Genomic DNA, 288,358 nt, shown 5'->3' on the forward strand with positions numbered 1-288,358 from the left:
AACAACCAGAAACAGAAGTGGTATTTTCTGTAGCATAGTCAGGACGTCTTCACCAAAGGTGGGATTATTTATGAGAACCTGTTCTGAAACAGTACTGATGATTTGCAGATGACTTGCATTCTCCAGGCCTGATTCATTCGGCAGGTTGAGGGTATGCTAGGGTGTGTAACAGTAAAGTTCACCTGGGGATAGTGAGGAAAAATGTGAAATGACCTCACTTGAGCATAGTCATGAAAGACTCACTGGGATCCTGCTGCGTTACTGCCCTTTGAATATGACTTTGAACTTGAATTCTGCATAATTTAATGATAAAAATTTATATAAATGAAAAACAGCGATCAAAGCTTTTGCATTACCATACTTCTTACTACATTGTAAAAAGTGAAAAGTTGGATGAACTTAAAAAATTACTTTGTTTTTTTTTCCAATTTAAAAAAAAAATACTTCAATTAGTAACACCTAAAAAAATTGTACTAAAGTAAAATTTTAAGTATAACTAACTTTTCATTTTTTACAGGGATAGTTCACCCAAAAATGAAAATTTTGTCATCATTTTCTACTTACATGTTGTTACATATCTGTATTAATGTATTTGTTTATATGAACACAAAGATATAACCAAAACGATCCCCATTGACATCCATAGTAGGAATAAAGAACACTATGGAAGTCAGTGGGGCATCTGATCGGTGATATTAAGAATTGATGCTGCTCATCCTTATAAAGTGAAAGGTGACTGGCTGTCCCCACCATTCACCTAACATCTCCTTTGGTATTACATGTAAAAATGTCAAGCTGGTTTAAAGGACACAATGGAGAGTTAATGATGACAAAATTTACATTTGTGTGAACTTTTACCTTAAATATGCTCAATAAGTTGAATACGTTCAGTATCTCCTGTCATTCTTGGCATTTCATTTAATCAAAAACTTAAGCAGCAGTGTAATGAAATTGTTAGAGCAATGAAGAAATGAAGGGCAGACCTTCATCAACCACGCTCTCTCCTCCATTCTTCTCCTTTTCTTTGTTTCTGGAAAGACAAATATGTGTGTATGTAGGGAGGGGGAAGTCAGCAGATGTGGCCAGCTGTTGGTAGGCTAGGGTTAGCATTAACTTCAATAGTCCAGAGATGCCACACTGGTGACCTACTGTAACACACACACACACATTCCAGCATATTTAAGCCGAACCTTAGCATGCCCAAATAAAGTCAAAGACACGGGAATTCGCCATTTAAACGCATCACTGAAGAACCCAAAGCTTGAATCACACAATCAGTAAGAAAGCTTTGGTCCAATTTCTTGCACAAATTACTTTAGTATATTGCATAAAATGATATCATATCAACATATACTTTGTTACTTTAACATAACAAATTAAGTAGGTTGAATTGACTTGCATATTAAGTTGTTTAAATTTCAAGCTGCATTTTTTTACAATGTAAGGTTTTATATTTATTGTTTTTAAATAATCATTAAAAGATTTACAAGCTATGTGTGTTGGAACCAAACTCACAACCTTTTGAGCTGCTAACTTTGAATACAGTTGTGTGAATACAATTTAAGTTGATATTTTGTTTATTATTATAGCTTAAATATGCAATACATTGCAGTATATAATAAATAAAACACAGATATAAAGTGCATTGTAGCCTACAGCTTCATAGATTCAGAGCGGCCAAGAATCCCTTATTAGCTGTTAACAACTAAAACTTTTACTTTGTTGTGCATTTCTTCGCCTAATTGTTGCCAGATCTCCAAAAAAACAGCATTTTACTCTATCATTAAAGCCTTTTGATCTATCACTGTACTTTAGGTCTAACGCTGCATGGATGAACATATGTGCGTTGATGGACAGATGGACAGATTAGATGGGGTTATTGAGCTAGAGACAGTGAGGGAGGGAAAGGAAGTGCATTATTTATTTTCTGAGGAGTCAAAAGTCTGGCAGCCATCGGAGCAGAGAGCTTTCACATGACCCTTTGGTGGCCTTGGTGCTTTGGCCTGTCCCCCGCATCACTTGCACCCCTCCCTTGGCCCCTGGGGATCCCAGTTCCCAGGGTCACTTTCACATGAACAGTGGGAAGGGAAAGCTGGGGTGAGGTGCTCGCCAGGGATTACCCAAAGTCCACCAACTTATATGCGTCCACAGGCCCCACACACTTGTGACTTTTAGAGACTTGAGGACGCCCCAGTTAAGCTCTGAGGTGCTGACAGAGAGCGTTGTCCTGTCTGAAGTGTCTTTTTCCACATACACAACACTCCTTATTCCAATTACTTGCATTAAAGGAATGCTGCAGGGATTTGTCCTGCTGGGTCATTGCCTTGTAAAAGTTTTTTATGACATTTACCTCAGAAATGTTAATGATCTCATAAGTCTTATCAAAAAGTTACCTTAACTTTAATCTTGACAAATTAACATTTTCTATGGTCTGTGGAGGTTAAAATTACTCAAAGGTATCAGACACAATAACGGCTTTAAAAATTTGCATGCTTGTTTGGGCGGACAACCTATACCATTTATTGTCACAAACATATATAATGTCATGCAGTATTGTCAATAAGATGAGTTTTATGTCAATTTCTGATTTTTTTATTAACTAATAATAACTTTAGATGGCTGACATCCTTTCTCAGAACATTTCGTAGACGTTCCTGCACTAATGTACATTTAATTTATTTTTTATTTGTATAGATTTTAATATTATTTTATAGCTGTGCTAATAAACTAAAAGCTTTATTTATATTTTTATAAAGAAAAAATATAAATAAATATGTAATGTTATTTTATTAAATAATAGTATAATAATTAATAAATATTATTAAGGCTACCAAAAGATTAATCACGATTAATCACATACAAAATAAAGGTTTGTTTTTGCATAATATATGTGTGTGAACTGTGTGTAATTATGTTGTATATATAATTACACACACATGCATGTAGTGTTTTAGAAACATTTACATTTTTATATTTATTTAGACATATTTATAGTGCTGGGCAAAGATTAATCGCAATTAATCGCATACAAAATAAAAGTGATTTTTGGCATAATATACAAGTGTGTGCTGTGTGTAATTATTGTGGATATATAAATACACATACATTCATGCATGTATTTAAGAAAAATTTACATGTCTATATATATTAATTATTATGTTTATATATTCTATATTCTATATAGATAAATAAATAAATAAGTAAAAAAATATATATATATATATATATATATATATATATATATATATATATATATATATATAAATAAAAAAAATTCTGATATTAATATGTGTATGTGTGTATGTGGTTAAATATACATAATAATTACACACAGTAAACACACATATATATTATGCAAAAAAAATCACTATTATTTTGTATTCGATTAATCGCGATTAATCTTTGCCCTTTACATTGTAAAAAAAAAGCAGCATGACATTTAAACAATCTTTTTTTATAAATAAAAAATATAAACATAAATATTTTTTCTTAAATGTATGTGTGTATTTATATACATAATAATTACATACAATACACAAATATATATATTAAGCAAACTTTTATTTTGTATCCGATTAATCATGATTAATCTTTTGACAGCCCTAAATATTATACAAAATAAATAATTTATATGAAATATTATGCTTTTATGTATAATTCAATGTTTAATATTTTCTTAATCTTTTATTTTATTAATATGAATTAATATTTTTATTTTTCTGTCATTGTTAAGTACCAACATACAAAGAGTGGGATTTTTTGGTACATACCGGTATAAACCCACAGTACTTGACAATAAAGGATTCTGATGCTTTCATCCACTGAAACTTACAGTGGAGTACAAAATTATATATTATATCAGTATGTTTGTTTCAAACCCATGACCTTTTGTGCTGTTAATACGGAGTCTTGTGTATTTTTTGACTACAGAAATCCAGTGGTGGTCTATGTTTACAATAGCAATCTCTACGTTTTCAAACAGCACCCATGGGTTGCCAAAGATGGGTTACAGGAATTATCTGAACGACCTTATGGACAAAATCAATTGTGTGCTAAATGCCAAATAACTAACACAGAGCATCACAGGCAAACAAGCCTCGCTGAAATGCTATAATTACATTCAACCTCATCCTCAAAGTAAAACGCTACAAGGTGTCCGTAAACAACACCTTCATACATATTCTGCAAATTCCCAAAAGTGTCTAAAAGTTTATAAAAGCTATTAGGTTGAGTTAAATCTGTTTAGATATTGCAACAGGTTAACATTTGCATTTGTAGTCCATATATAAACATGGGCTTCAGAATGGAGATTAGCTCCAAGAGCTAGAAAGACCAGAGAGCAGAGGTACAGTAAGAGGCCAGGGGCGGCGGTGCCCTCCCCCTCCTGCATGTTTCCTGTCGTGATGATTTAAGGAGATGGGGAGAATGAGAGGGAACCTTAAAAGGCAATGTTTAGGCGCACTCGTGCTCTCCATTATCAAGCCCAAGTCAGTGTAAACACTGCATCTGCCTCATCTGTGGAGGTGAGCACCGGCCTGGTCTGTCACTGTAATATCTCTCTCGTTCTATCTCTCTCTCTCTCCCCCCAGATCACATGGCATTTACCCTGGCATCCAGAATACACTCGTATTGGTTTAGATGGTGTTTGAAAGGTAGCCGACCGCTGATCAAAATAACTGTCTCGTCTTATGAATGTATCGATAAGTGAGTGAACTCAAACTGACTTTGTACGTTCAGCCTGAGCAACCTCAAATCAAAGTCATGCCACATTCTCTGTTTGTCTCTGATTTTGTCTCTGGAACGGTTCGGTTCTCGACCATCACAAAAAACAGCTGGTGTGCTGCGAAGTGTGCAAGGCTGGTAACACTTAAGCAATCTTTAGATCAGGTCTGTAGACTTCCTCCTCAACGTCCAGACTGAGCGTGTATACAGGTTTGGCAACACTTGTAAGGGGCGAACTTTGAAAATGGTTTTACAAAGTACAGGTTGAAAATCTATTCGTGAGGACTTAATATTTGAAATGCTCAAAAATCAGCCAATTCTTGTTTTCAGGTATAACAATGTGCACATGTTTCTGTGGAGGTTTGGTTTAGATATGCTATATATTTTTTTACCTAAATACCTCTGAGATCTTTTTATAATCCATTTGCATGTTTCTTTGTAACAAATTATGCTATTTGGTTTAACCGGGTTTATAACTTCCATAATAAAGAACAATATGCAAATTAAACACGCATCTTCACTGTATCTCATGTTCAAAATAACCATACCAGAAAATAGGCCATGTCACGAAGCTGAATTGTATTAGCATGAGATACTAGATGCATATCTTGATGTGCATATGCAAATATGTCTCTAGGGTCTATTCCCTATATACCGCTGTGAGATAAATTTAACTCTTGCCTCCCATGTAGGACAGAGCCTGGGAACTGGGATTTAGGCGGCAGGATGTGATGTTTATTATTTCATTTCACTTATTAAGAGATAAGAGAGCAAGATGTGTGTTTGTTGAGTTTTCCTTAAATGGATTAATAACTGAGGCGCACACGATATCTCAGAAATGATACTTCCGAACTATGTAATGAACTATGTATGCGCTCTCCCGATAACTGTCATGGCAAATATAAGACCTCTGAAAACATAAACACGGCTTTTCCTATGTTGCTACAAATGTTTCTGCCTTCTCCTACACCATTATTTGCCTTTTATGTCAGGCTCCTGCAGCCCGTGACTAGAAAAGGGAATGTATGCAGTGCGGCTGGGAAAGATGGGATTGGGGGAGGGGGGTACACGCGAAGCTGTGACAAACTATCTGCTTCCACAATCACTGGCCGTAAGAGGCTGAACGAGTGAATGTTTATCGAAAGCGCAGCTACGTTTTCCATTATCCCAAAATAAAATCCCTTCAGAATTCCTTATATGGACAGAGGGAGATTCCAGAAGGGGGATATGAGACAACTTAAAGCTCTCTGTTGTTGGAAAAGGCTCAGGAATTTTCATGTTTTTCCCTTTATATCCTTAGAGAAATTTTATGTTCCCATTTGGGGAGGGGCTTTATTGCGAGAGAGATTTGTTGGAATTTTTAACCTGCTTATCAATTCTGGCTGTGGCATTCTGAAACCTTATATGCGGTGATAACATCTTCTTTTCACACATAGTCAACCGAGAAATGTGTGGAAAATCTTTTTTTTTTTTACTATTTCCAAAACAATACAATTGTAGAAACTGCTGTTTACACATGTTCACTTCTCTTTACAGATTGGGGAAAAAATATGCAGTGTCAATCTCTGGAAAAAAAATGTGGCATGCTACAGGTGAGATATTACTAAACACACATCTATTACATGCACCTTCCTTATTCATAACTAAATATACCTCAAATGAAGCCTATAGGCCTTTAAAATTCCTTGTTTGTTTTACTTACAATTAGGTCACTGTGCTTCATTTCAATCTATAAAAAGCATCAAAGTGGAACCAGACATGCTTGTCAACTGAGCCCTTCAGCCCTGATTGTACTGTAACCAGGCAGCGAACAGTATCTTGTGGATAGGTTGTATATCTGTCTGGTAATGTCTGCTGGCCTCCTCTCTCCATTAACCACAGCACTTCTGGGAAAGCCATTAGAGAGTTAAGTGAATGATCCCGGCATAATCGCACGCGCTTCCTGGTCTGAGGAGTGAAAATGATCCTAGAAATATACAGACGAAGCTGACATAAAGCTGAGCTCATTCTCACCGACTGGCAACTGAGTGCTTTACAATAACATTTTGAGGTTTTCACACGTTACAGTATCAGACATGCAAAGACACATGAGAGGTTACGATGCAGATGAGAAGTCTGGGTCCTTAGCAATACATATTTTTTGTGTTTTCCACATAAAATCATCCTAAGACCATATAAGCTTGATATGTTTAAAGGAACACTCCATTGATATGCTAATTTTCCAGCTCCCCTAGAGTTTAACATTTTATTTTTACCGTTTTGGCATCTATTCAGCTGATCTCCGTGTCTGGCGCTAGCACTTTTAGCATAGCTTAGCACAATCCATTGAATCTGATTAGACCATTAGCATTGCGCTAAAAAAAATAACTAAAGATTTTCAATATTTTTCCTATTTAAAACTTGACTCTTCTGTAGTTACATCGTGTACTAAGACTGACAAAAAAAATGTAAGTTGCCATTTTCTAGGAAGATATGGCTAGGAACTATACTCTCATTCTGGCGTAATAATCAAGGACTTTGCTGCTGTAACATGGCTGCAGCAGGCGCAATGATATTACACAGTGCAGAAAATAGTCCCCTGCTATTGAAAGATACTAAGGGGACTATATTCGGCTGCTGCGTAATATCATTGCACTCCTGCAGCCATGTTATGGCAGTGAAGTCCTTGATTTTTGTTTTTTGTTTTTTGCGTGATGCTAATGGTCTAATCAGATTCAATGGATTATGCTAAGCTATGCTAAATGTGGTAGCGCCAGACCCGGAAATCGGCTGAATGGATTCCAAAACAGTAAAAAGCAAATGTTTAACTCTATGGGAGCTGGAAAAAGAGCATATTTTCAAAATAAGTGGAGTGTCCCTTTAATATTGAATGAGTAAGGTCATGCCAAATCTTGAAATCAGTGAGTGGAATCAAACTTTGATGCTCCTCGTCTTATAATTAGATTATGAGACTTCATCCTGGATTTTCCAGACAAAAGTCACATATTAAAACCACACTGTCTGCTTCCCTGATTAGTTAAAATTTCTGACACTGACAGGTTTATGAACCATCTAGACTTTCAGCTTCATCTCACAACTACATATTCTGTGTCAAATCAGCTTCTTTGACCAAAACAGTAACTTAAAGCTTCGCGTGTCAGTTGCGGTGGGATTTGATATGATGAGAAATAAAGTCCCCTTGAACCCGGTTTCCCTGCGGACTGGTTTGGATTGATGATTGGGACATAGAGGAAATGGTTGTGTATAAAGGGGCGTGGCCACGAATTCTGCGGTGCACTGAGCTGAGTGACTAAAGGGCACTATGGCAGCCGGCTGCATTGATGTTGCCTTTGAACTTGAATACAGATGTCCACAGGAATAAACATCCTGTTCTGTAACCACTGATCTAGCAGAACCAGTCTGTGTTGTACTGCTGGGGGCAGAGAGTAGTGCTGGAAGTCAGCAAGCATGCAGTTGTTTACTTAGTGGATTGGAGTCCTGGTTTTTCTTGGGCGAGAGCCTGCTTCGACTGTGGCTGGAGATGGAGAGAGACGGGCCAGCTAGAGCTGATGCTAAATATCACGCTGTCAGGCTGCGTATTTTAGTCTGTATCACAATGCAGAGACCTTACACTATCCTGCATTCAAAAATCTTATCGGACCCCTGGATGGCAGTCTGAAGCCATGGTGATACAGCGAGTCAGGGCATTGAAGGCTATGAATGGAAGTGTGGAGGAACCAGGAAGGACAAAAAGGTCAATGTAGTTGTTTTGGCTTGAGGAACGAATGTGAGAGGAATTTTGTAGGAATATGAGGGAACAGGAAGGAGGAACTGTTAAAAATGTAAGCAGACAGGGGTCAAAGCTATTTCCTGTAAACCCGCATGATGTTCACCATTCCTTTCCTTTAGTCACATTTATACTTTCTGTCAAGTATACTTTTTCAAACAAAGCCATTATTTATTTACCAGAAGAAGTGTTTTCTATACAAAACACTTTTAGTTTTCTGTAGCTCAACTGGTAAAACATGACAATAACCATGTCAAGGACCAAGGTCATGGATTTGATCTTCATAAAACACACGGACTGATAAAACTACGTAATTTTGCCTTTGAAATAGGCTAATAATGAGATTCAAACTATTACTTTCAATCATTACTTTTACATACATTTCAATCTTGGCCTTACTTAGTCAATATTAAATATATCAAGGTTATATTTTTATAGAATGTTCTTTACATGATTTAATGTAATAAAATCTGACAAAAATAAGTAAATTGTTTGTTGTAAAAGCATGTTTAAAATGTTATCAGTGTTAACGTTTTTGCTGTCTCTTTTCCTCAGGCTTTATAATAGCAGGAGACTTCCTGTCTGAGGTATTCATCCAAACCTCAGGTACTTTATACGAGACTGAGTCATTTCTTATGCAGTCAACAGATCGTAGGGGGTCGCGGTCCAGGCTGATCAAAGAAAATATGAGTAAGTTAACAACTGTGTAAGATTACTTCGTGATTCATTCCTCCCACGGTCCTCAGGCCCAAGGTGCAGTGCTGCATCTCTGGTCAATTGGGAGTCTGAGATGAAGCACTGTAGCTCAGGAGGGAGGGCACTGCCACCGAACAAATGAAACAATAATATGTTTGATGAAATACTGAGAGGCTGTGATTTTACAATTACAGATTTGACTTTTAACATTAAAACCTTGATTTTGTAATGTGGATAGAAACAATTGTTTTTGTTTTACGATTGCAATTAGGTCATGTTTGCTTGGACGGGATTTGTGTAGTTAATTGTAGTACTAAATATAGCCTCAGTGTCTTCTTCCACAATATACTCCATCATTCATTTCCCCATCCCCGGGGTCCAGTTTTCCCAGGAATCCCTTGGGCAATCACAAGGGGGATTCCTGGAAATACTGTTCTTGGGGGTGGGGCTGGACAACTAAATATAAATTACTATATATTTATTATCATAACTAATTGTTTAAGTACGACCTGGAAAAATATGTTTTGTCATATTTGCATATTTATTATAATAAATAAATAAAAATGTTTCTATATCCACTTGTGGTCATAAAAATAAATGCGATATGTTTCAGAAATGTATTATTAATAAAAAAGTTATTTATTCACCCTATTGTGTTTTGATGCTGAATCATTTGTGATATATTTCTGTTTAAACTATTATGTTTACACTGATTGTTTAGTTATATGAAGCAGATGAAGTGATGAAGAAACAGCGCCACCTGTTTTTAAGGCTGTACATAGAACTGCAAGCATACATGATGTCCACAAGATGGCGCAGCAGAATGGTTCACAAGAAAACCGCAGTACACGTGGTGATTTATATTACATGAATTTCAGAGAAGTGTGACTGTAGATATTTATATTTTTCTGTGATATTATACAACACATAAATAAACGTTTTTTTAACCCTATACAAAAGTGAAACAAGTTTCAGCAAGGGTTGTATCATAAATAATAAACTCATTATTTTATATAACCCTGTTTCTTTGGCAAGCTCAACAAATGAATATCAGCAAGTGCTTGTGTAAACATGCTCCAGATACCTGTGTGCAATGAGTCACTCAGGATTATACAGTAGTGGGCGTGGATGCCTATACGTTGATGTGAGCTTCTTTATACTGTTCATCAAACCTGCCACTAATAGTATGACACTGCGTGGGAGAGTAAAGATCAAGACATCTTTGAGAATTCCTCTTGGAAAAATAGTAAATAAATGTAAGGTAAAGTATTTGTACCTCATTTATAAAACATCAAATGTTGTAAAATGTCTTTCTACATGAGAAGAGGGGGATGGGAATGGGAAAGACACATGGATCTATAATGGGTTACACAGTGTCACGTTTAGCACAACAACTGCTACTCTGAATCCACATTGGCAGAAACGCTGATACATAGACAGCTGTGTGTGTTATAAATGTAGCTCAATCCAACTTTTCTTGAAAATGTGTGTAGGATTTTTGGGGTTGCAACACAAAGCAACAATAGCAAGGCCAGGGGCCAACCCATTTTAACAAAGCACAACTATAGAAATGACCTTTAAACATCCTGCTTAGGACTCTCGCCCTGCCATAATCAGATAATAGTGTGAAAAATAGAAATCCTGTCTTATTTTCGATGGGCTTGTTAGGGCCTGTTTGAAGAAATGTTCAAGAGTAATGCTTACTAAAGAGGCAAGTACTCTAATTGTTTTTCATATTGGAGTCTTACGTCTGTGAGTCATCATAATTCTCTGTTCAAACAGTCTGATAAAACAGAGATCAAAGATCTGATGCCTAAAAAGTGTTTATTAACCTCATTATCATGAGTTTAACTAGGTATCACTGTGTTTAATGAACAATGTTTAATGAGGTTAATGGACCGATTTTAAAGTATTAGCTGTGTTCACGAATGTGACCTGTTTTACAAAATATATACACATGATATTTGCTTGTAGGTTAAAATTTGGAGTACCTATGACATCTTACACAAATCTTTCCAATCTGGCTCAGACACATGCACATATGACACAGAGGAAGAGAACTGCAGGGTGGAGAGACTTGTATGGTTGGTAATGGCGTGCAAAGCAATATGACACATAGATAATCTCTCTCTCCCTCTCTTTCTCTCGCCCGCCCTTTCTCTCTCTCTCTCTCTCTCTCTCTCTCTCTCTCTCTCTCTCTGTTATCTGATTATGGCACACCTGGCATTCCACAGTGTGTTCTCCCGCTGTCCTATATTTTTCCTCAGTGAAATGCCAGCATCCCTAAGGCCAAACTTTGCCATCTGTTAAACCAAGACCACACATCACCACTCCATTTGTAGTGAGAATTCCTGTGATATGTCACAAGGTTTGCTGTGCTTTGGGTGGATAAGCTGTGCTGTGTGACGCTTGTGTTTATCTACTTACACACTGATGATTTTTGAAAAAAAAAGTGGCAATTAATCAGTAGCAACTAATGGGACACTTGCAATAGGACCATAGGTGAGAACCTGAAAACCTACTATGTGAATCCAATTCCTGTCTTAAAATAGCGTATGACGTGTACTTCTCTCAAGTCATAACTGAATTTACGCAAACATCCCTTGCATTTCAAACACAGAGTCCTTGTTGAGCTGAAGAGGACAAGATATTCAATAATCAATAGTAAAGATCTACAAGCATAGATTTTGTGTGGTTACACTGGTTGTAGTTCAATAGCAACACCAAAGTTGTTTGGTAATCACTTAACGGACATTCCAGGATTGCAACTAGGAAAGTACCCAGGTAAAACGCATACTTAAATGTACTAAAAATATACAAATACAGCATAGCATACGTTATATATATATAACATAAAAGTATAGTTTTACTCAGGAGTGCGCTTAAAAAATATATACTACATACCAGTAATACTTAAATTGATTTTTAGTGTATTGAAATAAATGGTGTCTCAGAATAGCACAAGTTAGTACACTTCAAAGTTTTCTAAAAGGGATAGTTCACCCAAAAATTAAAAATCTGTCAATGTTTATTCATCCTTAAGTTGTTACAAACCTTTATAAAGGAAGATATTTGTAACCATCAGGAAACAGGAGCACCATTGACTTCCATAGTGGGAAAGAATACTATGGAAAAACTATTTGGTTACAAACATTGCTCAAAAAATCTTCCTTTGTGTTCAGCAGGAAAAATAAATATCTACAGGTTTGTAATAACTTGGGGGTAAGTAAATGATGACAGAATTTTCATTTGTAGGTGAACTATCCCTTTAAGTTCATCTTAATCAGTACAAAAGGCCAATTATTTGTCTATTGAGTAAAAAATTGCATGTGAAAATAGTACACATAACCCTGGTTTTACAGACAAGGCTTAAGGCTAAGACACATGTTTGATGTGTCTCAACTGAAAATAACTTGCACTGACAGATCTTAAAATAAGCCAGTCCTATTTTTTCCTTATGATACACACACCAGTAATGTCTTTTACTAACTCATGTTTATTAAATATGCTTAAACATCTTAATTAAACTAAGGCCTAGTCTGTGAAACCAGTTTAAATACACCAGTACTAGTAAACTAAGTTTAGAAAATAGTACACTACCAAGTACACATAAAAGTGTATTTTAGTGCACTTTCTTCACTTTGGAAATAAGGAAAATTACTTAGTCTGTATATTCCCACAACCTAGTCTACAAGCCCAGCCCTAGACTATCACGACCCATTTCATTATATTTATGAAGAGCGGCTAATCCCTTATAATGAATAATTCACACTCATTCACTCAGCATTGACCTCTGATGGATTTTGTGCTTAGATTATTGCTACTGAAAGCCTCAAGATATCTCTGTGTTAAGTGTGCATTGCGAAACAAAAGCAAATGCCAGTTTAGGATTGGGTGTGTCGGAAATGTATGAGACAGCGAATAATATTTCCTCTGCAGGGAGTGTCACAATGTTCAAAGGTGCATTACAATGTTCAAAGGTGCATCTTTTTGTGAGGTGCAATAATTATTACACCTTTTCAAAAAATATATTAAATGTACCTGACAAATTTTCACTTTCTTAAAGGAACATTCATGTATACACTAATTAGATAATAGCTTAGTATGGGCATGACGGTTATATAAAGGCTTTTAATAGTTTTGCATGCACTGTTTGCTCTGGTATTCTGAATTACACATCGTGTCTTTCTAGTAATTACTGATAGAGGGAAAACACAAGGGAGAACAGTAACACAATCCTCGTCAGCTCGATGACATTGATATTATTTTAAACGGATTACCTTTCATTTCCCCCTCGAAGTAAGCCTAGTAAGCATACAGTTACGGAGAAAGGCCACCAGCTGACGCTTAAACAACGACGTGACATCTGATCTTTTTCATGAACCCGTGGGTCACATAAACAAAACACTTTCTTATTAATGCCACACGGGGGCGCGTGTGCTCGGTTACCAAGTTAATTAATCTGTAGTTCAACAAGGTTAGCGTTGTCTGTTTAGAAAGCATTTTGAAATGTTTATGTATTTAGCATTTTGGGAAATTAATATTTTTATGTTATGTTTTTTATGTAATGCGATCAGTCGCAGTTGGGTGCATACGCCCAGTATTTGTATTGTATTTTTTAGAAAGCTTTGTTATTTATTGGATTAATTTTTATTACATAAAGTTTTCGTCGGCCACCGAGAACACTACTGCGACTGCAGGATAGTTATCAATAGGGCGTGTTCTCATATAATCTACGTCCCTCCTGTGCTGGAGGTGTGTTAAACTTTTAAATGTTTGACCACTCCCAGTACATCCAACAGTTTTCAGAATGACAGTTGCCTTTGCTGTTAAATCTGATGTAAACACCACGTAACACAGTGATAACAATCTAAAAATGATTTCATACAGTAAATGTACATTGTATCTATAAATGAATCGATTGAAATTTAGTGTTTGACTTCATGCGGACATTTAAGTACCGCGAGAGCTAATCAAAAGTACAGCATTCCAATCGCTGTCGCGGTACTTTGATGTCACACCCCTATCGTTTTGCGCAGCGCTGCATGAAGTAGAACACACCTTTGGATTAAATTACTCCGTTCCAGCAGTACAGTGTCCGGTCACGTGACGAATGACTCACACGCGGTCTTCTCGTGACTCCACCTCCATAAAGGGCAGAGCAGAGCCTTTAGTGGGCAATAAGTCATCCATACTTTATGAATGAGATCCGTCTTTAAATAATACACGAAGTGCTACACAAAGCAAGAGTTTAAATACGTTTTTAAAGTAACGCTGATTCTTGTGTTTGGATATCAGTCTTGTGTATTTTTGTGATCTTAATACATATATCGGGTCTTTTGTTGAACAGGTTTGTTGTTGTCTGGACCTTTGACTTCCCCTGCGAGACAGCAGCTGTTTTATGCATGTGTTGATTTGACAACAGTGGACAAAACCATCCCCCACCCGCCCCGCTATGTACACTGGTGTGGCTAGGACACCCCTTCCCCCATCCATACTGCTGTTCATTTTCCTCAAGTGTTACGGTTTCTAACTCTAGACTCCATTTTGGCTCACTAAACTTGTTAAAGACTGTTAATTATTTCATGAATGTAATAAATAAAAAATTCAATTTAAAATGCTGTGATCCTGCACCTCGCTCTTCTTTTCAATAACACAAATGTCTAAACTTAAGTTTTGTTTCGTTTCAATTGTTGGTGTCAAAAGCACATCAATAAATGTACACACCTGTCATTTAAAGCCATTTTAATATTTACATATATAAATCCTGAAAATTTAAGCAACACCATGAGCATCTAGTTCTACCCACAGCCCCCACAAGATTCATCAACACCTTTAACTCCTTCCACAAAGATGTCCCTTCCCAACACAATATCATTCAATGCTTACATTGTATTTTTGATTCCCAAGCATTTTGCTTTGTCTCTAAAGCATGTCGTTCAATTTTAAAAGCAAACAAAAAGGTTCGATGCCTGGTTGTGTGAAAGTTTAACAATACATGTGCCATGACTCGAGACTCACCAGAATAAATGGATAATAGAGGGGAAACATTTAATGATCCACCTTGCGTGAGTTTTTGTAAAATTACAGAGACTGGGACAGCAAATATGAGAAGTCATTTTAATTTATTCTGACATGCTAAAAGGGCATAAATTACACTTTTATAGAACGGCCAGCTTACAAGTACTTGTAGCTGGTTCTGGGGACAGTTTGGAGGTAAGAAAGCCAAGTAACTTCTGTGCATTTGTCGTGGCTAAAGGCTGAGGAAACAAACAAACAAAACAAACAAACAAAACTGCTTTTGCCTCACAAGACCCAAAACTAAATAGAAAAGAAACCCTCCAACACTTTTTGCATTAAAAAAGGAAATAAGCAAAAGATCGCCACTAAACAGCAGCAAAAACTGTTGCAGAGAGAAAGTCCCAGAGATATTTTACAAGAGGATCTGCTTCACCACAGGAAGAAGCAACAAAAAACCCTTCCCCAAAATTATTGTTCAATTCAATACAAGGGAAAGACAACTCTATAAAACTGAAAAAGTATACTTTTCTGATTAAAAAAAAAAACAAACAAAAAAAAGATATATGCATATAAAATGGTAACGGGAAGGGTGGAGTGAGCACATTTTTCTCAAGACAGAACATGGAGGCTATCATAGCATGTTATTCTTACGCATGGTTACCTTTTCAAATCAACATGAACATTTTCCAAGTGACAAAACCCAGATCATAGATGCATACAATTGTTTTCTAAGCAATTAACATACATGTTTAGTCAAGTGATGCCTAATTTATAATGAATATGCTTTGGTGGAGTTTATTCTTTTATTTATTTTTTAGACTTCAGAATACCAAGTACAATATAGTTAATGCAGCGCTCTAAATAGAAACCTAGTAGTCACTAGAATGTTTTTTTAATCTTCACATTAGAAGCTCTCTAGCACATATCAGCAGGCAGAACTGTAATCACCTTTTAGAAAAAGAAAAAAAAAAACAAATCCAATGTTTGCCTTTTAATTACTTGGACACATTTAATACAACAGATTCAATGTAATAGGTCTCACTTTGCTTGACAAAAATAACTGAAGGACGAAAATGTGTCTCAGATGTCTCCGTTCGGAAAGAAGAAGAATGTCTGGGTTCACGCCACTCTCGGTGACGATAGGAAGATGAAAGGGGTAAGGGGACAAAACAGCTCTTATGGGCAACCAAGAATTGAGGAAGGACCCCTCACATCAGCTTTCTTGAAGGGAGAAAACTCGGGAAAATATTGGCATGTGCACAAATATATCCCCAGTGAGTCGACCTTTTTCTATAGTTTTCAGTTTCAAAGAAGGAGGGGTATAAAGTCTTAAGGAACAGGACGATAGAAAAGGCTACAGCTTCCAACTCCAAACCAAGCCTGCTCTCTGTGTGGATATAGTATATACATACCAATATATAGATATATGCAATGCATCTTATCTATATATACCGATTACATATATAGTATATGGAACAAAAGTTCTTTAACAGGAAAAAGGTTGCCCACAGTGCCTGGCAGGTTCTGGTGAATTTGATCCTAGATGCCGGGATGTGATTGGAAGGCAAATCCTGCTACGACCAACTCTGCTCTGCTTCATTACATTGTCTTAATGGTTAGAAACCTGCAAGAGAGAAAGAAAGATGGGAGAGATAGAGAGGAAAGGGTTAAAAGTTAGCGGAACAGAGTTGAATGGGGTTGAGCTACTGTAATCAATGTGGCCAACCCAGTCAGAGCATTATTCAATCCTGGAGGAGAGAAAGTGCAAAGTCATCAGTCCCTCTCTGCGGTAAAGTCGAGACTTGTTGCAGAGAATCTGAGAAAAACATTCATGTCAAACTCAGAGAGGGATAAACTCAGTTGGGGCTTACAATCTCCCTAAATGGCATCTAACTAACCACTAGTATACATACTACAAGCTGTATTACAGATGACATAGCTATGATGCGATTCATTCACATAAAACTACAGCTCACTGACACATCAGTTGCAAATCTGATGCACGATTTGTAGGTCACCACAATGGCAATACACCCCAAAATAAACATGTGCTATAAGCCAAACTCCTAAGAGCCCTAATAGCTTTTCTAGATAGAAATGAATTAAACTGGTTAAACTGGATACTGTATGTATCCTCAGACAGAATTTTAAGCTACAAACATCCCCATGATGTTACAACAAAACATTTACATAAAAGGCAGATGTGTGGCGTATGTTGAAATGTTTCCAGCACGGCGCGCTCAACTGTGGTCCACTAAAATCAATCTGCTTTTGCTTCAGGCAAGCAGTGAACAAAATCGGGGATTTTACAAACAGGGATAAGAGAGCCATTTTAACATGGCAGTTACAACATAACAAAGAAAGATCAATTCTCTAGTAAAACAGGAAATATATATTTCCATATACATAAGGTTGTACAGTAAGCAGCAGACTGTAAGGTGGAGTGCTTTATAACTCAACCCTTACATGGCTTGTTAAAGTGTGATCCAAACCCTCAAACAAGCAAGAGCAGTCTTTCAGGTTCTGCTCATTTATGTCACTGCTTGTGTCATTTATAGCCATCCACAATGGAAAGTTGATCCAAACCGGTTGCCAAGTAACCAGATGCTAAGGTTTGAGCTGCTACTGCTTGTCGAGTGTAGTTACATTTAGCTACTGTAGCCTTGACATTTTGCAGACGCAAATTAATCTTAGAGCAGAGCAAAAACTAAGACGAGACAGAGGACACGCTCGCTCGACTGAAAATGTAGAGAACATCTCTGCATTCAATGAGCTGAGCAAAATATGCTGATTCAGCACTCTTTGGACAAATATCACAAAGCAGCGCAAGCTCAACATTTGCCATGTCTCCACTGTGGACTTATGCTGGTAGCCAAGAAACCAACAACAAATCCCCTGCGAATAAAGTTCATTCAAGCTTAAACACTTTGCCACTTTTGTTATCCGATTCTTGGCTGTGGCTTGACAGCAACCTGCTTCGAAAAGGGCTCTTAAAGAGACAGTGCACTTTTTCTTACAAATCCTTAAAATGGCTAAAACGCAAAATTTTGGATTGCTATAATCCAAATGTAACAATAATACTATTAAGCAGGGTACCTTGTATAGACTGCGTTTTTAAGGAGGAGGGGTGTACTCCGAACTGAAACAGCATGCACAAAGGATTAGACCAACACCACTTCATCAGCAAGTGCTATTCTTAGTCCTGCCAGTTTTAACAGCAGTTGTTCTCTGCCTTAATTCAGGATGAACACGGAGAAAAGCAGGAGACGGCTTTACTCTTTGAACATTCAAAGATGACGTGCTGAACCACACGAGGTTCACAAACCTCAAATGGGAGGAGACAAGATGACTACATGGCCTAAACAGCCAACATAAAGCCCATATTTATTAAAAACCTACTAAGCCTTTAATAAACAAACGGCAAGTAAAAAAATAAGCATATAAATGAGAATATCTACAGGTGACAACTGCCACAACAAAAAAAATACACTGATAATTATTACTAATCAACTATAATCGCACAACCAAAAATGTGCATGGTTGCGTTATAAATTTAAAAAGAACACTATCCAAGCTTTTTACATATGTAAAATGTAATACTTCACTATTTTTAGTTCAAGGCCAACTTCTAAATAATGATGTAAAGACTTTGTGGTTAAAACCCCTAAAATTACATACAATTAACTGTAAAAAGCACCCACTTACAATATAGACCAGACTGAATGCACTGTAGTCTGACTTAAAAGCAAAAAAGGACAGTAGACGTCAGCTTTTCCACTTAAGTGCGTGCCCTTCTAGATGTCATGCCTACTCGGCAATAGGTGCACAACAGATTTAGACCACACCAAAGCCTACACAAGCTCTGACAAGGGAAATTTATCTTTAATATAGTGTACAACTGACTACATATACCTAATCTCTCTTTTAAAAGCAAACATTTATAGCAAACATCATGTCTAGGATAACGATGACTGTCCAACAGCCCCAACCTAAATCCAGCTGGAGTTTTGTTTTATGTTGAAACAATCTCCAAGTCCATTTATCTAGGACAGACTATGCCCTTGGAAGAGATCCGTAACTAGAATCACAAAAAACATTTCTTTTTTAACAAAATACAAATATACAATGACACTTTCCCAACACCAGACAGAGAACAGTACGGTAAGAATCAATGACAGGGTTTAGAAATGACATGGTCTTGGTTAGTCTGTGGTTAGAAATCACTCCCACGTATCCATGTTTGTACTGTAAAGTTTTATAAAAGAGACAATTATAATAAAAAGACCAACAAGTGTTAGATCCAGGAACATTGATTGGGAGAAATCTGTCAAATAGAGCATCCCATTTGGAAAGGGGTTAATTTAAGGGATGGTTATTTGACATTCACAGAAAGATTATAAAGCCAACCCTTCGTCCCAGAGAAGAATAGACATTTTGGTTCAAAGTTAGTAGTCAAATTTCCCAAGGACGTCTTTGCTTTTGCAAGACAAACCAATTGAATAATCTTTTTTACTTTTTTGTTGAGGAGGAGGTGCATCCTCGAACTAACACCGTTTCTTTGTAATCCATGAATCTTTGGGGGAGCGAATGTTCCAAATCCACTTTGCTTTTTTAATAAATATGCAAGCAATTGGTGTCTCTGTTTTAGCGCTGAAACGTCGCTTGGCTGTTTGCTACTAACCTTTCATGTTACTCTTGGGTTTGTCAGTTTGCTTGCCTGTGGGGGTTTGTGCCTGTTGCCCCTGTCCCCCTGAGGAGGCCGCCTGCTGTGCTGCTTTCTGCTTCAGCATGGTCCAGTCAAATGTGTAGTCATACTGGTGGTTCAGAGTCCTGAAAGGCACAAAACACTAATGAGCACACCCATACAAACCACACAGCTACAAAACAAAGGGTTTAGGACAAGAAAATTGCAACTACGAAAAATAATCAGCTCACAAAGGATACGGAGGTGACTTTCATTGTCCCAAAATTTGCAACCTAACACTGTGTCCTAACTAGACGTAATGGCGCGAGGCGATAAAAGGTATTTTTCCCCATGTTATTCAGAGTTTTTGTCCTAATCATCCACGATACGATGCTATTCTATTTTGTGCATTATAAATATTAATCATAAAACAAACAAAATGAGACTCATTGCAAAGTCATAAGGCAGCGAAGGGAAACATCTCTGTATGCGTGTTCCCTATTCAGCTGCAATGAGAGAGGATGGAGCACAATCAGAATTTTTTTTTTATTATTGGCTGTGTTTTGTGATTGATTGTGTCACACCACGCCTCTTCTTCGCATTCAGTGTGGACAGACAAATTGCCTATTGCTGGAATCATATCACGTTGGATCTAGTTAGGACACGATGTAAGCCTCTACTAATGACAAAGTTTGCTTTACTGCTGCTAAAACATTTTGTGACTAGGCGTTTCTCGTAAATAAAGAGAACTGACAATCACCTGAAGAGAATGCGGAAAAGCTGACGCAAGTACATGTAGTCAGGTGCCTCTTCAAACCGCAACCCACGACAGTAGTTCAGGTACATGGCAAACTCTGCTGGGAACCCCTGGAGGAAAAAGCCAAGAACAAAATGAGATCTGTACAAATACCTAGTAAAGTCATGCTGACCTGACCTGCTCCTTTTCAAGGATGCAAGAAATAAAAGAAAAAAACCTCTCTTGAACTACTGAGGATAAGTACATAGAGAGCCTTGTTAACATGAAATATGCAATCATGTTAAAAAAAGATTAGACACATCTGGACGGAGGTGTAAAGTACTTGAGTAATTTTACTTGATTACTGTACTTAAGTATTATTTTTGGGGATTTTTACTTTACTTGAGTACAATTTAAAATCAGTACTTTTACTTTTACTTAATTACATTTTTTAAGAAAAAAAAGTACTTTTTACTCCTTACAATTTTATTTACAGTCAAAAAGTACTTATTTTTTAGAGATCACTTTATTCTATTTTCCCTTAGCCTACTCTTACCAAACCAATTGAATTGTGCTGACGGCCAGTTTAATTTAAATGTTATTTATTTTCCTTGGCCGAGATACAGCGTGCCACTCCCTGAAATTCATACGGTCGTAGCTCAGGCACCTTAAGTCCGGGGTGTTCGCCCTTCTGGTCCCTTATCCTACCAGAGAGGGCCTTTTCAATGAGCCAACACCCGACTCTCTAACCCTTTCTGTGGCCGACGGTCTCCTGAATTTCAAACGTCCGTGGCTCGGTCGCTTTAAGTCCTAGGCATTCGCCCTTGGCGTCCCTTATCCTACCTGAGAGGGCCTTCCAATGAGCCAACCCTGACGCTCTAACCCTTTCCCCGGCTGAGATACAGCGGTCATTCCCCTGATTTTCCCACAACCGTAGCTTGGATGCCTTTGGGTTGCTTATACCCGAGGGGACTTACAGTAAGGTGTCCGAGCTACAGCCGTGGAAAAAAATCGGGGAAAGGACCACCGTATATCGGCCGAGGAAAGGGCTAGAGACTCGTGGGTGGCTTGTTGGAAAGGCCCTCTTTGGTAGGATAAGGGACCTGAAGGCGAACGCCCTGGACTTAAGGTGCCTGAGCTAAGGCCAAGGAAAAAACCGGGAAAGGTTGACCATATCTCGGTCCGAGAAAGGGCTAGAGACTCGCGAGTGGGCTCGTCGGATGAAGATTTTTCGCTTCTTTGAAACCGAACACATTATGCCAGCAAAGAGTTGGATGGATATCTGGCCTGAGTTTCAGACACCAGGAAGTCTCTGCTCACGTTCCCTGCTATTTGCAGCCTCTCTATCAAGACTAAGACCTTGTTCACGCTGTCAGTCCAAATCTGATTTTGTTGCATGTCTGACTGGACAGACTCACTTTCCACATTGTGTATCACAACTGTTTAGATCCGATCTGTGCGTCCTGTAGGGTTTTGCAATTTTCTGGATTATTTGCACTGTTTCTATGGCAATGACGTCACACTGGCACAACAATCGTGTTTACATTTTACGTGACGCAACAGCATGACGTAACTGAAAAGCTACAAAAATACGATCAGAGCGGTCAGACTTAAATGTATTTCTGGAAATGTGATTTGAAAAGTATTTCAAACCACCTCTGGATATAGCTTGAAACAGAAAAGAAAAAAACAGATTTCATGTGGTTTTTAGCCGTTCACACGTTCTAAATGTGATTCCAATCGAATATGCACCAAAATCAGATTTGGACTGACAGTGTGAACAAGAACTAATACAACTCTTTCTGTCTGTCGGCTGTCTGTGAGATGCTTGATACTCAATTTTGAAAATCAGCTTCTGCTTTAGTTAAATTCGAGGTTTCAAAACTTTGAGTAGCATGTTGCATACTGAAATTAGGTCGTTTTATAGTTTGATAATGAAATACAATTAAATACAAACAGTTGTAAAGCAGGATAAAACCCTGTATGTGGTGCACTCACTTCATGTTTTTAGAGATTAAAAGCTTAAACAAGAATCTCTAGTTTAAATTTTTCCTGTTACTTTTACTTTTTTAATACTCAAGTACAATTTTAACGTGGTACTTTTTACTTTTACTCAAGTATAATTCTGGCCAGATACTTTTACTTTTAATTGAGTAAAATTTACACTCAGTACTTGTACTTTCACTTGAGTAACATTTTTGAGTACTTTTTACACCTCTGCATCTGGATACTGGATCTGAATATTAAATTTTAATATACGGTTTACTGCCATGTGACAAATTTAAGACATATATGTTACTTCTGAAACTAGTAAAAAGGAGCAAGATGTCATAAATGGTTAGCTTCGGTTCTACTACGTCCTACATAAAATAGCAGCTTTCTATGAATCTCACACTGATAAACTAAATAGTCTTACTGGTGATTTAAAATGGTACGATCAAACCTCTGGTACGAAAAGGAAAACTTTTGTAGCATGTATGCCATACTGGCAAGAACGGCTGTGAATTTGAACCTTTTTTGGGAGGATGTAGAATTTCACATACCTTACACAACACCTCGACAGGGGTCGACATCTTTTTCTCACTAATCTTTTCATACTTCTGTTTCTTTGTTGCAGCCTGTGGGGCAGAAATGAAAATGATGCACACTACGGCCTGTAACTGACATGGCGGTTCATCTGTGTGCAATCCCACAGCGCAGAGGGCCATAAATAAACCAGCTGAAAGAAGATTTACAGCACTTTTTCAGGCACCACCTGTTGGACTGTTTCACACCGCCTAGTAATTTTTAGTTTAAGCTTTTCAGTGGGAATAATTCATTAACAAGCACTATTCTTCTGCTTAAATTACAATGACTAATGTCCACGCTTGAAACGTACTACATTTAAACCAAGCTTAATCGGACGGCAGAAAGGTCACCGTCATCTTTTTAAAACGAAACTATGCGTCATCAATTTTTATCTGAGGAAGTAAGCTGCCCTCAATTAACCAAGCACATCCTTTTTATACAATAAAAGTGAGTAGTGACTACAGCAGTCAAACATGTTTTAAATGTAGTTTGCATGCTTATGAATATCATCTGAATATGTCACTACCTATAATGTTAACTCTGTTTAAAAATATCCTGTTTATTATCTACCCTGCTTACTTACCTTCAGTCCCTGCCATGGAAGGCTGGTTCTGTTAAAGTACATCAGCACATATCCTAGTGATTCCATGTCATCTCGACGACTGTAAATAAAACCATATGTAAGCAAAAAAATTCAAACACAATGTCCAAAATAGCTTGAGTGGTGTGTACAAGCAGAGCTGATGAAGCAAACCACCCTTAATTTAACCCACTGACCACAGAATGCCATTTCTCTAATAGGGAAAGATTGCCAGTCACACAAGATGTCATGAAGATGAATTTAAAGTGCCTCTCATCACAAAAGACTCCAAAGAGCTTGGTAGCAACACTCAGATGAGCAGCGCAAAGAACATACAGCACAAAGGAAAGTACATGAAGTTGACATTGAAAGACCATATAAGGACCATGAGTGACAAATTCTCACCTCTGCTCAATTCCCAAGTGTGCGTTGATGCTGGCATAGCGAGCTGTGCCTGTGAGATTTTTGTCTTCTCTGTAGGGTATGTGCTGTCGTGTCCTGTTATCTCGGTATTTCTTGGCCAGACCGAAGTCAATGAGGAACAACTATACAAAGTGAAGAGAGAAGCACAAACATTGACTTTTTGTTTAAAGGAGCGACTAAAACAAAGAAAATCAAACTTTTTTCCAACTTTCTTCCATGCATGTACTCTGGACTACTTCTTGGACTTCGGAACAAAGAATTATACATCAAGTGACTCATCAAGAAAGTGATGGGGTCAGAGTCTACGCCTGGAAAATGACCACACCTTTATCCGACCAGTGATGGAGGAGCCAGCTCGAAGTGCATTCTCTGGCTGTCCCTGAAATCTTTCATCCAGTTCCCCACACACACTGGATACAGTATCCTGCCAACATTTTTACTGAGGCAGCAGTCAAACTGTAATGCATCCACTCAGCCATGCCACTGACCTAACCAAGGATTTGACTTATTTTCTCCTCTTGTCAAGAAAATTTGTTACACAAACCATGCAATTCTTTAAATATGGTTCTTTTAGAGGTCAAGACCAGGGAAAACCATTACAGTTAAAGCTTACTAGAAACCCAGAGATTGTGATTAACCACTTGGCCATTAACCCTTTACTTTAAGGACCCCTTAGCTTGAACTCAATCAATCAATGTAGGACACCCAAGTAGGCTATGTTTTTAATTGCATCATTAAGTGATACAAAATACGGTTACATTAAATAAGCGGTTTACTGAAATCATCTCACCACTTGTTTTATAGCAAATATAAGGTACAAGAATGTGTTCCTGGTCGGAGGCGCTTGGTTAGTAGGCAGTGTTCCGATATGTAGTACAGACACGCTTTCAGAGACCCAGCTCGCCGTTGTTTGTCGGTCCAGTTCACCTCTCTCCACCCCATACTTTCCTGTCCTCTCTGTACATTACTGTCTGTCCAAAAAATGCCCCCAAAAACTAATTAAATTTTTTACATTTAATTAACAAAAATTCGTTACTGTAGTTCAATCGTTAAAGCACTCCATTAGCAACGCAAATGTTGTGGGTTTAACAAACAGGAAGTTAACAGACAAAAATGTTTACCATAAATGCACACAGTAAGTTTAAATAGGTTTGTCGGAATATAAAGTTAAAAATTTAAAAAGAAAGTAAATAGTAAAATTATTAATTAAACAATAATGTTTTATTATTTTAACTGCCTGTCAATGATATCGATAAGGATTGCACGATTAATCGCATGCGATTGTCATACGCATTTTTTTTTTTAGTAAAGCCAACTCTTGATTGGTAATAAATCGCCATCAGCTGCTTTCAGATGGAGCGGCATTTACTACACAAAGCAGACAAGCTGAGAAATATCACATTCATAATCACAGATGAATTGCCTGTGATTATAAATGCAATATTGTCTAGCTTTTCAGTGAACTACAGCTTTGTGTAGTAAATACCGCTCCATCTGAAAGCAGGTGATGGTGATTTATTTCTGAATCGGCTTTACTAACAAAATGCGCGTGACAATCGCATGCGATTTATCGTGCAGCCCTAATCTAGATACAAATAAAATACAGCCGTGATGTAACGTAGCAACTAGTATACTGATATGCACTGTGTTGCATGTACGTGCATGCAAATGGGTTTTATTCGAGAGAACTTAACATTTTTACCACCATCCTTAGCATCATGTCAGACAATATGGATGAGTACTCTGAATTATCAAGCAATACTTAATAGACCAAGTATTTAACAGATTAATCCTATCCAAACCCCATAACAACCTTTGTGTGGCTTTGTTGCAATTGGCTGCATGACAGAAACATTGTGTCAACATATTGGATGTTTAAAGTGTTCCCTTTCTAGTGGAGAAAAAGCCTCTGCACCACTTTCAAAGGACCAAAAATAGTCAAAGATGTGTGCTGCCAGTGCAACAAACACTTCATGTTTTAGTAGGCAATCATGCAGAGAAAGTATGCCAATCTATTTATTCTGTGCCTTGAAGACCTTGTTAACAAATAACCATAAGTAAGATTACTGGCCAATGTGTAGCCACAAAGTCCATGTCCATAAACTGGAAGATTTCACTAAATCCATCAAACTTAGCATTGAGATTGAAGGTAATAAAAATACCATTTAAAACACAATTGGACTGAGAACATTTATAGAGCTAAGAGAACAATTTAATTATCCAGATGAACCTAAACACAGCCCCCCCACCACCAAGTGCCAAGACCTTCATCCCCCTGTACAAAGATGCCTGCAATCTGGATTACAATTTAATCCCTATTTCTGTTTAGCATGTGTGTCTGGTTCAATGCCAACAAACTTCAATGGTTACTGTTCAAAATAAAAAAATAAAAACTAGAAATGGGAAAAGGAATTTGGGGGGATTATTAAGAGGTGGTTGTGGGTTCAGACCTGGTTTAATCCTGAGAAAGATGGGTCCTGAGAAGAACTAACAGCCAAGCTTCTTTTCCTCTTCCCCACTGGAGATTCTAAACACTGAACAGACAATAGAGGGTGCAGTGCATCAAACAGTATTGCTGACAACCGCACACGGCCAGCGCAGACAGGCAACACCAAGGCTCAGAAAAAGAACGCGAGGAAGAGCAGAAGGAGGGGAAGAGAAAGCCTAAGGCAATCCTTCATCCACCAATAAGCGTCCTAGCTAAAGTCAAAGGAAACTCTGCTAATGGCAGACGTCTTCCCATAAGCCTAGGCTCAGATACTAAACAGGTTTTCAGACGAGATGCAGGAACTGCTTGTTTCATGATTCTTGAGCCAGAGAGGCAAACTATACATGGCACCTCTGGCCATCCCCAGTGTTCTTATCCACACCAATTGTTTCCAAGCCTGATTGTCTTTTTTTGACTTTGCAGTATATAGCAATTCTGCAGCATTTAACACTAGCTGTGCCATTAGGTATTTAACCTTTAGGCTCACCCAAGGCAAACAAGACAATGGCACAACTAGGGTTAGGAAGGCCATTCACCACAATGGCCGCTTGTTTAAAAATTAGAAATGAGAAGCTTTGTGGACAAATGCAACCAACCAAAACTCAGCCCCACCCAATTAAACACCTCGTGATCATTCTAAATGCATTTCAAGTTTAAACTGTGTAGACAGGTCTTTGGATCACAGTAAGGAAGAGGCTAGAACACTTTGGCATGTGGAGAGGCCAAATCAGGTAAGGATGAAGCTTTGAGGAACTAAAAAAAAGCGTGCAGTTTAAAAGGTGCATGACCTAACCTGCATGTTATTGCAAAAACTGTTTTAGTTTAGCTACAAAAGACAAGATGGGACAGCTTCATGAAAGTGACGTTAAAGATTTCAATACAGCAGCTCAGGATAAAGCAACAAAACAAGCTATTAGTCTAGAATGGTGCCGAGTACGGTTCTCCACAATGTGCCAGGAGTATGTGACTAAGCACAGTATGTGTTGAGAAAATAATTTCACTTAAAATATACTAAATAAGTTATAAAATACTCAAACTGCCTTTTTTGAGAACCTTGCATGTGGACCTTAACTGCACTTGCTTTAAAATACTGCTAGCAAAATGCATTACCAATTCACACAAAAGTTTCCATTTTTAGCCACCTGTTGGGCCAAATCATTCTTGGTCAAGGCATGCCCACATGCTTTACTCTTTTCCAAATTAAGAATGTTAAGATTACTGGGGTTGGATTAAGAATGGTAATGATCATATGAGAGATGTCAGAATGTAAGCAGGGAGCAGTGAATGATGCGAGTGGAGAGATTTTGATTCTGCACCAAAAGAGACTGGGGTTTGCAAAGCAAATAGTTAAATCAAAACCATCCCATAGGCTGAGTTCAGTGTACTCAGAATCTAATGCTTTCCAGGTTTGACGTCAAAAACCTACATCCGAGCGTGAGCGTGTGCATCTAGAGTTTTAGTGAAAAGGTGACGACTTCATGTGTATGTACAAAAATAAAAGCTTAAGGCTGGCATTCACACAGACACACAATGGTAAACATTTATTCCAGAAAGCACTGCCAAAAATGGTAATACAGGCTTCACTGAGTTTTTCCTTTGTGGAACTGTTAGACGAGACAACCAGAGCTTGTACTGGTAGGTCATTGTGTTATTTTGCACAACATGCTTTAACTTTGCCAAATGTTGCCTGTCTGCAAGGGCTCAAAACTACGAACTATCTGAAACAAAATAAAAATCAGGCAACTTCTGTACATTTGAATAGAGAGAAATTAAAAAGTGCAAAGCACTTCAAAGGCTTCTCAGTCGGAGGGAGAAATAAATAAAACCAACCACAAGTCACATATCATGCACAAGTTCCATTTTTGAGGAGTGAATGAGATCAAATTCATGTCCACATATGTACACAGCCCAACCGTCAGGTGTTACCAAATCAACCGATATGTTAAGCTGTAAACACTGTGTCAAGGGAATTCTAATGGTTTTAAATAACCAGTCCTATAATTTCCCACCCAATATTCTTTGTACAGCCCAGCCATCCCAAATCAACAAAGCGACATCAAACATAAATATTACAGGCTCAGAAGCCAGTGTTTAACCACAGGAAAGGGCATATAATACATGGAGTAATTTTAACCTTCAGTCATCTCTCCTACCTCAATGGAACAGGAAACCACAGAGATCTGCAGATTTAACCCCTACTGCATTACATAATTAATTTACAGCCAAACCTCCCTGCCATTTTTAAAGCATAACCTTGACTGTATCTCATTTAGAGACAGAAATGATTAAAATTTTACCTTATTACAGTGACGACCAATACCCATTAAAAAGTTGTCTGGCTTGATATCTCTGTGGATGAAGTTTTTTGTGTGCACATACTCAATTCTGCTGATCATCTGTGAAAGCAAAATAATCAGGCTAAGTTAAGGCACACTTTTAACATAGCAATCAGTGATACAAGTATACTTCGTTGTTTTACGGGTACGTGAGCGTACCCATAGATATGTATATAAAGGCTAGATGGCTCGTCCGCGCTGATGGCCAATTGAGTGGAACGTCCGCATTTTGGCGGCCATCTTAGGACAGGGCGCTCGCTCACTCGTAGCATTGAGTTTTAATGATGCAGGTACTTTTAAATGACCATAACTTGCTTAATTTTTTACCAATTTTCAAACGGATTGGTTTGTTATAAACGTCAAAGATGTACCTATGACACTGAATACGTATACTAAAAATAAATAAAAAATTCATGAAACATGTTAAAGCATCCAGAATTATAGCCACGTTAATAACGTTTGTAAAAAACCAAACCGTTTGTAAATCCGTCAAGAATTCAGCAAGTTACGAGCATTTTAGTTGGCGTATGTCACTCACCTTCCGTCCACAGCAGCAGGGAGCAGCACTATGGCAGCACTGACCTAAGATGGCCGCCAAGTGACGACACAGCTGACTCCGCCTTGAGCCATCTAGCCTTTATATACATATCTATGAGCGTACCCGCACAGTCGAACAGCCTTGCAAGTATAGTTCTTTTTGACTCATACACAGGCGTTCAACGCATATGGGTAAAACGTGAAGTATATCCATATCACTAACAATCAACATATCAAGATACCAAGTGACTCATTTTGAAAACACAAAGACTCAATCTTACCTGATCTGCAAGCATTAGAACAGTTTTCATTGTGAATCTGCGAGAACAGAAGTTAAAGAGATCCTCCAGGCTTGGCCCCAGCAGATCCATCACTAGGACATTATAGTCCTTTTCTTGGCCATACCACCTGAAAATAAGCATTACATGTTGATCAGAAACAAAGGATGACCCACAAGATTTCACACCAATTATTAATGCAATTTAGTGGGTAAATATCGTGATGTCCTAAATATAAACAGCTAAAAATCTTAACCAACAACTATTTTCAGTAAAGCATGATACATTCAAATTATAAGATTAGTACAAAATTAAGTTAAAACTGCTTAAAGGGATGGTTTGGCCAAAAATTATATTAAAGCCACGATTTACTGCCCCCCCCCCAAGCTATCCGAGACGCATGTGTCCATTTATGAGGCAAACACATATTCAGTTATTTGAGAAAATCTTAGATCTTTCAGTTAAGCAAATGTAAAATTACGGGGTCAACATGCTTCAAGTCCAAAAAATTTGCATCCATCCTTAACCAAATAAATTCAAACGGCTCCACAATGATAAACAAAGGTCTTCTGAGGGTAATCCGCGTGGTGGTGTTGTAGAAATATCCACATTTAAAACTTTATAAACAAAAATCACGTCCACATTCAAGATGAGAGCGTACGCAGTTTATGGAGGGCTCTGTGCAACCCCCTCCGAATTTGTCATACGTCACTAAGAAAAGTGCGTACACTTTTCTGATACTCTCTCCTGAATACATAGGAGTCTAAGATGGCAGCGTTACTGGAAGCTAGTTATTTTCATTTATAAAGTTTTAAATGTGGATTTTCTACAAAAAACCGGCACGGATTACCCTTAGAAGGCCTTTGTTTATTATTGTGGTGTCATTTCGATTTATTTTGTGAATGATGGATGCATATTTTTTGGACTTGAAGGACGTGGACCTTATAACTTTACATTGGATTAACTGAAAGATCTAAAACATTTTCTAAAATAACTAAAAAAAGTGTTCTTCTGAAAAACTATGGACCTATGCATCTCGGACAGCTTGGGGGTGAGTAAATATGGGTTTAATATAATTTTTGGCCGAACTATCACTTTATATAAAACTTAGCTGACCAAAGTTATACCAAGACAATAAAAAGCATAAATGATCCAAGAAAGCGAGTTAAGTGGCACACCCCACAGACAATGGATTCCAATATATCCAGCTTAGTGACATGACTGTGTGTACACTATATACACTTAGTTTTAGCCATAAGAAAAAATGCCTCATTTAAGTGTGTTATTTTCCGATTATGGCACACCAAATAATTATACTTTAATGTCTTTAATAATAACGCCAATGAGCAGATCTCAACAACAACAATATCATATACATTATTGAAATACGCCTTTATTAGCCTCCCAAAACCTAAAAAGCAAGGAGTTTACATTAAACAAGACAACTATTTGTCACTTCGTAAACTGTTTATGATGAAGACATAGAATAACCCTAAAGTCTTTTGCAAAGTTCAGGCCATTAGATTTAGATACACCAAACTATGCAGGTGTAGGTTAAGAGAGCCCCACATTTAGCTAACACATTGCTAAAGCAGTCGCCAAGCAACCATCATGCTAGAGAGTCTGCCAAACAAAGAGGTATTGTGGAGATAAGGTGCAGCAGTAGACCGGTGTCTGTTCAGCCATCTGTGCCAGAAAACCAACATCTACTGTTTGACAATAACAATAAGACGTGTACTTTGAACTGCAAACAGACTCCTAAACCTTGCAATATCTCTGCAACGATTAAACCCATAATGGCTGGAGTTAACACTATTTTGTTGCAATCCAGCTTTACTTGTAACTGTTAAGCGTGACTTTCAAATAGAATGTTGCAGTCAATAGTATAATATCTGAAAATGGATTTGATCTAAAAATTTATGATTGATTATACATCTTCTAAAACAAACCACAGATAAAATTCCTTGGTATTAAACTGAGGAAACCAATCTTACTGGGTAAAACCAAAATTGTTAACTCACTACTGCAATGTAGATTATGCAACAACAAAAAAACATTCGCAACTTTCGCAAATGTAAGATGCTACGAAGTAGTTAGAGAACTTAACAGCAGCAGTAATCTCTTGCTTGCGGAAACTACAGGCCTCACTGTGGGATGTTCATTTCCTCTTATCAAAGCAAAAACTACAGGAAAGGCTAAACAAAACAGCAGTACAGCCATAATCCGCCTTAAGTTTTTCCCTAAACCGCAACTTCCCGTGCTAGCCAGTTTTATTAACCAGGCAGCAACGTTGGTGTGTATTTTCAGAAAGACGAAGCACAAAAACACTTTCCAGTGATTGAGATTACGTAGAAAAGTGCATTGTGTTCAAAGTCTTTTTTTCATTATCAAAAGCAATGAGTGGTTTAGGGAGTGTGGGGGAGGGAGATCTTGTATGGCAGGTTTTCCAAGCTCTAGCACCTAGTGACTGAAACTTTCCAACTGTTTTACACATCCTGAAACTGCTATTTATTAAAAAAGTTTCAGTAAAAGTGTCAAAACTTAACAGAATTAAAAATATAAAGTCATACTCAGCCTAAACATAAGATATTTTTCAATTTATAAAGTTTTTAAAGAGTTATTACATATTACGAACGTAAATTTCAATAGAGTTCAAAGTTCAAAATACTCTTTAACATTAAATTCACTGATATGTAACTCTTAAAGCACTGAAGAACTTAAAGGACACTGTAATACTGTACGCTTATAAACGAATAAAAACCATGGCGAAACCTTTAATATATATAAGAAGTTATTCAACTTAAAATCGCACCGGGTTCAATAACTATCCAAAATCTATCTGTAAGGCAATTCATCAACATAACACATAAGATTCGTGATAATACTAATTTAGGAAAGGATTTGTCAAAGTTTGATCAGATGGACTACATATTTTGTAATACAAATAGGTACAGTGTACAACAACTTAGTATAAGGAATTTTAAACAGGGAAGTACTGTCTCTATTCAGCACATACAATCATGCGTTTTAATTACATGAGTAAATACGCTTGATGGAGCCAAGAAGGAAGTCTTCTAAGAAATTTGAAACCAGATAAAAATTTATGAGATGTCAGGCTCATTATAAACTTACCAACATTGGTTAATACACAACATGTAGAGTTTATAAAAATAAAAAAGTACTAACCCACCACTGGAAGTAAAAGCTAATCTTGAATTTAACATTGTTCCTGCATTGGAAATTATAACACCAATAAACTTTAACCTGAAAAAGACTTAATACACTCCCTGTATAACACGCATTAGCCTACAGTTTAAGTCTAATCTGTTTAAAGCAAACCTAAATGCTGCGCTTTATAACTCTAGAGACAACTGTTGGGAGAATCCGACGAAATAATATTTTTAAAAATATTCGTGTGACTTGCGAAAGTTACATCTTTAAAGACTATTTTGCTACATAGTATAGCCATCGTTTGGCTCAGTCGCCTCGAGAATAGAGGAGCTGTTCACTACTAGGCCCTGAAACTTGTTTTCTCTCATCCGCCATTTTCTGATCGAGAGGGAGGACATGTTGAACAAACACAACAAAAGAGCAGCGGCCATTTCCCACTCACTCCTCACACATTACTCACAAGCGCACAAACACGCAATTTATCATAAAATAACATTCATTACACTGTATTACACCTTTATAAAATCAGTAAATACATGTATAGACATTTCACTGGTATCATTCTTGTGTAAAGAAACGCTAGCGCTAACCTACAGGCTAGTTAGCATGTCAGCTACTTCGTTGTAAATATATAAACTATCTGTATATAGATATTTTAAATATATCTCTACATTAGGGGTGTCATTCAATAACCCCAAAGAGTCGTGTGTGTGTATATATATGGATGTGTACTTTGTACTAGACTCATCGCTTTCGATCTCGTGCTAGTCATTAACGTTAGATCAGACTAGACCAGAGTAGCCCAGCTAACGCAAAAACCCACTATAAAAGATAACAATCAAATAACATTTTAATGTTATACGTGTTTGTATTTATTAACACACTCACCTGATATGTGGGATCCCGACTCCTCCTTGGAGAATTTTGTACAACTTGCTTTCATACAGAAGTTGAGGATGTCTTGCTTTCTGTGACTCCAATTTCACAGCTACCTCCTGAGAACATTAAAAACGATCGTTTTATTATTTAATGATTAGTTTAATTAACTACTAATTTATTATTTGAGAGTACAAGACCCTCTTATTTAGTCAGGTGACCTCTTTTCTAACATCAGCAAACATGAATAATTGATTCCTCCTCTAGTACATATAGTACAAACTAAAGATTACAAATTCATAAACTTTCAAGAAAACACCACTTATTCTGGGATCATTACCAGATTCAGGCCAGAATCTGACTAACGTTAGGTTACCAGTGGAGCTAAAAAAATCCCCGTCTTCTCATTTCATCGAATTCAACACAATTATTAAACATCCATTTCATTTTACCTCTCCATTTGTGATGTTGATTGCCAAATAAATGTCACCAAAGGATCCAGATCCGATTTTCCGAACAAGCTTGTATTTCCCACCGACAATAAATTCGGCTTTAGAGCCACTGCTGCTGGCCATGTCCTAAAATTCCGAGAAATACTCTGAAACTGAGTGAAAGGGTGAGGTTTGAGTTTTTTCTCTCACTTGACGATTCAGTCCTGTAGAAACAATGCTAGCTAGCTTAAAAAATGTATCTTCTTCGCTAGCCGTGTCCTTAACGACTCACAACGACGAAACTAAGATGATAACGGACATTGGCCTCAATAGGAGATTCGATGCCTTGGCATTTAAGTAAAAAACAAGGCAGATTCCCCTGAGGATGTGGCTCTTTTTTCTCTTTAACAGTTCCCCGAATAGCTGACTAGCAGCTTAGCCTTAAAGGACACGGATGAGTCGATGTCCTCGACGGTCTCATCAAATCACCTCGCTTTGAGAGGCGATTTTTCTTCTTAACGATGTATTTGTCCACTTATTCGACCATACATCTAGACAATCGACGTTTTAAAGTTGAATTCTGGTGAGTCGCTGCTTTCTTTTCAAAGCGCAACCCACTCAGTTCGCCATCTTGTTGTCCGTCTCGGGATGAACAGAATCTGCTGAACTGAGCACAGGAGCGAGACCGCGCTAAAGCGCGCCGCCGCAGGCAGGGGAGGGGTTCACGCGTGATGTCAGCGGGGCTGCGGAAACGCGCGTAGTGAAACTCTGGGGCAAGTCAGTGCACCACTGCTGTCCTTTATAATTTAGGAAGCTGTTTATATTTACAATCCTTGATTTAACTTCATTCAAAACATTCAAAATTATAACAAAACAACTTTACAAAATACAGTGACGATATTTTAGGTTTTTTGTCAACATTTGCAATCTTTCATAATTTACAGGGTATTTTTTCACTGGGCAACTATTACATTTATATAAGTTGGCACAACAGTTTACACCGAGTTGTCATATAATATAAAACATAAAATCTTGTTAAATAAAAAACAGGTTTCGCGATGACTGTGCACGATTAGTCGGGAGCGAGCGTCGATGACCTGAACCATGCGCCATGGTTCACTGATGCCACCTAGTGAGCTAATATGATTTTTATTAAATAGCGCTGCTAATGTATTTGCTTTCTTGGCAAATTCTTGTTAGACTGTTGAATCAACGATGAACAATTACTCGTGGTGCATGGTTCATGGCAAGTTGAATGACATGATTCATAACTAAATATCAAACCAAAACAGAAACCCCAAATTAATATGAATTCATCATTAAAATAAAGCAGGTCGAAAATGCACAGGCCAAACAGATTTTGCAACAAAGACATTATAGATGATAAAATAATAATAGGTAATGATGCCTCCCTCATCCAGCATACGTGGCAGCTTTATGTTTACTTTGTGTCTTGTTAAACAAGACCTTTTTTAAGTTCATCCAGCCTAGCTTTGTTCATGGAAAACCTCTTACGTAATTTACCCCTTACAAAAATTCACCAGGTTTTTGCATATGGATTACCAATTGGCAAAACCAGGGTTTTAGTTACCACTAGTTATTTTGTGGATACCCTGGTTTAATTATAATTACAGTTTTTTTTTCTTGGTTTGTTTGTTTAAACTGTTGTAAAACCATGGTTAATTTTCATAAGATATGTAAAATGATATTTAGCTCTTTTTTATTTGTAATAATAGGCCAGGAACATCTTTCATTATCTGTTTCTCGGCAGCCGTGTTTTCATACACTTCAACATGGATTATAACTATAAGGTTTCAAAGGTTTGCAGTAACTTTATGCTTTTGTTGAGTGTGTTCTTTGTTACCATCATATTGTTGCAAAACCACAACACAAATGTCCTTGTCATTGTGGGATTATTTTATGAATGTCACCGGTCAAGTTTTTTTAAGGTAGTGGGAGGAGTGTTAGATAAATCCTAAAGCTACAGTAGCTACATGACCATAGAGCTCATATCACCTGCTGACTTTCATACTTAAATACGTCTACTCCAAAAGAAACCATGAAGTTGGCTATTCTGTTCTGCGTTTCAGTCTTCATCTGCCTCTCTGGTAAGTATTAAAATGACATAAGGTATATAAACTGTACAAAATATGTGGATTATTGTGTAATGCTAAACCAAATTTATATTTTTATCTATTCAAAATGTTGTCATTGGTATATCTATGGAGACTGAGGTGTCTTAAAAAGAAAGAAAGACCTAAATTGTCTTTTCATTTCTAATGTTGACATTTAAATGTTTTTCATTCCTAAATATTCAGACATGAGAAAGTAACAGCTGACGCCATGGTTATTCAGACCCCTTGGTCTAAACTTTTTACTGACTTGAGCTTTGATTTCTGTCATAAGACACTAAAAATACTGAGTTTTAACCTAGTGGGTCAGATAATTTCATGTTGTTCAGTTAAATGTGCTAGTTAATACAAAAATAATATTAAGCTTGAATGAAGTTAAAAAAATCAATATAAAATTAACACAAATAAAATAATAGAAAGATGTTTCCTGGAGTTAAACTGGTCACAGGATCTGATTGGTTTGTTCAAACATTTTTAACAAACGTCATTTGACAAATATGACAAGCAGCATAGAATAAACACATACGCAGCAACTTGTTTAGCAGCATTCTTATGTAAAAAATGTCTAGAAAACAAGGCTTTTCCTGGTTCATTTCTCATCATTTGTTACATTAATGTTTTCACAGCGGCAGCACCAGAGCCCAGAGAGGTGAATTATGTCAATTTTATGATGATAAAGTTATAAGTTATGACAAAGGTAACTGTGGTTAGTGTTGGTTACATTTGACAATCTTTCTTATATCTTTATAATAGGCCAACTGTGACCCAGACGGTAATGGTTCGTGTACCCGTGAATACAATCCAGTATGTGGAGAGGACAAAATTTCATATCCAACCGAGTGTGTGCTATGCAAGGAAAACAGGTTAGTCCACTGACCATAGCTGATAAATAGTGTCTATGCAAAATAGATGCTCTGTTTTGATGCAACGAAGCCAGGAAGTGTGAGAAATCTCAGGGTATTTCCAGATGTCAGCATTGAATCATTAACTTATGAACTTCAGAAGTTTTGGTAAACAGATTTGGTCTAATACCAAAAAAGAACAATACCTGTATTTGTATGACTTAATTTTTATAACAATGCAAACATCTTTTGTGCTACTTGTGATGAATGCCATCTTTCTGTTTAGGGATCGTGGCCTGAATGTAAAGATAATGCATGAAGGAAAATGTGAGCCTATCCAGTAAGAATACCGAAGGCAGCTGAACGTGATTTTCTATCATGGATTAGCCAGTATACCTCGATAAGGTTATACACTATTGGAGCGTAATCAAACACCACCTTGTCATGTAATTCCATGGAATAAAACAATCAAGCATTTCTTTAATTTGTTATAAAGTTATTGATTAAAATCTTTACTTTCCAACAATCATGTGCTGATTTTCTTCACCATTATGAGCCTGCTTTAAAACGACATGGAGATATACATACTTTTTTACCAGGGGTCTCAAACCTTTCTGTGGGCAAGGGCTACCACAATGGTTAAAACAATCTAGAGGGCTACTTTTTGATATAGTCTACTCAAAACTTTTTGTGTTTTACTTGTTGATTTTATTTTATTTTACTTGTTGATATGTTATATAAAAAATGTGTAAGAAATAAATATTACAATTGAGACTATTAATAGAATGTGCTTTGGCGGGCACCTCACAGACTCTGTTTGGGCTACCTGGTGCCCACGGGCACCACGAAGGAGACCCCTGCTTTATACCACAGTAAAAAAAAAAACTCTGGGCCAATTAATTTTATCCATAATGTTTTTCATTTGTTACCAAATTATTAAAAACTATACTTTCAAACATTCTTTTTCTGATTTTCTTTACCAATACTTGCTGTTGTGACTCTCTTTTGAGACCTATATTCTGTTTACCATATTTAAAAACAAAAAACAAATTCTGGGCCATTTTAGAAAAACTTGTAAAACTAGCATTTGAAAGCTTAAAACCGCAACAATATTTTTTCTTAATATGCCATATAAAACAGTCATATAACAATAGTTATATAAAAATAGCACTCTAGCAGTGCTTAGCTGTTCACTGTTAAAAAATTCATTTTGACTGCTACTTAATTCTAATTCAACCTAATTGGCTCCCTTTGATTTGACATTTTAAAGACACCTCCATGATGTCTGCATACGTACTTTTAGGCTTTTTTAAGTGTTTCTTGAACTTGAAACTTCTTAAATTGATCAACCAGATTCATCATTCAAAAGTCTTTTTATTATTTCTTGATGTTCCAAGACGAAAGCAGTCCCATTTTACACCTATTGCAGTTTAACCATCATAGAGTCCACAAGAGCCAGGATCTCTCCAAAGTATCCATCCTCTTCCCCTACATCGTGCTCTGTGAGAACCAGTTCTCTGTACTGTATTTGTAGTTCATTAAGAGAATAGATCAGTGTGGGGTTTTGTTTAAACTGGGTCTGACATTGAGCCATCATGGCAAGCAACGTGCGAAGAGCTTTCTCTCTCCAGTCGTGCTCAGGAGATGCTAAAAGTTCAGGGACAAGGTTACACCACCCCTGCTCTACCAACACAGGCAAAAGGGAGACTTTGGCGTATTGTCGCAAACGCTCCTGGTGAGAGGAATCTGGAATGAGGTCCATGCCCACCTGGGATATCAACTCCTACAAGGAAAATAACAAGTGACTCTTAATTTTAAAATAATACACCAAGTAATAAATATATAAAAATATGCCCTAAAGAGTAAAGGAAGGTGCATTTTGTGGAAACCTGTAAACAAAAACTGACCTTCTCAATGATCATATCATAGAGGATTGTGATGATTCTCACACGCAGGGCATCTGCTCCCGTTGTTTGAAATAATTCACTTAGCACCTGCGCACCACCAAGCTTTAAAAAGTGACTTTGAGCAAATGGGAAGTGACGCAGCAGTGAGGCCACAGCAAACAACACCTGTGTTAGATCAAATCAGTAGTGTATTCATCTACATTTGGGGTTATAAATAATGATATTGTATTACTAGCATAACATCCATAGATAGTTTATACCTTTTTCTTAACCATCATGGGTCGCTGAGTGGCAAGCAACGTCAGCAGCTTTTGTAATGCACCGCCTTCCACTGCCTCAACTTGCACTGAGGGGTTACTTAAGAACGAAAATACAGTAAGTAAAACCTTATGGCAGGGTAAATTGGTTAGACTTTGACTGTAATAATGCCAGTTACCTTGAAACAGCAGATCCAAGCACAAAAGCAGCGCTCTCCTGAAGACGAATGTCTGTATTGTTTAACGCATTTACTACCAGCTGCATTCCTCCCATGGACACCAAATTTTGGGCATTATCTACCTATTGGAAAATAAAGTGAAAACATTCAGTGATTGAACATTTTTAAGAAATGCATTTTTGTCTAGTAATTGTAAACACAAAAATGCATTTCTCAAAAATGTTCAAATGTTAATTGATGCATTACCTGATGCACAAGGTACTCCAGGTCATGAAGAGCAGTTACTTTTTCTTCAGTTGTGCTGTTAGTATCATTGAATTGGTTTAAAAGTCTCCTCATAACTTGAACATCTGTCTCCACCAGCATGTCAAGTGCCGCCATGTCTTTTTTCAACTCCTCCATCGAACGAAATTGGGCTCTCACCGCATCTTCTTCCTGGAAGCAAACATTTTTATTTAAGATCCCAATAACATTTAGTCATTTAGTTGGGGATCTTTTAAATGAGCATACTTGTTTGGTGTCTGCAGAATCATCCAATCCTTCTTTAAACTTTTTCAGGGCCTCTTTCAACTCTTGAGAAGTGAATGAAGGGTTCTGCACGTTAATCGTTCCTGGCCTGCCCCATAAAGGATAAACAGAGAATTACTTAATAATAAGCGTGTGTATAATGTGTCCATTTATTTATTCAGTCAGTCATGCATTTGTTTTACGATTCTATATATCTTCTACTACTGTACCCATTTCCATCTCTCAAATATTTGAGACGTTCCTCCTCTCCTAACTTGACCTCTCTTTGCCCGGTCTGAAGATTTAGTCTGACATGAGAGCCTGCTGGAACTGCTTGACCTAAAGTATTTATTATGTACAAATTAATTATTAAAAGGATGGGGGTGATTTGGTAATCATGAAAAGCTTATTCTATCATTTACCTAGAAACATGTATCTAAAGATAAACAGTCAGCCATGTGACCCATGGGAATGTACCCACCTGGTTTGAGAGTTTGCCACTTGTCTGTGGGTCTAAACACCTCCAAGTCTTCATCATCATCATCGTGTAACTGTGACTCTTCATCTCTGTTTAGATCATCAGGGCTATCTTTGATGGTTAGAGCTGTTGGTGACTGCAGGTTCAAAAAGCTGTTGTTATTAAAGCAATGCGTTCAAACATCCCAAATACTGTAACAAATCTTACCTTTACATCGTAGGCACGTACGAGATGAAGACTGAAAATCCAGATGGTGATTATTACCCCAAGAGTGCAAATCCTCTTATTTTGCATTGTACGTAATATCAGCATTTTGTCAAACAAAAAAAATTAACGTTACTACAGCTACTTCCATAGACAGTGTTGTTCAATCACGTCCATTCTACAAAAGACACTATCCGAATATAAAATAATATCTAGATAGTGAACATGTTATTTTTTTCCTTATCTAGAATCTTAACATTTATTTTTATAACAACCTGCCGAGCTTAACCCCTGTAAAATGCAACCATCCATAAGAAACTAATGACAGAAACCACTTAAACTTCCGTACTTCATCTGAAAGTGATACGTGAACCAATCAAATAAAAGCACACTAATATTTTTAAACAACGTCATTCCATTCGGACTCGACGATTGGGTAGAAGAAGAAACACCCTTTCATGACGCAAGCAAACGCAAGCTGAGCCTCGCGCTCCATCATTACGAAAATTAATAATATTTCTTTAAAATATTAAACTGTTATATGCTTTTTGTATAAATGTTTATGTCACAGTTTATACAAATGTTATATTTATACAATGTGTATAATGTTTATACTGTGACCTTTGTATTTTGTACTCGTTGTTGTTTCTCAATAAAAATAAATAAATAATAATAATCAATACATATTTAATAAATTTTGTAATAATTCAATGACATTGTGTTATATCGTACGTGTGAGATATAACTAAAATTATTAAACAAAGAAAAAGTAAAAGATAAAAAAGATGTAATTGGATTCTATTAATAGATAAACTATTGAAAAAATGGATCACAGCGACACCAAAAATTGTGACACCTACTTCTTACACCAATCTCCAAGATGCTCCACATGCTACTGCTGAAGGAGAACCCATGGCAGAAGATTTGCTAATATCAAGTAACTGTAATTGTTATTCAACACCTTGGTTTGCATAGTGCTGCAAATGTATAACAGGAAACTGTTAAATTGATGCAAGTTTAAAATATGTTTGCATTAATTATCAGACTGCATCAACTGTTTTATTAAATGTCATACTTAGTTTATTACTTTACAGAGGTAATATTTGCTGTGCTATAAATCATGTACATAAACAAGAGACTAAATTATGAATTATTACAAACATCACCTGGTACAAAAAAAATCCCAAAATACTTAAAATATATTATTTCCAATAGCAGCGTTACTGTTGAGCACATTCGCTTGCCATAGTTTTTTCTGAACTGATGTGGATGGGCTGTTGGTACTTTTTCTTCTTCTTCTCAGCTCTCCAGTTCTCCTCTCCTTCACTGCTAAGTGTCTGATCTCCAGCCTTATTATTACCGTCACTTATAGGAGACCTGCGGGCAAATCAATCAGTTTGTGATGGTTCAAAATACAGTTCTTAAACGCTAAAATGTCACTAACATATAAAGTTAAACTGTCACAGAAGTGATTCTTAGCACAATCCATTGAATTTGATTAGACCATTAGCATTGCACCTATAGATAACCAAAGAGTTTCGAACTCTTTTTTAAAACTTGACTCTTCTGTAGTTACATCGTGTACGAAGACCAACGGAAAATTAAAAGTTGCGATTTTCTAGGCAGATATGATTAGGAACTATAATCTCAAACTGGCCTTATAATCAATGACTTTGTTGATGTAACATGGCTACAGCAGGCGTAGCGATATTACTCACTGCCCAAATATTATTAACTTTCAATGGCAGGGGACTATTTTCAAGTTTTAACTAGGACAAATATCGAAAGTCTTTGGTTATTTTTTAGCGCGATCAGGGCCTGAAGTTAACTTTTTTGACCACCAGCCAAAGTGACTTTTTACCAGCCAGTTTTTTTTTTTTGTGCCTGAATAGTGAATGATAACACTGTTTTTAATATATGAATTAAATATAATTATTTTTTTAGAGCTACAAAAGTGAATTTCTCTTTGTCTTAGGTTCGTTGATTAACATTAATGACACAGACTTAAGTATGTTAATTGAGGTTACGGTCTCTTTAAGACCAGCACAGACACAGTTTTTGACTCTCTAGTCTCTATACATACACTTACCGTAAGTTAAGACATAACGAAATGGTTTATTAGAATAAGAATAATGTTGAGATCATTTTGTTTATTATATGTGCCCTGTCATGAGCAGAAAGATTTTATGTACGCTTGCTTTGAGGAAGGCGTCTCTCCGATGTTCCCTATTGAGTGCCCTTAAACCCGCGCGCGCACACAGAGACGGAGGGGGCACAAACTGCGCACATAAACGCCCCACATACGTTTGTTTTTCATTACTCTATTCGCAAAATGTATGTTAATATACTACAGTATAAGACACAGTAGCGCAACTCTCTTTAAAGTTTACACATCAAGAGTTCTGATCCGTCACAGCAGCACTACACATCTGTGCAACTGTGATTGTACAGTAGCATATGTCAGCATTGCGTTCACATCCCATCTCACCAACAGTTTAATACTTAACTTACTCGCACATCCAAACGTAGTCAGAGAAGTGCTTCATATTCTTTCCAATCGCATGAACTTTGCGAAACAGCAGTCGCATCCTCTCAATGAATCACTCAATTTGCATCAGTGATATGCGCAGCTTGATAAGAAATGAGCGGTTGCGGGTTACCCAAACAAATATTTTAATGATATTCGGGCCGCGGTCAGTCGGTCGGGTTTAAAAACTATTTTGAACAATTGCGGGCAGGTTAGTTGAAAACGTCGGTCGGAAGTGGGTTGTTTATACATTGACCCGCGCATCACTGATTCGCATTGGCTACCCGCCAATGTGGCTGGTAGATTGACAGTGTTACCCGCCAATTGCAAAATCCACCCGCATTTGGCGCGTGGTCGGGTGTTAATTTCAGGCCTTGAGCGCGATGCTAATGGTCTAATCAGATTCAATGGATTGCTATGCTAAAAGTGCTAGAGCCAGAACCGGAGATCAGCTGAATGGGTTCCAACATGGTAAGAATCAAATGTTTAACTCTAGGGGAGCTGGAAAATGAGCATATTTTCAAAAAAAGTGGAATGTCCCTTTAACATAAATCTACATTGCTCATTCATTATTTTAACATGAAATTTAAGGTCAAAAGAAGTTCCTCTGAGCTACAGGATTTTTGAGAGGCAGTGGCCAATCAGGAAATGACGTTTGAGAAGCGAGCGTCCTCAAAGCCCAAAAGGAGGAAGAAGACAAAGACTGTAAAGTTGACAGAGCGCAGCAGAAAGAATAAGGTTTGGCATGCAGAGCTTGGCACTGACCTGGGTGGATCAGGAATGCAGATTGGGGGATCCTCACAGATTCTGACAGATTTGCTCTCGCGAGGCAGGACTGGGTTGGGCTCTGAGGTGTGTGCGGGCTGTAACGGGACCACAACCGGCTTCTCAATGGGAGGACTGCATTTGTCCTCTTGTGCATTTTCACTTGAGCTCTTGCTTGGCTCTGTATCCATGGTTACAGTTTCCTCTTTGCTAGGTGTTGATTTTACCTCTGGAACATCTACTGGAAACTTCTCACGCCGACGTTTCTGGACTTGTCCTTTATTCAACACTGAGTATACAACGTGACATTTTAAATAACAGGTTACCCAATTCCATTGCATTTTCTTATAGCTAACAATAAAATGTTAACAATAATGGTGACTGAGGTGACACATTTTGTGTTTCATTACAAACATGTGTAAGTGATGAAAAAGTAGTTTGGATAAACAATGGTAAACCAGTAAGGGGGAAAAACATGAAAAAAGTTGTGTGAAATACAAAGCGTTTTATAATATAACTCGGACATTAATAAAAAAAAATTCATTACCATGGGGTGTGTATTTCATTTGAAGTTCTTCAAGCTTGACTTGAAGCTTCATATTGTCACTGTGTCTTTGCTTCAGTGCTTGTTCTGCACCATAGAGTTTCCTCTCCAACTCCAACACTCTCTGACTTTCAGAGAGAGCCTTCATTCTTGCCATGGACAACTCATCCTTCAGTTTGTCTGCATCTTTCCTTTGCACATACATATAAAAATGTTGCACATTACTCAAGGGCTACTTGCCTCCAGTACAAGTGTGTGCTGAGAAAACACTTACTTTGAATTTGTAAGTTGCATTTTTAATAGGTCTGTGTAGTAAGTCACATCCACAAGTTCAGTTTCTTTAGACTGGACAGATGGATGTTGGTCTTTCACTATCATCTGTTGGTAATGGAGATTGCAGTAATATGTTACTGCTTAATGTTTGATATATAAGATGCAATGTAAAAACAAACACTCACCTTTTCTTTCTCCAGTTCTCGTACTTTCATCATTAAGGTCTCTATCTCATTATTCTTTTCGGATAACATGAACTGCAATCGTTCAAGTTGGGCTGGGTCTGCCCGATTGCCCTGGAGCTGCATAAGGGTGGCTATCTGCATCTGTAATAGTATGAAAACACACATGAATTATCTTAAAAATGCAAAAAGAAAAGTATTTTTTTTACTATTTTCTAACATGTATTACCTTCATTCGATGCATATGTTGTTTGGTGAGGGTGTGCTGTTTTTGTAGAGACTCATACTGTCTTTTCATACTGTTCAGCTGCCTCTCCATTTCAGCTCTCTTGTCCTCCACCTGTTAATATATCATATCTCATATTTTTAATATCCAGCTCAATAACCAATGTCTTGTGTTTTTTTTTCAACAGAGTTAAAATAATTTGGAAAATAACTGGCTTTGAAATAATTGGTGTACCTAAGGTACCCCATATTAGATGTATTTATAGCTTATAGTAGTGCTCAGGGCCTGAAATTAACACCCGACCACGCGCCAAATGCGGGTGGATTTTGCAATTGGCGGGTAACACTGTCAATCTACCAGCCACATTGGCGGGTAGCCAATGCAAATCAGTGATGCGTGGGTCAATGTATAAACACTCCCGACCGACATTTACCGAATAGAGTAATGAAAAACAACGTATGTGGGGCGTTTATGTGCGCAGTTTGTGCCCCCTCAGTCTCTGTGAGCGCGCGCGGGTTTAAGGGCACTCAATAGGGAACATATGAGAGACCCGTTCCTAAAAGCAAGCGTACATAAAATCTTTCTGCTCTTGACAGGGCACATATAATAAACAAAATTATCTCAACAGTATTCTTATTCTAATAAAACATTTCGTTAAGTCTTAACTTAAGTGTATGTAAAGAGACTAGAGAGTCAAAAACTGTGTCTGTGGTGGTCTTAAAGAGACGGTAACCTCAATTAACATACTTAAGTCTGTGTCATTAATGTTAATCAAACAACCTAAGACAAAGAGAAATTCACTTTTGTAGCTCTAAAAAAATAATTATATTTAATTCATATATTAAAAACAGTGTTATCATTCACTATTCAGGCAAAAAAAAAACTGGCTGGTAAAAAGTCACTGTGGCAGGTGGTCAAAAAAGTTAACTTCAGGCCCTGGTAGTGCTTATTAAAGGATGCAGTCTTTTTCTGTAAAATGATGTTGGATTGATATAATAACGGTCAAATTCTTATTTAATACTTTTTTGTTTCTAGGAAAAATGTCTTCTTATAAACATTTAGGTGCAGTTTCCCGATCAGGGTTTATCCTAGTCCTAGACTAAAATGCATGTTTGAGTTGCCTTAATTAGAAAATGTCTTACACTGATATATTTTAACATATATTTGTGCCATTATTTTGTCTCAAGATGCACAATATAGCTAATATAGCTAAGGCCTAATCCAGCATTAAACTAAACAATGTCTGGGAAACTGCCCCTTTAAGAATAATAAACATTTAAATGCTTAATAAATAATCAAAACCATTCCCAAAACTGAAATGCTCTACTCTATACCTCAGAAAATAAGGAATTGCCTTTGCTGTTTGGGTCTTGGGCTTGCTGTAACACCTGCTCCAGCTGAATCTGAAGATCCTGGTTTGCTTCACGAGCTTTCTACATTGGGTAGAACAAAAATCAATAAGTCTTCTAGTATAACATCAAATATCACAAAACTTAAATAAGCAGGCGTCCCCAAAATTCAGGATTTTTACCATGTAATAGGTTTCTATAACATTTTCTGCATATTTCCCTTAGAAGGACAAATATATGTTTTATGCTTTTTCTTTAAAAAGATATATTGACATGCCTCTAATGCATTGTAGCAGGACACCGCCTCCTTCTCTCTCTCTTCTTTTTCTTCTGTGATTCTCTCCAGTTGCCTCTGAAGGGTGGTGTTGGCCAAACACAGCTGCTCTTCTTTGTATCGTGCCTCTTGAAGCTCCTCTTCCAAAGTTGCCTGCAAACCAAGGTCCCAACAAAATACTTACAACCACTCAGGTCTGGCACTGCGAATTTCTACTAAACATTGATTTATTATAACAGTACAAAATATGAACTTTACCATAGCTGATTCCATTTCCATCTTTTGCACTTGTAGCTCAAGAATCTCAGAGGACATGGTTTCATGTGCACACTCCGTAAGAACACGCAGCTCCTCTGTTTTGTTGTGCAGTGCTTCAGATTGCTGGTCTAGCTTGTGTCTCATCTGTTTCTCCGCAAGCTGAGCCCCTTCTAAATCCGTCTTCATTTTCTCCACCTAGAAAAGCATTTTATAAGGAATGTGGACAAAGTCACCTAAAATAAGACAGACCTTCGAACATGGATCTCCAACCCTGCTCCTGGAAAGCTACTGTCCTCCAGAGTTCAGCTCCAGCTCCAATTAAGTAAGGAATAATTGACGACGGGCCATTGAATTATAAGAAAATAATGCACACCCAAGGTGCAATGCGTTACACCGTGGGTGTGCATTATTTTCAAATAATTCAAAGGACTGAAGTCAATTATTCCTCTTATAGCACAAACATTGCTCTGGTGCCTATTTTTAAGACATTTGACAAGTTAGGTGTGCGGTTATCAGAAATTAAAGCATACCCACAGAACATTTCTCAGCCAATCAGAATACAGCATTCAACAGACCCGTGGTATAAACATGGTTAAACCAGCTAATAAAGGGCTGGAGATTCTTGCCTTAGAAGATATGGATGATGAACAAATATTGGGGCTACTCATGACAACAAAAACATCATTACTGGGTGAGACAAAAACATACCTTGTTTTTCAAATCACTAAGTTCGAGAGCATGGTCCCTCTCCATCAGAGTTTGCTGCTGCTCAAGCTGATGTTTTTGGTGATTTTTCACAATGTCAAATTCTGATCGCAGACTCTCCAACATGCGGGCTTTCAACTCAACTTCCCTTTGTAAAGTATATTTCTCTTGCTCAATGGTCTGCAATCAGAAAATAGTATCAAAATGACATTGTCACAGTTATTGATCACTTAGAGATCAAGAGGGATGGAGAAACAAAAGGTGTGTCTGTCAATACCTCAATGATATCAGACATCTCAATTCGCTGCTCCTCGAGTTTGTTGTGCAGATCCATTTTGTCATCCAACAGTTGAAGTCCATACTGACCAGCCCGCTGTAAAGCCTCTTCTCCCTCGTGCACTTTCCGTCGCAAAGCTTTAATCTCCTCCTCTAGATTTGACATCTGACGTGTTTATTGTTTGTAAAAAAAAAGTGTGTGGTTAGCAGTGTGTAAGAACTATATATATATATACGTTTTTATTTGGAAACAGTGTAGGTATGATTGTTTATGTAAGTTAGCATGGCGCTAAAATAATACGTACAATAAGTTAACGTACCCAGACAAGACATATAATAAAGCGTAATTTAAATATAAAAGCGTCTTCTAAAGAGATAAAAAAGCAAAGTTACGATGACTTTTGTTATTGGTTAGGTTAACTCCTTTATTTCACTAAGTTACGTTCTGCCAATCTTTAAAACCTCAACTTAAAACAGTCAGTATTATTTAACGTTAACATAAGCTTCTGTTGTCACATTTAAATATAACAGCTACAAAACAAACTAATATCTAAACATGTTTACCTTGCATGTAGTTAATAACAAAATCAGTCGTCAAATCTCCCAACTGCTTTTCTAGGCTAGTTTGAATTCTGCACTTATAGTCAACCACATATCGCGAGAAAACGCGAGATTCTAACATAACAACGCTCTCTACTGACCCTCAGTGGTAAGATCAAACACTCTAACAAAAGGATTCCCAAATTTTCATTCCATTCCAACTATCAGATTAGATCAAATTTTCAAAGAGATTCATTATAAAATATTAAATGATGTATATCCATCCAGTGAATTTGTACAAAAAAGATTTAGAATTGTAACCAATAGATGATAATGAAACCACTGAACATTTATTTTACTACTGTGTCAATGTTGACAAACTATAGCTGGATGTCTATGACTGGCTTCACCAGATGAGTACTTGATTAATAATTTAGCCATACTGGTAAAAAAAAACAACTCAAATCAATTTTCAGGCATTTCATAATGATTTTTTTTTCTTTACCAAAGCCCTTCCTATTATGCAAAACAAGAATGCCACTAAACTTTTCTCCATAATTAAAGAAAATTACCTAGATCAAAAGCTCTAGCTGTCAAATTTTATTTGTTTGTAATTTGTTATGGTTTTATTTTGTTTTCCTTCTACATAAAGTATGCGCCTGTGTCCTACAATGTAATGTTATGGTGTATTGTACTTTGAACTTTGGTGCCTTGTTGTTTGTACTGTATATGTACATTTTGAAATTAATAAAGAAAATAAATAAATGGGTTGTTCAAAGCGTTAGTTTCTGGTGTTTAAAACGTTTTAGTTAGATTGGAATATGATCCAAGCAGAAAGGAGGATTTCCAAAAAAAGGCCTAGTAAAACTTATAAGCCTAAAATATATTTCTATCATGCAATGTTTACACAAATGTCAAAACTGTCAAAAGTAGTTTTTAACTGCATCTCTTAAAGCTGGTAGCCTATTTCTACAAATAGTTATTGGGGCGGTTTCCCAGACAGGTCTTATCTTAGTTCCAGACTAAAATCCATGTTTGAGCTAGCTTAATTTAAAAAACACATCTTGTACTGACATATCTTAACATATTCAGTGCCATCGTTTTGTCTCAATATGCACACCAGTATTGGTGTGTTTGTTTATGAAAACTACCTAAATGTTTAATATAGGCTAACTAAGGCCTAGTCTTGAATTTATCTAAACCCTGTCCAGGAAACTGCTACTACATGATTTAAATCCATGTTCCCATGTATTTGTGTATATTTGTTTGTATTTTTTATTTGTGGGTCAGAAAAACAGGCAGAATGTTGAATTGAAATGTACAAAAGGAAGGGAATTTTTTATAGTCTCTAAAATAAGGGGGTGGTTTCCCAGACAGGGTTTTCCTAGTCCCAGACTAAAATGTGTGTTTGAGCTGCCTTATTTTTAAAACACCTTGTACTGACGTATATGGAACCATTGTTTTGATAAGTATTGTTTTTTTATAAGGATTGTTTGTAAAAACTACTTAACTAAGGCCTATGGGGACAGTTGTTCGAATGTAATCCATTTGGATATCAGATAAACATTTTAAAATGGGTTGTTCAAAACAAAAAAAAATGGATTCTGAATTTGGACTGGATCCCATAATAGTATAAGATTGGGATTTGTTTGATCCCAAAAAGTTGAATTATTCTGATCTGATTCCAACTAGGAACAAAAATGTAATAAATCTTCTAAAAAAAATACTAAAACTTATAAACCTACAGTCTACAATACAACATTTCATGAAGTATTTATAAATGTATCATTATTTAGGTTGAAATTTTGCACTTGATTAATTTAATTATAACAGTATAGGGGCAGTTTCCCGGACAGGGATTAGACTAAACTAAAATAAATGTAAGAGCTGTCCAAGCTGAAAACAACTTGCACTGACATATCTTAAAATACATAAATGCCTTTGTTTTGCATCAGCATGCACAGAAGTTATGTTTTTTAAGGCATGTTTGTTAAAACTATCCTAATTAAACTAAGGCCTAGTCCTGGTTTAAGATCATCCCTGTCCGGGAAACAACCCCATGATATGGGGTATAACATTAGGCATAGGTGTCATTTACACTGGCGACGCTGGGGACATGTCCCCACCACTTTTTGAAATGGCTGATTTTGCCCCCACCACTTTTTGAAAGCATTTGGTTAAAATGTTCTGAAAAAATCAAACAATACCTGTGCGACTTACACTGCAAACATGTCTTTCTTACTTAGTATTTGTGTCTTGTTTTCAGTAGAAATATCTAAAAAATTCTTAAATCAAGAGGATTTTCTTGATGAGCAAAATGATCTTAGAAAATAAGTCTAGTTTTTAGACAAAAAAATGTACAATTTAAGTGAATTTAAGATTAAAACAAGCAAAAATATCTGCCAATGGGGTGAGAAAAAAAATCAAAAAATAATATTTCTTTTTTTTCAAACACTTAATTTAAGCAAAATTTTCTCACACCATCGGAGGATATGCTTGCTTGTTTTAAGCACAAACTCACTTAAATTGTATATTTTTTGTCTAAAAACTAGACTTATTTTCTTACATCGTTTTGTATTGAAATAAAAATTCTTAAATCAAGATGTATTTTCTTGAAGAGCAAAAATCTAGAGACCAAAAATATCAAATTTAAGTGATTTTGTGCATAAAACAAGCAAAAAAAATCTGCCAATGGGGTAAGCAATTTTTTATAGAATTTCTCTTGAATTTAGTGTTTAAGAAAAATGTTCAAGATTTTTTGCTTACCCCATTGGCAGATTTTTTTGCTTGTTTTATGCACAAAATCACTTACATTTGGTATTTTCGGTCTAAAAACTAGACTTATCAAGAAAAAGCATCTTAATTTAAGAATTTTTAGATATTTTACTGAAAACAAGACTAAAATACAAAGAACATTTTTTCTTGAAAATCATTTTTTGCAGTGTACAACTGGTTTTGTGGTCCAGGGTCACATATGTTGTGTTGTATGCTTATGGTGTGTTTTCTTTTACATATGAATTTCATTGTAATCATTGACTTAATGTGTTGCTGTTTTCTACAGTATGGTGCTTTGGCACTGTTCAGTTGAGCTGGTGTTGCAGGGACTGTTACATGTGCAGTCGACATTGTTGAGGGTTTTATGCTGAGTTTTTGTGTGCTGTTGACCGGCCTACACTATGCCCATTTTTTATTCACCATTATTCAATATTTTTCCAGTCCTGCTGTAATGTTTTTCATCTAAACTTTTGTCCCCACCACTTTTCAACACCAACTGAAGCCCCTGACATTAGGCTACCATTAAAACCTTCCATTCAATTAAAAAATCCATATACATCCCTCATACAGCACTCAAACTAAAAATATTTAACATTTAATTTTAACAAAAGTGCACTGTACAGTATTGATTACAATCACAATTAACAGAGACCAAAGAAAGTACTTTTAACTACCGGCATCTCTATAAATGTTAACTTACAGACATTTAGCATCTTTATGACTTAAAATGCATGTTCCGTTGTGTTTGTGTATAATCTATATCTGTTTGTTTTGTGGGCCAGAAGAACAGACTGAATGTTGATTTAAAATAAAAGTAAGGAAACGTTGCAGTTTTTTATTTTCTCTTCAAGTAAAAACACTTGGTGACCCCATACTAACCAAACTACCTGCTGTTTATATACATAGCTAGATAGTCAATATTGAAGTGTGATAACATTTAGAACACTAGTAATCCAGATTTGCTAATCTGAAATATATATGGATCAGGATAATTCAATACAATTTTGCTTTGAAAAAACAGAACAAAAGTGAAATGGTTTACCTGATCCTGGATAGCAAATCATTTTGATCCAGATTCAACTTTTTGAAAAACTGGCCCCTGGATTAATTTAAACCCTGTCTGGGAAACCGTCCCATATTGACGCCACTTTGACCAAACTACCTGTTGTATTTTACATAGCCTAGCTAAAAGTTAAAAACTGTGATATGTTGCGAACCCGTTTTAAACAGTCCAGATTTGCTAATGTTAAAATGTTTGTATTGTTAAGGGTGATCCAATCCAATTAAGCTTTGAAAAACCTAGTAAACCTAATGGATAGCAAAACATGGGATTTCCATCTCTGAATCCTTATGAACGTGTTGAACAACAGACAGGTATAATCTTTCTAAAACCCACCAAAATATTTTTAAACTGAAATTTGGGGAAACCGATGCACAATCATTCTATTTGTCATTATGAATGAAATATACCTGTCTAACTATTAATACCTAAATAATAAGGCAATATACAGTATGTGGTTGAAGTAAATGTGTACTTTATTTGTTCTATTGAACGATACCATATTTTCAAATGTATTCTATATTAACACGACTACTCTTAGTCAAAATAAGTGTTATTTTGCAGTAAACAAAAAAGTCTAAACCTTGCCATCTATGCAGCCTTGACCATCTAGGGTCATTCACATCACCACATGCACATAACAGCTTGAAACCTTGCATAAGTTTTGTCTCACACGTTGATGATGGATCTGTTTTGCATAGAAATAGACAAGGACACTCACATACGGAGACATCATCTCTACCCATCTGCATTAAGTGCCATCAAATATCTGTGAAGTACCGGCTCCAGACACTTTTTCTGTCATGCAGATTTCAGCTATCAGTTTCTATCACCCATCTTTCACAGCTGAGTGATAGCTCACCCTATCCTCTCAATTGAAACCTATTATCAAAGAAGGAAACTCTTAAGAGTTGGAAATTAAATCATTTTTTCTGTTGTGTATATAGTGGAGGATATACAAATGTCACACAAAAGGTGTGTAGCCTATGTGTTTATAAAAATTTGAGAGTGTGTACTAAAATAGTTTGCCAAAATGTTAAATATATTTGAAAGGCATTAAAGATAGGGCATGTATCCCTTGAGTCTAAAAGGAAAGAATAGTTGATACTGATACATTTTATTACATTGTGACCTATAGCACAAAGGCCTGGTTTTACAGACAATGCTTAGCAAAAGACATTTAAGCATTTATTGTATAAACGTTACAGGTGTGTTATTTTAAGACAAATTTTTTGGACAAATCGAGTTATTTTTAGTTGAGACACATCAAACATGTTTTAGTCTAGGACTAGCAATAAGCCTTGTCTGTGACATCACAGAAAAAAGATTAAATAGATTAAAATTGGGGTTGTTTTATGAATGTTTTCAGACCACTTAATATGACGTTGAAATAAAATTTGTATGCATGTAAGTGTTGTATCACAACTTTGTTTAATTTCATATTTATCTCCTATAAATGAAAGTGACTTATTAATGTAATATAAAATGTACACTGAAAAAAGAAAAAAATCACAGAAAAAAGATTAAATAGATTAAAATTGGAGTTGTCTTATAAATGTTTTCTGACCACTTAATCTGACCTTGAAATAAAATTTGTATGCATGGAAGTGTTGTATCATAACTTTGTTTAATTTCATTTTTATCTCCTATGAATGAAAGTGACTAATTAATGTAACATAAAATGAACTCTGTGTAAACTGATATGAAGGACAAAGACGGTTGCTGTTACTGCCAACATATATATTATAATGCTAATATAGAAATCAAATCAACAACATTTGGGCATAAATTGTGGTAATCAAATGTTTTTTCTTTAAAACAACTATAAAATATCAAATTAAACTGGAAAAGAAGTACAAAATAGATCAAACTGACTTTAATCAAAAGCATTGTATGGCGATTTAGGGCGGAGTTTCCAAAGCCCGCTTTTTCCTTTGTATGGGCGTGGTTTACTACTGAAAAGAACACTGCGTCATGACGAAAGCCGTTTAAAAAAGGCCTTTGCTCTGTATTGTGCACGCGTACAAGCGCTCTAGCTAAAGACATGTCGGACATGAATCAGCTTTGCAAGCTCTTTGTTGGCGGTTTGAACGTCCAAACTACTAATGACGGACTTCGTGCTCATTTTGAACAGTATGGGGCATTAACGGATTGCGTGGTGGTCCAAAACGACCAACTTCAGCGGTCTCGTTGCTTCGGTTTTGTAACGTACTCCACTCCCGAGGAGGCTGATGCAGCAATGGCCGCTAGGCCACATGTGGTTGACGGAAAAGGCGTCGAGTTGAAGAGAGCCGTGGCTCGAGAAGATGCGGGGAAACCCGAAGCTCTCGCCAAAGTGAAGAAGATATTTGTTGGCGGTTTAAAAGAGGACATCGAAGGGGACCACCTCACCGATTACTTCTCACAATTTGGCGCGATAGAGAAAACCGAAGTGATCACCGACAAAGACACCGGCAAGAAGCGTGGATTTGGCTTTATCCACTTTGAAGATAACGACTCGGCCGACAAAGCGGTCGTGCTCAAGTTTCATATGATCAACGGGCATAAGGTGGAAGTGAAAAAGGCGCTAACGAAACAAGAGATGCAAGCAGCCGGTGGTGCCCGGGGCGGCAGGGGGAGAGGAGGAGGAAGAGGCATGAGAGGAAATCAAAATGGCTTCGGTGGTGGAAGAGGAGGCTACGGAGGTGGTTATGGCGGAGGCTACGGAAGCAGTGATGGCGGCTATGGAAGCGGAGGCTACGGTGGTGGTTACGGCGGCGGTTATGGAGCAAGCTACGGAGGAAGCTACAATGATCAGATGGGAGGCTACGGTGGTGGAGAAGGTTATAGTGACTTTGGCAGCGGATACGGTCAGCAGTCGTCCGGTTACGGGCCCATGAAGAGTGGAAGCACGTATGGTGCTAGAGGCGGGGGAGCCCCGTACTCCCGTGGCGGCGGGGCCGGTTACGGCAGGGGCGGCTACGGAGCCTACTAATGGCCACGTGGGATGGGAAAAGACTCCGAAACTTGCCCCCTACATTCTCTCGAAATGATCACATTCACCCGGCCATGCAAGCGATGGCGGACACTGTGAAAAGCATACCTTAAAGACTTCAATTCTTAACAGGTAGGAAGAAGATGTCTTCCCAGAAACCTGACTTGCCCGACCAGCTTTAGTTGTAGGACGTGTTCTGTATCATTTATGTTCAACGTTGAGGGCGTACAGCAAGGTGGCCCCCTATTGTTTTCTTATTCTTTTTAATGCAAACAGTTCGCGCAAGTCTTCATAATTTGTCCGCTGCCCATCAGGTTTTAAAAAAAAAATTTTTTTTCAACAATGGCCATTTACTGTCAGTATGCATTCCCAGTAGTCTATCTGCATGCGATTTTGTGTCTCTGTAAAACCCACCCCATCTGTTTCCAAAATAGTCTATCCAGTTGGGATAGATTAGGTTTCGTTTCAGTCGTGTGACTTTTATTTTGTAGACTAACATAAATACACTATATGACACTTGCTGAGTTCAGTTTAACGCTGTATTGAGTATCTTTACATCCAGAATCTCTTCTGTATTGTATATTATGTCTTCGGATCAAACCTGTTAAACATTGTTATGCATCTGTATGTTACTTTTTTAAAATAAAACTTTCACAGCTAATTTATCCTTTTCTCAAAGGCGTTTGGCTGGAGGACTTAATGATAACTCTGTGTGGCAACCTTTTAGTAAGAACGCACTATATTACACACCTTAATATATAATAATGGTAAAGTGGTATAATAGTAAATTTATAAGAGAGTGTCCCGCAGCCGAAAATAAGTGGTCTAGTGCCATAGTAATGTTTTAAATTAAAGGGTTTATATTTACTCTTGATTCCTACATTTAGGTTTGTTTTCAGTTATTCCAGTACTTCAAAATAGCTGTAGCAGATTGTTTGTACAGGGAACCTGTTCAGTACCTGGGTTCGATTGTGATAGGACTGAAATATCTCATTAGGATATCATCCTTCGATCTAGGTATGTAATCAACCTGTCTTTACTACGTGTTGGTCAAGTATTGCATTATTTTATTAAATAGATTTATATTAAGCTATTTATATTGCTCTCTGCCCATAAGTGAAGTGGATCTACTGTATTACATAAACTGGAGCGTTGGATTTTGGGTCTGCGTATAACAACGTGGGTTATTAGGGCATTTGAGGTGTTTTGCCCATTATAGATTTTTCAACTTCTTTTCTATTACGTTGTAATATGTATGTTAACATAAACTAACGTTTTCATATCTCTTCCTGTCTTCCTCTCAGGTGGCCTTGGATGCTGGACTCTACCCACATCTGCTGTGGCCATGGAGTTTGGTTATCTACAAGACCCATCAACTAGCTTTTGTGTGTGAAATCCTGTTTTGGTATGGAGGACTGGGACAGCTGTGGAGTTCTGCTAAAACTAGTCAAGCATAAAAAAATCCTAAATCCAGAAAGTTTTAACTTGCAGTGCATGTGCTGTTTTAAGTGATTTATATTTTTCTAATAAATAATACAATGTGCTTTTATTCGTGTCTTTGTTTCATTCAATAAAGTGACAGTGGTTTATTCATATCAGGGGATAGTCTCGGAGGTCAGAAGGGGGAAAAAGTCTGTTTTGGAAGAGTTTTTTTCTGATTTAGAGAACTTTAATAATTTTATTTCAGTGTGCATAACCTAAAAGTTACATTTAAGTATTTGAAAAACGGATAGTGTTATTTAAATACCTTATAATGTGCGATTTTAAGCAAACATGGTGTTTGGGTATGCTTTTTATTATTGTGAAGGCTTTAAAACAAGTAAATACGTTATGTATTTAACGATTTGAGAAACAACGAAAAGCATCATTATATTGTTTATTTATTGCTAATCTTCAGAATGTCAAGCTTTTGCAATATAACGGACAAGAATAGCAACCATCAGTTTAAACATTTATAGATATCATTATGTAGGTCTAAGATAGACGTGGCTATAAAATGTAAATGTCCTTATTTTAGAGGGAAACCAGATGCTAAGCTAGGAGATCACGTTTTTAAAAGATCACAAAGTTTATAAGGATCATCATGTATTTGTAGGTGAACCTGAAACCAAAGTTTGTGTAATTAATTTTGCAGGGGAGTTTTTGACAAAAGCTGAGTTACAGCTCATTCACAAATTAGTTTTGACCTATGTAACTTATATTTTAAACCACAATGCCAAACGTTAATTGAGGGGATGAGGCAGATTTGAGCGCATCAGTTGTAACCAATCAGAATCAACATCGTATACGCTGACGTACACAAAAAGAAACGCCCCTCGTCATTTCAAAGCATTGATTTCTCTTTCGCTGCGTGTGTGCCGTGTGTATTGTAAGAAAATGGCTAAGCAGCTTTGTAAACTATTTGTTGGCGGCCTGAATGTTCAAACAACCGACGACGGGTTGCGGAATCATTTTGAACAATATGGGGTCTTAACCGACTGCGTAGTTGTAATGAACCAGCAGCTGCAGCGATCTCGTTGTTTCGGCTTCGTAACGTACTCGAGCGTTGAGGAAGCGGACGCCGCCATTGCCGCCAGGCCACATGTCGTGGATGGCAACACCGTGGATCTGAAAAGAGCAGTGGCCCGGGAAGACGCCGTCAGGCCAGAGGCTTTAGCCAAGGTCAAGAAAATATTTGTTGGGGGTCTGAAAGACGACATCGAAGAGGAACACCTCAGCGATTATTTCTCCCAGTTTGGTGCCGTGGAGAAGGCGCAAGTCCTCACCGACAAAGACACCGGAAAGAAACGAGGTTTCGGCTTTGTGTTTTTTGACGACAACGACTCTGCCGACAAGGCCGTCCTGATGAAATATCACGATATCAATGGACACAAAGTAGAGGTGAAAAAGGCGCTCACTAAAGAGGAGATGCAAGCGGCCGGTGGTCGTCCGGGTAGGGGTGGAAGGGGCGGCCGGGGAATGGGCCGTCCTCAAAGCGGTTACGGCGGCGGAAGAGGCGGTTACTATGGCGACTACAGCTATCAGAATAGTGGATACGGTAACAACGGCAACTACGAAAGCCAAGGTGGCTATGGAGGAGGTTATACCGATCAGATGAGCAGTGGGTACGGCAACGGCTACACTAACTTTGGCGAGGATTACGGACAGCAGGCTTCTGGTTACGGTGCTGTGAAAAGTGGCTATTATGCCGCCAAGAGCAGTGGGCCATACACACGTGGAGGAGGTGGTGGTGGAGGTGGATATGGAAGAGGAGGTTATGATGGATATTAAAGCAGCAATGTGACTCTTAAAGTCTATTAAGTTGAATGGTGTGGGTTTTGTAAATGCAAAACTATTGGACAAGCAACTGGACTTTCAAATGAACTGTTTGGGTGTTGGGTTTATATTTGAATAACCGGGGGGCATTTTACAACTTCCTTATGTCGTTGTTTGGTGCCAGTATACCAGCAAAGACCACATTGGTTTTGCTTTTACTTATTTTGTTTGTATTTCATATGGGCCTGTTTACCCTGATCGGGCCAGTACAACACCATCTTTATGGTGTCCTCTGGTTTATTGCCTGTCCATCGTTTTGATAAGAACTCAGGGGTAATTAAATTTTAAGCAGCTCATTATTTTTTTTTCATAACCCATCAACTGTTGAATGTCTTTATTTTAAATGTAATTTAATGTTTTAATGCTTTAAAATCAGTTTTAGTGTTTATTCAGACGTTTATTCACTTTGATCCAGTGGCCATATTATAAACCTTTTATCCATTAAAATGACTTTTTGGTAAGCCCTCGGTTTTCTGTGCAATTTATTTGATCTACAACACTATTGATTCAAACAACTGTATAGCATGTTAAAAGTTGATCTACATTATGCAAAAAATATGCTCATACTAACTAAAGATGAATTCTCATGAACTAAAACATTTAAAAACAGCTTTCTATGATAATGAGGCGCACGCACACATTTTCAAAACTGCATAGTTAAAAATACAATTTAAATTAGACATTTCTTCATTGTTTAAACGTTTTTAGTGCCATCTGAATTTTAGTGGTCCAACTGCCTAATATAAATGGGTCCTATATTTTGCTTTAGGGAGGAAAATGTGGTAGTCTCAAGGGGTAAAAATCTTGATAGTAATTAATCAGGCCACTATATTGTATTATTCCTTGGAAAATATATTACAAACGGTTTGTGTTGTGTACTTTATTAAAAAGGTTTTTCCTAAATTTATCAGTCTCTGGAATGTTTGTTTGTAGGATAACAGGATCAAAAACTAGGACATAAGCATTCCTCTGAGCAAATAGGTAATGAGAGATCTTTCAGCAGCCACCATGACATCAAAAGATGCAGACCACACACAAATTAACATCTTATGTGAAGGCTAAGGATTATAATATACTGTACGTGAAATTCCATTGAATCTTTTAATATAACTGTTGAATTTTTGAAGGGAAATTAAGATTTGTAAACTCGTGAAAAGAACAAAGACCTATGAAGTAAGAATATACAAATCCTTGCACTAGAATACCATAGAATACTGTATTATGAGTATTCATCTCTAGCAAAAAAAAAAAAAGTGTGTTACTTTGTTTTAGTGGATAATGGTATTTTTAAATGTATAAAGTAAAGATATAACAATATTTACGAAAAACAATATTTATTTAAAATCCATTACCAAGAAAGTCAATACAGAAATGAACTATTAATCACACAAATATATTTTTGTTTTAAACTAAAATTTTGCCACATATTGAGCAATTACTACCTACAACCCACTCATACGGAATGCAACTCTGAATCCATCCTTTTCAAAATGTTGGAGATTTTTTACATAATCAACCCATCATAAATACTGGTCCAAACAATACCCTTAGCACTTACCCAAGTGCTATGAGACATCAGGGCAATGGGGTACAATAATATTATCTTCATGTATTAACCATTGCCAATAATATATGAGTCCAGAAACAAAACACGTTATGGTTTTCTGCTATGTAGATGACAATTGCCCAAAAGGATTGCTTTATTGATATACAGTGATTAACAGTGATCCTGATTAGCGCAATGTAACTAGCTCCTCTGAGGATGTAGGGTGTATGGCAATGGTTTTGTCAAAGTCTGCTTTAGTAGCCCCCATGTTAATGGCCACGGAAAAACCCTGAAGCATCTCATCACACCCAAGACCCTGCATATGGAGACCAACCACCTATAAAAAGGTAATATATAAGTTACTGTTCACTCATGGATTAACTACTGCTTTAAAATTAAAGCTAATTCATTTTATGATTTAAACATAACTCAGTTATAGCAAACCAAGGAATAGTCATATATAATTAAGATATAATGCCCTCACCTTTTCATCTTTTCCAGCACACACCAACTTCATGACACACAGAGACTTTTGTGTGGTGATGGCATGGTACATAGGAGTGAAAGAGGTGGTATAAACCTTCACATTGACCTTTCCCCAGCTCTTAATGGCTTCATCTATAACACACCAATTTCCACAACCTTGTCAGAATAGCTCACATTATCAGATTTCAATATATAAACTATGAAAAGGGTATGAGATTTTTGTAAATATGCTCACCTTCAGTTAATCCCACTGTTCCAATAGGTGGGTGGCTGAACACAACAGTTGGGATGTTGTTATAATCAATTTTGGAGTCTGCTTGGCCTTCAAACAGTCGGTGAGCGAGCTTTCTGCCAGCAGCAATAGCAACTATTCATGCAGACCAAACAGTAGACAATGGGAGGTTCTTAATAAGACAATAATATACATTCCAAGTTAAGAAGAAAAACTGTTTATAGAAAATTGGTTAGTGAATGTTACTGAAGAAAAAAATTTTTTAGAAACAAAATCACAAAACAACCTTAAGTAAATGTAAGATATTTAGGAACAATTTCTCTTACAGGATTCAAACATAAAAATTATACCAGGTGTAAGAAGTGCCTTCCCACAAACATCCCCAACAGCGTATATGCCTGGACGGGTGGTGTTCTGGAACTCATCCACCACAATGTGTCCTCTGTCATCAAGCTTCACACCCTAAAAAAAAAACACCACCACCACATACATCATCTGTTACTTGTATCAGTAAGCAAACATTTAAAGATAAAACACATTGGGAAAAGAAATGGTCAAAAAATACATGTACAAATAGAAGTCTTCAGAGTAATAAGCAGTGGCAGGTGTTGAAATATTATGCATGACTTTGCAATCACAATCACTAAAATCTCTCGCTAATGAATACATCGACAATATTTTCTATGTTTACTGACAACATGCAACAGATGCTTTATAGTTTAACTTTTGCTGAATAATGTTTTTGTTATAAAATAATTTTTACTATTTGACTGAGGTTGAGGCCAGCAGTGTTCGGTTCCCTGCCGATAGCCCAGAGCAGACAGTCCACCCCATGAATGGTGTCAGATTTTTCCTGTCCATCCTTTTCGTGAGGATCCTTTGTTACCAGTGTAACAGTGAGGCCTTTATCAGTCTTTTCCACTGATCTTACCTACAAACAATATTAGTTCACAAACATAAGCTTAGGATATAATAAAAAAATTAATGATTACATGTAAAAATAAGCCAAATCATAAAAAGAGGTTATCTGCATATTACATTATTTCATACTAGTTACCTGAGAATATTTCCGTAAGTCAATACCATGATTTTGCAATTCTTTGGTGCAATTTGAGCTTATCAAGGCATCAAAGTTCCTTAATACCTTGAAAAAAAGAACACAGTCATTCCATAATTTACAAGACTGTGTCTTTTAGTAAACATGCAATGAATAGAGATCTTACCCTGTCTTGTCGAATGATGATAGACGTTTTGGAGCCTAGTGTGGAAAGGATACCAGCCATCTCCACTGCAATATACCCTGCTCCAACTATGACACTACGTCTGGGAGAAGATATTAGGATTAGTTACTTTGTAATAAACTAAATATATATATATATTAATAAAGACAACTCTTTAAAATGCTTAATGGCAATCAATCACCACTTACTTAGGGCAGGACTCGAGTTCAAAGAATCCATCGCTGGTAATGCCAAAACCGGCTCCTGCAATTACACATTTACAGGTATGTTATCAGCACATGCTGTCTTAACAATGAATTGCACAAATCATATTAATTGTGAAGATAGGATAAAATGTTAATATAAGACAAAGGCAAATTTTTTTTTTAAATAAAGTTGCCCACCTGGCACATCATCCTCACTGACATTAGACGGATGTCCACCAGTGGCGATTAATATATGTTGTGCAGTGTATTTCTTTCCATTAACTTCAACAGTGGGTTCAGGGTCATCAGTGAACCTTGCATAGCCATGAATGCTCTCGATTTTGCCCTGTGTGCAAACAAGTCATTTATTTTCTTTATGACAATGCTACAAAAATAGTCAAATCCTGGTGCTATGTCTTGCACAAATTATTCTCTTTTTCATTTAAATTGTAGATTGAAATTAAAGCAGCATACCTTGTCAAGGTTGTTCTGGTAAATCTGATTGAGGCGACTAACATAGGCATCCCTTTTGCGTTTAATAAGTCTGAAAAAAAAACGAGTGACTTTTATTCCAGTGTTTTATCTTTCTCATCCCATTGACTCATTGAAAATCCTGACAGCTGAACTCTCTACAGACTCTCCATTCTATAAGACTGTCACACCTTAAAAATTTTTGTGTGACACAAACCAAACACACTTCAATCTTTACTGGTATTACACCACAATGGGGAAGCAAAACACACTAAAATTTGCAATGATAGAAGAACTAGAAGGAACTTGACCCTCCTCAACTGTCATGAAAGTTAAAATGTACATTATCCAAAGGATCAGTATCCTTTACACATTCAATCTATTTAAACAACCACTACACAAAACCAACCAAAATACTTTTTTCTCTTACCTTCTTTCGCAAGTTTGTTATTTAGCAACTTTTAAACTTTTTTTCCCCTCTTGGCTTCATTGTTTTCCTCCTTTGGATAAAAGCATCTGCTAAATGTCTAAATATAAATCTACTTAAAAACAAAAAAGTGCCATCTTACTGCCAGTTGAAATGTGCTTTTGCTCCTTCAAAGCCGTAGTCTTCATGATTATGGAGATACTCTGCATGGGAGGCTGCATTCCACATGACCTGAAAATATTGCAAAAGACAACTTTTTAGATGAACATAAACAACCTTATTTATATCAAGTTTTAACTTGTATAGTGACAACGGCATAGCATAAAGTACCTTTTTTGGAACACAACCAACATTCACCTGCAGCATAAGAGAAATTTATTGAATTAGTGACCAACATATCCACAACATTATGCACAAAAACATCCTTATCTGGAGGCTTCCCAAAGCATCCCTGTTCATGTGACCTATTACTGTTAACACCTCTTACGTTCATAACTTATAACAAGATCTGTATGGCTCTGAGTGATATGTGGTACTGCAAGAGCATGATGATGTTTACTTACGCAGGTACCTCCAAGTTTGTGACTTTCGATCACGGCGGCGGTTGCACCGAGTTCAGCCGCCCGCCGCGCTCCGGCCAACCCTCCGGATCCTCCGCCTATCACCAGAAAATCGTAACGCTTAACGGATTCAGAGGCCATGCTGCGGAAGAAGATTCTAGGAGAAGACAGCGATAGCCCAATGGAAAGAATAGGTGCTCGCAGGCGAGTCAACGGGTTTAATATCTCCATAACCAGGAAGTCAACACTCCCGTTGAACATAGAGGTTGAATTAATGGGAGGGACGTGAAAGACTGTGCTTAGTCATTGTGAAATGGCACAATAGTATGTAAATCCCAGAAGCAAGTTTGGACAATAGTGATAGTTATAATAGTCATGATTATTATGACTGCCCTGCCCCCCAGTGTCAATCATGCTTCCAATCCCGTGTGCTGAACTTTAAACTGTTTTGTTTCTTGATGAGCCACGGTGAAAATCAATATGGCATAATATTCACAATGACAATGCACACTCGTGATCAAAATCTGCCGTTATGAACTATCAAAACACTTTTAGGCTAACTTACATTTTAAACACAATAAATTGTCGTTAAGTGTGAAGTCAGAAAGAAAACACCAACGTTACAATAAATTGAGCATGCGCATTATCACGTGCTTGGTTTGCTTAAAGAGACAGTTTACAAAAAAATTAACTTGCTACAATCCACAAAGTTTAACCCAAATTTTGTGAGTATTTATCTTATAAAACCCATTTTTATTAGGTGTGTTCGACTTTACTGTGTTCTGCAAGAACTGACGAGCGGATGACGTCAAAGTACCTCGAGATTTCTCGAATCGCTTTCGCATGACATGAGATAGCCTCAGAAACTCGATTTAAAATCATTTGCATTTAGCAAAGCATTATAGCAGGGAAAACTTGTGCAGCATTGATTCTTTGCTGGACTAAATTTAAAATAAAGATAAACAGTGAAAGTCATTGTTTACACGCAATCTAGACAAAAGATTACAGCACCCTATGATGGACGTTTTTATTATGTTACAGTGGTTGAAGATCTAGACGGATAACTAGAATGTAATGTTATTGTAACTAGCCTTTACATCATTTACAAAAATAAACCATGGTTTTACGAAAGTTAAAACAAAACAAGCCATGGTTACACCTACATACCACAAAATAACCATGGGTTTACCAATAGTAATCAATATGTTAAAATAACCAAGGTGACTACAAATAATATAAAAGCACTTAAAACAAATTAAATAAATGGAAAAGTTGGTTATACCATGATAGAATGCTAAAAGAAAAAATGCATAAAATCATAAGTAACAAGGTAATTAATGACAATGTCAATATTACAGGCAACAAGCCAGGAATACATTTTCATAAATATTTTCTTTATTGATGAATTGTACAGAAACAAGAAGTTACACATGGACACATCTCCAACTAAGTAGTGTCACTGATCATTCTCATAGTCTGCCGGGTTTTTTCTTTTGCCCTGTTCATGGACACGATTGCCCCATGTGTAGGTCAGGTACATCAGAACCATGGCTGTAGGCAGACAGAGAGACATTTAATAATTCACAAAGTTCAATTTTACCAAGAATTAAAATCCCTCCATTAGCATGGTAAATTGTCTTTACATTGGCAAAGCATTGAACAAAATATATAAAATAATATGTGCATTGTGCACACAAATACATCTAGCTAAAGTAATACAAAAAATGTAAAATAGCCTAAACTTAATCTTGAACAACAGGACTTACGTGGTGCAACCTTGAACACAGATGATGTGAATCTTCTCCACACATTGGGGATTCCTTTTGAAAAGTAGTTTGGGAAAGCCCTTTGCTCAAAGGGGGAAATGCTGTAGGTAATCACATGTCTGATCTTGGCCAAATCTCCGAAGTGACGACCCATTGTACCAAGAACGCTGAACCAAAAAATAAATATATAATCAATTTAAATTTCACAGTATGCATATATATATATAACAAACACTTTTGTCTTTCCTTATTACTGGACATTGGATAAACAATCTATTACAAAGTTATCTGATAAAAATTGGTTACATTTGTGAGCTGATCAGATCCTGGTTCTTAGATATAAAGCTGAAATTCACTGAATGTTCAGACCACATTTACGTGCATTATGTGGCTAGGCTAGCTGGTTTCAGCAAGACCTTGACATTCATCTATCTCTGTCTTTGTTCAAATTCGTATTGCGTCTTTCGTTAACATTCACTGAATCTCTTAATAAATATACGGATCATTATTTAATGCAATCGAAATGAAAATACGAAGTACGAAAAACATTACTGTTTACCAACCTTATTGCTTCTAAACACCCTTGCCCTGCAGTCGCGTCGGTGACTTCCGCGTGGAATCGTACGTCATATCCGTGTCCTCCTTTCCAGTGTGTTTATTGGTGCGCCAGGGTACTGTTTCCTGGTTATCGAGACACGTGAAGGTCAACACCAGCGCTGGAATAGCGAAGTCAGTAGTCATAATAACCTTTATAACTGTTAGTCTTTGCTATTATTTTCTCCCATGGATAACCAAGGAGTCACAACAGACCCTCAACTGCAGCAGTTTATCGAGATCGAGTCTCAGAAACAGAGGTTTCAACAGCTGGTCCATCAAATGACAGAAGTGTGCTGGGTAAGAGTTTTGCTGTCATGTAAGCCTGCAAAATGCATAAATTTGACATCTAAAGATATGTCTGACACTGTCTGTTTTTTTATAATCTGATGTTTCATTGCTGGTATCGTGAGCATTTTTATAACTGTGCAGATGTTTCATGATCTAGTTTTTAAATGAATAGCCGAAAGCAGTGATGTTCAGGAACATCCTGCTCCTGGAGGTCTTCTTTCCAATAAAATGTTCCAGGCCTATATAACACCAAAACAAGTTTCCTTCATCAGGAAAGAAGGCAGAATTGAGCAAATGTGACGTAAAGCATTTTATCAAAATGTATTCGTGGCTCCTTCATGCTGTCATGTTGTGTTTGTTTTTTCAGGAGAAGTGCATGGATAAGCCTGGTCCAAAGCTTGACTCCAGGACAGAGGTGTGTTTTGTAAACTGCGTGGAACGATTCATCGATACAAGTCAGTTTATCCTTAACAGACTAGAGCAGACGCAGAGGAGTAAAACATCATTCACCGAGTCTATGACAGACTAGTGGAGCCTCAGCCACTGCCTGGATGACAACACCTAACTAAGGCTGTGGCAAGGCAACATAAAAACTGTAAGCTAACAGCTATCAAGAAAAGATGAAGATTCAGTCTCAAGGACAAAGTGCCTCATTTTGCTTCCTGTATTTTGAAGGCCATATATTCTAAAAACGGATGCATGCACAGTCCCACAGCAAGACCTTTGTATTGCCACCAGTAGACATTTGACTTGAGACTTGATGATATATATGAAATATAACACACATCCAGGAACATCACCTCTCAGTGTTCTGTTTTTATGGATCTGAGTAATTGAAATCTAGAAAAGGCTTCCTTTCACTTCCTTTTTTAACTACCAGACCGTAATTAATTTCATTGCAGAGTCTGGAATGCATTGTCTTACAGGGAATGCTTCAATGCCTCATTTAATGTCTGTTAAAATTGCTGGACTTAAAATAAAGTCAGATAGCACTTTTAGTTACTCATGTGATGTGTAAAAATGACTTGAGGTAGAAAGTAGAAGTGCACAAGTTAAATAGATTTCAATCTCTATAAAGACACAAGGTTTCCTAAAAATAATCTTTATTAAAATCTTTACATAGACACTTATAAAAGATACATTAAAGAAAGAACTCAATGCATACAGTGTAGATCTTCCTAATTCTTAATAAATTAAGCTTACAAACAAGCTTATACACTAGGCAAAACTGTTTGGTCCTCCTGGAATAAATAAGATAGCATAACATAAAATGATGTACAGCAAACTATTTTACACTGTTTTACTACATATTTCTTATTTAATGTAAACCTAGTTTGCACATTCTTGAAACTCAACAGTGTGAAAAATATAAGGCAAGATGAAAATATGCATTTTCAAGTGAAGATATGTCTTGAGCACTCAAGACTTATAAGCAGTACTTAAACACAATTTGTTAAAGAAAAATGCTAATTAAAGTAATCTCACAGTATTAATGGCTTGCTAAATGTTTTTGTTGCTGCATGTACAGTAGAAAAAAAGAGAGTTTAGTAGTCTTCACTAAGCAAATTTAGTGAAATTTTCTTGGGTAACAACTGACCCATTGCTTCTCTTGTCATAACTCTCAGGAAAACAGCCCTTTATGCTTCTTTCCTTAGTCTGATTGCTTTCATCTCCAGTAATTCTCTCATCAGTTGGCAGAGCGACATAAGGTTGGTTGCCACCTTGAGGTCCAAGTTGTAGATATAGAGGGAGAGAGTCCAAGCTAAAATTGATGTCCTTGAAACCATGAAGAAGAAAAATGCCAATGATTATGGTTAGAAAGCCACTAACAGTTCCGATTGCCCCATCAGTGGACATACGAAGCCACTCCTTAAACAAAATGGCAGAACAGGCCATGACAGATATGGTGAAGAACACGTAATAAATAGGTGTAACTAAAGAGGTGTTGAATATGTCGAGGGCCTTGTTGAGGTAGCTTATCTGAATACTGACACAGATCACAAGGCATACAAGCAGAGCCCAAAACAATGGCTCCTTCAGAACTGCAGTTCCTGCAAACAGCTCTTTAATGCCGATGCCTAGGCCTTTAACACAGGACACGGATAGTGAGCCAATCACAGAGCAGATGAGGATGTACACTAGCACGTTCTTCTGACCGTAACGAGGAGCGACGAAAATGATCAGAGCCATGCTGCTCACAACAATGCAGACAGCAAAAACAATAAATCCTGTAATATACAAGAAAGAGAATAAAATCAGTCTTTAACAGTATTGGCCACACACACTGCTGGTCAAAATATTTGCAAATTACCTGGATCTTTGAGTTTCTCTGCCATTGCGCTCAAGGAAGCGACCTCTTCCTCCTGTGGAGCATGGAATACCATAACTGTGGAGCCGAAGATGCACAGCAAGCAGCCAATTTTTCCATGGACGTTTAGCCGTTCACTCAGAAAGTATGATGAGAGTACAGCACTAATGAGGACAAATGAAGTAGTGTGGTGTATAATCTTAGACTAAGAATTATGGTTCAAATGACAGCAGAGATTATTCAGACAAATTATTTATTTAATTTACCTGACCAAAACGCTCAATGCTCCCAGAGGCGTTACCAGTGTGGCAGGTGCAAATGCATAAGCTGCAAAATTTGCTGCCTCGCCTATTCCCACTAAAATATATAATTTTAGGTGAATATTGAGATGACAACATTTACAAATACACCATTTACAAACAAATTGCACATTTTCTATGAATATTAAATGGCTGGATAAGTATGCAATGACTTTAATTTAAAAATAGAATAACAGTATTAACAAAAAATGGTTAAATTTTTTTAAAAGTGTCATACTTGATATAAGCCCCGCCCACCACAGCCATTCTTTCAGGTATGCATAACCACCTTGACCTAAAATATGTAAAGAACAGCTCTAGTTAAGCCAGAAAAATGCTATCACAATAAAAAAGCATAGTTCTAGAAATTTCTGACTAAGTACTGTGCACTGGTAGCTCAGTACATTTATTTGACCCACCTGCTCTTGTAGAGCCATTTTTTGCCAGTCGCAAAAGGCCTTTCTTTTTCAATATAAAACTGCCGCCGATGAAAATAGTAGAGCTCACAGCAAGTGCCAGACCAATGTAAAAGTCAGAGCGGTATGCAGCTTCGGAATCCATCTGTGTGTTGTTATAATACAAGTAAACAATCGTGTATGTTACGCTGCGCAGCCTCATCGGCTTATGTCAGAAAATACCGCGAGAGCGATTCGAAAGCATTCGGACCATCTACTAACGTATCGCTCTCGCGGTACTTTGATGTCATAAGCCAGTCGATCTGCGCGGCGCTTCATGAATGTCAAACTCCTCACTAAACATAATGAGCTACATAAAGAGAGCATTTTATGCATATTAGGCGAGTTACAAGGCAGCGCATTGTATTTACCTATGACGCTCAAAATGCTGTCTAGGTAGGCAGCATGTATACTATGTTTCAAACACAGTCAACAGAAAGGGAAGAGAATAGAGTCATGTGACTCCTGCATTGCATTTAACTTACACAACACAAGTTATCTAAAACAAAGAACACCACAGTTAACTGTAGACTATTAATCTTTAATATAAATTTATAACTAAAGACAATCATAACATTTATAACGTTACGTGAAAAAGTTAATGGTGTTTTAAACACAAACAGGAATGATTTGGGTTGGCGTATAAATTTAGGCGTATTTTACTCTAGCAATTTCTATCGGTTATGTTTCTTATACGACTAAATAAAAAAATACAATAAATAAATACAGTAATTGGATTTGATTTGACGAACCTTTTCTTCGTATCATCCATCGGTGGCGTATTTGGTCTCGTCTAAATAAACTTCCTGGTAAAGTGACTGACTGTAACCGGGTTGCCAGATTTTCTTTACTAACATTTAACTGTCAAATCTTTCAGTTCCCTTTCAGAGCATCTTTGCGTCGTAGCCTATAAAACTCTGCCAATATTGTCAAGCTTTAACGACATCGTTTTAAACTTTAATATGAAGTGATTTTATCTTTTAAGGTTTAAAATAAACTTTTACACTGCAGCTTATAGAAATAAATACGGCAATTCATGTTAAGCTTAATAAATAATAGATAATATATATTAGAGAATTATATTGTTTTAGTACACTATTAAATTACATACTGCACTATTTTAGCGTAAACAAGTATAGAGTGTAATAGCCTACAAATTATGGTGCACTGGCAACCAAACTGCGTGTCAACAGCAGTGACCGTTGATAAGTAACAAAATTTGTAAAGCAAGAGAAGTATTTGAAATCAGTCATATTTTATTCATCACACTGCTACATTTCAAGGAGAAAGTGTATACCTTTTTAAATATCAGAATTTAACCACAGAAGAGGATGTGGTTACAATAAAAACAGTATTTACACAAAAAACTAAAACTTTTCTCAGACTCTGTTTACGTAGTATGGTTGTTTTCTTGATATCAATATGCAGTCAAATCAGCAGTAAAAAAAATATTGTGGTCAATATGTACATGAAATGCATACAATCTTGAATTTTTCGTTATTGCTGTAATTGTAGCTTTCATTGTTAATAGGTGTAATAATATTAAAACAAACAATAGCTTTTGATATAGTCATGAAACTGCAGTTTTATAAATACAGAATTACATAAAGGTAACACCTAACTGTTTAATAAGAAATCACAGCTCTCTTTTTCTTGACGCAAATAATGCAACATGGATTTATTCAGGAAATATGCGATATATATTAAACATTTAATGCATTCACAGTATTGGGTTATTATATGAAATGTTTTTATATAATTTATTTTTGTTGTCCCTAGACTTTTGCAGATAGTGAATTACATCATAAATGTACACCGCAGTTATGTTTATAATCATTATCTTTTACATATTGAAGAGCAAATCCTTGATGGTCATGACCAAATCCTGGAAGGTGGGCCGTTCTTCTGGTTTCTGTAAAGAGAAAAGTATCATCTTTATATTTGCAAATATGATCTAATAACAGTTTGAGTGTTTCAACTATTAGTGTAGGACACTGTACCTCATGCCAACAGGTGTTCATAATAGAATAAACTTTGTCATTGGCCATTTGTGGGCGATAGAGCCGTTGACCTGCAGATATTTTCTCCACAATCTCTGTGTTATTCCACCGTTCATATGGCATTCTGCCCAGAGTATATATCTCCCACATCAAAACACCTGTCAGGAACAATTATGCAAAACAAGTTAGAGAAGAGAAAATTGAACCGGATATTATTGACAAAAGGTAAAGTTGACGCACCAAATGCCCAGATATCTGACTTGCTGCTAAACTTCCTAAAAAGTAGGACTTCAGGTGGAGACCAGCGCACAGGGAACTTTGAGCCAATAGAGCTGGTGTACTCATCATCCATCACATACCTGTAATGACAACAGGATGGTGGGATCATAGAGGCTGATGGACAAACTGGTGCTTTGGGAATGGGAGGGCGGGTTACAACGATACAACTCTTACCTTGACAATCCGAAATCAGTAACTTTAATGGTTCCATCTGAATCTACTAAACAGTTTCTAGCAGCCTATACAAACAAAAACAAATCCATATTATTTTTGAATGGACCATATTGAAATATCTCCTCTAGTTTGTATTGGATATTTTTTGTTGCATGTACCAGGTCTCTGTGTAAGTACTGATTGGCCTCTAAGTAGGCCATACCCTCACTGACATCTTTGCACATCTCAAGCAGCAGAATACTACTGGGGTTCTGGAGGCTCTCCTTTAAGTAGTTCAACAGACAGCCATTGCTGAGATATTCTGTGACTATATAAATAGGTCGTTGTTTTGTGCAAACGCCATACAGCTGCACCAGGTTTTCGTGACAGAGTTTCCTAGAATAATAAAGAAGAAATATGTAAATAATAGAATACACTGCATTTAGTAACAGCATAAAAAATCCTGCACATAGTCAAACTTACATCATGACCTTAGCCTCCTCAATGAAGTCATCCTCAGACATTGAGCCCTCTTTCACCATTTTTATAGCCACATCATGGCGGCCTTGCCACTTCCCATACTTCACCACACCAAACTGGCCGTTGCCAAGTTCTTTGATAAACGTAAGCTGTCTAGGATCGATTTCCCAGGCCCCTGGAGATAAAAATAGAAAGGATGCATTTTTAGCACACCTCTTTTGTCAACCATAGTTTTTATATGTCACAACCACAAATGCACTCTTAACCTTTCAGCTTTGAAATGTCAAAATAGCCAAATGAGAACTCACCATAACCCAGACCTGCAGTGGATGGAGCATGTCGGGTCTGATTTGACACGATGTGTTTTAGTCTGCTTACCAGACCTGACATAGAAACATTTGAGGTGATCATGCACATGTGCACCCCATAATTTCTCAATGTGTATTTGCATGACAATAACTGCGCTGAGATTTACCTGCCGCATTGTGCTGGTGGTAATTGATAAGTTCTGGGATAGTGCTAAAGTTGTGCTTTTCTGCGAGATAGAACTGGTCTTGTGCCGTGACGCATATGTTGTAGTGTCTGCAGCTGCCGACAGTCTCGCTGAAATGAACGAAAACAAATTATACAGTGAATGTCTGATAGGTCACCTACATTGGTGGCCAAAATTATTAGAACACCTGACAAATCTAAAAATATTGGCATTTTGCCTCCAAAACATGATTTGATTTCCTAATGATGTTTGCTTACACATCTCAATATCGAAAAAAAAAGAAGGAACGCTTCTCTGGGTCAATAAATGTATATATATATATATATATAATGTACAAGCAATCCAAGGTGCTCTTCAAAAAAGGATAGCAATAAGAAAATAGAAAAAATGAGGCACTCCTGATAAATGTAAAAAAAACCCTTTAATCAAAAAATGGCTCTTAGAAAGGATGTGTTAATTTTGTACACATCTTTGTGCGTTAAGCTTTTAACACATTATGGGCCCTATTTTAACGATCTGAAACGCAAGTGCGAAGCGCAACGCGCAAGTGAGTTTGTGGGCGGATCTTGGGCGCTGTTGCTTTTTTCCCGGCGTGAGAAATAACTCTTGTGCCGGGCGCAAATCAGTAAGGGGTTGGTCTGAAGTAGGTTCATTATTCATAGGTGTGGTTTGGGCGTAACGTCAAATAAACCAATCAGAACGCTATCCAACATTCCCTTTAAACGCAAGGGCGCAAGTTCCATGGCGGGTTGCTATTATTATGACGGATTTACCAGGCGTACGCCAGGAGCGGTTTACAGCCGAGGAGACCCACGTTCTTGTAAGAGCAGTCAAAGAAAGAGAAGTTGTTTTGAATGGGCATAGGAGAAACCCGCCCAAATCAGCGTAGGTTAAACAGGCGTGAGAGGAAATAGCCACAGTCTCATCAGCTGCCATCCCCATTGTTGCGCCAAGCGCTAAAATGATGTCAGGAGACGGGGAATACCAAGCTTGCCAGCATAAATCGGGCACGCCGTGTAACGGGAGGTGGATCTGCCTCAGGACCTGACGCCAGCAGAGGACATCGCTGCGTCCACCCTCACCGCTGAAAGGGTTTGGGGGCTTTGAAATCGGACCCAAGAAACGCAAGCAAGGTCCAACCCCAAAGTACTCTTACAAATCAAGTTCATACATTAAGGTTTCTTAAGAAAACATTTAAATTATTATTTACATAAAATAAACGTAATACAGCCACACAACAAACTTATGAAAATATTTGAATCGTTATTTGCATGATAATTTTTTACCGCAGCCACACAATAAATAAAAACTATCACCACAATGCTCACCACTATGATTCCCCTTATCTCGTGTATTAATATTTTTTAGTGTAACAATGTAGATTAGATAAGCAAAGTGTATGCGCGTTGTGCACGCTATACATTATGGTCAAGCATGCGCCCTTAAAATAGCATAATGAACAACGCGCAACGTGCCTTTGACTTACCCAGGGAGCGCAAGTTCATTCCCTAGTTTGCCGACGTGCTTCTGTGGAGGGAAAAACCTGCTGTGCGCCGGTGCAAAATACGGATGATACATGCGTCACTGACGAAGTCAATTGCGCTGGGTGCAAGATAGGGCCCTATGTGTCATTTTGTGTTTATCTTGTGTTAAAATAAAACACAAGTTGTGTTAAAAGTAACACAAAATGTGTTGTTTCAATAAAAACACAGAGATGGGTGGATTCTGGGACAACGCATTTAGTGTGTTGTTCCAGAAACAACACTAATGTGTTGTTTTTAACACATTCATTCTAAGTGTGTACATGCAGTCATTTTTTGCATAAAGGCTTTTTTACATTTATCAGAAGTGCCTCCTTTTTTCTATTTTCTTACATCTAAATATCAGATGGAGATGAGTCATACTCTTATTATCCACTTTTAATTTTAATATTTGGTATGTCCACCTTTTGCAGCAATTACAGCAGCACATCTCTCTGGCATAGTGTCAATATATTTTTGTCTTAGAACTTCATTAGTAATGTCATCCAATGCCTTCGGCAACTCAAGCCAAATGCTTTTCTTTGAAGGTGCAAATAAAGTTTATTTTCAAACTGGCCCCAAATGTGTTCAATGGTGTTAAGGTCTGGACTTTTGTGTCATATGAAGGAAAATGAGCCCAATATCTTTATGATGGTCATAAAAAAGCCTTTGCATTGAGATTCAGAAGGCATGGGATTTCATTACTGATGAAGTTCTAAGCAAATATATTGACATATGCCAGAAAGATATGCTGCTGTAATTGCTGCAAAAGGTTGACATAGTTATGTTATAAAAAAATAGCAGTGCAACATCAGTAACCTGATAAACCACTGTTATTCGTAGTAGTTATATTTCTCAAATGATTTACTTACAGATGAAGAAGTATAATAGAAAAACAATAGACCCATTGGCAATGATATCCACACTACTTGTTCTAAATTATAGACACATTTTTGAAATATGTCTATAAATAGGCATGATCAAAATAATAGCAGTGTGTGAAGTTTAATTGGAAAATGAGTTCATTCTGTGAAAAAACAGCTAATTTTTGTCGTTTATTATGAAAGAAGCATGTTTCATACAGTATAATATATATTTGCTGCTGAATTTCTAAGTAAAATGGACTTATCCAACATTGTTCAGAGGAACAATGCAATTTGATTAAAAAGTTGATTTGAGAGGGGTAAACATATAAAGAAATGCAGCAAAGTTAAGGATGCTCAGCTGAAATTATCTTAAACACTTTAAAAATGGCAACAAAAACCCAAAGAAAACAAGAAAACAAGCAACTGCTGTTAAAACAGAATTGTTATTGAAGAATAGTCAGGATGGCAAATATTCAAACTTTTATCACCTCTAGAAAGATCAAAGATAAGTAAGTACTGTGACAGTCAAAATACATCCAAGTGAAGCTAAGCTGTTTGCACCATTTTTGATAAAAAGGCATGTGCAGAATCACATCAGCATATCTACTTGCCCAAAGAAAAATGGCGCAACATTTTGTGGCCTAAAGATAATAACTGTTTTTCTTTTGGGGTCTAGTGGTTATCGACAGAACCTCAGGCAAACCCTGTTAACTAAATTCGAGCCACAGTACACTGTTAAGTCAGTTAAACATGGTGGTGCAAAAATCATAGTATTGGGATGTTTTTCATACGACCGAATTGGGCCTATTTTTCGTATACAAGGAAACATGGTTCAGTTTGAACACATTAGAATACTTGAAGAGATTATGTTGCCATTTGCAGAAGAGGAAATGCCCCTAAAATGTGTGTTTCAACAAGACATCAACCTCAAACACACAAGCAAGAGGGCAAAATCTGCTGAAGATGTGCAGCAGTTATCAACAAAAATGGTTTGAAACTAAATATGAGTAATTCAATAGTTTGAAGTGAAGTTAAATCTTAAAAAATGTTGACACTGATTTTTTTTGAACAGCTTAAAGGTCACTTTATTCCTTATCCTATGTTTAAACCCTAGTTAGTGTGTAATGTTGCTATAATAGCATAAATAATACCTGTAAAATGATAAAGCTCAAAGTTCACTGCCAGGCGATATATTTTCTTTAACAAAATTCGCCTTTCAAAGCCCACAGCGAACGGCCGGTTTGGACTACAGTCCTCTACTTCCTGCTTTAATGAGGTCACTAGAACAGTTTTTTGACTAAACTCCGCCCACAGGAGTACGGCAGTTGCCAGCTAAGCTAACAGCAAGCTAAGCTGCTATCGAATCACAAGCAGACTGTAAAAAATGATCACAACACACTAAACAAGCTACACTATCGATACTCAATACATATTTCTGAAGGAGGGACTTCAGAGCAAACTGACATCACTTTCCACAGGCTCCGCCCATAACAGTTAATAACCATAGTTCAATGGTCATAAGTTTAGTTTGAAATCTTCTTTACATAGGCTAATTTATTACCACACATACTTTATGAACAAATAAGTTAGGTGATTGTCTTATTTAAAAGTGTGTATGCTTTCAGGTAGGTTTTGCAAGAAAAAAAATCTCTCTTTCTCTGTAGGTGTAATCTTTTATTGTGGTTCTGGTATTGATACAATGACACTAAGATTCATGTAGTGAGATGGCTAACTTACCCACCAGACTTGGTGAACACAGAGACAGTATATTTTCCAGTGAATTTGCCAGAGTCTCTCACCAAGAAACCGCCATCTTTATTCTATGTTTAAAGAAAACAATGCTGCATGTAATAAACATATACAGTAGAGGGTGAATTCGGGTATGTTGTGATCCAACACACCTGAGTTCAACCTACAAAATATACATTTGAGTATATCGATCATACAATTGTTATTGATAAGCCAGTCACATTTTTGATTGCCATCATGCCTCTGTACTTACTTCTGTTTTTAGTAAATTTTCAGCTTGACTGCGGTTAACATTCTTGCAGTACCAACTATAAAATAGAAGAGGATTATTATTTGATAATTTAAGGTCTATGAGTTCGCTTTAGTTAAAAATGACTTCAACATCCTTTGTGGTAAGCCTTTGCTTATAAGCTTATTATAAGGGTTCACACAAACTCAGATGGGTGTAGGTGTCCGTTTTCTCAATTGTACTTACTCATACTTTTCCAATCCATTTAAGACCTGAGCAATGTAGTTACTTGGGATGTATCCTTCAATTCTGTAAACAGTGAGGGAGATAAAATAATAATGCTTTTCATATCTGAGATGACATATAATATGAACACAGCTCTGATTGGACAGCTAGTTCCACCTGACTACCCTTCACCCACATCCTGTAAAAGTTTCACCCGATATGCAAATCATTTGACAGCTGGGTTTATACATTCTGACTTTTGCAACAGTTAAAACATCCTCATATCTATCACTGTAAAGTAAAGGCAACAGACATGGGGTCTCATTCACGAAGCACAAATTTGTTCATAAAATGTGCGTACGGAAGTTTTAACTTACAAATCATGATTCAACAAAAACTTTCATACTAAAATGTATTTTAAATGTTTACAAAAACGTAAGAACAACTTAGACCACATGTACACAATATATATAAAATATATAACACAGATATATATTATATAGGATTTATTTCCTTGTCCTTGCGCATGTGTGGTATAAGTTGTTCTTACGTTTTTGCAAACATTTAGAAGAAATTTTAGTATAAAAGCTTTTGTCATTTAGTCATGACTTGTAAGTTAAAACATCCATACGCACATTTTACGAAAAAATTTGTGCTTATGCATGCTTAGTGAATGAGACCCACTGTTTTTATTATAACTTGCTTTAGCGTTAATTTAATGTTATAATGTAAAAGACCCCTTTGATCATTTTGCAGTTCACTCTCTTACCCATATTTATCTCTAGCTCTAAACCAGTTAGGATCACTGATATCTAAGAGCGTGTACTCTTCATCCTTTCTTAGCTCCAAATCGTGGGCCGCCATTGGCGCATACTCATATTCGGCTATAACAGTCATGCCCACATTGAAGCCTGTGGCCATAGGTGGCTGGGGTGGAAGCGGTCGCGACACTTTTTCCTAAGGCAGGAGGGCAACACAGATCAGTTCACAGGAACAAATCTGATGGTACATCATGCATGTATTGTCAAAGATAAGATAGACTTGTTACCAACCTCTTCGGGTGTAGGTGGGAGTGGTTTTCTGGAATCGCGTTTCCTGATACTTCTGGAAGGAAACCCTTGAAAAGAGTGAAAGGTGTTGACATGTATCCAAAAAAGAAAGTGCTAAGTGCAGTCTATAATTGCTGATAAGTTTCAACGTGTCTTACTATTTGGTGCTTACAAACCTCCATTTTTGCTCTCTAACACTTTGCATCCCACAGCTTGTTTAACTTCTTGAGAACAACACTTCCACATGCCATCTTCCCAAAAGCAAGGATGGTACTTCTGCATCAAGTCCTTGTTGAACCGAACCACTTTAAAACAAGTATGAAAAAGTTTTAATATACTTATACATCAATTTTAACATATAAAGAATTAACAAGAAATGTATACAGGTTTGTAACAACATGAAAGCAAGTAAATGTTTACAGAATTTTCATTTTTCGGTGAACTATCCCTTTAAGGGAAGCCTTTTTATTTATTTCCTTATCTATTTCCTTATCTCATATGTAATGTACCCAAACATGACTTAATTTGACTGCATTCGACTTTCATTTGACTTCAAACTGACCATTCCTTAATTCATGTAGCCACTGCTTTCGAACTTGGTCTGACCTGGCAAATACATACAGGGGGCCTTCATCATAGATGATCTGCGAGACAAGAGAAAGACATAATGTTAGTTACATAATTTCGGCCTGTTGGCTTTAATTATCCCTCTACTATTCAGCACAACTAACTAATGCCAAATGCTCCCTTTATCTTGTAGCTTTGTATACCAGAGAATTTCTTTTCATATTAGTTATGTTTATGGCTTGCAAAGCATTTGTTTCCGGCAGTAATGTAAATATAAAAATATGTCATTCAATCCTAAGAACGACAATTGACTGTAGTTTAAAGGGACATTCCACTTTTTTGAGAAATGCTAATTTTCCAGCTCCCCTAGAGTTAAACATTTGATTCTTACCGTTTTGGAATCCATTCAGCTGATCTCCGGGTCTGGCGCTAGCACTTTAAGCATAGCTTAGCACAATCCATTGAATCTGATTAGACCATTAGCATCGCGCTAAAAAATAACCAAAGAGTTTCTAAATTTTTCCTATTTAAAACTTGACTCTTCTGTAGTTACGTATTGTACTAAGACTGACGGAAAATTAAAAGTTGCAATTTTCTAGGCAGATACTTTAATTCTGGCGTAATAATCAAGAACATTGCTAATGTAACATGGGTGCAGCATGCGTGAAATTATGCACTGCCCGAAAATAGTCCCCTGCCATTGAAAGTATAAGGGGACTATTTTCGGGAAGTGCATAATATCACTACGCCTGCTGCAGCCATGTTACAGCAGCAAAGTCCTTGATTATTACGCCAGTTTGAGAGTATAGTTCCTAGCCATAGCTGCCTAGAGAATCGCTGCTTTTAATTTTCTGTCGGTTTTAGTACACAATGTAACTACAGAAGAGTCAAGTATAGGAAAAATATTGAAACTCTTTGGTTATTTTTTAGTGCGATGCCAATGGTCTAATCAGATTCAATGGATTGTGCTAAGGTATTCTAAAAGTGGTACTGCCAGACCTGGAGATCGGCTGAATGGATTTCAAAACGGTAAGAATCAAATGTTTAACGCTAGCGGAGCTGGAAAATGAGCATATTTTCAAAAAAAGTGGAGTTTCCCTTTAATATCTGTTTAGATATGAAGAGTTTCGTTGAAAAACGAATTTCGTTTTTTTATTTTTTCAGAAATCTTGTTTTTTGGTTGTGCATTCCAATTAATATCAATTCAACTGCAGTTGGTTGGTTTTGATTTAAACCTTCATAACTTAAAAAAATACAGCTAAATAGCACCATAAAACAAAATAATAACATGATAACATAATAATAAAAATGTTTTGACAAAAATGTTAAAAACGGATTTATCCCGTTTTGCAACAAAACTCTTCATTTGTCGTCTGTCCTCCATATTTGAGCTATAAAGTTGGTAGGCCTACAATTTACACATTTACACTGTCAGCACCTGTTGCGCTCTGTGGTTCCTCTGATTTAAGGCTTTAAAGAGAAAAGGTTTCACTTCTGCTCAGTGATTGTCTGTTGGTAAAAAGCCTGAAAAGCTACGACTTGTATCTTTCTTACTTTTAATTGTCTTATAATAATAATCACAGCAAAAATTGGAGAGTTCAAATTTCAGTGTTAAACATTCTGAGTTAAATTCAACACCTAAAGTGTAAATTTTAATTGTTGTTCAGAGTTGGAGTTAATTGACACAGTCAGATAATCATGCCAGTGTTAACCCAACTACTTAGAGATGTAATTACACTGCACCCACACATTTCAGTCTTCCATTTCCATGTGTGCTGCAGATTGAAGTAAGTAAAACTAAATTATTTACACAATTTTTTTATGCTCCTGTAATGCAATCTTTATCCTTTCTATCACCATCTTTGTTTTTGAAAGAAAAAAATTACATTTTACATCTTACATGTGGAGTTTGTTGGCTGTTTCATTTAAAGTCACCATTATTGCGATCAGTGTTTGCATTTCATCAGCTCGTTTGCATTATAAAGGACACACCTAAATATGGCACATTTTTGCTCGCACCTACAAAGTGTCAATTTTAACATGCTATAATAAACGATCTGTGTGGGATTTTGAGCTAAAACTTCACATATGTACTCTGGAGACTCCGAATACTAATTTTACATCTTAAAAAAATCTCATAATATGAAACTCTGGCCTAGTGTTAAAAATTTAATTATCTTGAAAGTGTTTATGTAACGCTGATAAGCATGAAGCTATATAAACTTTAAAAAAGTGTTGACATCGACTCTGTGAGAGTTAATTTAACACTGGACTTTTTGTTGTGATGATAATAATAATAATTCTCCCAGCCAAAAAAATCTTTAAATGAATGCTATATTTGCCAAGGGAACTGTTGTTCTCTGCTGAATTTAAAATTAACACAAATAATATGTTTAAATAACTATAAACACATAAGGGCAGTTTCCCGGACGTGGTTTAGATTAATCGAGGGCGGCCTTATATTAAGATATTTAAGTAGTTTTTACAAACATACATTACAAAAATATATAACTGGTATGCAGGTCAAATAGCAATTTGCTTCTATTCAAATGGGTGCCATAAGTGGACTTTTACAATGATCCTCCCCTTTAGTTAAAAAACAACAACAAAATCACACACAACTATAGTATGTGTGAGAATACAACTTAAATGCTATTGTTATCATTTATACATGTATTTTGACAGCAACACAAACTGCAATTATACAAATATGTAATAATATATTATAGCCTATATTTCAGTATCTATACCTGTGTAGCTAATGAACTTTAGCTTAATCTACTGTGACAAAGCTTATCTTACATCTCAGTATAAATCCAAGCAATTTTAGAGAATTACTAAATGTCTTTCTTTTAATTAAATAAAAAGTCAGCTTTAAGAAAACAGCAGATGCCTATTAAAAAAAGCAAAAGTTGGTATGTGGTTATGTTCTCAATAATACAGGTGTTTGATTGATTTAACATTCAGTTAAGCAAGTTTTGTTCATTCAAATAATAAATACGTGTAGTTAGCATACAAAACAACGGATGTCTTTAGCATAACGTTAGATATCTTTACAATGTTTCAAAACGCAACGCAGCACAATGACATTTAAGCAATTGAAGTTACATAATATAAACTGACCTGAAAGTGCACGGGTTTTATTTTGGACTTTCTTTTCCATTTAGAGCCAGAATGTTGTATCTTCCCGGGCATAGCTGTCCATCAATTGAGACGTGTGTTACTGTGCAAACGAATGGCGGATGATATCAAAGCATCGCGAGGGCAGCCTGCTCCGCATGTTTTTTAACAGCTCTCGCGGCACTTTTATGTTTTATTTTGCGGATCGATCTGCGGCTGCGCAGCCCCATTGAACAACACACATTATCATCTGCAGTCAGGTGGCGGGCACCATTTAAGTTTGGTTTGCCAACCGCCATTAAACTTGAATAGAAGAAGAAGTCAGGTGGCGGGGCAGGAGATGCGTCGCGTCATCTGCTTTCTCACCGCAAAATGCTGTATGTAACCCGATATAGTTTGTATGTATGTTGTTGTTGTGATTCCTATTTATACAAAATGAAATTTTATTTTAATTATATTACTATATGGAGTGCGCACTACTGCTGGTATGCAACTTGAGACAAAACAATAGCTCTGATAATTTTAAGATATGTCAGTGCAAGGGATTTCAGTTAAGACAACTCAAACAAGCATTTTAGTCTTGGACTGGACTCAAGCCCTGTCTGGGAAACTGCCCCATAATGTAGATACTCTTATATAGTTTTATACTTTATTGACAGGCCCACCTGAAATGGGAAAAGTCGATCAGGAGGTGCGTTGTCATCAGGAAACACAATCGCCACACATTTGACCTTTTCAATGTCCACGTAACCCTTCAGTCCTTTCTTTTTCTACACAGCCCACAGGAGAGTTGTGTTATAAAAACATCCATACAAAATTATATTGTAGAGTGAAATTTGTAAACTCATATTTACAGTAATCTTGAAAAAAATATTTCAATCAAGATGTTATTTTATCCACTACACATTCACACATCCAAGTAAAAAGTAGATATCGAAGACATACTTACCCCTTTATCAATATCATAGTCATAATATGATATTTTATCTTGTGTGAGTACAAACAACCTCTCTTTGAAGTTTAAAGGAGAGGTCTTCTTCTTTTGCTGGGATCGTTTTACAAAAATCTCCTCCAGAATGATGTCTGGCATGTTCATTTAAATCTGATGTAATCTTAGGGAAACAAAGATAGATATTGCAGTCTATGATGAACATTTTTAAATAAACAAGTGGTCATTAGGATGTACAGTCATGTTGACATAATGTAAGGTTACTCTGTGTTGCTGTAACTTATAAAATAACGTACAGACATAAAAAGACATAAATGACAGAATCAAATTGGACTGTTTATAATTGTAAAACGTATATATTGTAAAAACCCAACTTCAAAATGTTTTTTCAGCATAGATATTAAAGTAACTTGAACAAATATTTTTCTCACGGAAGGTCTATATTCATTTAAAATTTGCAAATAAAATAATTAAAATCACTATACTCCTTACGCATGAGGTAAATAGTCATGTAATAAGCAGGATAATCTACAGGCAGCAGGTTGTTATCGTGAAATTAACCCCATTTAGTGTGATACAAGATCTTCTCCTTTGCGTCTGGTCCTGATCACACTGTCATAGTTGATTTCTGCAATAACAACCGGCTGCTATACTTGATCACTTACATATGCAAAATGCATTTTCTTTAATCAAATGAAAGTGAATGGCTTTTAGTTTATGCAATATTCAGGTTTTCCCTATTCAACGGATGATTAGGAATAGTTTGCATGAGTCCTCCTGTCAGTGTCAATGAAATTCTTTGTTGCTAATATTTCCTCATTTAGATCAGATGTTTCCTTCGAACATTTCTTCCTGCTCTGGTCCAATCTGGTCTATCAGGTTTTCATTTTGTATTTGGCACTTTATACAATACAAAAATAAAATAAAACAAACCCCACTGGTTATTAAACTACTGCTGGTTATTCAAAACAAAATGTGTAATGACATAATATCACAAAGACACCATTGATTCCAGCAACTGCATGGAGCAGGTGGGAAAGTTTGTTATACGAGAAGAAAAGTAGCAGGAATTTGTTAATTATTTATTAAATGATTAACAAAAACCTTGCTGCAGAGCCATACAGTTAGTTTTTAGTTTTGAATCTCTAACCTAGTACTGTAACTTTTAGATTATCTTACACAGTGGTTCTCACACTTTTTCGGCATGCGACCCCCATCCCCCTCTTGAGTATGGTGCATCTCTTCGCGTCCCCCCCAAAAGAAATTTGATAACAATGTAGTGCCTTATTAAATGTCATAAAACTGGGGCCCCCAGAAGCAAGGATGGTACCATCAGGGGGTCCGCGGCCCCAAGTTTGAGAACCACTGATCTAATAAATTAATAAATAGATAATAGAAAAAAAACTGAAGAAATAGAAAGCTCTGTTTGTAACTAGTTGGCTTTTTTCTTATCTTGACAAGACAACAGTTAAACTGTAAAGAAACCTTTGGTAAAGTTACCTTTCTCTCAGTGTCCTCTAAAACAACATCTCAGTCATTTCTGTTCCTCATAACTTAACAGCAAGTAAACAGCAATGCCTCCATATAATACATTTAAACAACAGTTAGTTTCTCTCATGTAGCTGTTAAATGCTGAGTCGTCTGCGTTGTGCGGTAGAGAAGCTGAAGTGCCTATTTTAAACACTATCAGAGCATTTCCTGCTTTCTTCTCCCACAACCAACCCCCATTTTAACACTTTTAAAACATTTTAAATGGTTTGTGATAAGAATCGAACAGAATAACAGCATGTTGACTGCAGGTTGATAGCGCATGATCGTTTTTTGATAGATCACAAGGGTACGTTTTAAATGCACTCTTTACTGAGATAATAACACTGTGAGTTTGGTTGGCTTGCTCTGTAACACACTTTGGTTTTAGCAACCTTCTTTTATCGTCTTAAACTTGACAACTTTTCAAAATGCGATGACTTACAAGCATTGACACTGTGGACCTCAGAGGGAAGTTGCATCAGTGTTGCTCTGTGATACTGAGGAAGGGGAAACTCAGTTGTATCGGCATGAGTATGCAGTACAAGTATAAATACTGTTAAGCTTGTCTCTGTTTTACATCAGGGTTATTTCCAGACAGATGTTACATAAACCTACCCAGTAACTCGGATCTTTACAGGTGTTAGGGAATCTGGGACCATATTACAAGTCCAAAGTTAAGTTCAATGTGATGCAAATTAAAAAATATTATGGTGATTAAACAGATAAGATAGGATACTGACTTTCAGTTTTTGTAGTGCAGTCCATGGATGCTTAATTTTTTACTAAAGCATTATTTAGGAAAAATTATTGATTACGCTTACATGATAATTAAACATCATATGCACAGAATGTTAATGTGCGCCATTACCAGTTTATTGAGAGTGTTGTTGAGCAACAGGAACCTTCTAGAATGCCCTGTGTCTATAAGGTTCCTGAATGATAAGTATGTGTGCATTGCTGATGTTAGAAGGGAGGGACTTTGCAAACGATAGACTGCCAAATTAGACCACATTTTATCTTCACCTCTGCGGTTCTTAACCAATGAGTCGCTTCATGAGAATTTTGCGTTACAGTATTTTAAGCATCCTACATATGTCACAAGTTATGGTAGAAAATCCCTCTAGAATAATATGAACAATATAATGTTCCTTCACCTCAGTGGCAGAATATAGTCTGGGCCAAGGCCTTGGGTTCAAAATACACAAATTCATAAATGTAAATGCCATTCACAAGACTTAAAATAGTCTAAAAAACCCTTCAGTTTAAAATTATTTGCACTTCTTTGCGTTACTCATATGTACACTTTCAGAATAAAAGGTACAAAAGTTGTCATTGGGACAGTACCTTTAAAAAAGGTCCTAATATGTACATTCAATGGACCAATATGGACCTTCTATGTGTACTTTTTGAAAAGGTACCATCCCAGTGACATCTTTTGTACCTTCTTGTACCTGTAAAGAGAACATGTCACAAGACTAAGATGTCAAATAAATCTTTGGTGTCCCCAGAGTACGTTAGAGTTCTAGCTCAAAACACCATATAGACAATTTAATAAAGCATGTTAAAACTGCCACTTCGTAGGTGTGAGCAAAAATGTGATGTTTGGGGTGTGTCCTTTTAAATGCAAATGAGCTGATCTCTGCACTAAATTGCAGTGCCGTGGTTGGATAGTGCAGATTAAGGGGCGGTATTATCCACTTCTGACATCACAAGGGGAGCCAAATTTCAATGAGCTATTTTTTCATGCTTGCAGAGAATGGTTTACAAAAATAAGTTACTTTTCACAATTTCTAGGTTGATAGAAGCATTGGGGACCCAATTATAGCACTTAAACATGAAAAAAGTCAGATTTTCATGATATGTGCCCTTTAATTCTGAGAGTGTACCTACAGTATATTGGCTCTATTGTATGTTGTGTCAATGCAAAGCAAAACGACGCAAGATATGGAATATAAACTGATTATATCTTATCATGCATCTCATCATATTTAGCTTTACAAAAGAATAGGTGTGTGTGGTAAAAACTCTCTACATTTGCTTAAATGTTATTGATGTATGTAATTGTGCTAAAACACAGAAGCAGTGTGGCTATGCATCTTCTTCAATATTAAAATATCAGTCATTTATTATTCATGGTTATTTATGAGTTATTTTGAATAAAAAATTCTTGGCTCCCTAGGTATAGGCCAAAGATCCCAATTATCCCAATAACAACCATGTAGTAGTGTTTACCACTGTGCTTATTTAAATGGACAAATGCATCTGGTTTACCATAATGGAGTAGGCTAACAGTGTGCAGTGAGAAGGTAAAAGAGGTGCAAATATGTATAGCACACTTACCCTTTCCTGAGAAATATTTATAGGTGCTACTAGTTTGACTATTTAAATGTATCAGGCTGTTGACTGCTAGTACACGTATACTTTTATTCTGTTAGGTATAAATGTGCAGCCCAGAACAAGCCCTTTATTATTCTCTTGTAACAGTCCAATTTGCATAGAAGATCAATTTAATCCTGAGCTGGAATGTTGTTTTGCTTAGAATGACCATGAAACGAGATGGTTAAAAGTAAACACGTATAACATGTTTGTTAAAACCACTTGGAGAGGTGATGAAATGGTTTATTTAAGCCATTATAATATTGTAATGTCTCTCTCCTGTACATTTTACTTAAAGTTGTTAAGTGGCTATTCACACAGCACATTGTTAAGCAAGAAACGAGCACAGACAATGAGGTTTCTATCATTATTATAGAACTTAAACCTTTAGTTTGTTTCTTTCAAAGTAACAGTCCTACTCAAGTTTCCAGTTAAAAAACAGATACAGTTTAAATTTAATCTCAAATCACACAGTCTTGGTCTATGATGCAATAGATAATTTCCAGTTTTCAACTATTACAGAAATCTATGAGTTCCTACCTTAGCACTTTTCTCCAGTGTGATCTGGTACAAGGGTGAGATGAGTTCAGACGAAGCGCAGGTTGATAAACTGGACAATGAATGTGATCAACAGTGGACAAAACTCCACCCTACCACAGAACTCTTCTTACCCAGTTCCCCTTTTGCTTCCTGCTCATTTTCATACTGTAGCTCATGCAGGCCTGCTGTTAGCAGTTTCACACAAAATGTTGACACTTACACATGTAGCTGACATCTGTAAACATCTCTGATATTCTGTTTAAAAAGGTTAAATGTAACTGTTTAAAACCTAATAAATAATAAACCTAAATAAAAAAAACTTAATGTGTAAAGGAAAGTTTTATTTATTTTTATTGTCTTTATTATAGGAATGATACCATCATATATTACCACAAGGTAATTTGGATAATGTGTATCTTCGAATCAATTTATACACCAATGAATGTGCTTAGCCTGTTCAAAGACTTTAACCTCTGGTTTTACAGACGAGGCTAAAGGCTAGTCCCAGATCAAGAGGCATGTTTAAACCGTCTCAACAGAAAATAACTTGCACTGACAGATCTTAAAATATGCCAGTGGCTTTGATGTGTCTTAAGATACACTCCTGTATGAATGCTTACATGTCTAAATTTAACTAAGGCCTAGTTCTGGCTTTTCTGTGAAACCAGGCCTAAGTCTTAATTTGTAAGCTATGCTTTATGTAGGCTACACATCAATTATGAAAGGCACCCAAAATGCACCAATGCTTTAAGAACATGACTTATTACACCCTCAGTTTGGACAAATATATACATGCCCCTCCAAAACACACGGTGGCGCTAATAATGTAAATAGTTGAAACTACATTAATTTCTTTATTATTTATATATATATATATATATATATATATATATATATATATATATATATATATATATTAGGGCTGTCAAAAGATTAATCGCGATTAATCGCATCCAAAATAAAAGTTTGTGTTTACATAACATATGTGTGTGTACTGTGTATAATTATTATTTATATATAAAAACACACCCAATCATGTATATATTAAAAAAAAAATTGTTATATTTATATATAAAATATTTATATTTATATATAATATAAATTATAGAAATGTATATACAGTATTTAAATGCAAATATTTCTTAAATATATACATGAATGTGTGTGTATTTATATATACATAATATTTATACACAGTACACACACATATGCTATGTAAACACAAACTTTTATGTTGGATGCGATTAATCGCGATTAATCTTTTGACAGCCCTAATATATATATATATATATATATATATATATATATATATATGTGTATATATATATATATATATGTGTGTGTGTGTGTGTGTGTATATATATATATATATATATATATATATGTGTGTGTGTGTATATATATATATATATATATATATATATATATATAAAGATATGACATAATTTTTATATTTATATTATAATACAATAGCATTTAATGGCAATATTATAATATAGCCTAATATGATAATAGCAACTGAGTAGTATATTGAGTATATTGTGCTTACCAAAGTAGTAAAATACCAATAAATTGTTCACAAATCCTTTATTTGATTTTCCAAACAAGACCCAACTATTAAAAAAAAAAAACTCCCTGAGGTCAGTTACAAAGTTTGGCAGTACAGTTTCTTAAAATCACAGTACAGTATGAGTTCTGTTGGTATAGAAAGTTTGTATACAAACTTGGGTACAGAGTAGCGATTATCAGAAAAAAGTGATTATATATTTAAGTTAAAGTGCTTTGTGAATTAGTTTAATATTCAGTATAAAATGATGTCTAACTTCATGTAATTCCTAGATGCATATTTTAAATCAGTGGTTCTCAAACTTTTTCCGCGTGTGGCCCCCCTTGTGTACGGTGCATTCCTTCTCACCCCCCCCCCAAAGAAAATTTAATACAAAAAACTGTTCTAAAATGTAACATTTTAATTAAACAAAACATATTGATTCATCCAAAGTAGTGCTGTTGGTTAGTAGCCCTATTTTTTTAGGTTTAATTACACAGAGTTCATGAAAAATAAATGTATTTTATAAAATGTCATAAAAGTGGGGCCCCCTGGCATCATCTTGCGGCCCCCAGTTTGAGAACAACTGCTTTAAACAAAACATTAAAACCTGATTCTGTATATTTCAATAAAGCATTTTATAGAAACTGCAACTCCATCACATTAGTAAGTTTCCCTTTTCTCTGCTTAAACTTCCTTGGTTTTGGTTCACTTTTTTAAGTCATTTCACAGGGTGTCATCAGGTTTGCCTTTCAGAGGGTTAACAGTGAGAAGCGCTGTTCCTGTAGGATTGACTCGGACCACCAACTCTGACAAGAGATCCTGGACACCCAATTCCTTGTACATGGGCAGGATCTGCGTTACATTGCACTTTGGATTGCAGATCTGCCAACTGGGCAGCGTCGCCAAAGAAATGATGAATCTGCGTGAGCCGCCGATCTCCTGTCTATTTATCACTGCTAGGGCCAGTCTGTTACGTGACAAGGGCCGTTCCCATACCTCAAAATTGTCAGACTGTGAACAGAGTGGAATGTTGTACTGTTAATAACCCTTTATGTTGATATGAAAGGAAACAAAGGGTTGGCTAAGAAACATTACCTTGATAGTTCGATAGCCCTGTTGGCCCAGAGGGTCCTGGCTGATGGCAATGATCTGTTTGTTTTGCAGTAGTTCTTTGGCTTTGGGGCAAATGTTTCGCAGGTCGTTGGACATCAGGAGTGGGGCTGCCATAATAGCCCAGAAGGCCATCTGAGTCTGCTGTTGATCATGGCTCAGGCCAAAGTTCCCTATGATCAGCTTGATGTATCAAAACCAAAAATATTTACAGTGGTTTTATGTGTATTAGGCTAGGTTTTATCAAAAACTTATTTACAACTACACATGTAAAAACCACACAATATGTAATTTTTGCCACTAGAGATCGCTAAACAACAACAATGGTGTAGCTTGATGATGTCTGTTTTTTAAATGTACGCGAATGTAATAAAACTAACCTTTTTTTATATATATTCATCTGCTACTAATAATGTCTATAGATGAGATGCTTCATACCATATCAGGGTCATTCCATCCACCAGGTCCTGCTATTGGTACCAGGATCTTCTGATGATCAGCTGTCCAGTCCAGGATGCTTTTCACACTTGCCCACTGGTCAAAGATGTCTCCATAGTTTCGCCAGTGGTTACAGGTCTTGCGAATAGCCTCATAATCAGGCTAACATGTCACCAGGAAGATCAATATTTATAAAATTACTTCAATTTAATTTGTTTTAAAACAATAAACATAAAACAATTATTTATTTACAAAACATTATATAATCAAAGTATGGTAAGAGTCGACTCATATCAAATTGACCAATATAAATTAACTTAACAATAAGAAATACATTTTTCTATTAAAATATTTCAATGTATTTTCCACCTATCACCTGCTGATAATCCCACTCATATAATGGCCATTCACAGGAGTACACAATTCCTCTTCCGGTCTGGTTTAAAGCTCTTGACATGTTTGTATAGCCTAAAAAACATTGAAATGCCAGAGTGACAACAAAGCAAGCAATACTTAATTAAATACTGCCCAAACGAGTGTATGCATTTACCTTCTCCAAACAGATGCCAATCAGGCATAAAGCAACCATCAAATTTTAACAGATCCACGCCCCACTCCGCAAAGGTTTTTGCATCAATGTCATAGTAACCCAAACTCCCAGGGTAATGTTCACATGTGTATTCGCCCACATCTGCATATATTCCCAGCTTCAGACCTTTGGCATGAACCTGTGGACACAAAGCTGTAATGTCATTTCCTCTAATGTTAAACTGTATGCAGTTGAATGGTGGGAATGGCTGCAGTGTTAGTGTGCAGTCACTATTTTTTTACTATATATTTGGATATATTCTTTTTGACTTGCACCTCGGACGGAGTGCGTTTGTTTCATTTTTTGACTAATGGCTGAAGTGTTAACAGCAACAGAACACTAGGGGGCGATATATACCTGACCAAAAATTTGGAGCACTACAAAATATGTTTTTCATATTGTTATAAATTGAAACAAAATAGTGTTAATACCGGTTTTATCATGAAAACTTAATGCTTGCACAAAAGTGAGAGTTTATTCAAAATTCTGAGATTATCTTTAAACCCCTGACACTCCAATCATGTATGACTTTTTGTTCTTTTTAGGAATTAGCTGTTTAGTGTTATTAAGCAGAATATACTTTTACTAACCATGAAGGTAGATTGTAATTGCACCAATAACATCCCTGAAAGTGATACATGAGAGCTACAGTATGTGTGATAAACAGACTAAATGTTTATCACTAAAAAGTATAAAGTTTGAGTGGCATAGGGGTGAGTATACTTCTGTAGGTCCAATGCATGTCACCTCTGTGTTGTCAGCAGACACGTACATAATCAGCCAATTTTTTGATCCCACTAGGAAACCTTTTGGGATCGGCTTGCAGACGGCCCTGGGCATCCCTGTTGTGTGTGGGCCAGCAGTCATCAATGCACACATACTCATATCCAGCATCCTTCCATCCCTCCTTCACCATCACATCTGCCATCTCCATGAACAGCTCCTCTCTGTCAGGACAAACAATGGCATCGAAAGAAAGGACTTATAGTGGTCAACATCTGCCCAGACAGATTTTCTGTGCATGTGGGCATGTGTGAAATTTAGCATCTGTTCTTAACAGTACTCCCTTTGTAGTTTTTACATCGTAATTTAGGTAATATAAAACGTATGGGACTTCTGTATTTGAGTGCCTGGTTTTCTTTTGCTTAATATACTTGGTTATAGCTTTCATAGCTGTCTGTTTCATTTAATATCTGTATGCATATCAGTTATTTTATTTTACATTGACATTTAGGTAGGTAAAGAATGCACAGCCTTGAAATGCACAGCCGGTTGCTAGCATGTGCTATCGTAGCTTGTTATTGTTATTCATAGTATTATTATTTGTGTTATGGTCTTTTTTTATTCTAAATGTATGTGAAAAGAAAATGCTTTTGTCTAAAACTATGAAGTTTTAAAAAAGTAAGTACATTTTCTTTTACTTAGGTTTAAGATGTCAATGCGCATACCCACTAGACATGGGTTATTCTTGTCTTTGGTAGCTCCTGAAGGTTTCATGTATAAAGACTGTACTTTTGCATATATCTGCTAAATTTAAAGCACCTTTGTTTAGAGATAATTTTAAGCCTAACATATTTATACAAAAAAAAACTTCATTTTAAGGTGACTTTAATTAATGTAATACCCTTTTACAACCCACGTGATTTAATAGCCTGTGCGCGCATTTCGGCAGGGGTGGGAATTTTAGGTCGGGTGTGTTTGATTTGGGGTTGGAGCTAAACTTTGCAGTATCGTGGCCCTCCAGGACCAGGAATGCCCACCCCTGTTTTAACGTGTTAGCAACTCAGAAATTTTATTAAAATAAGTCAACTTTTTAAAATAACTTTCTCTGTCTGTGCTGATTCTTGCCATACTTCCGTTTCCAAACTGCGCGCGCATCCGTTGTCACGTCATCATTGTGTACAAACAGTAAAAGGGTCTATTAATCTTGTGTTATCATCCTATGATATATGGGTAGTTAATGTTACTATATGATATAAACTAAATGATTACCATATTTAAATTATGCACATTTAAATTCTGTGGTATTTACAATGTACGTTTTGTTATTGTCTATTATTGTATACTGAGAATGTACTACTGGCCAAAGAATACCTGTTTTTTTTTTTAATAATTTGTCAGTTGGTATTCTATCACATCATACACAATTTACATCAAACGCTCACCTTATGCAGTTTTGGGGGTCCGCATCACAGTCGATGTTACACATGAATCTCTCCCAGTGCAACCAGCCCATGATGGGAGTTATCGCCAGGCCGTTATCCAGCGCACAGACTCGGGTCAATAACGCCACAGCCACGATAAAAAATATGTTTGAGATGCTCATCTCTGCTTTCTGCTCGTGCATGACTGCAAAAAGAGCATAAAGCAGTTGCACTTCCGCGTTGGCAGGCGCGCAGCAGTCAGCTTTGCACGTGCGTTCCCTGTGACGTCACGTGCGCTGTCTGTTTACCATGGACTGTTTACACAAAAGCTGGAGGTAGGTAGTGTTAAGAAATATATGTATTACTAAACATTTTAATATTTGTATTATAAATTCATTTCATTTCTAACATTTCCCTTTTTGGTTTATGTAATTTCTGTTTTATTATTGTTAATATTATTCTAATGTAGCCTAACCCCTGGCTGTTAATCCAAGATACTTTAACTTATTCACTTATAACTATAAACAATACATTTTTCAATGGCGAATGTTTTGCACAGGTGTAAGAAAGCCTGGTGTTGCAAGATAATTAATGTTACACTTAATGATAATGTGGTTGCCATTGCATGATTTATGAGCATACTGAAACCATAATCTGACTTTAATTAGACATAAAGCGCTTAATTTCCAGACCAAACAACCTCTGACCTTTTCACAAATGTCAAGGGTGTGGCAACCCTAATTTCAACCAAAAATTGCATTAAGCTTTGGGGGGGATCAAGCAAGATAAAACCAATTTGTCACTCACAGTAGTTTATATCAGAACCAAGGCAATGGTGCAAAGGCCTCCAAATGTCAGAGTTCAGATTTTTTCTTGTGGTTCCTGATAGATGGACCAGTCAGCAGCATGCTTGGCTTTAGTACTATGGCAGAACCTGAATGTGAAGCGGTAATAAATTCTCAGACTTTTTTGATGTCTGTACTATTTCATAGGATGAGCAGCATCTGCACCTGAGCTGTATTTTTCTAGGGGGTGGATTGTAAGTGCCCAAAGCCCACCCATTTCTCCCTTGTGAGCAAATGCCCATCCATCGTATTTAATTTTGCCACTGTGACATGTAATTGAACTGGCTGTCAACACTGTCTTATGTATAGATATGTTATAAAATAACAGCTTAAAGAAAAAGAGTTATGGGAGGGATGTGTGGGAGAATCCCCAATGTGGTTTGTTGTTTTGTGTCTTATATAGTAGCTAATTTATCAGCATCTTTTCAAAGATCAGTGCCTGTCCTATAGCTCTCCTACAGCTATAACATTTCTCATTAAAGTTGTTATCAAATGTGCCTGTGTAGTAGAGTCCATCTAAAACATTCATTTCTGTTGTCCCAGTCTTCATAGTACATCCATTCAAACAACACGTTGCACTTAATTTCCTTTGTAAGAAAGTGTCAGGCAGTGCTTTATGATCTTTTCAGTATGCACTCCATTCCTGTAAATTTGTAATATTTCATCTAGTAGCTCGATTTCTGGCAAAGCTTTTATGTAAAGAAACAGATAGTGTGTGGTGCTAACAATATCTTAGTTATGGCTTCAGTTCCCATGGAGCACACAAACGTGATGAAAAGCAAAATGTAATTGCATCAGTCTGGGTGGAGCTATGGTTATATACTTCACTAATAAAACAGAAGGTGGAGCAAGACCAAACGTCTCTCTTTAGTGCTCTGTCCCTTTATGAAGATGCCTGTCAAATGGGCAACTTTAGAAATTATGGTCTTAATTATAATTCGAGTATCTGGTTGCTTTGAGAATGGTTTCAAATAATGGTTTGGTTTTTTACCCTCAAACATTATTAACAATGATCTCACAGCAACTCCTTCATTGAAGAGTTACAAGGCTGGTGTGAGAGAGCCCTAGTATATTTTGAGAAAATCAATTTTAATATTGTGATCGATACATGATCCCGCTTGCAGCTCTTTAAGCATCTCAGAGTGAACAGGAATGACCTTCTTGAATGGTATGATTACGTACTTCACTGTAATAGTGTGGCCTTTTACAATCTTTTGTTAGGACCAAATGATCTTTTGCTCTTGTAGTAATTAGATAGAAGTGCTTATTACTGCAGTATTGCCGGTAAATAGGACATGGTGAAATCGATGACCCATGAGAATGCCAGTATATTCCTACATAAAATATGCTCCGTTTTCTCTCTTGCCAAGAGAAAGTCACATTATGTTTTTAATTTAATATTTTGCTTTGATATTTACCAAAAGTTTATTGTAAAATGTTTAAATAGTGCCATTGGTTTTGAAGATGGCAGGACATTTATATCACATGTTAACCAATAGATTTATACTGCATGTGCTATCTGTAAAGTTACAATAAATGTAACATTAATTTATACATTTGAGCACATAGAATAATCTATGCCAAACCAACTGATTGATTCCTTAGACATTGGATGCACCTGTTGTAAACAAAATTCCTGAGCAATAGGATTATAAATAGTTTTATAAAGATCTTCACTTGTTTTATCAATTTGGGATTCTGGTGTTTTTCCTCAATGCACTCCATTGCGAATTGTTCATTACACTAAATGCACACTCTATGTCCTTCTTGTTACACATGAGCAGCACACATAGAAACATGCAATCCACTTGCTGGAGGCTAAATTGAATTAAAATTAGTTTGTGATATTGAAGAATCAATTTAAGGCACGTGTGTGAAATCTTTCCTGCAGTACCTCTTGGTTCATGCTGGAATTATGTTTAAAGCGAATTGCTGCTTCTGAATGACATTACAGGGAGACCAACTCGTAATTATTGTTTTGTTTCTCCATGATATTCATGATTCAGCAGAGACCCTATGTGGTTTGACTCTGGAGTGCTGAGAGTGTGAAAATACCAACTTCTTTTGATGTAAAGACTTGTTTTTCATGTTTATTTCACTTCAGCCAATAATTATGAGCAGCAATATTGTGCATTAGTTGTCAGGGGAATTGCTCGCTCCTGGAAACTAACGTCAACACAAGTTTAAGAGTTTGGGCTTCATTATGTGTTATGCTTCGTACTGTTTTCCTCACCTGAGCTATAAACTGTCACGAAGCGAGAAAGCATCTAATTAAGTTGTGCCTACACGGTTATGTGATTTATTCTGGGTTGTTGTCAAGAAACATGGAGCTGTGCACAGAATGAAAATAGTAATGCCTGGTGGGTCAGGGCAGAATGCATGACCTTTTATAGAAATTTCTATATTAAAATAAAAATATATACACTATATTGGCAAAAGTTTTGGGACACCCTTCCAAATCATTGAATTCGGGTGTTGGTTTCCATGGCCGAGGGTTTCCATGGCCGAGCAGCTGCATCCAAGCCTTACATCACCTAGTTCAGTGGTTCCCAAACTTTTTCAGCGTGTGGCCCCCCTTGTGTACGGTGCATTCCTTCGCGGCCCCCCCAAAGAAAATTTGTGACAAAAAACAGTTTTAAAACTCAACATTTTAATAAAAAAAAAAACATAAAATTAATACAAAAACGTAGTGCTTTTGATTAGTAGCCTTATTTTTTTAGGTTTAATTACACAGAATTCATGATAAATTAATATATTTCATAAAATGTCATAAAACTGGGGCCCCCCTGGCACCATCTCGCGGTCCCCAGTTTGAAAACCACTGACCTTGAATGCAAAGCGTCAGAAAGCACGCCACTAGCAGTGGATACGTGTTCTCTGAAGTGACAAATCTCATTTCTCTGTCTTGCATTCCGACGGACGAGTCTGGGTTTGGCGGTTGCCAGGAGAACGGTACTTGAGAATGGTACTCTTAGTATCTTTCAATAGCAGGGGACTATTTTCGGCCACTACGTAATATCATTGTGCCTGCTGCAGCCATGTTATGGCAGCAAAGTCCTTGATTATTACGCCTGTTCCTAGCCATATCTGCCTAGAAAATCACAACTTTTAATTTTCTGTCGGTCTTAGTACCCGATGTACAGAAGAGTCAAGTTTTAAACTCTTTGGTTATGTTTGAGCGTGATGCTAATGGTCTAATCAGATTCAATGGATTGTGCAAAGCTATGCTAAAAGTGGTAGCGCCAGACCCGGAGATCAGCTGAATGGATTACAAAACGGTAAAAATTAAATGTTTAACTCTAGGGGAGCTGAAAAATTAGCATATTTTCAAAAAAAGTGGAGTGTCCCTTTAAGGATAGGATGTCATTCAGGTTCATGTAAGGCAGGTGTCCTAAAACTTTTGGCAATATAGTGTATGTAAAAATATTATTTATGTGGGCATATCTTTCATATATATATTTTAAATTAATAAATATATTAATTAAGACAATAAATGAGAATTAACTTATAAAGACTTATAAAGTTGATGCGTCATATATTTATTGCATATTCATTGAAATCAGCAAATTTTGTAGTATACTGTATAATGTTGCAAGTATGTGACATTGTTTATACTAGTAAACATTTATACATGCAAAACCAATTCAATGTTTTCATGTATTTACATTACCGGACTCTGTCCTGAATGACAAATGCAAGTTTTCTGGCTATTTTTTCCAGCTAGTGGTTTAAATGAAACATTGTAGGTAGAAGCCAGGAATGCCGGTTTGGACAGCCTGCATATCTCTATAGGCTGCTAGCAGTAAATAATGGGGTGCAGGAACTCCTTTAGCACCTTCCCTCTGGAGACGGGCACGTCGCTGGCCCCTCGACTGAAACACCATCCTCCATGGGTGATGAGGCAAGTCTTAGCTGCTCAGCCACAGTAGTAATAAAAAAAGATGATGTGATTTTTATGAGGGAGACCCCAACAGAGACAAATGTTGTTGATAGTGATAATGATGGTGCTGGGAGTTGGGGGTGGAGGTGAAGAAATGGTGCATGAGCTCAATTCACTTGAGTCCCAGTTACATCTTGCTCTTCCTTTCCGTTTCTCTTCTCTTTCTGCAACACGCTCTCCATTGTTTCCATCCCTTTGGATTTGGTAACACACTTCCCCACCCCCCTGCCACTCCCTTAGACTTATTACTTTGCCGTCCTTGATAGGCAATGGTTACCGTGGCAACAAGGGATGTTCTGTATCACTTGTTTCCCCCCTGAACAGTACTAGACACTAAACACTTTTTGGTTAAGTACAATGAGAACTGCAGATGGTATAAATAACAAACACATTGGGTTATAGAAATGAGGCTCTGACAGACTCTTATTCATGTTTTACAGAGATGTAATTTGTCAAAAAAGATGTCACATATATTTCCATCTTGCCTGCTGTATTGTTTAAATCCCCTTAAACCTTTTTTACTTTTAGTATAAATACTTAAGGCTTAAGCAATATGAACTGGTATGGTCCAAAAACTGAGAAAATTCTCATACAGAAGATATAAGCATTCAAAAGAGTTTTGCGCGTGGCCTAAAAAAGGTCAAAATTTTTATGACATCATCCTACAGTTCAGCTTCTCATCAAATGTCCTGTCCAATCAAATGCTCTTTAGATGAAGCGTCCCGGACTTTACGTTTTGATGCAGTTCGTCTTTGCTGGACTCTACCATAAATTAAAGCAATTGGTTATTTAAAAAAAGGGGGGGGGGGTCTTCTCTATAGTTATGTTCTTCCTGTTTCAGTTAAAGGGACAATAAGTAGGATTTACTCCCATCTAGTGGTGAAATTGTATTTTGCATTCAAAAGAATAGTGCTCTCTAGCGCATCACTTTTCCAAATGCGTGTTGCAACTACGGTAGCCGTTATGTAATCACTGATCTCCTTGTCTGTTTCAGCTGGTTCACGTGTTCTGAATGAAAACGCATTGTGGAAACGTGTTGGTAGGCTGCTTTTTGTCCCTCTCTGCTAGTTTATCAGTATGGTTGAATGACATGGAAGCCTCCTTGGACTTACATCGTTCAATGTAAGCAAAGAGAAGAAATTCTAAGCTTACTAAGAAAAGTCATTGGCAGAGGTCATTTGACACTAACAAGGACATATTTATGAATAAAGACATTGATTTTGATTAATAAAACACTTAAAGGGAGTGGGACATTCCACTTTTTTTAAATATGCAAATTTTCCAGCTCCCCTATAGTTAAACATTTGATTCTTATCATTTTGGAATCCATTCAGCTGATCTCCGGGTCTGGCACTAGCACTTTTAGCATAGCTTAGCATAATCCATTGAATCTGAATAGACCATTAGCATCATGCTAAAAAATAACCAAAAAGTTTAGATTTTTTTCCTTTTAAAACTTGACTCTTCTGTAGTTACATCATGTACTAAGACAGACGAAAAATTAAAAGAGACAATTTTGTAGGCAGATATGGCTAGGACTATACTCTTATTCTTGCATAATAATCAAGGACTTTGCTGCTGTAACATGGCTGCAGCAGGCATAGTGATATTACGCACTCCCCGAAAATAGTCCCCTTGGTTACTTTCAATAGCAGGGGACTTGTACTTTTAAAGGTATACAAAACACCTTAGGGACCTATTTAAAAGTATAAGTTAAATATTTTGTACCCCTAACATTAATCTCGTACAAAATTGGTCCTTAAAGGTGCACATAGGCCATTAATATTGAACCCAAAAAGATACAATAATTCAAAGTGTTGTTTATCCATCAAGGTACAAAGATATTCCTTTGAGGGTACCACCCCACTAACAGATAAGGTACAGTTCTGACAAAAAATGCATTTCTATGCAACTTTCTATGCAATCACATTTAATACAGGCATTGATGATGTGTTGTGTCTTTTGTTAAGATTTAAAGCTGCATTTTATTGCAAGTGCATGAAAGTACAAGCTCATGGTGAGTATTTAAAATGTCGTCTTTTGTCTCTTCTCTCCATAAAAAAAATACAATTAAATGTTTTGGCATGACATGAGAGTGAGAAATTCTGTCAGGATTTTAATTTTCTATCTTGTATTAAGTTTAGCCTAGACAGTATTTTATAAGAATGGTTTAAACTTTTCAAAGTGTAAGTCTCTTTCTGAAACCATGCCCAAAATGAGCAATAACAAGCTTGAATAATTCCTTTAAATGACAATAGGAACTCAGAAAATGCACAGAATTTTCCCTTGAAGAAAAAAGGAAGATAACACAACAGTTTCTACCAATTCCCTTGCTTGTATATTGATTTGTGCTTTAAAAAAATAAAAGAAAGAAAGATTTTCTTATCAATATGAGCAAAAATTTCTTTACTAAACCAATGAGAATGTAAAAAGCAGACATTACCTTAAGTCTAAACAATTATTCATTAATATGCTGAAGATGGCATTCTAAAAAATCCAATTTGATATTTAACAGAAGGATTTCCCTCCTCCTTAATTGGTCTGGAGAAAATGACCTTTCTATTTATTGCAGTCCAATTCTCTGTAAAGCCACTGGGGCAGCGCAGAGGTTATTCTTCCCAACTTGGACAGATGTGTCTTCTGATTTTTGGAGGGTGATGAAGTGATGAAGCAAGAGGGCTCATATAGGGTAAGGCTTGGATGTATCCACATATCCATACTTGCGTACACATCATGTCAAATGCTTCCTGCTTGTCTGTCTGAATTAAACTGCCTTAGTAATCACTAAGAATAAAAAGAAGATAGTTTCACAGCTTTTGTTCAGGGCTGGTGAACGTTCTTGCTGTGCATGAACAATCTAAGAGTAACTATTGAGTGTTTTCAGGAATAAAGTGGGCTTTGTGTGTGTAGCCCCCATGTGTGTGCCTGTTGTCATGGTGACAGACAGCCAGTAATGTCTGCCTGCTGATGGAGTACTCTGTATTTTACAGGACCCTTGGATTCACCACAGGAATGGTAAGAATTGTAAAGCTATTGCACTTTAACCTGTCTGCCTGTGGTTTAGGAACGTCTGCCTTGCTTTCACCGAAAAGTCATTATTTCTCACCCCACGCATCTGACCCACAGCACTGATTCAATGTCAACATGCTGAAGAAAGAGAACCCAGGTTGTGCTTTTCAAGCCGTCTCTAAGGCATTAAAGTGTGAAGGATGTGGAGAATGAACTGGGGGGAAAATCATCACTTTAAACATGATTGCATTGGAAGTGAAAGGTTTTCTGAGGGGCAGTGAAGCCTATACAAGGAGCAAGGAAGGTTGTAATCTAAGGAATAGTTCAAACATTGACATTCACTTTTTAAAATCGAACCCACTTGGGTTTATACGAGCTTTGCGCAATGTTCCAAAATATTAAGATCCATATGATATATGTGTGGAATAGACTTTCAATTCAATTTCATTTGGCTCTTAAATCATACCATATCTATGGTGCAGACTAGACGTCAACGAAGTCTTGTCTCATCGGATCTCATGTGGCTCATAATGTCATGGTGTTAAATGCCATGTACGATTTGGGAGGTCCAGTAGAGGTGAAGATTATAAGTGAATAATGACTTCAGTTTCAGCCTGTTCCTCACACAGACCTAACACCTAAAATAAAGCAATTTTTGGTATTTGAATTTCATGGTGCTATATGAAAATAATAAAAAAATTATTTGCGTGTGTTTAAATAATGCATTGGGCATTTGAATGAAATCATGTAAATTCTAGATTGTGAACTATTTCTTTTAAGAATCTTGCATTTTCTTAGGTTAAAATACATTGTTCACGTGTGTAATATGTTAAGTGCAATACTAAGTTGTTTAGTACTTGAAGCAGTATTTATTTATTAAATCACCTACCTTATATATTCTGTTTTTGTTTGTTTGATACCTTTTTTTGCGCCGTTAGGATTGACACTAAATTTCATTATACCTTGTGCAATGACAATAAAGGGTCTAATCTAATCTCTTTTGTCTCTTTTGCCTTTTCCCTACCAGCCAATCATACCAAAGAGAGAAAGACAAAGGGTCACAGGTCAAAAACAACCAGTTTTCACTGCAAATATTATGGATGTAGAAGTGAGCATACAAGTCAGCGAACCCTCACGTGTGATGAAATAAACAATGCATTTGATAATTGTGAAAACTGTTTAGCAAAAGATGTGTGATTTCCTGCTGGATAAATGAAAATGCCACAGAAATGTGAGAAGCGAAGCAATTAAAAAAATGGCCAGATCCTCTTACCACACTTACCGGTATATAATTTCATATGATTTTCTCAGTTGGCCCACCTCAGGCAACTCAGCTTGAAACTATTAAGCAGCAGTTTGAAAGAGGGAAAAGGAATGATGTAAAGAAATTAAATAGAGGAGAGAGAAAACCGTATCAGACCATATCAGTCTGGGTCAGGTCACTGAGATCCTAATGAACAGTTGTTCTTTTATTACATCTCCAATTCTCAATTACGCATTAATCTGTTTGACTTCTCATCTTTTCATTCCACAGGGTCGGTGTGAGGAAAGATTAAGTGATTACAATTAGACATAAAATCCTAATAGAAAATAATCTTGCATCCCATTTCCGATTATTTTAAAATGCAATTATTATCTTTTTAAGATGTTTATTATAAAGTGATTTCATCACCATTAAGCCGAGTTCTTAAGCACAATGGCTTTAAATCATTTGTCAAATTTTGTATTTTGTAGTTCTCAGGGCTAGATAGATTTCATTAACTATACATTGTGTAACATCATCCCATCATCATTTTTTTTAATTATCTGCAAATTATCTGTATTAGCATCTTCTTATTCTCTTAATCTCTTTCCATCTGTATCCTGCATTCTTTTTATTCGGACTTAGCCAGAATCAGCTTGAATGATATGTAGTGTTAAAGGCAGATGGCAACAGTGAGAAATGTAGCTTTTTTGAAAGATTGAAAGCATTTCTTTAGTATGGGGCGGAATGGGTGGAATTTACCCCAAAAGCATTCTCACTGCGTCGATGCGCTCCATATTCTTAATAACTACCTCTGCTCATTTTTAACAAGGTCTGTAAAGTTGTAAGTAAGGAATAATTGATGACGGGCCGTTGAATTATAAAGAAAAATGCACACGTGGTAATGCGGCACGATGCAAAGCGAAGTTTTTTTTAAATAATTCAAAGGACAGGAGTCAATTATTCCACTTATACCACAGTTACCACAAACATTGCTCTGGTGGTTATTTCAAGACCCGATAATCAATAAACAACACAAACATTTTAGAATAATGCATTTAACAGGCCCATGGTATAAAAATCTACCAAACATCTCATTTTGACCTTCAGGTTTTATAAATTACAGGGCATTAAGCTTAAGGTTGGATCTGAAGGATGGGCAGCTGGACAGGAAGAAAAATATTTTGTTCCTAGTTTCTAAAATTAGTTTTCATCAGTAATGGTTTCTGTGTGGCTCAGACAGTATACGTGTGAGGGATGGAGAAAGAAAGAAAGACTATTAGATATTGAACAGACTTGCATAATCTCAACTACATTTTTATTTCTACAGGATCAGACTATTTTTAAATGCGATATACAAATATGCATGATGTGACACTGTATATTCTCTCGTATATATGAGTTAAAGCCTGTTCCTTTAATGTAGATATGCTGTTCACTGAGAAATAGATCTTGACAGGAGCATTTATAAGGCTGTCAGGGAACATCTGAAGACACAGGATCACCAAAATACAATCCATACAACCCTGAGAGGCCGACGAAAGCGATCAAATATCTGATAGGTACATTTCAATACATATTGACAAGCCAGCTCATATATAACAGATTATAACATTATATAATCATGCACTTTAAGAAATGAATACATGATTACATTGATTTGGGAAAAAGAAAAAAATATTAAAATGGTCCCAAACTGTCACTGGGACAGCGAAAAGGTCCTAATATGTACCATTTAGGTACAGATATAAACCTTTGGTACCAGTATGTACCTCTGTGGTTTAAATATGAAAAAAAATCTGACAATGTATAGGGTCTAACTAACATAGAGTACAAATGTCTAAGCATTTTTTAAATGATTTTACTCTAAATTATATTTTTATATTTTTATAGTTGAAATGAAAAATTAACACGAATGTCCTCTTTAATTTTAATGACAGCGTGCATTGCATGTTTGTACAAAACCTGATGATTCATTTTATCACAGCATGATTTGATATAAATAAGTCTGACCTTTCATACTAAGTTAACAACGTCAGTATGACTAATTTGCTTACATTTTATTTTTGATCTAACAGTGCCAAATCTAAAACATTTCTTACTAATCATTTATCATACTTTTTTTTGCTTATTTCCCATGTATTAAACAGTTATTTCCAAATTCACATTAGAAATGTTTAAGCATGTTGTGATGAATGGCTAATTGATATTTATTAATATAATTAAGTTATGATATTAATATAATAACATTTCTTTTTATAAATTGATATTTACATTTATTTAGAGACAGGCACTGTACAACCCTATGGGTTTCTATAGATTTCAAGTTTTGTAGAAGATGTGAATAGGAAATTGATTCTTACAATATTATTTTCTCTAGGGACCCATTAACATTGTACTCAGTTGTTGATTATCTCCTTGGGTTGTTGCAAGGACAGTCCCAAGATAAGATCTGACCTGTTCATTCATCATACCGACAGCCCTGTCCACTTCCCAAGTTATTGAGTGCTTACATGAAAATGAGCAATAAATGCAAAGACCTAAGTTGCTCTCCTGAGACTGTGACTAATGCGTTTGGCTTCTGCTTTCTGGTGAATTGAACAGAATTCTTAAGGGGAAAAGGGGATTTCATGGGTTTGTAAAGTTAATTCATAAACGCATGTTTGAGACAGACAGTCACCTTTTAATGAATCAAATATTGTTTTCAATTTCCTTAAATCTTAACCTCTTTGTAACATGACATTCTTTGGTTTGATTTATAGGGCGCAAACTATGCCTTTGTAGTATCTAAGAAGATTTTCTAAATCTGCAGCCCATGACTGACAAACACAAAATGGGACTGTGATTTATAGCATATAAAGTGACATGCCTCCTCCCTTTCGATGTGCCATACCCAGTGCCGCCTGTATCACAGATACAGAAACTCTAATGGATTTCAATCAGAGAGGAAATTACACAGATGCCTGTGAGATTGCTCCATGGTGTTTCCCTCCAATAAGCAACAAGGATTCATAAGCTAACATCATAACGCTGCTACACATCCTCACAACATAAAAACTTTTACAAATGGGTGTAAATCCGATCTGCAGGTGTCCTGTGACACTCAGAATATGTGTGTAATAGAGAGCAGAAATGGAGATAAAAAAGATAGAGCTGAAAAAACAGAGAGATAGGCTGTTCAATCGAGGCCACCCTGAATAATCAATAAAATTGAAGGTTTCCTGGGGATTTCTTTATCCTTTTCTTCCTTTTTGCAAAAAACCTGCTCAGAGACAGTAAATTCAGTATCCCACTGCTCAAAAAGCTCATTGAAAATGCATTCATTGTGAAATACAATAGCCAATCTTTTTGACATTTGCCTATTGCCCTCCGATTTCCTTTTGAAAAAAAATCTACTTAAACTGTCAGCATGTGAGCTGGGCTTAAGCGAATATGTCAAGCCACCGCATTTGCTCAAATTGAAAAACCTTAAACTGTCCAAAGCCAGCTGCCATTTCAGTGGGATGTTGAGTAAAGAAAAAAATATTTCCATCATCAGACTCACTTGTTTGAAATAGACAGTGGCTGAAATCCTGACAGAAACAGATTAGGGCTGACAAGGACTTATTTGCTTAATGGGATTCTAATAACATCTTCACAGAGTTGTACACTTGATACAGAATGACAGGTTATGAAGATTTGATTTCTGTATATATTGTAAGGGATAGTTACAATTCTGTCATAATTTCCTCACTCTCACGTTGCTCTAAACCTGTATGAGTTTCATTATTATGTTAAACACAAAAAACTTTTGATAAATGCATGCAGTTGAGAATAGACCATTTGCGTGTTTGCAAACAGAGATGACGTTTTTGTGGGCGGAGCCAAACTGGTGGCAGAAAGTGTGAAGTGTTTTTTAGTGTTTTAGCATTCAACTGTGATTGTTATGGATCCATCTTTTTCCTGATTTTATTATTTCTTCCTTATATTTATAGCCTAGGTGTTTGTTCTAAAACTATTCAAAAACTATTATGTTTACATACAAATTGAAATGCATAGGCATGTTTATATAATAATAACACTTTACATCGTGTGTGTGTGTGTGTGTGTGTGTGTGTGTGTGCGTGTGTGTGTGTGTGTGTGTGTGTGTGTGTGTGTGTGTGTGTGTGTGTGTGTGTGTGTGTGTGTGTGTGTGTGTGTGTGTGTGTGTGCTATATTTATATATTTATTAAGTATGTAAACATAATAATTTTAGAACAAACAGGAAGAAGACATAGGCTAAGATATAAAAAGAAATAATAGAAAACGAAAAACAAGAAATATTTAATAAATGGTAATATTATTGCTTTTTCAGTATAACCCATTCAAATCTTTAATCTTTTTTTAAATAAATTATAAATGTAACGTGATGAAAACACAATAAGAAACACATAGAAGGAACAGACAGAAGACCGGACATCTTCTTTAATTATTTTCTATTCTAATTAGGCTATTAATAGACTTTCAGATGATTTCATCACTCCATTCGCTCCATTTAATCTTGCTCGTTTCACGTGTAATTCATTTCCACAGTTTTTCTGCCACCACATCGCGCGCGGCTTGCAGTGACGTAACTGTGACTATTCCCATTGACTTTCATAGTATTTTTTTTATTTATTTATTTTAGCTTGGCCCTAATAGGTACCAGAGGCGGACACTACTTAAGTATTTTTACTTTCTACATAAAAGTACATTTTTAAGTATTCGTATTTTATCAGTGTTTTTCTTTGGAAAACATTCCAAAGCATATTATCATCAATTTTTCTCCACTACATTTCATAATTTCAACTTTTTGGTTTATATCTAATAGTTAAGCACATTAAACGTCTAGTTTTTTTTTTACTTTTACTTAAGTAAAAAGTACTTGTACTTTTACTCAAGAAAAGTAAAAGTACACCATTTTATGTCATTATGTATTAAATCAATTTTAATATGCAATATAAAATGAATACACAGTGATTCTATGCTTTAGAATGTAGTAAACATTATTTTAGTAAAGTAAAAAAATTTCCCAAGACAAAATTTACGTAGCCTCTTATGAAACGGGTGAAATTCCGCAAGGGGGCGTATTTGTTCCTCAGACGTTGCACAGCGTGACACCCGAATCATTATAAATCGTGAATGAACTAATTGTTGACAGTATTTATATCGTAATTCGGCCAGAAACGTCAAGATTGTGAGGCGAACAAATTGTTTTGGATTAAAAGGATTGGATATTACATTTCCTTGGATTTATGAAGAATTTGTTTTGGACAATTTCACCGAAGCAGATAACGTTATAGGGAAGATTTTGAAGGTAAGTAAATATCCTAAATCGGCGCCGCCCGGTTCAGGTAACTAACAACTAGATTACAGTTTTATGACTGCTAGAAATCATATTATGCTTTGTGTGTGCGCTTAATCGAATCCTGAGCTTTCAAACGACGTGCCGCATGACCATATTCCCAAGATTTAATGCTTCAAAGTTACAATGACGTTTATGCAGCCTCAGTTATGCAAGGGAGGGGTGTGCCGTGTACGGCACAGTGATCCTTATCAGGTTCAAATACTCAAGTAGTGTCCTCCTCTGATGGGTACCATCAACTGTGCGCTTACCATCATTTATCAACATATTTTTGTTTGTGTTTAACAGAATAAAGAGGCTTATCCAGGATTAGAACAACATGTAAATTCTGATTTTTGGATGAACTAACGTTATTTTGTTTCCCTCACAGCAGACACCCACTATTGCAAGACTAGCATACAGAAAACTAGATTAGTTACTCTTCAGACAAAGAGCTGTGCACTGAGGTTGACGGCCTTAATTCATTGTCATTAGCAAAGAACGCAGAGTTCTTTTCAAACTCATTAGCTGATAAAAACACCCTTTGATTCCCATTAAAACCTTCATACGTCCTTCCGAGGCACCCGCACTTTTCTCCTTCACCCTGGGTATTTGGTATTCAGACAGGAAAATAAATTATGCCTTTTACGTTTGATTGAGGGACACATTTGGGTCTAGCACTAACAGAAGATGGCTGTGATGTGTCATAGATATCTTGGTTTGTTGACAATGAAAGCTTGCCAGAGTGACAGAGCATTATCATTCAACTGTTTCTTCTGGGCATGAGTTTGAGCAATTTTAATACATGATGGAATGATTAGGATATTTTCTATCTTTCTAACTTGAAGATTAACATTAATAGAAAAGTAAAACTCTGAACAATATAAATCAATACGTAAATAGAATAATTATGATAAATGTTCGCAATTAAAACTAAAACATTACTTGTGCTTTTGACTAACGTTTAATCTCCCTGCGGTGAACTGTGGGACAAAATGCACCACAGTACAAAACAACTCAGATTTCCTGGTAGAATATCCGTTTATTCAAATTCATAAGACAAAAAAGAAATACACATTTGTGCTGTTTGCAGTCTTCAAACATTTCTGCATATTATGTACACTTTATACAGTCATATATATATTTATAATCTCATTATATTAGTAAAACAGTATACTATTCCCTGTAACTGTGCCCATGAATAGTAAATCCCAAACCCCCCTCACAGCCCATTAGTTTTGCATTTTAAGGTGTAAAAAACACATTTGTTCTCAGGTTTTTAAAAACATTCATGGTAAAATTCAAGTCAGTGTTTTCTATCCCAAACAACAACACAAATCTTTCAGCCGATAACTCAAATGGAGCTGATGAAGTGAAGAAAATAGCTCTGGCAATTAGTGCAATCCACTTGAATGAAGTTATCAGAGAAGAGAGCCAGGCCACCGACAGCAGCATTTGCATTTAGGAGCCCCCTTTGTCACTCTGAGTGGGCACTTTTGTACTTTTTGAAATCCAGAAGTCACACCTGAGCACATGGTTTTAGCATCAATGGCATTTTGGAGCGAAAATACCTCGGAAATACACTTCTAGTGTGAATATGACAGCCGCTTTTGGTTAAAAGATAAAGGAGATACAGGAAAAGAAGCAGTAAAGAAGAATAACTGGTGTAAGCTGGAAAGATGGACCCATTACAGGCCGGTATGAATATCCTCGTGTCGCAGTACTTTGTAAGTGATCCAGTAGAAGACGTTAAATATGAGGAAGCTGAGAGGGAACACGGCTCTAGATATGGTATCGATTCGCTTGGCTCGGTCCACGAAACGCTTCCGGACCGCTTCTCCATCGTATAGCACTTGTACGGGGGGTGGTGGGGTGAATACGCTGGACCCCTCCACAGCCGTTCCATCTTTGGCTTGTAAGCAATGGCCCAGTCCGTACCCACGGAAATAAAAGCCACGGCTTTCCCGGACAAACTCCTCCTCCTTTAACAAAAGTAAGGGAGAATGCCAATATCAATGTTTACAAAAAGTAGATTTCAGGGATCATAGGATACTATTGTATTAACAATTTAACATTTAAATTAATTTATTTTATAAAATGTCATAAAACTGGCCCCCCCTGGCACAATCTCATGGCTCCCAGTTTTAGAAAAGTCTTAGTCTACTTTGGCCTAGTTCTATGCCTCTAATTCCATCTAAATTAGTCATTTGGATCAGTTTATCAGTCGATCTATGACAAATTACCCATTTCCTCAAGAGGATAAGAAGATTAAGTTCCCGTTTAACTCTTCATTAAATACCGAAGTTCTTGCACCCTTAAACAATAAATCGCGTGACAGGGAATAATGGATGTGTTTGGTGAAAGATGCAAGGTGCCCATTTAAAGTAAGTATATATATGCCACCTGCACCTCTGCATCTAAACAGTCTGGGTCAGACTCAGTCCTTACCTAATTAATCTTACCCAGGCACGGTCTAGACTCTGTGGAGACTAGTGTGCATTAGGAACTGTGCTGCAGGTTGTTCATTTGTGTGGGGCTTATATTGAGGGGACACTGGGGGGCACTTTGACCAACATATTTTCATTGCAGGGGCATAGTTTCTGGATATGATGGGGTTGGGAGGAAACCCTCCAATAATCAAAATAAGCAATAACAACCCCCAATATTTAAACAGGGATTAGAATAAAAACATGTACAGTTCAACCCCAACAGTATTCAAACCAAATCTACCCTCTTGGTGAATCGTCACAGTATTCTTATGCCAGTGTTTCTAACATTGGCGGCTCGTGACTTCTTTTCCGAGGACGCAGGGATGTGAAAGTCATCAATACATCGTAGTGTGTGTGGATCGTAATGGCAAAATATGTGTTCCATGCTTCATGTGAACCTATGTGCTTCGCGTGTCACGTCAAAATAAGTGCCTGCTACAGATGCTTTGTTGGGTTTATGATAAAAGAGATGCTTATTGTGGTGCATCATGTTATTGAATAAATGCACTCATTAATTTACACCTGAAGAACCTGAAGTATGAGTTTTTAGTTTATTATTTTATTATTTTTTAACAATGTTGAAACACTGCATGTGCAAGAGAATGTGAAAACAGAAAGGACTAATCTGATATGATTTGTAAAGTGTCCCTAAGAGGCCTGATAAAGAGCTGTTTTGGTTTGGGCAAAACAGCTCTCTGGTTTGGGCGTGTGACGTGTAATGTAACTTAAAATAACGTAATAGATGAAATTACTGTTTACAGAAACACATTCGGGGTTTTCTGGCACCCGGGATAAACGGTAAACATTCGGGGTGATCATTAAGGGTGAGAAATAGTGCTATGGGTTGTTTTGATTTCTATTAACTCTTTCCCTGCCATTGACAAGTTATCTCGGCAATTAAGAGAAAAAATTTTGATTAAAAATGTTCCTGATAAATTTTTATGTTAATCTACAATACTGCGACTGTCCACTAGATCACCCAATTTATGAAAAAACTGATGCCAAAACATTATTTATTAATTTAAAACTCTGTGAATGTTTTGATAATCGTTCTTAATCTGATCTCTAACCAATAGAAATCTTAAGAACTCCAAATCTCTATAATGCACATGTAAGATTTTTGCTAAGTGAAAGTGTTTATTACTTTTATTCACAAATGAAAGAAGTATAAATTTGATTAAGACTGATACATATACATTCAGACATAACACTGTGACTGAGAAAGACTGTGAAAATCTGAGTAATATAATGGAAGTATGTGAAGAGCAAGTATACTGAGTGGGTGCTGGGCTTATGGGGTTCAGTGTTTGCCCATGGGTAAATAAGACAGGGACACAGATGGTAGTTTTACCCCAGCGCAGGTGTTGCAGTGCTGGTTGAATGGGCTCAGTGCACGGAGGTGCATGACACATTTCGGGTAAAATCTCAGGATGCTCCACTATTTCTACAGATCAGAGTGCTGTGATATTCCGGACGTTAGCCACCGAAACGGCCGAAACAGCCACAGCTAATTTTGTTAATGCTTGTTTACTTTATATAAATGTAACTTATACTTAACATTTACTACCATAATGACATGTAAACGTATGAAAGTATCTTTTTAACTACTAGAAAGCATGCCAGCTTCCACACTCTGCTACACTGTATCTGCATTACCGCTATTTCAGCTAGAAATTGCAGTAATTACACACTGTTTTTTTATCTGTCATTAACAGAACTGCGTACATTTTTTTATTCATCTTAATGTTGTATAATAATTATCATTAGTAGCTAAGATAGCATCTGTGGTCATAAAAGCTGTTTACTGTTTTACTGTTAGAACAGTAAAAACTCTTGCATATTTTTGTTTTATTAAAACAAATGCAAAACTACAAATAAAAAATTATATCAACAAGAATAAATTTTGAAAAAAATAAAGCATTCACAAAAAAAATCTAACTATACACGGGTATTAAAATAAATGAACAACATCAGTAATCAACAAATAAATTAAAGGAAATTAAATAAATATAAATATAGATTCCTAAAATAGATTCAGGCCAGGGCTTTACAATAGTCAAAAGTTATTTTTGCTTTGGTGCTCTTTACACCCTGCAATGTTTCAAGAGAACTCAAATTTAAATGTTTGGTATCTTTTTTGGCCATCAACATTTGTGACTGTGTTGAAGGCTCATTGGCTAAATCTGGTGCTGTTGCCAGGGAGTACATGCACCGTCCATGGTGAGTCAATACTTACTCAATCCTCCATGAGGAATAATACCAAAGAACAAAGTGCATTTCTGTAAAAATAGTGTGTACATTCAAAGTCCCTGCTGTTATGTAATATTTGGTAAATGAACCTTTGGAGATCAATAGAGTACATCCATCTATATCTATTCACCCGTCTGTCTAGAGAGCACATTCTTTTTATATATCACAGTTCTGTGCACTTTTATGTGTCAAATGGTGCATCAAATTCAGAAGCAGGCTCAGCAGACTCATTATCATTACAATTGATAATTGTGTAAATGCTTAAAGGCGGGGTGCACGATTTTTGAGAAACGCTTTGGAAAAGGGAGTCGTGCCGAGAACCAAAACACACTTGTAGCCAATCAGCAGGAAGGGGCGTGTCTACTAACCAACATCGTTGCCTGGGTTGCGTATGTGTGGGGCGGGTCTATCAATAGAAGTTCCAGATTCTATTGAGGTAGGGGCGAGTTTGTTTAGGTGATTTTAAATGTCAACATTGGCTTTCAGAGATCATGCACCCTGCCTTTAAAGATATTATTCACACCAAAATGTAAATTCAATCATCAATAACTTTAAACTCTGTGGTTTCAAACCTGCTATGTTTTACTGTGGAACACAAATAGACTTCTGCACACAGAGATTTTCCATATTTACATTTATTCACTTGGCAGATGCTTTCTCTTAATGCAACTTGTAGCTTGTCCTAAACCCATGTCCACTGCATTAATTTTGCACTGCTAACACATCGCTTTACCCAGGGGTGCCACACACATTCTGAAAAGTGAAGCCAAAACATTTCGATTGACCCCTGGTGGCTGGCTGCAGTATAAGTTATAAACACTGCCCCCTCCATGTAAACAAATGGGATGTGAGCCAGACTTAAAAAACCAAATTACAACACCTTAAATCTTTCAATTATCTTAGTTATTTCTTATCAAGTGTTCATTTTTCTAATAAGTTTGGTTTTCTAATTACTTGGTAATTAAATTATATTAAAAAGAGGTGTAACAACTTGATTTATATATAAGTTTTGATTAAGTTAAACTGGAAAATCTGTGGGGCCTTGATACCATCGCTCCACCCCACCTTCACTACTGCACAGACTCTGGCTCCAAATGACGTCATTGGTGCAAGATGTCAGTGCTCGTTTTTGAGATATTTTGGCTTCATTTTATACAAACTTTTACACTCCATGGCTCTATCAGTTGAGCTACAGGAACACCATATAACATAAGTTTATAGTGACCAAATAGCTTAATGCTTCAAAATAAAAAAAAAACATTGTATTACTTGTCCATTGTATGATAGCTTGTTTAAAGAACACAATAGTTGTTTTTTCTGATAATTTGCAATGAGCTTTGCCACATTACACATACCCGCATATGGGTTTGAAATGACATGAGTGTGATTACTGATGAGGGTGTATTTTGGGCATTTTCATCATTGTCAATATTCCTTTAAAATAACTAAATTAAAGGCAACAGCAAGTACCTAGCCTGTGCTGTAATGCACCATCCAAGTTGCTAGGCAACTGCTTTGGCACACTGCAATAAAGTGCACACTAAAGCTAAAAGTGAAAACTATCTTAAAGTTTTTTCAGCAAAACTTGATGAAGTCCTTAGACGAGAGGATAATGTTAAGGCCAGCGTTTCTCAATTCCAGTCCTTGCATCCCCTCCCAGAATGTTACAGATGTCTCCCTATAAAAATGCCTGATTCAGTTTATAAAAAGCTTGTTTGATCAGAGAACAATCAATGTGTGACATCCCAGTACCACGGGAGCAATTTGAAAGCATATGGAGTCTTGAATCGCTCTCGCTGTACTATGATGTCACACACCGGTTGGCCTGCGCAGCGCTGCTGAGATCAAACAAGCGTTATGTTGTCGGTGTCTCTGTAATGAACACAATAAGAAGCTGATGAGTTGAATAAGGTGTTTTATAAAGGTAGAAATCTCAAACATTCTGGGAGGGTGTGAGGACTGGAATTAAGAAACACTAGGCTGATGTTTAAGTCAGACACATATTGCATAACCAGACACTCTCAGCATAGATCTGTTTGTGTTTACTGGTGCAGGAACATGTAGTCTAATTTGTCACCAGTGTTTTTAGTGCAGGATGAAACTAAGGATTTGTCGTATTGATTAATCCTGGCCAGCAGTTGGTCCATCAGCTTAACAGCTCTCTTAGCCAGTGACCCATGCATCGATACCACCAGATTGATCATTCAGAACAGACTTTCCTGGCGGGAGAGAATGGGACGAAGAGTAATGGCTGCCATGATCTTTGAGGCAGGGGGAGGAGAACATGGTCATTATTAATAAGAGTTATTCTAATTTTTTTCTCAGTATTGATTCAGATCAAATGAACACTCTCATAAATTTTCAGGGTTTGTGAGCTTTGACAGCAGTTATTCTACAGACCTAAGCTGTGGCGCTGACATTGTAACAAGCCATTTAAGACATACATTAAGGGTCCCAATGACAAAATGATGAGAATAATTTGATAAACAAAAAAGATTAATAATTTTCACCTTGCACACCAACATGATCTCATGGACATCGCTTGGGGTTCGGGTTAGATTTGGGGTTTGGATGTACTTTTATGTTAGGATGTATTTTTGTTAGGATGTACTTTTATGAATTGGTTTCTACATGTTTTTCTTCTGCTTCTCTTTCCTCGCCATTGACGAGATAACTCGTCAATTAAGAGAAAACGCTTCCTTGCAATGACAAGAATTTCTGGCTTTCTGCAATACCGCTATTATCCACCAGGTGGCGCACTTCTGCAACTTGCGGAAGAATGAAACAGGTTTTTTGTTTGAAAGCAGAGGGTCTGTTCTTTCATTTGATATATTGTTTGTTTATATATCTAAAAAAACACATTTTCTGGAAGGCATCAAATTTTTGTGAAAATCATGCGAAAATGCTGATGCTGGCTGGCAACTTTTTATAATATGCTGGCGGGGAAAGAGTTAAAACTATTCTAACCCCAACCCCAAGTGACAATGGTAAGAAAATAGGTAAAAACAATGAGAAAAAATACATAAAATGACATGAGAAATCCGTGGGAGTGACGGAAAAGACATCCGTTTTCCCAGCAAGGAAAAAAACTGAATTCCGTGACATGGATAAAGTTGTAACATTTTCTGTGACTATAACACAGATTTTCGTGAGATCAGGTTGTGCAAACAGTGTTTTGATTGGAATACACTGAAATACATCACTTCCAGTCGTCAGTGTCACATGCAGTTTACTTGCTTAACTCTTTCACCGCCATTGACGAGATATCTCGTCAATCAAGAGAAAACGATTCCTTGCCAATGACGAGATTTTCCGTCTTTCCGCAATACCGCTATTATCTTCCGCAACTTTTTAAACCCGGAAGTATTGCCCTATGGCAAGCGGCTGCATGTCCGTGTGTGTTTTAAAGATCGCTCTGAATGGGATCTCTATGAAAATTCCGTCACAAAAATGGAATTATCTCTGCTTTTTGCTCAAAATATGGTGTTTTTGCACAAACCTACCCATTTTCAAAAGCTGATTACAAAAGAACCACGGAAGGTAGGATGAAACGTTTTTTTTTTTTTTGAAAACAGAGGTTCTGTTTTTTTATTTGATATATATGTATGTTTATATATTTAAAGAAGAACATTTTCTGGAAGGCATTAAACATCGCTGGCTGGCAACTTTTTTTAAAAACGCTTGCGGTGAAAGAGTTAATTTCAATATTTTTAAAGCATCCAAAGCTTGGATCCGAAAATGTAGCATCCACAGATGATCACAAACCCACGTAGCCCTTTTGTGACTCTGCATAGAAAATGAATGACATCCAGTTTATCTGCCATTTTTTGTCTTGTGCAATGAAAAGGTCAGGCCATGGAGTTACTTAGGGTTGATTGATAGTTAGGCCTTGATCTTTATTGAAGAGTGTTTTTTATCTAAAGTCAATTTCCGAGTGTTAAAGAGATTACACAAAAATCTGTCATCATGTTAGGTGCTCATTGGGATTTTACCCCATTAAGCCATTGGGGAATTTTCCCAACTATGCGCTGTCAAGACTCTTTAGTATTATAGTCAGTTTCTGTGATCTAGGATCAGGAAGAAGGTTGTTGGCCTTTGGAAATTGGCTGTGGCAAAGCTTTACAAAACAGAAACATTAGGTTCAGCACAGGGAACTGCTCACTATGGAAACAAGCCGATCAGATTTCCCCCACATGAGATTTGACAGCCAGCTGCAGTGTGTTGGTGTTGTCAGTGCTTGGATGTGTGGTTCAGCCCTTCAATGTGAGGAGATTGTAATTCTATGTGACAGGAGTCTGTATTTGTTGGTGTATAAATATACAGTATATATGTGTGTGTGTTCATTGCACTTACTATTCTCTGTCTTCGTTGTTTTTTACGGAGCCTTATGAACTCCTTATGTTGCCTTGAGACAAAGTTGACCGCTGCGTACTCCAACAGTGCCGCGAAGACGAACAGCAGACAAACGGCCATCCAAATGTCAATAGCCTTCACGTACGACACCTGTGATGCAGAAGGTCAAAGCATCATCAATAGCTTATTGATGGGACGTTACTGGGAATAGTAAAGTGGTGTTGACTTCAGGGGTGACCTTTAAAATAGCTTTCTACTGATATTTTCCCACAGAAAACTTACAGTATATAGTCGTCATTGCTAGAAAGGTGTGAGGGGCCTAGAGGACAATAACAGAAATGGAGAGACTCTGACACGTGTCAGAATTGATAGGGTTTTTTTGATGTGAGATGATTGTCCTCAAGAGAAAAGTTATAAAAATAGCATAGGAGGTGTTGCGTAGTAATGTTGTGGTTCTTAAGTAATCTTCTAATTTGCATCCAGAACTGTTATGTCTTATGAATTCAATAGTTATTCCATAGTTTGGGATTGGGCAAGTAAGTTGCGGTTAGCTTTCTAAAATGTTTCTCTGTTCAGAGGAACAGAGTGGTTTTGGTTATGTTACCTTGGGTAGAGAGGCTCGTGAGCCTGAGCTCTGGGTGGTCATGGTCAGCACAGTGGTAATACCCAAGCCTACCCGAGCAGGGGCGGCATCCATGTTGATCCAGAAGGACACCCAAGATAGGATGACAATCAGCAGGCTGGGGATGTACATCTGAATGAGATAGTAGCCCATTTGTCTCTCTAAGTGAAACTTCACCTCAATACAGGTGAATTTACCTGTTAAAATGAGATTCATAAGACTTTAAAAATAATCTAAACCAAGCATCTTGACAAATTGACCCTCTCTATATGCAGCCATGCAAGAAATTAAAATAAGTAAATATCAAATAAAGCAAGGCCTTAATAAATAGGTGCATTTTGAGATCATTTGTAAAAGTGTTTGGTGAACAGATTGTCATCATCGTGACTAATAGCAGCTACTGTATTTTTTCTAGCTGGAGTTACAGATTGTTCGGATAGATATCAGTTGTTTTATGTTAACATTACAACGCAAGGTTTACCTGTGTTGTAGTGTTTGGTACAGTAGCCAAGATCCATTTCGTCCTTTAGTACAAACTGGGGAAGAGTCAAATCATCCGCGACCTGCACAGGGCTATCAGAAAGCCACTCGAAGATCAGATCATTCATGGTGTAGCCAACTGGAAAGAGGAGGACGGTGAAATGAAAACATTTAGTTAGAAAAAAGGGTGACTTGCACCTGTCAAGGTTCCTTTTTTTTTTTTTGCCAAGGTCATCTCATAAAACTGGCAGACTGAAGGTATATTACAGGGTGAACAGGATCATTATGTTTCTGAATGGTGAGAATGATTTAAATGTGAGGCAGTGGTAGATGCTTTTATTCAAGCTATAAAAAATGTTTTATCAATAAAAGTGTATCCTGACTCAAACCCACATTGTTAAACCAAAAATTGTCTTTACTTAAACAATGACGTTAACATCACTTAATAAGGTCTGTTTACTAATGTGAGCTACTGGCATGAGCCTCACAGCAGAGCAATCAAAGCAGAGCTCAACAATATTATTTATGACCCTTCCAAATATGGCAAAAATAGTAGGCCTGGCAAATTCGATTCCTTTTAAGGATCCGGGTAATTGTGAGTCACTCACTAAAGTGATCCGGGTTGTGTGAGTCACTGGAGTCACTTGAGTCAGTATTGCTAAATTGCCAAGGAAATTCAGTACAGACCCACTTGTAACCGGCTGATCCACGCGACTCGAGATTCTCAGAGCAGGAAACATTGCAGACTCGCAGACCATGGACATGAGACTCGCTCTACAGATCCACTAACCGGCTGATTCCCGTGGATCAGCCGGAGCCGGTTAGTGTATCTATAGAGCGACTGAAGTCTCCTCAAAAGCAAATCCACAACATAAGTCTTTCAATTCTAAAACATGCTTAAAGGTTTTAGGTTTGGTGTGTATGGTCGACCATTTAAAAAATAAGCTTAATAACAATAACATAATAATATAGAGAAAATATTGAAAAAAACTGTGTCCTGCTTATGTAGCCCCCAGAGCCGGAGAGACAGTTTGTGCGGATCAGCTGGTTACGGATCAGCCGGTTACGAGTTGAGAGATTCTCAAGTCAGAGCAGATTCACATGTCTCTCGAGTTTGCAATGTTTCCAGCTCTGAGTGAGAATCTCGGGTCAGTTCTCGCGCAGATCAGCCGGTTACGAGTGGATCTGTAGTCCGAGCGAAGTCTCATCAATAATGTTGAAAGAGGTTTGTGTGTGTGGTGGCGCTGTTTATGGTTTTACATTGAATTGTAGTAGGACTCAACTGATCCGGGTTAATGACACTAGAGACTCGCGACCAATGAGTTAATTTAAAGATCCGGGTTAAAGATCCGAGTGAGTCACGACTCAAACAGGTCTAAAAAATAGAGCATTTCATTCAAAAGACAAATCCTAGGGTTGTAAATGAACATGTTAAAATGTTTCTGGATCATTTTTGCACTTAATAAAGTTACATACCTTCTATGTAAATATCTAAGAACAATTAAACATATTATTATAAAATATTCTTTGGCACCTTTATAATTAAATTTAATGAACTTACTGAATTATATTGGAATTACTGAAAATTGTAAGTTAAATGTACTCTTGTTTTAGCTCACATTACTTCATTTTTTAGGGCAACAACTTTCCCCAAATGTTTTTTTAAGTAAATGTAACTTATGTGGGTTTACAGTGCATGACCTTTGCACTGTGAATGTAATGCTTTCCCAATTGAGTCACAGGAACACCAGTTCTTGTTTGATGTTGTACACAATAGATAATCTATGTGTGTATCTATTTGCAGTGTTGCTGTACAGGCAACCCTTCCATATAACCAGCAAAATGTATTTGAGTTTCTAATGGGTCTTTCCCTTCTTGGAACACGCTGAGATTTGGGGCCTATTAAAAATGCATGAAGCCTGCAATAACAGTGTAGAATACCTGACAAATCTGAATAATATTGATGTCTATCAGGCACCCATAGGGATTTACAAAGGCATCTATTATTCACAAACTTCGCCGTCCCCCTTCGTCTTCAAAACACAGAAGACAGAACACCCTCGAATGTCACAATGTCTTTGAGAAGTTTTTGGTGTGGTAGCAAACATCAAGACGATAAAAAGAGCATGAATGATTTTTATAAGGTAAGAAATAGTTCTACAAAGACAAATAAGATAAATAAAGGTGAAGTATTTTGTGCAAACAAATACACATAATTCAAATTCTTAGTATGTGATCACATTTGACTGTGCTCCCTTCTATTCGCACACATTCAGGAAAGTTCTGTTTTTTACGCCGCATGAAACGTTCAAGTTTTGTAAACTCTGACCTGAGAGTTTACACAAGGAGATATAAAGATTACATGATCTAAATGTCACAGATTGACCACTTGTCTCAATAATACAAAGAAAAAAGCTATATGGATTGTATTGTTGCAGGAAAATCCACTGCACCTTTGGCCTATGATTTTTTTTTAACTGATTGTAAGCAGGGTGTACTGTAAATGGCCCACCCATCTATTGTGCATAATGCTTCACCTTTTAATCTGCCCATGATGCATTGCATGCCCTTAAGTCTTTCTATTTTTATGGATCACGTATGATCATTAAATAGAGATACACTATAGAAGATCTTGCTGAATTTCGTTGATTTTGTTGTTATAGAGTAGACAGGATTATGCTGTAAAATTAGCCACAGATCTTTTCAAGTAATGGAAAGTAGGAAACGCTTGTTTAATGCTTTCCAGTGACAGTACAGGTTTGGGTGACACAGGCTGAAGTTATTTTGTAAATTTGCAGATGTTGCTTATATGGGCAAGAATGTCATGTCCATATGTGTTTGTCCCTGTAACCAGTGGCGACCGGTGTCTTTTCTTCCGATAGGCGCAAATTAAAAATATGTGTTCAGAGTGTCATGTGTCTTGCTCCTCATGTCAAAATATGTGTTCCTTGCGTCATGTGAACCATGTGCATCATGTGTCTTGTCAAAATAAGTGCCTGCTGCACACACATTGAAAGGGTTCATGATAAAAAAGACGCTCACAGTCACAAAATGCTTGCAAGACACTCATTTACAGTAAACTCGGACGATACATTCACACGGGGCGAAAGCTTGTCTGAAGCGTCACCAACTGCCAATCACAGTGGCCGCAACACATGCTCCAGTCTTCCATAAACGTAATTGGCTGGCTCTGCCTAGGTTATTTGAATAAGGCGATCTGATTGGCTGACGCACGTGGTGCCACTTGAAAAGTTGAGAAACGTTCAACTTATGCCCCGAGCAACGGCAGTCACGTGGCGCCATCGGATCCACAATTCAGTTTGGCAATGCATGAGGTCACCCCTTAAAACTTAATGGGAAGCATTAAAGCTTACGTCCCGTGTGAATGTACCGTAAGTACAAATGAGATTTAGCGAGTATCTGGCCCTCAAGTATCATAAACCCTTTGCAGCAGGCACGCATTTTGACAAGACATGATGAGCCGAACACATATTTTGAAATGACGAGCCACACACATGCCAGGCTACATAAATGCTGTGACGAGCAAGTTAGTTGATACCAATGTAATTGTTCATGTTAGTTCATTCATTTTGCATTAACTATGTTAACATATACAACTTTTGATTTTAAAAAATTTACTAAATGCTAAAAAATTTAAATGACTTAAAATTAGTAAATGCTGTAGAAGTATTGTTCATATTAACAATCCCTAACTAATTTTAACAAATACAACCTTGTTGTAAAGTGTTGCCTTTCTTTGTATATTACTTAGAAACCATACAATTTTTAGTTCTTAATACCAAACATAGCTACAGATAAATCCAACATTTCTCTTATTTGCTGCTATCATTCAACTTTTTTACACTCAATTTAATTTTTTCTTGATCTTTTTTTTCAATGAGAGGAACAGTTTTTATCTTCTGTTTCATATCTGTGCTCACTGCTGAATTACATCTGTCAGAAATGATGTCCTAGTTTCTCTTACTGTACATATTCGTGTGCTCTGATTTTGACTTCTTAGGAAATGGCATCAGACTTCTCTACCGATGTCCTTTCTAAACAAGGTGATCCCAGCCCTGGGCTGTGTCCTAACACTTGTCAGAACAGTACTCAGCAGGCCTTTTCAAAGCCCTAAAAATATGCTCTTGTCTAATCAAAAATGATTATGCCCTCTATAATGGCTTTGTTGGGCAGAAAACCCGCCCATCTTCCTTTTCCTGTCTCTCTCTCCCTCTCTCGCTTTCTCTCTCTCTCTCTCTCTCTGCCCCTATTTCTTAGAATAGGGCGATTTTAACTGCTGCCTTCAGAACGCTTTTTCCTTTCATTAAATAAATGTAGTGGACGTGCAGAGGACACAGACGGGACAGTACTACACAATGTCTGGGTGTCGTCCGTCCCCTAAAACTTTAAATTGTATGAGTCACTGAATATAAAATGAATATACAGGTGCCGTCTAAGGTCACTACGTTTAAACCGGCATTCAAATGAAATAATCCGACAGGCTTCAAGCTATGTGAAATCTGCGGTGCATTTTTGCATTACATGGATGTCTTTGGTTTTGCTCTGGGTCGAGAAGGGGAATTCTTTTGTCTAAAGAAGGTGGAATTAAAAGCCCCTTGGGCAGGTAAGGTGGGTCACATAATAAAAGGAACACAAAATGAAAGTTTCATTATTGATATCCTCTAAATTGGTTTCAGGAGTTAAGATGCTATCTGTTCTGAGGGCACTGTGAGGTGGTGAATAGTCTATTTCTTTGCCTCCCTATTTCTTTTACCAAGGTAATAAGTAAGGACATTTCATTCACGATTTTAAAAGAGAATTCTGTATCGATATTATTATTTTTTTTATATTTTTGGGTATGTGCAGTGTAGCATAGAAAAATGTTTTGAGTAATTCCATTTCTAATGATAAAAAATTCAGGTTTAGGTTCAGGTAGACAAGCAATAGGTATATTTTTAATAGCAACTCATATTATTTCATGTTAACCAAATGTTTCATCAGCTATACTGTAGCATCATCGGTGCAATACCTTGAAAAACTTTATTAGAATAGTTGTACTGTAAGCTTTGACATGACCTTACCCGATCAATATTAAACATATCAATGTTATATTTTCACAGAATGTTCTTTACATTATGTAGGAGGATTTTATGTAAAAAACAGTAAATCACAAAAATGACTTTAGCTGGGTATTCACAGGCAGATTTACATATACGCGCATAATTGCTTGCCTACTGTATTTTAAAGCAAAGGCTTTTAAGTACATGTACACTTACACAACCAAAGACACTACTTCACTTTCATGGCAATTAGCGCATACATTTAAAGTCCATATCAGTGTCTAGAGAAGAAAATGTAGGAAGTTTTACAGAGAGAAAGAGGGGGCAGGTAAAGAGGAAAAGAAGAAAAAAGTACTTACAGCTTTCTAGCTGCATGGTACAGGTCTGAATGTCCATTGGGAAATTCTTTAAGTCCATGGGACAGGATAAGATGAGAGTTAGCCTGAGACAAACCAGAGAAGAACCGGAAGTGGAAACAGTAAAAGGGCAGAAAATAGTTGTAATATAGAAGGGGAGAGAAAGTGAATAAGAATTAGAGAAACAGATGGTCCAGTAATGTGCAAAACTAAGGGGTAGGGGTAAGGGGTAAGACAGAGAAATGGAATTGGGCCTTCGTACATTTTGGGCTCTGGGTCAGTTTGGATCCATATAAAGGAGCTGTGCACTTTATTTATTTGGTTTGTGACTGAAGAGTGTTTTTTTCATTCCAGAAAACATCACATGTCGCCTTCATAATTGCAAACTAACCGTGCGACAGTTTTTTCCTTACCATTTATTTATTTATTTATTTATTGTTGAGTCATTTAGGTTTAAGCCGTGGGGAAGGTCCGCCATTATTAGAAAGTTTGGGAGAGAGGAGCAGTATACTGTAATTACCTGCTGTAATGCAGGGACTGCAGGAAAGACAAGAGCCACCAGTTCTTTCTTTTTTTTGGAAGAGACTATTTATTTTAGACTGTGATAACCCTAAATTCAAACCCCAATATATCTGCACTTACACGCTCCAATGGATGGACCTTTTAGGCTCTTAAACAAATGCAAATTTTCCATATTGCCCACAGAGGGATGCAGGCCTGATTGATTGGAATTAAATCCATTTGTAGAAACAGCTTTCTTGTTTTGTGTGTTTGAATGTAGTTGTTAGGCATGAATATGGCTATTTATTAGTAAAGCACTCTGGATTAAGTTTCTGCCATATGAATAATGTAAAATGTATACAGTAGCTTCAGTTTTGAATTGAAACTAACTACTCTTATTAGTTGTTGTCAAGTAAAAGCTTTAAAGGTGGAGTGTGTAGTTTTTAATGTTACAATATTGCACATATTGTGATTGTTTGGGAATGTTTAAAACAGTCATTATTTTATGCATCACTTTTGGCATCTTTCGTATGTCTATTGGACAAACTCCATTGTGAGGATCCATTGTATGTCCAATATTATGCCAGTCATATCTAATTTGGCTCATCTGTTGTTTGAAGATCAGAGTTTATGATGACTACGATCCTAACATTAACCACTTGTCAAACTCTAGCTAGCAGCATCTGTAATGTGGCACTTTGCTCTGCTAAACCCTGGCTTGTGAGTGATTGGCATTTAAGATTGTGAACAAAAAAGTTTTATATAAAAATCTTATTTTATACTGGAATCTTTTTATGATCAAGCCAACAATCTATAAAGTCTACATGAAGTTTTTTTTTGGCTTTTAGCATGAATATGTTAGCAAGGAGTGTGCTCTAATTAAAACTTAACGATTGTCGAAAAGGCTGGCTGCTAACGCAAAGAAATGGCATCCGCAGTGAATCTGAGAGGGTCCGATGCCAAAAATCTAAACACAGTTAGGATACTGAAAGCAAAGACCCTCTAGGGAAGCCTGCAAGATTAGCATAGCAACGCTGCTAACGCTGCTTTACACAGGGAAGGAGACCAGAAGCCGTTTTTAATAAACAGATTAAAATGTAAAACTTAAATTCTGGCAAGAAACTGTTAAATGTAAACTGTAACTCTGAACGCCCGCAACATATCATCATTATTGACTGGCTGAGGCTACACGCTAAACACTGTTGCGGGTTTTCTAATGTAAGGTTGAAATCATAATATGAGCATCTTTGCTGAAAGTACGCCGCAGGTCTAAAGCTGGTCTAAATTCTTACCTAATGCTGTATAGTACATTCCCATTCTGAAAGATCCTCAGCAGCTTGTTGTCTGTTGTGACCTCGTGGAAGTTTGCACCTTTCTCATTAGCAAAGAACAGATCCGGTTTCCATATGGAGTCAAGCATAGATGGGTCCAGGTCAAGAGATGCATCAGGATATTCACTGTAGGCCAGTCGAGGGTCATTCCACTGTTGCCGTAGAAAAACGTTAAGCCTGTAATCCTGTAGGGGAGAATAGTAAAATGTATTAGGTCTTTAAATTTAACTGTTTCATTTCTTGACTTGTTAATTATTAATGCACATGTTGTCCTAATGTCTTCTTTTTAATTACAAACCTAACACAGACTTAATTGCATCAGACATGCTCTTGACTCAGGTAAATAACATGTGCTCCCCTGACATTCATTTCTGTTGTAAGTCTTCAGCTTCGAATGGTCTCACCTGAGGTTAACAGACTAAGAGACCGTTAACAGAGGCAATCCGTAACGGTCAACCGAAACATTCTGCTGACAGAGTCACTTAGCGTTAAGCTCGGGCTTTAGGGGATGGTTATATCGCCCTTTCATATCTTTCCTGAAGATCCTGTTCGTTCTCTCAATTTTTCATTTTAATTGCATAGTGGACGGCTCATTATAAGCACATCAGCTGACCCCAGCTGGACTCTAAACTTCTAAGTGATGTGCTCTCTGAGAAATCAGGCGAGCGATTAAAACTCACTCAGCAGAAATATCATTTTAACAAAGCTCGCTGCCTTAAGTACTGGGGTATAAGAGAGGGAATTCCCTTTGCGTTTTAGGTCAAGACATATTGCAGGGAAAAACAACTTTGTCATCAGTAACTTTTGAAACAAAAGCAAAAACAGGGGATGTGGTGTTACACATACCATAGTTGTTTCAGTAATGGACCCAAAGCTGTTGATGAAAATATTGCAGGTGACATTTACTGCTGGTCCTGTTGAAATAGAAAAGAGTTTCTTATTTTTCACAGTGGTTTTGGCAAAATTTGAAGACTATAAAAAATAGATAACCCATGTGGTTCTTAATGAGAACATTCAGGAGAATGTTCCCATTTCTTGCTCTCTGAGCTTCCTATGGAGGCAGCGTTTTAAAGGGCGCTTCTGATGTGAAGACTTAATAATGCTGTCCTCAAGCATTTTATTATTTCAACCAAATTTTAAAACAGTGATTGTATCCTTTGATGGTAAGGAAATCATATAAAGCATTGTGGTGATCTAAGTAGAAAATAATTGTTAAGTCTGTTTAAATGTTTTCTCCGTTTGTGACACCACAAAAAATGGGATATGAACCACCCAGCCAAATTTGAATGAATAAAAACGACAAATTCAAATCTTGGAAAAACAGGCAGGATTCTTTACTCGGGATGTCCGCTGTCTGGGATGAAAACACGTCCACTCACGGGAGAGCTCTCTTAACTTTCGAATACCACTATTACATGAATGAATGACTCCGATTTTGTTAGGAGCAGTAGAGCTGAAGATCTTTGCCCGAACCCGACGGGACCCGACGGGCTCGGGCGGGTTCGGGCTTCCTTTCTAACATTTTACACGGGCTCGGGCTTGCGCTCCGGCTTTGTGAGGTAAATGAGCGGTCAAGTTCAATCAGTAGCGCAGGATCGCGCTGAATTCATTTACAGTGGATTGGATTTAATGATTTTCCTCATCAAAAACATGTAGCCTAATCTTGGTGAGTAGGTTTTTCAATGTATAACTAAATATGAATCGAGTCTTAAATACATAATTTAGACAGAGGATATAGACTAATGTTGGCAATAATGGAGAGAAGTGCCGACGCAAATCCCGCGGAGCCTTTCTCTTAATTTCGTTATTGCCAAATACCCATCTTAATTCAGAATGTATTATCTTAATTTAATTCGTTAAGAAATAATAATTTTATTGGCATATTTATAGTGTATTGCATAAGCCTATTTAGAATGAGATGTTACAATGTTACAGATGACTTATTTTATTTCTTTGTTTCAACTTCCAAGTGGCGTGTAGATTATTAGTCATGAATAAATAATGTTAAAACCTGTGTAAATTTCTCATTCTTGACAAAAGCTGTGTGTGTGCGCACACTTAAATAATGTCGGGCTGTAAACGGGTTCGGGCTTTTAAATAGCTGTAAATCTAAATGTACGTTCGGGTTCGGGCTGCATTCTGTCGGGCTCCGGACATTTCAGGCCTAACTTTTAAGGCCCGATTACAGCTCTAAGGAGCGGGGCCATACTTGGTGGCTCCAGTGTGTCATAAAGCCACCGCTTTGGCCCCACCCAAATAACACTGAATACAGAAATGTGGAAAAAACTTCTCAATTCAATTCAGACCGATTTCACTGAAAGTCATGTTATAGTCACGAAAATTTTGTTTTCTGTATTCGTGTCCATGGCACGAAATTCAGCATTTTTTCATGCCTTGAGCATGAATGTCTTTTTCGTGTCACTTGCACAAATTTCTATAAATAGTTTTCATGTCCATTGTGCAACTTTCTTTATCGTTTCATTTTATGTATTGTTTTCTCATAGTTTTTTCCTATTTTCTTACAATTGTCGCTTCGGTTTGGGGTTAGAACAACTTTCTGTTACATAAAATGACATCCTTACCCAAACCCAACTCTAACCCTAAGTCAGGCGACAATGGTTTAAAAAGCATAAGAAAAAATAGTATAAACCAATAATTAAAGTGACATAATGCAAACAGCAGATCTAACCCCAAACTGAAGCGACAATTGTTTAAAAATAGAAAAAAAAGAGTAACCAATACGTGAAACTGACACGGAAAAGAAATGCGTGGCATGGGCACGTAAAAGGTGGAAATACATGACAATGCCAGGAAAAACAAAGCAAAATAATGCGTGACTATTTTATGGAAATTTGTGAGATCAGTAAAAGCTTAGGAGAATGCTAATGCGAATCTTTATTAAAATTAATTGGGAGGCGAAGCACCCATGCAGAGAGCTATTAATGTGGCGAGGGGAGTTGCTGCTGTAGAGCATTGCAAATTGGTAACTTTTGAGTTTCCATGATAATTGGGATCCTCCCTCAGAAGGCAGCTGTCCATGTGTGCAGCAAGGCAGCTCACTAAGTTTTGTTACAGTCAGGTCACTGTAAGGTCTATCCACTAGCCTCATTTAAGTTTCCTGAAGTTCCCTGGAGCCACTGTCAAGCTGCTACTAGAGCCGCAATAAGTTATACTTGTATAACATACAGAACATCCAAAATGAAGACTGTTTGTTTACTTTGTGTCACACCTTTGAAGTTAGGTCTGATGCGAGCGTCATAGCCGGAGGTTCTTCCCATCAGTTTATCCAGAAAGTCGGATGGAGACATAGGCTTTGAGGCTGGTCTGCTGGAGGACTTTATCTCCTCTTTACAGGAGCCCAGTCTGCCAGAGATAGAGAGAGTGAAGAAAAGGTGAAGTCCAAGGAGGGTAGAAAAGATTTAGAAATAATGGAAAAAGTCCATATTGGTTTAAACTCCTTTTATGTAACAAGCTGTTCAAATACATCTTCACATCTAATCGTGGTCCAAAACAGAGAAAAAATGCTTCAAACATACATTTTTCATGTTGCAACTGTTTTTAGTCATCATGAGGAGAAGAATGAACCCCCTAAAACCATAGACACATGGAGGCATTGTGTCTGACAGATTGATGTCTCAGTTGAAATGCTGTGAATGTCATGGTTAGGGGATAAGGGCTTTGATTTTCGTTCCAGTGGGGCTAAGTCTCTACCTGACAGCTCTGCCAGGCCATAGCAAGTGATCCTAGAGCCTGAAGCCCTGGATTCGCATAGGCTTTCTCTTTCATGCTACTTCAGAAGAACTGACTTTTCTTTATGTTTTTGTTAGCAGATGGTTATAAGCCCAGTCTGCAGACCCTCGGGTATGGAGGGCCATCACCTTGCCTGTCATTTTCTGACATAATTGCTATTCATGCAGTTTGGTGAGCTGCCTATACAGTCAACATTTTAAAACATCATCGAAATACTTTTTACTCAAAGGATGACACAACTATGCTTTATTAAGCAAATTCATTCATATAGTCTGCTGAAAAGCACCTTGAGTACCTACCAAGTACCAGTAGGATACGGACAAGCACTGGTTAGCTTGCTACGATTTACAGATTTCTTATCTTTTACTGTCTATGATTCTTACGTATTCGGGAAATGGCTACGAAAGACAACATTTTGCACCTTAACTGTCATGAAAAGAAACGCTACCTTAAAAAATATCTTGGTTAGGGTGTGATGCCTACTCGATCCCTGATGTGTTCTTCTAGCTGCTGTCTGCTGCTACCGAACTACCACTATTTTTACAACACTAAGAAGGCATGACACAACATTAAACTTTGTATCACCTGAATCTCTACACATGAACGCGAGCATTGAGAACATTGTTTGCGTACACAGAGTTTATTAAAAGAAAGGTTTTGAACTGACTCACAACTGACTCGATTTTGATGCTCACAACATATTGAAGGCATAGCTTCTAGTTCTTTTGCGACCACTTCAGGTACTTAAAATGGCAGAAGACAAGTTTGAGATGTGAGTGACGTCCGCTGATATTCATGAATAGCCTCCTATACAGGGGTGTGTTTCCCAAAACCATCGTTAGCCAACGAACATCGTAAGTTCCATCGTTAATAACATCGTTCAACGATTTGGTGTTTCCCGAAACCATCGTTCAAACGAACATTCGCAACTGCATCGTTAATTTGTGTTTTTGGAACAACAGCTCTTCACCTGTCATTAGAAGCATCGTTCCTTGTTATTATCATATGTAGACCTACTTTGATCATGCTTTTGAACAAAATAAGCAAAAAACGTGTAGTATAGTCTATATTCATCATTCTAAATATATTAAAATTTTATTTTGCGTCTTTAAATTTGTAAACAGAATGAAAGGCTGCATTTGAAAACTGCGCATGTGCGCAGTGTACGAGCTTTAAGACCCTGGGGAATCCCTGGGAGGAGTGACGTAAGAGGGAACTTGCGTGTGAATTAAATATCTTGAAAATAAACAACAGATAACTAAATCACGATAACAAAATCAGTCTTCCGATGCAATGTATGTTATTTAAAGCAATAATCTGACATTAAATCAATTTGCACAGATTAATTAGTACTTCAATTAGTACTTAATTAGGTTCAAACGACGAATGTGCGACAAAGTTACTATGCTTTCGGGAAACAGTCATGACCATGTAGTTCGTTTCTCCAACGATGCATTGTACTATGGTCGTTCAGCAACGAGTTACATCGTTGTTTGGGAAACGCACCGCAGTATTGATGTAGAGCTTATGTGTTAACACACTGTCTGATAAATTGATCTTTCTCAGTGCTTTACTACAAAAAAATACTTTTTTCACTCATAGCATTTATAAAAGTTTTCAGATTGTGGAGTGAAATTTTAATGGAGGCTCCTAGGTGAATGTTGCATGGAGATGGAAAAAAACTGTAAGCAGGTGGTCTGTTCTCTTCAGAAGCCCTGAATCATGGTCGCACGATAAAGCCTGATATGGGTTATACATTTACCACACAGGCTCTAGGGCTGTTTCATCATCCAGTTGAGTTAAACTCAAAAGAGCTTGTTTATCCAAAAAAAGTGAGAAAGGGCTGTTAAAAAACTCATTCCCAATTATTCTTGTTGTCAAACCGCCTTAGAAAATCTTGTTTTTGTTCACATTCGCCTCTGATTTTCTGCAGGCTTTATTATGAGGCCTGGCGGTGCATCAATTTTTTAAGAGGCGCAGGAGCGAGGAGGCAACGATCGAGTTTCTCAACCTTGAGCGCGTGTCTCACGTTCTTATCCGACCACCATCAGCATCAGATTGTATTTACAAACCCCTGAGCACCTCCGCTGATGTGTGCAGCTGTGCCAAGTTCATATTGAAGTCTGTCTGAACTAAAAGAAGCTTACTTCTGTTGAGCTCTCCATGATGATTTTTGCATGTTGCCTTTCTTTTTTCACAAACATTTTTTCAATAGGAGCGAAACCATGAGATACCAGGCTTTCCAGCCTTCAGTTTCTCTGTCCCCCTTTCTCTGTCATAACCAAACATTCAATATTCTTACTAACACCACAGTGTATTCTGTTCACCACAGACCGTCTGTTAACATTCTAATCCCCAATGAAATTTATATAATATGTGTCTCAGGACTCAAAGAAAGGTCTGAGGGTTGTGTTTGTGTTGGCGTAATCCATAGTGTCTCTGATTGTATAGTATTCAGCTTTACTTCAAACATCCCAGAGAGATTACACAGTCGCATTTGTTCCACACCAACTTTTCCTTTTAAGGGATTGCCAAGACCGGTTCTGTCTACAATATAAATGTAAGATGTGGCATGTAGGTAGATTGAGTGATATCATTATCATATATACATTTATATACATTTATGCATTTGGCAGATGCTTTTATCCAAAGTGACTAAGGGGGCGTGCACACCAAGGTTTTTACGCTGGTGGCTGGCGTATGTTTTCAATTGAAAGTGCGGTGTTTTTAAAAAAGCCAGCAATTGGCGCTTTTTTCGCACTGAAAGCTGGCACTCTGCATCTTTTCCACGGTCAGTGCTGAGAGTTGAAAAATATTTAACTTGGTGAAAGCTTAGCTTCTCAATGTCAGTTCTCACACGGCCGTCCAATCACAGTGGAGGATGGGCGGATAAATATCACAACAACCAACCAGCGCATCTTTTAAACAAAACAGAAGTATCAAAGCAACCAAAGCGCTCAGCTGAAAAAAGCTGTCAGTCGATGTGCGCCTGGCGTTTTCAGACGCGTTTAAAGCTTTGGTGTTCACACCCCCTTAGAGTGCAAAAATTATACATTTGATCAATATGTGTTCTCTGGATTCGATCCCACAACTAGGGATGCACCGATCTGATATCTGGATCAGGTATCGGGGCGAACCGAGCCCTTTTTGCTGGATCGGATATCGGACCAACATAACCGATCCAATTTCCGATACTATGCGTTACCCGTAGTTGTTACTAACAAGCGATTATAAGGACAAAGTATTATAAAAGCAAGTACCATAAATGTTTTTATGCACTATATTTAAAGTCTTCTTAACTCTTTCCCCGCCATTGACGAGATATCTCGTCAATTAAGAGAAAACGCTTCCCCGCCAATGACGAGATTTTCCGTCTTTCCGCAATACCGCTATTATCCACCAGGTGGCGCCCTATGCCCTATGGCAAGCTGCTGCATGTCCGTGTCTGTTTTAAAGATCGCTCTGAATGGGATCTCTATGAAAATTCCGTCATAAAAATGGAATTATCTCTGCTTTTTGCTCAAAATATGGTGTTTTTGCAAAAACCTACCCATATTCAAAAGCTGATTGCAAAAGAACCACTAAAGGTAGGATGAAACGGTTTTTTTTGTTTGAAAGCAGAGGGTCTGTTCTTTCATTTGGTATATTGTATGTTTATATATTTAAAGAAGAACATTTTCTGGAAGGCATTAAACTTTGGTGAAAATCATGAAAAACACTGGCGCTGGCTGGCAACTTTTTTAAAAAACGCTGGCGGTGAAAGAGTTAATACACTCTAAAACTTCATGTGAAGAAACAAATGCATATTTAAAATATTTAAGTTCACAGAAACTCTAACTTACTCGCACTGGTGAAGCGGACGGATGAAACGCGTCATTCATAAACGCACACACATGATAACTGTAGGCTATTTTAAAGATCTGATTTTATAAAGTCTCAGTATAAATTTAGCATATTTATTTGATCAAACGTGCCTATTACTGTATGTCCTACTAAACACTGCCACTTGATTAATAATTCATGTTCTTGTAACTTGTAAATCATATATATATATATATATATATATATATACACACACACACACACACACACACACACACACACACACACACACACACACACACACACACACACACACACACACACACACACACACACACACACACACACACACACACACACACACACACACACACACACACACACACACACACACACACACATATACACATTATATAATTATATAATGATTTTGTAGGGCACTGGATTATCATGAAAAATAAGTTGCTTCAACTTAAGCCTTGATTTTCTCATACAGTACATATCTAGGGTGACAACTTAAAAAATAAATTGTTGAACTCAACATTTCATATAACAACATTTTCAATATCAACATTGCGCAGCAACATCGCAGTGCGTTGTGCGTAGTGCGTTGTTTCGGGTAAACTAGCATTGCGTTATTTCAACACAGTCTCACACCCATGGCGTCAATATTTGACGACACTTGACCATGCGTCAATATGTTGACGCGGAGGGTATACCTTTCGCGTCACTTTTTGACGAACTGGGGACTTCAATACTATTAGGTACGCGAAATTAAACAGTTGTCAACTGACATTGGGGTTAGGGATAGGTTTGGGTAGGGATGTCATTATGTAAATCTAACCCTAAACCGACGCGAAAATGGTAGAAAATGGTAAGAAAATAGGAAAGAGAATTTCGCGTACCTGATAGTATTGAAGTCCCCAGTTCGTCAAAAAGTGACGCGAAAGGTATACCCTCCGCGTCAACATATTGACGCATGGTCAAGTGTCGTCAAATATTGACGCCATGGGGTGAGACTGGGTTGGTTATTTCATCTCATTAATCTGTATGAAATATTGACACCTGAAATACAGATAATACAGTTTCCTTTGTTAGCATGGATTTTTTATTTGTGACCGAAAAAAGCATAACATGTCATGGTTCACCCAGAAAGAATGGTAAAAGTTTTGCAAGCAGAGAATGGTGCAATATGAGTACATATGATAACTAACAAGAAACACTACAGTACTTGCAAATTGTATGTACATGGTAATACATACAGGCCAGTGTATGCTAATGACAGCACATACAGTGTATGTATACTGAACTTACGAGAAACATTACTGTACTTACAAATTCTATATGCATGGTAAGTGTGTAGTACTTACAAGTCGGTGTAAGTAAATGAAAGGTACTTAAAGTGTACATATATGATAACTAATATCAAACATTACTGATGTACCATTTTTTACTCAATATCTTTGTCCTTTATTGTACTCTTTAAACCCAAGCATTAAATACCGTACGCATTACCTACTGGGTACATTCACTAGTATATCCAAAGTTACTGCATGAAAACAGGACTGTAAAATAAAGTGTTGCAGTTTACATAGTTATTTCACAGGACCTACCACCTAAGATATAGCATAGTAGTATACATATGCCACTGTGAGTTATATTAACTAGTAAAACCATAAAATATGATGCCTTGTTGTCGATAACTTACATTGTACATTCATTTATAAGTACAGTAGTGTTTGTTATTAGTTAAATTATACCTACACTAGAAGTATGTACCTGGTATTATCCAGTACTTATTTAGAGTTACATAATAACTACCAAGTAGGTACCACTGGTAAGTACAGTAATGATACTATTTAATTACCATGTAGATACTCAAAAGTAAGTACCACACATTTGTGTAAGTACAACATATTACCATATATGTAGAAGGTAAGTACACATACTGTAAAATAAAGTGCTACCAAAAGGGTTCCTGAAGCTCGACTGGTAAAGCATTTTGCTATTAGCTTAAAGGCGATGGGTTCGATCCTCAAGGAAAACGCCTATAAGTTTGGTACCAATGGCCTCGTACCCACTGCATATAAACTCGGTTGTCATTCGGTTGTCACATTTTAGTGCTCAATTGTGTTCTGTACACACACTTCAGTCATTTACAGGAGTGACTACCTCATTCTACTACCAAATTTACTCTGGTAAAATGCAGGTAGTGACAACCACTGAAACTAATAATATAATACAATAAAGTGTTTATAAAACGAACTGAACAACTACTTTAGTTGTTGGTGAACTATTCAAGCGTTCATCATGGACATGATAGGATTCTCTTCTGGAAAAAATAAATGCCTAGAAGGGGATAATGTCTTCTGTAAGCTATGTGCGGCGCAGAAAATCAAAGAGGCATGAGCGTTTGCTTACTAGTGTTGCCAGATATTGCACGAAAAAAAGGAAACAAGAAAAAATCAATAATAAATTGAGATAAATCTAAATGCTAGATCAAAATATTGGGACTGGCACATTTCCACTTTAATAACACCAAAAACTTGATTGCATCATGAGCCAAAGCCATAAACGCTTAAGCACCAAAACAGTATTTAAACACACACAAACATTTTTTTGGACCTGGCAACACTGCAAGACAGCGAGAGAAGCAAAGACAAGCCAAGAAGGAGGTTTATTGCAAAACATAACGCTGTTATATTATTTTGGTCAAAGCTGTGCCTGTAAAAGATATCCACGTGAGACGGCAGAAAGTTGCTATGGTTACCTCTTTGTCAGTCATTGCATTTTCGGAAGTAAGTCTTGTTCCGTACAGACATGGAACGATTTTAGGGGATTCACTCCCACATTTAAATGCGGTTGTCAATCCTGAAAGTTTGCAGTGAGTAGGAGGCCTCTGAGGTAACTCTTTAGGTCGAAAGGTGTACTTTTTAAAAGGGTTATTTCTTATTGCCCAGGTTAGTTGAGGCTTGTTAAGATGTCTGGTATCTCATGCTTATCCTAAATACAACATATATGCTGGTGACCAATAATGCTGGTCATTTGAAGGTAGCTCTAAGGTTGTTTCATGCTGGACCATCAATAGGATGGTGACCACAATTTTTTCTGTTGGTTTTTGCCGCAAGCTTCGAGAGACGACTGACCCCTGCGTCAACCGTTATGAATTTATAATAACTGCCTTTTATTGCTTACTTCACAGTCTCTCAGATCCAATCCCATAAGACAAAACTGTACCATCGTTGCAATCTAGTCACGTAACTGTGCAAACATGAGAGCAACTCATCAAAGTGTAAGTGTGTGTTCCTGATGTGTGGAAATGCTGAGATACAGTGAGAACGAGTCGCTTATTGGATTCCCAAGACAGTAATGCTGGTGATAAAAGGTGGTGCCAGAAATCCCATGATATTTCCAATGGACTGGCAGTAAACACAGCAGAAAATGAAAACATGTAGAGAAAAACAATAGCTAGCTAAAGTTCACGTGAAGGGTTTGCCACTCATCTGACAGCAGCTATTCCTGTTGATCTGATCATGGGGCATTTGGGTTACTGGTAATGGGTCCACATGAAGCTTAACAGGGATAACAGAAGCCTGTTAAATGAAAGTAAAGCCTCTTTCGAAATCATTGAGATGCAAGTAGGGGACTTTTAATGAGACCGACCTTTCAAGGCCCAATACTGCTGTCTGATCCCTGAGTCCCTGTCTGAAGAATGACAAGAATATTTAACTCTCTATCCATGCGCAACGCTGTTTAAAATATTTCTCCTTGTTTTATCACAAACCTGAGATTAATCACCGAGTTGATGCAGTCATGGCAACATACATCTACAGATGCACAGCACATATACATTTAAAACTAATCATTTCAGTGAATCTGTTTAAAAAAAAAAAGATTCCTAATAGAAGAAGCAGTATAAAAAATATTGCTTCATACTGAAATAAAAATCTATCTTTCACAGATTTTTGACACTCATGAAAAATAATGAAGACAAACTCTTTTTATAGAAACATTGCTTTATATGCTACAGTATAAAAAGTTCACTTTTTAAACTAAATTTTGCTGGAAAGAAACCAGAGTAAGAACATAATGCAGCATTTGTCTGTTGTTCTGTCAATTTGTTTTTCTTCAGCAAGTATTTTAGTCATAACTGTTAAAAGAAAACACCACAGTTTTTCAATATTTTACTATGTACTAGTTTAATGGCTTGGCTATGTTAAAGGAAAACACCGCCGTTTTTTCAATATTTTACTACGTTCTTACCTCAACTTAGATTAATTAATACATACCTTTCTTTTTTTCAATGCGTGCACTTTTAATCTTTGTAAAGCACCTTGTGAATATGTAAGCATTTAGCCTAGCCCCGTTCATTCCTATGGCTCCAAACAGGGATGAATTCAGATGCCACCAAAAACTTCCATGTTTTCCCTATTTAAAACTGTTGTTTGGAGCCATAGGAATGAATGGGGCTAGGCTAAATGCTAACACATTCAAGAAGCGCTGTACAAAGATTAAAAGTGCACGCATTGAAAAAAAGATAGGTATGTATTAATTAATCTAAGTTGAGGTAAGAACGTAGTAAAATATTGAAAAAACGGCGGTGTTTTCCTTTAACATAGCCAAGCCATTAGACTAGCAGCAGAAGAGGGTCGCATACCGGGCGAGAAGTGTCACGTCGCATGTAGATAAACTCCTAGATATCACACACCGGACGCACATTTAGTAGCGCAAGCTTAGTCAGACGGAGTCTACTTCCAGATGTAAAAATATGCGTTAGCAGCCTTAATCTTTTTGTGGCACGACAGTGATTTGAACAGCGTCCAGAGTCACAGCGGACAGCCGCCATCAGGCGCAACCAGTGTGTGTACATTCATAGGAAATAATGTGTTTTATTTTTAGATACATGGCGCGGCGCAGGGCTTTTCACCCAATGTGTAACCTCCAGAAGGTATGGACTTTATAGCAGCGTTATATGGTCAAAAGCTGTTAAAATGGTTGTCTGACTGACATGCATATTAACCAATCACATTTCATCAGCGTTGTACAGTAGTGAGCCTGTGAAAGATTCTTAAAAGAGCTGTTTTCACTGACAGTTTAGTTGTTTTTTAGCCATTTAGACGTGGACTTTATTACTGTATGTGTTTTGGATCGATGTCCTTTTCATTGGAGCAGTTTGATTAATTGAAGATTTTCTGTTGTATAAATTAAGAAATGATTTAATTTCATGATTCATTTATAAAACTGTGCTTTATTTTTCTCTCAGGTTTTTAGTATCAGTCTAATTTGAATTGTATTTGATGGAATGAAACATTTTAAATAGGAATCGAATAAAAACATCAAATAAATGATGAAATCAGAAGGGGAGCCAATATTTTTCACCTAACAATATATATTGTCTGCCCCAAATTAAAAACAGATCACACTTTAAGGTATTTGGTTTAGTGGCAGTTGTGGCCTAGTGGTTAGAGAGTCAGACTTGTAACCCAAAAGTTGCTGGTTTACATCTCACGGCTGCCAGGTTGCGACTGTGGTGCCCTTGATCTAGACACCTTAAAGCACGATTTATAGTCGTGCAGAAGCTTTACGCAGTAGGTTATCCATAGCCTGTGCGTAGCTCTGCGTAGCCTGATGTGCTCCTGGCAAATTTTTTTAAAAGAAAGAACCCTTAAGGGCGATTTATAGTCGTGCTATCCGTAGCCTGTGCGTAGCTCTGCGTAGCCTGACGCGCACCTCACAAAATTTCTAACAGCGCGTCGGCTCTACGCGGACCGCAAGCTCTGTGATTGGTCCACCAGAACCCCTCCCGTCGGGTAAAAAAAACTGCGTCATAGGTATTTCCGTTTGAGACGGTGAAAACAAACATGAGCCAAGTTGAGGAGTGATTTAACTCAAACTGCAACATAAGTCGTTGTTTATTTACTTCCATCATTGCTGGTCTTCTCATATTATACACAACAAGTTGCTATTTCTTTTTCGTTTGTGGGTTAACTTGCAAGTATAAATTCGATTAATCGTTTTTTTATACGTGGTTGATTCAGAATCGATTCTCAAAGAGCAGAATCGTTTTTTTTCCCTGCAAATAATGAACGTAAAATTAACATTAATCAAATTACTAGTCTTCTTCACTAGATGTCACCCTCTTTTTTGCCTTGCGCGATGTTACCAAGGAGCCTGTCATTCTTTCATTCAGTGCTTAAAATGGCGGTTTTAGGTGCTTCATCGACTTTGATGCCACCTAAACTTAAAAAGTAAGAGGTATGGAAGCATCCCGAGGACCGGAATCGAAAATTAAATCGAGAATCGGAATCGAATCGATTTGATAGCTTGTGAATCGAAATTGAATCGATCTGGAACATCTGAATCGATACCCAGCCCTAGTCCCATACCCGACCAATATGTCTCATTTTAAATCTTTATGCACCAATGTTAATAACTTTGGCCTCTCCTAATGTCTGCCTGGCTTTACATTATGCTGTTTCTTGCGAAGAACAATAGATGTGGGCATATTTCAACTCAGTCAGTAAACTTCGGCTGAAATAAGTAGCTTTGTAAGAGGTCTGACTGTGCTAATATGCATAATTTGAGTGGTTATGTTCTTCACAGTAAGTACACTGGCATATGTGACCCTCAGCAAATTGTGCAGGTCCCCCTCTTGGGCTCTTAAAATTGTAATATATATATTGTTGACTTTTTTTGAATGCATAAGATCTGCTATTCTGGTGAAAGTGCCAGTGGGAAAGGACAATATAAGTGTGTAACGGCAGTAGACCAGCTGAAAGACACACAGTTAGAGAGAGATCCCTTAATCCAATAAGTTTCACTTTTTGTCAAATCAGTTTGCTAGATAGGAACTTTAGCAAAGGTAATATTGCAGTGTCTAGTATTGTGTCTCGCACTACATGTAAATCTCAGAGCCACACTGGTTTCAATTATTCCCACCACACACTCTGCACATGACAAACATATGCTGCTAATTGCCTTTCATTAGGGAGCCAGTGATCAGAAAGCATATTAATTTCCGAAGTGGCCACTTTCTGAGTTTAGCAAATGCGAAGAAAATTATACTCATTAGACACCCATGGATGGAAATCCAGGTTTTTAGGGCTATTAACATTTTATGTGATGGAGTTTAACAGGTCTTACAACCCATCATCAAAATACATCGCTGCTCATTTTCTTTCAGTTCACCGGCGCTTCGGCTCAATCACATTTCACACTTTTACACAGCCTGTTACTGTAAGTGCCACAATTCCAGGCGGGTTTAAATATGATCATTTGAGATAAGCATGCTATATGTTTGGACTAGAAAAAAGTCCCGCACATACTGTACGTCATAGATAATCTGAAATGTAATGGCAATTTCAAAAACTGCCAGTTTCAGGCTTTCTCTATTCCATTTGCTGTCCGCCGTATGATTTTTTTTCTCTTTCCTTTGATCAGCTGCATCACAGGGAATAGGATTTGGTTTTCGCTCTGCAATTTTTTTTAGGTACATTTGTCTTCGCTGATCTGTGGCCCTTCTGTGGTAATGTTCACTGTGTCCATGGAGACAAGGGGATATAGTGGTGGGATGTCAATCACTGGCCTTAAACACTGACTGGACAGATGCCTCAGAAGAAAAAACACATGCTTAGGATCTGACACGTCTAACACATGCAGGTCAAATCTGGCCCCAAACACAAGAAATAATACAGTGATGATGTCCTCACAAATGAGGAGAATTTTTTCCCAGGCATTAAATGTGATTTGGGGGAGGATTGAGGGCAAGATTCAGGTAGTAAGTTTGATGTAGGATTCAAAGCCAACAGATGGGTAAACATGTTTGAGGTTAGCTTAAAAAAAAGCTTAAGATATGTTAATGTGTAATCATATGTAATAATTTTGTTTCATTAATAGTTGCGTATGTTTTTCATATTTCTATGCCCATTTGAAGTTCTCACAAAATTTCCACCTTAATTACAACACGTGCGTACACACCTGAATTTGTTTTAATACTTAGTCCTACGTTAGTGAATTTGGGGGGGGGTTCAAAATGAGTGGCTTCCATGCAAGGGTTTGCCAATTTACATAATACACGCCCAAACCAGCTCCATATAAGGGCTTTCCGCAGCGCTTGTTTACAGAACATTTTAGATTAGTTTGTCACAGAAGCAAAAGAGCTAGATAAGAAATCCATGATCATATTTATTATCGGCAAAGTTCCGTTTTGCTTTTCATTTTAGATTTGGGATGTTCACCAGAGACACGCATTTATATCTAAAATAAAACAGACAGGAAACCTAGATCAAGTGAACATTAAGTTAACATTAAGCATTAAAGATATGTATGAAAAAAAATATATATATGAAAAAAAACGAACCAATAGATTCAATAAAAAAAGTGTATATATATGTATATATATATATATATATATATATATATATATATATATATTTTTTTTTTTTTTTTATTGAATCTATTGGTTAGTTCTTTCATGTTAACAATATGCAAATTGTTGGGTATAAATCCCAAAGTAAACGATGGAGCGAGTTATTGTTTCCAACGTTAATTTTGGACTACAACAAACACACGGATTGACAGTCATTATCATTATTCTTCTGAAATACAGCCTGTAAGTAAACTCCTGTTAACACTGCATTGTGACCGAAACTTTCAAACATGGTAAGGAGCGTCATATTTCCATTTTGATTGATATCACAGGTATTTAGGCCGATAACAATGTACAGATAAGCTGGCAAATCAGGGATACACCACTTTTCAGATTGGTGAGCTTTGTACAAAATCAGAGCGTTTGAGGAAGGCAGGGATATTTGGAGCAACAAAAACGTACGGTATGTGAAAAATAATGTTTTTTTGAACCATAAACCACACGAACACATCACAAAATAACAAAAAGGTGCTCTTTAAGCAGAAACCCTTCTTCTGTGTAAAAATATAGCATTAATTATAATGTAATATAGGCTACTGCATATAATAATATGGATAATGTTTATAATAATATATAATATAGAAAAATTATAAAATATAATGATGTAAATATTATCTATCAACATTATTCTGTACATTATAATTATAACCTAGTATTTGATTAAAGCATATTTATTGCATATGTGTGGTATTAGTAGTTCTCTAATTCTTTCGTACATTAAGAAGAATTTTTGGTACAAAGTTTTTATTAAATCATGATTTGTTCACATTTCAAGCACAAATTCATGCGTACACATACTCATTGTTTAGATTATTCTAACTCAGCAGTTGGGTTTGTCCCTTTTGATTCAACCATGTGTTAAAATAACCCACTATTTTTTGTGTTCATTTGTAGAATTGATGTTTTAAGATGTGTTGAAATACTACACAAAGAAGAACACAAACAGGTGTTTGCACCTATCTGGTTTTAGGGTGGAGCATATTCCCAAACAGGCTTATTTTTTTCTGGTTTACAAATTCTGCATCATTATTAATATTTTAGTAGATTTACGGAGAAAAACACATTGTTCTGGTTCTGGGCTGTGTTGCACAATCAGCTCAGTAGAAATGCATTTCACTGGCTTATTACAAATACAGAGCTTGCATCAGTACTTTATTAAAAGTCTGCCTGAGCTCAAAACTATTCGCAGCCTACACTTGACACATTTTAATTCGTAATGCAATCTCTAACCTTGTGGGAGTCAGCCTGACATATCAGACGACCCTAGATCAAATCATGTTTCACTGCTGAACTTGCCTTTTGCCCCCAGCTCTTGTCCCCACAGATTATTTAAATTGTGGTTAAGCTTTCCCCGGCTTTCATCCTGGTGTGCCACAATTAACACGGAAGCTACATCTCACATTAATTTGATCTGTAGTTAAAATCTGAACAATAACTTTGTGTGACGTTTACACTGAACTACAGGGGATAGAAAACTAAAATATCAGATTAAAATAACTGCTTGCAACCTTAATTTTCTTTGTTATCATAGAATAAATAAATTAAATGATTTGAATGCATTTTACATGTGAAACTGTATGCAAAATTTATTTTTCAGCAATTATCCTGTCACAAATGAGATATAATTGGCTGTACAGTATACAGAGAACAGAGTAATCAGTAGTGTGTGATTGCATAAATCCCTACATAAATGGAAGCTAATGGAGTTCATTTGATGAAAATCACTCCTCTCTTTATAACACTTTAAATCTTTATACAACAATTCTGATCTTTACATTAATTGTAATCAAATAGTACCACAACAAACTGGAATTTTTATTTCACAAAAATAATATAATTTAATGTGAAAACAATGTAACACTGTAAACACTGAAAAATGATTTTAACCAGACACAGAGATATAACAAAACAGTTTGATATAAAAAGCTCAATATCTGCTACTGTCCTATTAACAATTTATGCATGCAGCGATGCACGATACACTGGGTCAGTGGTAATTTGATGTTGTCAGTCTTCGAGACACGGCTTCAGGTTCTTTGATTGCTAGGCTGATGGTGCAAGAGCTCTGACAGATAGCTGTGATGGGTCTCTTTGAGACCTGATCTTCTCTGTCAGAGCAATAAGCAACAGTCATTCAATTTACCTTCCCAGAGGGCTGTATCTCTCAGCAGAGACCATGGATGGGATTTGGGGAACAACTGCCTTTCAGTATTTTAATGACTTAATGACTTAGAATCAATTGGAGAAATCAATACACAATTTTATAGAAAGGGGTAACAGATACTTGAGTTAAAGTTTAGGAACAGTCTTATGTACAACTACCCACAATGATAATATTTCTTCAGTAGACTCCTTCAGTATTAAAGAGCACCTATTTCATTGCTAAAAACAACGTTATTTTGTGTATTTGGTATAATACAATGTGTTCGCGTCATTTATGGTTAAAACACCATTTATGGAAGCACCAGATTTCACTCTCTTCCTAAAACGCATGGATTTGAAAAGCTCTTTGTCCGTGATTGGCCAGCTAATCCGTACGTTGTGAGTTGACTGAATACCTCTGCGGTCAGCCGGAAATGTGACACTCCTAGCCATGTTTGAAAGATTTGGTTGCTAACAGGAGTTAACTTACAGGCTGTAAGACCGAAGCGGGAGGAATTGTGATAATGTCTGTCTTTACTACATCACCAATCCCAGGAAGTAAACTGTTGCCTACAATCCGAGATTTACGTTGGAGACGATAACTCGCGTGATCGTTTACTTTGGGGTATGTACCTTAGTTTGCCACTTGAACAGTTTGAATGCATTCGCGCGTCAAGAGCAAGCATTTGAAGCCTGTCAGAGGCAAAATTCGCTTCTTTTGGCAGGGGCAAGTGCTATGCGGTTTTCTGTTTGCAGGATGGCTGATGTTGATTGTAGACCTGTTTGAGTCGTGACTCACTCGGATCTTTAACCCGGATCTTTAAATTAACTCATGAGTCGCGAGTCTCTAGTGTCATTAACCCAGATCAGTTGAGTCCTACTACAATTCAATGTAAAACCATAAACAGCGCCACCACACACACAAACCTCTTTCAACAATATTGATGAGACTTCGCTCGCACTACAGATCCACTCGTAACCGGCTGATCAGCGGGAGAACTGACCCGAGATTCTCACTCAGAGCCGGAAACATTGAAAACTCGAGATACCTGTGGTTGCGCGCGAGCCGCGAACTGACCCTAGATTCTCACTCAGAGCCGGAAACATTGAGGACTCGAGAGACATGCGAATCTGCTCTGACTCGAGAATCTCTCAATTCGTAACCGGCTGATCTGTAACGGGCTGATCTGCGCGAACTGTCTCTTCAGCTCTGGGGGCTACATAAGCAGGACAGTTTTTTTCTATATTTTCTCTATATTATTATGCTATTGTTATTAGGCTTATTTTTTAAATGGTCGACCATACACACCAAACCTATAAGCATGTTATTTCAGAAGTGAAAGGCTTTTGTTGTGGATTTGCACGATAGATCCACTAACCGGCTCTGGCTGATCCACGCGAATCAGCCGGTTAGTGGATCTTTAGAGCGAGTCTCATGTCCATGGTCTGCGAGTCTGCAATGTTTCCGGCTCTGAGAATCTCGAGTCGCGTGGATCAGCCGGTTACAAGTGGGTCTGTACTGAGTTTCCTTGGCAATTTAGCAATACTGACTCAAGTGACTCACACAACCCGGATCACTTTAGTGAGTGACTCACAATAACCCGGATCCTTAAAAGGAATCGAGTTTGCCAGGCCTAGTTGATTGTGCATTTATCAAGAGAGTTACCGGATTGTATTTAGTCACCTTAATAAACGTTGCGGGTCGATAAACGTCACGTGACTCAAAAGTGAAATGTGTATTTACAACTTACCAGGTTGCCCAATGTCCTCACTGACACTCTTCCAAGCGAGGTCCTTTTTATTCCTGTCTCTATAGAACTTGTGTCGTATAGCTCTGGGTGACTGCTCACGGACAATATCAAGCCTTCATGCTGACTGAGTGACTCTGGGCAGGGCTGCCGCCACAGCAGCAAGAAGGCTCCTGATTGGTCAACGCGGCGCAAAAATCCGCCAAAGTTCACATTTTTTAACTCGGGCTTCAGCCGCAAATTCGCGTCAAAGCAAAATGCACAAAAAGCACCATTCGCGTCTACCGCGATGCGCTAAATGATTGACATCTTTTTGGGCTATACTGTATGTACACTTATCCAGATGTGATGCCACAGCTTAACCCAAATGTGTTTTACACAGTATCTGAGATAACATAATTGATAACAGATTTTAGTCAGTCTTCATTTTTTTTGTGTGGAACAGGTACTTAAAAATACAAAAAATCACCAAGTTGAAAAATTCCATTATTGGGATTCACTAAAACAGACTAGCAACAACCAGTCTGAGCAAACTTAAAGGTTTACACAAAGGGACATCCTTCCTGTTGTGAAGCTAACACAAAAGTGACTTAAACTGCAATTCATCAACTGGCCGCTAAAGACCACCATGTTAAAATGCCCAACTTTACAGCAAAACTAAATGTTTTCAAGCCTTGTACAAAATGTGTTTTTGGTCTATATAGCAAATTTTCCCCTTTATGACAACTGTGGGGGGGGGGGGGATTTTTGTAACTCCTACGTTTAAATTATATAAAGCTTTAAAGTTCTCCATAATTAAGGACGTGACCACATGAGTGGGCGCTGCTGTCACTACCGCCGAGCTTTCAGCAACCAGTCACTTTAGGTACACCCACCTCACGCCTCTTTGCCGATTTTAGGTTACCAGTGAATGACACGTAGTGATGCGCTGCCAAGATGGTGATGGCAGGCTCTGCCTACATTGGGCTTTAAAAAAGCTCTTTACAAACCTTCATGTCACGGTCATGCGTCCATATTTTTTACAGTTTATGGTTCAAACTTATCATTTCAGCAGCATAGTTTAGACTTTGTGAATGAAATAATAATAGGAATGAAAATGAAAATTTAGTTTGAAATGCATCAGTAATTGTTTTGATATAGAATCTCACTGCACCGCTGTCTCTGCAAATACAAAACATGAGCAAAGAGAAGTGAGATCAGCTGACTGACACGATGTTCCACTCTGTGCCCGTGCAGGTTAATGAAATGAGAGTTCAAAGAAATTGGGCTGGAATTCAGGTGTGACAGAGAAATGAAGGCCAGAAAATGGAAAGCATTTAATTAGATACGAGTCTCTGGTACTCTTCTCTGCACCAGACAATGTGATTTCCTGCTCGTGCACAGAAACGACACAACTCCTCACTCGTGTGTGCATATGGACCACAAATGTCTGTTTAGGAACTGCAGCATGGTATGGTAAAATGATAAATGTGTTTTATTATGTGCCTGTGCAGTATGAATATGGATGGAGTGTCAGTTCTAATCAAGTTCTGTATTTTTTGCATAGACTTATACAAGTCCCTCTATACCATCCATCCACTTAAAGATCTCCTGTTTCACATAACTCGGCTACTCCATTTCTCCTCTTGCTTGGGTAATGAGGCTCTCTTCGCCCCAGGTACCGTGGTACGCTTGCGGTCGTAGTAGGTCGTTCAAAGTTACCCTCTTGTTTCACCTTTCCATAGCTTTCCCTCGGGTGGTGCAGACTCCATCTTCCTGACTCGTGGGGTTCCCTTACATAAGCTGAAAGGATTTAGCTCTACAGCCTCCTTTCATGCTGTGTATGTTTGAAAACTAAAAAAGTGATTGTATATTCTCCATTGTTTTATACAGTTCTACATACTTATTTAGGATGTGTGGAGTGATATTAATATCATAATAATAATATAATAAATAAAAACAGAACCTAGATGCTCATGTTTTCTGAACCCTGCAGGATATTTGTAAAAATTTGACATCGATTTGCATACCACACAGGATGCATTCTGCATATAGAAAAATGTAGTACGAGAAATACATTGGTATACAGTTTGAACCTACAAACTGTGACAAATAATAACAAATAGTCTGGATGAGTGTTAGACTTCCTGCCTGCGGTGTCTGTAGCTCATGCTAGCATAGTGAGGTTGGGATGCTCCTCTCATCCTTATGGAGTGAGACACATGATTCTGCAGAGAGTTTTCACAAGCACACCCTCCCCTAACAACTTTAATTGGAACGCTCTCCATTGGATCTTGCGGAGATAGGCATTGAGCTATGGATGAACACCAGCTAGTGACAAAATGTTAGCCGTTGTTGTCCCACAGCAAACAAGTACTGTACATTAGGACCTGGCTCATGCTGAAAGCTGTAATTAATCTCCATAAGCAGAGAAAGTACAGTTGCTCTCTTCCTAAGCGTATACTCACAGTCTGGGTGGTATGTCACGTAAGCAACTTGGAAGCACTTAGAGAGCACTTAAAGTCCATACTTTGCTGAAAGGGGAAAAGCAAATTTTGAGTCTAGACTATAGGTTGGTCTCACTACAGGAAGCTCATGTATGACTGTGCAGTACACCTCTTTTTTACTTAAAGTCGCCATGAAACGGAAGTAGCGATTGCCTTATTTTCCCCGTGGTGACGTATATCCGAATGAAACGGCTTTTGAGATGAAATAAGGCAGGGCTGGATTTGAATTTGTCCATCGAGATCTGATTGGATCGTTTGAAGTTGGGTCGTGTTGCTAATTGCTAATCACTGCGATCTTCTCCCGGACCCCGCCCACCTGCCATACTTTTGACCGGAAGTGAAGAGAGATCGTTTTGAGGAGGGGAGGAGATTTGCATTTTTGATTAAAGATTATGAGCACACACGAATTTTTAAAAAATAATGAAGCTCACAGATAAGTCATTTGTTAATAATATCACACTATTAAAAATACATATATAGTTTTTCATTTCAATTTCATTGCGACTTTAATAAAATAGGCAACTGGTAAATCTGTTGCATGCTGGATTGGTGCTGTTACAACTAGTGACTACTTTAAATTAGTTTAAATCGATACTATCGATTTAAACAAATAAACTACTATCGATATTTTTTTTAAACCCATCAAACGACCTCCGCCGCTGCTGTAGTTGTCGCTGTCCAGTTGTCTGTCATATACAGCCAGTTAGCGGGAGTGAGAAAATGGCAGAAAATGTACAAATACCTGCAGCTTTCAAAGGAAGTACAGAAATGTAGCTCTATACTTTACATTTTTGATAAAAAAAAGAAAAAGTATTGCAATGTATTGCAACATGCAAAGTATTGTATCGTATCATGATACATTGTATCATGTCCAATACCCAGCCGTATTTAAAATGTTAACATACATAAAAGAAGCCAAGCCGATATAAAAATATGTTATAAATAAATTAAAAAAATGGGGGCTATAATGTTTTTTGGCAGGCAACTCACCAACTCAGTGCAGGCATCTTGGTGCCCGCGGGCACCATGTTGGAGATCATTGAACTAGTTCAGGTAGCACTTTACTTTAGGGGGTGTTCATAAGACTGACATGACACCTTCATAATTAAGACATGACACGTGTCATGAACATGAAGAAGATTTTATGCACATTAATGACAATTGTCGTTAGGTGTCATTTCTTCAATTATGTCATTTTTTAATGCAAAGATAACATTGTTTACATTTTGTTTTTGTAATGACAACTTGACATAAACCAATACATCATAAATTGTCATAAATCTGTCGTAAACATGACAAAGCAGAATAATTATCAAACTTAAGAAACTAGCTTTATGTGTTAACATTACATTAAACTGCCATTTAAATGTCATTAAGTGTTAATACTGTCAAATAATTTTAAATACCTTAACAAAATGCAACAGACATGTCAAAATATTATACTCAACTTTATGTATGTGCACAATACATAAGAAACTGACATAATAAAATCTTCATGTTCATGGCACGTGTCATGTCAGTCTTATGAACACCCCTTCAAGTAAATTGTTACCCAAAATGGTTACTGTTGATATTGCTCAGTGCAAGTTCCACATGCAGTGACAACAATATGTTACACATAACAAATCCAAGAAAAAAACGCCGAATCCATTTAAACAACCACTTTTCACAATGTTAAATCAGACAGGCACATATATTGTATAACAATACTGGCAGACGCTAGCCTGGTTAGCCAGACCTACATCAAGATGTAAGGTCTGGCAACTCTTCACACAAACGGCTCAATGCAAGGGGCGGGATATAAGGTTGTCCCTCAAAATGCCTCTGCACGCAATAGGATAGCGCTATGACGGATCAGAGCAACGAAGAAGGTGACGTAGTTACCGTAACCAGTCGGCAAAACTCCAAACACATCTTTCTTGCTTAAAAAGGACTTCAGTAGGGTTTATTTGCTCTTCTCTCAAAGAAAAACATAAGTCTAAGTCCTCCAGAGTCGCGGCCAAAGCCGCTTCAAAAGATAGCTGTTCGCCAGCAGCAGCAGCCATTCTCTGTTTTCAAGTAGGAACCGTTGCAGCTCTGTCATCATCATGTTAAGCCCGCCCCACAGACGCTACACACGATGTGATTGGCCTGACCAAATTTTGGTTTTTGGACCGGTTAAGTGTATTGTGAGTGCCTAGACTAAACCCTGGCAGCAAATATATTTTGCGGCCGCTAGGGTGCGTCTAGATTTCTAGGCTAGGCAGACGCACTAGACATTACCAGAATTGTCTAGCTCTTCCGCTGACGACGATGTGGTTTAAATCTCTTTAAACAGCACCCCAATCATATATGTACTGGTCGACCTCCATGGCAACTGGAAGTTAATTGAAGTGACAGCAGATTACATTTTGGACTGTAAAATGGAAAGCTTTGTGTTACAAACAAGTCTAAACATAAACCAGAGTTTTAATATGCGTATCTGGTAAGAAACAGAGTTTAAAATGCACTTTACTTGTGAAATAATAATTCAAGTACTTCTGAAGGGAAAGCACAGATGTTTTTTGGTGACAAAAAATGTGATATGAACCGAAACGTGAACAATGTGAACATTCACACCCCTAAGAAGAGATAATACTTTTTTTAGAATAAACAATGTGACAGATTTGATAACTTTACCACCTGTTTTATAAAGAAAATTGTAGCTTTTGATTTTGATAAAAATGACCTGACATGAACTTGAGAAAGACATGGCAATAGAAAAACCTTCAGGGGTTTACTAAATACATTCAGGGCATAACTGTAAAACCAGACAATAGCTAAACTTCTCTCACCCTATAAGAACGTTTAAACCTAAAATCCTTACAGGGGTGTTTGGGAAGCAGTCTCACAGCAAAACCCAGCATGCTGCATGACTCGGATGACTATACCCTGATTTAACTGCTAATAGCTTTGTGTGTTTGCATGCTGTTTTCAAGCAGGGGAAATAGTGTCTAATCTAGAAGGTAAAACGACACATTATACGTACAATAGATTTATCTGGACTGTTCTATTGTGTGGATGCAAATATTCTTTCTGACCTCCAGGACTCTGGCTATGGTCCCATTAGTCAGAGCAAACATTGTCTGATCTATTCTGGTCTGGGAAGATTGGTGGCTGGAAACCTTCCTTTCAGACAGCAAGTGAAGGTGAAAATAAAGACGGTAAAGGGAGAGAAAACGGTGTGGGAAGACCCACAAGATGAGCTGATAGCGGAGCGGCTGAGTAATGGATGGGGCATTGGTTTGCAGCTGGTTGTGCAGACATAGATAAAGAGCAAGCCTGCATGGTCATGCATGCCTAATTGAACAATTTGGCTGTACTCTACAACTATGGGCATGTAGGTTACATATAGAATAGAGTAAAACACACAAGCTTTCAGTATTTTAATGTTTCTGTTATGTCATAGCCTGGGTTTCCCCATGCTGCCTTGCGCTCAAATTTATTCACGCTGCAAGTCTAGCATGGAAACTGTGGACCTTTTTGCCCCTGAAATAGGGAACCAATCAAAGAACGGGGAGGGGGCAGCAAGACGATGACGACGTGTTGCTTTTCAATATCAATATACAGGTACCGGTTTAGTTGCATAGCTTTTAGCTATTTGCACACGTACCGATAAAAGTTGTTTATGTTTGAATTGGTGTTGCTCTACATACGTCATCTGGTATAACTGAAACGATTGGCTATGAGCTACGTACAGACGCATTTGATAGACTTTTGCAGCGCCCAATAAACGGCTCTGGGCATTCCTAAACCACGCCTCAAATACGAGAAAATTAGAATATGGTTCCCAGACAATGTCTCATTCTCTATGAGACTGGTCTGGTGTTAGCCATGCTAGTTATGTCAGCTGGTTAAATGTCATGTTTATGGATGTGACTGGGGGTAGCTGTCACACATGGTTTTGATTCAGAACCTACTGAAATTTAGCCATTGTAACAACTTGCAAAGATCCCAAACTACTACTAATTTTTAAAATATTTATCTTTTCATAGTAAAACGTGTACACTGTCTTGTAAAACCTTTGCAACTAAAGAATTCATATTAGTACCTCAGGTGCATATTAGTACCAATGTATGTATATCACCAAAGTGTGTACATAAGTACACCAGAGGTGCATACTAGTACCAAAGTGTGCAAATTAGTACATCAGAGGTGCATACTAATACCAAAATGTGCATGTTAGTAAATCAATGGTGGATACTGGTACCAAAGTGTGTATATGTACATCAGAGATGCAAACTGGTACCATAGTGTGCAAATTGGTTCATCAGAGGTGCATACTAATACCAAAGTGCGCATGTTAGTAAATCAATGGTGGATACTGGTACCAAAGTGTGTATATTACAGTTTTTCTGAATTGCTAAAACACTAAACCCCAATCTCTGAACCAAATTCATAGTGACCTAAACCCATTTTTCAAATCATGCACTCTTTTTGCAAAATTCTAAACACAAACTTCTCACTAAAACACACATTTCACCCTGCAATGCACTTGTTTTATAAATGCTAAACACAGGCAGGCAAAAGTTGAACACAACTAAAACACCGTTATCATCGAGTAAACACAACAACTCAAAATTCTACACACTTTTATCTAATGGTATTTTTTACCAATTGTGTGAATTGGAAACAGTCTGAGAGGCAGATGAAGAGTATGAGGAAGAAAAGGACACCAGAGACAATGCAAGTGGCAAAATTTGCAGTTGGATTGCTGACTTTTTACAAAATACAAGTGCTGCTTACAGTAATATTGAAAACTTACTATTACTTGCAGTACTTACATTAAAGTATTCACTATATTTACTGATCTAAACTTGTGATTACAGTAATAGAGATTTTTAACAGTATTTGTCAAGTGTGTTGTTTATATATTTTTTCTGTAAGCGGATCTCCTGGATGTTGTGTTTTCCATTTTTTAAGGTAGTGTCTAATGGATGCTTGTAGTGTTTTATATTATAGACTTATGTGTGTATGATTTGAAAGCTTAGTTTGATTTTGAGTACAAGTGAAATGGTTTTGAAGCAATTGTTTGATTTTGCTAGAAGAGTCAGGGGTTCTGTGAATTTTGTTTAAAATTGGGATTTGTGTTTAAGGTTTTGAGAAAATGAGTGATGGTTTCAAAAAATGTGTTTTAGCAATTCAGAAAAACTGTAGTACATCAGAGGTGCATAATGGTACCAAAGTGTGTATATTAGTACATAAGAGGTGCATACTAATACCAAAGTGCGCATGTTAGTAAATCAATGGTGGATACTGGTACCAAAGTGTGTATATTAGTACATCAGAGGTGCATAATGGTACCAAAGTGTGTATATTAGTACATAAGAGGTGCATACTAATACCAAAGTGTGCATATTAGTGCATCAGAGGTGCATACTGGTACCAAAGTGTGCATATTAGTACATAAGATGTGCATACTGGTACCAAAGTTTGCATATTAGTACCAAAGTGTGTATGTTATTACATCAGAGGTGCATACTGGTACCAAAGTGTGCTTATTAGTACCAAAGTGTGCATATTAGTACCAAAGTGTGCATATTAGTACATAAGATGTGCATACTGGTACCAAAGTTTGCATATTAGTACCAAAGTGTGTATATTATTACATCAGAGGTGCATACTGCTACCAAAATGTGTTAATTAGTACATCAGAGGTGCATACTAATACCAAAGTGTGCGTCTTAGTACATCAGTGGTGCATATTAGTACCAAAGTGTGTATATTATTATATCAGAGGTGCATGGTACCAAAGTGTGTATATTAGTACCAAAGTGTGTAGTACATCAGAGGTGCATATTGCAACCAAAGTGTGTAAATTACTGGTATTAGATAGCATATTAGTGCATAGTACCTCAAAGGTATATATTAGTACCAATGTATACATAGCTGAACCTAAACTGTACAATATGCTGTTTTTTCTCTGTTATAGTATAGAAACCATAGTATTTACTATACTAAACTGTAATATTTTGTGACTACTATAACACATCATCAACCCAGATTGCACCGTGCGCAAAACATATTGGGAGCCTCCACAGCTTAAAATGAGTATTGCATTTTGGGATATTTTGAGGTAAAATATTTGATGCATTTCTATAAATAGATTTTAGTAGTAGAAGGCAAATATAAAGTATTAAAGTTTCATTTATTTTTTGTTTTCTAGGCTCGCTGTACATTATACTATAACTTCTCTAATGTAATAGCTGTATCTCTATTTTTTGTCCTTTAAATGACATGGTATTTTACCATAACTACATAATACTCAGACTTTGTGGCATCAGCCCTTTACAACCTGATTAACATTTCTATCATCAGGACAGTGTGTCCATCATAGTAATGATTTTAAAGGAATTTCTGATACTATACCTATTGGGGTTTACGGTCCCTCTTGACCCCTACTTTTGTGGCCTTAAGCTGTTCCTGTATTTCCATTAGGAACAATCCCTGTCCTACAAGATAATGGATAAGGCCATAAGCTAAATAGATCAATAAACTACAATCGTCATGGCAACAGATGTTTAAAGCATTTCTCCGGCAGCTAGCATCGGCACTCTCGTAACTGCCGTGACACAGAAATATCAATAAACCAAACACTGGGACGGTGCGACCCAGTTTCTCAGCTCGTCTGGAGGTCAGCGCGCTAGTCGGGCATTTACTGAAAAACTGTGATTAGCGTTATTGAATTTAATTTGTTCCTACAATAGTGGGCCAGAGTCGAGTGGTGCCCTTACCGAGGGTAATAATTTATTCAGCATTCAGAGGAATTACACGGCTCCAGTGTGCTTGTGTTCTCATTTCACGCTGCCGAAAAAGGTGCCGCCTCTCCCCCCGACGGTGTGTTATCTGAGGAGCACAGTTGTAATCCTCACTTCAGCTTCCATCTCCCCCCACCCACCTCCTAAAACTGCTTAACTAGCCATGCGTGACAGCTAGGCTAGTGAACAGGAAAGTGGAGTGAAAGATAATAAAGAGAGGGACAGAGAGAGAGGGAGACAGTGGGTGGGTGTTGTTCCTTTTGTTTACTACAGTAGCATCCCTAAAATGTCTGACCTTGTGTTGCATCTGGGGATGTGGAGTTTGCTTCGATTGCTTTTCTAATTTGTGTGTATGCACAATGGCTGTGCAATTGAATGTGTTTTATTTTTAATTTGACCATTGTTTCCTTTATTTTTTCTGAAAGATAAGATTTGTAAAAGCTGCATTGTTATAAAATCTGCAGCTTCCAATCAGGATCAATCTTATTATTGGATGTGATAAAATGATCAGTATGGACATGTCTCTCTCTCTCTCTCTCTCTCTCTCTCTCTCTCTCTCTCTCTCTCTCTCTCTCTCTCTCTCTCTCTCTCTCTCTCTCTCTCTCTCTCTCTCTCTCTCTCTCTCTCAGTACACTAATCTATTTGGCTGTCTCTGCATTGGTGAATAACATAAAGACTCCTTTATGTGCATTTAATTGTGCTGAAAGTATTAGCTCACTGTAACAACCTCCAATAGGGCCTTTCCAGTAGCGCTTCAATCTGCCGAACTGCGAGCACGAGCAGAATCCCACGGGCCCTTCATTTAAATGAGGGGCTGTGACCCAACCGCATTAGTTACACTTCATGTTGCTCTTTTCCTGCAGTGGTTCAGGATAAAAGCTGGCAGTGGAAGAAAATTTATTTAGCTACAGGCTATGCGCTCAGGCACAAAATCATCTTGGCTAGGTTAAAAGTCAAGTAGCACAATCATAAGACAATGGTTTGTGTTTGGAAACAAATCTGCTGGCTTCTTGTTTAATGCTGATCTAGTATCAGCCGGTATCAGGTTATCCTACAGATTTGTTGCATCCCTGGGTCAAATGTGTCTTACTTGGTTTGTATTCTGCATATTATTGCTATGGTAGACATCAAATATTTAGTAGAAGGCAAATATTTAGAGGTGAGGTGGAGGCATTGTTAAATAAGGTAGATTGGGTAGCTCCAAAAAACACCCATCATTTAAGTAATCCAAATGACTCCAGTGGGTTAATATATGTCTCCTGAAGCAAAACAATACATTTGTGAGGGAAAATTTTTTTTTAGCATATTTAGTGAAAAATACTTAATATAGACATACAACATAAATTAGCATGACAAGCTCAAATGTCATTAATAGTGATGTAGTACTGGTCTCAAAACCGATTTCTGCTTTCTCGGACTCGTCTCGGACTTGTTCCTTCAAAGACTTGGTCTCGGACCACAGTGGGAGGAGAAGGACTCGTAATTTCAGACCAAGTCCTTGAGACCAACACATTTTTTTAATGTTCATATAAAAAACACACAAGACATAACAATAATAATAAAATTCAATGTTGACAGGCATTATTTGAAAATGACATTAAAGATACTGCCATCAGAGCCGTTTATTTATCTCTAGAAAAATAGAAGATGATGCATGTGGCAGAGATTTTTTTAATGATAGTAAAAGCATAATCCCTATTAAGACGTTAACACACTGCTCCTCTAAACAATTCCCAATCTAGCTTAGTCTGTAGGCCTAACTGTTGATTATTAACTGGGGTGATATTAAATCATGTATGAAAACTGACATGTTTTTATGGTCTTGGTCTTGACCCGATCCCGACTCCTAAAGGACTCAGTCTCGACTCACACAAGACTCGCTCTTGACTCGGAATCGACTGTATTTGAAATCCAACGGACTCGGTCTTGACCCTTCAAAGACTCTTGACACCGACTCGCATAGGTGGTCTCTTCCCCATCACAAGTCATTAATAATGTAAAATCTAATTGGTTAGATTGGTGTCTTGTGCCGAAAAATATCACCTTACTTCAATAATGAATGTATAGTATGTTCTTTTCGGAGCTTTGCCATGTTGAGAAGATAACCAGACAGTATTTTAAAATAAATAAATTGTGTTCAACTGAATAAAGAAAGTCATATACTACTGGGATGGCATCCTAGAGTAAATTTGGAGGGAATTTTTATTTTATTTAGGTGAACTATTCCTTTAATCGACATTCCAAAAATATTAAAAGAAGAATAAATGTTTTAATTATTTATACAGCAAGGACAGACTGTACAACAGATGCTAAATGTAAAATAGTTTTGGTTTTGACAGAAATGTGGAACATAAAATTTCTTCTGATACGTATTTGTGCACTCAAATCTGGCCTCTGTATTTCAGTATTCCCAGCTAGGAGTTGTGCTCGTGTGGTAATGGGGTCAAATTTGGCACACGCTCTGCTTTAGTATGGGAATGCTCTCAACTTGAATTCATGTAGCTGTGAGATGAAAACAGGTTATATACTTCTTTATTATTAATTAGAGACACAGAGTAGCTATACAAGCTCCATCTCAACAGTGCAGCGGGCAGACATTTATATTATCATACAAATCCCACTGTCTGTGCTTTGACATACGACTTTATTTCAAAGCACTAGCTCTTTCAAACCATGTTAGTCTTTTGTCCTGAGGTAATTAGGGCCCGAGCACACCGGGGTGTGAGGACCCTATTGTTCTTCAAGGAGTTATTATTATTATTATTTTTCTCCGACTTCAGCGGGACTTTAGAGGGCCTAAACATACTCAAAAACTCATGAAATTTTGCACGGATGTCAAGAGTGATGAAAATTTACATGTGGTGTAGGCTTTGGAATTAGGCGTGGGAAAACGGCTCTATAGCGCCACCTACAAATTTTCAACGAAGCAGCCCTCGGACTGTGTTTAACGTACAATTACGAAATTTGGTACGCTTCTGTAGCATGACAAGACCTACAAAAAAGTCTCTTGGAGCGAAGCCGTAAACCAAACAGGAAGTCAGCTATTCTGAGTTATTTTTGTGATTTGGGCGCAGTTTTTGTCATTTCCAGGCGTCATACTTTAACTAACTCCTCCTACAGTTTTTGTCGGATCATCTTCATATTTGGTGAGTGTCATCTTAAGGCCTTTGTGATGCTAAATTGCGAAGGATTTGACTCTACGTAAAAATTTGTGTCGGTTCTGGCCCGACAAATTTTGATGTTTTCCGATGAAACAGGAAGTTGCTGGAACTCATGCATACAATGTCTGATCAGTCCCAAATTTCACATGATTGCTAAGAGTCCTGACCTGAACACATCTACATAACAATTTTCATTTATAGCCATAGCGCCACCAGCTGGCAACCTGAAGGAACATGTTTTAGCGCCACTTTCAAATATTCAATGCAGCAGCCCTTGGACTGTGTTTAACTTATATGTACGAATTTCGGTATGCTCATGTATTATTACAAGCCCTACAAAAAAGTCTCTTGGAGCAACGCCCTACACCAAACAGGAAGTCAGCTATTTTGAATTATTTCTCAGATTTTGGCTCAGTTTTTCTCATTTCCAGCAGTCATACTTTAACTAACTCCTCCTACAGTTTTCGTCGGATCATCATCATATTTGGCGAGTCTCATCTTAAGGCCTTTGTGATGCTAAATTGCGAAGGATTTGATTCTATATTAAAATTTGTGTCGGTTCTGGCCCGACAAAGTTGGATGTTTCGCTATGAAACAGGTTGCTGGAACTCAGGCATACAGTGTCCGATCTGTCCCAAACTTCACATGATTGCTAAGAGTCATGACCTGAACACATCTACATGTCAATAGTCACTTATGGTTATAGCGCCACCAGCTGGCAACAGGAAGTGACATGTTTACACTGATTATGCAATGTCCGATCTGTCCCAAACTTCACATGATTAATAAGAGTCCTGGACTTGAACACATCTACATGTCAATAGTCACTTATGGTTATAGCGCCACCAGCTGGCAACAGGAAGTGACATGTTTACACTGATTATGCAATGTCCGATCTTTCCCTAACTTCATATGATTAATAAGAGTCCTGGACTTAACACATCTACATGTCAATAGTCACTTATGGTCATAGCGCCACCAGCTGGCAACAGGAAGTGACATGTTTACACTGATTATGCAATGTCCGATCTTTCCCTAACTTCATATGATTAATAAGAGTCCTGAACTGAACACATCTTCATGTCAATAGTCACTTATAGTTATAGCGCCACCAGCTGGCAACAGGAAGTGACATGTTTACAATGATTATGCAATGTCTGATCTGTCCCAAACTTTACATAATTGACAAGAGTCCTGGACTGAACACATCTACATGCCAATAGTCACTTATGGCCATAGCGCCACCTGCTGGCAACAAGAAGTAACATGTTTTACACTGATTATTCAAAGTCAGATCTGCCCTACATTTTACATGATCAATAAGAGTCCTGGACTGAACACATCTACGTGCCAATATTTACATGTAGTCACTCATACTCTCATACACTTTTAAATGGTTCACCTATGTTTACATGCTTAAATGCCTATTTACTACTGTTCCCTTTAATTCTTATGCCACGGCGTGGCGGTGTCATGTGTGCGAGGGCCCTTCCATCACTGCTTGCAGTTTTAATTTTTTTCTTGTTTCCCCTGAGGTTATGGTTCAAAACTTTCATCATTAAATGAAAGGTGTCTTTGAAAGCAGATTCAATCACCTGCTCCCCGGAAACCTCACAGATGTTCTCACAGTATCCACAGTGCCACTGTTTGCCTTGCAGTGTATGTTTAATAAAACCCTGCCGCTGTCTGTAGTCTTGTTGCTCGGTGGGAGTGATTCAGTGAATCTCTAATGTTCTTGTCTGTCCTACCAGAGCTGTAGACATGTCTATCTGCTAATCAGCAACCTGCTGGATTCATACATACTGTAGGTCTCCTTTCACAGCCGTTCTCTCTCCCTCACCTCCGACAGCTCAGCCCAAACAACGCTCATCTCTGCCTCCATGTTTCATCCACTCCAAGTCGCCCACACAGTGTCTGCAGGCTGACACTGCTAAGGGATGTCAACACCCTCCCGCAAATCACACCACAGGCCCTTCAAACCATCCCTGTGGCTGGAATCATACCTGCAGGAGCCAACATCTCTGCTCTCGTTTGTGCATGTTGCATGTAACGTGCTGTATGCTAAACATATTCCCCTGCCATTCACTGTCTCACACAACCTGTCCATCTCACACCTTCACTACTTTTGCCATCTTTTGCATCATCTGCAATCCCCTGACATCCTCCCAGGGCTTTTCCTGTAATCTCATATAGAATGACTTCACTCAATCTTCTTTTCTCCCTCACTTTCCTCTAGCTCTTTGCCGATTTCTCAATGGAGTTCCCGTCATTGCTTACGGCTGCTCATCGGTAGACCCAGGCTCTTGGATTATGCAAATTTCAGTCACACCTGCATGCAATGGGGCAAACAAAACTTTTAGCTTTTTCCATTTAGGGAGCGAGGGGGAAACCAAAGAGAGAGACAGAGATAATTAAGACAATTTGAACTGTTAATCCATTTAATCGTGGCATGTTGATTTTTCTTATGCGAATTAGCTATCATGCATATGATTAAAACAACGCTGGCGCACTCTGTATATATTATATTTTTTTTAAAAATCATTCTTTTTTACTTGTATAAATAAAATATTGAGACGCAACCCTCGCTGTGAGCTAATGAGCTTTGTGCTGTTGGATATTGTTCAGTGGTTTCCAACACACTCCAGGATATCAGCAATATCATACATTTTTCTCATTTTATCTGAGTAACACATGGGATCAAACTTTTGTCTTTCAGCCACAACCTAATGTCTGTTGTTTTACATCATACTTACATACAATTAGACATTTGTGCAAGTCACTTTCGACTGAAAACTTTTTTATTTTATTTAAAAGAATGCAAAACGACTTTTTCTTAGTTATATGTGTGCATGTTTTCTGAAAATTTTTTATTTTATTTAATTAGTAAATGCAGCAATGACACAAAAAATCTAATAAATTCAAAAATGTTCCCTAAAATAGGGTATTATCTGACCCCTAAAATGTTGGTAAAACCTATTAAAAACAGGTTAACTCTCTCAAATATAAAGTATGTGAAAAAAACACTTAGTTGAGATGTTTACACAAAACACGTTTTTTGGGTACCCAACAAAAGATTTTTGCTGGGTCCCATCAGTACCACCAAAGATTCATTTCAGCATACAACAAAAGCAGATTTGTTTTTCAGAATGTTTCAGAATATCTTATAATCACTTAAAATCTCTCCCAGTTCTCGAAGCAAAATATTGAAATACTCTTATAAAACATTTCAATTCATTCCAAATCAAGAAAGTGAACAAACACACTATAAAAACCTCTGCATGTCTTACCTGATAAATCCTCCTTGGAAAAAGAAAAAGGACAATACATATAAAATCCTTATGACCTGAGGGAGCATTCTCTTGCTCAGTCCGTCTCTCTCAGACCGTCTGAAGAACTTATAGTCTACAGAATTACCAAATCCAAAGAAGAGCTGGGGAAACTCGACAGTAACGCATTGTCTTGGAGAGTGATCCGAACCTGTCTGAGGAAACTTCTTTTGCCGTCTTCCTTACTTGTTCAGGCTGAAAAATCCACCAGTGTCCACCCCTCAGATGCCAGTGAGAATAGGTGCGAGAGAGAAAGCATGTGTGTCTGGTTGTGTGTTTTGAAGAGAGTATGTGCTTTCTCTTTCTTTCCCCCTCTTTTTTATGGCCAGCTGCTCGCTCTAGGAATTACAACGGAGAGGATTTAAAGGGCCAGCAGCATATTTGAAGGCAGAGAGACGGCGTGCGGGGAGCCCGCTGAGAAGAGAAGAAGGGAGAGCAGGATCTAAGAGATCTAAGCGAGCACTGGAGATTTTATTCTGGCTTTGTTTGCGGTATAGTTTCTTGTTGTTGTTTCTCTCTGTCTCTTTTGGCATGGAGATGCAACTACTTCAAAGCTTTTCGCAACTATTGCACAGATGTGTGTGTGTAGAAGTAGGCAAAGTAAGAACCAAAGACAGGCTATATATGTGACATTGAAAATTGGCTTATAATGGGAAACTGGATCACAGACTATACATTTTTGATATAATAAGTTTGGACCAGGTCAGTTTTCATTTAAATTTGGAGGTGCAGGGTCAAATGTTACATTTAAAATAGGGCATTTGAAATATGATCTACAGTGATGTACATGTGCAGCCCTTGAAACCTGAAAAGGTTTATGAAAATTTTTATTCGTAAAGAATGGGTCACTCAACCCTGCATATATTTAACTTAAAATATTTAAAAGGCCAAGAAGATTAAAAATACAGATTAAGCAAGAAGCCCAGAATGAACCAGAAAACTAATTGATGCTGAAAAAGTGCAGCTACAGTATTGGTCAAGCACCAAACCAATCAGAACAAGAGGGGAAAAATCATTTCAGCAAGGTGTTTGAATAAATGACTGAATAAGCAGCTCTCAGCTTTGTGAACTCAAATCTAAAAAGCAAAGAAATGGCTCCTGACCAATAAATCACCCTCGTTGGAGTCATTCATCTTCTAGTGGATGACATGGGTGATACCACGTATCCTAAGCAGATAAAGGTCTCGCTTTTTTCATCTTTAAAAGGATTAAACTTTTACCTCTACAATTACCTAACATCTGGCTTATAAAAAATGCATTGAAAAAGATAAGCGAGATATGTAAAGGCACAATCAAAAGAGAAGCCCCCCCCTCATTTTCTTCATTGTTATGACCATGAAATTCGTTGATTCAGAAAGCATTCATCCCTGGGTGAATCGAACCAAAATGTCAGACTCCTGCTGTCTATACTGAGATATGTTGTGCATAACATTTAGCAAATAAATATATTCTGGCACTGTAGCCGATTTGTGTCCCTCAGTTTGGGGGACTGCTGAATGTGCCAATATTGACAAAAACATCTTTCTGCTGAGCTGACTCTCTGGTTTCCCTTGTGCATTGTGCTTGCGTGACTGTTGTGTAGGTTAACACGGAGAGGTCCATAGGATTGCTGACCTGTGGGGCTCGAGATGCATTCGTCACTCTGCTGGGACCAAACACAGTAAGTGAGCATGAAGTGGAAACCAAATATAGTCGAATATCAATATATTTTGCTCCGTTGGCTCATGTGTCTTGGCCACAAATCAAGCCGTTATGTCACCTGTTTGCCCCTGTTGTCATTCCCTATTGCCCTTCAGAGTACTGGTACAGTCTGTATTCACTCTACCATGGTAAAACAGCCTGTACAGCAAACCCCAGTGACTCTACCAGCAGGTACCAAAGAGCATTCTGCTTTTGATCTTCAAAGTCTTGTGCATAAAATATAAAAATAATTTGGAATGCAAATCACCCCTGTGAGAAAGAGGGGTTGAGGCATTTTGGTGAGTAAAAACAAACAGAGTGGAAGCAGCATCATAAAATAGGAACATAAAGGCTATGAATGCCTAAATGCACAATGACCGAAGGGAATGCAGACATCACATTTTGAGCTGAGCAGCATTTTACATCTTGACTAATCCGGCACTTTATCCAGAAAACCCTCTCTGTCATTCTAAGAGAATCCATAAGTCTTATTTGTAAGTAGAGCATATACCAACAAAGCTATCTTGATTGTCCGTTTTCAACTACAGATGATTTACAGTCTCAAGTGATGATCCTCTTCTTGACCCCCGGTAAAACACTTGAACTAAGCTTCACTTCAAAGTAAAAGGTATGCTATTTCATTCCTTTATGGGTATTTAGACAGTTTAGAAAATGTACTGTACAAAGAAACCAAATCTAGCTTAAGTCCACATTTAAACATTACAAGCCAATCAAAATCCTCAGAATCAACACCATCGAATAACACGAGCGACTTCCTGTTCCTTTCAAAACCGCGATCACATGACTTCAGGCATTTTCTGGCACATAATGTGACGTTGACATGGCAACATATCAGAAATCTCCGCTTTGGCCGAAGGCTTTAGAAATAATCGTTTTCTGTGATGAAAACAGGGTTTTTGTGTAAATGAGAGGCCAAACCGCAGGGAAATATATGTGTCTATTCTTCGTGTAAATGGGGCATTAGCTAGTAGCTTGCAACATGGTCGCTTACAGTATTTGTATGTTTGGAGTGCGTTTACATGCACAGTCTTACGCCGATTATGCTTAATAAACTGATAACGTGTGGGGTCATGTAAACGCGTAAAACGGTTTTCCTTTATCGGGGAAAGCCCATAAACAGCGTAAGCAAAAACCGATAGGCACAGGTAGTTTTTTGCTCATTACGCCGATTTCGCGTGGCATGTAAACACCTTTACCGGCTTTCTCACGGTTTTGTCCATGTGCGCATGTCTCCGCGTATAAAAGATAAACGTCACACGCGGAAGTAAGCGCAAAGTAACGCATAAAAGTCTCCGCTCGACTAAAGCAGTTGGCAGAGAAACTGTGAAAATAGAAGCTCATGTTACATTTGCAGGTGCTGTAGACACGAGAAGAGATAAAACAGTACAACTTAAGAGCGATTTTTTGATCGACTATTATGTATTATAGGTGGTGGCGTCACTGCCTGCGAGAAAACTGATAATTCTCCAAGTCCCATGTAAACGCAGTTGACTGCATAGCCGGTTTATTGATTTGCATGTAAACGCATGAAAACAATTTTCTATAATAAGCAGATTTTTGATAGTTATCCGCTTATTCTGTGTATGTAAACATACTCATTGTTTCAAATAATTGTCAGTTGTTAGGTCCTAAATGTGTGCTCTACAACACCAAACCTCAATAATCTGGCAAACTCTTGATAATTAATTTCACTTGTTCTTGCGTGTCACATGACAAAATGTGCATAAGACACGTGCAAGAATCATGAGATTCGTTGTTACCAACGTGTCACCATATTTTACCTTATTGTGCAGAACTATATGAGGAGCTCAGATGCAAAAGCCTCTAAATGCCACCTCTGTCAAAAATAAGATAATGAAATTAACCAAATGCTTTCAGCACATATTACACATTCATCAAATACTTTCACTTAAAAATCTGCTTAAAGGGATAGTTTACCAAAAAATGGATTGAAATGAATGTCATCATTTACTCACTCTCATGTTATTACAAAACTTATTCACGTCCATAGTAATAAAAAAGAATACTATGAAAGTGAATGGGGCTCACGAAAGGTTTGGTTACAAACATTCCTCAAAATATTTACCTTTGTGTTTATCAGAGAAAAGAATTTTATATACAAAATGAAAGCGAGAAAATTATGACAAGATTTAAATTTTTGGGTGAACCATCCCTTAAATCTCAGTAAAACACTGGTTTGTTCGGCAGAATTCATTAAGAGTCTGATAAAAAATGCTAATTTACAAGAAAACATGTCAGAAGCACTTAAATGATGCATCGGATGCTGCACGGGAGTCGTTTGCTATCTGGGATCTGAGCTTGTTTTCATGAATGCACAATATATGAAACACTAAAATATGCTTAAAAATATTAATAATCATCTTTAACAAAAGGTTTTATTTCACAGTCATGTTATCTTTTGTTATCTTTTAAAAATCCTTTAAAGTAAGCTAAACATTTGTGATTTCATTTGAGTCTATGTATTTTTGTCAGCTTTGATGTAGAAATAGTTCAAAAGAACACGCTGACATAAAGCAGATCCTTATGATTAAAACTGTGATATCTGCAGCATATATCCCATTCTATTTAAGAGATGTGCCCATTTGAATCTAAATGTGCCTTTGGATGTCAAAAGAGTTTGCGTGGCAGTTTAAAAAGTGTGAACCTCCCCACACAGAAGAGTATGTGCCTGCTCATATCTCAACTCCTCATGCATAAAGATGGCACTCTCCTCTTTTAAATCTAATCTCAGTGGCCTTTATCAGCTCTCACATATGCATTTTTATACGTGTTTCCTTTTTCATGAGACATATACTTGCTCTGTTTAAATTAACTATTATATATAAATGTTAAAAGAAAGCATTCAGTTTCATTGCTATGATATAAACAGTTGATAAGGTCAGTTTACAGCAGAAACCTAAGCCTTACATACAATGTAGTTAAATGTGTGGGCAGTAAAGTGGGCACTACAACATTATTTAATATGAGATGGATTTATAACTCTTAGGCATGGTTTTACAGACAAGTCAGGACTATGCCTTAGTTAAATTAAAATGTTAAAGCATATTGTATAAATATGCCTTAAAAAAGACGTTACTGGTGTGTATCTTAATATAAAATTCAATGGCACTGGCATATTTTAAGAAGTTATTTTTAAACACATGTTAGGACTGGCCTTAAATCTTGTCTGTGAAACTGAGGGTTAAACTGACAGTTAGCAAAGCCACTGAAAGACCTTTAGTACATATTTTACAGCATGCATTATGATAAACCAGCTAATAGTACAATAGTGCAAAATCAGGCATATCATTTGTCAGCATAGCATCCATCTTTGTCATGTTTTCCCCTTCAGTATTTTGAATAATGGATTGAGAGTGAAACCATTTTATGCTTAAGATGACATTTCTTTGACTGACACATAATCACACTGAGATCTGTAAAATCCAAACAGGATGATAACCTTTGTAGGAAGCCATATCAAGCAATCCCACACTGTAAAAAGTCACATTTACATTCACGGTGAGGATTCTCTGTTGCTAGTTTACGACGGATGTTACTTGACATAGTTTGATGGGCTTTTTGATATGCACATGAGCATGCTTTTTTCATATGTTGACCTTTCTGTCAGTGACCTGGTGGTCTGTTGCGTGTCAGGTTCTGACTGACCAAAGCAGCTGTGGCGTGTGGTATTGCCCATTAACAGTAATAGATGGACAAGCTAAATATGACAAGAAAAGGTCACTTTGGATGGAAATTATTGTCTGCCCACCTACAGCCTTTTAGATGTTTGAATTCAAAATAAACTTCCAATTTGTTGCTTCATTACGTTTACATTCATGCAATTGGCAGACGCTTTAATCCAAACTGACCCACAACCCACAATCATTTGCACTGCTAACAGAATGCTCAACCAGTTGAGCGTCATGCTATTGCATATCTAAAAGCAATCAAGTTTCACCACACTGGAAAAAAATGACTTTTATATTATTTTTGTCTTGTTTTCAGTACAAATATCTAAACATTCTTAAATCAATATGAATTTTTTGATGAGCAAAATGACCTAAGAAAATACGTCTAGCTTTGATACAATAAATATACAATTTCAGGGCTCCAGACTGCCACCAAATGGGGGCATTTTGGCACCAAAATTTGATAGTGTGCCACTGAATTTTACATCCAGTTGCACATGTGCGACCAGTAAATTTGACCTCTTTTTTTGTGATGTGACACTGAATTTGAAAACAGCACATTGTACTTTCTGCATCTATCATTAAAGTATTTATTAGTAATACAGTGTAAATTAGTAGAAATGTGAATATTTGGATAGCCTGTTTGATTTACAGTGTGTGCCCCTAAATTTTCTGGTTGCGCCCCTCAAATTTTCAGTTGGGGGCCACTGTGCTCCTAGTGGAAAAAGTTAGTCTGGAGCCCTGAATTTAAGTGAATTTGTGCTTAAAACAACCAAACATATCTGCCAATGGGTTAAGCATTTTTTTTAATTAAGTGTTTAAGAAGATTTTTTTTTCTTACCCCATTGGCAGATTTTTTTGCTTGTTTAAGCACAAATTCACTTAAATTATTTGCTTATTTACCTAGGTCATTTTGCACATCAAGAAAATGCATCTTAATTTGAGAATTTTTAGATATAATTTTTTTGCAGTGCATAATGTTTTTTAGAGGTTTGCCGTTGCATATTTCTACCTGCTCTTTATGGTCACAGCTTACATTATTCACAGAGGTGTACAGATACCTGGTGAAATCTTTGTGTGGCACATAAAGATAAGCCAGTGCTCTTGTATATTCCTCTCTTTTTACTTCTAGCCTCTGGCATCTTGCTGGCAACTGCACAGCATTAGGTGAGAGCAACTTTGGGCAAGGATGAGATGCAACTTTGATTGCTTTGTTCTCAGCATGTGTACAGTTTTACAGCACCGAAGGATGAGAATAAATCAACTAGCAGAGTTCTCTTAAAGGCCTATTTGTCTTTGTAGTGTGCTTAATGTATCCCATTTCCCATTTTAGTTCAATGTACAATCAACATTTATTTTTTTCAACCACGCTCCAGAAAGCTCACAGTTTAGATTAATAGTATTTTATTTTATCTTCCCTTTTCAACTAAAGAGGATCAGGACTGTGTTCAAGTAAAACTGTAAGTTACTGTAAATCGAGCCTAAATTATCACAGCGCTTTGTTTTAAGGGTTTGGGCCACATTGAAAATGTCATAGTGTTAAGGTGTTTGTTTAACTACTGGAATAAGGTTTAGGTTCTGGGTGTGGAAATCATCCTGCAAACAATTTTGATTGGGTTAATGGTATGTCCGAAATTCTTATCCGATGTAAAAATAATTACAACTTCACTGCCTAAATACAGACCGTTTTCAAATGTTAGCATTTTTCGCATCTGTAGCAAGCCTTTTAAGAAGTGTTTTGACAATTCAGAGATAACGTACTAGCGAATGTCAAAATTCAGAATAGCATTTGACATGTTGCTTCACTTCGTCTCGCAGCACAAAGCGCTGTATACAAAGAGATGTTTTTTTTAAAACAGACTGTGGCAGATGATTGCTTGGAAAACAGGATGTTAGGTACTGATTTTAAAACAAAGGGTGTACAAAATATTATACAGTATTGTGTTCAAGTTAACTAAGCTTGTTCCTCATGTCATTCATCAATTTGAAGTGAATTGTGCTATGTTATGTTAAGACATTTGTATTGTGAACTGTTTTGCAACAGATTAATTAATACGCATCTGTGCAAGGTTTCTGTGCGTGACAAATTTTTAGGATGACAAATACAAAAACACATACAAAAAAATTAGAACTTCAGTGTACAGTCTCTTCACTGCACTATGTGGCGGCATGCATCCTTAAAGTTAAAGCTCCCGTTCTTTCTGTGTTTTTGAAGCTTTGATTGTGTTTATAGTGGGCAATATAACATGTGTTCATGTTTCACATGTAAAAAAACGCGGTATTTTTCACACAATTTGTATAGCGCTGCTTTCACTGTCCTCAAAACAGGTCCCTCCTTTAGAAATACGTATCGAGTTCTGATTGTGTAGTTTGTTTACAGTAGTGTGTTGTGATTTGATACCAGCTTAGCTTAGCATAGCCGTTTGAGCCAAAGCTGGCGACTGATTTATTCCTATGGGCGGAGTTTAGTAAAAAAAAAACTTTTTACTGACATCATTAAAGCAGGAAATAGAGAGCTGTAGTCCAAACTGGCCGTTCGTTGTAGGCTTTTAAAGAGGAATTCTGTTAAATAAAATATATTGCCTGGCAGTGAACTTTGAGCTTAATCATTTTACATGTATTATTAATCCTATTATAGCAACATTACACACTAACTAGGGTTTAAAAAATGGGATCAGAAAGAACGTGACCTTTAAAATCGAAGGAGAATCGTTATAATACAGGAAAATATCTGCATGTAAAAATGCTGAATCTTTACTGGTCATTTTTACATTGGCTTAGTTTTTATATTGTAAAAGTGTCTATTTATAGGTCTGCTAAAGAGTAACTAATGTTAGCTCTCTTATCCAGTCTGTTTGCACACTGTCCTTGGTATATTTTCAGTACATTTATAAACAATGAAATAAAGCTTTCGAACAAACCACTCACTGGAAATACCTTTTTATAAATGGATGAACTTAAAAAAAAATGAGACAGCAAGGTTCTGGTGAGTGACTGAATGCCATTACTTAACTGTCGCCTTTAATTAGATAAAAAATGATCTGTTATTATGATTGCCTTTGGTTGACAGCACAAAGAGAGAGAGAGAGAGAGAGAGAGCAGGATGAAGTCAACACAAAGAAAAAGTGGAGTAGAAACCAATTGGTGAGAAATTGTACATTTATTTGATCTTATAGTGTCAAGGCAGCTTCCATTTAGCATAAATTTATTCCATTGGAATTCACAATGATTTCGCATAACTACGATTTTTTTGATAAACAGTTATATAGATACCTAACATAATTTTTTTATTCTTTTTCCTGAAGCTGTTACAAATTTCCAAGTTTTTTCGTGATCATATCACAAATTTCTGTTTGTCACGTATTGGTTGCTCAACTTTTTTGTCCTATTATCTTACCATTGTGGTTTGCTTTAGGGTTAGATTTACATAAAATGACATCCTTACCTAAATCCAGCTCTAACCCTAACGCCAGGCGACAATGGTTTAAAAATCAGAAAATATAAAAAAATAAATCAGGAAAAATTGTATAAACCAATACTTATTGACATCCTAACGCAAACACCAAATCTAACCCTAAACCAAAGCGAAAATGTTTGAAAATAGGAAAAAGCAGTTTAGTAACCAATACGTGACAATGACACATAAACAGATTCGTGATACAATCACGAAAAAAAAAACGGAAATTCGTGACAGCATCACGAAAAGATTAAAAAAATTACGTAACTATAGGTACATAAGTTCTTGAGACTGTGTAGGTCATTGTCAAAACATTATTTGTTGTGCTATGGTTTCCGAGTGATAAATATAAAGAGATATTCAAATAGTTTATATAGCTGCTGTGACAGAAGAAAAATCTCTTTAGGTGACCCTCTAAATTAAGACTAAGCCCCTAAAGTTTACAAAGTCTAGCTCCGCTTCTGGGCTACAGGCATAACAATCAGTGTTTTCAAGGTTACAGAAAACTACTTTAAATGCTGTTGTCTGAGCCATTTTGATTTTGCCTAGGTAATCTAGGTTTGTGTAAGTAAGGAGCTATAGTTGACAAATGGCTGTCATGTTTGTCAAGAAATAATGCTGTACTTTTGCCTTGTAAAGCATTTTAGATAAGGTCCCCAACAGCTGAGGTATAAAAAAGGGATGTGAAATTGGTTTACTCTGCTGTACTGAAAGAGTAAATGAAATTCAATGATGACAGTGGCACAGTATCTCAACTTTGACTTCTGTCATTTTGTGTGTACTGTACAAAGAGCATAGAATCCCTATAGATATTCAAATACATGTATTTCTTGTCTGTTGCTTTATCTTTATTAAAACGGCATAGAATAGGCTGTGCATTTCACTTGCAAGTTTTTTAAATGAAGTTGGATGGATGAAAACAATCAGAGCCTTATGAAAAAGATGTCTAGAAAATTGCCTAGATATTTTGGCCAAGTTAACATTATGTTTATGGATTTATGTGTGGTTGGAAGAATTGAGGGGTTTCAGGTTCATTTGTCTGCCTGTAATTGTTATTGACGGATCAAAGGAACAGTGGTGCGTGAAAATTGATGAGGTGCTTATAAACAAAAACTTAATAGGCACGTTTGGGAATTACATGCGAGTCAATAGCTCTATTCTGATAATAATTTATTAGCCTCATACAGAGGCTGGAATCGTAATGAAGCCCAAATAATGGTCTTCAGAAATGTCGTCTTGCACTGTATGAAGTTTATATCCCATAATGAATTTGATGGCATTGACTGATCTATATCTTTTTAGAACAGTTAATTTGTTCATGAGAAGGTAGTTTGATATAAATCGAGATTATTTAATTTTAAGAACATAGTCTTAGTATAGCACAATAGATTAGTTTACACATTAAGTGCTATAAATTCAGGCTGTAATAAACCGGGCCATTTCATTTCACGAGGAGATTTTACCTGTAGTGGATGATATCAAATGCCAATACACACATCTGTTGTACCACTACAAAATTCTTAACCATTAAATCAGTATGAAATTCATTCTTTTGGGATTTCCCCATAAGCCTCCTAAGCCCTCTCTGTTTTTTACTTGTGTTTATCAACCACAGCAATTCTCATTGTAGTTTAATGCCGTTTCTAGGAAACAGCATTAGGTTGGCTGCCTGGATCCCACTGTTCATTTGTAAACAGACCATACCATTGTGTGTTTTTGGGATGTCTTTGGGCATGAGGCTAAAAGGAATATTATCTACCAAAATCTATAAAACTTTAGGTGTTACAATTACCGGGGCGTTTTGTAAAATTGTTTCGGTGGGATCTTTGAGAGTATGAATAGGAACATTTAAATAACATTTTGAACCCTTGCTATCAAATGCAGAGATCTACTTATTTAAAAAAATTAAGCATGTCTTGTTCATGGCAGATGTGCTTTTGCTGTCACAAATGTTGCTTTGTCAAAGTTAAGATTGTAACTTCAAATATGACCTTCCCTTGTCAAGACAAAAACAATAGCTTGCACATTTCACATCAATATTTAGTAAAGAAAATTATATTTACAGTGCCAAGAAAAAGTATGTAAACCCCTATGAATAAATTTGTTTTCTACATTGATTTGCCATTAAATGTTATTTGATCCTCAAATGTGATTTGATCCTCGTCTAGGTCACAAAATGGACAAACTCAATGTGCATAAGCTGACAACACACAAATAATTCTAGTTTCTTGTCTTTTTTTGAAAACACCCATTAAACATTCACAGTGCTGGAGGAAAATGTAAGTGACTAATTACATTATTGAAAGCTAATTTGTGCCAGAAGCTGGCAAACTGGAGCCCAATTAATACAATTATTTTAACGGTGTGGTTTAGTGCAACTTTGATTGTCCTTAAAAAGCATAAGCTCTTATAAACCATGCCTCTCTAAAGATATCCGATCAAAAGGTGTTGCACTCCATAAGGCTGAAAAGGGATACAAAACAATCTCAAAATCTTAAGACATCCATCAGTCTACAGTTATAAACGGAGACCGGTTAATACTGTAGCTACCCTTCTTAGAAGTGGGCGCAGAGCCAAGATGACTCCTAAGGCACAACACAGAGACTAAGTAAAGAAGAACCCACGAGATACAGCTAAAGGCTTGAAGACATCATTGGAACCGGCACACATCTCTGTTCATAAGTCTACCATATGCGAGTCTTTGAACAGGCACATTGTCTATGGCAGAACACGATGGAGGGAACACCACGCTGCTCTCCCGAAAAACATTGCAAAAAGTTTGCAAAAGAGCACCTTGGCAAACCCCAGTGCTACTGGGAAAAAATGTATGGACTGATAAAAGAAAAGTTTAATTGTTTGGGAAAAATACTATGGAGCAAAAATGGCAAAGCTTACCAGCAGTAAGCATCATCCCAACAGTGATGTATGGTGGAGCGAACATTATAATTTGGGCATGCTTTGCTGCCTCAGGGCCTGGACCATTTGCCATCATCTAAAGGAAATTGAATTCTCAAGTTTAACAGTCCCAATTTTTCCTATGTTTTTGAAGCTATGATTGTGTTTATGGTGCGCAATATAACATGTGTTCATGTTTCAAGTGTAAACATTTTTAGACAATTTACTTATCTCTATACTGCTGTTTTCACTGTCCTAAAAACAGGCTGATGCCTTCCTTGTTCTATGAAGTTCCTTCTTCAGAAATACGTAACAAGTTCTGATTTTGTAGCTTGTTTAGTGTGTTGTGATTCGACACCAGCCAGAGCCGTTTGAGCTTAGTCAGAAACGCTTATTTTGACGTCATTCAACCAGGTAGTAGAGGGATGTTGTCCAAACCGGCCATTCGCCGTAGGCTTTGAAAGCGGAATTCTATTAAAGAAAATATATTGCTTGGCATTGAACTTTGAACTTTATCATTTTACAGGTATTATTTATGGTCTAACAGCAGAAAACCTGCAGTGTTTCCCAATTATTGTCCTCGCACTACCCCCTCTTAAAATGTTTTAGACACCTGATTTAATAAAATCAGCCCTCTCCCATAAAAGGCATGTTGGCTTCTTCATGTGTGACATTACAGTAACGCAAAAGCAATTTGAAAGCATTCAGAGTCCTCTACTCTTGCAAAGTTCTCACGCTACTGTGATGTCACACAGCTACCGGTCAAGGAAGGTATCTTTATAACACACCAGCAATCTGATGAGTGGAATGGGGTGTTTTATAGAGGGATACATCTAAGAAGGGGGGGGGGCAGTGAGCACTGGAATTGAGAATCACTGCTTAAGGGCACACTGAGTTTATACTGTGGGGATTTCTTTCTTCACAACAGGTAGTTTGTAATGCTTTCATGGCTGTGTTTGCTCCCACCTGAGAACCAATTGTGTTTTAACTTGTGAATGCTGAGCTTTCTTTTTAAGTTTACTTGTCTTTGCCCAAGTTTTACTCGCACAGTAGTTTGAAAATATAAATTAGCTTCCAGATAAAGTTTGATTTATTGTTTGTTCAGTCCTACAGGCTTTAGGACAATTACAGTTCAATAACAGCAGTTAATAGTGTGAATACTGATCCTGAGTCTGAGAGGAATAATAAAACACACAGCACAATTACAGTCCAGAATAATGTGCAACGAATAGGTTACACAATTAACTTTTTATTTAAAAGGCCTACGTCCACATTAGGGATGGGTTGCCCGGTCCTTTTGGCAGTTTTGGTCAATAACTACATTCAGGGATACATTTGAGTAGTTGAGTTTATATTGGACATTGTTTTCTAAAAGTTTTGTTTTACACACAATGTGCCATTTGTCTGTGTTATTTTCCATACTGACAGCTTGCTACTCTAATTTATTCAAGAAGAAAACTCCTCTTTACATTGTGCTGAAGCCTATAACATTACTACCGAACCACTGTTGATACTGTACATTAGCCCTTTCCCCGCCATTGATGAGTCAATTAAGAGAAAGCGCTTACCAGTGTTGGGGGTAATGCATTACAAGTAATGTGCATTATGTAATAATATTACTTTTCTGTAGTAATGAGTAATGCATTACTTTATAAATGTACACATTAATATTTGAGTTACTTTTTAAAAAAAGTAATGCGAGTTACTTTTCAGTTTAATAAATTTGATAAAAAAATAAGTACGGAATTAAACTGAATATACTGTAGTCACGTAGAATTACACACTGTCGCTCTTACCCCACTTATAAAACCTGAAAGCAACCTGTTGGGTCAAACAGTAAGAACTCTGTGTATGTTTTGATTATCGCTTTGAATCTGATCTCTATCAAAAGTCCTTCACAAAAACGCAATTATCTCAACTTTTTGCTCAAAATTTGGTATTTTTGAATAAAACCTACCCATATTTGACAGGTGATAAAAAGAAAACATAAACAAATGGGTAGTGTGAAACTTTTTTGTTTGAAAGCAGAGGGTCTGTTCTTTCATTGATATATTGTATGTTTATATATTCAAAGAAGAACATTCACTGCAAGGCATTACACTTTTGTGAAAATCTTAAAATGCTTGCGCTGGCTGGCACAAAAAAAAAAAACGATGGCGGGGAAAGACTTGGGTATTAACAACACAAAGTAGGGGTGGGAATCGTTTGAAACCTCATGAATCGATTCAGAATCGTTTCTTAGGTTTTCGATTCGACCTGTCTAAAATCGATTCTGAATCGCAAGGCTGCGATTCTGTGTTTTATGCGCAGCTTTTGCGTGTACTATGGCATTTTGGTCAGTAAGAAGTCCTTATTAATCTAAAATCATTATGAGTCGGAGTCGTTTATAACGTGCATTTAAAAAAACAACAAAATCATTCAAAATATTTTTTATTATCATGAAAATACCTGAAACAATCTGAAGAACGGCGATATAAATATTCTTCTAGACATTTCCTGGAATAGCGTTTGTAATGCTACTTCTTCTGTGGCACAATTGGAGTTTCTGCTCGAGAGCGCCTTCTGGCTTTCGGATGTGGTGGCATTTCACCGTAATTCATTCAAATTCATTCATTGACAAAACGTGCATTTGCACGATTAATTGTTACAGCCATATTGACATATTACTTCTATATGTTAACTGGCAGTAACTTTCACAAATTGACACATCGTCTAATCATCATCATTATACACAGTGATTTAAATAAGCTCTAAACATCTACTGTTCAGAAACCCATGCTGTCTAACATTTTGGTGTAACTGTGGTGTAGAAGCAGTCTCCAAAGTTTCTAACAGCAGGCAACACATCACAAACTAATGTAGGTTAATTGCTACCCACCCAAGCTGGATAATTTATTAAGCCCTTTGCAACACAAGATCATGGCTCCCAGTTCCTGGCATTTGTTTTGGGAAGGGATTTCACTCCCACCCACGACCACAAACACGGGCAGCAGCAAGGATGGTAATGCATTTGTTTGCTGGATTACTGGAGAGGGAAGTATCAAAGACTGGTGCTAATTACAGAGCACCCATCGTACATCATTGAGTCAAGTGGAAATAATTTAATGTTGTGTTCAGATTTGTTTTGTTAAAAGATCCCCTGACACCCTGGAGGAAAAGATAGAAGAGGAACAATATGAGGGAAGGGTTGCATGCAGAGGAATAATATGCAAAACTAAATGTTATGCAGATCTGCATCTCACACCAGGTCGACTGTGTGTGCCCTGTTTGTGTCTGCTGAGGCGTAAGAAAGCTAAAATAGATGAAAGCGATTGTAGTTAATATTCATAGGGTACGGTATACATTTATATGTGTATACTGTATATACAAACGCGCCTCTGTATTTGAACAATTTAGCTACAAACAAAATGTGTCAATGACTTTGCATTAATTAACAAGATTTTTTTTATTAAACTCTAAAAAAATAGATACACTGCAAAAATGTATGTCTTACTTAGTATTTTTGTCTTGTTTTCTAATAAATTTATATTCTAATTTGATTTCTATAAATATCTGAAGATTCTTAAATTGAGATACATTTACTTGGTAAGCAAGTGGCTTAAGATATTAAGTTTTGTGTATTGAAATACATATGAAAATCAATAGATTTTTTACTGAAAACAAGTCAAAATATCTGCCAGTGCAGTAAGAAAAATAAACTTAATTCCAGTTTCAACTTAATTCAATAAACTTAATTTAAGTTTATTTTTCTTACTGCACTGGTAGATATTTTGACTTGTTTTAAGTAGAAAACCTCAGATTTTCATCATTTATTTCAATAAACAAGACTTAATATCTTAAGCCACTTGCTTACCAAGTAAATGCATCTCAATTTAAAAATATTTAGATATTTATATTAGAAAACAAGACAAAAATACTAAGTCAGTATGTATATTGATCAAAATAAAAAAAAGTGTCAAGCTTTCTGTAGGAGGACACCTTTCAAGTACACTGCAAAAAATTATTTTCAAGAAAAAGTTTTTTAGTATTTTTGTCTTGTTTTCAGTAAAAATATGTAAAAATTCTTAAATTAAGATGCTTTTTCTTTATGAGCAAAACGACCGAAATTGGCAGATTTTTTTGCTTGTTTTATGCACAAAATCACTTTAATTTAATAATTTTGGTCTAAAAACTAGACTTATTTTCTTGGGTCATTTTACACATAAAGAAAAAGCATCTTCATTTAAGAATTTTTTTATATTTTTACAGAAAAAAAGACAAAAATACTAAGATTTTTTTTACTTGAAAATCATTTTTTGCAGTAGCCTTTAGTGGTGTGACTACAACAATACATGACCAAACTTAAGCAGACTTCAATTCACTTGTAGACAAAATTTAACAGTAATTATATGTTTGAACCTGTGCTGTAAATTACTGATGTGGATAAGCTATTGAGATCTCTCTGTCTGTTTGATTGTCAAAAATGATTTGATGTCTCTAACAGCATGACCTAATACTTCAACAGCTGTCTGTCTCGGGAGACTGGGTATCTGAAATCTGCTTAATATTCATTAAACAAAACTCTGAATTACTTCTCTCCATTTTAGTAGATGTTCACAGCGGTCTGTGTTTTCCACATAGAATTCCAATATTTTTCTCTCCTTGTCCAAGCTTCTCAAACATGCAACTTTCATCTCGCTCTTGAGCTGTTATATATCTTAAACCGCTGGGACATCTCAGTAAGGTAAAAACACCTCCAAAGAGCCTCTCTTTCATCCACAGCTTTGACAGCATTGTCAGATTTCTCAACCATCCATGTGTTCCTCTCGAGGCACGTTCCGTATTTTGCTATCGAACTTTGGTCACCTTACAGAGAATCTGATATTACCATTAGACTTGGAGAAAGTACTGTACCTGTGAAGGGGAAGACATGGAAACTAAAGTGGAAAAGATTAAAGCGTTAGGTAAACATTTTCACTTGCTGAAGTCTCTCCTCGGAGATCTTTGTTGTTTGACATCCAACTGGAACTGTCTGACTGAATGCTAATCGGCTGCACCATCGATCTTATGGCAGACCGCTCACAGCAAAGCGCTTTCTTTATACCGACTAGCATTTCTGTGCCACAATGAACATTGTTTCAGATATTTATGTGCTGCGTCTAAACGGCTCTCCTGATTTTTCCAAGTGGTTGATGTCCACAGGGCAACGTTAAGTTGACCCTGGGACAACATTTCAATCAACCAATCAGATATCAGAAATAAGTTTACATTTTGTTTTAAGTTTAAGCTTACAACAAGGATTAGCTGTTTCTAGACCATTGTTTTTGACTTATCATGTCCCTCCGATTTTAGGGTTTGGTTATGGTTAGGGTTGGGGTTTAGGGTGGTTTTAGGTTTTATTTAGAAAAATGTTGTCCCTGGGTCAACACAATATGTTGCCCTGAGCGCATGAAAGCTACGTAATAGCTTAATTGGCTGTTTTGTCCTTTAAGAACCGACTTCAGATTACATCGATCATTTCCACTTTTCTTACTGGGTCGCGCATGCTCTCTCTCTCTACCAGCTCATCTGCGATCCCATTGGTGTCATTAGAGTTTCAGCATACTTCTAAAACACAATCGATAAAAAAAATTTCAAGCGAAAACTGGTCCGCAGTGTATATAAGGTTGGGGTTCCCTGCCCTAGAGGTACATATACATCAAAGGTATACCTGTACCTGTATCTACATATTAGGAATTTTTTAATGGGTACTATCCCAGTGACAGCTTTTGCACCGTTTCTGATGGTTTACATATAAAATAAATAAGATAAATTGAATAAAACAAGAGAAGCAAAGTACAAAGCCAATAAGTAGAATTTGAAAGAAGCGTTCCACAAGAGTGGGTAGATCGTCTTATCTGCTTAATTAGACAGAAATGTCCACATACCACCCTATTTAGACTGCAGGAATGTGGGATGCGGCATCCAATCAGAAGACAGATAAACAACATGTAAATGAATGGCTTTGTGAAGGTACTCCCGGCGCTAAAAAGAATTGAAGTAACCCAATCCTTACACACGAGAATGAGTAAGCAACTGCCATATAATGACCTGTAGGCTTCATTAGAGAGGATTTGGTGGCATGCTGTGTGTTTGTGCATTTTAAAGGAAAGTAAAATGGCAGGGAGAGAAAGAGATGAGGAAAATTAAGGTTCCAGAAAGTATTGTCTTAGCCTAGCTTTTACACCATTATCACTGTAATGATCACAGCTGTGCTTTAATATTTACATATTAGATTATTGTAAAGCAGTGAATTTACCCAGGACGCGGTTCAAAAGATCCCCCAAATTATTTATTACAAATGAATGTGCCTGAATCATCAGAAACAAAACAAACAACGACTGCTTGCATGTTACTGGCTGCCGGTAATGACTTTTGATTGAGAATTTCTACAAAACACATTTAGACTAATGACCTGATTGCACAGCAGCTGGGGGCCATAATTATGTTCCTCTGGTCTCCAGTGTGAGAAATTACATCAATAAATATGGTAAATGGGGGAACAAGCAAGGCCAAGGTAAAACACTTCAATAGGGGGAAGACTGAGAATGACAGTGGGGGAATTCATCAGAAGAGCGGTAACTGTTTAAAGATGATTAAATAGACACCGGCTTGTTATTCATACGTTATGATCGCTCTCCTCTGGGTGGGAGGGAAGAAGGCAAGTGGGGGAGGAAGACCACCGATAATGGCTCAAATTTCTCCCTTAGCTACCGTTTTAGCCATCCTCTGCCCTCTGCATCACTATGGCAACCATAACCATACCCTTCTCCGGTTTTCACAAAGCGAGGGGTGAAATTTCAGCAGCAGCTGTGCGGGTAGCTATTCTCAGAGAGGTTGAGGTGATAGCCATGTATAGGCTAGATGAGGTTGAGCGTAACTGACTGATTGATTTACAGTCATTACGGCGGTCGCCGACAATGTGACAGATGAGTCCCACGTGTGATTTAAGAGAAGCTGACCCTGTGGACTGAAGTCTCTTGGTGGTTTATGAGGCAGTTACTTTTGACTCTCAGTGTTCTCAGGACTATATATGAGAAATAATAACATATAGGATTTTCCTATTAACCTTCTACTTCTGTATTTGTCATTTAATGAAGCCTGAAGCCAGGCTGACTTTTAGGTCTTAAAGGGTTAGCTTACCCAACAATAAAAATGTTTAGTAATTTACTCGCTTGTTGTTCCAAAGTCTTGAGAAATTTTGAACAATTGTTCTGGTTGACTCATTGTATTGCCTATAAATCACTTTGAATTGCCTTCATTGTGAATGAAATGTGCTATAGAAATTGCCTTCCCTTGGCTAAAAACATTTTCAGTCCCTGTACTTGCAAAAGTACATTAAAATATATTCTTCTTTTTCTTTTACACAGCACCAGAAAGTCAAATGCAACATAAGGGTGAGTAAATTATAAAACTTTACCTTTAAAATGTACTGTTGTAGATTATATATGTAACCCTGGACCACAAAACCAGTCATAAGTAGCATGGGTATATTTGTAGCAATATAACAATACATTGCATGGGTCAAAATTATATATTTATATATTTTATATATATTTTTTATTAAGTAAAGATCATGTTCCATTAAGATATTTTGTCATTTTTTTTAACATAAATATATAAAAAATGTAATTATCATCAGTAATATGTGTTGCTTGGGGCTTCATTTGGACAATTTTTTTAAACCAATTTTTTTCAATATTTAGATTTTTTTACACCCCTAGAATTCAGATTTTCAAATAATAGTTGTATCTCAGCCAAACATTGTCCTGTCCTAACAAACCATGCATCAATACAAAGAGTATTGATCAGCTTTCAGATGATGTATAAATCTTAAAGGACAAGTTTGGTATTTTACACTTAGAGCCCTGTTTTCAGATTGTTTATGATGAAATAGAACGGTTTTGACTGAAATTTGGACATATGATGCTGGCCCGAGAATTTTCGGGTGTTTCTTGTATCACCTCCCACCTCTATGGTTTTATAGGTGCACAGGAACAATCCTTTATAAAATGCATTAAACTTTCGTTTACAAAGACGTGAAACTCACCGAGTGGTCAGGGGTGTTCACTGATATGCTCACACAAAAATCGCTGCAAAAGACGCATTCCAACAGGTTTTATCGTAGTTTTTTGCCAACTCCATTGACTTGTATTAGATGTGCTGTGAGTTACGATATTACTCCGCGCCAGGAACCCGTTTGTATATGCAGCATATGTCAAAATTTCAGTCATTTTGTAGTCCAGGGTCACATATCGTCTTATTTTTATTGTCTTTTTTTGTCTCAACATTTCTTGAATTATTCTTGCAAAATTGAAACCAAATATTGTATGTGAACCCAACCAACAGTTCCACAGTGTGATGCTACTGTATGTCATGTACTGTATGCATATGTTTGCCCTCCAGTTCTTCTATTCCACTTCACTGCTACACACGCCTGTTGTCTCTGATATAACAGCAGATAGACATTCTCGAAAACAATAACGTTCTGGATGTTACACAGCATTGACTTAAAATACCACATTTTGGCGAAAAGGGAAATGAAATGACAAGGTGACTGGTTGCCGTGGTGATAGCTGCGCATGCATGCGCACACATGCACACACATTTGGGCATGCCAGCGCCTTTTCAACTGAGCTCACCATGGCATTAAAGTAAAAAAATTCACACATATAGTAAATAATCTTTCAAAGTGATGCTGTATCCACATGTGGAAAACTAGAAGTGTAAGGAAACAGAGCTTGTGAGATGCTACATTTAGATCAGCGTGTTTTAAAGTTGAATGAACGGTCAAGATGCCTTATAATCTTAAACAATAGAGAGTAAATAAATGCTCTCGAATTCCCTCGCAAAAACAACCTCCACAAATACGTGGTGATCCCCAGAGACGTGCCAAACATGAATTTTAAGATCTGCTTGTCAGGTTTTCTTTAGATTTATTAAGGGTAGGAGATAGCAAAGCTGTGTAGATCTGCCACATTCAATCTCATCTAAACAGGAGAATCCTATTCAGCAGACGAGAGAGATGCAATCATGAGCCATATTTCACAGCAACTCTTTCCTGCTTTATAGAGAGTATGAAACCATCCCTGAGATTAATGTTGAATAAAATCATGCTTTAAAGCGTTATACAATGAAAGGAATCCTTATAGAAAATGTATGAGATGTGGCAAAATTAAATTAATTCAGCATTAGAAATTTATATTTGAATAAAAATCTGGTAAAATCAAAATTGAAATGGTATCAACCTTTAAATATTTACAATACTAAGCAAGTGCAAATAATATTCAGATTATACAAAATATCTTTAATATATTTAAGACCTCCACGCATTGTGCATATAATATATTTTAGACATAAAGTAGGGGAAAAAATGGAATGGCTTTACTTTGCACACTTCAACTCCTGTAAATTCTTGCGTTTCATGTGATACGGAAACTGAATATTAATGTTCTTGACTATTTAAGGGAAGTGATATTTCAACGTGAGCTACTTCATTATGCATACATCTCTTACTTTTACCATGCTTTATATGGGCCTTAACAACAGCAGTTTGGTTTTCTTGCTTTTCCCGAGCATCCTTTTGAAGATGTCTCAATTTCGGAAATGGTATATTCATTATGCAAAGTAGGACTTCAAAGTTACACCTCGTGATTGGGAATACTCACGTGTAGTCTTAAGATTGGTGTGCTGCTGAGCTTCTGCATATCGCCTCGGGCTAAACTCAGCCGGTTCACACATCTTCAAATTGTTGGATAGCTGCTACCGTCTCCTGAATGCACCATAAATCATTTACAAGGTTCCTGCTGTCACATTTTACAGTTTCGTGTGAAGAGCCGAGATCACCGGTTTTGTTAATATGTGTATGAGAAACACGAGGGCAATGCATCACCTTACAGTCAGCACGGCTGTCATCGACAGCTTCACATAAAAAGTCTATAACTGTTGAAAGGTGGCAGAAATAATCTTGCGTTGGGTTTTTTAAATGGCACCCCTGCATTCTCCTAATTGTCTCAAGGTCCCAGTGTCTGATAGGGGTTTGGGTGAAACACAACAGGGTTACAATGGGCTCTTATAGAAGTACGACTTCATTTCTTCAGTTGTGTTTTTATGCCTACAGCACTTCTCATATGAAGCGTATCCTCTCCTTGACATGTTCTCTCCCCACACCTAATTTAAAATTGTCTGGTCAGCGCAGACCTGACCTCTCCATTACCTAACACATAATTGACTTTAAGTCTCATTTCCAAATCAGCAGGTTAGCTGGGAATTTCAGGCTGTGAAAAAGTGCAGGCGCCTTACTGTGTAGAAAGCCTTTAATGCAATTTTCTTCGCTTGCAAATTGACATATCTTATGACAACTAGCGCTAACTTTATCCTGAAGTTATACTTGTAATCTTTATTATCGCAAATTCGCTGAGAAGGTAAATATCAAAGGAATGTAAATGACTTTATGCATACTTCCAAAACTTGGCAAAAACAGGAACTGATTGGCTTTGTGGGTTGGCCAGGTATGATGGGCTTAGACATGCTTATTTTGGATAATCTATGACATTGCTGAAGGAACCGTCACCTCACCCAGGCAGTCTTATATCCAGTTTGCATACCAATCAGCAGCGTGCAAAGCTCTGTTTTAAATATTCTGCTCATGAGGTGGAATATGCATAGAACGTCTATTTGTACAAAATGGGAATGATGTGCGATAACCTGGTTTTCAACTTGACAGAAGTCACATAAAATCGCATAAGCACTCAGTGGTCGTGTGAAAACATGTCTCTTAATTGGGTTGGTTTGCATTTGAAAATACATTTTAAACGCCCCTGATGTCCTGTGGTGTTGATGAGAGTTTTATGTTACCACAAAAGTAAAGCCTAATAAGGGAATTGGGATTCCAATTAGGTATCAGATAATAATTTCCAGTGCCTGTCTTCATTCATACATTATTGGGATTGGCAGTCGTGAGTCCTTATTCCACCATGATTATTACAACTGGCACAAAAACGCATAATGTGAGGTCTAACCTTTAAAAGATTTAATATGTGCTGTAAATGAAATCAGATTTTACATTTAATACATTTCATTACATCAAAATTGATAATCATAATATATGACCCTAATGAAATATCTTAAGTGAAAGAATTTCCTTGCTATTTAAGAAGTTCAAGCTACCCGAGTAAATGACTTCTACGTTGGACAGATGGGCAAATGATTTCCAAACCATTAATAAGCTAGTGAAAATTATATGACATAAAAAAGAATTATATGAAGTTATATGAAAATAAACTATGAACCAGTGTTTATTCAGTGCTTTACTCATCTGCCATAATAATGTAATATCTTTAAAGCAACACTATGTAGTTTCCATGTAAAAATGACTTACAGCTCCCCCATGTGGTTGAAAGGCGCAACAGTGCCTGGTATCAGACACTCTTCTGCAGGCAGGGGGAGGAGCGGGGCTGTGTTTCCTACCCTCCACCGCCACTTTCAGAGTGTGCTTGTAGCAGCTAGGAGGCTTCTCAGGTTGCAGCAACAGTACAATTTGTCCAGTTAAAAGTTGTTCTATCACTGAAATAATTTTAGAGACATTATTTAAAGGTAAAAAAACTACATAGTGTTGCTTTAATTTATCCTTATGTTCTGAAACATATATTGATACAGAATGCAGTTATTGTTGTTGATTGATTTGGTTATTAGCATATCAAGTATAGTAAATAATTTGAAAAATTTGTTAACAGCTCTCAACTTGTCTGACAGGAATATTTATACTTTTGAATTAACTTCCTGCTTTTTTGTATACAATTATACAGGGAGTTGTTTTTGCAATTGTAAATCCTTAACCATCACAGGGTGGGCACTAAGACTGGAAAGATCTCCTGACAGAATGAAGAGATGTCGCTTAAATCCATGTAAATGGAAATAGCATCTATCTAGAAAAGGGATGTGATGTCGAGAGAGCGGGCATGACATTGACAGATGGGGTGTGTCTCCAGCTATCAATTCGGCCCCGCCTTCACGCCGTGCCGTGTTGCCCTTTAAAGAGTGCCAGAGAGATGTGCCTTATAACTCATCAGCGGATTGGGATATAGGCAGGCATAGAGGAAACTGGCCCCTGCTGATAAAGCTTTGACCTTCAGGGGAGAGGAAGGGAAGAGAAAGATGAGGAAGGACAGACATCCACTTGGACATTTACATTCACTTGGCTTAATTCAACATGATTCTCTGAGCTTGTTATGGTGAACCAGTTCAGCATTCACATAAAACTAACATCATCTGTATTAAACTCTGTGTAAAGTCCGAAATTAAATCTGTTCTCAGTTTGTGTCTCTTTCAACTTTCAAACACCACTACAACCTGAATGGATGCCAGAGATTGTGTTAGGGGCGGGGCCATGCTCGGTGCCCACAATAATCCTAAACACAGAAGTGTTGAAAAACTGTTTAACGATTTAACTTTACAATTCAGTACTAAATAGTTCACAGTCTTTGTAACTTGTTTCATTAAAGGTGACATAAAATGATTGAACTGGGTATTTATCCTTGTTTTGTGATGTGATATGACAGGTCTGTAATGCCTTAGAAGCTTCCTAAAAACCTCTCTCAGATAGCTCTATTAGGGTGGGGGATTTTAAACAAGTGGTTTTGCACCTATTTGGCTCCACCCACTGGCTTAACTTGCAATCTCATTACTGATTGGCTGACTTTGCTGCCACTCAAAAAATGTAGCCAATTATTTTAAAGTGGAGGGGCAGTGAGATGCCTGTGATGTCATAAGCATCAGTTTTTCGGATTGGGACGTTTTCTGGCAGACATTTCTAAAAGAGGAATTTCTATGAGACTGAGATGTTTAGCATGTCTAGCACTTTTTGTATGTTCTTGAATGCGGGTAGACTACCATTATTCAACAAAGACAAGGTAAAAATGGTTTTCCCTTTAATATATTTCTAACATTTATAATGTGTTTAGGAACATTTCTCTAAAAGACTTTACACAGACTTTAAATTATTATAATATTGGACATAGTGATGTTGTATTTAAAAAGTAAGGAAACACATAGTCTTACAAAATCTGGAAAAGATTAAATATTACATTAGGCAAAGTAGTGGAGATGATTAGTTGAGAAATTAGAATACAATTTAGTAATAAAAAGTTGATAGATTAATTTCAATTCTGGATTATGTATGGATTTTGATTGGTTTAATTCAAAGCATTAACAACAAAGATTGTCTGAAATCATGTACTTCATGGCATAATAACATTCAATGACGTAGGTAATTGTCCATAACATTTCATCAACTTCAGGCAGCTCACTCTTTGGAATATTTTTACCTTCACCCTCCAGGCCTTTTCTATTTCCATTTCCATATCTTTCCATCATTTGATGGATGATGTTGCAGAGTTGTCATTTTTCATGCTTCTTTCCATATTTTGTATAGGGGACATAGAGGAAAGGGTCTCTGGATATTGTGTGCAACTTAATCTAATCAATAGTCAATATGCAGGGGAAATTAAAGCAACTGGTTTTTAACTGACTTTCCTGTGGTAGAAGATTGAGCAAAGCAAGTCATTTTGGATTCAAAGCCAAAACATCTCCCAAAGGCATAAATGTAATTGTGAAACAGGCATTTTGATATTCAGTAGTGCAATTGGGAGTGTGTTTGCTTAACAGCGGGTCAGTTTCATTGTCTCATTTAACCAAGTCACTTTGTCTGGCACAGGTTGCATATGAGTTCTGCTCTCCCAGATAGCTCAGGCAGCTCTTTTTAATATAATATTGACTTTATTCAGTCACTTAGCCCTACGGATTGGCGCCGAATGAGGACTATTGTAGTGCAGAAACTCTATGTCAGCACCTGATGACTGAATTCAGAAATGTTCATCAGGACTGCATTTCTAAAGGCACTCCATTCACTGACTCTCAAAATGGATTCTGTCAATGGCATTTTAATAGATGAGTACAGTCTGGATTGTTCTTATTTGCATCCATATAAAATCTATACATTTGATTACTGTTCAGCTTATAAATCAGCTACATTTAAGACTTAATAGCATATTGAGAAAAACTACTACATTTAATAGGCATAGCTTTTGTGTTGCAGTATGTGACATAACATTTTGTCTCAATTTTCTTTTCATTCAAAGTAAAAAAGAAAATGCGCCAATTGTGATTCTGTCTATGCACATAAACTGTGGAAAGTCGCTGTTTTATTACGTGTTAGATTTTCATCATGTTCTGAAGGGCAAACATTGATTTTCCTGCCTTGCAGAGAATGATGTGCTTTGTCTTCCCCAGGCACGCAGTGAAAACAATGAGTTATGTATTTTATGAGTTATGTAGTTTATGTAACCAATTTATTACAAGGCATTTTTGAAGAAAATCATTTTGCTATTTGGGTTTATTATGTCTGGAGCTGAAATGGTATAACGGAAATAAGATGAAATGTATCCATCACTGTGTTTAGGCCCAGCATTCCTCTAGGGGGGAGTAACAGACAGACGCCATAACTGTTATGATTGAACTGCTCAAATATACAATGACAATAAGTAACGGATGCACAGGCAGTCAGTGATTATTGAAAAAATAAACCCAACAGGGGGATTAGGATGCAGACATTTACACTTAATACATGCCTTCATTCCACATAAATAATGTGGGTGTGAAATTGATTTGGGTGTACTTAAAAAGTTTTTAACTTTATCTAAAAAGTGTGTTTTTCTACAGACTATATAGTTTGCATATTTAGATTTATACATACAAAAAAAACTGTTTAGATGTCATTATACAAACAATACTGTATGTGATTGTTCAGTGTTGCAGTTGTCCAATCAAAGCGAAGTGTTCCAGAACAAAAGGTAGTACCATTCCTATCTTAAAGGTGACAACTTTTGTACTTTTTTCTTGAGTGCACAAAAATGCATAAAAATATTATTACTATTCCAAGAGACTGTAAATTATCACACCTTTTACTTTAGAGTAGACAACTACACCACCATATTTAAAAATAAAGGTGCTTTACAATGCCATAAAAGTATAATTTTGGGCTGAATGGTTCCATAAGAAACCTTTAACTTCCAAATAACCTTTCTGTTTTAAAAAATGTACTTAGGATTATGTAAAGGTAAGAACGAAACGGTCCTTCTTAGATCCTTTGACTGAATGTTTTTTGACTGAAGTGAAAATGGTTCTTCTATGGCATCACTAGAAAGAACATTTTAGCTTCATTGACATGAAGTATCTGTGTGGTCATAATGAAGATGAAGTGATTTTTTCTTTTAGCAATCCAATACAGCATTCAAATGTAATCATCATAGCTTTTGCTTCACAAGTTATTTTGATCAGTTTAATTGTTGCAATCAAAATTTTTAATTGCAAACATTTGAATACTTCCAGTTTTTGTTTTCCCCCAAGTTAATGATTTTAATTTCCCATGGGGTTAATTTTGTATAGTTTAGATACATGTCCCTTTAATTAGCACAGTTCATTTCCATGTTAAATCTATGGAATAATCAAAAGCTCCAACTGGTCTGTTGTTACATTGTTTCTGATCTCTTCCCTGGTAAAAATAAACCTTTAAAGGTGCCGTAGAATGTAAAACTGTTTTTACCTAGGCATTGATGAATCATAAGAGTTTTGTATATAGTAATGACATATTGTGAGCCTCAAACAAGATTGTTTCCTCCATATGTAAACCTCATGCATGCAAAAGACCACTGGAAAACAGCTCAACATCGAGATGTACGCCTCAACATTAAAATATTGTCACAATGCTAAAAACAAAGTTTTGACTGCTTGGTTAGCACTATATGCTAGAAAATGCTATATGCAAGCATTAAGACTGAAGTTCTACTATTGACTTACAGTTACGTTTGCAGTTCCACTGAAAAACAGTTGATTATTCCTCAAAATCGGTATCTTCGTCTGACACAGGCTCAAACATAAGATCAGTTTGCACACACACAGAGAGCTACTGAAATGAGCCGCTCTAAGAAATGGCCAATTAGAGCAGAGCTCAACATTATTATTCAAGACCGTTTCAAATAAGGTAATTATAGACCATTTAATTCTACACTGTAAAAAAATCTTTGCTCGCTTAATTATTTTTGTTTATTCAAATCGGATTTACAAGTCATTTCAATGTACTATTAGTAATCTTAACAAGAGATGAGTTCAGACTGATCTGATGGAAAGACGTGTTATAGTCACGAAAAATTTGATTAATTTATTCATGTCCATGACACGAAATGTAGCTGTTTCATGTCTTGAGCACGAATGTCTTTTTCGTGTCACTCACACAAATTTCTATAAATAGTTTTTCGTTTCTATGGCAAAACTTTTTAATTGCATTTTATGTAATGTTTTCTCATTGTTTTTTTCTTATTTTCTTACCATTGTAACTTGGGGTTGGGGATAGAATCCCTTTCTGTTACATATTTAGACATCCTAACCCAAACCTCTACTCTAACCCCAACTCCAGGCAAGAATACTTTTAAAAGTGGAAGAAAAACTTAGAAACCAATAATACATGAAAGTACATCCTAACCAAAACCTCAAATCTAATCCCAACCCCAAGCAACAATGATTAAAAAATAGGTAGAAAAAATGAGAAAACAAAACATAAAATGACACAAAAAAGAAAATCGTGCCACGGACACGAAAAACTTTATAGAAATTCGTTCTGAGTGACACGAAAAAGACATTCGCGCTCAAGGCACGAAAAAAGCTGAATTTGTGCAATGGACAAAAATAAATTAATCAAATGTTTCATGACTATAACATGACTTGCCATGAGTTGCTACAACTTGACGTTGACATATTTCAACCATATCTTATAAGTTATAACAACTCCTCTCTTGTCAAGAAAAATAATAGTACGTTGAAATGACGGCAGCAAATAATTTTTTACAATGTAGGGACAAATCCTAGGGTTGTAAATGGACATGTAAAACTACTTCTGGAACAGGTATCAGAAAACAATGTAACATTATATCAATGCATTCTTTTAATCAATACAAATACAGCTTTCATCTCAGATCCAGTAAAATAGTTTTAATAAGGTCTCACTTGTCTAGTGCAAAGGAGGCTCTGTACAATGTGTTCGGCTGTCAGATCCATTTGTTGTCGTGACATTCAGAAAAGACACCTTCACATATGGCAGAGGTGTCAAATATGAGGGCGGGGCACATGATTAATGTAGTGTGAATTAGTGCAGACATCGCTGTCATCAATGTCTTTTACTGCTGGGATGGTCATGGTTTGCTGCAAGTGAAATCTTGCTAGTGTTTAATATTCTGTTGAGTGAATTTTTGAGTAAATCAAATCTGGAGGGGTCATTTTTAAATACGATGATAAATATTCAGTGATTTCTGTTTTGATTGCTTCACACAATCTTTCGATCAATGGTTAGCCAGTTGCAACTACACTTGTGCAAAGATGTTTGTTTGTTCCTTACGGTTTGTTCACTGTAAAAAATACATGCTGGGTTTTTTCAGTTATGTTGGGTTTCATGGTTGGGTAAATATGGACTCAAACTGTTGCTTTGATTAACCTATAAAATCTGAAAATTTGACCCGACTATGGGGTGAACAACCTAGCATTTTGATTTGAAACAGTAGGTTAATTTGAACCTAACAGTTACCCACCATAGGTTGAATTAACCCTGAATTATTTTTAGTCTAATTAATGTAGTGATCAAAAAGCATTGGGCCTTGGATTTCACCATGTTTCTCTCCTTACAAGCGGCACTAACAAAGTTCCTCTTTGTTTTTCCTCGGTGATGAAGTCACAATACTAAGGGGTACAGATGCTAACATTTATTAAGATTAATGGTTTCTCAGTCCTCCGCTTGCCTACAAATGATTACTTTACCCTGCTGGACCCATCCAACTGCAAACAAGCACAAACTAGAGTCGGCGCAGTGTGTACATTTTAGTGACATCTAGTGGTGAGGGTGTGAATTGCAAGCAACGGCTAAGTCCACTGCTCACCCCTCGCTTTTGAAATGCATAGAAAAGCTACGGTAGCCACCACTGGAAAAACATGTCATTGTCGGAGACAACTTAGTAAAAAACGTTTGTCCATTAAGGGCTTATGTAGAAACATGGTGGCAGAAAATGGCGACTTCCACGTAAGGGGACCCTCTGTGTATGTAGATAAAAACATGTCATTCTAAGGTAATAAAAACGTAACAGTTCATTATGCAAGGTCTTTATACACCCCTGATAATATAGTTTTGTTAATTATTTTGCATTTCTGTCAAGAGATCCTTCTAAAAATTGCACACTGCACCTTTAATATCTCGTTGTAGTGTGTTTGTTATAAAGCACTCATAAAGAGTGCAGCAGCGGGAAAATAATAAGAAAAATTGACACGTTTCGAATGGTTTAATCATCAGCTCTGTGTTTGTGCTGCGGCTCACGAAAATCCCTGGGCAGCTTTGCTTGCTTTTACATCAAACGCTTCTCTTTTGCTTGAGCAATGGAAGTGTAATGTTTTGCGCTTCCTAATTAGGCATTTCCTCAGTTGCTCAGAGCAGAAAAAATCCTTTGCATTGCTAGTTTGAGGGCTTCATTAGTTTGTGTGTCTTTGTTATAGATGAGTAGAGTATGTAATGTTTCTTTGGGGCAATATTGTAATATGAACGTTATCCTTTATATTTCATACCACCTTACGGCCTCGTTTAATTCATGTTCAAGCGGCTCTTTATCTCCAGATTCCCTTGATCCCCAGCAATTGAAAATATACATTCACTATCATTATTTCCAGAGACCTTCTCTTTAATCCCATTCATTAATCGCAGACGTCTACCTCACTGGAGAACGCTGGAATATCCTTAATCACATCTGCCCACCTTTTTTCACAGCAAGAGGCATCTTTAATTCCAGAGCCAAACGAACATAAGATACAGGATTACTAGAGACAAAGTCCCTAGGCCCTCGTTCTCAATCTCATTACAGAGGAATGGTGGAGATACTTTCTCCAGGGAGTTGAGGTGATGAGGTTCGGCAGAGAGAGAGAAAGAACTCTGACCCTTGATCTATACCTGTGACAGTATGATGAATAAGTCTACACTGCCTTAAGCTCAATACTAATGGAACTCTAAACAACTGTTTTTTTTTTTTTTTTTGCTTTTTACTCACACTATGCAATCATTTGTCAATTATGTCAATTTCTAACTAAAGTGTTACTGAAGGGTAAACCGTTGAACTAATGTACTACTGCCTAGCAGTGGTCAAAAAAGATTTGATTCTTGCAATTCGATACCTGGTTTGCAGTGGTGAATCACGATTACAGCATTCAAAGAAAGCATTTCTTCAGCTAAGCACTTTGTTTACTATGATACTTCTTTTTGTCGTTTTATTTTCCTTCCCCTCCTCCACTGTGATTGGACAGCTGAGTGAAAAAAGTGACATTAGCTAAGTTTCCAATGCTCTCAATCTCATGGCAAATCGTACATATTTTGAGACGTGTCTATTTGGTATTGATTAGTATGACAATCGTATATTTTGCACGATTAACTTCATTCGAATTCAAACGAATTAGCCAACTCGTAAAATATGTACAAATTCTTGTGGGATTAGACTCATGAGTTGCATATTAAACTTATGCGCATAATTGGAGTATTGCGTTAGAACATGAGCGCATTTGCCAATTAAGCAGTGTTTACATCCAGTGAGGTGAAGAGACCAAAATCATCACGTCCTAAGGGTGTTTTCACACATGTTTGTGTTACTGTGGTGCGGCCTCGGAGCGCACCAGATTATTGCATCATTTTGCAGTTAGTGCGGTTCGTGTTCACATATGTTGTTTTTGCCGTATTCGAAATGCCGCACCATACACCATGTGACAACTGTCAGCGCTGTTATTGGTCTCTGACAGCTCTGACCCCTATGATGACCCACCACATGTTTCCATGACAACCAGCCTGACACGAAGAGCGAAGCTAGCAATGTATAGAGATAAACAATGCACATCTTTGCAAAGTTTCTTTGCTTTAAAGCGAAATTGCGCAACTGATCTATTAAAGCCCTTCTTACGGAGCCGTTTCAAAAATATCACCATTTTGAATTTATGAAATCCTCAGCTCATACCTCTGCAAAGGACCAAGATTGCCCTGTTTCTGTTTACCCACAATATAGTCTCGCGTAGCCAGACCTTCAATGCTCACTGCAAAAAATGACTTTCTTACTTTTTCAGTAGAAATATAAGAAAATTCTTAAATCAAGATGTATGTTCTTGATGAGAAATTGACCTAAGATGAAAACTCTAGTTTTTAGACAAAACACATCAAATTTAAGTGAATTCGTGCTTAAAACAAGCAAAAAATCTGCCAATGGAATAAGAATTTTTTTTAAAAAATTGACTTAATACAAGAAAAATGTAGCCAAAAATGTCTTATTTCATTGGCAGATTTTTTTTTACAGTGCTGAAGTTCTGGTGTTTTTCGCTGCTTTTTTGGCCAATGTCCGCCCACAAGGCCGTTTGACCGACATGTCAAACAACCAATCACAGTTTGTTTCGTCTAGCATCACATTTCGGAGTGTGGAAATGTCCCCACAATAACGAACCGGTTGGCAACAAGTCAGTCGTTGAAATAACCAGGTTGCATCTAAATAAACATCATTACTCACTATAGAACAATGGTTTGCACTTCACCAACAGCCACACCAATGAGACGCTTCCAGTAAACATCTGTTTGAAGAATATCTCTCCACTTTTTAACACCAACAAGCAATTCGGGACCAGCAAGAGCAGCATATTTTGTGTTTTGGTGCTGGTATGCTGGTGACCACCAGCTAAGCCAGCACCAAAACAGCATGGACCAGCATGGGAATTATGCTGGTCTATGCTTGTTTTTCAGCAGGGATGCAAATGGTGTCAAGTTTTTACTGGCTGTGAAGAGATTTAGTTATTACTTTGATAAGTGTGATACGCCCTTGATGTTATCGGTCTGTCTGTAGGAATAAACACTTGTATTTAAAGATGTGGTATTTATATCAATGTGCTCTGCTTGACTGATTGTTTCATGATGCAGACAGCACAGAGATTAATATTACCTCCGGACGACAAAAGACGAGGAGTTATAAAAGAGTACAATAATTACATCCTCTCTGTCTAGCCTAGAATCATCTTCGGGGTGTTACTGGCTGCGCCGAGGGAGGGGAGGAAATCAATAACTTGCCCCTCTGCTCTTCTTTTGGCTTTTTTTAGAAACTCGGAGCACAGGTGTTAATTAGTGAGTCGATTGTGTCATTAATCACGCCAGGGCTTCCGAAGGCTCAGACAGGTAGCAGCTCACTCGTCTGGGTTTATGTGTGTATACGTATATGTGGGTGAGAAAGTGACACTGTAGGGAATGCCAGTGTGTCAAGAGCCCACGCGTTCTCTTACACACATCGTGCTGTTAAGTACACCTGTTGCTGAGTGGGTTGGAGCATAAGGCCAATAGTGGCACCTGTCTAACTGGTGGGATCCATCAAGAGAAATAGCCTTCCAAAAGCCACACCTTGCAGGAGGTGGCTTAGGTGCGACCACTGTAACATCATTATTGTTCTATAAACATAAATCATTATAACAAGCATGTCAGGTCTATTCGGGCTGAGGCGGCGTGTGACCGTTGGTATTTTTAGCCAAAGGATTTTGAGCACGACTTCCAAACTACCAAATATTTCTATTATTACAAAAATATGCCTCTGTAAAATTATTAAGGGTTTTAAGTATACTGTTTTTGAATATAGATTTCTTTTTTATAATGGTTTGTGTAGTCTTCACATTTACATTACATTTTACATTTACATAAAAAGTAGCTGGAATACTCTGATTAAAGGCATGGAACTTTTTGGCCACTAGGGGGTGCTAGACATGTATTTTTCACATCTAGCGCCCCTAGAGGCCACAAGCGCCTCAGCACTGTCGCAAAGGAAATGAAGACAACTCTTTAGGTCACAAAGTGTGCCTTCCAGCATGTCAAGTGTCATATAATATAATTTCAGGGGGGTTATTTTCATCAAACGCCAAAAAAATCACGTAACTCACGTTTACAAGCCAGTTGTAATGGTGGTCACTTGGTTAACTTAAAGGATAATTCCGGTATTTAATACTTTGAGTCTCATTTCTGGTTTGTTTTGGATGAACTACAGTGATGGACAAGGAAATTTTGACAATGGGTCGTGTCTTGAGTTTTTGACTCGTTTAGAAGCGTCTCTTGACTGCTTTAGAATGGAAGTCAATGGCCATGCACAAACATGTCATTAAAACAACACTTAACGTTCATTTTCAAAACTGTACTACTCACCGAGTAGTTTTTTGTTTTGTGCTCGAGGTACTACCCGAAACCCCAAGTTTTAAAGTACGAGTAAAAGCGATACAGACCCCGTCAGGCTATTGTGGACATGTTATTCAACGTATTTTAAGTCGATGTACCATCACAAGGGTCTTAAAAATATATTATGAAGGTTGAAAAACTGCAAAGTGTTACTTTAAAGACCTACTGTAGTCGGTTTACTGAAATGACTGAAAACAGTACAATCTAAAAAATGCTGCTTTATCCCCAAAAATGGATAAACTCAACCATTGGAGTAAATAAACTCAGAAAATGTATATATTTGACCTAACAATGGGTTAAACCAACCTAGCATTAAATTACAACTCAACAGTTTGGGTTTGTCCCTTTTTGACCTAAAGCTGGATAATTTTTATTTTTTATTTTTAATATTTTACCAATTCATATTTTTTTTTCAACAAATAAATCATGAATCAATTTTAGATTTCTGTAAGCTGGTTAGTAGTTATGCAGTCCAACACACAAAGTCAATGGCTGTTTCTCAATTCCAAGAACAAAAAGAACGGACTTGCGTTCTCGTAGAGATCGGTCTTACCAGGCAACCTCGGAAGAATGAACTCAGAAGGTTGCGAGAACACAGAACACACTTGTGAGAATTGAGATGTGTGCGATCTCACTGTTGGTCACCTGACCTTCACCATTGTTTTGCCGCAATGACTTCTGGGGCGTAACACGATTTCAGTGCGCAAGTCTGCACTCGATGCATCATCGATATCAAGAACACATCCGGGTATTTTCATGCGTCCTCTGTACTTGCGTTCTTGGGAATTGGAATTGAATTTCGACGGTTAATGATGATGTAGAGCGAGAACACATGGATGCAAGATAGCTGAAGAACCATATTGAGAAATTTCGCACATATGGGTTAAAATGTTTCCATCGTAGTTCATGTGCACGTTTTCTTATCGGAAAAGAATGTATGTGACTCAATTGAGCGCATACTTTTTGGGTGAATTTTTTTAATGTATGCACATTTTGGCGTTTCCATTTATTTATTTTTTTATGCGATACTCCAAAATGCACATAAAAATAGGTGGATGGATGAGCTGAGCTTTCTTCCTCAAGTTTAACATTTTCAACTTTCAGCACACCGACAAAAACAATGAGTGCCAGCTATTAACCCAAACAAAAAACACCAGCCGCTGCCATTTTTTTAAAGTGTAACGCTTCCATTGGAAACAATTGAAAACATACGCTGGTCGCAGGAAAAAAAATGCTCTACAATCTTAAAAAATGCTTATCCCCAAAAAGGGATAAACTCAACCATTGGATTAAATTAACCCAGAAAATTTCTACAATGGGTTAAAACAACCCAGCATTAAATTAAAACTAAACAGATTGGGTTTGTCCCTTTTTGACCTAAAGCTGAATGTAATTTCTTTTTTTAAATTTGTATTATTTTACCAATTGATATATTTGTTTCCAACAAATAAATCATGAATCAAGTCTTTGTTTGAAAGTTTATTTGCTTTAAATGAAGCCTAAAGTAATTACATGCTAAATTGTTCTGCAGGGTAATTTAGCGGTAATGAAGACCCATTTCAAGTCCTGCTTGACTGAAGGCACTCTGAAGATTAATAAAGCCTTTAAGACTGCTGTCACCTCCCTACAATCAATGGTCATATTTCAAAGTCTCCCATTTCAGTGATATATGGCCTTTACATACACATTTATGTGGCATGTACTACAGTGAGGATATTAGGGTTGATGTGAATGGCATGCTCACTTAGGGAACATACTGGGTCAACAGTGATTTAACCTGGGTGTATTATTAACTGCATGTCAGGACAAGGAACTGATTCAGAAACATGGTGCTGATGCTGGTGAGGAATAGATAAATAGGAATACATTGTAAAGATCCAACTTCAACAATATTTTCTCAACCAAGGCAATGAACTTGAACAAAGATATTTTTAGTAGTAAAATAACATTTATTATTGTATGTATATCAAGTAAAAATAATTTGGTGGTTGAAATAATACTAACAATTTAGTTTGCATTATACTTTACACAGCTGGATATTATTTCTAAATGGCTTTTATTGGTAAATGTAATTGTCTGAAAATTTCTGCGATCATCTCTGTATGCGTTCCCCTTTACATTTTCTTTACTCTAATAGCTGTGCTTATTTTCTATTAATGCCAGAATATAGTGAGTGTTGTTGTGTAACAATGCTGTCGTGTCTGTAACATAGATTTTTCTCTGATCAAAACGTAAAGAAATGAGCAAAGGGATTGCGTACATTATATTGTAAGGGTATATGAACGTCAGCACTTCTCCCTTAATGTTTGATCTCTAGAGATCATGCTGTGGAATCTTGATTCAACGCAGTAAAACCTCATGTCTAAAACTGATACTGTTTTCTGGCTAGGTAGCAGTTTGATCAAGCTAACTCACATTTTTAGGTTACCATCAAAGCAGAAAAGAGATGTAAAGTGACAGGAAGGAAAGATGATAAAAGTGAATAAGCACATTAAGACAAGAAAACACTGCAGGCGGTATGCAAATCGAGGACACCCTCCATGCGCCTGTTTGTATTCAAATAGCTGGAAGTGTCACATCATCAGTTACACCTTCTTTCAATAAAGCCCCCAGTTAACCTATGTGTTTTTCATTTTGAATCACTGATGAAATATAGATCTAGTTTATTAGAGTTTGTGCTGACGGCTCCCATGTGCTTCATAAATGCAGTTGTCTCAAAACTTATCTGACAGGCCGCTGAAAGAGTTCATTAAGCTTCTCAAGCAGAGGTGTAACAAATGGCTTTTCATAACACTGCAACATCAGGTGACTGGCGAGCAACAAACAGCATTTTTTTCAACGTGCTACAGTAAATCTTTGGAACTTGATCGATTGCTTTGGATTTAAGGCTAAGTTTACACATGGTATCATGATCTGTTTCAAAACACATTTTTATATTGTGTTTCTTTTTTCATCAACATGTGAAAGTGAAAAAACTAGTGATCCAGAAAAATGGTGATCCAGAAAAAACTACTGATCCAGAAAACCGGTCTTTTTGTGAGTGATGTGTATATATATATATAGTAGTCACAGAATTGCATTTCTGACCAAGGCCACATTACTATTACTAAAATAGTTTGGAGACAATTGTTAAAATACTTTAAGAGTATTGAGCTGAATAAATAATGTAAAATGTATTTGTAAAATATTTGGATTTTGTAAAAAAAATATATTCACTATGAAAAGAATTAGTGCTAAATAGCACTAAAAGCTCGTAATCATAGGGAAACCATTTTTAGTGCTATATAGCACCTATAATGCACCTATGAAGAACTATCCAGGGGTGATATAGGACCAGATATGGTTCTATATAGCACAATATGGTTCTACACAGGTGCTACCCAAGTACTACATAGGTGCTATATGGCACTTAAAATGGTTCCCCTATGATTATGAGCCAATGAACCACTTTTAGTGCTATTTAGCACTGTTGGTTTTTGATATAGTGTTGATATCTTTGGTAATATTGACCTTTGATTGCAGAAATGGCAAATATGAGCTCTGTTTGTAACTTTGTTAAGATCTCTGATAGAAACATTTGTGGGATTTCTCTGTTTTAGGCCAAAGTATGTTCCATTTTTTACATGTATACTCGTGCAGTGTGCCTGACGCAATTTTCGTCATTAGAAGAGTGCGTGCGTACTGTATGCATGTCGCTGGATTTTTGAAACTCAGCCTACATTGTACAGTAGAATGAAGCCCATGAGATACATTGCCTTAAACGTTTGTGTACACATAAAAGTCAAATAGATTGTGGGCGTATAATCCAGGCTTTAAGCTGCTTTTAATCTAATTGATGTTATGAGAAATAATTGAGATATTAAAGAGATGATTTTCTTAAGGATCTTTCTTAAGGCCGGGAAGATTTACATCCTCAACTGACTTGGTCTCAAATGACTTAAAAAATGTAAACAACTGAACAGATCTCATACAGTGCTATATCCTAAAATCCTGCGAGGACACAGAGATAAACAGATGGATGAAAAACATTTATCATAGTGAACTGTATGGTATGAGGTAATGCACAAGCACTCACGTTTTGATTGCAGATTATTTCCGCCCAAAACAAGGATTATTTCATAAAAATTCTGAATGAAAGTGACAGTGAGAGGAGGACCTCCAACAACATACTTGTTATGCATGGCAATAAAGCATAGAAACCTTGTGAAATCATTTACTAAACATTTCTCTTCTATCTTTCTTCCCAAACTGCTTTCTCATGCACTTCTCAGGGTTGCAAATGTGTGTTGCACTTTTTCATTCAGTAGCAGTAATGACATCCCATTTTTTTCACTGCAGCCAATATTTATGCAGTGTCTAGTGGAAAAAAGTCATAAAAAGTATCTGCTAAAGAATCTGTGAAATACATATATTACATAGAAGTTATGGATGAGTTTTTCTTTCTCTGGAGAATGTTAATGCATGGTGATTTGAGGGTTCAGCATTTCAATCATGGTTGACTAATTCCTGTCTTATGAGCGATTGCTTGGTTTAACTCGAAGAACAAGAAGCTTTATTTATTTAAATATTATTTTAGTTAGAGCGTAACTAAACCCCTGGTCGGAGCCTGACTCCACCCACTGCAATATTTGAAAAATGCAAGAAAAGTGGGCAGATCCCAACGGAGATATAGAGGGGACGAACTAAGTGTGTGGTGAGATCATAACAAGGGCGTGGTGAGCTTGAACCTACTTACGTCATGAGTTATTTCTTGGACCCAACATCCAATAGGAAAATTCAACTGCAGTAGCCACCGTTCAACCTGAAGAGGGCAGCACTCAGACGTTTTTACACCATATATTGTAGTATTGAAACACTTTATGTCCAAATGTCAAAAAAATTACTAAAATCAATAAACAGCACTAATAAAGCATCATTCTTACAGATTATAAAATAAAAAAGTTGGTTTAGGGTTTAGTTACTCTTTAAATATTAAATATTAATAGTAAACTTAAGATGTATTATCCATCCTTTGTAGGAAATCGTTCACTTTTTCATCCTTTGTAGTATGCATGCTACCAAGGACCCTTTGTAATAATACATCCCTTGTAGTAAGCATCCTTTGTACTATGCACTCTACAAAGGATGTATCATTTGTAATATGCATCCTTTGTAGTCAATCCTTTACTTTTGCATCCTTTGTAGGATGCATCCTACGAAGGACGCTTTGTTATAAGGACCCTTTGTTATAATACATCCCTTGTAGTAAGCATCCTTTGTAGTATGCACTCTACAAAGGATGTATAATTTGTAATATGCATCCTTTGTAGTTAAAGGGGCCATTGCATGAAAATGTTAGCATTGCCACTTTGAAGGTGTGAGCAAAAATAGGTCATTGAAATTTGGCTTTCATTATGATGTCATAAGGATATCTTATTAGAATAATACCGCCCCCTTAATCTGCACTATCCAACCACTGCACTGCTATTTAGTGCAGAGAGAAAGAGGGAGAAAAGAAGGACTTGACAGCACAATTGAGTTTGAATTACAACAAACCACCATCATTGTGATCAGTGTTTGCACTTCATCCGCTCATTTGCATTTTAAAAAACACACCCAAAACGACAAATTTTGCTCAAACCGCAAACAAGTGGCAATGCTAACATTTTCGTGCTATGACCCCTTTAATCCTTTACTTTTGCATCCTTTGTAGTACACATCCTACTAAGCTTTGTAGTAAGCGTCCTTTGCAGTAAGTATCTTGTGTAGTATGCATCCTACATCAAAACCCTTCACTTTTGCACACTTTGTGGTATTCACCCTTTGTAGAATGCACTTTACAAACGATGCACCATTTGTAGTATGCATCCTATGGAATGCACTTCATACGTTAAAATCCTTCAATTTTGCATCCTTTGCTGTATGCATCCTACAATGGAAGCATCCTTTGTAGTATACATCATATGAATGACCCATCCTTTGTAGTATGTGCCTTTTGTTGTTGGCTGGAAATTGTTGCTCCTGAACTTCGGGGCATTAGGATGTAAATGTGATGCAGATTTTTTCCGTCTTGCTCCGCTGATGTGAAAAGGTAAATATTTGCATAATATGTTTGCAGGCTACTTTGCTCCGTGTCATATTATTCTATTAACCCAAGCCATCATGCAGGCCAGTACTGTATCACTAATCAGCTTATAGGCAAGCATCCAAAATTGGAGCTGTGGCACACAAGCAGTTTACTGTCAGACAGTACCTTTCTTCATTAATCAAGACTAAAGCATCCGCGCTAATGAAGCTGCGATGAGTTGTTTCCTTACGAATGCTAAATGTATTGCGCTATACTGTATGTAATATGTATTTTACTGTATGTTCATTTTTATGTTCAACAACACATTAACTTAAGTTTACATGTATGCATTATGCATGTATGTTAATTTTAATGTTACTTAAGTTTACATTTATGCATTTGGCAGATGCATATCCAAAGTAGCTCACAGTGTATTGCAGGTATGTTTTAACAGTATGTGTGTGCATGAATGAAACTTAGGGGAGAATTGGGGCAAAAGTAACACGGGATGAAAGTAACAAAGTGATTTTCTTAGAGCCCTGACTACATTTGCATTCCAAACTAACTATGACAGCATCTTTAGCATGCAACCCTTGACAGAGCTGACAAATATTGTGTTTTGCGCGTGTAGGTCCAAAAAGCTTTTCGACCATGATAAGTAAATTCCTAAAATTGTCATTTTTTTCTTATAACACATTGTGTTTCTCATTTTCTCATCTTAACCCAATCAGCAGTTTGACCAATGGATGCTTAATGTGAATTTCTCTAAATAAAAGAAAAATTTATATTTTCTTTATTTGGGTTTCAGGTTAATTAAGCCTAAAAATAAGTCTGGAATTGTACTGTAATGTTGCTGATATGATGCAATGAACATTTCTGTCTGTCTGCACTGATATCATTTCCATTGAACTAGGAAATTAGGGCGAGACATATTGATTGGCTCCTCCCCCTTTTTGGCCAATAGCGTTTAATGATCCTAACATCCTGGATCTGATTTGAACTGGTGGAAGTGAGAGACTGTATGCTCGAAATTGATTTCATTTGAACTTTAAGAGGCACAATGACAATATAGCTACACTTAAAAAAGAAAAGTTAGGCCTAAGCAGTGACATCAATGTTGTTAACTTGTGTAGCGGAAAGACTTTTGCAATGTACCTGTGAGTTGAAGTCTTTTGGACTCTGGTTTTATTAGTTTAGAAAGCCTTGAGCCAGCTATTCAACCAGCTTGCTGGAAAATGAACATGACTCAGCTAATGCTACCACAAGTTTCTTTGTTCTTTAAAGTTAGACTTTTCAGAGAGCTGTAGAAATGCATGCTGCACCGATTGCAGTTTCTCTGAAGGTCTTAGCCATCAAGTTTTGGTGTTTTAAGGCCTTTGGTGATGTTTTTTTTATTTATTTAGATTTCTTACATAAAACAAAAAAAAGGTTATGCCTTGTAATGTAAATGTTTTAATTCTTTTAAAAATAGACCGGTCTAATAGCGGTACATTATGCCCTGAATCATGCTGTTTCAAATGGTGAGGCAATGTCCAACACTTTAGATCATAATGTACTGTGGAGGTACAATTTAATTCATAGAGGAACAAAACATTTAACTCTACCTTTTAAAGGTACCCAATAGGTCCTTATGGTGCAATAATATACCCAAAGCAAGTAATAAAGATACTAACTAGAGGTACAAACGGTACCCATAAGGTACCACCCCAGTGACAGCCAGCTGTATATTTTTGAGCATGTACAGATATTATGTGCAAACAGTAAGTCTTCCTAATTCTAAACTGACATTTTAAAATAGACTATTAACAGACACACCTCTACATTTACACCAGCCAAAGTCTGTGGATATTGATTTGGTCTTTTAACAGTGCTGTGAATCAATCGACTGAGAAAGTCATCATCAGGCCTTGTGTTCAACCAAGTGAAAATGTTCAACATCCACATTAAGATGCGACATCACATAGCCCTGTGAACTCTATTGACTTGAATTGTAGAATAGGCTCATTTTTTACACCATGGTGGAAAATTGACTCTTGCCTAATGACTACATTTTATTTGCATCTTATATGGAGAGATGCTGGCACTCGATACTGCATGCTGAACAGTACCTGATAAGCATTGTATTGATACAACCATTTGGAAATATTATGTAGGCTGGAATGATTAGGTTTAAATTAATGCCTACAGTATTAAATCATCATTACATCTATATACTTTGGTTATACAAATGGTGAAGCATGAACTACATTTCTGTACTGTAATATTACAGCGTATCTTATTAAATTAAATATAGATGTATGATGTTTTATAGCCTACATGTGTGTGTTTGATGATACACTGCATGTATTATATTGTCTGCCTTTGTGGATATTAAACTAATAAATCCTTTAAAGTTTGACATTGTATTTATAACTTACAGAATGACTTATAGATCAATTTTGCATATCCCTATAGTCATATAGTCATGTTGCATGTTGTGATAACATACCCAACAGTTTCAGCATTGAATTTATTGCTGATGGTTCAATGTTTATTGCTGATGGCTCAATGCCACCATCTGCAACACCTTCACTGTGTAAAAAACCCAAAATGACATATATACTGTATGGGTTAAATTGAATACATCTGACTACATAAATCATACCCTCACATGTACTGTGTTACCTGTTGAGCTGTGTAATTGATGAAACAGTTTAGGCCTTTCTAAATTGAAATGTGTTTCACTGCAGACAACAAGAGAAAGAAATTACATTTCACAGCATTGAGGGCCTTCAGTTGCATGCAGCAAATAGCTGCAGGGAGAAGTGAATTGAACACAGTGAGAACGCGACCAATGGACTGGCATATTTACAGGTTTAAAGTTTCCTTCACTTTCTAAAAAAGCACAGATGCTGAGTGCACTGGTATCACTGGCTTTTCCAGATACTGTATTTTTTTTAAATGGGACATATCATAAAAATCTGACTTTTTCCATGTTTAAGTGCTATAATTGAGTCCCCAGAAAATGTGATAAAGATCAACCAAGTAACTTAGTTTTGGTAAACCATTCCCTGCAAGCATGTAAAAAAACAGGTAATTGAAATTTGGCTCCCCTTGTGATGTCAGAAGGGGATAATACCACCCCTTAATCTGCACTATCCAACCACAGCACTGCCGTGAGATCGACTCATTTGCATTTTAAAGGACACACCCCAAAATGGCACATTTTTTGCTCACACCTACAGTGTCAATTTTAACATAATAAATAAATTATCTATATGGTATTTTGAGCTAAAACTTCACATATGCACTCTAGGGACACCAAGGATTTATTTTACATCTTAAAAAAAACACTTGTGAAATGTCCTTTTTAATGTAATTTTATCCCTTTACACTCTCAAAATGGTGTTATGGAGTTATTTTTTAACCCATGATGGATAAATATTGGACAGAACACACTGCTGGGTTAAAATTTATCCAATGCTGAGTTGTTTTATCCCAACTGCTGGGTTATTATAACCCATGATTGCATAACAACAACCCAACATTGGGTCATTTTGCATTAGGTATCATTTTTAACCCAGCATGTGCTCTTTCCAATATTTACCCAGCATGGGTTAAACATAACCCAGCCATTATTAGAGTGTATGGTCTCAAAACATACAATTACAATACTCATTGTTTTAAAATATAATATTTTATGTAGTACGATTTGCAAAAGACAGTGGCTGTGGATTGCATGTTTTATACTGATTTTATGTGGGCAATTTTGTAAAACCAAAGCAAACTTTTACATTCCCTGTTTTTATGCAAATGAACCATCTGACATTTGTGCAGCCATATTACAGTTAGTTGATTTTCATATTGCTCTCAAACTGGAAAAAAGATTTTAGCATTGCTTCACAAGTCTAAGAAAAAGCATTTTTGTGAGGGTCAAAAATGTGATTTTCCTAGCAAATTTAGGGGCGGTCACACTTGAACATCCAAATATTTTTTGGACATTACTGCGAATATGGGTAGGGAGTACTTTGTCAATATAAATTCTTTGGCTTCGTCCATTTTGGTTTTTAGTACATGTAGATAGAAAGGTAACACTGAGACGTAGCAACTTTCTACTGGTCACATATCTCCACGCAGGTTTACCAGACTTGAACTTTGGTATGCAGCGAAATGCAAAACATCTTCGCACAAGCTTGCGTTTTCAGTCTGATGCATTTGCATGCATATGAAGGTCAATGGAACGGAAAGTGTAATGTGACCGCCCCTTTAGAATTGCAAGTGTCTACATCATCAAAGTTCATCATACTTTCATCATGTATTTATTTTTGCTCATCCATTGTGCACCATTAAAGTTTTAGATTTTTATTCAGATCACTGTCTTGAGAACAGTATTTCTCCTCTATTTACACTGTGTACAGTTCACGTCAATACAAATTAGGCTTTTTCAGTTGAAGTTCACAGAAGAATGAGGAGTACTATGAGTCACAGAGCATTAAAACTAAAGGCAGTAGAAAGACAACCGCAGCTTTAAAAGACACATATGGATTTTTCTTCTGCAAAACAATTTGCGATAAACAACCTATGACATTAAAAGCGGCAGATCAATTTTAAGCTTTTAAGACTAAAAAATAACCTGTCACTAAAGAAACACGCTATTTGTGACATCAGAAGAAAAGCAAAATACTTTTTCTAATGGCTGTAAATAGAGACAAGAGATGCTTTTTTGACCACATAATGTAATGATTTCAGCATCTACCATGAGGGAATGCTGGACTGTGCTAACATGTGCCAATCCTTGACCCCTTACTTCAAAATAATTTCCCCACAGACCTCATGAGCTTGTAACTTTGAAGTACAATGCAGCACTATTAGAGCATTGCTGTGCGTCCTGTAGACGTCAGGCTTGAATAATCAATGTGTTTTGGAACGTTCCTGTACCTGAAGCCACATTTTATTGCATATTTTATGTCTATTCAAACTCTGAAACAGCTCATGCATGGAGGAACAGCATGAAATGTGAACATGCCCACAGTGCCAAGCGCCACAGCGAGGATCCTCTAGCCCAGTAATGAAAGAAAAAGCACACAGCCAGCAGATTCGACTCTGCCTTGTTAATCTCTCGCTCTAAAAAGATGGATCTTGAGGAAGCGCTAACAAAATGAAGACACATTTTTTAAACAGAGAAAATGAGGAGGGGGATTGCCGAATGAGCTCGGAAATAAAGTTAATTGCTGTCTGAACTTTCTCTTGGCTTTTGCTTTGACCTTGTTCTGCTCCACACATGGCCGGGTGTACTTCTAGCAGGGATGTCCTTTCAGTGCTAATTGAAACAATGCCACAGGCTGTGGGTTAAAATCCAAAGACCATGGGATGGGAGGTGAATGCTTAAGTGCCGAGAGTATTGATGTGCTTGCATGAATGTCCCTTTTTGAAGGAAAATCACTGGAGATGAACCATGATATTTCCGTGGCCTACACTGGCTACTGTTCAGCTGGGCTTAACATGCTTGCCTTTCAAAATGCCTCATTGTGCCCTTTGTGGCTTCACTGGCAGCTTATTACAGATCAGATCTAGACAGACTGATCCCAACAGGGATGGATGGGAATTACAAGCTTGGATTTCAAGGTTGCTGAATTGACTCGTCTAGTGCAGTGGTCTTCAACCTTTTTCGGGCCGAGAAGCCCATGGTGGATATAGAGAAGAATGTTTTTAATGAAATATTTTATCCTCTATTAATCTTTACTTGTGCCTGGCATGATCTAATCAGAATTAGTTAAACAATAGTTAAACACCTCTTTTATTAGACAGTAAATTTTGCAGTAAAACTGTTTATACACTAAACTGACCTTTTTTTTGTAAAGCAGTATTTTTAGAGAACTTAAAGGATTTTGGCCTTGGCCTTGACTATATAGCAAGCCCAGCATCTTTAGTGAATAGCTGGTAAATATAAAATATCACCTTAGTCCCTGGATGCGATTGGGCTGTTTTGCATGACTGCTCACTGCATCTGCCCTCTCAAGTGAAAGGACAAAAACAAGGACAGCATAACGTGTCCATTTACAGTAGTCTGGTAATATATTGAAAACACACACACACACATATACCAGACTACTATGAGTGAACAGGTTATTCTGTCCTTGTATGTGTACAGTATGTACATTGAGGAAAAATATGTGACCCTGTCTATGAAATCCAAGCTTAAGTCATATAATCTAATAAATCATTCATTTCACATATAAAATTTTGACATGACCTTACTCTGTATAAAATAGATCAAGGTTATATTTCACAGAATGTTCTTTACATTACGTATTATGATTTTTATATAGAAAACAGTCAATCACAAAAAAGACGTTAGCTGGGTCACTAGGTCATTAGGTCACTAATGAAATGTGCAGTTTGGGACATAAACAACGGTAACTTATTTTTTAAAAAAGGTCCATTTTCTTGCCTCCACTGAAGTGCACAAGATGCTCTTTCAAACATCTTTAAATCATGCTGGGATAACAGGGATCGTTGGGTTTTGTACACTACATGTGGAGTCCATGCCATGGTGCCAAGTACATGCCATGGTGCCAAGTACTTGATGTCTTTAAAGCAAAAGACAGAGACATCAAATACTATTGAAGAAATTTAGAAATGCATGTAAATTGGTCAAATAGTGACCATTGACTTCTATAGTAGGAATAAAAAAATATGATGGAATGTAATGGGTACTGTCAACTGTGTGCTAACCACCTTTTATCAAAATAACGAAATATTCTTCATCATTTATCACAATACTTCCAAAATATTTTTTCCTACTATGGAAGTCAATGGTCACTATCTGCTGTGTGTTTACCATCATTTCTCAAAATATCTTCTTTTGTGTTCATCAGAAAAAAGAAATTCATACAGATTTAGAACAACATGAGGATGAGTAAATGATGAAAGAATTTTCATTTTAAGGTGAACTATACCTTTAACATAATATAAGATTTGTATTAAATGTGCCCCTTTCTGTGAAATCCAGGCTAAGATCTTATAATGTAAAAATGAGATTAAGACCCTACCACCTTAACTAGGTCGTTCAAAAAAATTTCACTGCACAAAAGGCAGTCAAGTGCATCTCGGAGAATAGCGAACAGGGCACGCGCATCACATGGCCGAAATGAGAAAAAGACACGGTCCGTCACTGTCTGGAGGATAACTAGCCAGTTGATAAAACATTTAATTCATTAATAATCTAGTATATGTTCATTTTCTGACATAGTTTCTTCAAAATTGAGTTTTATTTGAATGTTTAAAAATATATATTTTTATCATGACACGGACACCCCTACCACCTTAACTAACAAATTTTCTGTGGGAAACCCTGGATTAGATGCATCAAAGTTTGATTTCAGTCAGCATTGATTTCACTGTTTGACATTTTCTTGACATATTAAAGATATATTTTCAACCCATGTTCTTTACATTATATACAGTAAAGTTTTTATGTAAAATCCACGAATCACAAAAAATTACTTACTTAAGATTACAGACTGGATCACAAAACTGAAAAATGCTAAATGAAATCATCAGTGGTCTCTACATCAGTGGTTTATCAGTGGTTTCAAACTTTTAAACCTGTATGTGGATTTATATTTACCTCTTTGTATTTATCAAAATGAAATTGTGCAAAACATTTGCAACTTTATTTTGTCAGTAACTCCCACATAGGACTGTGGGCAAACAATATGGTGCCGTTTCCCTCCTACAAGGTTTTGGCCTTCAGTTCAGGGATTTTGATATACCTTTCCACTGGGACCATGCCAGAGATACAGGCACCAAAGCTAATGATTACTGCAGTCTAAAAGTTAACAGTCACGGTCACAGTCAGATTCCTCTGTTCCCATCCGTGCCAGCTAATTTTTGTATTCTTACGCTGCCTTGGAATATTTATAAACAATCTTAAGGATCGCTATGCAATTCAGTGCAAGACCGAGGCAGGTGTTACACCAGACAATCCACTATCACATATTGCTGATGCAAGAGACTCTGTCAAACCTGACAAAAAGCAATACATCAGGTACCCTGTGCAGCAGAAATCTAGGGAGTATCCTCAGCCTATTCTGCTTCTTTAAAAACTCCCTCTTTTTTATTTATTTTGCCTTCACTTTTCTAGTCAAACTTTACTCGTCTTAGTCAAAAGCTACTCTCCTAGAATCACAGGCACTCAGATGGTTTCTATATATAGTCTGCTGTATAACCCAAACGCTCAGCCCAGCCCTGAAGCTCAGCTATAGCTTTGGACATTGAAATGGACTAGTGGACCTTGCCAAAACCCTAAAAGTAATTTCTTCCAACTGGACTCTAGGGATCCTTGTTAATCCACCATGCCCATCACCTATAAATATCCAGTCAGCGTGTAAAGATGCTGCTTGAAACGGGTGCATTGAGGCCGGACCCTTATTAAGGACCGTCGTTTCTTTTTTCCACACCATTAAGCAAAGCAAATTGGTGGGAGACACTGTGAGCAGATAAAGAATTGTGAGGGCCTTATGTGCTGAGATGTTGGATGCCACCTTTATCCTCTGCACAGTACATGCACAAGCTGTATCTAATGATTTATCATTATTTTAACAAAAATACGACCCCCCCCCCCCCTACACACACACACACACACACACACACACATTATTTACTGTTAACAGTTTTCTGACTACTTAGTTCATACTTTTTTATTTATTAGGATTCTTTATTATTGTTTTTATGTATCGGGTAGATGAGAAAAGAGAAAAAAACAGAGTGTTTTGAAAAATTAAACCCCACTAATGGGGTTTTTATCCAGGAGGAGCTGCGTTAATGGTCAGGATTAGCAAAGGGATTTAAATACATAATTGCAAATACACTGTCTGGCAATCAGCACTGAACCACATCACAAAGAATTAAGCCATTAATATTTAGTCGGGACTACAGCTCAGTACTTTAAAAACATTTGTTTTGTAATTCAAAGTAACTACAAAATGTCTAATCTTATTATATGAAAGTCATTTTTATTTTTATAAATGCAATTATAGTACAGTGGTGGAATTAGATAGCATTGTGAAATGGGACAATGTTACAGTATTCACTGTTATATTTGAGTGAATCCCTTAAATCATTGGTTTTATGTCCAGACAATTCATGACATAAAACATTTCAAACTTAAAATGTGAATTAAGTAGACTATTATTAATTTGGTTCTTTGAAACAGCAATATCTATCCAGAACAGGTTTTCCTTAGAACCTGGGGCTAACAGGAGAAAATATTATATATATATATATATATATATATATATATATATATATATATATATATATAAATATATGATGTGTAAGAATTGGCAAATGACTCAAGACACATCAATGTCCAAAGGAGAGCAGTTCACTACATTACCAACATGTTGTTTGGCTCAGTTCTGTGCAAAGATTTAATGTAAAACTGATTTTCTGGAGTTACTTTGGTTGTAGTTTGCAGTTGTCCTGTAAATAAAGCACCTTGGAGTAATAACTCTGTTTAGCTGTCGCTTCATGATATGATATATAATAATATATGCATTTCTTCTGAGAAAATCTTAGAAAACATCTATCAAAATATCTTTTACATTTTTTCATTAAAGTCATAAATATTTAATTAAATGAGATACAGTATATATATATATATATATATATATATATATATATATATATATATATATATATATATATATATATATATATATATATATATATATATATATATATTTCTATTAGGGAAATGGTTAAGCCAGTATAGTACACATTTTCCTTTCCTGAATTAAACTGCACTTTGCCCTCCACTTCATTTATTATTAAATAAATAATTGTTTATTAAAATGACTATACATTTGTTAAATCACAGAATACACCATCAAACTGCAAAATATTTTACCCAGAGTTCTCCACACAAGAAGAGTTTAAAATTTCACATTATGACAGACTCTGGACAGCACTACAGACATTACGTGTGGAAAAGCCAGACTGCAAACAGCTCATGCCTCTGGGTTTTGCAAAGACTTTCATAAAAATTGTCAGCTACATGTTTTTTAGACTCTAACACAGTTTGATTATTCTTTTTATGGTTGTGAAATGTTTATGGCCAGCTGCTTCTCTCTATTTCCCTAAACAGAGCATCATTTTGATAGGCTGTTTACTGACAGTCATGTCTGTGTGAATGACTTTTGTTGTTTATACTCTGCACCAGATGTGCCTAAATGTGTGTTATTTGCAGTGTTGGGAGTAACGCATTATAATTAACTTGCATTACGTAATAATATTACTTTTCTGAAGTAACAAGTAAAGTAACGCATTACATTTTAAATGCACACATTAATATTTGAGTTACATTTTTAAAAAATTAGTGCAAGTTACTTTTCAGTTTAATTAATTAGATTTTTTTTTTAATTATGTGCTGAATTTAACGGGACATAGTCATGAAGAATTACGCAAACTTTTTTGACATTTTTGCGATGGAAATATGCAATTTCTGAATGCAGAACTTCTCAGTCATAAAAAACAAGTTCAAGCCTTAGCCAAGTAAAAAAAATTAAAGCAAAATTAACTTAAAAGTAGCGTAAGTATTACTTATCATGAAAATTAACTACTGAATTAGCTACTTTTTTGGGGAGTAACTTGATATTGTAATGCATTACTTTTAAAAGTAACTTTCCCCAACACTGGTTATTTGTTAAGTTAAAGTAAAAAAAAATTTAGTTTTACAGTGTATTACTATTACTTATTACCTAAATACAGATATTTCATATGAGTTCAGGTAAAGATAAAATAATAATGCACATTCCTACTATAAATAGGGGGTAATGCAACGCTCAATAATATGGGCGCTCCGGCACCGTAAGTCTCACCTTCCAGGAAAGCTGTTGGACAGAACACACAGCTGGGTAAAAACCCAGTCTGGGTTTTTTGTAATAACTGATCTCTGGGAGAGGACTGGACATCCCCAGCCACATAAAGGTAGGGGAGAACCGGGGCGAAAGTAATGCACTGAAAAAAATGATTCATTGAATTTAATCAATTTTTTTAAGGTAAGTGGTTGCAATCAATTTATTTAAGCTACATTTAAACAAAAGTTTTATATTTCATTTTACGTTACTAATCTTTTTTGTTTAAATGTAGCTTAAATAAATTAATTGCAACCACTTACCTTAAAAAAATTGATTAAATTCAATGAATAATTTTTTTCAGTGTGTGGGACGAAAGTAACAAAGGGATTTTCTCCAAGCCCTGATAACATTTGCATTCTAAACTATGACAGTATCTTTAGCACGCAAACCTTGACAGAGCTGACAAATGTCGCGTTTTATACTCACAGTTTTCCACGTAGATCCAGAAAGGTGTTTTCAACCATGATAAGACACTTGTTACTTTTGTCCCGCTGCTAATACTGTTGTATATGTTGAAAATTTATATTATTCTAATTTGACTTAATTTCATTTTTATATTGTTTAACCTATTGATTTTTTTTATTCTCAACAATTTAAGTTTGTACTGTTGGTTGCTTTTGAAACATTTGATAAAACTGAAATTTAAAATGAAAATGTAATTTCATTATTTTTTACAAAGATAAATTACTGTATAATTACTGTTAAACTTTTTTCCGATAAACAATTACTCCTGCACAATAAAACCTCATATTTCTATGATTTTTTTATCACTTCATGCTTCAAAACACTGTTTTATAATCACTTGCTGCTATTCTAATTTTATGATGAGATCAATCGAGCTTTATACATGTTATCCTACACATGAGCAGATTTTCAGCCTTCAACATGGACACATAATGGCCAACCTGACAACGTTGTCCTGTGGAGATTTATTGGATGTATCAAAGCTAAATTGTCTTGTCAGACAGCAGTTAATGGATTATAATGGAGCTGCCATTGTGTGCCTAAAACGACTCATTCACTTTATTTATTGCTTTTTGATGGCACAGACTGTAAACAAGCCCTTATGATTCAGTGGAGGTGGGCACCCATTTATTGTTACCTGTGTTGTTTGTTTGTATGTATCTATTTTTATCTTGCATTTATAAATACACGATCAGCATAATATCACAGCAGGAGCACATGTAAGAGGATTAGCACCGATGTGCGCCTGTATGGTGAATAGGAAAAGGAGAGATGAATGGAAATCATCATAGTTGATTTCTGGCTTTGTTTAATACGGTATTTGAGCAGAAACACATTCAGTCTGAATGAATGAACACTGAGTGAGTCTGCATCGATTGGTTTAAAATAGCAAGCCTCAAGTTATCACAGAAGAAACTTTTATTGCTCAGAGTTTTGTTTTTACACTAAGGATGAAGTTCTCAGTTGTGTTTCATTTAAGTTTCAACTCCTTAAATTATCTGGGGGAAATACCTGTAAATAAAAAGTTAAATACATTATTAAGAGTATGAAACTGTAAAATTAATGAAGATTTTATATGTAAAATATTTTGGATTTGGATCCATTTGATGTGAAATTGAGTTTATATTGAAATAAATAATATTGACTTAGTTGGAGATTTAACGAATCTGAGTTCACACTTCAAAAAATATTTGTTGGTTTCATCTTAAAAAAAAAGTAAATTTTACTTAAAAATATAAGTTGACTCAAAAAGTTGTGTAAAATTATAGCTAATATTTTTCAAGTTGTATTAACCAAAACCAGGTAACTCACTCTTTAAGTTGAACCAACTTTCTTTTACAGTTTGTGACATTGTTGAGATCTCTCTTGAAACTTTAATGGAGAAATGTTTTGAGATTTCTGGGTATTTTTTGGCAGAAATATCATAGATTAAAAAGGTGTGTTAAAAAGATTTTAGGATAAAGGTGTCATTTGCCATCTATTTAATCTCACTGATGTCTAAAATAACTGAGATATCAAAGAGAGCTCATCTGTGATTGTAACACATTTATAGGTTTATTATATAGCTATTTCACGATTCACTATGATCATATTTTCCTTACTAGTGCAACTCAGCCCATCAACCATGTAAGCATTTCAATGTACCTACAAATGTACCCAAAGTTTGTCTCTACCTCTTGTGAACTTTTTGTCTGATGCTCCTTATAACAAAGGCCCGCGGGGCAGACTTCCACAGCTTGTTTTTTTTTGTACAGAGAAATATGAGGGATTTATTCCTGCTGTTACACAAACACACAGAAGCCTCAGGATTTCTGGTCTGCAGGGGATATTTTTTTGTATTCCTTTTTATCTCATCTCCTGTTAAGAAAAGCCAAAACCATTAAAGGAATCAAGGACTCAAGGAAGTCAAGGAATGCTCCAAAGAAAGATTTATAGGCACACGCACACAGTCAAAGTGTCATGGGTACGTGTCGAAATATTTTGTTTATTAACCTTCTGCCAGACACATACACAATATACGCAAATCTAATTATATGCACATGTAAGCATTACCAGTTGAGTTATGTAATGTCAAAATTGCTTTATTTCAAAAAGTGTGCATGACTACATGTTTGCTGCAGTTATTACTGATATTGCAGGTACAGTTGACTCTTAAGACAAAAGCATGTGGTCCGTGCTGTTCCAGTATTGTTCTCAGGTTAAGGATGATTATCCCTGAGTGTAAAACAGCAAAGTCAACACTCCCATTGGAAGCCATCAGAGATCCACCAACAATCACGCCTAAACCAAAAGCATCAGCTCAGCTCTTCTCAAGACCAGCCCCTAGAGATTACAATATTCTCATTTAAACACCTCTATAATTGGAGAGAAATCTCAGGGCTAAGGGTCTCAACAGCCTATAAAACCTGCACAAAGGCATCTGAAAAAGAGAGGAGGTATTGATCTCCTCACTACAACAAACAATGCTGGAGATGTGGGAAAACCAGAGGAAGAAAAATCATTTATCACCCATCGTGAGAGTTTTGACAGCACATCACTTGTGCACTTTGCAAGTTAAACAAAAAGCAGCTACATAAAATGCACACACTGCATAAAATCTTTAAAAAAAACCTAATTTCAACTTGTTTTAATGCAATAACTTAAGAAATGAAAGGAAATTGTGTAGCCTAATTTAATAAGTTTAGTCAAAATGTAAAAAAAAAAGTATAAACTGACTTACAAAGCCAAATTGATTAAACTTAATTTCATTAAATTCAAGGCAGCTAAACATGTTTACAGTGAGAAGATTTTTGTGAACAAAGCTTTTTTGTCGGTTTCTCACTCAGTTCGGCAGTTAACAAATGGTTTTGGAAGATTTGGAATAGGTGTACATGTTTATATATGAAGAGCTCAGATGCGGCACATATTATATGTGTTCATCAAATACTTTCGCTTCAAATACACTTAATCCCAGCTTGAGGTCATTCAGAAATACTACCTTGTTGGCAGATTTAGTCAAAAAGTGCATGGATGGAAAATTTAATGATTGACAGTGCGAATATGATGTAAGAGTTTTTACCCATTTAAAGGCAGTTTACAGAATATTTAAGGATATGGACAACATTTTTTAACCATTTACAAATTTTTTAAGAAAGAACCCCTCTTTAGAAAACTTTTTTTTGCATGTACTTAGAGGGTTTTGAAGTGAAAGGTGTCAAATTTGTTATAAACCACACTCTAAAAACAAACGGTGCTATATAGCACCAAAAGTGGTTCTTTGCTCGTAATCATATAAGAACCGTTTTTAGTGCCATATAGCACCGGTGAAGCACCTGTGTAGAACCAAATAGGGGCCATATAGCACCACATATGGTTCTACATAGCACTAAATGGTTCTACACAGGTGCTTCACTGGTGCTTCACCGGTGCTATATGGCACTAAAAACGGTTCTTCTATGATTACGAGCAAAGAACCACTTTTGGTGCTATATAGCACCGTTTGTTTGAAATAACTAAAGTGAGATTTATAAGGCCTTTCAATTACTGACTATCTTTTTCAACTGCATAAAAGTGGAATTACTGAACCTAAATACAAGAGCCTGAAACAAATATATTAGTTTGGAATTGGAGTAATACGTATTGCATTATTGAATACCTACATGCACTCCATCTTAGACTATGCTCATATAGTTTGGAATGAAGTACTAGTTGTTACATCATTTCAAGGAACTCCACCCTAAACTATATTCAAAAACTGCCATGCTTTAAAGCAACACTATGTAGTTTCCATGTAAAAATGACTTACAGCTCCCCCATGTGGTTGAAAAGCGCCTAGTATCAGACACTCTTCAGCAGGCAGGGGAAGGGGCGGGGCTGTGTTTCCTACCCTCCACCACCACTTTCAGAGTGTGCTTGTAGCAGCTAGGAGGCTGCTCGGGTTGCAGCACCAGTACAATTTGTCAAGTTCAAAGTTGTTCTATCACTGAAATAATTTTAGAGACATTATTTAAAGGTAAAAAAACTACATAGTGTTGCTTTAATTGTTTGCTTTTCTGTATTTTTGTTGTTGTTACTATTTCATGTAAAGCTGTTTTGGAACGATGAAGAAAATGTGAGAGCACTATATACACTCTAAAAAATATTTAACCCATGGGCTGGGTAGGACAGAACACATTTCTGGGTTAAAGTGACCCAAATAATGGGTTGTTTTAACCCAACTGCTGGGTTGTTTCAACATGGTTGATTAACAATACATTTTAACCCAGAAATGTGTTCTGTCTTATAGTTACCCAGCCCTGGGTTAAATATTTTTTAGAGTGTAAATAAAATAAAATTGGATAAAAAAATGCTAATTTATAAGAAGACACACTTTTAGAGTGTTTTGCTTTTGCGCTCTTCATATATATTTTTTGTATATATTCAGAATATACTGTAATGCACAAGCCATTTAAAAGAATGTAGTGCTTTATTATTATGTCTGTTAACACTCCCTGGTCATTATTTACTTTCATATATACAAAAGTTTGAGCTGAACTCAGTAAATCAAATGTTGCATGATGCCAATGTGGCTCCTGTGACCTGTTAAAATATATAATCTCTCAATGGTATTTTACTGACAGCACATTTAACGACTTTTTATTACCCATCCCCATCCTTTAACAGTATCATATTCAAGGTGGTCTAGCTCACAGTGGCCTTTTAAATGTTTTCCTCCCGTCAGATGCATTCTGATTATTAATCTACAGTGAGATGAGTAAAGGGAATCTAGCATGTGTAAACCAGTTTTGAATCTCCAAATTTGGTTATGGAAATTGCCCAGCTCATTTCCCCCATTTAAATGCAAAGGAAGCAAGTGTTGTTTGTTGTGTAACCTTTACCAGGCAAGAGCAGCTCATGGGATGCAAACACTGGCAACCAAGAAGCAGGCCTTCCAGATGCAAAATCCAGAGAAACGTCCCGAGAGCTCTGTTGTTTCTCTTTCGGGTGGATTGTTGTAGGACAGAGACAGACAAACATGGCAAGTCATAATTTATGAAATGTCCTTTTTCTTTGTTACGTTCTAAGATAAATCAGGAAGATTAATCTTTGTTTGTGTTCAGGCTTAGATACATTTGGTTGACTGTGATTTTATTTGATTTAGTTAACCTTTATTTTTCCAGAAAGGTCCCATTGAGATTAGAAGAAATCTCTTCTTCAAGGGAGTCCTGGCCAAGATGGCCTTATTAAAGTTTCACATAAACAAATAACACACAAAACAAATTCTGAACAAATAAACCAAAAAAAAAACGAATTCACTAACATTTATTTATTTATTTATTTATTTATCAGTCCTTAGAGAAAAACGTGGAGTGTTTTTTGTGATTGTTGCGGGCAAAAATCCTTGATCTTGCAGCATGTTTTCTTAAAAATTGTGATGGAATATGCGGGATATTTATCCAATTTCAAAAATGCAGGAACTTGCAACATCTGTTTGCAGCTTTTGCAGCTTTTCAATGATGTTCACGTCACATAATTACGTCACTTCATAACGTTCCCATGGCAACAGGGGACATGGCTGCGCTTGTGAGAAGTAAATGCAACATTTTTCAACTTACTGCTAAGATATATGTGATTTTTGCTACAAAAATGCGGGGATTATGAAATCATGCAAGCCCCGCATATTTTGCGCACGGAAATCTGCAATTTATGCTGCAAAAGTGTGGCGTAATTGAAAAAATGCTGCCCCCGCATAAATATGCGGCCTTTGGTTGATTATGCGTTGAATCATGCACTGTAAAAAATTACTCTGGAGGGTGTTAAATTTAACCCATGAAAATTAGTTATAATTTAATTAAGTATATAGCCTAAGCTAGCAAGTAAAATAAAAAATAATGGGTATATTCTACCTTCACTATCCAATTTTTAACAGTAATAACTGAAATACTAAAAAAATAAGTAACATATACCCCAAAATATTGGCCTTAGCACCGCAAAGTGCGCATGAATCAACATCCAGGCGGGACTCGAGTCACCATTTTTTCATATCATATCGGCGGGAGAACTGCGGTTTGTTGACAGGTAAGTTTTTATTTAACTTGTTGATATCATCATGAATGGAAATGTTAAGTTGGTTAACTGTAAAATCTACCAGAAGTTTAGTCATTTGCGTGCTTCTCTGTCTCTGTTGTTGACAGATTGATAGGTTAGAATATGTCATTCAGGTTAGCTTTGAATGAAACATCGCCCAGTTCTTGCACCTGCGAATACGAATAAATATCCATATTTATGATTAAAATATTAACTTCCATTATTATTATTTACATGTCTGAATCTCGTGAACAGCGGAGCTGCTCAATATGAGTGGTTGAACTTGAGCAAGCCACGTGACGAGAGAGAGCAGCGGACGGTTGATGTACGATACAGACGGGAGGGCGTCGAGCAGACAAACAAACAACGGTAAAGCTGTCGATGCTAGATAATTACTGTAAAAGTTTTCTTGCATTTATCTGTTAATATATTGAGTTTTGTTTTAGAAGGGATCCATTTATGAAGCCATTTTATTATTATTATTATCATTTACGGATATATACTTAACGTTGCCTTTCGCTTTTTAATGTCTGTTCAAAAAAGTATTTCGGAGTTCATATGTTATATATGAGACTTGTATATGAAGTTGAATCACTTAAAATTGAATGTAAGTACTTCTTGTTAGTGTTCAATGTTTTATGCACGTGTACTGTGAGTTATAGCATAATATGAAGTTGTATTTTTGCACTTAATAAGTTTTAAATGAAGTTGAAATGTTTGTTTGTATCGATATAGCATGCTAGTCTACTGAGGTAAATGAGATCAGTTTTTCCTCTCATATTATTGTCTTCTTTAATTTTCTAATGATAACGTGAAGAACAGTATTTAGGAATCTTGCTTTTAATGGTTTTTTAACATCTCATGAAGCCTTGGTTTATTTTGTTTTATGAAATAATATGTTCAAGAAGCTTTATGTAAAACTATGATATGTTGTATTTCACTTGAAATGTATTGGGGTTATTATACGTCCAATAATTAGTTTTAAATGTTTACAGAATGTTATTTGGTCAATAAAGCAAGCAATTTATGCAATCTTGTGCATGACTATTTTCTTATTCAACCCTCTCTGAATAAGTAATATGTAATGTTTCTTAATGGCTTATCATTATTAATAATAATTTAATAGATCTGTGCCTTAATACCAATAGGGTTAATGTTATTCATTTTTTTATAAGTAATTAGTTATGAAAAAAATAGGTAGACCTTACCTAATTTTTTTTACTTTATCATAGTAATTAAATTTAGGTACTTTTTAATCAAATATATAGGATATAATTTACTCAAACAAAGTGAGTGCAAATTGTTACAACAATTTTTTTGAGTAAATTCTATAGGTTGTTTTTTACAGTGTGCGATCGCATAATTTTTTTTTTTTTTGGAGGGACTGATATTTATTTATTTATCCGATTATCAGCAATTATTTTTTATTATTACCAAGTTTGGCTGTTTAAAATGTTGACAGAATAGATAACATTTGATGCATGCTAATATTTTTCTTCTTTAATGTTTTATAATAAAACTTGTATTTTGCTTTTATAATGGTAACTGTTTTTGTTGGTAATACAAAGTAGTGTACTGTAAAGCTGGGGAGCATCTCACATTAAGAGCAAACCGAAACTGCACATTACAAAAAATTTACAAAATTTGTATCCCAGCTGTCACTGGGGCTGTACACTTTTTTTTTATTAAATTATAGCTTTGGACCTAAAAAGGTACATATTGGTACTTCGGAGGTACATATTGGTACCCACAGTAATGATGCATATCAGGATCTTTTTAAAGCTGCCTCAGTGACAACTGGGGTACATTTGTTGACCTTTTTTTCTAACAGTGTATAAAAACCGATGTTAAAGAGGTAAAGCTGAGCCCCCTGCAGGCAAACAGATGCACAACCACAAATGTCTGGCAGCATGGTACTTTACAGTGTGCTTTTGGTTCTCTTATTAAATCTCATAACTGTAGCTGGGCCACAACCGAATCTTTAATAACCAACAGAGAAATTATCCCATTTTAAATAGCCACATTAATTTCAGAGAGAGGGAGGAAGTAGATGGCCATCTGTAAAAATTATGTTCCTCAGAAATACCCTTCCTCAAGGCTCCTGCCATTTGGGCTATAAAAATGATTGGCTGTTTTTGGTAAATTGATTCATAAATGTGGGTTTTGAGTATTAATATGCATCCTGAATAAAGTATAATGTATTTGTGTATAGAATTAAGCTGTTATTTAGTGTATGTTTTCATTTAATGTGCTCTGTGCAAGCAACTTTTTTTTTTGTGTGTGTTTAAACTTGTTCATAAAAAGAGGAAATTAGTGAAGAAATTGTAGAAGACCAATGTGATTTTAAAGGCATATGATATATTGAAATAATTTAAGTTGCTCTCTCCAGCGAAGGAAATCAATATTCTAGAGCCGTAGGCTGTGAGTATTGTACATTACATCTTTCTGTAATGATCAAATCGAACTGTCTCGATTCAGCCAGCCTTGAAAGCTGAGCAATTTTTTTGTAGCTGAAATATTTTGCAGTGGTAATTCATAAAGAATGACAAAATGAAACCACCTTTTTGTTTTTTTAAATGAGAACCTTTCCTATTTTTGAGAGCCATTTCTTGGAGCTGAACTAAGACTAAAATGTAAAACATCTACTAGTCCAAAGAGTGTGTTTGGTGTGTTTTGACATTTGTCTCATCCTCTGGCCAATTAAAATACATAAACACAGAGACATGTACTACGTCTCAGAAATAAATGAACTGAACCATTACACTACAGTATATGACTCATACTCATGTGTGACTCATACTCAGTCCCTCCCAAATATGCAGGATGAACACTAGTGGGACATGTGTGTTTTGGGATGGTTCAAAGCTAATTTTGACAAAAAACACATCACCCTAAATGTTGTATCAACTGTGTAAGAATTGGTGTATGTACTGTACAAAAAAATTGGACAAAACCCTAAAACTGTGTATTTGACCCAACTATAGGTTAAAACAACCCTGCAAGTAGCCAATTGGGTTGGTTTCATCTTTTTTTTACCAGTATTTGAGATTACAATATGTTTATTTAAGCACAGTGGTTGTTGTATGGTTGCATCAAGTTTTCCTCTGACGTATTTGAGTTTTTCTCTCTGCCCTGTAGAGGAAAATGACAATAAACCTCACTTTTATTTTGGATTTCACCACATTTTTCTGTTGAAATAACTCTTTTTTTTGAGTGTACAGTAACTTTACCATAATTTTTTTTATCTATCCCAAACCATGTCATTTGCAAACCCCAGCTCTACAACTGTTTATTTTGTATCCATTTATCATCCATGTCTTACCCAGTGGACATATTTGATATTTCCACCACCAGGATACAAAGGCAGGTGCGTGGATCGAGCACATTCCTGTCTGGAATCTCAAAAGCATTTTGACTCTGGCATTCATAAAACAGGACAGATGGATGTTAGAGATTCCCATTACAACCGAGCCAACTGTCACAGCCCATGTGAAACAACAACAGAGGTACTTATGTCCTGCCAAGCCATGAATCATTGATTTATGTTTCAAATGTGTCATCAAGCTTAGCAGTTACAAATATAAATGCACCCAAAAGTGTGTTTTGAATAAGCAATTTTAAATCACATGGAAGCTCTGTTTTGTTTTGTTGTGATTACCTTCCATGTGTTGTCCCTGGCACAACTGCACAGTTGGCAACAGCACATAGGCTACATTGTCAGACAAAATGGTCATTATTAATTGCCAAAAACACCATCAGGGACATAAAAAGAGAAAGATATGAGAAAAAGTGGAGAATGAATTTTAGTTATAATAGGACATAATATTTTATTATCCTGAATACTATTTTACAAACATTATAAAACCTGGTTAATATATAGTAAAATATAAAGACTGGTCGTTTCATCCTCACTTTTATCCTACATTTATTTTTGCTATATGTAAATTTGCAGATATATTCATTTTAATATCCTATTGTTTTACAGTCTTTATCTTTTACATTTTATCTGTGATTTTAATAGAAACTATGCCATCTAGTGGTGGAACATAAATTACATTGCCACCGCTTGATATTTTTTGCATTTATCTAGCAATTATACATTTCAAATATTTGTTTAACATGCCATTTAGAATGTTTCATGCACTAAACCATATTTAACATTTTACATTAACCCATCTTTGTTCTTTTAAAACTTGACAGCCAGCTGGTCATAATTAGGCCTACTTGATTGTAAAGCTGACAACTGACACGTCTCCTGTGATCTCCTGTAAAATTATAGCAGGTGAGTAAATAGCAGGGTGTAGCTAAGTGGGGTGAAAGGTGAAAACTGTTTTAAAGCTCCAAAGGTGCAGAAAGTCCCACTACAATTCCTTTAGGATTGATGGAAGACATTATATATAATATACAGGACCAGAATTTCCAGCTTCAGTCTTTTTAAATGATGACAGATTTGTGTGTGAGGGTGCCACCTCTTTAAGTTTGTTACTGAGCCATAGTGATCTCAAATGCATGTTTTTAACACATAACTTAACAACAAAAATAAAAACAGTATCACACCTGTTTCAATGAAAAAAATGACTTACCTAAAAAATTACTTCAATTATATTCAAAATCTTACTCAAGTAAAAGTGAGTAGAAGTTTTTCTTAAGTAAAGGTAAAACAGTACCATATTTCTTAAGTATTAAATGTAAAACAACAATTTGTATTTATGAAATTTTGTGAAGTATACTATTGGGGTTTTTTTGGAATGTGGTGAAGTATGTTTTCCAAAGAAAACCACTGATAAAGTACTTGAAAAATGTACTTCAGTAGAATGCAAAAATACTTCACCGCTGTCTGCCTTTGGTTACCACTCAAAACTGAAAACTTTTACTGTTTAAAGAGATCCTAAACCCATGTTATTTAAGTGAAAAGTTTAGTTTCTGTTGCACATTTCTTTAAGGAAGGAAAATATATTCTGTAGACCAGTGGTTCTCAAACTGGGGTCCGGGGCCCCCAGGGGGGCCGCGAGATGGTGCCAAGGGGGCCCCAGTTTTATGACATTTTATAAAACACATAAATTTATCATGAATTCTGTGAAATTAAACCTAAAAAAAAAAAATATAAGGCAGCACTACTTTATATAATTTAATGTTTTGTTTAATTAAAATGTGAAGTTTTAGAACTGTTTTTTTGTCATACATTTTTCTTTGAGGGGGCCGCGAAGGAATGCACCATACACAAAGGGGGCCGCACGCTGAAGAAGTATGAGAACCACTGCTGTAGACTATTGCAGGAAGCACTTGTTGGCTTAAATAGGTCAGGTAAATATTGATTAATGTGTCCTGTTACTGAAGTTGGATGTAGACATTTAAATTAAGTCTTTGGGTTTTAAAGATCATTTGACTGAATGGTTCTTTGTGGAACCAAAAAAGGTTCTTCTATGGCGTTGCTGTGAAGTGTATGGGTGTTGTTGTAACCCTGTAAATGTTTTGCAATCACAGTGCAGCCACAAGGTGTCACTGTGACATAAGAAGAAGATTCACTCTTCCTTTTGCTTTTCATGTTTCTGTCTGTCCACTTGGTTTTCATTGCTGATGATATAAGATCCTTGTGTGCGTGTTTTTGCAACAGCCTCGTTATCTTCAAAAAAAACTTCTAATATACTATGTGAAAGTCATTCATCTTGTTTATTTCTGCTTTCCCCAGACAGCTATGAGATAAATATTCAGTACAATATGAAGCCATGTTACAAACTAATGCTAATCACTTCCTGATAAATAAATAAAATCAGTACCACTACCAAAATATGCACATTTTAAAGCAAGCACCAACAGTGTGTGTTTCAAAACCTACAGAACTTGGACTTTTTCCTGTAATTGATTTTAGACATTCATCATAAGTCTTTTACGTAGCAAGAATATTTATTTGTTTTTTGTGAGAAAAGCCTGTAAAGGATAAGTCCCTATTCACTGTAGATAATAGTGTAACTGTAAAACAATCCACAAATGCCATTTTAAGGCAAAAGTCAACACTGTTTAACACTCATCAAGGTTGTCTTTTATTAAAAAGCTAAAAGAGAAGACATTAAAGAAAAGATGACCAGCAATAATGACCTTGATCTGAAGGACCTTTTCAGAATATAAAGGAAATTACAAGAAAGTTAATTTCATTGCTAAAAACAATGTTATTTTGTGTATTTGGTATGTGTTTGCGTGGTTTGTGGTTAAAAAAACAAATTATTTCCACATACAGTAAATTTTTGTACCCTCCAGACTTCAGTCTCTTCCTGAAATGCAGGGATTTGAAAAGCTCTGTGTCTCCGATTGGCCAGCTAATCTTTATGTTGTGATTGGCCTGAATACCTCTGACATTATCCAGAAATGTGACACTCCTTACCATGTTTGAAAGATTCGGTTGCTAACAGGAGTTAACTTATAGGCTGTGAGTCCGAAGAATGAGGAATTGTGATAATTTCTGTCACCAAACCCAGGAAGTAAACCGTTGCCTAAAATTCGTGTGTTTGTTGTCGTCCAAGAATTACGTTGGAGATGATAACTCGTGTCATTATTTACTTTGGGGTTTGTGCCTTTTGAATATCGTTAACATTTACTAATACAAACACACCAAAGAAAATAAAAACTGTGAATCAAACAAAAGGTGCTCTTTAAAGTAAAACAGTTTTCAGAACAGACCATGCAGAAATTTCCTTTTAAACAGGTGGTCTGCCTGTAAACAACATGCCACAAATAAGACTTTCATAATATGCATAATCAGTATTACAGAGTTTTTAATACAGGATAAAAAAACCCTTGTTTTTCCATTTTAGTGTACCCAATGGAAAATTTTATTAAAGCTCAAATTTTTTTTTGATTTACAAATCAATTCATGGGTTCTATATTTCATTAACACCTGGCCAGTGTTAAAGGTGGGGTGCATGATCTCTGAAAGCCAATGTTGTCTTTTTAATCACCTAAACAAACACGCCCCCACCTCAATAGAATCTGGACTTTCTGTTGATAGACCCGCCCAACACATTTGCAACACAGGCAACGATGTCGGTTAGTAGACACGCTCCTTACTGCTGATTGGCTACAAGTGTGTTTTGGTAGTCTGCCCGACTCTCTGGGGTTGTTTACACTTGGTATTAAGATGTGTTTTCATCGATTGGATCACAAGTGGACAAGAGAGACACATTACGTTTACACCTGGTATTTAAATCTGTCTCTTTTGTCCACTTTCGACCGCTTCTCTCCTGAATACTGTGAGGGGGTGGTCTGTGAGACGGTGGGCGAGTCTCTTTGCTGTCATTCAAACGCGAGCGGGAGTAATTATAAGTTTATGGATGCGAACTAATATAATCAGTCAGAGTCCACTGCTTGTTTAGCAAGTATACATGCTGCACAGTGTTTTGTATGTTTATAAGTTGGAGCTTTCTCTGAATTTTCAGCGCAATTGATGAAATAAGATCGCGCAACTTTCACGCTTTCAAAACGAAACTACAGAGAACACCCGCAGTAGTTTTATCAATGAAAGGCGTAAAATAATGCTGTTCACATATGTTCATGCCAGAAGTCAAAAAAAGACGTAAAACTTGTGTTTAATACCTCAGATTAGATAAATGGGCGGAGAGAAGGTGGTCACATGTGGCTGTTCGAACACATTCGACCACATTTGCGTTCCGCAACTCCAAAGCGATCCGATCGAAAGTGGTTTCGACTTACTCTGGATGTGGTTGAAAGTGGTACAAAGTGGACGCGTTCAAAACGTTTTGAACACCGTTTACACCTGGCATTAACGTCGTCCACTTGTGATCCGATCAACGAAAACGCATGTTAATGCCAAATGTTAACAGCCTCTCTTTTCCAAAGCGTACAGATATTGTGCACTCCGCCTTTAAAACGCCCTTTATATCTGATTGGCAAACCACAGCATAGCATCTTATTATCAGGCAGAATAAGAGTCGGCGAAGCAGCATCCCCTTTACCATGGTTTTACTACATTTAAAACCAAAAACCATAGTTACTGTAGTAAAACCATGGTATTGCTAATAGAAATCACTACACCAAAAAACCATGGTTACTACACTTTTACTACAAAAAAGCATGGATTATTTTCATAAGGGTCGTCAATCTGACGTTGGTTTTTGACGTGAACCTGACGTTACTTCTGGACTCAGTTATGTAAAAAAAAACAACCATAGGTGTAAATGGAATATAGAACCCATAAACTGATTTGTAAATCACAAAAAAATTGAGCCATAATAAACATTTTCTGTTTGTTATACGAAAAGGAAAAGCTAGTGTTGTAGTTCTCGAGACCGGTCTCAAGACCACTTTTTAAAGGTCTTGGTCTCGTCTCGGACAAAGAGGACTCTGAATTTTATTTCAAGACCGGTCAAGACCACAACTGATGGCACATCACAAATGTATTTTTTATCATTATTTTATGCAGTTTTTTCAGATTTGGCATATGATGTTGGCATTGTTAAAGCGTTGTTTAAGTTTCTCCCAATGACAATTTTTCTAATTTTATTACTAAAAACACCTGCATTGTGTGAAGTGGATGGCAAGCCATGGAAAGAATAAATGGTTAAGTTGATTTCAGCTCTTTAGTGTTTGTTCACTTTTATTTGCTTATAGACAAAGATAAATTCCCACATATCCGCAATGCCTTTATTTTATCAACTTCTCGGATGGCACACACACGCACGCGCACACATCTGTAGTGTTAGAGAATAATTTTTCCCTTCTGAGCTACTCATGAAGGCATTAATTGGATAGTGAAACACTAATCAATACTAGGCCATATATATTAATCAAAGCTAGATTTCTCACTTCAGACATCTCTACAGGATGATTACAAGTCTGTGGGGGAACAAAATTCTTCTCTTCTCAATAACAAAGACATCCAGCTGTCAATTGACGGAGTCATTTAGAAATGATAATTATCCAGTAGGCATACGTGGTTGAACATCCATTTGCTTTCCAATATCTCGGGCCATAATTTCCTTTCCTTATATTTTGACTCATAATCCCATGTTTACTGCCTCCAGCCTTTATTTATAATTCAGCACCGATTCTCACTTATAAGGTTGCAGATGTCAGAAGCTCGGCAGGGGCTCTCTCTCTTGTGTTTATGCATCGAGCTCACAAACAAACAGTTGGTGGGAAGATAATTTCAACTTTACCCCCATCCCCCAAACCGCCCCACGTCAAATATTGATTTTTTTCTTCCACATCGGTTGGGTGCGAAACGGCATCTGCTCTTTTCTTAGCAGCTGATAAAAGCAATGGGTAGTTAAGTTGGGCTGAATTAGAGCCTCATCTGGATGGCCTTTAAAAACTTGATGCAAACAAAAATGTAATAATTGAGCTGTGGACTAGGCTGTAACTGGGGACTTGCTCGGCTTTAGACCCAAGTATCCAGTGAAATTTTTTTGTTATTGCATGGCTGTTTTGAGTCTAGGGCGGTCTGCAGCTTTTCTTTTGCTATTACCATTTATTTATTTCGCTGGCTTAATGGGATAGTGCTAAGACTGGGCCAAATACATTTAGATCAATTACATTACGCCTTGCCTAAACAATAATTTCTTGTCTATTGTGGATGACAGGAGAGTGTTAAAATGCTTTCCAGTGCATTCATCAAAAATAAACGATAGTAAAATGGGTGTGCGGCTCTAATTGAGGTACTTTAGACAGTTTCAGCTTTCAGTCTTATGAGATTTCAGTTATTGTTGCTATCCATTACCTGAACAGAACATCCTTGTTTATTTCACAAATATAAGGCTGATTTAGTCCACTCTGTCACCTAATAAAAGCACTCCATCACACTTTTCTCAAGCTGTTCTTTGACTTCATGTCCGCTGTGTTTTACCCAAGGTGTGCTGATGTGCCCATTAGGGGTGGCACGGTTCACAAAACCCTCGGTTCGGTTCGTATCACGGTTCTATGGTCACGGTTCACGGTTCAGTACGGTTCTTGTTGTTATTTTTTCTTTAAATTTTTAACACTCCAGAAATGTATTATCTTATTAATGTATTAATTATCCATAATGTAGGATACAGTATTAAAAAAAGTATCATGTAATCATGCACAAACTGAATTTGACTTTAAGCACATTATTGGGACCATCCCTGAGGAAAGCCAGATGAGATTTTGAAAGAGCAAGAGGGAAGACATTAATGATTTCAACATGCTTTTCATTTATTTGGCAAAAAAGAGAATGTGTATTGCCATCTACATAAACTTTATGTGCATTTTTAGCACACAAAGATAACTTGCATTTATTAAAATGCCAACTTCAGTGTAGCTCTTAGATTTATCACTGAGAGGCTGCTTTAATACTGAGAGTTTATGTGGACGAGAGAGAAACATAACTTTAACACCTGTAATATTTAAATCCGTCTCTTTTGTCCACTTTTGACTACTTCTGTCCTGATTACTTTGAGGGGCAATTTCTGAAATAAGATCGCGCAACTTTCACACGCTAGCAAAATGAAACTACGCGGAAATCAGCCGCTTTAATTTTATCAATGAAAGGCTAAAAATAGCGCTGAATACGAAAAGACGTAAAACATTGTTGTCAGTACCTCAGATTAGATAAATGGTCAGAGAGAAGGCGATCTCCTGTGGCTGTTTAGCACATTCAACCCATAGACTGGAGTTCTATCTATTGTTTTATTTCCGCTGTCATCATAGGTAAATAAAAAATAAAATAAAAATATGTTTCCACACACCAAACTTATACGACGCTGGCGCATCCTCCAACTGCGGGCAGACTTCCTTTTCTCTCCCACTTGCCATTTCTACACGTAACATAACCTGCAGTACTTAAAATCCAAACCAGTCACCTCTTCTTTCGCGCGAAAGGGAAACACGCTATCTGAGGTCACATACAGGGTATGAGACTACATTGCGCATGCCATGAACCGTTGAACCGTGCGGTACACACGCGCTCCGAACCGAGACAAGCGAACCGAACGGTTCGGATTTTTTTCATGGACCGTGCCACCCCTAGTGCCCATACACTATTTCCTTCGAAATGAGGGAGAGAGCCCCTTCCTTTATTGCCTGCCATTCTGGTTTCTCCACACATGGCAGTGAAACGCTCACACTTTTCAGAAGCCTCGCGTCTAACGCTCTGACTCTGCAGATCTGACCATTGTCATTTCCCAGTCTGTGTCCGAAGGGCCATGAAAAGCCTGTGAGGTCTGTGTAATAACCTTCGGAAAAGCTGTGATTGCACTTCCATTCTCCACAGAGGCCCCATTTGCTTCTCAGCGCCATAACCGCCAAGATGGGCTAGCGGATGGAAGCCCATCTGAAGATATGGGGTTTGTACCAAAAGGGAGATTAAGAAATACAGTTGAGGGTTTGTGTATGTGTGTGTGTGTTAGGGCTTGCGAGTGTTTGTGAGATTTTAGGTCTATTTGAACCCTGCCGGTGGTACCTGATGCCATTAGTGACACGGATTAGGCATCTTGTGAAGAAACTGCTGACACGTGCAGAGAGAAAGGAAAGAGGAAGCGATTGAAAAAAAAGAAATAGAGCGAGATCTAATCCTAATGGACCACCGCAGGCTGTGAACTCTTTTAATGTCGTAAAAGGAAAGTAAACATTAAACAGGCTATGGCTCCCACCCGGACCAACTAACAAGAGCCACAGCACCCCAGCACAGATAACTCCTCACCTTGTCAGAAAGCAGACACAAGCTTTCCTAAAGGAGTTGCTCTGTGTCACATCTCAAGCACTTTAAAATCAATGAAAAGGGCTAATGGTATTAAAAAAGTAGGATAAAGCTTTGTTTTGCCAGCTTGTTAGTTACCCCTAGTGGGCAATGAAGACATTAAACTACATTGTCATAGATCTAATGTGGAATGAATATACTTATTATTGGGTGTTTCTTCAACTACTGGCACTTGTATGTCCCAGGGGTTGATTTGTATTAAAACTGACGGAAAGTAGAGGAGGTTTTTTTTACATGTTGTCTGTATTTTTCTACTTGCTCCCATATACATGCATATAATATTGTTAACCTTTCTCCCACACCCAGACATTCAGTGAATTTTATTTCATATTTGAAATATGAACATCTATTTTAAAATTTTAAGTACATTACTTGCATATTTTTGTTATACATATTTTTCATATTAAATGTATGCATTAAAACCACAATATGATTTTTTTCTAATAAAATAGCCAAAAACCACTTGCACAATACAATATATTTCATGCAGTTGTGAACTTACATTATCCCAAAAGTTCCCAAGGATTTGTAAATCCAGAGAAATTCCTATTTTAAATAATGGCTTGTCCCTTGTCATTGTCACCTATCAGTTAAGCAACATCTGCACTATTCTTGGTTTCTGTTTGTAGAAACTATGGCAACACATGTGAAAGTGGTGGTTATATAGACGGTTTCAGCAGTAACAACATAAACAAGCGTCTTTTTCGTGGAAAACATGTAACTTCCGGTAAACTCCGCTAAGAAAAACTAAAAACTTTGTACAGCGCTTAGTGAATGTGTTAGCATCTAGCTTAGCCCCATTCATTCCTTAGTACTGCAAACTAAGTGCTCTTCCGCCCTACAATGTTGTTCTCGTTTTTTATTTGTTTAAAAAATCGACATGTTTTATTTTGTGCCACCATACTTACCTGTGTTACTACTCATGTAACAGTCTTTTAATAGGGAAAACATGGAAGTGTTTGGTGGCTTCTAAATTCATCCCTGTTTGGATCCTAAGGAATGAATGGGGCTAGGCTAAATGCTAACACATACACGATGCATTGTATAAAGATCAAGTGCATGCATTGAATAAAGATAGGTATGTATTAATTTGTTTAAGTTAATGTAAAACATAGTAAAATATTGAAAAACAGTGGTGTTTTCCTTTAATGACATCATTAAGTTATGCCTTTATTATTGTTTTATATTGCGACCTCTAGTGGTGAAATTCTACATATTGTGCTTTTAAGGTGTCATCAAATTTTTATTCATAATTTAAAAAATGTCATTTCCATCACAGAATGTTTGTAAACAAAAGTTTAATATATGATGAAAAATAAAATTGTCTGGTTAAGAAAAATAACCATGCCCAAGTAAAACATATCAAGTAAATTAAAAGAGGAAGTAAAAATTATGATTTTACAAGCAACCCAATGGATTCAAATGCTAAAGCAATCATGCAAACCTTCCGGTTTCAGCTAGTTATCATTTATATTTAGCAATGCACCTGCTAAAGTTGTACATTTTGTCTTTAATAAATTACCCACATCTTAGAAGTAGCTGTTGACCTCGTGGAGGTAAAACATGTAAGTTGATGCTGAATGGTTGTCATTTCGCTGTCTATATCTGGTTGGTATATTATTGCTAGCATGGGAGTGAAGGCCACTATTTTGTGCTTTATTGTTATTGTAGTGTATTGTAGTCAATGGGTTTATAGAGTCCATATGGCCAGTGCTCCCTGCCACAGTACATTGCCAAATGAGTCAAGTCAGTCAGCAAAGCACAGCTTGATAATAGTATAAATAATATAATAATAAAGTTAAACAGGCTGCTATTATTTTAAGACTAAATTATACAAATTGAAATTATAAAGCATATGTCTGGCTGCTTTCAGTTTTTTTGTTTTCCAGATGTGTAATTCCAGTTTTGTCCACTTAATGGCACTGCAACACAACATTCATGTGCAGTTCTTTTCACATTTGTCGTTGTACATTTGGATCTCTGTAATTTACAATGTAATACCATTTTATGTTATTTATTATCTTAACTACAAAAAATAACACAAACCAATAATAAGTAATCCACATTAGCCCACAGTTTGTGTTGCCAATGATACTGGATTTGACAAGATCCACTTGCAAAAGTACATGAAACCAGCATGCAGTTAATGCAAATCCTGCTGTTATTGTTTTTTAGCAAATATTAAAGCCTTTAAAAGAAACTGTGATAATGTACTCTCATGTGTATGAATTTCACATCACATTGAAAAATGAATCCTCACATTCTCATTAATTGTGTTTTTACACTCATACTCTCAATGTGGGTAATTTTCTTTTTCGATTTGGTTTTACAGAGACAAAACAGCCATTGTTGTGTAGACACTCACTCACACAGACTTAAACAAACAGTGATTGATGTCATGATGATCAATAGGTTCTTCTGTCTGTGACCAGTTGAAATAGGTGTAGTGTATAGCAGAAATATCTCCCATGATCAATTGTTTGATTTTTACAAGGATGGACACAGACGCACACCATTTTCCTTAAACTGAAACATGTAACCTTACGAGAAAAAGGCCTTACAGTGTATTTTACCAAAATCTACACAGGCTTTTATAACTGCCACAGTTATAAAATAAAAATAAAAAATACTGCTTTTTTCTAATATCTAATATCAAGCACAGTCAGTATTGGCCTTTTACAATTACTCATGTATAGCTCAGTGGTTTTGGGTTAGCAGCGCAAAATGTCATGGGTTAAAAAATGTTGTATTGCACTGTAAGTCACTTTGAAAAGTCTCTGCCAAATGCATTAATATAAATTATTAAACTTCTGTTTTGTTTATCAATTTTATCAGTATTTCATTTGAATACAAACATGAGAACTTAGAACCAATCTATTACAATAAATTTCACATTTACCTTGGTGGTTATTCTGTGAAATAACTACAAATGTTTCTCTGTCTCTCCTTGTTATAACCCGCAGGCAAACACTGCTCTCTCTGTTTAAATGAGCGCCGTCTGTTTCCCTGCATTTCTGACCCGTAAAAATGAGTGGAGGGGCCAATTGCTCCTCTCCTACACAACTAGTTTACTTTTTAACAAGCTTAGAATAATTTTAAAGCTTTTATGTTCTTCATTTTCATGTTAAATGAATGATAAAAAAAACTGGTTTAAAACACTTGGCATCTATATTTCAGAGTGTAATGGTCTGTGCTCTTTTTACAGCATCAGAAGTATCAATACTTAAAGATCGATTCGTCCAAGCCTTAGTTCAAAATTCACGCACAGCTAAGCACAAAGGTCCAAGTGTAAAAGTGAGATCTGTCAATGAGAACTGACAGAAAGGATTTTCCTGTAGAAACACTTTATGTTACGAGCAGCCCTGTGTGACCTTCTCAGACCACTGGAGTCAAAGCAGAAACCAGTTACCAGTAAAATCTGTGTAGTGTGTAGTATAATAGCAGTATCTGCAGATGAATACCTACACTACTAATACTCTATGCTATCAGATTAACTCCCAATCCATCTGTGGAGTGCTGAAAGCTAACTTTGTTCAAGCTTCATTCACAGCGGTGCATTGATTTAACAGGCATTGTGAATGCAGGATGCATCATGAATGTAGGTGGGAGGTCATTGGAAGGGCCAGACAGAAAGAGAGAAGCCGCTGTTCTGGATGGGAAAAGAATGAAGAGTAAGAAAGTGAGCGAGAGACATAGGGAGAATGAGAATGGGAGAAAAAGTGAGAGAGCCGTGTGTCCACTGGGGTCTGAACTTTTAGAAAAACTTTATGTGACCCCAGTCTATGAAAACTCAGCTCAAAACATTATGTGAAAATATCACAATATTGACTGAGTAAAGATTGGCATCAATGTTGAATCAATGAGTGAAATAATTAAGATTTTATCCTGGATTTCACAGATTGGGTCACATACTGTATTTCTTCCAAATGAGACAATAGGAAAACATATGGTTCCTTGCTAAACCTAAAGCACATCAAAGGATTTCTTCTACTACAATTTTATTTTTCTTTGATTTGCAGTCTACCAATTAGAAGGCCATTCAGAACATCAATTTGGGGGCACGTAACATGAAATTAAAATTAAAGCTTCATGTACACATATAAAAACTCTACAGAGCAATTTGACAGAGCATAATTATCTTGTTATTGCACAAATGAGTGTATATCACTAATGCAATCAAGGATATTCACTCTGATTACCAACAGTAATTTCCTGCAAAGGCTTTTAGATCCACTTTCAAATACTCATTAATAATGAACCTTAGACTAAGGTATGACACTATGGAGCCATGGATAAATCAGAAAACTTGGGTTTAGAAGCATCTCTAAAACTTTACTTTAAAGTTTTGTGTGAAGTACTCTTGAGTACCCAAAAATAAGTTTTGCTTTAGAGTGGTTTGTTGATCTTTCTAATCACTGTGTGTTAATTTCTCTTACCCACACTATACCTTTCCCAAAAAATGATGTTTCAAAACTATATATTAAAGAATTACCAAGAAAAATATACTGCTTTCATTTTTCACTATTTTGTACTTTTATATGAATACGATTTCACTTGACCTGCTTCTATTTTTCAATCTATATGTTTAAACTTTGTCACACTGTGGGATCTGCTGCAGTAAGCAGCAGCTTGTGTGTTTCAGTGAAAAAAACTTGGGTTAGACAAACTACACAAACTAACCAAGCCTTGTACAAAATAGCTGCATTGAAAATGTTCTATTTAAGCTAAAGCTTTCTCCATTGTATGTATATACAATATTACTTCAACATGGTGTAACGCTGTACACTGACGACAGTCTGAGGTCATTGCCTTTTTGAGGTCTTCTATTTCCAGCAAATTTTATCATCATACTCAGTTTATCATGTTACTAAGCATAAAATACAAATACGTTTCAGCACATTTAAAGAAGCTAATAGTTGTTCTGACACAGCACTTATGAAAGATATGTCTCTTTCAATCAAATACCTGATTGCATTCTTGTTTTAGCATAGCAATGCAATTATAAGTTTGTTTTATTGGGGTTTTAACGCATTAAAAAATGTAGACCTATAGACAGGTACATTCTTTCTGAATCCATTTTTTAAACCCTAGATAGTGTGTAATGTTGCTTCAATAGCATAAATGTAAAATGATAAAGCTGAAAGTTCACTGCCAGGTGATATATTTTCTTTAACAGAATTCACCTTTCAAAGCCTACAGCGAACTACAGCCCTCTACTTCCTGCTTTAATGACGTCACTAGAACAGTTTTTTACTAAACTCCGCCCACAGGAATATGTCAGTCGCCAGCTACGCTAACGGCAAGCTTAGCTGCTATTGAATCACAACACACTAAACAAGCTACACAATCAGAAGTCATTATTTATTTCTGAAGGAGGGACTTCATACACTCTAAAAAACAAACGGTGCTATATAGCACCAAAACAGTTGCTTTGGATCGTAACGATAGAAGAACCATTTTTAGTGCCATATAGCACCGGTGAAGCACCAGTGAAGCACCAGTGAAGCACCTGTGTAGAACCATATAGTGCTATGTAGAACCATATGTGGTGCTATAGTGGTGCTATATGGCCCCTATATGGTTCTACACTGGTGCTTCACTGGTGCTTCACCGGTGCTATATGGCACTAAAATGGTTCTTCTATCGTTACGATCCAAAGCAACTGTTTTGGTGCTATATAGCACCGTTTGTTTTTTTAGAGTGTAGCACAAAGAAGACATCAGCACGTTTTGAGGACAGTGAAAACATCGGTGTACAGATAAGTAAATTGTGTAAAAAATACAGCGTTTTTACACATGAAAACTGAACACATGTTATATTGCGCACTGTAAACACAATCAAAGCTTTAAAAACACAGAAAGAACCGTAAATGAAACCCAAGAGCAGTTTCCCATCGTCTATCATAAAAGTCTTAAAGCTCCCGTTCTTTCTGTGTTTTTGAAGCTTTGATTGTGTTTAAAGTGTGCAATTTAACATGTGGCATGTTTTATGTGTAAAAACATGGTATTTTTCACACAATTTACTAATCTCTATACCGCTGCTTTCACTGTCCTAAAAACGGGCTGATGTCTTCCTTGTCCTATGAAGTCCATTGTGTAGTTTGTTTAGTGTGTTGTGATTTGACAGCAGCTTAGTTTAGCAGAGCTGTTTGAGCTTAACTGGCGACTGACGTGTTATTGTTGGCGGACCTTAGTAAAAAACTGTTTACTGACGCCATTTAACTGGGAAGTAGAGGGCTGTAGTCCAAACCGTACGTTTGCTGTAGGCTTTGAAAGAGTAATTCTGTTCAAGAAAATATATCACCTGACAGTGAACTTTGAGCTTTATCATTTTACAGGTATTATTAATGCTATAACAGCAACATTACAAACTAACTAGGGTTTAAAAATGGGATCCGAAAGAATGTGACCTTTAAATAATAAAACACAGTTACATCAATGCAACAGTAATACAATGAGCATGCTTTTCTGGAAACTGTATAAATTAATTCCATCCTCTGATAAAACAGAAACTTTTTATTACAACAATTGCACAAGCCTTAATTTGCATTTTAATTATAGGACTTTGATTGCAATCATACCAACCATTAAGTAATTTCTAAATAGGAGGTGCCCCAGTGCATTTTTGACCTGGAAAATACAGTTACAAAGTAATTTGTCATTGTATTGCTTGTAAATAAATGCTGCGGCATGGCCTTGTCTTATATACAGTAGTATAAACTTTTCTCTAAGAGATTTTACAAATTAGCTGAAACAACAGCTGAGGCTGACTGTATACACAATCTCACTGATTGAATTGTATAGTAAAATTTCACAAACCGCAAGTTCTGTAATATTGTTCATAGAGAAAACGATCTTAGCAGCAGTAATGATGTAACTTACTTTGTAAGATTCTCCTTGTACTGCACAGTTTCAACATCACAGTTTTTTCACATATGTACTGTGTATTTAATATGTTTTAAATAGATATTGAATCATTTCTGATGCCAAAACAACACAATAGGGTCGACAAACACTAGCAAACTCTCATTTCTCAACCCCACCTATGAGTAACTCATATTCAAGTCTTTGGAGATTATGTTTTTAGCAAGTAGGTTATAGAGAATCAGTACAATAATACTTTTATATTTAGGCATGGCGACTGGCAAAACAAATGTGTCACTGCAACACATAAAGAAGATTTAATACAAAAATGCATGCAGTATATAAAAATGTTCCTTCTTGCCATGTTAAAAGGAGATTTATGCAGTTATTGCATTTATATGTAGTTATTGTACTGTAAATGGAAATCAACTGTCATCAGTCCATTGCAAATCTTTCTTCCCGGTCACGCGTGCAAACTACTGGAGCTGAATCCTCAAGTAGCTTGATACCATGGCAACCCATAGGCCTGATTCTTAGTGAGGTAAGGCACACAAGTGTCTGTGGGCAGTTGATTACAACCTTATAAGGCTCTTTTAGACTGAGAATGATGATATTGGTGAGTCATATGTGAGTTTGGCACTTTGTTTCATATCTGTGAACAAATTACAAATAAGGTTAGACTAATACGATGAAATGGGAAAGAGAGACATAAAATGTTATTCAAATACTAAAAATAAAACTTCCGTCATGCTTTTCTCATTATTTACCCACCCTCATTTCAATCTTATCCTGTGTAATATTTTATGTCATATATCACATAATCAATATTTGACGCACTTGACCATGCGTCAATATGTTACGCGGAGGGCATACCTTTCGCGTCATTTTTTGACGAACTGGGGACTTCAACACTATTACGTCCGTTGCATTCTATTTCCTATTTTCTTACCATTTTCGCGTCGGTTTAGGGTTAGATTACGCATATTAAACAGTGTACGCGAAATTAAACAGTTTAAACAGTTGTCACCTGGCGTTGGGGTTAGACACAGTTGTCACCTGGCGTTGGGGTTAGAGTTAGGTTTGGGTAGGGATGTCATTATGTAAATCTAACCCTAAACCGACGCGAAAATGGTAAGAAAATAGGAAAGAGAATGCAACGGACGTAATAGTATTGAAGTCCCCAGTTCGTCAAAAAATGACGCGAAAGGTATACCCTCCGCGTAACATATTGACGCATGGTCAAGTGCGTCAAATATTGACGCCACGGGCATGAGGATGTGTAGGTCTTTCCATATAATGAATGGTGATAAATAAAACTAGTCCATACAATTTAGATAACTTTTTAATGTGTTGATTTTTACACATGATGGGAACCAACACAAACCATTTTTACTGTCCATACAGTGATTTCAGTGCAATGTGATAGTTTCATAGGTTTTTTATGGTGAGAAGTGTCATTAAAAGCTCCAAATCAATTTTGCAGTAACATTTATCTGTAAAGTGAGTAAGCTATGCTTCATATGGTGTAAGTGAACAAAGAAAACAATACATCAATGACATGACAGAAATAAGTAAATTATACACTCCCAGATAAAAGGTACATGAAGGTACAAAGCTGTTACTGGGGAGGTACCTTTTCAAAAAGTACACTTTTATACCTAAATGTTAAAAAAAGTTACATACTGGTACCTCAAAGGCAGTGGGGCCCGGTGACTTCTTTTTTCGAGGACGCTCGATGCGAAGTCGAAGTTTGTCACAACATGTGTGTGGTTCCTTTTTTCTGCACATCGAGAAATCCTGTGTGCATCACATGTCTTGTCAAAATATGTGCCTGCTGCAGATGCGTCTAAAGGGTTAATGATAAAAGAGACGCTCGCGTTTGCCAGATACTTGCATAAACTCATGCAAAATCAGAGTTTACTGTTAAGGTAGTAACTTGCATGTATTTTGTGAAGGTGAGCTTCTCTTTTATCATAAAAGGTTTTGATGCGGATGCAGCAGGCACTTATTTTGACAAAACACATGATGCACATGGTTCACATGATGCAACAAACACATATTTTGAAAACGCAAGCAACACACATGACACTCCAAACACATATTTTGAATTTGCGACCCTCAGATGAGCAGTCATGAGCCGCCACTGCTCAAAGGTATCTGTACCTAAATGGTACATATTGGGAACTTTAGCAACTTTAGTGTAGCAACATTTTTACTATTTCTAAACTAAATGTTAAGTACGTTAAATTTAGAAAACTAACTGTACTTAAGTTAACTTAAGTTAAATGGGAAGTAATAAAGCTATTGCTGCCTTAAATTTATAAACTGTAAAAAAATTAAGTGTAAATTGGACATGTATTTTATTACAACAAAGGCTTGTAATTTTTGTAAAAAAAAGTGCTGTTTGTTTTTTAGGCCACAGGAGAAATTAACATTTACAAGTAAAATAGCTGTTGTAAACAACTGGCCATTTGAAGCAATTCATGAACAAATGGCCACAAACACAAACAACATTCTCATCCCTGTCAACTCCATGCCCTCTTTTACAGTAGCTACCAACCATAGAATGTAAAAAAATAGCACAAACACAAAGTGAATTCCCAAAGCACAAGCAGAATTGTTTCAGCAATTGTTAACAGTACCTTAAACAACTGCGGGTCATAAGTCATTTGTTGAAGAGCATCTAACTTTACTGTACTCACTCAGTGTATCGATTCATCTCAAATCCCTTCATACAGTGCTGAATAGGTAATGACAAATGGAGTCATGTACCCTGTAGGAAAAGGCTTAAGTGTTTCGGAGCCATCTCCTTGGAAAAGTTAATACACTTAAGAAAGTTAGCAATATCTGCTGCTCACTTCAGATGTTGCAAGAGGTGCAGTTTATTTTCCAGAGTGTCAGCCACGGGAGTCAGTGGATCTTTTATGAAGTGTGATAGTGAGGCCATAAATATTTTAACACCACATTTCTTTCATCTTTCAAGTTTAAACACTAAGCTTACAACAACGATGCAGCAATACAACATCTCTACAACCCTCTCCGAAGACAGTGAGACAAACACTCCGAGACTTCTAGGGCTTGTAATTTTGTAATAAACTGGATTGGCTTTAGTATGAAATTCATCAAAAAAGTGCATTGATGTAGAAACATATTATTGAATTGAAGTTTGGGATATGTGACCTACTGTAGCAATGACCATTTTTGTTCTGGACACTGATATGTCCCAACGAAGCTGCTTAGCTTAGCAGCCTTTTCTTGATCAACCAGCTTCACTAAAAAGGCCAAGCTGGACAGTCATCAATCCAAGATACAGTACACTGGTCAACATTACTATGGTTGGTCTACTAGTTATAACAGAATTAAAGATCATACGTGACATTAAATATAATGTATGCTGTTTAAGACTGTTTTGGCAGAGTATCAGTGTACAAGCCAAGAAAGTGTTTGAGAATATAGTCCAGATCAATAAATCTCCATTATAAGTCAAGCTTACAGGTCATCTTTAGAAAATGGAAATGTGGGAATCACTTTACAGCTCTTAGTAAACATGAATTAGCACAGAGCCAAATGGAAATCTACAGGGTCTAATATAAGCAGAGCAAAATAAAATGGTTGGCCTGATTCATAGGAAAAACTGACTATTTAAAATCGTACCTACTGTAATTATAAACCTTGCACAGATGCATACATAAACCATGCATGTAAAACAAAATGCAAAGTCTTGACATTACAGTATCACTGTATCACAGTCTGATCTAAGTTTCATTTAAAGGAAAGTTCACCCAATAATGAAAAAGTATTTACTTTTTACAAACCTGCATACATTTCTTTGTTCTGATAAACACAAAGGAAGATATTTTGAGAAATGTTTGTATCCAAACCATTTGTGGATCCCATTTACTTCCATAGTATTAGTATTTTCCTACTATGGAAGTGAATGGGGTCCACAAACAGTTTGGTTACAAACATTTCTCAAAATATCTTCCTTGAGATTATTGAGTTAATACTGAATCTCATCTGTCACATTTTCTGTACATATTTGTTTAGATCTCGTGGAGGTAAACTACACACACATTAAAGTAAAGCCTATGTTGTATGAAGCAAGTAGACCTACTGCTTCTGCAAGTTACAGTTATTACTCATGTAAATAGTAGGTGGATGCCTAGTGAGCTTGTGCTTATTTTGTTTATATTTACATAACTGGATGTAAATATATATTTACATTTGTATGTGTAACAGAGCATTTGGAAAGATAATTTTAGTCTCAGTTTTATAAATGTACCTTTATTCATTTTTAGTTTTTTTACTACACATAATGCTATATCTTTTATGTCTTATATATTTTAATTAATATTATTTATATGTTTTTTTTTAAAGAAGTCAGCTTTCTTTTCAATAAATTAAACGCCTTAATTATAATCGTTGTTTTGAAAAGACCCTCTATGAAAATACTGCATAATATTAAGCTAAATGCTCTGATTTGTACAGTTATCGACGTTGCACGTACTTTGCCTGAATCCTATCCATGTACACAGCAGTCAGTTATATTTCAGTCTCCACCCCATAAATGAAGAAATCCCGCCTTCGCAGTTGGAAGTACTGTTCAACTGACCAATCGCTGCTCGATACTTCCCAGCGTGTGACCAACCGCGGACGTTTTGGGAGCGTCGATAGGCGGAACAATAGTGGGCCTGGCTCGTAGGTTTGGTTGTGTGGGTAAGCCTTGAATAAGATTTTGTGAGTTTTCTTTATTATTTTGCGACTATTTTTTAATTTAACATAATTTCGTAGTGTCTGTGTAAGTAGGGTATGTGTTTGGAGTCTATGTCTTTTCTGTACTCTTGTACTTTGCGGTTCATACCGCTGTGATAACAGTTTCCTGTGTTAAAGTACCGCATGGATATCAACGGTCATTTCTCCTCTCTGAATAAAATCAATTTATGTGCTTAGTTTATGAAATATTTTGCCGCGTTGTGTAAAACTCCCAGGCATTTTCTGACATCTTACGAGGCTCTGCAGGAGCTTCATTTATATCTACAAGTATTATATAATTGCTTGAGGTTGTGACATTGCATTAATACAATGTATTACAAAATATATATTTGTTAACATGCTGTTAAATTGACGCTACAAAATAGTAGCATTGTTTCCTCAGGTGACTGTTTTAATGTCTAGCTTTGCTTTTGGTAATGTAGACAAAACTTTAAGCTCACTTGAACTGACAGCCTTTCTACATCGCTGTATCTTTTAATGTAGTATTTAATGTGCTGTAATGTACTTTATGTGTTGATTTTCTTATAGACTGAGTGGACCGGAGCTTTTTGGACCGGGCTGAATATCACCACACCTTGTTTTTTGGACAACTTCATCCATAGGGCTTTACATCATACTCAACTGGATACTTACATCCCATTGCACTGCAAGGAATAATAATTCAGGATCTGTATTTTTTCTTATCATCAATGGCATGGCTTTTGAAGAAACTTGATTTTTCTTGAAGCGTTTGGAAAATTCTGAGGAAAAACTTACAACTAAAGTTACTGTTTTGAAGTAAAGTTTCACTAAAACGATGGATCAGCAAGCAGCTGGAGGGGAGGACCCAAATAAACCTTCCAAAAAGAAATCCAGCGAAGATGAGAGTAAAAACAAAAAACTGGTAGGTATAATCAGATAATTAGCCTGTTATTACATATATTAGCCTATATTACAATTTAAAGAATAGCTTTGCTAAAAGTTCAGATTTGGGCATTACCCTAGAACCGTTTTGATATTTTTTTGACAGTCTTTATGCTTGACTCCAGACAGCTTTAGTATTTAAATAATTTGCTTCTCTTCCTGCATGAATGGGCAGTTGTATATTAGTTAACAAAGTTACTTTCAACCTTGGAAATGCTTTCACTGTAAACATTAGCTATGTCAGACTCAGCACTCCCTAGGGAAGCTGTTGAACCTATCAATATATCACATCACAGGACCCTAAATCCCATGCTGTTCACATGATTATGTGCTGTCAAAACACCCTGTCTGTGTGAGTTTGGTCTGAGATTTGCTATTTGTGACAGCTGTGAACTTTTTAAGGGCGACTACGTTTGTATTAAAGCCGTAGTGTTGAAACTGGAACTGTTTGTTTCAGTTCACACTTGTTGCCTTTTTGAAAGTTTTCTACGTGAAGCATTTAATGACTTGCTGACCTCAGGGAAAGAGAAAGCCATGTTACAAAATAATGCTGTTGTTCACTGGCTTCTGTTGTGCCTCAGTGTCCAGCAGTGTCAAGCATCAGGGTTTTTAACAAAGCAGTATTTTGATTACTAAAGCCGACGTGTGAGACGTGAGATGTTTGTCAGAGGGCCAAATATTTTTTGTGTTACTCTGATGTCAACAAACTGTGCCACTTTTGACACAGCCTCATTATATTTCATATAACATTTTAAATGACCTGTGATTGGTTTGCTCTGACTAATAATTATGTAATGCTGAATGTGGGGCAGTGTATGTTTTACAGGGCTTGTATGTATTAATTAAGTTTCAAGACTGCCTAAATTCACAAAGTTTTCCAGCACATGTGGCATTCCTGTCCGTGTAGATGTGGTGCTAGACTTTCCTGTAAATTTAACAAGGCTGTTTGAAGAAGATAATTTACCCACCACTGTTCTTTTAATGGCAGACTTTCCTTGAAACTGAATGAGCAGAGTTACTGTATGTGGAATTAGCTTGAATAACCTTAAGTTATTAAGGCATGAACTCTTCCCGTAAGGTCTCGGACAGAGCTTAGCATCACAGTAGGGCTTCGTATCAAGTCAGGTCAATGAGAGGCGGCTGAGTGTCTAAATTTGTGCAATCCATGTAAGATTTGTAACTTTGCTCAGCTGCATGTCTGCTGTCACATGTGTGTTCCCTGTATCAACTGCATAACAACGTGGCTCTTTTGGAAGTGGTAGGTTGGGCTGTATGCTTACATGTGTTTTAAGAAGCACTGAAAAGTTTATTCACAGTCGCACGCACTAAGTGGTTGCACTCTTGAGCCATGGCAGGAGTTCATCCGTTTATGAGCTTCATTTGGTTTGTGGAATGTAAACGTTTGGGAGCCAGATGGGGAGATACTGATAGTTATTGTATAAATGATAGTAAACTGGTTTGGAAACTACCACATGCCAGCTTTCTCTTTGTTGTCTCTTGTATACCTTGCAGACTCTTAATTCTTTGCTAATGGTTGTGTTGTAATTAGTGATGCACCAAAATGAAAATTCTGGGCCAACTGAATATTGTGGATGCACCTGGCGGGAAATTAAAAGCGAAAATTATAAAAAATTGTTGTTGCATAATTGTATTAACATTAATATTAATTTAACTAATTTCTGATTCTGAGTTGGAAAAACACACACTTAAGTAATGCAGTTAATACTAAGATTAATTAAGATGTACGATAATTTTAATTAAAAAATAACAACAAGCAAGAAAAAGAATGGCAGTTTGCCTCTGTTCTGTAGGCTTCAACGCTCTTAAAATGGGCTTCAGTGACATTAGATCCTGAACCATGACAGTCCAGCATGAGTTACTGAATGAGTTACTGACCTTATCATCATTTACTAACTGAACATGCCTGTTTGAGAGCCTGTTGCATTTCATGGGAGGACTTGAACTCAACTTTAAAGTCCATGCGCGTGATATCTAACACTTGTGAGTAAGGGTGTCACGATTTCGATTTTAACACAACCTCGAACTTCGAATAAAAAAATGGAATCGTTGATGCTGCCACTGCCACACCCCCATGTCACATCCGGTCTGCTTGCCAAGTCAGCCTCCTCTAATGCTGCGTTTACTAGGCTTGCCGCGATAGTCGATGAAACGGTGATTACCGGTGCTTCAGCCTCTCACCGGTTAGATCACTTGCCCACCGCGACACCGTCTTTCACCGTCGTTTTGATATTTTCGTGTAATTACATCATTTAGTTTCGTTAGAGAGAGCTGAATGTGTCTGCTGCTGCCTGAATTCAGCGGAGCTGAACGCGCGTCACGTCACAGAGCAGCCGTTGTCAGGTTTAATTTATTTCTGTCAGTGTGCGAGGCAAGCTGACCGACCAGACGATGGCAGAAGCCGCGTGCTTACTCGTTTTTGTTATAATATACATACAGTCTTGTTCAAAATAATAGCAGTACAATGTGACTAACCAGAATAATCAAGGTTTTTAGTATATTTTTTATTGCTACGTGGCAAACAAGTTACCAGTAGGTTCAGTAGATTCTCAAATGAGACCCAGCATTCATGATATGCACGCTCTTAAGGCTGTGCAATTGGGCAAATAGTTGAATTAGTTGAAAGGGGTGTGTTCAAAAAAATAGCAGTGTGGCATTCAATCACTGAGGTCATCAATTTTGTGAAGAAACAGGTGTGAATCAGGTGGCCCCTATTTAAGGATGAAGCCAACACTTGTTGAACATGCATTTGAAAGCTGAGGAAAATGGGTCGTTCAAGACATTGTTCAGAAGAACAGCGTACTTTGATTAAAAAGTTGATTGGAGAGGGGAAAACCTATAAAGAGGTGCAAAAAATGATAGGCTGTTCAGCTAAAATGATCTCCAATGCCTTAAAATGGAGAGCAAAACCAGAGAGATGTGGAAGAAAACGGAAGACAACCATCAAAATGGATAGAAGAATAACCAGAATGGCAAAGGCTCAGCCAATGATCACCTCCAGGATGATCAAAGACAGTCTGGAGTTACCTGTAAGTACTGTGACAGTTAGAAGACATCTGTGTGAAGCTAATCTATTTTCAAGAATCCCCCGCAAAGTCCCTCTGTTAAAAAAAAGGCATGTGCAGAAGAGGTTACAATTTGCCAAAGAACACATCAACTGGCCTAAAGAGAAATGGAGGAACATTTTGTGGACTGATCAGAGTAAAATTGTTCTTTTTGGGTCCAAGGGCCACAGGCAGTTTGTGAGACGACCCCCAAACTCTGAATTCAAGCCACAGTACACAGTGAAGCATGGAGGTGCAAGCATCATGATATGGGCATGTTTCTCCTACTATGGTGTTGGGCCTATTTATCGCATACCAGGGATCATGGATCAGTTTGCATATGTTAAAATACTTGAAGAGGTCATGTTGCCCTATGCTGAAGAGGACATGCCCTTGAAATTGTTGTTTCAACAAGACAATGACCCAAAACATACTAGTAAACGGGCAAAGTCTTGGTTCCAAACCAACAAAATTAATGTTATGGAGTGGCCAGCCCAATCTCCAGACCTTAATCCAATTGAGAACTTGTGGGGTGATATCAAAAATGCTGTTTCTGAAGCAAAACCAAGAAATGTGAATGAATTGTGGAATGTTGTTAAAGAATCATGGAGTGGAATAACAGCTGAGAGGTGCCACAAGTTGGTTGACTCCATGCCACACAGATGTCAAGCGGTTTTAAAAAACTGTGGTCATACAACTAAATATTAGTTTAGTGATTCACAGGATTGCTAAATCCCAGAAAAATTTTTTTTGTACAAAATAGTTTTGAGTTTGTACAGTCAAAGGTAGACACTGCTATTTTTTTGAACACACCTCTTTCAACTAATTCCCCAATTGCACAGCCTTAAGAGCGTGCATATCATAAATGCTGGGTCTTGTTTGTTTTCTGAGAATCTACTGAACCTACTGGTAACTTGTTTGCCACGTAGCAATAAAAGATATACTAAAAACCTTGATTATTCTGGTTAGTCACATTGTACTGCTATTATTTTGAACAAGACTGTATATGATGTTTAATAAAAGCGAGATTGTTTTGTTGTTGTGTTTTTCATCAAGAAAAATAATAAACCTATCATTCAAGCAGCGCTTTATGGAGAAGTAGCCGGTTGCTCTGCTTGGGACTGGCGGTTTCTGTGAGAATTACCTGCGCACCTTGACTCAAGCACTTAATTTAACCAGCTGTTGCACTCGCATTGCACGCAAATTCATACGCGATTTAACGCAGCGTACGCAAGCACTGCATTTAAACACTTGCGTAATTCAAAAGTGAAAGTAAAATGTGCACGTCTGCATGCGCATTTATAAGCCCCTCCCACCCAGTGATACCGGGATCACCGGGTTTGTGACACGCCGATTAACCGGTGGGAAAATTCGGTCACCGTGGCAACCCTAGCGTTTACATCAACCGCGTTTCAGTCTACCGCGCCTAGTTTTTCGCTTGAACAGTTTTAATGCATTTGCGTGTCAAGAGCGAAGTAGACGCGTGGAAAAAGCAAGCATTTGACGCGTGTCAGAGGCAAAATCCGCTTCTTGTGGGAGGGGGCAGTGCTATGCGGTTGTCTGTTTGCTAGATGACAGATGTTGATTGTGCATTTATCGAGAGAGTTACCGGTTTGTATTTAGTAACCTTACTATAGGGGGAAAATAAACGGCACGGGTCGATAAATGTTACGTGACTCAAAAGTGAAATGTGTATTTACAACTTACCAGGTTGCCCGATGTCCTTACTGACCCTCTTCCAAGCGAGGTCCGTTTTATTCCTGTCTCTATAGAAATAAGAACTTGTGTTGTATAGCTCTAGGTGACTGCTTATGGACAATATCAAGTGTTCTTTGAATGAGTGACCGCCACAGCAGCAAACAGGCTCCTGATTGGTTAACAAAATTGTGAACTGATCTGAACTGAGATCTGTTTAAGTTTCAGAACAACTTATTTTAGTTGCTTAAGAGTTATGAAAACAGCATTTAAACATGACTTATTGTGGTATCGTCTTTTCACAATCTTGTCTGACAGTAATAAAAGCACATATTCAAGGTGCAAAGTACCGACAGATGTTTATCTGACAGGAAGTTTAGTTTTATCAGGTATTTGCGTGTACCATATTTTTCATTAATATTCATTGCATTAATGCTTGGATAGTTAATTGCAGAGAACATAAATGATGCTTTGTCATGCCTTCATCCTTGAAAACCATGAACAAATCTATGCAAAAAGCAATGCAGTTGATACAGTGAATCACTTGATGATGTCCAATATAAATGTTGGGTCCTTAAGTAAAATCATTTGGGAACCACTGTATTTATTTACTAATGCTTATTCAGGGCTTGACATTAACTTTTTGAGGAACTTGTCCTTTGGACAAGTAAATTTATGTTTCTCTTGTCCATGCACAAAAGTCACTTGTCCGGATAAAGATTTATAATATAATTTATTTTTTGTGTTTTGCTAATCAGTGGCGAAGCCAGGGATGTTTCATAGGGGTGGCCAGGCAGGGGCCAGCAGTTACTCTGGGGTGGCACATTAAATCTCTATCATCCAACCTTAAAATACTTTTAAGTATTATAGGTGTGTTAATCACAATGATGTATAACATACAATTGCTACAATACTTTAATTACAATTAAAAATGAATTGAGATTAATATACAATTTATAGTCATAATTCAACCTCATGTTTTTTATACTATTTAATCAAATAAAACACTTGAAATTTCCCATTGCTGAAAAAACTATAGAGACCAGAAAATCACGTGAATTATGTAGGCCACTGAAATGTATTTTACTAAGATTCATTTGGCTGCTTCTTGCTACTCTTTCTGAAGAATGATGCTATATCTGCTGCCTTTCTCTTCATTTTTCCCACATTTCAATGATTGTCTGACATTAAAAGACTAAAGCAAAACATTAAAACATTACCATGTTTTAAAAAACGTATTAGGGTTAATGTATCTAGATTATCTGTTATATATAAAATCAATCTTAATCCAGCATTTACGTTGTAATGTTTGTGTGGGATTTTTTAATGTACAGGGACGAACTCTGTCAGATTCAAATCGGCTGTCGCGCGGTGCGCACCGCACTGAAAGAGAGATTCTCATTATAAAACAGATTCTTAAACAAGATTTTAAGCCCATTATGTGTTTTAACCGAACTTTAGAAGAGAAAAAGTAAGGACTTAAATAGGCTTTTTTTACACACAGTGATGAAAACGTGGTTGAAGTGTAGAAACATCACTCTCCACTCCACTACATGCCGTCCCGCCCCACCGTGTTCGGCGATCAGGTTTCATGCGCGCGCAGCTTATTTAGTAACAATAACAGCAAGGTGTAAACGTGTGTATGTGTCGGCGCGCTGCGCTCTCTGTTCAATATTCCGCTCGGTGTTTAGGCTGCGTGTTCTGCTCTGTCGTTAACAGCACATAACGTTAAGTAACATTGTTTGAAATTTAACTTGTCCAGTCGGACAACTAATTTTGTCTTACACTTGTCCTTCAAAAAATCCACTTGTCCCGGACAAGCGGACAAGCCTTGCAATGTCGAGCCCTGCTTATTACTCGCAGTAGAACCCAACCCACTTAAGTTAGGGATGGATGACCTAGCGTTATGATCTAGTCTGCTGCCTGGCCTGGTTTCAGTATTACACATTCTGTTGCTGATTTGGTTCCAGGTATATTCCCTGTTGCACAACTCAGTGTAATTACGAAGTCCTGAACTTTTGCTATTACACAACAGCTGTCGTTAAAGGAAGTCGTCATGCAGGGTGGAGATACAAATCCTAAATAGTCTTTTCTTTAAAGTTTTCTTTAAGTTTGTGTGTTTCGGACTTTTGCCTTTTATGGTAAAAGTTCAAATCAGTATAAAAACACACTGTGGCTTAACTAGTTAGACTGGATTAATGCAGAAAAAGAAAGTTTAGCAATTTACACAGTGAACAGTTGCTCCAACTATGGGATTGAAGTCTGTGAAATTTTACAATAAATTCCAGCATTGAACCTTTTGGGATGGATTTATTTGAATTAGAGCCATCTCTGGTCTTATGATAAATCTGTCCTGAGCTGGATTAGAGGCAGGTTATAACCCCTGGAGCATGCAAAGCGTTTTTACAGAGCGTTAGATTTCTGTAATGCACTGGGGCTAATCTGTACAGTTTTATACCCAGAATCAGATCCACAGGGAGAAAGATAAACACAAGCGGAAAGACTAAGAATGCACCATTTGTTTATAGTGTTTAGAGAGGGTGATGACATCACAGAGCTTCTGTTTGGTCTATAGCCTTTGTTGATGCCACAAGTAAAGACAAACAATTTGAGTTTTGTTTTTCAGTGTTGACTTTCAAATTAAGTTAGTAGTCCTCAATTATTTTTTTGTGGTGAAACACCCTGTGTTTTTTAATGTTTATGAATATTGATCCAGCAGTTGTGAAATGTCTAGATATCCTTACTGATTTATACAGCGGGAATCTGTGATACCAAATGAAGTCCAATAATTGGAATTCTGAACATTCCAGAGCAGATACTGAATGGAAGTTTACCTCTGTTAAATTCCATTACAAATGAATGAATCTCTTAAAATAGAATATAAGCCTGTCTGTGGTTACATAACGCTGCAATGGAGCCCAGCACAGCACGTTCCTTTGTACTCATGATGTAGATGACTGAAATGATGAAGACCTTTGTTAGATGTGATGGTAAATTGTTAACAAGAACTTTGAATGACCCTAGGCTACTTGTGCTCAAGTTATGTCAGACCAGAATTGGGTGAGTGGTAAAGCCCATGTTATAGTCGTGTGTAAGGTCTACGCCAAATGTTATCCATAGCTCTGCTTAGCCTGACGCCCACCTTGCCAAATTTTAAACGGCACATTAGTTCTACGCGGACCGCAAGCGCTGTGATTGGTCCACTAGAACCCCTTCCGTCAGGTTAAAAAAACCTGCATCATAAGTTTTTCCATTTGCGACGGTAAGAACAAAGATGGGCCAAGATGAGGAGTGATTTGATTTACCTGAAACTGCAACAAAAGTCGCTGTCTATTTACTTTAATCACTGCTGGTGTTCTTTAAAATATACACAACAAGCTGATGCTTCTTCTTTGTTTGTGGGTTGCTGCTTCGAAAATGACGTCATGCGGACGGCGCGCATAAGCGGATGTCCCTAGTAAACTTTCGGCTTACGCCGCCACGTCTACGCCGTAGGACCTACGCACAACTATAACGAGCCCCTAAGGCTAACGTGGAAGGGCCTGATTGCTCATCTTTATTCATCATGAGGTCTGAATAGGCAATAGTTAACTTGTTTGCCAATTAATGTTTAAAATAATTATTATGCCATAATTATTATCATCATAATTTCACATTAACATTCCTGCTTAACCTCCATTTGTGACATCAACATGCATTTTGTGCTTTTCCCTTCACGATCGAGCTTGTATTCCGCCTGGCTCTGACTTCTCGGGCAGATGAGCTTGTAATGTGTTTTTGTCCACAAAAACAAGTGGTTTTTTACTCATAAATGAGTAAAAAATAAGCAGATAAATTTATAATGAAACGATTGCCCCACCCATGATAATATCTTGTAATGGCGCTCTCCCAGGCTGATGATCTCACTATGAACAATATGGCCCAACACTAGTTCACATGACTGAATTTCTTCTCACGAGAAAGGACCTCTCCGAGGCAGCTGTGGTTTGTTTTACTAGAACAAATGTATCTTTGCTCTTCAGGGACTTTGATAGTTTTTTGGCCTGTAAGTTCTCCCAGGCCAAGTAAAAAATGTTGACTGTAATGTTTTATTTGCAAATGTGTCAAGGTTGTTTAACTTGTTTAACAAATGGGTTATCTTAGTTATTTTAAAATCTGATTCGAGGTCTTGGTGCTTGCTATTTTAATTCTCAAACCAAATAAGCCCATTTAGAAAAGCACTGTTGTACTATATTTTATCACTAAACAAAATATAAACTATACTACAGTGTGTACTTAATCTTCAAGTGCCATTTGATATTGGCATACAAATGAAGTACAAGATATCATGTGTACAGCACACTTGGGTGGATCTGCAGTTGTGACACAGATGAACAGTCACGAGTTAAAGCAAACTAACTGCATTTGCATCAGTGTAAAAAAACAACAACAGTAACTGGAACAACCCCAACCTAAAAGTTTCACATAATATAAGCAACATAGTGCACTGTGGTTATGTTTTTTTTACACATGCATGTTCAGTGTTTTCCGCAGGATTTTGAAAGACTGTGGTGGCGGTGATGTCACACGGTAATTACCATATATGTGACATCATCGTGTCATGTTTGCGTTTTATCGAGAAACACTAATGCTAACCTTTTGTTAAGCCATGATAAACTTGATCAGTTGTCTTCTTTGTCGGTAACATCCATGGCTATTAACGTTTACCTGAAAAAGAAAGTACACGGGGGAACGCACAGTGAAAACACTGCCAACTTTTTACTTACTTACTTATTCATTTAGCTGACGCTTTTATCCAAGAGAGAGAGAGGCGCTCACAACAATGAATTAAGCCGTTTAAAAAAATGTAAATCGTAATCATGAAAAATCTATGTGTGGCGGCCAGTGTTGATTCAGTGGTGCGACACCACGAATAAATCAATGTATGGGAAACACTGCGTGCTCTTATGGATCAACCATTTGGGTGTGGGTCTATAGCTGGCTGTTTTAACTTAAATAAAGGCTTTGGCATCTTGGAGACCAAAAGGAAGTAAAACACATGTTGAGTGTCGGACGGACACAGGAAATGAAGAAGGGAAGTGCTTTAGTCACAATGGGGGAAGCACAGCCTGACCATTCTGACATCATCCTTACAAATATATGTTTCTGGCAATCTACAAGTGCTCTATTCATAATACACACATTGTGATGTTATGAGGCAGCCATATCAGTTTTGAATGCTCTGAATGTCTCTTATAATGTTGTCTTTCCTGATAAGCTTTTCCATCTTAAATCCATCACATTTTATGGTTGTTCACACCAACGTATCTCTGCTTTGTGTGTTCTGTGCCTTTAATCTGGAGAGCGTTGCATTTTTCATAGAAACATAAACATTGGCTCAGTTTTCCTGAAATAACCAACATGCCAAAGATTTTTTTCCCATGTAAAGTCAACAGAGTTCTAGGATGTATTTTATGATGCCCGCTCTATTGTTTATAAGTCATCAGTTATTTCCTCTTTGTGCTGTATGAAGACACTTTTTTATGTTATTTTTAGAAAGTGCTTGTTTCATTCAAATTAGTCTTCTCTGAATGTTGAAAACAGTTTAGCCTTGTTTGACTGACTTAATGAATAGAGAGTTTCTTTTTCTATACATCTGCCCTGCTTAGCAAAGTAATCTAGTAACATAGATGTGTAGTTTAGATTCAATAAAAGTTCATCGAAAGTTCTGAGAATTATAGACAGGTGTCAGCTAGACAAGTAACCATTACTTTGGCTAAAATAAGTCAGTTTCTATAAATCTTGCATGTTTCAATTGAACTTAAACCTTCTTAATTTAATTTAGTACATTATTCCAAATAGCATTATTTGTCGTTTGTTCTTTTATCTAACTGCGAACACTTTGCTATCTGAAAGTTGTGCAATAAAGCAAACTGCTTTCTCTGATTGTAGTTGTGGTGTGTGTGAATTAGGGTTTACGATAGTAAGACATATGGCAGATAGTGGCTTTCATGACAATAGTTGGTATATTATTATGCTATTAATATCATCATAGTTAAACATTAATATGTTCGCACTTGCGACAACAATGCACACTGCATGCTTGTGAGCTTCTCTTTGCGTGAGAGAGCACCAGAGCTTGAAATATGAACGGATATGACATTTCCTTGCACTAGAGAGGTGGTTTTGTGCATATGGGTTTAAAATCAGTGAGTGACTTGTTCCCGCACTCCTTGACATGCAAGAAAATTCAAAGTGCCTCTGCATCAATGACAAGCTTGGATTAATGGCATCAGGTTTAAGAAGGTTGCGGTGGCGACAGTGTTACTAGCTGCCCTCAGAGTAAATCAACTTCTTTTTTTTGTCCACCAATCCAGTGGCTTAAAAGTAATAAAAGGACATTATAACATTATAAGAATAAATAAATGAGTCAACTTTTGCCATGCTAACTGATATTATCTTGTATCGGCGACTCACCGGCTGACGATAGGACAATCTCACCATGGGGCAAATCGGGCAACACTTGTGTAAATGTATCATTTGTTTGTCTCAAACTTCTTGGGCCCATTGCAACACTAGCTGCATTTACATGGACAATTGTAATCGGTTTAAATGTTCAATCCGAATGAAAATGTCCCATGTAAACACCTCAATCGGAATAAAAAGAGCCAAACCGATTTAAAATCTAATTGGTTTGAAAGGGGTGGTTTATACCTTTTGTATTCACTCAAAAGGACATCCCTAGTGTACCTGTGGCTCACGGCACAGCGCTGATACAGTACAAAGGAAAACTGTGGACTTTGGACGGTCTGCAGCACCAGTTGAAGTCAAACATGCTTTTTGGGCAAACATGAATGGGTGTTTTTGCTGCTGCTTGATAATCAGCGTGGCACAAAGCTCAGTGTGCTCGTCGTTTATTAATTATGACCTGAAATAGACGCACAGCGATTTTAGGATGACGACTTGTATGCCAGGGCTCAACGCAAAACATTTTTTATACTGGCCCAATCAGGCCAGTGGTTCATGTTTTGGCCCCAATAAAAAAATTCAGTGTCGCATATTTAAAAATAATAATTCAAAAGTCAAATATAATTGTATACATATACAACAGACATGTTCCAACGAAAAAAGGCTCCCAACTTTTCTGCTTTACCTGTAAAATGACAGTAAACTATGCAAAATATTAAATAGTTTCTTTCATTGTGTTTTACCCAAGTAAATGTCTGCTTTCAAGATGTTAAATAATATACATTGATGAAAATATATTTCAGTGACTGTGGGTGAAGCACTGGCCCGATCGGGCAAGTGACAATACTTTTACTTGCCCGAACGTCTCTCACGCTTGCCCCGGGCCACCGGGCAGTCCTTTGTATTGAGCCCTGTATGCGTATCTTGAAACGGCACGAAACTATATTTGTGCAAATGATCAATTCTTTGATTTGAAGCTTGTGCCATCTAAACACGCACATTCTTCTGATCGCATTATTAAGTGTTCATGTGAAAGCTACAATAGGATTTGTTCATCAGATTGATTTCATTTTCCTGTTGGGCCAAAAGGTGTCCAAGTAAACTTAGCTATTGATTCATTTTCTTAGTCATTCAGATTGGTCAAGAGAAAAGTTACCTCTTTATTAATTATACATAATTACCAAATTTATTAATTACACATAAATTTGTCAATAATTTATTTGAGACACAAAGAATCATGTCTCATTTAATAGCACTATATAAACAATGATATTATTGCTTTCCTCCCACATGCATAATTATTTGTGCTTTCATCAGACTGCTTTTGCCCTTAGCTAATGATAGATAGTGTGAACCTGCCAAAGCAGCAGTGTGATTTCTGTTCTTTTTGGTGTGTAATGTTTGAGGTTTAAATGTCACTCATGTCATTTGAAGCACATTAACAAATGTGCCACCAGCCTTGTAAAGTTAGTGATTTGCCCACACAAGTTTCGATGACACGGATAGGAAGACCTTGGTGGGCTGTGTGATGTAGTAAGAGAAAAACTTAGCACTTAATCTGACATTTAGGTATTTTACACGTGGCTATTACTGTGTAGCTTCACAAAACATGAAATGTAGGGAGTCATATATAGTGCACTGTAGTTGTGAACTGTAGTTACAGGGAATGAGCTGCATACATTTTTTTGAAATGTTGCTTTGCATTACTTAAAAATATATACAAAATGTTGTTTGGAAAAGCGAAATTGAGTATATGTATCTGAGTAGCCTAAATTTAGTACATAAGTGGGTCTGTAAGACTGTTTTTACGTTTACTGAGTTCATGATGTGAATGTCTTCTTGGTAAAGCAGAACATGTGCAGAACGTGAACTTTCAATTTGAAAACATGGCGAAACAATGCATTCACCCTGTCTTGTATGCCCAAAGAAGCTAATTAAATATTTCAAAATCTTTTTTATATATAAAAATTACTTTGGACGAGTCATTTTCAAACAATAATCATTTATAAATTGTGAATGTCAACTATGTAATTGTATAACACTATCATACATAGTAACTCAGTGGATCGTGGTTATACTGGCCTTTCAGTTCTTAGTCTCTGTAGTCTCTTCCTCTTCTCCCTGTCTAAAGTCAATGCTTGACTCAAATCATGGTTTTAACTGCATGGGTCATTTTGAGATTGAAGTTTAAATAACTCTAATTGTGTCTAACTTGTATGCAATGTTAAGTTGTGTTTGTTAAGCAAAGGAACAAAAGTACTTGTGGAAAAATGTTGTTTTACACATATTTAAGTAACACACCATGAATGACATCATTGTTTTTCTTGTTCAGCTGTAAAACGGTTAGATGACACAGTCTCCCAGTCTGTTTGAATGAAAACCACAGCACTCCAAACACCGGAAAGAGCTTAAGTCTGTATATCATTAGACAGATTACATCTGCAGGCCTTGCCTACATTCCGATAAGCCATGGATTGAAAATAAAGTGGGAGAGTCAGTTACCTCTACTGCTGCTTGATCTCACTTTACTTCATTGAGAAAAAGACGATGTACTTCATAGTTGTAACTTGTGGACTGTAGAAATATCTGTGCTGGGATATTGTTGATATGATGTTAACAAACCAGTCTTTACACGTCTTGCATAACCACAAATGCCTGGGCAATGCTGTTACACTGTGTTTCAATGCACATAATAATATTGAATAATATGAACTGCAGATTGCATCTGAACTGTCTGCATGCTACTGTCGACCTTTAAAGCAGGGGGATTAGGTTACAGCTGTTCTCATGACCAATTCACTTACTAGTGAACTCTGAGTGTAAGGTTATAATAAATGAGTACACTTCAGCTTAAATTCTGAGTCAAATCTAAATAAATAACAGAGACTAAAGATTTGACTGGCAAAAAAATGAAGTACAGGGCTCAACATAAAGGACTGTCCGGTGGCCCAGGGCAAGCGTGAAAGATGTTTGGGCCAGAACTCTGAGTGTAAGGTTATAATAAATGAGTACACTTCAGCTTAAATTGTGAGTCAAATCTAAATAAATAACAGAGACTAAAGATTTGACTGGCAAAAAAATGAAGTACAGGGCTCAACATAAAGGACTGTCCGGTGGCCCAGGGCAAGCGTGAAAGATGTTTGGGCCAGTAAAAAGTCAGGCCAGTGCTTCACACTCAGTCACTCAAATATATTATTTTCATTAGGGATGCACCGATATGGAAATTTTGGCCGATAACTCTTTATATTTGGGGACCGATAACCGATATATATTTAAGCACTATCGCTCGAGTAGGAGTGTGATATAGCTCTATATCATCACGGCTGTGATTAGGCCAGAGGCACGAGGCCGTAGGCCGAGTGCCGGAGGCAATCACAGCCGTGATGATATAGAGCTATATCACACGACTCCGAGAGCGATATGGCTTTTATACAACAGTTCGACGGCACACGTTTGAAAAACGAAAACTAGAAAACAACAACGGAGTTATTTTAAAAGCCTCTTTGTTTGAGAACTACTTCTTCCGCCACGGATTTGAGGGCGGCCAGAATGACAGGTAAAACTTCCGGCTGCTTTGAATCTCATAATAACTCAATGGACGGAAAAGCCGTTACTTTATATTACCGTTTCTTGGTCACAAAGTGTAGTTTTAAGATTAGTTCAGTCGAGAATGTATATGTATTATATTTAAATCTGCAGTCGATTAGTAAAGATAGCGCCTGTTTGAACGTTTGCTTACTGAGATTCGGTACGAATGAGAACCAAAGCATGAACGGACGTCTGTGTTCACTCGCTCCGCTGACCACCGCCCTCTCTGGGCTACATCTCTGACAGAGATACCCTGGCTCTCGTGTTGGCCTTGTTTGTTTATGATCGTCAAAATGAGACCAAATCAGCAGTATTTGGTGTCATGATCAAACTATTTCTTGTTTTTTTTATTCATATTTAGTGTCTTTTGTGTTGTTATTGTTTTGGCGTGAGGTAAAAGTTAATAAAACTATACTTGTATAACGTTACTATTGCTTTCTCATTTAATCTTAACGCGATACGAGCACTCGATTATTATTAAACTTTGTTCTTGTCAGTACTATACAAAACGGTTTTTTATAAGTGTCAGAGAGATGTTTTTGCATGCTGCTTATAAATATACCAGTGGCGATATCTCATAACATGTTTTAATAGTCACGTCACGATAAAGTAAATGATCAATGTCCACATTTAAAAGCTGGGGTGCTTACCTGCAGTTCCACGGTGTTTTCGCGTTCTGATAAAAGATATAGCTCCAGAAAAAAACGAGTGTTTATATTCCTATTTCCAAGTGTTAATCGTCCACACGATGTGACAAGACATTTCTCCCATTAACTTTAACGTAACATCCAAGAGCGCTGATCTTTGACAGAATAATTACTTCCGATTGGGGATTCACAGACTGATTTATGAGCAAGTAAACTAATGAGACACACGGAGAGTGATTCAAAACAGCGCGTCTGTGTTTTTCCATTCAGAGATGAGCCTGCTTAGGACCTCCATTCACTAGGTGGCGGACTGATACGAAAGGTGATGCGGTTACAGTGCCGTTATCAGCACAATATCGCATAGCTCTTAGCCAATCAGATTCGAGAACCAGAAAGAACTGTTGTATAAATATATATATATATATATATATATATATATATATATATATATATATATATATATATATATATATATATATATATATATATATATATATATATATATATATATATATATATATATACAGTATATATAGGCCGATAAATATTCATATTAATTTCACAATGAAAAACTCCCAGACCGTGGACATCTTGTCTTTGCGCTAGACTAGCATACTCTTCTTAAGCCCACATCACGTGTCATCTTCGTGCTATGTCACAGAAAGCACCAATCAAAACTCCACATGGCCAGCAATGAGCAAGTGAAGTGGTTCAACAAACCGAAATAATCCATCATTTATCGGCTTTCATTTATCGGCCTAATTTTGCTATCAGACCGATAACCGATAATATTAAAAATAAGCAGTTATCGGCCGATAATGATATGTCGGCCGAAATATCGTGCATCCCTATTTTTCATCAATGTATATTATTTAACATCTTGAAAGCAGACATTTACTTGGGTAAAACACGACGAAAGGAACGATGCAATATTTTGAACAGTTTGCTGTCAGTTTACAGGTAAAGCAGATACATTGGGAGACTTTTTCCGTCTGTTGCATATGTATACAATTATATTTGACTTTTGAATTATTATTTTCTTATGTCATTGACATTTTTTTATTGGGGAAAGTGAAAATTTTGGCAGGGCAAGTGAAAACCGGAACCACTGGGCCCTTCAGGACAAGTATAAAAAATCTTTGCCTTGAACCCTAAAGTATAATAAAGCATGAGTACCGGCTCTCCTAAATTTTGCCAACATCAACATTATGTTTAGGGTTTAATTTAGGGCTGCACGATTTGGGTAATTTTTCCCATTGCGGTTATTGATGCTAAAATTGCGATGTGCGATTGCGATTATACTAAATGGTATCATGAGTCAACTTGATGGGTTTTAAAAAAAATCCACACACAGTTTGGCTAAAATTTGTATTTGTAAAACTAGAAATGTTTTCGTATTGCCAAGTGATGTAGCAACTGCTCAGTGTCAGTAATCCTAAATCCAAAATACCGCCATACAACAGACATAGAGTTTTTTTTTAGCTACCAGATCACAGTCAACCTCCTCTGCATTCATCTTCGCTCTGGTATAAGTGACGAAGCACACCACACACGTACATGCCACACGTGCACTGCCGTTTTTGTTCATTTTTCTTTCTTTTTTTTAAACAGCAAGGAAAATCATCAAACTGTTATCAGAAAGTTTGTGTTAAAGCTCCAGTGTGTACTTTTTTTAGTTAATTCTTAGCAAAAACCCATGTTTTCTTCCAAAAGTATGTGCTCATTCATGTGTAATTACTTCCACCCCACTAATGAAAGTATTCTCGTAAGTGTAGAATCTGCTATTTAAAATACATACCGCCGTAGCGCTCTCTGGCTGAATCCATGTTGTGCCTCCATCTTTGAAATACATTCGCCGACGAGGGACATTCCTGAAATTCAAGCTCCGCCTTTCGCGCTTTCAGAGCACACTCAAGCTGGCCGCGAGCTGAAGCCTACGGAGGTTGCATGTGTAGGCGGTATACGTCATCAAGACAGTCTTATTTCAGAATATTAACAATTATAAAGCTGACATTTATTCTTAGTTAATTGTAAATTGATGTAATATGCTTATGACTTGCGAATGTAATGCTCAGTTAATTTAAATAAACCAGGCTTGATGACGTATGCAGCCCGGATATGCGACCTGCGTTAGACTGAATCCTTCGGCCGCACGCCGTGATAAACCTGCGATCTAATGCTTTGAAAGCCTGTTGAAGAACTATTCTCGAGGACATTAAAACAAGTCGCCAAGGAAGCGAAACAGGGATTTTAAACGACAACGCGACAGGAAAAACATCAAGACCAAAGTCAATATTGGAGTTAGTTTTCCAAGATGGGGCTCATTGGACTCAAGTTACTTTCTATCTTCACCACAGGTAATTCAGCATATTCGTTTACATCTATACAGTTTATGTTGTAAACTTGAAGTTTTATAGTTCCTTGGCTAACTATAGCATGGGTATGCGTAACACTTGTTAGTGTAAACGTTCATGTGGTTTAATGTCTTGGAACAGCCACACGCCGTCTCTCCGCCCATTTATGTAATCTGAGGTACTGAGATAAATGTTTTTCATCTTTTCTGAACTCTAACACAAACACACGGTGTACAGCGCTATTTTTAGCCTTTCATTGATAAAAGCGTCTGATCTGCGCGTCTTTCGTTTCATTTTACAAGCGTGTGAAAGTTGAGCGATCTTATTACCAATATCAGAGAAAGCTCTTACATATACACGGACATGTAACGTTTACTTAAACATAAGCATTGGACTCTGACATATTAGTTCGCGTCCATTTAAACCCGTCATTACTCTAGCTCATGAGTAAATGACAGGAGAGGAACTGGTCCACAGACCATCTCCTCAGTAATCTGAAGAGAAGCGGTCGAAAATGGACAAAAAGAGACCGATTTAAACACCAAGTGTAAACGTAATGTCTCTCTCTCGTCCACTTGTGATCTGATCGATGAAAACACATCTTAATACCAAGTTTAACAGCCCCTGTGATATTTTTCCTCGCGTGGATGAAAAAGGAGTGTCTAAGCTACGTTTATGATTGCTTTTTGTAACTTATGTGATTTTAAGCGGACATATCATGACAATCAGACTTTTTACATGTTTAACATAAATCTGTGTGCTTTGACGGATCACAGGCAAAGGACAATGCAAATTGTTCATTTTTTTCATTGCTTTTGCTTTAGCTACTGGAAGCCATGTTAACCTTGGCATGACAGGGCCACCGTACTAGTTAAAACGCGTTCCGAATGGGGGGGGCTAGAAACTAATAATCAGTTGGTTGTCATATAGAGCTTTACCGCTAGATGGGAGTAGATCCTACACAGTGGGGCTTTAACAAGTGCACACATTTATTTATTTAATATAATTGCAACATTTTGCTGTCATATAATTGCACAGGCTGACATCGCGATTGCGATTGCGATGCGATTAATTGTGCAGCACTAGTTTAATTATGGTTGGGGTTTGGGGTATTTTAGGATTTTTACAAAAATGTTGTCCTTAGGTCAGCACAACACAATAAGTCCTTAGGTCAACACAATAAGTTGCCCTGAGGACATCTCTCACTCTCACAAAATCAGGTCGAGCTAGTGTACCCTGATGTGTACGCTGTTTTTACCATAGGAAAAACTTTGCTATTGGCAGTGTAAAAATATGATTAATAATGCTTATCTTAATAAATAATTACTAGGACTGTGAGAAAATTGTTGTCAAATTAATTACATGGAATGGTTATTAATAAATCACAATGAATTAAATAATGATCATTTAAAGACATCACATTATTCTGGCAGAACAAAGCATAGAATATATATAAATTATAAAGGTTTGAATCCCAGGAAACAGATAGGCTTACATGTCCTAAAAAAAAACTGTTCACCCAGAATGATTGTTGGCTGTTTTTGTATTTGTTTACATTTTTTTCACAAATATTGCACTAAATTGATAGCCCTATTGTAGATTTATAGCTCCAATATTAATTTTTTTATTATTAATAATATGAATAATCCTGAATCTATGCATTAAAATAAGAAGAAAAATCATTAAAGTATTTCCAGTTGGAAAGCAGAATAATTAATTTACCTGACATGTGCCATTGTCACCATGTGTGCTATCACTATTGTGTCTTTTCCCGCTGGACCATTGTTTGGTATCCTGTTAGCTTGTAGACTCTGTTGGCAAATATATCCAACAATTAATGTTGATTCTAGCAGCACACAGTAGTGGTCAAAGCTTTTGTGAGCTTTCCACAATAGTACAGCAATGCTGATATTTGACCAAGGTTGTACTGGGTTTTACTGTACTGTAGGATTATCTGCATCTTGATGGTCCACAATGAGCTGCAGAGTCGGATCTTATATATATAATAATAATTTATTTACCTAACCTGATATTTGTACTGACAGTGTATGATAAAGTCAGATGAAGGGTTGACCTACTCTCCATGTCTCTGTATTTAATTAAAACATCTCAATGTGAAGTGTGCAAGAATACAAGGAGCTTTTGGCTGACGAGCTCTGTTCTCAAGATGGTGTGACTGCAAGTTGCCAAGAACTGTTAGAGGTTCAAATGCTCCTTTGTTCAGGTATAATTATGACTAATTAGAATAACCGGATTTCCCAGGAAGCATGTGCAACACCTTTTTATTGGTCTTCTGCTTCCATTTTCTAGTTTCCAGAATGTTTCTAAAAATGGCCTGTGAGGCAGATGGTGTAATCTAGCGGGGAGGTACTCTATCTTCTTTAAAACATTCAGGGAAGTTTAGGAATGATTGTTTTTGTATTGATTGAAGAGTTGTTGGTTATGTTGGTTGGTTTGTGCCACCTAGTGGATGAACATATAATAGTTCCACATGTTTGTATTGCACTTGCATTTAGTAAATAATGTGTTAGTGGAGCTCTCTGGTCTCCTGTGTTCACAATTAGTTAACATAATCATTTACTTGCGCATAAGTAGCAGCAATATGTGTTGACCTGTGCTACTGCAATTTATGTCGCTCTCTATTAAGGGGCCGGGGGGGCTGTGTTAATAATGCTATTTTGGGGTTTTGGGAGTTCTGTAATGAATAAAGCTTTATTTTGATAAAGAATTTAATAAAGTTCTGTTGTCCTGAAGATATGTCATTAACTCATAATGCAATATTTGCCCCTGTTGACTGTCTGATGTGTTGTCTAGCTGCAATATTAATGACCAACCCTGGAGTCAAAATGCAATTATGTGAAGTTGTTAAGTTGTTTTTAATTAAATTTTAGGATTTTAATTAGGTTTAATAACAAATGCACGTCAGTGTTATATGGAGCCTTAGTCTACGAATCCTCTTCAGGCCGTTGGATCTGTAATACAATAATCCCAATTCAGTCATTATTATTTTAACAATATCTTTCCGTTAAAACAAGTCTATGCAAGCAAGTTTGTTTTGGGCTTTAGATCTTTAGAGGAGACTTTAAACCTCTTTATGACACATTTACAGTATTAAACATCCTTTGTTATAAAAGTTAGTGTATTACTATATACTATTCACTCCCATGACACGCCTCAATTCTTGTTAACTCTAATCACACTGCCCTTCCCACCTCAGCTTTTGCCAAGTCAGTGTGCATCCTGCAGCCCTGGGGCAGTGCGATAATGGCTAGGTAAGAGCAGGGCCGGGGGGCTGAGTGATAGTGTTGGATTTGCCGGAATATGAGCAAACCTGTGGGAAATTTGCCTTTGTTGCAACTCCTCTGTAGATTTCTCCTCATTACTTTTCTTTTCCTGCCGCACAGTAATATGAAGTCTCATCTCTACCCCTATGTTCTCTTTCTTTAAAATCCCTTTCCCTGCTGTGGGAGATAAAATGCATATTTTTTAGAAGAGGGGAGAGGAGGAAGAAGTGTTGTATAATTTGTATTGGGTGAGGTCAGACTGTCCGGGATTGAATAGATCTTTAATTCAGTGCATGGGTTAGCTACCTTCATGCAACGAGATAGTTAATTTAATAATAATAATAATAATAGTAATAATATTAAACTCACACACTCAAAGCACTTTACATATGAAGGGGGATTCTTCTCAACCACCATCGATGTGCAGCATCCACCTTGATGATGTGACGGCAGCCATATTGCGCCAGAACACCCATCACACCCGGGCTTATTAGTGGAGAGGAGACAGAGTGATAACGCCAATTAGTATATGAGGGGATGATAAGTAGGCCAATGGGCAAGTTTGGCCAGGATGCGGGGGCACACCCCTACTCTTTTTCGAAAGACATCCTGGAATTTTTGACTAGGGTCAGGACCTCGGTTTAACGTCTCATCCAAAGAACAGTGCTTTTTGACAGTATAGTGCCCCCATCACTATTCTGGGGTGTTAGGACCCACACTGACCCACACTGACCATAGGGTGAGCCCCCCTCTCACTAACACCACCAGCAGCAACCTAGCTTTCCAAGGAGGTCTCCCATCCGAGTAGCTACTGACCAGGCTCAAGCATACTTCGATTCAGTGGGCAACTAGTCTTGGGCTATGGGGTGATATGGCTGCTGCATATAATTTATACTCATGACTATTATTGCACATCATCCCCCCTCCCTTATAAGTATTACACTATGCTTATAACCCTCACATTGATTCTTGACAGCTACAAAGTAGGGGTGGGCGGTATGAACAAAAATCCATTTCACAAAATTATTCATTTTATTTCATGGTAATGGTATATTTCACTGTGTATATATGCTTTTCAGCTTATATATTTTTTGGAATATAAAAATTTGAAGAAATGTGTCACTTACTATAGCTTTAACTAAATGCTCACCACAGTTTTAAAATTTAGGCAAGTCAGTGTTAGTGTTAAAGTGAAAATGCCCAGAAAATAACCACAGATTTAGTCTCGATAGACAGAATCTGTTTTTTAAATCATTTATTTATTTTATGGACGTTTAAAGATATAATATGCATTGTATTTTGTATTCATTCATACAGTCAGGGGCGTCCGTTTGTGTAGAAAAGTGGTGGGGACAAAAGATTAGATAAAAAACATTACTGCAGGACGGAAAAAAATATTGAATAACGGTGCATCAAAAATGGGCATAGCGTAGGCCAGTCAACAACAAGACCCTCAACAATGTCGACTGAACACATGTAACAGTCCCTGCAACACCAGCTCAACCGAACAGTGCCAAAGCACCATATCGTAGAAAACACAGCAGCGCATTTAGTCAATGATTACAATGAATTTCATAACATATGTAAAAGAAAACACACCATAAGCATACAACGCAACATATGTGACCCTGGACCACAAAACCAGTTTTAAGCATCGCTTGATTTTTCTGAACATTTTTACCAAATGCTTTCAAAAAGTGGTGGGGACATGTCCCCAGCGTCCCCAGTGTAAAAACACCTATGCATACAGTACATTTGAAAATAGGAAATATTTAAAATGAACTGGAATGAATATATGCACAAACACACAGGCAGGATAAATAGCTGTATATGATAGATGGATCGATATGGATATTATAAATATCACAGGTGCTACGAGGCGATGACCATGAAGTCTGTTTTATGGAGGTCTTGTTTCTCTTTACTTTCTTTTAGACCTTAAACATTGCATCTCTTTCTCATCTTTCTGATCAAAGATGTCTGTATATGATCAAACAGCGTGTCAAACTACATCGCTCCAGCTGCTAATGCGTCACTGATATGAACGCGAGTTTTGTCCTAACTTGCTTAAAGTTTTGAAAAGTTTAAAACTATTAGCATTAGGTACGAGAAGTGCTTTCTTTATTTTGCGATGCAGCTCATGTGTGTGACTTTTGTGCCAAGCACAGAAATGGAGAAAGAGAGAGAGAGGAAGAGACCCACGGTGCATGGATTCAGTGGCACTTAATATGAAATAATAGAAATTACTCATTTATTTGTTATGAGTGGATTATTTTACATGTTTCTCTGTCACACTCAGCCTTAACATGGGGGAGTGCATAGTTAGCCACGCCCAATTATGTACTTTCTGCGGAATAGAAAAATCTGTTTCGTCTGACATTTAATTTCACGGTAATGGAATATACCATCATACCGCCCAGTAGAGCTTAAACAATATATATGTTTTGCAGTATTCCCCCGATATTTAAGCAATTTGCTATTATCGGGTATCTGTTTTGTAAAATCGGATTGACCGATAAACGGCACCATCTTGTGGCCATTTTAAGAATTGTGTGCTGGACTGCCATTTCATCACCGTGTCTGAGGAGAGGAGACGACAACAACAATTAGGGCTGTGCAAAAAAAATCGCCTGCGATTCTCATGCTTGTTTCATCAGTAAAGCTGGTTCCGTGATTAGAAGTAAATCGCCATCAGCTGCTTTCAGATGGAGCGGCATTTATTACACAGATCCTTAGTTCACCGAGAAGCTAGGCAAAATCGTGTTCAAAATCGAGGAAAATCGACTCAGATATTCTATGCGATAATCTATGCAGCTTGGCTAAGAAATAGAGACAAACTCACTGAGTCACGTATCAAATTCTGACGAAAATAACGGCGTCGATTTACATGAATGAAACAGATATAAATGAATGCTTGTGGGAAATAAAAACGCTGAATTAAATACATTTTTCTGCTATTTAAGCTCATCAATAACCTCATAAAATTACGTTTATGTTCACTCAACATGTTGCAGGCTGAAGCACAGCCACCACATGTAACGTTACACTTGTCACTCTTTGCTCTCCATGTAGCCTTATTATATTAGTACTATTAACATTTACTAGCAAAACATTACTTCGCTAAAAACATCTAAATATAAATGTCTGTGAAAATTAATTAATTATTACCTCTGTGAGCTATCGCAGTTTGTTTCAGTTAATGCATAAATACAGCCATTTTATAACAACAAAATACTGATTATTCTGACATAAAATACAGGTTAAGAAATGCATTGATATATAAACTGTTCTGTTTGTTACTTTTCTGTATTGTCCAATGTATTATTTCAGTGATATTAATTATTAAATTAATATTATCCAGCGACCAGCGAGTTATTCTGTACTCTTTTAGACCCCTCTATTTATTACCTTGCATGCAAAGAGGAAGTGATTGTTATTATTAGAAGGGCTTATTCAGTTTGGTAGTGTTGTAGTAATTGTTTTAAAAACAGAAGTATAACGGTAAATTGGTTATCAGGCACATAAGCTTCCAAATATTTAGTATCGGTTATAAAAAAGTCAGTATTGGTTGATCACTACCGCCGAGGCCTAGCACAAAAAAAAGACAGAAGTAAAAGATAGAAGTAGTTCTAAGTTGGCTTTTTATTGAATGTAGTCTATATTTATCTGTTGAGAAATGCCTTTACAAGCACCTGTAAGAGCTGTGATTGTTTTGTTTGTTTTTAGTCAGGTCAGATGCACACAAGGGTCATTATAGAGGGGACATTATTATAAAAATTATGCTTAGGTAAAATTACAATTATAAGAAACCTTATAGTGAGACATCAAAATCCTTGTTACTACTAGTCATTAATTGCACTAAACTGTTTTCTGTGTCATTCATCACAACTGCCAAGTGACTTTCATGACCCACTTTATATCACTTTGCGAACCACAAGTTGGGTCCTGATCACAGTTTGAAAACTCCTGATCTAGAAGAAACTTTTAATGACAACGGCCTGCAGACTTGCACCGACAGCGGGGTTGACTGTCCATGCTTTATTTAGTTGTTTGTTCATGGTCTCCTCTCCTGCAAGATTTTTTCAGATATCTATCTTTAATTGCATGTGGTTATGGTTTCTGTAAGCCCTCTCTATAGCACACATAAACAGCGGTTATTCCATTGGCTCTCATTTCTATGTTGTCCCTTCCCTTCAACAGAACATACACATTAAAACATTGGCTGATGACATGGTAAGGTGTTTCTCTTTTATTTTGTGTGCCTTTTTTATTCTTGTCTCATTTTATTCTCGTCCTCATCTTCACCATGACTGCAGGAGATTTGTTAAAGTGAAGTGATCGGAAAAGGGAGATCAAAGACAAAATGCAGAGCAAAATAGTTTTTCTATCACCTTTTCATCAGGTCTGTCATAATCAATCAGTCTAAAGTGCACTTCAGGTCAGTACGCTGGAGTTCAAGTCGACACATGGCAACTTGATGCAATCATTTAAGATAAGTTGTCAGACCTTGTCTCCTGTTTGACTTTGGTCTCTCCTTGAACACTTCAGTTTTAACAGTGTTTCTCCTGATCTTATAGTTGTCATTTGTTTCGATGTCATCCGTAAAAGCATGTTCCCTCCACATTTTCGATGACAAACTAACAGTGACTGGTGCATGATCTGTTTTTTACTCTTTCTAAGCCAGTAACCTGTGACTGAAACACTGGCAGAAGTCTCTTGCATTTCTCTCTAATTAAATATAACCTTAATATGCTGTAGTCACGTCTACCCATCTAATGTAGTTCAGAATGCTGTCTGTGAAATTGTCTCTGTATTCAATATGACTGTAAATTGAATATGAACAAGTGGAAAGATGCCACAGGTAAAACCTCCCTTGTGCTTTAAATAGAGAGCATATGCTCCTTTAAAAATGCAGATTGAACAGGTAAAGTGACAAGTGTGCAGGTAAGGTAGATGTCAAGCTTTATGCTTTGAACTGTATTTTTAAACTTTTAGTAACTACACAGAACTGTCAGTTTTTTAGAAAGCTAGCACAGCATTTACATTCACACGTGCTGCTGAATTTATATGTTAATCCAGTTTAACATTTGTCCAGAGGTGTTATGCTTTAAGAATGTAGCAAAGTAAAAGATAAACACTTTAATAAAGTATAGATACTTGAAAAATGTTCTTGATTAAGGTAAAAAAAATACTTTAGTACTTAACACCTCTGCATTTGACATGTCGACAAGTTTTTTACTTTGCTCAAAACTGTGTTTCTCCAGCGTGACCGAATCACCAGTTTTCGAAAGCAAGGCACGAAGAAGGAGAAGCTCCTCATCCAGCACCCCACGGACCCTCTCTCCCCCCAGACAGAGCTGCCCGTGCCCCAGCCACTTTTTGACGAACGCTCATGGAACCTGTCGGAGAAAGAGATCATTGACCTATTTGAGAAGATGATGGTGAGTTTTTTTTTTTTACTTACTATGAAGAGTGATGATCACATTTGCTATAAGCCCCAGGCATTGAATGACCTCAATGCCCTTTTTGACTGATTCACATTATTAGCGGTTGCATCTCATGCAAGAGTATCCAGTTAGTCCACTAAGCAACAGTGCACAGCACTTTTCAAAGCAGGCTAAACTAAAAAATGTGACTGACTGCAACACTTTCAAGTGCCTATATAATTGGGTAAAACTGTAATTGCCAATATAATTGGATTATATTGAAAGAAAAATAAATGATTGAAAGTGTGAGGTGACATGCTTATATCAAGCAACATTGACAAAGTTAAGAAAGTATTTTTTATACAGTCATTTCATACTGCTCTTTGCAGTCTGTTTTGATTTTCAGACAATAACACATACATTCTTTTTTTCACAAGAACATAGAATTGAAACACACACACTCTGATGCTAACATAACAGGCACATAATTAAATGGCTAAACACAACCATTTTCCCTCGTGCCTTTTTGCTGTAGCTAACAAAGTCACATTTTCAATGCACAGGTCGTCAAAGACCCAGTGTCTTTCTTCCCATCACGTCTGCTGTCAGTCATGAATGGGGAATGGGACGTGAGAGGTTTGCGCTCTCTGCTGACAGGTTGCATTAACCGAGCGTTGGCTCGGCTTGACACATGTTCCCATTCCCCCTCTGGGAGAGAATATGCATTAGCTATCTCGCATTTATATGCATGGATCTCTTCACTAATTCTGTCATCAAGTGTGATATGTTGACAGCTGTCAATAGAGGATCCAGTAGAGAGGACAGAACTATAGTTACGAACAGTGAAAAGTGGCATAAAATTGTCTAAACAGTTTTATTATATTCGCAGTAAGGGCTGAATGCACCATTCACCTTTCTATTAAGTTCCTGCTCTGTTTATCTGTACAGAGACACACATACTCTAATTCCCAGCGGACAGAGTTTTTCTCTATTTGAACTTGCAGTAGTTTTGGTCTAGGAAAGTCAAAATAATAAAACCTAGCCACAAACCAATAGGATTATTTCTTAGACAGGAAAATGTTTTCTATGTATTAGTGTATTTTGGGTCAGAGCTTTTATAACCTGCGTCTATCATAGCAAAAGTCTTATAGTCTGTAATTTTGATTAGACTGCTTCAGTTTTAGTGAGATTTGTTGTTTGTATACCTGCCAACTATTTCTGCACCTGAGCATAATGGCTCTTTAGTGCATTTAAATGTACTCTAAACTGCCTTCTAGGTTCTACAGTGAGTTGTATAAGCCATTAGGTACTGTAGATGCCGTTCATACTGATAATCAACCTTCAAAAGATTTTGCAAAAGAGGTTGTGAAATGGACCGTTTAACAAACATGTTGTTTAACAATAGAATCAGACATCTTGAGAAAATATCAGTGGGGTTAGTAAATACAGAGTGAGGATTTATAATGGTGTTGTATTTGGAAAATTGCAAGAGATTTTCTTAGCTTTTTGAAAATCTAGCTATGCATGTGACGGTGAAAAACTAGCTTAAAAAGGTAAAATTATTCAGTAGGTTTCTGATATGCTATAGTCTGCTAGTCAGTCTGATTCTATTTTCATGTCAAGGACAAAAAAATTATAAATGTCCATGTTACTGTAGTCCAAATCAAAACCTAGTCGATAGTATTTTATGTCAAACAGGCTGAAAATGTGGTCATATTGACTGAAAATCTTGTCTTTCATTGAAGATTTGAAATCGAATAATAGAGGAGCCCTCTTGCGTTATGTTAAATCTGATAGGGATCATTATTAAGCATGCTGGCGCAACATATGTAGCATTTCCTCTCTACACTTGAAATGTGTGAAGATTTTTTTTTAAATTCACCTTAAGGTGCTTCACAGAAAGTACATTTTTGAATAATTAAACACGTTTATTTTGGGGTAAACAATTATCTTACTTTTAGTTTAATTGAGTGTTTCTGTATCTCTGTTGCAGGGACAGAATTATTAGGGGGGCCATGACTTTTTTAAGATGTAAAATAAATCTTTGGTGTTCACAGAGTACACATGTGAAGTTTTAGCTCAAAATACAATATAGATAATTAAAACATGTTAAAATTGACACTTTGCAGGTCAAAGCAAAAATGTGGTGTTTTGGGTGTGTCCTTTAAAATGTAAATGAGCTGATGAAATTCAAACACTGATCGCAGTGATGGTGGTTTGTTGCAATTGAAACTCAATTGTGCTGTGAATTATTTTCTCTCTCCCTCTTTCTCTCTGCACTAAATGGCTGTGCCGTGGTTGGATAGTGCAGATTACGGGGCAGTATTATTATAATAAGATCACCTTATTGACATTATAAGGAGAGCCAAATTTCAATGACCTATTTTTTCACATGCTTTGGTTTACCAAACCTAAGTTACTGGGTTGATATTTTTCAAATTTTCTACGTTGATAAAAGCACTGGGAACCCAATTATAGCCCTTACACATAGAAAAAGTCAGATTTTCATGCCATGTCCCCTTTAATTTGATTGCGCTAATACAAATTATAGCCGAATAGCATAGCACCACCTAATGTTTCTTCTTACCATGACTTTATAATGTGCATTTACAAGCAATATATCAGTTTTTTTTACTGTTGGTAAAGGACAGGGTTAAGTCTTAAACAAGCTTTCTTTTCAACTGCCTTGTGTAAGTCAGATGGCGGACTGCTCTTGTAGTACTGAATCATGAGCACAGTGTTAGAGATCACCTTGGATTGATTCTCAGACATTGTGGTCTATAATCAGTGTGTTTTGTTCATTTGTCATGTTTTTGCAAGTCTTTCACCTGCAAGAAGCTCCTGCTTTTCCATATTTTCTCCTTGTGTTAGTAACCGCCTGCCACTCACATAACCTTTCAATTGCTGTTTTTCTTCTCACCATAGCGGAACATTAAACCTGGGCTTCAATTTGCTGCTTGGCAAGCAAGGCAGGTTTGCAGACTTGAAACATGTTGGAAGAAATTGGCTTTTTTTACTGAAAGCATAATAATCATAATGAAACAATTGAGGAAAAAGCTTGAAAGAATTACGTTTCTTTTCCATCAGCCACTGACAGTAAGATTATAGACCGGCAGTTAGTTGTTCACCTTATAGGAAAGATTTATGGGCCACAAAACTATGTCCAACCTAATATATGAAGCTGTTAGAGGCCTTTCATACTCATGTTTCTCTCCTGCGTGCTTACGGTGCACATGGATATTGATTCACATCATCAGTGTTAAGGCTAAATTTGAGGTCATTCTTCAATATATAAACTTGAAAGTATTGACCGAATGCAAATAAATGAGCCCCCCCACGCACATTAATGCTGCTGGGCATTTCACTGAGATTGCAGTGCATATGTGAATGGAAGAAATATAAGGGTTCGCTAATGTGGTCGATCATCAAAGGGCTCTGGTAAACAGAGGAGCTCTTGGACAAATGAAAGCTCTGGCTCTTTGATGAAGGAGGTTAGCGGCCATGGCACTGAGCATATGATATCGCCTTAATGTTTGCGCGAGAGAGACAGTATCACAGTCTTTGCCATTGTGCGTGCATACGCGCAGCTGGACCCAAGGCCTGATAAAAATGCACAGCGGTAAATCCTTTCATGAGCCGGGTGACGCCGTGTTAAGACACGGGTGAAGGCTCTTAACGCGCCTCTCGTGCTGAGAAACTGCACTTGCAGGATGTGACATGCCAGCTCCTCTGCTTTGGATCATCATTTAGTCAGCCAGAGTGGTTCATCCAGCGCTATTAACATTCAAGCAGCAAGAGAGAGGCGCCTGGTCCGAAGATGGACTCCAGGATTGATGGGGTCAGATTGTTACCCCTGCAGATGCAATCACCCCCTAACTGCTCCTCATTTTCCCTATCCAAAGTGTTCTGGCGAAGGCTTCAGTCAACACACTCGTATGCTTTCTCTGTCTGCATTCGTCTTGCAGGCATGGGGGATGTCCAACATAAATTTTTTTTCTGTTGCATGTACTTTAGTTATTTACTAAATTCGCTAAGATTTCAGAGAAGAATTATTGTCAGAATCCTGTTTCTCTTCTCCAAGATTATAGGAGAAAAAGCTTCCCCATGAACTTTTGGCTTTATGTACGCCTTTGGTCCCTTGTAAGTACATTTGCCTTATTTTGATGCATGGCACTTTGGCTAATAAATGCACTTTTAGAATTCTTTGGTCTGTCCTTGTAACCCTAAGAGGAGTGCATCCATTTTAGCAAATTTCTCAGAACTCCACTGGAAAATAACCCAATTGACCAAGATCAAACATGAAAAATTATGCCTTTCTTCCTCTTCAGGAACTTGGCTCTTCTCCACAATAATTTAAAGTGAGAGATATATCTACTGATTCCTGTTTCCCTGGCACCCCTCCTCATTGCCGTAGGGAGATCATACGCTCATCCTGCACACACTATATTCTCTCAATTTTAATAGACTGTATTAGGATAACTTTCTGAAGTTTCTTCAACACTGAGATGATACAGTTTTGACTGAGAGTATGAAGCACCTGGACTTACATTTTATGATAAGAAAGGCATAAGGGAGAAAGGGCACATACTGAATGCCACTCATTTTTACCTTTGCATCTGTAGATCTGGCTGCCTTCTTAAAAGGATTCAATTACATCATCCATGGCCTTTGATTTAATAATTCCAGGCTTTGAGGACATAATTAATAATAATGGTTAAATCGTACTGAAGAGAGGAAACTGGATTGAGGAGCCAATTAAGATGCCACATCAACAGGACTCGCTGATTCATTTAAAGGCTTGCTTTTATTTGAGGGGAGAGGAAGACGGCAGTGGCTTGATGGTTGAAACGATTAACTATGGAAGAAGAAATTCATTGTTGGACGCAATGTCGCATGTAGTAAAGCTTGGTCCCAAAAATTTCACCAGTGGCTCATTACCGTTTTTATTAATATTACATTGTTTTAAAACAATAAAGCTCAATGAAAGATGTAAAAGTAGCTTTGAGAAAAGCAACCCTCACTCTTTTCACTTTTAGTACTTTCAGGGACAGTTTTCCAGACATGATTTAAATCAAGAATGCCCTGACTCGTGTCCTACATAGTTTAGCTCCAACTTGCTTCAGCACACCTACCTGGAAGTTTCTAGTATCCTTAGTAAGACCTTAATTAGTTGCTTTTGGTATGTTTGATTAGGGTTGGAGCTAAATTCTGCAGGTCGCCGGCCCTTCAGGACCAAGTTTGGGCATCCCTGATTTAGATTAATCCAGGACTACGCCTTCGTTATATTAGGACAAATGAGTACATACCTTTTACAAAAAACATTACTGGTGTGCATCTTTTTTTCTAAGTATTTTTTTTGGGCCTTGTTTGCCTTTATTTGAAGGACAGTATTTAAGGAGATGACAGGAAAGTAAAGGGTGGAGAGAGGGGTATGGGATAGGCAAAGGACCTTGAGCCAGGATTTGAACTTGTGTCGCTGGAAGTGTGTCTGCACCAAATGTCGGAGCACTGTCCACAACACCATCGTCTCCGACTACTGGTGTGCATCTTGAGACAATGGCATTGTAAAGATATGTCAGTGGAAGATGTTTTTAAATTAAGGCAGATCAAACATGCATTTTAGTCTAGCCATGTCCGGGAAACCGCCATTCAATTTTTCAAGTTTAATGGATATCCACCCACTAATCTTTCTCATATGAAACAAAGGAGCAGTCTTTTTTTGTTCACCAGAGGGCAGCATGGCTCCATAGGAGCACTGCCCAAGAGAATCGCAGGAGAACTGTCTTTGTTGTGCGTACAACATCTCCTTGACTTGTCATGGCATTTAGAAACATATATCAAGGCTTCATTACTAACCTAACATTGGTTCTACAGGACAGCATCCTCATTTTGATCACGTATGTGCAGCCAGGACAGTTTTGATGTCATTGTCATTTAAAATGAAATATATGTATATAAATGAGGCATTATGACACTGTTATGCACAAAGGCATTGTGTTGGTAATTTTAAAGTTTAATGGGTAATGGGCTCTGGACTGCACACTACACACACAATTTCATGCTTTCCATATGCAATTCTGTATCCAAGTGCCTTTTTGTATCTCATACTTTTATTAAAGCCATTACCCTCATTCATGTTATTATAGTTCATTTGTTTCTCATTTGGTTGTATAGGCTCTTCATTCACAGTATGTGTGTATGTGTTTATGTCTGCAGGAGGACATGAACCTGAATGAGGAACGGAAAGCCCCCTTGCGTGGTAAGGACTTGAGCACCAAACGGGAGATGGTGGTCCAGTACATTTCCGCCACAGCAAAATCTGTAAGTTTATCGCATCTCTGGGGCGGGGTGTTTGAGAGACAGAGAGAAAGTGAAAGAGAGAGAGAAAGTGAGAGAGAGAGACAAATAAAGAGAGACAGAGAGGAGAGATTGGGGATGAACCACGCGACGAGACGCTATGGAATAATGAGCTTAACCTGATCTGCTTTCTGCCTCTCTTGCTTAAGCCCCAAATCTTTGATTGCTGCCTCCTTTAGTTCATTTTACAATTATTTGTTTTATTTATTTATTTTGTGTTTTTCTCACCTTTTTCCCATGGTGCTTATCAGACCGCTTTTGTTGTATTGCACTTTCAAAAAGCTTCATATTGCCAGGGATCAAGTTTTCATTAGAATTTGGTACGCATCACTGTCTCTGCTCAGTAAGCTGCAACATGACTCTTTCATCACCATCAATGAATAAAGGCTGAAACGCCACCGCCTTACAGGGTAATCCTGGGCTTTTGGGCCACATTCTCTTTATGAAGTGGGTCCTGCTGGGGTTAGACTCCATGTTAACTGGTGGTGCAAATCTTAAGTTGCCAATTTTATTTAGATTCGGTCCCAATCCGACTCCAAAACGATTGATGCATCTCAATATTTCAGCAGCATTGTATAAATTATATGATTCAACTTAAAAGCCACACTGAAATGTTTGTTCTGACCTGCCAATAGAAATAGTAGATGTAATAATAATATACTTTTAAATGTCGTTTAAAAAAAAAAAAATTTACAGCATTGGAGCTACAGTATGTTATGTGGTATGTATGCCACGATGTGTGCACTCTTTGTGCAATTTTCGCAGTATGTCACATCACATAACATCACATGGCACTGTGCATGTGCTGTTTCAATAAACATAATTATTAATAATTAATTCATTAGATCCCATTGAATTCCTTTTTTATTTACTAGCAGAGGTAAAGATGTTACCCTCACTTACTCCAATGACGATTTCTCCGGCCAGCCTTCAGCGTCCGTTTTCATTAACTTTCCTTCCAGCTATGATAATTAACCCGCATTATTAATAATGATGATAATCAGAGATGATTAAATTCTGCAGCAGGCTCATTGTCGGCCCCGTGAGCCTGGCATACATTCTGAAATACGATTCACATATTAGTAATGTAGTCTTAAAGAAGTAAAGAGGGGGTACCTATCTCTCTGTACCCGTCGCCCCCTCAGCACCACCAGAGGCACCTACCAGCAGCATGTTGCGTGGAGGCTGTACACAGCGCTCTGACAGGAAAGGAGGATGTTGGGAATGTGTATTCTGCATTCTAAGAAAGAGATGTGCTTTTATGTGATAAGAGATGTTTACCACAGGCACAACATACTTTTCTCTGTAATGCTTAGCTCTTGCACAGAGATCTCATCCTCTCCTCTTTTAAATATTCAGCTGAAGATACTAGCCAGAAATAGCTACATCCAATTTTTGTGGGAGAAAAGCAAACATTTAGGCTTTGCAAATTATATTACTGTTTAAAAAAATCATGAAATAATACTTATTTATTATAAGACAGTGCTTTAGGACGTTGCTATTTTAAATGGAAATATGTTTATTATTAACCTTCTGATAAAACTGTATGTGGGCGTCTTTTTCTTTAAAGTTAACACAAAATGGCATTAGGACCTATTTAACTCAGTTATGTGATGTGTCCTCAGTGAAACAGGATTTTTACTGTTGAAATATAGGGTGCATTTAATTATTCTGATTATAAAAACGCTAGCTTTTATATACCAGAACAGTTAGTTGTTTGGAGGGAAGGGGTTAAAAAAGAATAGGACTAGGAGACATATGCTGAAAAGGATAGCTGTTTTTATAACAGAGCAAGTTATTGCATTTTAATAAAATATTACTTATACAATCATTTGAAAAATAGTAAACTGGGTCGGAAATTGATTTCCTGTTGCTTTAAATTAAGGATTGTCAACCATCCCTTATTTATTTTCTAGAATTTCACAGCTCTCTGATGCATGAGATCATGGTGGGATCTTTTTGTGTTTCTTCACTTTGCTAACGTGTGATTTCTACATTCTGTTTTTACCCTAAAGATCACAGTCTTTCTCTCTGAATCACTGCATGAATGAACTTTCTCTGTATGTCGAATAGCTACCATGTTTTTTTTTAGTATCACCGAATGCTTATACACACACACACCATTACGCACATGCAGAGAAAGTCACTCCTGCGCTGTCTGTTTCAAACTGCACCAGGTCAATGTCCTTTCTTTGGTTGTAGAGTGGGAGTAATTAAGTGGTGGTCCGGTGGTGGAGGAGACCTGCAGTCTCTGGTCGAGCCACTGCAGGTGTAATTTAGCAGGGGTGAGCGAGGCCAAGAGCAGACAGCACAGAGACGGCCTCTGCACACCTCCGCATTAATAACCCAAACCAGTCTAAATAAAAGAATGGAGAGCCGAGTCCATCCCTCTTAATCTGCCGCTGTCTCTTCGATTGTGCCGATCTGCCTACAGTAGATTGTGTTTCATCACACAGCTTTGCAGAGCAAATATTAGTGGGAAAACAAACCCATCCGATCTACTCCTGTTGCAGACCGCCTGTTTGTGCGCACCAGACTCCCGCAGCTCCTGCCTGGCAGGAGTACAGTGTGATGAAATACAGGAAAAATGGATGAATAAAAAATTTTACACAAGAAATGTCTATCCTCTTTGATAGCTCCGTTGTTATCGCTCACGAGACAGAAGCGTACGGTTCTTGTGTTTCACAGTTACTTTTTTTGTTTACAGCCAACACCTTTCACTTGAAACACATTTGTGTATGCATTTATTATCTTTATATCACACCTTTTTTTCACAGTAAAAATCTAAACAGCTATTTGCCAAAGAGAAACAGCATATCAAATGCATGTTTATTATATCTGGTCGATATAGTGCAAACAAATTATGTTACATTTTAACTCACACACAAATATTCATATTTATTTATCATGTTTAAAAGTCACAACCTTTAAAACTGTGTTTTTTACATTATATTTCTCTAACTGTGTGTTCACACCTACCATAGTAGAGGTGGCAAAACGCGCTATTCGCGCGTAGTTGGCGCTTGAGCATTTTTTGGGTTAATCACGTCACTACTAAAGCAAACTCCTGAATGTGGCACGAATATCCGCAAGTTCAGATTTTTCAACTCGTGCATTTCTCGCAGCAAATTCTGTGCCGCATGATGCCTTTTCGCATCTTTGCATTGACTTAACATGTAAATAACTCGCGCTTGCCACCTCTTCCGCGTCTGGTGTGAATGCCACATAAGTTAATGCAAGGTATTCATTTGTATTTGTATGATGCAAAACAACAATACATTGCGAAAAATCACAATAGTGCCATTTATTGTCACTTATTATTTGTTTAAAAAAATCCACTTTTATAACAAATGTAAAATCATTAAAACTATGAAATAACATAAATATAAAGTTATTAACCAGAACAATGATATATTTTTGCTTCTTTAGTAAAGCTACCTTTTGCCTAAAAATGTTCACTTGGTATTTTATCAACCAGCTTCTTGAGGTCTCACCCTGAGATGCTTATTAAAACAGTATTGAAGGAAGTCCCATCTGTTCTGGGCTCTCACTATCTGCTTTTTTATTATTTGTTCCAAGTCGCTCTTTTGTTGTTTTGTTTTGAAAAAATAATAATTTGGCAATAAATTGTTTCCCTCATAACTTGTTTAAAACATTTAGACTTATGAGTATAGAGGCTTTAGAGTAAAGAAACCCAAAACCTTTGAATGGTACTGTATATATATGTATATATATTTTTTTTTAATTATTGTTGCATCGTAGTTCTGAAACAATATATCAAAGAAAAGTAAAAAAGTTAAAAATGTACCACCTCAACAAACATCGTCTAAAGGAATTCCTTTTTGAAAACTTAATGGCTTAATTAAAAGTGCAATAAAATAATCACAATATTAACAATGTTGCTTAATTTTGTATTAAAATGAATTGTAAATATTTACAATTCATTTTAATACAAAATTAAGCAACATTGTTAATATTGTGATTATTTTATTGCACTTTTAATTAAGCCATTAAGTTTTCAAAAAGGAATACATATTATGTTCTCAGTCTTAGTGGGTCTTACAATTATCTTGTTTATATTCTTTTGATAGATGTTTATTTTGTAGATATAAGAATTTTATTCCTTTCAGTGGCAGCCACTTAATTTCTTCATCACGCATGACTACGGGCCCTCGCCACAATCTCCAGGGTGTCCCAGTAGGAGGCATTAAATGACTGCCACCGCCAACTACAGTATAATGCCTTTTAAGTGAGAGCGACTTTGCATTGACCCCGCTGATATGAATATACGGCACATACAGCGAAAACTGATGTGGCCTCATAATTCTCTGTATGTTCTCGGCCATTAACATTTCATGAGCTGTTTCTCTTTTTCATACTTTAACAAATGTGTCATTTCCATTGCCTACACCAAAGCATGTCTATAACTAACGCAATCTTTTCTTACTTACCCTGTGAATATCATGAAAATCTTTGTCCTCGCTTTTCTGTATTGTTATTAAATAAAGCAATCATTTATTTCTTTAAGGGACAGAATGTGTCAAGGCAGGGTCTTTGAGAGGGAAGGAAGAAATGTTTTACCCATGATGCTCACCTGAACATTGTCAATATTGTGGTATTACAGAGGCACGTAAACTTAATTACATCACGCATTCTTGTAATCATTTGTGACAGTTCCTGAGAGAGCAAACCGATTCTGTCTGGGATGAAAGAGTCAATAAAAAATAAATGACTAAATTAATAGATTTATATTGTGGAGGATTTGATGGTCATGAGAAAGGCAGGAGTGAGGATATAAATACCTATTTCTTGATGAGATGACATTGTGTCTGAAGCTTGTTTACAGGAGCTACTTCATAATACAGCTCTTCATTAGCATATCATAATCCTGCATTAGAACAATTATTATCGTATAGTTTTTCAAACTCCTCAGGAATCGACAGTATTAATACCACAGTAAAGTGACAATGAGGTGTTGTTGGGTGAAATTTGTGTAAATTGATGTTAGCAGATGCTTTTCCCCTGGCTCCTTCCTGACAGTTCTTTATGCGATTTCAAGATAAATGTCTGTGCTTTTGATCATGCTGCAATAAAAATATAATGCTCATCAAACACTGCCAAACATGGCATAGTGCTAACAAAGCTTGGCGACGATATAGCACATGGGGCGATTGCCTCGACGATCGCCTAAGCAGGTGACTTTTATTTTGGGTTGACCAAAAATGTAAACATTTTGTTAAAAGATGACTAGGGTTGTTTGTCAGTGATTGCAAAATTTATGTTCCAAAATATTGCTAGATAGAGTTCAATTAGATTTTTTTATAGTCATAAACTGTGGGAGACATTTATGGTAAAAGAGAAAGTGTTGCTGAAGAAGTGACAGTAGTATATATTTTAAATGAATCTTTTAAGGAGGGCTTGGCGATTTTCCAGATTTTTTAGATTAATTTGAGTTTACATTTTATTGCGATTTTAATTTTATTTAAATCAGGGAATCCAGATTTTGAATGGAAGCTCGTTGTAGTCAAAGTGAAATAGTGCAGACATCATCTGATTCAATGCAGGGTTATACTGCATTGAAAATAAAACTGCAGCCGCCCAAGCAAAATTTCGGAACTTTAAAACCAATTAGGCTATATTATTTTATTGCTTTTGTTCTGTGTATGCTATGGGAGTATTAATAGAGAGCACCGTTATCCCTGCCTCCCGCTTTTGCATTCTGTTCAGGTGTGCCTCATACGTCTTGAAAAGTGAAGCCTCTGGTTCTTTGATCGCCCCCTGGTGGTTGGCTGCAGTACAAGTCATAAACCCCAATATCTCCATTCAAACAAATGGGACTCTGCTCTTAATAAAAAAAAATATTTACACTTCCAATAAAATTTTAGGAAAGATGGCTTTGGTCCTTTAAGGTACTTGTTATCACACTGAGATATGTGTTACATTTAGCTAGTAATTTGATGGAAACAAGGCATGTCGTTATGATTGGCGTGGTTGAATTGTGCACGGGAGAGTTTGGGCGGAAGTTTGATACCGCAGCTCCGCCTCTGGCTCCACAGAAGATTCCTTCTGCGCATGCCTTGGCTCCAAACTGACTTTTTACGTAACATGGCGGCGGCCACGGTCGGACATTTTTGGCTTCAATTCTTTACAATGCTTTAAAAAAAACAAAAACAAAACGAAAATCGAATCGTGAATCGATCAAATGTTCTGAAAAAAAATCTAGATTACATTTTTTTGCCAAATCGCCCAGCCTTAAGTTTAAGGTTTTTTTTCACAATTTTGCTGTGAAGCAGCATCCATTGTTTTTTTTTTTCGAAAAATAGACGTTCATTTAGAGTTGGCCAAGTAATGCTGATAACGAGCCGTGAGCAATGCTATATTTTTTTGGCCTATAGATTTGATTTTTGGCCTTTAGAGACATTAGGTTGTAATCTGTTTAGGAATAAAATACCTTGTTTGGAGTTAAAACTGTAAAAATATACCAAATTTTTACAAAATTGAATCGAATGATAATGTTTTTTCTGCATTTTTGTGGTAAATTAAACCATTATATTGTGCTCGTTCCTTAAAGAGCACAATCCCAAACATAAAAATTCTGTCATAATCTTCTCACTCTCATGTTGTTACAAACCTGTATAAATATTTTTTTTCTGATGAACACGAAGGAAGATATTTTAAGGAATGTTTGTATCCAAACTGATTATTGGCCTATTCACTTTCATAGGAAAAGAGTATACAATGGAAGTGAATGGGCCTCATGAACAATTTGGTTACAACCATTCCTCAAAATATCTTACTTTGTGTTCATCAAAATAAAGAAATGTATACAGGTTTGTAACAAGGTGAGAGTAAGTAAATGATGACAGAATTTTCATTTTTGGGTAAACTGTCCTTTTAAAGCATGGCTATATTTTCTCTACCTAAAATTAATCCCCCAACCGACCACCACAATTTTGAAACATCTTGCAAGGACAATTAATTTATCATGTTCCTTAAGTTCAAAGCAGACATCAAAATCACAGACATTGTCTTTTTGTGTCCGTGTAAACCCTCTCTCTCCACCTGTATTAAATTCTCACCTGTGTAGACAGTGTAGCAGAGAGGGCCAGTGTGCAAGTGATTAAGAATGAGCTGTAATGCTTCAGCAATGTAGTACCGGAGAGACTCTGGCCTACTAATGATTGTGCTGTTTGTGTCTTTTTGCACATTAACTTCCCTTCGCTGACCGCTGCATGCAGATAACTGGGAGCAAAGTTCCGGTAAGTAGCAAATTATTTATTCGCTTTTAATTCTCACCATGCAATGTACCTCTCTTTTTCTGTGTCTTCCCACCTCTCTTTTAATAAGTTGTAGCAAGGTCATTTCTGTGGCTTTCTATTTCTGTTTTATTTTCAGCAATAATGTCGTTTATAGGCTATCATTTGAAAACGCTATATATTTTCCTTTCCAATCCCTGCATGCTAATTGAACACTTGGAAATGAGTGATCTCTCAATTGTGCTGTCTGAGAACAAACCAGGAGACCTTTTGGTTCATTTAAGCAGTTTTTCTTTGAAATGGATCACTGCCTAACACATATTCGCATTTAAATATTGTAACACCAAGGATGAGCAATAGTTTTTAGGCAAATAATCATAATCTGCGATCTAATCTATTTATTTTAATGTTCTGTAATGGCTTTCATTGTTTTCCTTCCCCCAGACAGCATACTGTGAATGCATCACTTAATTCGATTTCCCACATACAAATACAAGTCTGTGTTGATTGAACAGCAAAAAGATATTGAGTGCATTTCTCCCCCTCTCTATAAATGTGCTCCATTTTGTAACGGGGCGTTCGGCACATCCCATTTGAAAAGTCTTGTCTTTCTCCCAGTACCATTACAGCATGTCACCATTGTTTCGGAAATGTTCATAGCTGCTCATGTTATTATTGTCACTTACTTTCACCCCCTGCGCCCCCCACTTTCTCAAAAATGACTGTAATAATCTTTATAAATATACACTGTCTGGGAGATGGTGATGTTTCCTCATTTCACAGCTTCGTAATGCGGTAATTGCAGACCGGCTTCCACTATTTCTCACATAGTGCGGTCCCATAGCCCATATACGTCTGCTTGTTATTTGTTTTATTTTATTTATTTAGAGGGGCTCTGTTATTGCCTTCGCAAGTGTCACTTGTCATTTAAAATGCTGTTTTATTGTGTTGCTGGAGCTATGAGAAAATGCCCCAAGATGTACGTGAGGAGGCTTGAAGATAAGGAAGCACAGGTAAATGTGTTATTTACAATACAGCAATAAGCCGCCACAACAGACCTATTTATTTTCAACAAGATGGCATGTTCAATCAATGCTCTCATGCTGGTTGGCGTGGAATTGTTTGTCGAGTGATTTTTCTATAACCTGTCAGCAATAAAACATGTTTGGTTTGATGAGCGCAGGAGTATGTTTTGAATGTTGCATCACTTCTAGGAGAAAGTTACTTCTAGGATCATGTCTATTGAAGAACTGTCTGACAGTGTGCACTGCAAACAAGTCTTCTCATTTAGAAGTTTCCAGCAGTGCAGGGGTTGTTGCACTTCCTGCCATTTTGCCTGGCTTCAGTTTGCACTTGCTGCGGCTGGGAGAGTGTGGTGAATTTGGCAGCTCTTTCTTTTTATTTCACTCACATTTATTCTTCCCGGTTTCTCTGTTTCCCAACATCCTATCTTTTATTGTGGAAACAATATTCAATGCACTTAGAAGTGTGGCCAAGACAGGGCCTTCTCGCTGGGCAGATTGCTTTCCACGCTGCTTGAAGGAAAACTGCCCGAGCTGCGTCTCCCTTGGGGATGAATTTTTTATGGCACGCTTTTTCACAGGTAAACCGCAGGGCTTAAATTCAGATGGGCCAGCGTGTCCACATGTTGCTGAGTCACATGCGCTTCAGCAGTTTGTATGGGTACAGCTTGAAATGGGTGATGTTAATGGTGCCGAAGGAAGGACATGCAAAGCATCGTTCAGCCCGTGTGACCACGGAGATCAGGGGTTCTGTTGCTTTCTCGAGAAAAGAGTGATAGATTTTGCTTTAAAAGAGCCATGTTTCATTGGACCACAAACACGGAAACCCTCTGAGAGGGAATGGAGGACCGCAGGTCCCTTTGCTTCAAAAAAACAGAACCAGTGCACAAAACCCAGTCTGCTTTTTGCCCTAAAAGTCTTTTCTGTCGTTACGTGATAAGGTCTCATGACGTGACCCGTAAAGTCTCTCTAGACCCTAGGAGAAGATCAATGATCAGTCAGTCCTGCAGTTAGGAGACTGCCTGTTTCCACGGTAACATGGCGACATGTTTAGAGTTGTGGGCATGGACCAAGACAGAGGAGAGACCTCAGGGACTGATGTCTGCTAGAGCTGTTAGAGTTCAGACGCTCCTTGAGAATTCCTGATATGGTCTCGGAGAATAATGGACAAAACTTGTATTTTAGAAATAATTTAGCCATTGTTCACATGGGAAAAAGCCTTGCCCTTTTTCAGGTGAAATGGCATGGATCTTTCTGTCATGTTAAAGTGTGTTATACTTAAATACACTCTATGGATCTGAAAGGCATATGTGAAAAGAGAAAAAACACTGGCAAGAAACAAATAAAGAAACTTTGCTGTTGTTTTTCATCACAAGTACTTTGAAACACCTTTTTCTATGTGTAAGACAAGCTGACTTTGTCCTGGGGCTTCCTGCGCAACTTTCACATATTCTGGTGTAATGCTTTATTAATTATGAACGTGAAACATGACAGCTTTGTTGCCCAAAGCATGGTTTTCTATTACCTTGTGTATCGAATGTGTTAATGATTTACCTCTGTGGCCTTACAGTCTACCAAAAATAAAATGTTTGTTATGAGACTAAAATTTACTTTCTAATTATTTCTTAATTTGTGTTTCTTTCAATTCCTTCTGCTGTGCTTCTTATGTGAAACATAGAGGACTCTATACAAGCTCTCTGGGGATTTTGTCATTCAGTATGTTTGGAGGCATAACAGTTCTCATTTACTCAGACTTCTTTTCAACTCTCTCTTCAGTATGTCCCATTTGCCCCCCTCCCTATGCTTTCTTTGTCTCTGTCTCCTCTTTAACTTCACAGAAATTGTGTTCCCAGGCAAATGAATTTTCTTGGCATTTGTGTGTAGGCTATGCTTGTTTTATTATTAGATTTTATACCTAGTATGCTCCAAGGATCTTTACCACATTAACTGCACAGGTCTCACTGCATTCATGCGTTTAAATGCTGCTCTCTTCAAAGAAGGTGTACTGCCTCCTATTTTACGTGTACTGCTCCCTGATAGCAATGCCCACCATCATACTGATTCTGAATAAAATCAAGGCCAACCCAGCCCTACCTACTAAGGCTTCATCTGAAAAGGGTTTTTTTGTTTCAGTTTGACCATTAATGAAGAGTGTGTGCTGGAGGCTAAACTGATTTGATTGGGTGTTTTTAAAAGCCTTTCTATTTAAACATCAATGCAAACTTTTTGTATGGGTTTTTCATTTGTATAGATTCATGATTTAATTAGGATGAAGTAACTGCACTCAAAGAGTATGTTTTCAATATAGTTTGTGGCAGTACTTGGTCCTTTACTTTAAAGAGCACCTATTATCCAATTTACGATTTTACATTTCCTTTGTTGTGTGTATTATTACACGTTAAAGATGATATGCAAAAGATACAAATCCTAAAGTTAACGATGAAGCAATTTATCGTTTCCAACTTAAATATTCATATTTGAAGAATTTACTACTGACTAAACCATGATTCAAACACAAGTTTTGAGCAGTGTAGAGTAGCGCTTGATGTTTATAATTTCTACGATCACAAATGCAGAGATGGTTTTTATGTTTTAGTAATTCTAACCAATCTGTTACGTCCTGCTCAAGCCACGCTGGCAAAGTTGATCGATCAGCATGGTCATCTGCATTTTCTGGATCAAGTTCGGCTTGTATTGATAAGGTAGTAAAGACAATAACTCCTGTCAGTGTTGCATTGGAAGCTAATCTTCCAAACATGGTAAAGAGCGTCACATTTCCAGGTGATGACAGATGCCAATCACAATGTTGTGGTTATCATAGGACACTGCGCTTTTCAGAACGATGAGCTTTGTACAAAATCAACTTTTTTTGGAGGCAGGGCATATAGGAGCAACAATAATGTCAGGTATGTGGAAAATAATGTGTTTTTTGGAACCATAAACCATGCAAACACATTGTATTACACCAAATACACAAAATATCATTTTTAGCAAAGTAATAGGTGCTCTTTAATTTTAATTTCAACAGTAGACAGATCTCTGTAGCGAGTTGTGTTGATTTATAATTTTTGTGTTTTCCTAATTGGCTCACACTGATGGTGCACGTGATTTAACAGCAGGTTTCACAATGGATTATTTTGAGTGAATTTATTTTTGATATCCGCCTCTAGCTTGTCTTGTGGACTTGAATTTACATCTATGCACTCGAGTTGTGTAGTTTAGGAGGTAATCTGGAACCTGGGAACTGAACCCATGGGAATCAAACTCATGACCTTCCAGTTATGCTTTACCAGCTAAGCTACAGGAGCACTAATAGCATGCTGTTTGTATTACACAGTGGCAGTTGTTTAAAAAGATATTCTGGGATAAATAAAGGTCAAGCTCTATCCACAGTATGCGTGAAATGCTGTCAGTTTGTGAAGATAAATGAATGCGTTGACAGAAATGAACTTGCACATGTGGTCTATGGGGAAATTGTTCACTTTCAAGACTTTGCCCTATAGACACTGTAGGCGCATAACTGTCTTGAGATAAGATAAGAGTTGAAATTATTGTCTGTGTTAACGGACAGATTGCCACTGGTGCCGTGCATTGAAATGTATTTGTATTCAACCCATTTATGGCTTTAATGACCATTAAAGGGATAGTTCGGCCAAAAATAAATATTACCCCATGATTTACTCACCCTCAAGCCATCCGAGCTACACATGTCTTACGGAAACATATTGATTTTTTTTTTTAAATGTTCTATCTCTTCCAATCTTTATAAATGATGAATATAGGGTCCTGCTCCTTTAAGTCCAAAGAATGTGCATCCATCCTTCGCAAAATTAATCCTCATGGTTCCAGGTGAGGGTAATCGATGCGATTTTGTAGAGAAATATCCATATTTAAAACTGTACATACATTTTTTAGTGAGGTATGGTGAATGCCAAGGGCTTTTTGGCTACCTGCTCTGTACCTCCGCCCTTCACATGTCACACACTAAGCTGATACTGAATGCAGAGGATGACTTGAATGTGTGTAAATCATGGGGTAATTTTCATTTTTGGCCAAACCATCGCTTTAATTGGATTATAGCTTACCTGTTTGTAATTACACAATAGTACATTGGTATATGTAATGCTTACATTATATGAAGTCTTGAATCTTTTTGCTATCATCACATCACCAAACTAATCAGGTTGGGCTCATCCGAATTGGTCCTGTTGCTGTACTCCACGGATCAACTCTAAGCCCCATGCTTTTTGGTTTTGTTTGCGACTCTGCTCTCAGTATATT

General features: G+C 36.9%; 14 protein-coding genes across 29 annotated transcripts in view; 5 read left to right on the top strand and 9 right to left on the bottom strand.

The window, feature by feature from the left end:
* Window positions 1-15,256: 15,256 nt before the first annotated feature.
* csnk1a1 (casein kinase 1, alpha 1) lies at window positions 15,257-35,001 on the bottom strand. 4 transcript variants are annotated; one of them, XM_065273028.2, is made up of 11 exons: window positions 34,335-35,001; window positions 33,895-34,001; window positions 29,839-29,965; window positions 28,982-29,080; window positions 26,647-26,730; window positions 24,179-24,318; window positions 23,777-23,855; window positions 23,169-23,243; window positions 20,650-20,756; window positions 19,887-20,035; window positions 15,257-16,829 (listed from the first exon to the last, which is right to left on the bottom strand). In XM_065273028.2, exons 1-11 carry the CDS (start codon window positions 34,455-34,457, stop codon window positions 16,822-16,824), a joined length of 1,098 nt encoding a protein of 365 aa, XP_065129100.1. In that variant the 5' UTR covers window positions 34,458-35,001; the 3' UTR covers window positions 15,257-16,821. The 4 variants fall into 4 exon arrangements, with proteins under 4 accessions (XP_065129100.1, XP_065129107.1, XP_065129114.1 ...); XM_065273035.2 differs by having other exon boundaries at window positions 19,923-20,035; window positions 34,335-35,000; XM_065273042.2 differs by lacking the exon at window positions 26,647-26,730 and having other exon boundaries at window positions 34,335-34,998.
* Window positions 35,002-36,287: 1,286 nt separating this feature from the next.
* Window positions 36,288-37,813, top strand: LOC135758197 (serine protease inhibitor Kazal-type 1). Its single transcript, XM_065273058.2, has 4 exons — window positions 36,288-36,421; window positions 37,072-37,094; window positions 37,199-37,308; window positions 37,574-37,813. The coding sequence occupies exons 1-4, from the start codon at window positions 36,373-36,375 to the stop codon at window positions 37,629-37,631; spliced, it is 240 nt and encodes a 79-aa protein (XP_065129130.2). The 5' UTR covers window positions 36,288-36,372; the 3' UTR covers window positions 37,632-37,813.
* Window positions 37,814-38,641: 828 nt separating this feature from the next.
* Window positions 38,642-41,178, bottom strand: sil1 (SIL1 nucleotide exchange factor). Its single transcript, XM_065273048.2, has 9 exons — window positions 40,823-41,178; window positions 40,619-40,751; window positions 40,368-40,476; window positions 40,141-40,246; window positions 39,877-40,065; window positions 39,631-39,752; window positions 39,455-39,551; window positions 39,195-39,359; window positions 38,642-39,070 (listed from the first exon to the last, which is right to left on the bottom strand). The coding sequence occupies exons 1-9, from the start codon at window positions 40,925-40,927 to the stop codon at window positions 38,708-38,710; spliced, it is 1,389 nt and encodes a 462-aa protein (XP_065129120.1). The 5' UTR covers window positions 40,928-41,178; the 3' UTR covers window positions 38,642-38,707.
* A 610-nt stretch (window positions 41,179-41,788) lies between these two features.
* On the bottom strand, window positions 41,789-48,892 carry spdl1 (spindle apparatus coiled-coil protein 1). The gene is made up of 12 exons (XM_065270390.2): window positions 48,763-48,892; window positions 48,200-48,364; window positions 47,926-48,102; window positions 47,218-47,412; window positions 46,963-47,112; window positions 46,671-46,769; window positions 45,340-45,450; window positions 45,114-45,254; window positions 44,930-45,033; window positions 44,659-44,846; window positions 44,112-44,400; window positions 41,789-42,196 (listed from the first exon to the last, which is right to left on the bottom strand). The coding sequence occupies exons 2-12, from the start codon at window positions 48,362-48,364 to the stop codon at window positions 42,040-42,042; spliced, it is 1,776 nt and encodes a 591-aa protein (XP_065126462.2). The 5' UTR covers window positions 48,763-48,892; the 3' UTR covers window positions 41,789-42,039.
* Window positions 48,893-54,553: 5,661 nt separating this feature from the next.
* Window positions 54,554-57,096, top strand: hnrnpa0b (heterogeneous nuclear ribonucleoprotein A0b). 2 transcript variants are annotated; one of them, XM_065273059.2, is made up of 2 exons: window positions 54,554-56,564; window positions 56,852-57,096. In XM_065273059.2, the coding sequence occupies exon 1, from the start codon at window positions 54,618-54,620 to the stop codon at window positions 55,545-55,547; it is 930 nt and encodes a 309-aa protein (XP_065129131.1). In that variant the 5' UTR covers window positions 54,554-54,617; the 3' UTR covers window positions 55,548-56,564; window positions 56,852-57,096. The 2 variants fall into 2 exon arrangements, with proteins under 2 accessions (XP_065129131.1, XP_065129132.1); XM_065273060.2 differs by having other exon boundaries at window positions 54,554-55,679.
* A 771-nt stretch (window positions 57,097-57,867) lies between these two features.
* hnrnpa0l (heterogeneous nuclear ribonucleoprotein A0, like) lies at window positions 57,868-59,323 on the top strand. The gene has a single exon (XM_065273061.2). It carries the CDS (start codon window positions 57,924-57,926, stop codon window positions 58,815-58,817), a length of 894 nt encoding a protein of 297 aa, XP_065129133.2. The 5' UTR covers window positions 57,868-57,923; the 3' UTR covers window positions 58,818-59,323.
* Window positions 59,324-60,179: 856 nt separating this feature from the next.
* gsr (glutathione reductase) lies at window positions 60,180-64,640 on the bottom strand. Its single transcript, XM_065273062.2, has 13 exons — window positions 64,014-64,640; window positions 63,781-63,807; window positions 63,593-63,681; window positions 63,027-63,096; window positions 62,751-62,898; window positions 62,556-62,610; window positions 62,350-62,449; window positions 62,184-62,270; window positions 61,890-62,057; window positions 61,477-61,588; window positions 61,130-61,261; window positions 60,893-61,026; window positions 60,180-60,745 (listed from the first exon to the last, which is right to left on the bottom strand). The coding sequence occupies exons 1-13, from the start codon at window positions 64,269-64,271 to the stop codon at window positions 60,596-60,598; spliced, it is 1,530 nt and encodes a 509-aa protein (XP_065129134.2). The 5' UTR covers window positions 64,272-64,640; the 3' UTR covers window positions 60,180-60,595.
* Window positions 64,641-65,383: 743 nt separating this feature from the next.
* Window positions 65,384-66,434, bottom strand: uqcrq (ubiquinol-cytochrome c reductase, complex III subunit VII). The gene is made up of 3 exons (XM_065273065.2): window positions 66,340-66,434; window positions 65,777-65,943; window positions 65,384-65,561 (listed from the first exon to the last, which is right to left on the bottom strand). The coding sequence occupies exons 2-3, from the start codon at window positions 65,928-65,930 to the stop codon at window positions 65,467-65,469; spliced, it is 249 nt and encodes an 82-aa protein (XP_065129137.1). The 5' UTR covers window positions 65,931-65,943; window positions 66,340-66,434; the 3' UTR covers window positions 65,384-65,466.
* A 9-nt stretch (window positions 66,435-66,443) lies between these two features.
* On the top strand, window positions 66,444-67,659 carry timm8a (translocase of inner mitochondrial membrane 8 homolog A (yeast)). The gene is made up of 2 exons (XM_065273064.2): window positions 66,444-66,670; window positions 67,029-67,659. Exons 1-2 carry the CDS (start codon window positions 66,560-66,562, stop codon window positions 67,188-67,190), a joined length of 273 nt encoding a protein of 90 aa, XP_065129136.1. The 5' UTR covers window positions 66,444-66,559; the 3' UTR covers window positions 67,191-67,659.
* Window positions 67,660-67,812: 153 nt separating this feature from the next.
* Window positions 67,813-70,614, bottom strand: LOC135758270 (magnesium transporter NIPA2). Its single transcript, XM_065273063.2, has 6 exons — window positions 70,476-70,614; window positions 69,688-69,829; window positions 69,507-69,563; window positions 69,236-69,326; window positions 68,973-69,133; window positions 67,813-68,889 (listed from the first exon to the last, which is right to left on the bottom strand). The coding sequence occupies exons 2-6, from the start codon at window positions 69,827-69,829 to the stop codon at window positions 68,219-68,221; spliced, it is 1,122 nt and encodes a 373-aa protein (XP_065129135.2). The 5' UTR covers window positions 70,476-70,614; the 3' UTR covers window positions 67,813-68,218.
* A 345-nt stretch (window positions 70,615-70,959) lies between these two features.
* Window positions 70,960-87,988, bottom strand: btk (Bruton agammaglobulinemia tyrosine kinase). Of its 2 annotated transcripts, none has more exons than XM_065273066.2 (18): window positions 87,849-87,988; window positions 83,403-83,565; window positions 83,119-83,223; window positions 79,329-79,410; window positions 78,943-79,071; window positions 78,770-78,834; window positions 78,487-78,674; window positions 77,739-77,801; window positions 77,517-77,571; window positions 77,252-77,334; window positions 73,111-73,238; window positions 72,944-73,018; window positions 72,639-72,810; window positions 72,335-72,551; window positions 72,177-72,241; window positions 71,964-72,082; window positions 71,724-71,881; window positions 70,960-71,635 (listed from the first exon to the last, which is right to left on the bottom strand). In XM_065273066.2, exons 2-18 carry the CDS (start codon window positions 83,547-83,549, stop codon window positions 71,567-71,569), a joined length of 1,920 nt encoding a protein of 639 aa, XP_065129138.1. In that variant the 5' UTR covers window positions 83,550-83,565; window positions 87,849-87,988; the 3' UTR covers window positions 70,960-71,566. The 2 variants fall into 2 exon arrangements, with proteins under 2 accessions (XP_065129138.1, XP_065129139.1); XM_065273067.2 differs by lacking the exon at window positions 87,849-87,988 and adding an exon at window positions 84,903-85,063.
* A 1,430-nt stretch (window positions 87,989-89,418) lies between these two features.
* gla (galactosidase, alpha) lies at window positions 89,419-93,964 on the bottom strand. Of its 2 annotated transcripts, none has more exons than XM_065273068.2 (7): window positions 93,700-93,964; window positions 92,307-92,481; window positions 91,496-91,673; window positions 91,322-91,413; window positions 90,946-91,107; window positions 90,493-90,690; window positions 89,419-90,408 (listed from the first exon to the last, which is right to left on the bottom strand). In XM_065273068.2, the coding sequence occupies exons 1-7, from the start codon at window positions 93,879-93,881 to the stop codon at window positions 90,121-90,123; spliced, it is 1,275 nt and encodes a 424-aa protein (XP_065129140.1). In that variant the 5' UTR covers window positions 93,882-93,964; the 3' UTR covers window positions 89,419-90,120. The 2 variants fall into 2 exon arrangements, with proteins under 2 accessions (XP_065129140.1, XP_065129142.1); XM_065273070.2 differs by having other exon boundaries at window positions 92,282-92,481; window positions 93,700-93,842.
* A 15,127-nt stretch (window positions 93,965-109,091) lies between these two features.
* On the bottom strand, window positions 109,092-161,474 carry glra4a (glycine receptor, alpha 4a). 3 transcript variants are annotated; one of them, XM_065273071.2, is made up of 9 exons: window positions 161,099-161,474; window positions 128,716-128,861; window positions 126,345-126,412; window positions 125,460-125,683; window positions 123,670-123,752; window positions 118,252-118,389; window positions 117,753-117,967; window positions 117,149-117,298; window positions 109,092-110,038 (listed from the first exon to the last, which is right to left on the bottom strand). In XM_065273071.2, exons 1-9 carry the CDS (start codon window positions 161,164-161,166, stop codon window positions 109,745-109,747), a joined length of 1,386 nt encoding a protein of 461 aa, XP_065129143.1. In that variant the 5' UTR covers window positions 161,167-161,474; the 3' UTR covers window positions 109,092-109,744. The 3 variants fall into 3 exon arrangements, with proteins under 3 accessions (XP_065129143.1, XP_065129144.1, XP_073668283.1); XM_065273072.2 differs by having other exon boundaries at window positions 128,728-128,861; window positions 161,099-161,472; XM_073812182.1 differs by lacking the exon at window positions 161,099-161,474 and adding an exon at window positions 133,976-134,103.
* Window positions 161,475-241,896: 80,422 nt separating this feature from the next.
* diaph2 (diaphanous-related formin 2) overlaps window positions 241,897-288,358 on the top strand; it is a 505,065-nt gene continuing 458,603 nt past the window's right edge. For 3 of the 8 annotated variants that reach the window (XM_065273073.2, XM_065273078.2, XM_065273079.2), the window contains exons 1-6: window positions 241,939-242,000; window positions 242,565-242,919; window positions 268,217-268,249; window positions 269,281-269,457; window positions 275,659-275,763; window positions 283,038-283,058. In XM_065273073.2, the coding sequence (XP_065129145.2) occupies window positions 242,833-242,919; window positions 268,217-268,249; window positions 269,281-269,457; window positions 275,659-275,763; window positions 283,038-283,058 (423 nt within the window). In that variant the 5' untranslated portion in view covers window positions 241,939-242,000; window positions 242,565-242,832. Of the gene's footprint in view, window positions 242,001-242,222; window positions 242,324-242,564; window positions 242,920-268,216; window positions 268,250-269,280; window positions 269,458-275,658; window positions 275,764-283,037; window positions 283,059-288,358 lie in introns of those variants that run through there. The other 5 variants (XM_065273076.2, XM_073812201.1, XM_065273074.2 and 2 more) reach the window with 4 other exon arrangements.

Source organism: Paramisgurnus dabryanus, chromosome 16 (assembly GCF_030506205.2).
Source record: "Paramisgurnus dabryanus chromosome 16, PD_genome_1.1, whole genome shotgun sequence".
NCBI lineage: Eukaryota > Metazoa > Chordata > Actinopteri > Cypriniformes > Cobitidae > Paramisgurnus > Paramisgurnus dabryanus.

What these genes read in the sequence shown, in the direction of transcription:
- csnk1a1 (XM_065273028.2), bottom strand. Translation starts at nt 34,457, where the DNA reads ATGGCCAGCAGCAGTGGCTCTAAAGCCGAATTTATTGTCGGTGGGAAA. An exon ending in GTCGGGATCCCACATATCAG is followed by an intron (nt 29,966 to 33,894) that starts GTGAGTGTGTTA and finishes GCTTATTTTCAG; the next exon opens with GTGGTATGGCCAAGAAAAGG. An exon ending in TTCCATGGCAGGGACTGAAG is followed by an intron (nt 23,244 to 23,776) that starts GTAAGTAAGCAG and finishes TCTGCCCCACAG; the next exon opens with GCTGCAACAAAGAAACAGAA.
- LOC135758197 (XM_065273058.2), top strand. Translation starts at nt 36,373, where the DNA reads ATGAAGTTGGCTATTCTGTTCTGCGTTTCAGTCTTCATCTGCCTCTCT. An exon ending in AGTCTTCATCTGCCTCTCTG is followed by an intron (nt 36,422 to 37,071) that starts GTAAGTATTAAA and finishes ATGTTTTCACAG; the next exon opens with CGGCAGCACCAGAGCCCAGA. An exon ending in GTGCTATGCAAGGAAAACAG is followed by an intron (nt 37,309 to 37,573) that starts GTTAGTCCACTG and finishes CTTTCTGTTTAG; the next exon opens with GGATCGTGGCCTGAATGTAA.
- sil1 (XM_065273048.2), bottom strand. Translation starts at nt 40,927, where the DNA reads ATGCTGATATTACGTACAATGCAAAATAAGAGGATTTGCACTCTTGGG. An exon ending in ATTCTGCAGACACCAAACAA is followed by an intron (nt 40,066 to 40,140) that starts GTATGCTCATTT and finishes GTTTGCTTCCAG; the next exon opens with GAAGAAGATGCGGTGAGAGC. An exon ending in TGGAGTACCTTGTGCATCAG is followed by an intron (nt 39,753 to 39,876) that starts GTAATGCATCAA and finishes ATTTTCCAATAG; the next exon opens with GTAGATAATGCCCAAAATTT.
- spdl1 (XM_065270390.2), bottom strand. Translation starts at nt 48,364, where the DNA reads ATGTCAAATCTAGAGGAGGAGATTAAAGCTTTGCGACGGAAAGTGCAC. An exon ending in AGATGTCTGATATCATTGAG is followed by an intron (nt 48,103 to 48,199) that starts GTATTGACAGAC and finishes TTCTGATTGCAG; the next exon opens with ACCATTGAGCAAGAGAAATA. An exon ending in TGGAAATGGAATCAGCTATG is followed by an intron (nt 47,113 to 47,217) that starts GTAAAGTTCATA and finishes CTTGGTTTGCAG; the next exon opens with GCAACTTTGGAAGAGGAGCT.
- hnrnpa0b (XM_065273059.2), top strand. Translation starts at nt 54,618, where the DNA reads ATGTCGGACATGAATCAGCTTTGCAAGCTCTTTGTTGGCGGTTTGAAC.
- hnrnpa0l (XM_065273061.2), top strand. Translation starts at nt 57,924, where the DNA reads ATGGCTAAGCAGCTTTGTAAACTATTTGTTGGCGGCCTGAATGTTCAA.
- gsr (XM_065273062.2), bottom strand. Translation starts at nt 64,271, where the DNA reads ATGTTCAACGGGAGTGTTGACTTCCTGGTTATGGAGATATTAAACCCG. An exon ending in ACAAACTTGGAGGTACCTGC is followed by an intron (nt 63,808 to 64,013) that starts GTAAGTAAACAT and finishes CTTATGCTGCAG; the next exon opens with GTGAATGTTGGTTGTGTTCC. An exon ending in AAAGCACATTTCAACTGGCA is followed by an intron (nt 63,097 to 63,592) that starts GTAAGATGGCAC and finishes TTTTTTTTTCAG; the next exon opens with ACTTATTAAACGCAAAAGGG.
- uqcrq (XM_065273065.2), bottom strand. Translation starts at nt 65,930, where the DNA reads ATGGGTCGTCACTTCGGAGATTTGGCCAAGATCAGACATGTGATTACC. An exon ending in TGTGTTCAAGGTTGCACCAC is followed by an intron (nt 65,562 to 65,776) that starts GTAAGTCCTGTT and finishes GTCTGCCTACAG; the next exon opens with CCATGGTTCTGATGTACCTG.
- timm8a (XM_065273064.2), top strand. Translation starts at nt 66,560, where the DNA reads ATGGATAACCAAGGAGTCACAACAGACCCTCAACTGCAGCAGTTTATC. An exon ending in AAATGACAGAAGTGTGCTGG is followed by an intron (nt 66,671 to 67,028) that starts GTAAGAGTTTTG and finishes TTGTTTTTTCAG; the next exon opens with GAGAAGTGCATGGATAAGCC.
- LOC135758270 (XM_065273063.2), bottom strand. Translation starts at nt 69,829, where the DNA reads ATGGATTCCGAAGCTGCATACCGCTCTGACTTTTACATTGGTCTGGCA. An exon ending in GTGGGCGGGGCTTATATCAA is followed by an intron (nt 69,327 to 69,506) that starts GTATGACACTTT and finishes TATATATTTTAG; the next exon opens with TGGGAATAGGCGAGGCAGCA. An exon ending in GCATTGAGCGTTTTGGTCAG is followed by an intron (nt 69,134 to 69,235) that starts GTAAATTAAATA and finishes TGTCCTCATTAG; the next exon opens with TGCTGTACTCTCATCATACT.
- btk (XM_065273066.2), bottom strand. Translation starts at nt 83,549, where the DNA reads ATGAACATGCCAGACATCATTCTGGAGGAGATTTTTGTAAAACGATCC. An exon ending in GTGTTCACCAAGTCTGGTGG is followed by an intron (nt 73,239 to 77,251) that starts GTAAGTTAGCCA and finishes CGTTCATTTCAG; the next exon opens with CGAGACTGTCGGCAGCTGCA. An exon ending in TGAACACCTGTTGGCATGAG is followed by an intron (nt 71,636 to 71,723) that starts GTACAGTGTCCT and finishes TTCTCTTTACAG; the next exon opens with AAACCAGAAGAACGGCCCAC.
- gla (XM_065273068.2), bottom strand. Translation starts at nt 93,881, where the DNA reads ATGCACGAGCAGAAAGCAGAGATGAGCATCTCAAACATATTTTTTATC. An exon ending in ATGAGTGGGATTATCAGCAG is followed by an intron (nt 91,108 to 91,321) that starts GTGATAGGTGGA and finishes GTGACATGTTAG; the next exon opens with CCTGATTATGAGGCTATTCG. An exon ending in AGGGCTATCGAACTATCAAG is followed by an intron (nt 90,409 to 90,492) that starts GTAATGTTTCTT and finishes CTCTGTTCACAG; the next exon opens with TCTGACAATTTTGAGGTATG.
- glra4a (XM_065273071.2), bottom strand. Translation starts at nt 161,166, where the DNA reads ATGCTCCCTCAGGTCATAAGGATTTTATATGTATTGTCCTTTTTCTTT. An exon ending in CTTCAAAGGTGTGACACAAA is followed by an intron (nt 126,413 to 128,715) that starts GTAAACAAACAG and finishes CTATTTCAACAG; the next exon opens with GACCAGCAGTAAATGTCACC. An exon ending in CCATTACTGAAACAACTATG is followed by an intron (nt 125,684 to 126,344) that starts GTATGTGTAACA and finishes TCTCCCCTACAG; the next exon opens with GATTACAGGCTTAACGTTTT.